At 38.4% G+C, this 278,732-nt stretch overlaps 1 protein-coding gene and 1 pseudogene across 2 annotated transcripts; one reads left to right on the forward strand and one right to left on the reverse strand.

Annotated features, from left to right (window-relative positions):
- Window positions 1-43,217: 43,217 nt before the first annotated feature.
- Window positions 43,218-202,748, reverse strand: DMXL1 (Dmx like 1). Of its 2 annotated transcripts, XM_049771387.1 has the most exons (44): window positions 202,657-202,748; window positions 196,558-196,683; window positions 194,355-194,426; window positions 189,794-189,872; window positions 179,174-179,306; window positions 175,218-175,284; window positions 174,347-174,525; window positions 167,934-168,123; window positions 166,300-166,468; window positions 157,063-157,272; window positions 151,701-151,957; window positions 150,913-151,594; window positions 150,704-150,825; window positions 148,191-148,280; window positions 148,014-148,113; window positions 145,454-145,573; window positions 144,992-145,213; window positions 141,996-143,678; window positions 138,959-139,066; window positions 135,226-135,395; window positions 133,564-133,661; window positions 131,340-131,505; window positions 129,161-129,422; window positions 124,522-125,597; window positions 123,461-123,652; window positions 121,310-121,386; window positions 116,641-116,768; window positions 115,593-115,841; window positions 106,830-107,005; window positions 104,690-104,826; window positions 104,426-104,511; window positions 101,934-102,135; window positions 100,888-101,005; window positions 94,771-94,833; window positions 90,443-90,529; window positions 86,728-86,849; window positions 85,228-85,369; window positions 80,086-80,146; window positions 69,730-69,857; window positions 63,830-63,922; window positions 60,514-60,605; window positions 48,730-48,782; window positions 45,669-45,886; window positions 43,218-44,912 (listed from the first exon to the last, which is right to left on the reverse strand). In XM_049771387.1, exons 1-44 carry the CDS (start codon window positions 202,741-202,743, stop codon window positions 44,688-44,690), a joined length of 9,117 nt encoding a protein of 3,038 aa, XP_049627344.1. In that variant the 5' UTR covers window positions 202,744-202,748; the 3' UTR covers window positions 43,218-44,687. The 2 variants fall into 2 exon arrangements, with proteins under 2 accessions (XP_049627344.1, XP_049627345.1); XM_049771388.1 differs by lacking the exon at window positions 94,771-94,833.
- Window positions 196,816-196,913, forward strand: LOC126007613 (uncharacterized; annotated as a pseudogene).
- Window positions 202,749-278,732: the final 75,984 nt, after the last annotated feature.

Consider the following 278,732-nt stretch of genomic DNA (forward strand, 5'->3'; position numbering starts at 1 on the left):
AAAAAACTGTTTATCAATATTTATTATTCTAAGCTATCTCAGCAATATCAGAATAAGATCATGTTTTTCAAATACATACACTGCTAACAGGTCCTCAGGCTCTATCTTTGCTTTACAGCCTCAAGTTCTTTCTCAAGAAAGGCAGAAATGGGGCCAAGCTGAAGGCTCAAAGGGCTGGTGTGGATGCTGTGATGTGGGAGGCACTGGTTCATCCTTGGTACCATTCTGGTCCGATGAGCACTTCCAGGAGAGACCCCAGTACCTTATTGGGTACGGTCCCATAGCACCCACAGGTATAATCTCCCCTTCCCTCAAACAAGATGAGAAATTAATTGAATTTCATTTTGTTTTGGTTTGGTTTTTTGGGCCAAACCTGGTGACACTCAGGGCTTACTCCTGGCTATGTGCTCAGAAATTGCTCCTGGCTTGGGGGACCATATGGGACACTGGGAAGCGAACCAAGGACCATCCTGGGTCAGCTTTGTGCAAGGCAAATGCCCTACCGCTGTGCTAGCACTCTGGCCCCAAATTTCTATTATTTTCCCTGAGAAATACAGTCATGTGGTCAGTAACAGAGCACATACATCATATGTGTGATGTGTGTGAGCTTGGTCCCTGGCACCAGCAAAAAACAAACAAAAAAATCAAATGTCCATAAAAACATGCATAACTATGTAGAAAATTACAAGGGAATAGACTATTAAACTATGACACATAACTACATTAAGGATGGAAATTAAATAAAAATGTTATTTTCATACATCTTCGGTTATAACCAAACTTCTTTCCCAAAATTTCTACTTTGACTAGACAGGGCTCTCAAACTCAATTTACCTGGGAGCCGCAGGAGGCAAAGTCGGAGTGATCCTTGAGTGCAAAGTCAGTAGTAAGCCTTGAACATTGGGGAGTGTGACCCAAACAACTAAAACAAAACAAAACAAAAAAAGATTCCTCTAGGGCAAGGCCACAAAATGTTGTATGGAGGGCTGTGTGAGGCCGGCTGGCCAAGAGTTTGGACCCCTGGACTAGGAGTTATCTTAATAGTGGGAGTAGGTTGTTTGCTTTTTAAAGTTACCAGATAAGGTCTCACCTCATTAGACAAGAACTACTGACATACTTACTCTGGAAAAAAAGTGTTATACCCTAGATCGATACCTGCTTTCTACCTTCCTGAACTTACCACATTTCCAAGTGGATTTCTTAGAAAAGGAAATTCTATCTAAGTTAATTATCAATGTGGATTCCAAGGAGGTGTTACGTTTAGCTTCAGAGTAAAATCACCTTTTAAATGGAAATTAAAATGATACTTAGAATGTTGTAAAAATAATCATTTTCAAGGAATATTTATTCAAAACATGGGCACAGAGATGAGTTCTAGGTAAAGCATCTTAGTTACTGCCCTTTGGAAATATAATCTCAAGCCCAGTTTCTTAAAATAAGGATTGCTTGAAATCCTATCTTGGGTCAAGTGACATTTTCCCGTTTTTCTGACCCTATGATTGTTCAGAGCCTCCTCCTGGCTTAGTGCATAGTGTGTATCGTGTGGTGTGATTCCCGAGCATTCGACATACAAAGCATGGTCCATAGACAGGTAACTTTGGGGAAAAAATTTAAGTAAGTTTCTCTATGATCTATTATCAGTAAATGTTGTTATTCATTGATCCATTCATTTAGTTATGGCTCTGGATCACATGTAGCAGTGCTCAGGGCTTACTCCTGGCTGTGTGCTCAAAAATCATGCCTGGCTGACTGTGCCTGAGAGACCACATTTGGTGCTGGAGATCAAACATTAGTTGGATGTGTGCAAGACATCCATTACCCACTTTACTATCTCTCCAGACCTATTTTACATATCCAGGACTATTTTATATTTCTATATACCTACAGTCATGTAAAGATTTGTTGGTCAAATACGAATCACAGTGCAAAAGGTTTAAGATGCCCAGATATAGCAGGGCACAGATAGCTGTGAAGTAAGGTGGCATGCTGTGAGTGATAGCATCACTATTAATACAAGGAGACTAGCACAGGATATGGTTCAAAGGCAAGGCATCTCCCTACATGGGACATTCTAGATTCAATTCCAGGGACTTGGGTGGGTGGGTGGGGAGACAGGAAAACAAAACAAACTATTCTGATCTTAAAAGAAAAACTTTACTTCTGAATAATTTTTTTCCTGGTTAAGCAAAGTATGGAAAAGGCTTTATAGAGTAAGAAATATCTGCATTGGATACAGGATAGCTTGATGGACTTGGCTAGGAATTGTCATAATGGGGGGGGGGGGTGTCCATCTGTTTCCTAGACAAAAATTTAGGGGGTTTGTGTGTGAGTGGGTTTTTGAGTACAAAAAATACAATGGATGGGCATGGCAGGAAAGGAAAAGGAGGGTTATATTCGGTCAAACAAAATCAGAAAAGAGTTCTAGAATAACACATGGTTTAGGAATGTGTCAGGGAGGGGTGGATCACACCTGGTCTTGAACACAGAAGGTAGAGCAAATGAGCAAATACTGTCTTTTGGGGCCCTGAACTTATTCTTAATTTTATTTATTTATTTATTTATTTATTTATTTATTTATTTATTTATTTATTTATTTTGGTTTTGGGGTCAGACCTAGCAGCACTCAGGGGTTACTCCTGGCTCTACACTCAGAAATTGCTCCTGGCAAGCTCGGGGGACCATATGGGATGCTGGGATTTGAACCACCATCCTTCGGCATGCAAGGCAAACGCTCTACCTCCATGCTATCTCTCTGGCCCCCTTATTCTTAATTTTAATCTCACAATTTGTTTTATGTTAGAAGACTGAAATGCTAGAAATTGATACCATATCTTTTTTTTTTTTTTTTTTTTTTTTTTTGGTTTTTTTAGGCCACACCCGTTTGATGCTCAGAAATTGCCTCTGGCTTGGGGGGACCATATGGGACACCAGGGGATCGAACCGTGGTCCTTCCTTGGCTAGTGCTTGCAAGGCAGACACCTTACCTCCTCTAGCGCCACCTCGCCGGCCTCAAATTGATACCATTTCTGAAAACTAGATTCCTCCCCTACAAATCCCTCAAGTTGTACCATGCCTAGAGCCCTACAGATCCTCCACAAATGCTATCCATGACCCTGGACGAGAATCATGCTCAAGGTCCGTGGCTTGCTATATGCTCCTCTGCATATGACTTGCTAAGCACTGAGAGCCAACTGAAAACTGGCTTAGAGAGCTAAAATAATCAGAGCTGTGAAGACAGAAAAGGCACCCGGGGAGGTGAAACAAGGGTGCAACCTCAAGTGGGTTGTTTATAGGCAACACCTTACTTTGCTGAGTATTTAATTATTTTATATTTTTATGTTTTCATTTTATAGAAGTATATAAATATTTATATCATATATAAAATTATATAATAAATAAAATATTTTTATGTTTATACAGATTAATCTTCGTATTATAATACCCAAACTCAACTGGATTCTAAAAACTCTCCTTTATCAAATATATTTTACTTTTTTTTGGTTTCTTTTTTAGTTTTGGTTTTTAAGCCACATCCGGTTGTGCTCAGGGGTTACTCCTGGCTATCTGCTCAGAAATAGCTCCTGGCAGGCACGGGGGACCCTATGGGACACCGGGATTCGAACCAACCATCTTAGGTCCTGGATTGGCTGCTTGCAAGGCAAACACCGCTGTGCTATCTCTCCGGCCCCTATCAAATATATTTTCCTATTGTGAAATGCAACCTATGGCATAAAGCCTACAACAGTATATATAAAAAGTAACATTCCTTTTGGACCTGCAACTCTTCAATATCCTACCAACAGTAAGGTGTTTACTTCTTCCAAGAAGACTTAAATATTCATTAACGTATCATATGCTTCTTTTTGACATAGTGAGATTTTTTTTTTAATTTAGTCTATCCCGGAGATCTTTTTATATAACAGTACATAGACACAAACCTTGCTCTAAAGTCAAATAATGTTTTACCTAAAGGAAGTACCATAAAATATACAAGCAGATGATGAATAGTTAACCTGGTTAGAGGTTTTAAAATTTAATTTTTATTTCAGGGGCATACACACGTATTCTCAGGGCTTATTCCTGGTTCTATGTTTAGGGATCACTCATGGCAAGGATATCAGGAATCAAATCCATGTTGGCCACATACAAGACGTTATCAACTATGCTATCACTCTGGTACACAGAAGTTTTCATTTCTTTTTCTTTATTTTTGGTTTTTGGGTCACACCCAGTAGCACTCAGGGGTTACTCCTGGTTCTACACTCAGAAATTAACTCCTGGCAGGCTCGGGGAACCATTTGGGATGCTGGGATTCAAACCACTGACCTTCTGCATGCAAGGCAAACACCCCACCTCCATGCTATCTCTTCGACCCCAGAAGTTTTAATTTTTTTGTTTGTTCATTGTTTTCTGGGTCACACCCGGCAGTGCAGGAGTTACTCCTGGCTCTATGCTCAGAAATCACTCCTGACAGGCTCAGGGCACCATATAGGATGCTGGGATTCGAACTACTGTCTTTCTGCATGCAAAACAAACGCCTTGCCTGCATGCTATCTCTTCGGCCTCCAGAAGTTTTAAGTTTTATTAAAAAAAAAAAAACTGGGGCTGGAGTAATGGCACAAGCGGTAAGGCATCTATCTGCCTTGCACGTGCTAGCCTAGGATGGACCGTGGTTGGATCCCCAGGCGTCCCTTATGGTCTCCCAAACCAGGAGCGATTTCTGAGCGAATAGCCAGGAGTAACCCCTAAGCGTCACGAGGTGTGGCCCGAGTAATAGCCTGAGCATCACCGGTATGGCCGGGGGTGGGGGTGGGGTGGGGGAACTGGGGCAGAGCTGTGGCGCAAGCAGTAGGGCATCACCCTGCACACACTAACCCAAGACAAACTGTGGTTTGATCCCCAGCATTCCATACAGTCCTCCAAGCCAGGAGCGATTTCTGAGCACATTGCCAGGAGTAACCACTGAGCGTCAGGAGGTGTGGCCCAAAAACCAAAAAAAAAAAAAAATAAAAATAAATCCTCTGCTGGTGATCTGGAGAGATAGTACATATTTACCTAATCCCTAGCAATCCCTTTTGGTCCCGAAAGTATCCTGAAAGCCTCCTGTATTGCTTGGGTGGCCAGGCTATTCCAAGTCCAAGCAACATCCCATCCTCAAATTCATCCAGAAAACCACTGGTATTGTTGGCCAGGAAAGCTGGGAGAGTACTCCAGTCCTCCTTAATACCACTAGAAAGGCCCCTCCTCCCCAATAAACAACACTAAACTAAATCTTTTGTTTCCAAATGCAGTGCCGTCACTTGTGTCAGTATCTAGAATAGTCAAAGATGGGTACTCCCCTGTAAAAAAGCAAATGTTCTCATACATCGATATTAACTTAGTAAACGCAGTTACTTATCTCAGCTGTGAAGGGGATCATAAATAGAATCTAAAACTAAATTTACAATTTGGGCCAAAGAGAGAGTGCAGCAGCAGGGCGTTTGCCTTGCACGCAGCTGATCCAGGACAAATGGTGGTTAGAATCCTGGCATCCCATATGGTCCCCGAGCCTGCAAGGAGCAATTTCTGAGCACAGAGCCAAGAGTGCTGCAGGGTGCAAAAACCAAAAATAAATAAATAAATAAATAAATAAACAAACAAATAAATAAATAAATAAATAAATTTATTGACAACTAGAGCAATCTGCTTTACAGCCCTAGAATTTACTGGAAAGACTAAGTGAATCCCACTCCTCACAATCCCTCAACCCCTTTCCCAGGCACAAAACTTAAGATTCCCCATGGGTGTACGAAACATGGTTTTCAGCCTTCCTTGGCCTACCTACTTAAAATGAAATGAAAACTCTAAAGGTGATCAAAATAAAAATCAAACCAGTTCAAAGCAGGCAAGGATTAGCAGTCCTTACCACTGTCCTGACCTTAGAGGTGACCCAAAGAAATGGAGAATGGTCTCCGTTAAGAGTCCAGTCACTGCTATTAACAATATGCTTTAATGCCTTAATTTTACCAAGTATAAAATAACATTTCAGCTTCTTTGTCCACAGGGGGCCTTGGAAAAAAACGGGTGTACACCCTAATTTTAAACCCTGGCGGTCAATCATGCTGATACCATATACAGTGCCCATTATGTCAATGTCTTGATAAAACACTCTAATTAGCCCACTTCCTTTTGTTTTTGTCTTCAGTTAGAACTCAAAGCACATGATCATTCAGACCACTGGAACTGTCAATGGCGCACCACAGACCTATGCAGGTCCCATGCTTCCAATACATTTTGGCAAATCCTCCCTTCCTCCCTCCCTCCCTCTCTTATTTTTTGTTTGTTTGTCTGATTTGGGGCCATTGCATGTGGTGTTCAGCATTTACTCCTGGTGGGGATTGAAGGATATAGGATGCCTGGGATCAAACCCAGATAAGCCATGTACAAGGCAAACACCCCGCTTGCAGTGCATTTACTCCAGCTCCAATCTGGATGATTGGATCTCTGTCAATGATCTCTGTCAAGATGCCTGCCACAACTGGGAGCTGGACTACACGATGTTCTGTCTGTAGATCCAGGAATGCAATGAATGCTCAGCTTTCAGATTCTGTCCCCATAGCTCAGGACCAGGGAAGCTGAGTTCCTTCCCTTAATTTCTGAACCCACATTGCTAAAGCTAAGCACTGCCAGGAATATCAGCAGTACCTGTGAACTTTAGGATGCTAAAAGTTTGGGGAAATTTTTTTTGTTTGTTTTTGTTTTTTTTTTTTTGGTTTTTGGGCCACACCCGGTGACGCTCAGGGGTTACTCCTGGCTATGCGCTCAGAAGTCGCTCCTGGCTTGGGGGACCATATGGGATGCCGGGGGATCGAACCGCGGTCCGTCCTAGGCTAGCGAAGGTAAGGCAGGCACCTTACCTTTAGCGCCACCGCCCGGCCCCGGAAATTTGTTTTGTCATTAAAAAAAGATCTGTGGGCCGGAGAGATAGCATGGAAGTAGGGCGTTAGCCTTGCATGTAGAAGGACAGTGGTTCAAATCCCAGCATCCCATAGGGTCCCCCGATCCTGCCAGAGTGATTTCCGAGTGTAGAGCCAGGAGTAACCCCTGAGCACTGCCGGATGTGACCCAACAAACAAACAAAAAAGCGTCTGTTGCAAGTTCCACATCTAATACTAGGAACTAGAAGCTGCCCACTGTTCTTTTTTGGGGGGTGGGCAGGCACATGTGGCAGTGCCCAGAGCTGACTCCTGGCTCTATTCAGGGCTCACTCTAACGGGACTCCTGGTGGGGTTCAGGGTATCATATGTGTATCAGGGATCAAAACTGCCTTGGCCAGATACAAGGCCAGTGTTATACTGCTGTAAGCTTTCTCCAGCCCTTGACTATTTATGATGAATACTTTATCTTTGAATCAGGTCATGAATCTCACTTTATGAACTCACTTTTACTTTGAGAGGGGGACACCATCAGCAGTGCTTAGGGGTTCTTCCTAGCTCTGTGCTCCGATACCTCTGGCAAACTTGGGGTACCATGTGGGATGCTAGGAATTGAACCCAGTCAGCCACTGCTGTGCTATTTCTTTGGCCCTGAGAACTCACTTTTTGGGTCTATGAGAACCCAAAACCTGTCAGCTTTTTTGCAATCCTATTGGGTATCTAAGAGGCCTACACTTGGAAAATGTGCCACTGATTTTGATTTTATTCTGACATGTGAGGGACATGTGAAATAAGCAGGATCTAGGATATAATCTACAAATGGAAACTCTAGGTATTTCTAGTTTTGTTCTTTCCCGGAATCTCACCAAAAAATGGTGATTTGTTCACTAGGAAAGTGTTGTCCGCACATTTCCATACTTCCTCTTTTTACTACTGAAAATAACAAAACCAAATCAAATTAAACAGGGACACAGCTATGAAGCAGACCCTGACCAAGTGGGTAAGAAACAGCTTTGAGAACTGACTGAAAGTAAATGTTATCTGTGGCAATCTTTTTTTTTTTGTTTTTTTTTTGTTGTTTTTTTTTTGTTGTTTTTGGGCCACACCCGTTTGATGCTCAGGGGTTACTCCTGGCTATGTGCTCAGAAATCGCCCCTGGCTTGGGGGGACCATATGGGACGCCGGGGGATCGAACCGCGGTCCTTCCTTGGCTAGCGCTTGCAAGGCAGACACCTTACCTCCAGCGCCACCTACCCGGCCCCTGTGGCAATCTTTTTGTGCTTTGTTTTTTGTTTTTGGGGGTCACACCCGGCAGCGCTCAGGGATTACTCCTGGCTCTACACTCAGAAATCACTCCTGGCAGGCTCGGGGGACCCTATGGGATGCTGGGATTCGAACCACCATCCTTCTTCATGCGTTTGCCTTACCTCCATGCTATCTCTCTGGCCCCGTCCGTGGCAATCTTGGAAATGGCCAAATTAAGACCAACTGGAAGCAGAACTGAGCTGGGGAGATAGTACAGCGGAGAAAGTACTTGCCTTCAACAAAGCTGACCCTGTTTTACTCCCAATGCCCCATTTGCCCTCAACACTGCCAGGAGTGATCCCTGAGCACACAGTCAGAAGTAAGCCCTGAGTACTGCTGGCTGTATTCCACCCCCAAAATAAAATGCAACTGTAAACATAAGTATGGAAGCAGCTCAATTGCCAAGGTATGAATCCCAGCGTTGTTGAGCATCTGCTGCAGGTTATTTTGTTTCCCCAAGTCTCAAGCCCTCATCCATAAATACGGATCAACAATACTTCTTTTCACAAAGGTTCACTGGAAGGATAAAATGCAAGGACAAGTATCCTGCATTCACCCACAGCACATGACCCATCAGGAGCACCCACTAAGTATCGATTTGTTGTTATAGCCATTACTGTTAGGACTGTCTCCAGAAACACACTGACCTCTGTATGTGATGGAAATCTTTTGAATTTGAATTCCGAATGTTGTCTTCAAAGTACATTATGCTTTTTTTTCGGGGGGGGGGGTGGCGGGGGGAAACTACAGTCACTGTGCTCAGAGCTTACTCCTGGCTCTGCACTCTAAATGGAGTACTAGGGATCCAACCAAGGTCTATTGATTGCATGCGAGGCAAGCACTCTACCTGCTGTACTATGGCTTTCACTCCAACATTACTATTTTTTATAACTAACAATCCTTAACATGAAGTCATTGCTAGCAGTAACTGAATATGTGTGATTCAATACCTTCTATATCTTTGTTCTTTGTTTCTTCCTCACTTGCTCATAATGATGATTAGTCTTGATGACAAGGAATTATTATCAGTAATAGCAATGATCTCAGCTATACAGCTTCCAGGGCATGTCTGGAGCTAGGGTATTTTCTACTTCACTACTCAATGACACATCCTTCCCTGTGCCACAAAGAGCAGAGCCTACCTACCTGCAGACAGCCCACAGCCCACAGCTCACTTCAGTAACTATCCTGAGGCAGTTTCCGAGATGATTGTATCCCCATGCAAAGAAGCAGACTCTACAAGGAACTGGATTTATCAAGGCTCTCTCTGTGTAGCTTTTATCACTCTAATTACATACACAACACCCTGCTTTTGAGTGAGATTGACAGGAGCCTGGGTCACTCTGAAAAAAGTTTTTGATCATGAAATGGTATGTTTGCAGGAAAGAAAAAGGCAACATGCTAAGGAAGAGGTACATGTGGTAGTAAAAGTCCAGTTCCTGATCCTGTTTGGGTCACTGATCTAGTCTGGAGGGAACCAACACAGACCACCCCTGATGTAAGACAATTTCAGTCTTCACTATTTTTTATTTTGGGCCACACCCAGTGACACTCAGGAGTTACTCTTGGCTCTGTGTTCAGATATCGCTCCTGGCTTGGGGGACTATATGGGACACCACGGGATTGAACTATGATCTGTCCTGGTCAGCCGCATGTAAGGCAAATGCCCTGCCACTGCACCATCACTTGGGCCCCTATTCAAACCACTTTTTGTTGGATAATATCCTCCAATAGACTCAAAAGTACACTGATTGTGGCAAGAGAGATAGCACAGCGGTGGGGTGTGCTACCAACCAGGGACAGACCTGGGTTCGATCCCTAGTATCCCATAGGGTCCCCTGAGCCTGCCAGGAGTGATTTGTGAGCGCAGAGCCAGGAGTAACCCCCTGAGTGTTGGGTGTGGCCCCCAAATCAAAAATAAATAAATAAATATTCATAAAAATAAATAAAAAGTACACTGATTGTATGGCTCCAGTGTCTCCAGAACCCCCAGTGCCTCCAAATGGGACTATACTTTAATAAGACCTTAAAAGAAAGGATTCAACAGAAAAAAAAAAATGGTTGTGGTAGGTCCTCCTCCAGTCTACTTAGTGGTGTACTTATAAAATGAAGACATTAGGGCACGTAGATTAGAAAGCACAAGAGAAGCTGAGAACTGATTACCAGTGGCTTTGAACTCGAGAAAAATCACAAGACTTTCTCTAGGATAAAAGACAACACAGGGGGCCGGAGAGATAGCATGGAGGTAAGGCATTTGCCTTTCATGCAGGAGGGCATCGGTTCGAATCCCGGCGTCCCATATGGTCCCCCATGCCTGCCAGGAGTAATTTCTGAGCCTGGAGCCAGGAATAACCCCTGAGCACTGCTGGGTGTGACCCAAAAACCACAAAAAAAAAAAAAAAAAAGACAACACAGGGGCTGAAGCAATAGCACAGTGGGTAGGGTATTGGCCTTGCACGCAGCTGACCTGGGTTTGATTACTGAGTCCTCCTCATGGCAGGACTCAGAGGACTATATGGAGTGCCAGACACTGAGCTCAAGTCTCTGAGCAAGCAGCCTACCCACTGTAACGATCTTTCCAGCCTCTAGATTTCCCTTTCTTTCTTTTTCTTCCTTTCTTTGTCTTTCCCTCCCATCTTTCTTCATTTCCTTCCTTCCTTTCTTTCCTTTCTCTTTCTTTCTCATTTCTTTCCTTCTTCCTTCCTTCCTCCTTCCTTTCCTTTCTTCTTTCTTTTCTTTTTATTTTATTTTATTTTTGGTTTTTGGGCCACACCCTGCGGAGCTCAGGGATTACTCCTGGCTATCTGCTCAGAAATAGCTCCTGGCAGGCATAGGGAACATGGATTCGAACCAACCGCCTTAGGTCCTGGGTTGGCTGCTTGCAAGGCAAACGCCACTCTGCTATCTCTCAGGCCCATAAGCCACACCCAGTGATGCTCTGGGGTTACTCCTGACAGTGCTCGAGGGGTCAAGGGATGCTAAGGATCAAACCTGAGTCAGCCACATTCAAGCCAAATGCCCTACCTGCTGTATTATTGCTCTGGCCGCTGGATTTATTTCTTACTGCTCTGAGTCACTGCAATTTGTTTTGAACTTTGCAATGTTTGTTGTCAGCACTCTGCCTACTCATCTTCTCAAAAGTTCTTGGCATTTCTGCAGTTTCCTTTTTGTGCCTACCTATGTGAGAGTCAGAACTTCATCTGATCAGGAGCCCAAGACAGGAAAAGGATAAGGAGTATTAGTTTTTAATGAGCTTCCCTTGTTTTAGTTGACAGTCAGATGCAAGAAACTTTCTTTAAAAAATAGGAGCCTGGTCTGGCTAAGATCATGAGGCCATGAGTTTGATCCCTGCATTGGTCCAAATGCTGAATGTGATCCCAGTGGCTCTACTACCTGTGGTTGGTTCCTGGTGTCACAGCCAAAGTGGTGCCAACTCAGAGGCACCGTCATCAAGTTTATGTGAGCATGGTAACCAAAAATGACAACCTCGGTCATCAAAACAACAATAACTACAAAGGGGAGGGAGGAAAATAGACAATTAGCTAAAAATGAAATGAAGTAAGAAAGCATAAAGTTTGTACTAAATGACTGATTTACAAGAAAAAGAGCCAGGTTTGGGAAATTATTGCCCATGTCTATTATTTCTTATTAAAGCCTTTCAAAAACTCATGAGTGTGCTCTGTGTCCCACAGAGCATCCCAGTCCCAGAGAAGCAAACCTTAGGGACAACACAACAGTTTAACCTGCGAGATAGATCTTTTTTTGTTCTGTTTTGTTTTTGTTTTTGTTTTTGGGTCACACCCGGCAGCGCTCAGGGGTTACTCCTGGCTCTACGCTCAGAAATCGCTCCTGGCAGGTTCGGGGGACCATATGGGATGCCAGGATTCAAACCACCGACCTTCTGCATGCAAGGCAAATGCTTTACCTCCATGCTATCTCTCTGACCCGAACTTCACAAGTTCTCTGGAAACATGCCAGTCCAAGTCCCTTTGCAACACTGAGGGCCACTAAGAGATACCCACTGCAGGTCTAGGATAATCTAGTCGCACCTTTAATCTATTTTCTATTTTATTGTTGGTTAAGTGGTATGGTTGCAACACTGTTAACTTCCACGGTTTTGATGGAGAAAATAACTAGACCTTCACCACCATCAAAATGCCCAAAAGCATCCATCACTGCCTTAGATTTTTTATTTATTTAGTTAGTTAGTTAGTTAGTTAGTTGGTTAGTTAGTTAGTTAGTTATTTTTGCTTTTTGGTTCACACCTGCCAGTACTCAGGAGTTACTCCTGGCTCTACACTCAGAAATTGTACCTGGCAGGCTCGGGAGACCATATGGGATGCCGGGATTCGAACCATCATCCTTCTGCATGCAAGGCAAACACCCTGCCTCCATGCTGTCTCTCCAGCTCCTAGATTTCTTCTAATCCACATCTGCCTTCCCTGCCCACCCCCCACTGCTTGGTAATCTCAGTTGTACAATCAAAGGCCAATTTATCCTCCCTTTGCCCAGTCCACACCCTATTTAGTTTTTCTATTCAGACTAGTGTGATCATTTGGTATTTGTCCTTCTTCCCACGACTTATTTCTCCTCACAAGATGTCCTTCAGTTCTTTTAATAGGTTTTTGTTTTTTTTTTATTTTGGGCCACACCCGGTGGCGCTCAGGGGTTACTCCTAGCTGTCTGCTCAGAAATAGCTCCTGGCAGGCACAGGGACCATATGGGACACTGGGATTCAAACCAACCACCTTTGGTTCCGGATCAGCTGCTTGCAAGGCAAACACGGCTGTGTTATCTCTCCGGCCCCCTTTTAATTGTTTCTTATAGCTACAATTACAGTTATATACTCAACTATAAAAAGCAGCTTCTTTATTCTTTGTACTTTTGGGTTGCTTCCAGTGGTATTCAGGGGATGCTCAGGAGTTCCTCCCAGCTCTGTGCTCAGAAATCGCTCTTGGCTCTGGGGACCATATGGGAAACCAGGGATCATCTTGGGTCAGCCAAGTGCAAGGCAAACGCCCCACCGTTTTGCTATCGCTCTGGCCCCAGGTGTGAATATTTTTTAGCACATTTCTTTTGACTGAATATTTTTGTATTTTGGGTACAGATGCCAAGAAGAGGGATTGTTGGATCATACAGAAGCTCTAGTCTTACTTTTTAAAACATCTCCATACTACAAGAGACTACTTAACCTGTCCACTGAGTCACCCCCCAGTTCTCACAAGAGACCATAATAAAAAGAAAAGAGACTGTGTAAAGGCTTTCCTTAGGGGGCCAGAGAGATAGCATGGAGGTAAGGCATTTGCCTTGCATGCAGAAGGACAGTGGTTTGAATCCCAGCATCCTATATGGTCCCCCGAGCCTACCAGGAACGATTTCTGAGCATAGAGCCAGGAGGAACCCCTGACTACTGCTAGGTGTAACCCAAAAACCAAATAAATAAAGCTTTCTTGGGCACACAGGGGGCTAGAGAATATTATAACTCTGTTTACATATATATCAAGCCCAATGTCCTGCTGATTCATTTCTCTTCAGCAGCACTAGCATGATTCTCTTTTATAATCATATGACCTTACTTGCCAGCATTCGCTGAAATTGTACCATATTCAGCTCATTTTCAAGGCTCCTCTGACATAACTGGAGTGGACAGTTTTCAGTTAAAGGGACATCAAATCTGAGTTACCACTCTCCATCTCTACTCCACTTTGATCCAGGTCAATACCAACTTGTTGACATGAGCCTGACCAAGCTGGGCAAGTCAACAATCTACCAATGCTGGGTGTCTTGACTATCAGGATCCCAGGAGAGGAAACTGGTTCCAGGCATAGTAATCCTTAAGGAAAAATGCTGTAAGTGAAAAGATAGGTGGAAATCCTAAGAGGATAGTTACAGGTCACACAGCCAGTGGGCTGAGTCATGAACAGTTATTTCAGCAGTCCTGTGAGCCAATCACCTCTTTTTTTTTTTTTTTTTTTTTTTGGTTTTTGGGCCACACCCGGCGATGCTCAGGGGTTACTCCTAGCTGTCTGCTCAGAAATAGCTCCTGGCAGGCACGGGGGACCATATGGGACACTGGGATTCGAACCAACCACCTTAGGTCCTGGATCGGCTGCTTGCAAGGCAAACACCGCTGTGCTATCTCTCCGGGCCCGAGCCAATCACCTCTTGACTAAACCCAAAGCCATTTTTATTCCCACTGTTCGAGGAAACATCGAGTGGTCCATTTCTGTAACCTCTCACCATTTTTTTTCCTTTCTTGAGGACAAAATTTTCTGGCTTCTAAGACTGCAATCACCTCAAGAAAAAGATCATTGTGGGGTTTCATAACCCCACTTGATCTTTGTGCAAAAGTGTAACAAACGGGGAGTGACCCATCCAGCTTTGCAGCTGATCTGGAACCTCACCACTGACCATACTTGCTCTCCAGAAAAAAGGTGACTGCTCAGATTAGACTATTGCTGAGTCTGAGATATTTGTATTTATTTATTAATTTATTTTATTTTATTTTTATTTTTTGGTTTTGGGGTCACACCCGGCAGCGCTCAGGGGTTACTCCTGGCTCTATGCTCAGAAATTGCTCCTGGCAGGCTCAGGGGACCATATGGAAGGCCGGGATTCGAACCTTCTGCATGCAAGGCAAACACCTTATCTCCATGCTATCTCTCCGGCCCAAGTCTGAGATATTTTAAAACAATTTCTCAGTAGATGTCTGCTCCTGGACAGCTCCATAGATTCAATTCTCAAAAAAGATGTAAATCAAGCTGTGAAAAATTACAAGTACCACACAGCTAAAATTGGGAATCTCGGGAAGAGAGGCAGGCCAAGTCCCTATCCTGTTGAAGTCCCACTATCTGCACTCACAATCACACCTTCACCAGTGACGCTACTTTAACACTTATCTGTGGCTTTCTATAAAGCCATCAATGTGACCAAAACTCCAAGCATGCCAGTATTTAGGTTGATGTCACCAGGACTTCTCTAGAGTGAGATCAGGAACCCTCTCCCCACCTTCTCCTACTCTGGAAGGCTGGTATCCAAAAACATGCCCCACAAGATTAACAATATCAGCAATAGTGCTTGGAATTCCTGGACTGTGCAGTCATATTTGCTGCTACATGACAACTTCAAAAATTTTAATACTGTCATTCCATAAAAATACACCAATTTAGACACCCATATGGATTTGAATCCACCTTATGAAACAGAATGATCAACTAGCAACAAACCTTAATTTTCTGACAATGACCTAATAAATTCTGCAAGATAAAATAATTTTCACAAATTTTCTTATTACTATTTTCTTTTTTTTTTTTTAACTTTGGGCTACCATCTAGTAATGATCAGGGGGCTCCTGGCTCTAAGGACCATATGGGACGCCAGGGATTTTGATCCCAGATCCGTCCTAGGTCAGCTGCCTGCAAGGCAAAATGCCCTACCGCTGTGCTATCACTCTATCCCTATATTATTTTTCATTCTTTTTTTTTTTTTTTTTTTTTTTTGGTTTTTGGGCTCTCAGGGGTTACTCCTGGCAGGCTCAGGGGACCATATGGGAGGCCGGGATTCGAACCACTGTTGGTCCTGGGTCGGCACTTGCAAGGCAAACGCTCTACCACTGTGCTATCTCTCTGGCCCCTCATTCTTCTTTTCCTTTTTGTAGTTATTTTACTCCCAGTAACCTGGGAACATGTTTTATGATCAACTATGTCAATGAGATGATATACGACCATTAAGTAATTTATATATTTTTAAAAAAATTTATCAGTTAGGACCAGAGTGGTAATATGGTCGACAGACACTTGCCTTACATATGGCTGACCTAGGTTCAATCCCCAGCATTCTATATAGTCTGCTGGGCCTCAGAAGGAATGATTCTTGAGCTTAGAGCCCAGAGTAAACCCCGAGGACTGCTCAGTGTGGCCAAAAAATTCTGGGGACGGGAGAGATAATATAGTAGGTAAGGTGCTTGCCTTGTAGGCTGCCAATCTGGGCTTGGTCCTTGACATCCATTACAGTCCTAAGTACTACTGGGTGTGATTCCTGTCAGTATCCGGTTGGCCACTCTGCATGCCCCCATTGTCCAAGTTAGTTTGGGCATGCCACCAAAGAAACCACTAGCCTCCTTGAAAAAATTAGATGTTCTCCGGTTTGGTTTTGGTTGTTTTTTGTTCTGAGGCAACAACTGGCGTGTTCTGGGACTTTCCTGGCTTTGTGTTCAGGACTCAAAGGACTGTAAGTAACGTTGGGAGGTTGGTGGGATAAAAATGGAGGTTGGTGGCATAAAAGGCCAAGGGCTTTAATTCCTGTGCTATCACTCTGGCAATTGAAACAGGTTGTCTTTACTTATCACCATTTCTTCCTGCCTCCTGAATGGAGGTCACCCCATAGTCAAGCCCTTTAAAATGCCAATAGGCAAAGTGGAAGGGCAAAGGTCTTCATGGCATGGAAGCAATGCCGGATTCAGACTAGGTTGAAAGAAATCTCTAAGAAGGAAATGCTTTACTTTCAAAGGATTCTTCCCAGCAGAGGATTCATTAACTCACATCGAGTCCAGCAAAAATAGCAAGGAGCAGTTAACTGAATTGTCCCAAGTCAGATATCACCTAGAAACCTGCTCCCTCCCCTAGACCTCTAAATCCATTGGCATTTCCTAACTAAAACTGGTTGCAATCATTTCTCCTCACAAGCCCTTTCCCCCAATTTCAACAGAATTAAGACTTACAGGACACAGGCCTCACAGATACCCTGACCCTGCTCCTTCTCAATGTACACAGTCACCGGCAGCTTGGGCCACTCTATAGGAATCCCAGTTGGCCTGTCCTCATCACACCTCAACACCTCAAAGGTAGACCAACTCTCATAATGCAGTCTGAAAGTGAGACCGCTAAGCTCATTTTCCAACTCACTCCATCCTTTCTCATTCAATGTAGACAGACTAGAGCAAAAGGCACCGTAAGTTTACTTCTAAAAGAAAAAAAAATATTAAGGGCAATTTGTGCAAAATCACGTTAGTGTTTTGAAGGAATGTTCGTATAATTGGTATAATTGATAGTGATGATGACTGAGTCAAGAGAGATCAACGGGTTAGACTGCATATTTAGCATGCAGGTGGCGAGATTTGATTCCTCACACTGCGTGGAGTACTCCCAGAAAAATACCTCCCTAGCAGTGAGACTGGGAGTGGACCTTGCCTGCTACAGGATGTGGCCCCCTATGAACAAAATGTATTATCTCTTACATTATTGGATACTCTTGATAACTATAATATTTTCAAGGCCTGTTAATACAACTTATTCCATTTATTTTATAGGGGGGTTAGTGTTCGTCCATTTTGTAAAGTTTTCCCCAAACCTACAAGGAGAAAAAGGAATCATGTTACCACCTTGAATATGAACCATAACTTGTTGACTTCCCTTCCCTTGGGAGATGGAATTAGAAAGTGGCAATAAATGTTTGCAGGTGTTTGATTAAGTGTAATAATCATGTCTTTGGTTACAGAGAGATGGAGTCACATGCTTACATTTCAGAGCACAATGTTTCCTTAGTTTAGACGCTGTGGAAACAGTTTTGCGTGACACAGAATTCAAAGTGGATAAAAATACCTGCAGAGATGAGCAGCACTTGAAGGGATGTATCAACTCTCTGGCTTCCATAGGCTTTTAGAGATTTCTCCTTTAGCCACCTAGCTATGTCTATATATGTGTAAGTATGTATGTATGTATGTATGTGTGTATGTATGTATGTGTGTGCAAGTTTATCTGTATAGTTCCTATGCACATGTCTCCCCTGGAAGCGGAGCAACTCGTGCAGGAGAGAGGGCGCAGCGGGCAGCGCTGGCCTCCCCCACATCTGGCGGGTCAAAGTTCAAGTCCAGCTGTGGCGAGGCGGCCAGGGGCCCGCGTGGTGTCCCGGGCCCCCCACAGCGCCGGGCGGCGGGGCTGCCCGGGTTTGCAGCGGAGTCCCACGGCGCTCGCAGCCCGCGGGAAGCCGCGTCGCGGGGCGGCCGAGAGCGGGAGCGCGCGCGCGGGGCGGCGGCGGGCACTTACTCGGAGGAGCGGCCGGGCCGGGCGGGCCGGGCGGGCCGGGGCGAGCGCGGACTCGGGAGCGGCGCGGCGAGCGGGGCTGGCGACGGCGGCCAAGTGCCGGCCGGCTGGGAGGGAGGGGCGGGGCCTCAACGGGGGAGTGGGCGGGGCTAGGGTGCGAGGGGCGGGGCTACAAATGCCAGGGGCGGGGCCGGCGGGAGGACGGTCGCGGGCGGCAGGGGCGGGGCCTCGGCGGGCGGGCGGGTCGGAACGACAAATGCGAGGGGCGGGGTTGAGGATCCGAGGGGCGGGGCTACTGGCGGGAGGGCGTGGCCTTGGCGGGGCGGGGCGGGGTGTAGCGCGGCGTCGCGGGGCCGGCGGGAGGACGGTCGCGGGCGGCAGGGGCGGGGCCTCGGCGGGCGGGCGGGTCGGAACGACAAATGCGAGGGGCGGGGTTGAGGATCCGAGGGGCGGGGCTACTGGCGGGAGGGCGTGGCCTTGGCGGGGCAGGGCGGGGTGTAGCGCGGCGTCGCGGGGCCGGCGGGAGGACGGTCGCGGGCGGCAGGGGCGGGGCCTCGGCGGGCGGGCGGGGCGGGGCTACGGGCGCGAGGGGCGGGGCTGAGGATACCAGGGGCGGGGCTACGGGCGGGCGGGCGGGGCGGGGCTAGGGCAACAGGGCGGGGCCTCGGCGGGCGGGCGGGGCTGAGGGTGCTGGGGGCGTGGCTACGGGCGGGAGGGCGGGGCGTCGCGGGGCCGGCGGGAGGCCGGTCGCGGAGGCGGGAAGTCCGGGAGGAGGAGCGCCGGGCGCTAGCGGAGGCCCGGGGCCGGCGCAGGGGAGGGCGCCGAGCCGGAGAGGCCCGGGAGACGCCTGCACTCCGCCGGCGGGCGACTTCAGGTGGCCCCTGCTGGCCCCAGACGTCCCCAGCTTCTTATGACGCGTGTCGCACGGAACATACCCAGGCAGCACAAGATGCTCCTTGACAGTCGCTTCTGAGCCTTTGCTCCCACGCCCAGGGGTGCGGGCGTCCTTTGCTTTGTGCAGCAGCTCCATGTCTACGCTTGCTTTGTGCAGCAGCTCAATATCTACGCTTGCTTTGTGCAGCAGCTCCATGTCTACGCTTGCTTTCTATCTTCATGTAAACACTGCACGCACAGACAGGACTGCAGTTGCGTCTCGGCCAAAAAAGGACACCCCCTCACCGCTGCACCATGCCCACCGCCGCCGCACCCCATCTCCCTCCACGCACTGGACACTGGCATTCTCCTTCTCTCATTAACATCCTCAAGGCGCTTGTTACTTTTCTAACAGCACGCACCCCTCCTTCCCGTGACTTCATGGCATGACCCAGTCCTTCCGGCCCTCATCTCTGGGCATTCTTACAATAATACCTTTCGTTTTTCTTAAAACCCATAGATGGGTGAGATCATTCTGTGTGAGTCTCTCTCTCTCTCTCCCTCTAACTTATTTCACTCAGCACAATAGGTTCCATGTACACCCATGTATAGGAAAATTTCATCACCTCATCTCTCCTGACAGCTGCATAATATTCCATTGTGTATGTGTACCATGTACATACACATACAGGAAAATTTCATGACTTCATCTCTCTTGCATAATATTTCTTTGTGTATATGTACCACAGTTTCTTTAGCCATTCATCTGTTGAAGGGCATCCTGGTTGTTTTCAGAGTCTGGCTATTGTAAATAGTGCTGCAATGAATCTAGGTGTGAGGAAGGGATTTTTCTATTGCATTTTTGTGTATCCCAGGAGTGATATAGCTGGATCGTATGGGACCTCAATTTCCAGTTTTTGGAGGAATCTCCATATTGTTTGCCACAAGGGCAGGACTAGGCAGCATTCCCACCAGCAGTGAATGAGACTTCCTTTTTCCCCACATCCCCACCAGCACTTACTATTCTTGATCTTTGTGATGTGTGCCAGACTCTGTGGCATGAGATAGTACCTCATTGTTGTTTTGATTTGCATCTGTCTAATAATTAATGATGTGGAGCATTTTTTCATGGGTCTTTCGGCCATTTGTATTTCTTCTTTGAAAAATGGTCTGTTCTCCCCATTCTTCATAGGGTTAGATGTTTTTATTCTCGCTAAGTTCTGTATATCTTAGATATTAGCCCATTGTCTGACGGGTATTAGGTAAATACTTTCCCCCAATCTGTGGTGGCTTTTGTATCCTAGGCACTTTTTCTTTTCTATAGTCCCATCTGTTTATCTTTGTTTCCACTTGTAAGGAAAGTGCTGTTTCTGCCTTCAAGATGCCTTCAGTCTCAATGAAATTTTGTGTTTTGCCTATGTGTTGTTCAGTATACCTTATGGTTTCGAGTCTGATAGCCAGGTCTTTAATCTATTTGTATTTGACCTTTGTGCATGGTGCTAGATGGAGGTCTGAGTTCACTATTTTACAAGCAGCTGACCACTTGTTCCAACACCACTTGTTGAAGAGGCTTTCCTTGCTCCATTGTGCATTTCTGCCCCTTTATCAAAGATTAATTGATTGTACACCTAGGGCACATTCTCTGAATACTCAAGTGTACTCCGCTGATCTGAGGGTCTGTCTTTATTCCAGTATCAAACTGTTTTAATGACTGTAGCTTTGTAATACAATTTAAAGTTTGGGAAAGTGATGCCTCTCATACACCTTTCCCCAAGGGTTGCTCTAGCTATTTATGGGTATCTATTGTTCCAAATGAATTTCAAGAGTGTTTGATCCACTTCTTTGAAGAATGTCATGAGTATCCTTATAGGGATTGCATTAAGTCTATACAATGCTTTGGGGAGTATTGCCATTTTAATGATGTTAATCCTGCCAATCCGTGAGCAGGTATGCGTCTCCATTTCCTTGTGTCCTCTTTCATTTCTTGTTTTTTTTTTTTTTTTTTTTTTTTTTTGGTTTTTGGGCCACACCCAGTAACGCTCAGGGGTTACTCCTGGCTATGTGCTCAGAAGTTGCTCCTGGCTTGGGGGACCATATGGGACACCGGGGGATCGAACCGCGGTCCGTCCAAGGCTAGCGCAGGCAAGGCAGGCACCTTACCTTTAGCGCCACCGCCCGGTCCTCCCTCTTTCATTTCTTGAAGCGGGGTTTTGTAGATTTCTTTGTATAGGTCCTTCACATCTTTAGTTGACTCCAAGATATTTGAGTTTGTGTGACACTAATGTGAATGGGGTTCTTTTTTATTGTCCTTTTCTTCTCTATCATTATTGGTGTATAAGAAGGCCATTGATTTTTGTGTGTTAATTTTGTAGCCTGCCACTTTGCTATATGAATCTACTGTTTCTAGAAGCTTTTTGGTAGAGTCTTTAGGCTTTTCTAAATATAGTATTATGTCATCTGCGAACAGTACGAGCTTGACTTGTTTTCCTACCTGGATACCCTGGATATCTTTTTCTTGCTTAATCGCTATGGCAAGAACTTCCAGTACTAAATTAAATAAGAGTGGTGAGAGAAGGCAGCCTTGTCTTGTACCAGATTTTAGGGGAAATGCTTTTCATTTATCTCCATTAATAATGATATTTGCCATTGACTTATGGTAGGTGGCCTTGACTATATTGAAAAAAGTTCCTTCCATTCCTATCTTGTTAAGAACTTTTATCAAGAATGGGTGTTGGACCTTTATCAAATGCTTTCTCTGCATCTATTGATACAACCATATGGTTTTTATTTTTCTTTTGTTGATATGTTGTTTATGTTGATTGATTTACGTATGTTAAACTATCCTTGCATTCCTGGAATGAATCCTACTTGATCATGGTGTATGACCTTCTTGATGAGGCATTGGATCCTATTTGCCAGAATTTTGTTGAGGATCTTTGCATATATGTTCATCAGGGATATTGGTCTGTAATTTTTTTTCTTGTAACATCTCTGTCTAGTTTTGGTATCAGGGTGATATTAGCTTCATAAAAACTATTTGGGAGAGTTCCTGATTTTTTTTTTTTTAATTTCAAGAAAGAGCTTGAAAAGAATTGAGAGTAGTTCCTCTAGAAAGGTTTAAAGAATTCATTAGTGAATCCATCTGGGCCTGGGCTTTTGTTTTTAGGAAGACTTTTGAGTACTCTTTTATTTTTATTTATTTATTTATTTATTTTTTGTGGTTTTTGGGTCACACCCGGCAGTGCTCAGGGGTTACTCCTGGCTCCATGCTCAGAAATTGCTCCTAGCAGGCACAGGGGACCATATGGGACGCTGGGATTCGAACTGATGACCTTCTGCATGAAAGGCAAACGCCTTACCTCCATGCTATCTCTCCGGCCCCTTTTGAGTACTCTTTTAATTTCCTCAGTAGTGATCGGTCTATTTAGATATGCCAGATCAGTCATGGCTAACCTTTTTGAGCCCAAGTGCCCAAACTGCCACACAAAACCAAATAATTTCCTCAAAAGTGCCAGCACGTCAATTAAACCTTAATAACAAGATTTTAGTATCTAAAATTTATGTGGCAAGCGCCACATATCTTAATTGTGGATCTTCCCACGTGCCAGCTGCAAGGCCTTCACGTGCCACCACTGGCTCACATGCCATAGGTTCGCCATTGGGGCCTGGGCTTTTGTTTTTAGGAGGACTTTTGATTACTCTTTTAATTTCCTTAGTAGTGATGGGTCTATTTAGATATGCTAGATCATCCTGCTTTAACAGTGAAAGATTGTAGGAGTCCAAGAATTTATCCATTTTCTGCCAAGTTCTCATGTTTTGTGGCATAGAGTTTCTCAAAGAAGTCTCTGATTATCTTTCGAATCTCTGTAGTATCTGTAATGATCTCACCCTTTTAATTTCTAATCAGGTTTATTAAATTTCTCTCTCTTTCTTTGTGAGTTTTGTTAGTAGTTTATCCCTTTCAATTTTTCTGAGTCTAAAGTTTGTGTCATCTGATATTAATATGGCCACTCCAGCTTTTTTAAGGTGGTTGTTTGCTTTGATGATTTTCTTCCAGCCTTTTTTTTTTAGTTTATGTTTGTTCTGACTATTTTGATGTGTTTCTTGTATGCAACAGAATGTTGGCTTCCGCTTTTTGATCCATTTTGCCACTCTGTTTCTCTTAACTGGTGCATTTAGTCCATTGACATTGAGAGAGAGAGAATTGTCATAGGATTTGGTGTCATCTTTGTGTAGAAGTTTGTTGTGTCTGTTGGTCTGTCTTGTCTTAAAGTAGACCTTTCAGTCTTTCTTTTAAAGCTGATTTTGAGTCTGTAAAGTTTCTGAGCTGCTGTTTATCTGTGAATCTATGTATATTTTCTTCAAACTTGAAAGTGAGCCTGGCTGTTTGCAGTATTTTAGGTGAAGCATTCATTCTGTTGAGTTTTGACACTATATCCCCCCACTGCCTTCTGGCCTTGAGGGTTTCTTGTGGCAGATCTGCTGTAAATCTTATGGATGCTCCTTTCCCTTTCTGATCTTGCTGCTTTCAGTATTCTATCCCTATCTATAGGATTTGTCATTGTGACTAGGATGTGTCTTGCGGTGCTTTTCTTTGGGTCTCTTTTAGCTGCTACTCTTTGGGCATACAGGATTTGGTGCATACCATCTTTAGCTCTGGGATTTTCTCTGTAATATTGTCCTTGACTATTGATTCTTCCTGGGGTTTTTCTTCCTAGGTCTCTGGGACTCCAATGATTCTTATGTTGTTTCTGTTGAATTTGTCAAGGACTTCTATTTTCAACTGTTAACATTTTTTGTGTATTTTTTCCATTGTCTGATCATTTGCTTTAAGGTTCTTTTCCAGCCTCTTCTGCTATATGGAGTTGTTCTGCATTTCATCTTCCAGCTCGCTGATTCTGTCCTTGGCTACTATGACTCTGTTGGAGAGGCTTTCCATTGGGTTTTTAATTTCATCTACTAGGTGGCTCCGTAGCACAATGGGTAGCACATTGGACTTCTAATTTCATCTACTGAATTTTTCAGTCCTGTCATTTCAGTTTGGAATTTTCTGATTTCTTAGTGTTCTTTTCAGCTTGACCTATTCTTTCTTTCTTTCAGTTCTATGAGCATCCTCCATATTACTACTCTAAACTCCTTGTCTGAAAGGTTAACTATGTGGTCTGTTCTCTCTGGGACATCAAAGCTGCCATTCTTCATTCTCTATGCCTACTGTTGCCCTGCATTGTTTCCCCATTGACATGCTTATGGCATGACTTTTACTGTATGTCGTGGTGGAGTTCATGGTCTGGGAGATGTGCGTGGCCCAGTAGCAAAGCAGATCAGCCACACTCCTCTCTGCTGGTCGGTGTACCTTGATGGGATTAAGTTGATTAAGTTCTCTGGGGTCTTTCTCGGCAGTCTCCCGCAGGCATCAGGAAGCCCAAAATGGAGGGATGCGGAAGTTCCTTTATAAAGGAACTAGTCAGGAGATAGCACCGCCTTGTGGGCTGGGACCGCCTACCTGGTTGGCGAACCTTGATGGTAAGATAAGTTTGCTGGGGTCTTTCTCAGCAGTCTTCAGCATGAATCGGGAAGCCCACTTTTTAATTTTTTTGAGGAAGCTTTTTCAAAGATGTTCAACCTTTTGAACCCAGCCTTGCATGCAGTCTGGCAGTCTTGAGTTTAGTCCCCTGCGTACAGTTCCTAGAACCCACCAGGAATGATCTCTGAGTTCAAAGCCAGGAATAATCCCTGAAAACTTCTGGGTGTGGCCCATAAACAAGCAAACAAACAAGCAACCAAAAAAAGAGGTTCAACCACTCAGAGGGAAAAGGTATCCTTTTGTTCCAGGAAAAGTAAAAGTAGTTCCATTCCCTTCACATCCATACCAACAATGGTTGTTTTTGTTCTTTTATATATTCCAGGCTTACTGGCTAGTCATACCTGCTCTGCTCTTAACTTTCTTTTCTTTTCTCTTCTTTTCTTTTCAGACTAACTGCCTCTTCTTACTTTTAGCTTCTATTTGTACAGGATACAGGGCTAACTCTCTTGAAAATAAAGCGTCTGTATCTAGGGGAAGCAAGTTCAGCCTGTCACTCCTGTGGACTTCTCTGTGACTGCCTGTCCTCAGAGAAAAAGACTAGCTCTTCACATGAATAGATCAGAATCTAAGCCTGCCTTCTGCTGAGAAGGCCTGATCCTTATCCAATATAAAGTAATATTTTTATGGGCAAAATGCTGGACCTTTGTGGAAATATAATGCATCCATCCACAAATTACTATATGATGGCTCTATGAAAAGTAGTAGGCACATAAATAGTAACTGCAAAAAAATCTGTAATTGTCTGGTCCTTATAATAAAGGATGATGTAGGGCATACAGTTCTTCAATCTTTTTTTGTTTTGTTTTGTTTTTGTTTTTTTGGGTCACACCCGGCAGTACTCAGGGGTTACTCCTGGCTCCATGCTCAGAAATCGCTCCTGGCAGGCACAGGGGACCATATGGGATGCCGGGATTTGAACCAATGACCTTCTGCATGAAAGGCAAACACCTTACCTCCATGCTATCTCTCTGGCCCCAGTTCTTCAATCTTAAAGGAAAAAGAAGACAGATATAAGTGAAACAGAACAGCTTGCCCAAAGTTACACACTTAAGAAGTGACAGAGAATAACTGAGAGACATAAGAATAATCGATAGATGAAATAGACAAATAATAGCACACTTGGACTTAATGACCCAAGTAAGAATACAAAGACAAGAGTAAAGGGTTTTTAGAACAGAACACAGGCTATGGGTAAGAGATATCTAGAAGATCTTTCAAAGGAAGAAAACTGTGATGTCAGAAGCTTGATTTAGAAAAATAAATTTGAATTTTAAGAGCAGTACTAGGTGGAAAAAGTGAACATTAGACATGTTTGTAAACTTCAAGGACTGGGGACCAGAAATGTTGCTCAGTGACAAGAGCACATCTTTTGTACATATATGACCCTGTGTTCATGCTCCAGCAATAGAGAGAGAGACAGAGAGAGAGAGACAGAGAGAGAGACAGAGAGAGAGAGAAGTTTGGAGAGAAACAAAAAAAGACTGAGCTGTGATTAGAGATTGAATTGTCAGGATAAAATAATATAGTTAATATTTGGACCAGGGAGATCGTTCAGTTTTGGAGCAGATTTTTGCACATTGGAGCTCAAAGTTTAATCCTCGGCACGTATAGGTCTCCCAAGCATTATCAGTAGTAACCCTTAAGCACTGAGCTAAGAGTAGCTTCTGGGGCCGGAGAGATAGCATGGAGGCAAAGTGCTGCGTGCAGAAGGACGGTGGTTCAAATCCCGTCATTCCATATGGTCCCCGAGCCTGCCAGGAGTGATTTCTGAGCTTAGAGCCAGGAGTAACCCCTGAGCGCTGCCGGGTGTCACCCAAAAACCAAAAAAAAATTTTTTAAAAGAGTAGCTTCTAAGAACCTCAGAATGAATATAAGCTTCCTCTCCCAATTCCTACCAGAAAAAAAAAATTATGAAGGATTGAGGAAGAAGTGAAATGGAAGTTAGAATAAAGCTGAAACATTAGAAAAGGTCCAACTCAATCCCATGCCGGATGGCATTTTCCCTAGCTTGGGGGGTGCCGGGAGGCTTGACAGGCCTCCAGCTGTTCCCTATTTCCCCCTGGACTCTACGCCTGGCCTGAGTGCCACCTCGGGTGGCCTGCTGTGGGTTCCGGGTGGACTCCATTAGGGGTCTCCAGGCTTCCCCCCTTCCCTACTCTAGGGAGGAGGAGCAGAGGGAGGGGCCAGGCAGATAGCTGGCTTCCGGTGCCTTGATCCTGGAGGCCAGCTCTTCCCAGGTATGGGGTTAGGGGACACCCCATGCCGGATGGCATTCTCTGTTACACCCCACTCAGGAAGGACACACATCAGAAGTGCTTTTTAGCCTTCTTAGGTGTAGTGCACTCCTGAAAAAGAATTATTTGCCAAAAAGGCCCGCTTAGAGTAGTCAAATCAGTTGACCCTTTGCATGGATTGTTTGGCTATAATTCTAAACGTGGCTGTGACTATCTCTCTCTCTCTCTCTTTATTTTTGAACATTATTAGAAATCAGGCCTCAGTATTTCTTTCTAACAAAGGAGGACAGTATCAATCCCGCCAAAAGTCTCCCACTGACCAGTTCTCTGTGATCTCTGCTACCTTGGCGCCAAGATCATGTTTTTTCCAAAACTTAGCTCATGATGAAAGCAATTTTCGGTTTTCCCCAAAACTCTAAAACATTTCTCTCTCTTCCCACTTCCCTGAAAATTACCTGGTTTCTCCTGCTGACCCAAAACAAAAGCTAACCCACAACAGAACTTCTTTTTACCTTCAGTATCGGTTCTTTAATATGCAGATTTTATCCATGGCCTTCCATTCTGCTTCCCTGACCATCTCCCACTTTCTTTGATCTCCAAAATTACACCCCGCATTCCAGAGCTCACCCCTTAAAAGTCACCCAGCTCAAAAAATAAATTTGTCTTCGTCTTTCCAGACGCAAGTCCCCATGCATTGTGTGTGGTAATTTATTTTTTACAATATTGTTCCGTTTTTCCGTTCATTTCGTGTTTCCACTCTCTCCCTGTGAAAGGTTCCCGGACTCCACGAAGAAGCTGCTTAGAGGCGCTGGCGTCTGCAGCAATTCTCCCTAGCTTGGGGGGTACTGGGAGGCTGGGCAGGCCTCCAGCCGTTCCCCTATTTCCCCCTCTACTCCAGGCCTTCCCTGGTTGCCGGCCCAGGTGGACTCTATTGTGGTCCACTTTGTCTCCCAACACTAAGGGGGAGACACATGGGGTGGATGGTGGACCGATGCAGCACTGGTGTATGTCGGGATATTACGTCGTGACATTCACTGATATTTTTTTTTCCTTCTCATTGGCCTCCATTTAAAAAACTGCGCGGGGGCATAGTACCATATATATTTAAAATAAAAATGAGAGAACTGACTCTCAGTTTGGGAAGAGACCAGTTCGGGTGGGGGTAACATATATTTTCAAAATAAAAATGAGAGGATGGACTCTCAGGCTGGGAAGGGGCCAGTACTCTTTACCTACTTGTTTATTCTCAGCAGCCTCTTGGCCTCTTTCTTCTTTCATTGTGTAACTGTGGTTGCTACCATACTAGGTTTCTGATTAGTTCCCATGAACGGTGACAATTGAGTCCACTGTCTTAAGTTAGATTGTTTATTTTCCCCACTTTTTATCTTTTCTCCTCTTTGTGAACTGTTCAATAAGGTATTTTGGTGAAAGAGTCCCTCTCTATCTTTCCTTCCCTTTGTTATTTGTTTAATAAGGAAGTTTATAGAAGTGTTCCTCCATTTAATGTTTATATAAGAACCAAGTCAATTGGATTGTTGGACTTGTTCTAGCATCCCCATAGGCACCAATCTCGCTGTGAACTGTTTAATAAGGAATTTTGGTGATAGAGTCCCTCAGTTTAATTCTTATGTTTGAACCAGCTCAAAGGGATTGTTGGACTTGTTCTTGCAGCCCCCTTATGCGCTGATAATGCCAGGTGGCATTATTCCTTGTTTGCATGGACACATTAAAATGGAAAATACTATACATACAAATAAGTTCTTATCTAATAGAGATAGGAACACACAAATCTTGTGGTGCAATGGAACCTTACAAACCCTGAACATTGACATGATGACCTGTCACAGGCCTCAGAGGTTTGGGTATTTTCCAGTCACCCCTGAACCAGGGAAGCCATCTATGAAACATCCAACGTTGTTTATGACATCACCTGGAAGCAATCCTCTACCAGGGAAGACCCTACTGCTGCTCTGACATTGATTTACTCAAAAGAGTCTTCCCTTAATACTGAGAAGATTTAAACAACAACCACCTGCGTACTGGACAGGGCTTTCTGCATTGCCCATTAATTGTGAGTTGAAATTGGATGCCGCTCCGCACCATCCTGACTTCAATGTATGATATACAGATTCCATGACCTTCAATACAGAAACGTGAGATCAACAACAGAGACTGTGAAAAATATAACTGTATGGGCACTATGGACAATGACCAGATTGGACAAACTAGTTTGGCTGGAGCCTAGAAATGGTCTTATGTCAGGAAACTTCAGGGGTAGGGTCTCCTTGTACTTAGGCCAAAGTTTTTCCTTTCCATGACCCCCATACTTTGGTGGACCCATGCAAACGATAATTGCCACACTAACATTGTTTTTACAGTGTTCCTTTGATTCCAAACCTTTAAGAAACCACTACTAAAAATATCTGGAACTGCAAACAAAAAAAGGTTTACATTAGTGTTATCATATATGCTTTTAGTTATACTAGCACTCTGGGGGATAAAGGAGGGAGATAAGGGATATATGCTTGGGAACAGGGATGAAGGGAGGACAACACTGGTGTTTGAAAGACCCTCATTTATTGTCATCGTGTACCTTAAATATCACTGTGTAAGATTTGCCATTATATATTCAAATAAATGTCTGTCATTTAAATATATAAAAAAAGAAAAGGTCCAACTCAAAGTGCTACCTTCTTATTGGAGCTAAAGAACATTAATTTGATACTTACAAATAAGGAAGCAAGATATTTAAAAAAAATTCTTTTGGTTTGGGGGGTCACACTAAATAGTGCTTAGGATTAACTTTTCTGACTCAAGGATCACTCCTGGAAGACTCAGGAACTATATGGAGTACATACAAGGCAAGCACCCTACCCCTTTTCCATACAGCAGGATTATAAGCATGGGGACCACTTCAAATGTTCTTCTACTATAAAGGGTGATCTGACAACATTGACTAGAGAATATCAGGATCAGAAAACTGGGTAGGAATTTATGAAGTATGTCAGGGTGAGATACTATAGTAGGCTGAACAAAAAACTCCAGGAAAAATGTACATTTAATACTCCTCGGAAACTGTGACTTTGTTACCTTACAAAGCAAAAGGAACTTTGTAGATTTGATTAAAGAAAATGAGTTAATGATTATCCCCAGTTATTTGCATATATTCAGTGTAATCATATAAATTCCATAAGGTAGAAGAGATTTGATCTAGGCCAGAAGCCAAGAAATATGGGTGGTCTCCAGAAGCAAAGAATGGATCTCAGTTAACAAAAAATGAGGACTCTCAGTTCTACAACAACAAGGAGATAAATTATGCCAATAACTCCTATGAGCAATGAAACATCTTCCCTTAGAGTTTGCGGGAAGGCATTTAGCTCTCTAGCCATTTTTATTTTATCCCGGTGAAACCCAATATTGAACTTTTGATTTAAAAACTGTAAAATAATAAATTTGTTTAGTTTTAAAGTCCTAAATTGGTGAGCATTTGTGGTTGCAGAAACAGGAACCTGATACAAATGCTGAAGGTCTAAACAAATGAATGGAAAGATGATGAATTCCAGATATACACAGGTCTTGGAGATTAATGAGTTGTGAGAGAATGAGGAAAAGAAATGCATATAGAATGACTAAAGGGCTTTCTATATTGGCAGCTCAGTTTTTGATTATGCCACCATGGGAGGGAAGAACAAAGTACTTTCTAAATACTTGAGTCTGCAGTGATCCAGCAAAATTGGGATTAAAAGGGTATGTAGAAAAACAGACTTTTCTCTCTTCCCCACACCCCATAATTAAAAATGATCTCTAGGGCCCGGAGAGATAGCATAGCGGCATTTGCCTTGCAAGCAGCCGATCCTGGACCAAAGGTGGTTGGTTCTAATCTCGGTGTCCCATATGGTCCCCGTGCCTGCCAGGAACTCTTTCTTTCTTTTTTTTTTCTTCTTCTTTATTTGAACATCTTGATTACATAAATGATTGTGATTAGGTTTCAGTCACGTAAAGAACACCCCCTTCACCAGTGCAACATTCCCACTACCAATGTCCCCAGTCTCCCTCCACCCCACCCCACCCCCACCTGTACTCCAGACACGCTTTCGAGTTCCCTCATTCATTCACTTGATTATGGTAGTTCTCTGTGTAGTTATTTCTATAGCTGTACTCACCACACTTTGTGGTGAGCTTCATGGAGTGAGCTGGTGCTCCAGCCCTCCTCTCATTGTCTCTGAGGATTGTTACAAAAATGACTTTTATTTTTATTAAAACCCATAGATGAGTGAGACTGTTCTGCGTCTCTCTCTCTCTCCCTCTGACTTATTTCACTCAGCATGATAGATTCCATGTACATCCATGTATAGGAAAATTTCATGACTTCATCTCTCCTGACGGCTGCATAATATTCCATTGTGTATATGTACCACAGTTTCTTTAGCCATTCGTCTGTTGAAGGGCATCTTGGTTGTTTCCAGAGCCTGGCTATTGTGAATAGTGCTGCAATAAATATAGGTGTGAGGAAGGGGTTTTTGTATTGTATTCTTGTGTTCCTAGGGTATATCCCTAGGAGTGGAAAAACTGGGTCGAATGGGAGCTCAATTTCCAGATTTTGAAGGAATCTCCATATCGCTTTCCATAGAGGCTGTACTAGGCGGCATTGCCACCAGCAGTGGATAAGAGTTCCTTTCTCTCCACATCCCCGCCAACACTGCTTGTTCTCATTCTTTGTGATGTGCGCCAATCTCTGGGGTGTGAGGTGGTATCTCATCGTTGTTTTGAAATGCATCTCCCTGATGATTAGTGATGAGGAGCATTTCTTCATGTGCCTTTTGGCCATTTGTATTTCTTTTTTATCAAAGTGTCTGTTCATTTCTTCTCCCCATTTTTTGATGGGATTAGATGTTTTTTTCTTGTAAAGTTCTGTCAGTGCCTTGTATATTTTGGATATTAGCCCCTTATCTGAAGGGTGTTGGGTGAATAGTTTCTCCCACTCAGTGGGTGACTCTTGTATCCTGGGCACTATTTCTTTTGCGGTGCAGAAGCTTCTCAGTTTAATGTATTCCCATCTGTTGATCTCTGCTTCCACTTGTTTGGAAAGTGCAGTTTCCTTCTTGAAGATGCCTTTAGTCTCAATGCCATGGAGTGTTTTTACCTACGTGTTGTTCTATATACCTTATGGTATTCGGTCTGATATCAAGGTCTTTAATCCATTTGGATTTTACCTTCGTACATGATGTTAATTGGGGGTCTATGTTAGCTTTTTTGCAAGTGGCTAACCAGTTCTGCCAGCACCACTTGTTGAAGAGATTTTCCCTGCTCCACTTAGGATTTCTTGCTGCCAGGAGCTATTTCTGAGCAGACAGCCAGGAGTGACCCCTGAGCACTGCCGGGTGTGGCCCAAAAAACCCAAAAATAAATAAATGAATAAAAATAAAATAAAAATGATCTCTAGAGGTTGATGAGATAGTGCTTGCCTTGCACGAGGCTGGGATTCATTCCTCACCACACGTGGGCCTCCAAGGCCAGGAAGCACCATCTCTGAGTACAGAGCAGAAGTAACACTACCGAGTATGACCCCAAACTAAAATTAGTAAATAAAATCATCCCTAAATTTCCATAGAAAGTGATTTTTGTCACCAATGAAAATTCCAGTGTTAAATCTAAAAACTCTTTTTCTTTTTTTTTTAAATTGGAATCACCATAAATTAAAAACTTACGAAGTTGTTTATGATTGAATCTCAGACATACAATGCTCCGCATTCATTGCTTCACCAGTGTCCAATTCCCTCACCAATGTACCTGTTTCCCTCCCACCCTCAAGCCTGCCTCATGGCAAGCACTTTTATTCTTCTTTTAAAAATCTTATTTTATTAAATAATTATGTCCTCCCTGCCCCCCCCCCCCCAATTTGGGCACTATGGTTTACCACATTTCAGCACCCAGCCCTCATCCATTCTCACATTGTCATACTGGTCCCTTATCTGATTTATCCTCCCCAGTCCTCTCAATCCCAAGTTTCTCACTAAGGACCAGTTATTATCTTCATTTCTATTGCCTTTGGACATTAGTTATTTCCCTAGTATGTTTCTTAATATTCTGCATATGATTGAATCTGAGAGATTCTTAAGCGGAGTCAAGTTGGACAAAGCAGAAAACCTATTGAAAATTGACTACTTCTATTGTTGTGATAGGAAAACCCAGAGCTGTCTGATTTTTGAGACCTGGTGTCTGCACCTTCAAGCCCAGTAAGCAGAAGTCTATTCCATTCTCCCTAGGCCACAACTGCACCCTGAAGCAGTATCCCACAGCTATTTCTACCTTAATGAGGATGTTATGGTTTGGGTTCTAACATGTCACATACCAACTATAATCTCTCTTTGCACTCTTTGTTTGCCTTCCCTTCCTTTTTGAGTCTCAACTAATTTTTTGTTTGTTTTTATTTTGTTTTGTTTTGCATTCCAAGAGCCAAGTCAGTCACTAATTATTCATGTTCTTACTTCTTTATCCCCTCATCCTTTTCTTGTACTCAACCTGGTTAATATTTTTAGTCACTCACTCAGACACAGTGAATGAATGACTTAGAACCACCTATGAATGTGAAACTTGATCCTCTACAGGTCTAGAACCTTTAATTATTACTCATTCTTGCATGTGGCTGATCCAGATTCAATCTCCTTAACACATATGGTTTCCTGAGTCCTGCCAGGATCCTTTAGCACAGAGCCAAGAGTGAGCCTTGAGCGCTTCTTGGTATGGTCCATAAAATAAACAAAAAAATTAATAATAATTAAAAAACAATAAAACCGCTGAAATTTGGGCCCAGTACAGTGGCACAAGCAGTAAGGTGTCTGCCTTGCCCATGCTAGCTTAGGATGGACTGAGGTTCGATCACCCGGCATCCCATATGGTCCCCCAAGTAGGAGCAATTTCTGAGCGCATAGCCAGGAGTAACCCCTGGCCCCAAAATAAAACAAAACAATAAAATAAAACAAACCTCTTACCTCTTTGACCCACCTTACTAGAATTATCTTGGCCCCAGAGAACACATTGCTAATAATACAAACACTACAGAGTGACCCCCAAATACACTTTTGCTTTAGAGCAGAGTTCTCCACTGGGCAGGGCCATATGGCCCCTGGTGGCGACAAGTTGGAATTACAGGTGAATGGAGGACAGGGCCACTGGAAGATTGCCAGAAGGGACACAGAAATTACTGTTTTATAATATATAAGAAGAGTGCTGAGTGCAGTTAGAGCAGTGTTTCTCGGGGGGTCGGGTCGTTTGACCTCGACAAATACTGTCATGATGAAATATTAAAACTGAAAACTAAATTGACAACTCAACAAAATACTTTTTTTTTTTTTTTGGTTTTTGGGCCACACCCTGCAGTGCTCAGTTGTTACTCCTGGCTGTCTGCTCAGAAATAGCTCCTGGCAGGCACGGGGGACCATATGGGACACCGGGATTTGAACCAAGCACCTTAGGTCCTGGATCGGCTGCTTGCAAGGCAAACGCCTCTGTGTTATATCTCCAGGCCCTGAACAAAATACTTTTGTGGAGCAGAAGCAGCTAAATATTTCATCACTGAGAGTAAGTTTTCAAGTTGTCAAGCTAATAGCACACTCTGGCACTGGTGGAGGGAGAATTTGATAAAGAATGCCTTCTTGGGCCCGGAGAGATAGCACAGCGGCATTTGCCTTGCAAGCAGCTAATCCAGGACCAAAGGTGGTTGGTTCGAATCCTGGTGTCCCATATGGTCCCCGTGCCTGCCAGGAACTATTTCTGAGCAGACAGCCAGGAGTAACCCCTGAGCATCACCGGGTGTGGCCCAAAAACCAAATAAATAAATAAATAAATAAATAAAAAATAAAAGAATGCCTTCTTGCCGGGCGTGGTGGCGCACACCTGTAGTCCCAGTTACTCAGGAGGCCAAGGTTGGAGGATCGCTGGAGTCCAGGAGTTCTGGGCTGCAGTGTGCTATGCCGATGGAGTGTCCGCACTAAGTTCAGCATCAATATGGTGACCCCCCCAAGCCCCCCTCCCCCCGGGAGCTGGGGACCACTACTTAGGTTGCCTAAGGAGGTTGCCAACCAGCCCGGGTCAGAAACAGAGCAGGTCAAAGCTCCTGTGCTGATCAGTAGTGGGATCACGCCTGTGAATAGCTACTGCACTCTAGCCTGGGCAACATAGCGAGACCCTGTCTCTTAAAAAAATAAATAAATAAAGAATGCCTTCTTTTTGTTGCCAAAGATATGTGTCCAGAGAAGGTCGATTTATTTAGTATAGAGAGTCTTTCAGGACCTACAATTACATGGAGGATTGAAGAAATGGGAGGTAATTTGCATCAGCATTTACAAAACTCCACCAAAAAACTTTCATATTTTTTCTTGGCACTTGATGAAAGTAATGATGTTATTGATTCTGCAAAACTTGTAATTTTTATTCCTGGGATGAATGATTATTTCGAAGTCACAGAAAAGCTTGCTACACTGCAAAGCATCAAAGGACCACCTACACCAAGGATATCTATGAAAAGGTTTGCCGGGCCAGAGACATAGCATGGAGGTAAGGCATTTGCCTTGCATGCAAAAGGACGGTGGTTCTAATCCTGGCATCCCATATGGTCTCCCAAGCCTGCCAGGAGCGATTTCTGAGAGTAGAGCCAGGAGGAACCCCTGAGCGCTGCTGGGTGCGACCCAAAAACAAACAAACAAACAAACAAACAAACAAAAGGTTTGCCAAACTAAATGGTTTGGAGCTGGACTGGGCTAAACTAGCCAGCTTAACAACTGAAGGTGCTTCTAGAACGGTGGGGTCTAAGAAAGGAGTAATTGCTCACATTAACCAAGAGATAGACAAAAGTCTATTCTCTTCCAGTATCTATACACTGCCTCATCCACCAACAAGCTCTATGTTATAAATCACTGAAATGGGACTCTGTTATAAAAATTGTGGTATCCATGGGCCTGGAGAGATAGCACAGCAGCGTTTGCCTTGCAAGCAGCCGATCCAGGACCAAAGGTGGTTGGTTCAAATCCCGGTGTCCCATATGGTCCCCCGTGCCTGCCAGAAGCTTTTTCTGAGCAGACAGCCAGGAGTATACCCTGAGCAATGCCGGGTGTGCCCCCCCCCCCCAAAAAAAAAAAGAAAGAAAAAAAGTTTAAAAATTGTGGTATCTTGGGTCCGGGGAGATAGCACAGTGGCATTTGCCTTGCAAGCAGCCAATCCAGGACCAAAGGTGGTTGGTTCGAATCCCGGTGTCCCATATGGTCCCCCGTGCCTGCAAGGAGCTATTTCTGAGTAGACAGCCAGGAGTAAACCCTGAGTAATGCCGGGTGTGGCCCAAAAACAAAACAAAAAAAATTGTGGTATCTTGTGTTAACTTCATTGGAACTCATGCACTAAACCACAGATAATTTCAGGAATTTTTCTCTGAGCTAAATGTTGACAATGAAGATGTTCTGTGTCATACAGAAGTCCACTGGCTGGTGTTGGCGGGGATGTGGAGAGAAAGGAACTCTTTTTTTTTTTTTTTTTTTGTGGTTTTTGGGTCACACCCGGCAGTGCTCAGGGGTTACTCCTGGCTCCAGGCTCAGAAATTGCTCCTGGCAGGCACGGGGGACCATATGGGGCACCGGGATTCGAACCGATGACCTCCTGCATGAAAGGCAAACGCCTTACCTCCATGCTATCTCTCCGGCCCCGAGAAAGGAACTCTTATCCACTGCTGGTGGGAATGCCGTCTAGTCCAACCTTTATGGAAAGCGATATGGAGATTCCTCCAAAAACTGGAAATCGAGCTCCCATACGATCCAGCTATACCACTCCTAGGAATATACCCTAGGAACACAAAAATACAATACAAAAACCCCTTCCTTACACCTATATTCATTGCAGCACTATTTACCATAGCAAGACTCTGGAAACAACCAAGATGCCCTTCAACAGACGAATGGCTAAAGAAACTGTGGTACATATACACAATGGAATATTATGCAGCTGTCAGGAGAGATGAAGTCATGAAATTTTCCTATACATGGATGTACACGGAATCTATTATGCTGAGTGAAATAAGTCAGAGAGAGAGAGAAAAACGCAGAATGGTCTCACTCATCTATGGGTTTTAAGAGAAATGAAAGACACCCTTGTAATAATAATTTTCAGACACAAAAGAGAAAAGAGCTGGAAGTTCCAGCTCACCTCAGGAAGCTCACCACAAAGAGTGATGAGTTTAGTTAGGGAAATAACTACATTTTGAACTGTACTAATAATGAGAATGTATGAGGAAAATGGAGAGCCTGTCTAGAGTACAGGCGGGGGTCGGGTGGGGCGAAGGGAGACATGGGACATTGGTGATGGGAATGTTGCACTGGTGATGGGTGGTGTTATTTACATGACTGACACCCAAACACAATCATGTATGTAATTAAGGTGTTTAAATAAATTAAAAAAAATAAATTAAAAAAAAAGTCCACTGGCTGAGTTGAGGGAGTTTTGAAACATTTCTGAGTTACTGCCACAGATTATAATTTTTCTGCTTTCAAAAAATAAAGAAGTACCAGAGCTCAATGATGCAGAATGGAAATGGCACCTTGTCTTTTTTCTTTGTTTGTTTTGATTTTGGGTCACACCCTGCAGTGCTCAGTTACTCCTGGCTCTATGCTCAGAAATCGCTCGTGGCAGGCTTGGGGGACCATATGCGATGCTGGGATTTGAACCACAGACCTTTTACATGCAAGGCAAAAGCCTTACCTCCATGCTATCTCTCTGGCCCCATGCACCTTGCCTTTCTGACAGATGTAACAGAGCTACTCAACAATTTCAATATGCTAAGGAAGGGTAAGCCCATCTGTGAAACATAATCACATGTCAATGCATTTGAAGTAAAGTAAAATTTGACCTCCTCATCAAACAAGTGAAGGAGGAAAACTACCATCTCCCCACAACTCAAAATCTGTTAGCGGAAAAAACACTGGTTGCATTCCTAAACAAAACGTGTGGATTCACTGAAAATATTGCAAAAAAAGTTCCAAATTAGATTTAAAGAGCTTTATCTCCAAGAACAGGACATACAGCTTTTCTGTAACCCATTTTCTATTGACATTAAAAATGGGGATACAATTTACCAAATGGAACTGGCTGAATTGCAGAATTGTGACTATGATAAAGATGCATTCAAGTCAAGCAGCCTTCTTAATTTTTATGCATCTCTCCCCTCTGAGACATATCCTCATCTCAGGAACAATGCACTCAAAATGGCAACCATTTTTGGCAGCACTTATATCTGTGAACAGATCAAGACTAATGGAGCAGTGACAAATATGGACCCAGACATTGACCATCTATCACATTAGCCAAAAGCAGTAGTTCCCATTGAAATACTGGTAACTTTGTTGATTTAATTTTACTTCATTTTAAATATTGTATTTGTTCTCGTTTTGTTTCTTCACTTAAAAATAAGATATATGCAGTGTACATAGAAATTTGTTCATAATTTTTTTTACGATAGTCTGGCCCTCCAACGGTCTGAGGGACAGTGAACAGGCCGCCTGTTTAAAATGTTTGAGGACTCCTTCTTTATGCAATTCTCCACCTGTCTAATTCTATTATGGCTTGCATGTTTTTTAGTTCCTTCAGTTCCATTTGTATAAATTCTCTCATCTTCTGAAGAGTTGTTCTTTGAGTTGGTTGAATTGTTCATCTGTAGATTTCTTAATTTTGTAGGCTAGTGACTCCTTGATTTCCATTGCTAAACCATCAAGTATTGATTTTAGGTTCCTATTTGTAAGGTTCAGGCGTTTGGATGGACTTGGATACTTGCCAAGATTTCTCTCTCTATCCCCCAAGTAGATGTCTCCTTTAGCTTCCCCACTGATTTTTACATAGTGGTTTAGAGTGCTGGAGTATCAGGGTGTTTAAGAAAGTGATCTATTGAATTGTTTGTATGAAATGTGACTCCAAGTATATCTTCTTAGAGGTTATTTTTCTAAATTAGCTATTGAGTCAACACACGGTGATGCTCAGGGGCCATTCCTGGCTATGCCCTCAGAAATCGCTCCTGACTTGGGAGACCATGTGGGATGCTGGGGGATTGAACCGCAATCTGTCCTAGGTTAGCTGTGTGCAAGGCAAACGCCCTATTGCTGTGCCACCACTCCAGGCCCACCCCTTTAAAATTTTTTTTGAGCTGCATATTTTTCTTTTTATTTATTTATTTATTTATTTATTTATTTATTTATTTATTTATTTATTTATTTATTTATTTATTTGGTTTTTGGGTCCACCCAGCAGCGCTCAGGGGCTACTCCTGGCTCTACACTCAGAAATGACTCCTGGCAGGCTCGGGGCACTATAAGGGATCCCGGCCCGTCCTTTTTCATGCAAGGCAAATGCCCTATTTCCATGCAATCTCCCTGGCCCATTGAGCTGTATTATTTTCTAAGAGAAAAAAAGTGCTAAATCCAATCTGTCAGGAAGTCTGTGATATAAATTGAAATGATACTACTGTATCCACACGGTTTGGGAAAAGGACTGATTGGAAGGAAGGGAATTTAATGACCTGGAAGGAGGCTGGGAAAAGACTCAAAATTATAGCCCCATTTGCAGTTGGTGGAAGGGATTAGGGCATGAGATTCCCTATTCGTTCCCTGACACCAGCTTGACTGGCCCCAAAAGACTGATGAACAGTGATGGCACTGGAACACAGAAGGAGGCTGAGGGATAGATGGAAAAGGGCCCTTAGAGTATTCTTGACATAAAACATTTTTTTTGGGGGTCACAACTGGCAGTGCTCAGGGGTTACTCCTGGCTCTAGACTCAGAAATCGCTCCTGGCAGGCTCGGGGGACCATATGGGATGCCGGGATTTGAACCACCGTCCTTTTGCATGCAAGGCAAATGCCCTACCTCCATGCTATCTCTCCGGCCCCACACAAAAACATTTTTTTTTTTTTTTTGGTTTTTGGGCCACACCCGGTAATGCTCAGGGGTTACTCCTGTCTATGCGCTCAGAAGTTGCTCCTGGCTTGGGGGACCATATGGGACACCGGGGGATCGAACCGCGGTCCGTCCAACGCTAGCGCAGGCAAGGCAGGCACCTTACCTTTAGCGCCACCGCCCGGCCCCACAAAAACATTTAATTCAACAGAGCACCTACTAGTTTTCTTGGTAAAAAAAATATCCTCCCCACCCCTTTGGTATTACATTACCAAGTGGGATTTGTAGTTTAGAAAAATTTCACTTCCTTCTCTTCTCCATTAAAATTTTGTGTGCTTTGTGTCAGAATCCACGTGGGAGCCAGATCAATAATAGCACAGCAGGTAGGGCATTTGCCTTGCATGCAGCTGACCTGGATTTGATTCTGGGCATCCTACATGGGTCCAGAGCCTGCCAGGAGTATTTCTGAGCAGGGTCAGAAGCAACCCGAGCACTGCAGGTGTGGCCCCAAACAAAAACAGAATGTGGCCACAACTGGTGGCATCAAAGTAGGTTGTCCAGTTGGGGAAAATTCACATACATATTTAAAAGTTTTTTTTTCTTTTAGCTATATTTCTATATATGGCAAAGCTTTCCACTTCTATCTCAAAGTTCAGCATTCCTATGGAACCTTTTATAAGGTTTTATAAGCAAGGTTCCATGCGACCAAGGAGATAACTTAAGGGGCGAGAATGTATATTTTGTATGCTGGAAGCTTGTATTCAATATCTAACCACTGCACAGTCCCCAGGGATAGGACTAGTTACTGAACACAGCTGGGTGTGATCCAAAACCAAACCCAAAGGATAGAAAGAAGCAATTACAATTAACTTATATGGAAAAATGTTTAGTATTCCCAAACTGAATAAATAACATGCCAACAATACCAAGTAACACATAAATATTTAAAAATATTTCTACAGTAAAGCAAGAATCTATGCATATGCCTGTATAAAGTTTCTGGGAAGAAGTTTGGTAGCAACATCTTGTTGCTCAGTGGGACCGAGAAAGGTTCTTGGGAAACAGAAACCGAAGAGTTGTTTTATTTTTTCACCTTATGTCCTAAGAAGGGAAAAATTCTATTCAGATTTTGACTACAGAAAATACATGATGTAGATTTTTCAGAAGAGCCTAAGTGGGGGCCAGAGTGACAGCAGAGCAGTAAGACATTTGCCTTGGGGCCGGGCGGTGGCGCTAAAGGTAAGGTGCCTGCCTTGCCTGCGCTAGCGTTGGATGGACCGCGGTTCGATCCCCCGGTGTCCCATATGGTCCCCCAAGCCAGGAGCAACTTCTGAGCACATAGCCAGGAGTAACCCCTGAGCATTACTGGATGTGGCCCAAAAAAAAAAAAAAAAAAGACATTTGCCTTGCACGTGGTCTATCCAGGACGGACCTGGTTAGATCCCTGGTGTCCCACGTAGTCCCGGAGCCAGGAGCGACTTCTGAGCGCAAAGCTAGGAGTAACCCTTGAGTGTCACAGGGTGTGGCCCAAAAAAGAAAAGAAAAAAGTCTAAGTGGCAGCATTTGAACTTTCTTTTTTTATACCAAGACCCATTATAATTGAAATAGAAAAAATTACAGAAAACCATAAAAACAGCAAGATAAAATCAAAGTACTGCATATATTTTATACACAAATCTTTACTGCATATGCTTTCGTCTACTTTTACCATCTGTAGCTTGTCTCTATTTTATTTTTATAAATTTATTAAAAGAAAATGCATCCTAATTGACATAATTGATCATAATACATTTGTTTCAGGATGACAGGAAGCAAGGTTATAAAAAAATATAAAGAAAATAAGAGATCTAAAATAAAAAAAAACCCACAAAGAATTGAAAAAAGAAAAGGAAAGTTCATTAGTATTTTGGTGACAATTATATTGTATCGCCAATAAGGTCGTTAATACAATAGCAGAAGTTAATATAAGAGCAGAATGCTTTTTCTTTTTCTTCAGGTAATAGATGGACTAGAAGAAAAGAAAGGTATGTGTGGCAGTTGTTTGCATAGGAACAGCAAAATATGGAAGAAATTGGAAGGAGAAACCTTTGGCCTAAAGCATTTGAACTTTCAATAAGAGAGACATAATTGCAATTTTTCTCACCAACTGAGGGCTCCATGATTTGACATAATAGATTTCTATATATAAGCAACAAAACAATATTAGAAATTCTATCATTACCACATTACATTCCCAGGAAACAATCAAAAAACGTTTCTGGCAGAGGCTAGAAATCAAACCATAGTATTACACAATCAGAACATTATGAAATTTATGAGCAGGAGTGATACTACAGCAGGTAACTGCTTGCCTTACATGTGGCCAACCAGAATTCAATCTCCAGCACACCTGTCAGGAGTGATCTCTGAACACCACCAGGAGTAAGCCCTGAACCCCTGACAGGTGTGGCCCAAAATTTAGGAAAAAAAGGTACCTATTCATAAAAGCATATAAAATATATACACTATATCCTGTGAATTACATATATATACACACATGTACTTCATTTTATATGATTTCTATTCTCAACTTTTTCTTTTTTTGTTGTTGTTTTGTTTTGTTTTTGTTTTGGGGTCACAACCGGTGGTGCTCAGGAGTTACTCCTGGCTGTGTGCTCAGAAATAGCTCCTGGCAGGCACGGGGGACCATATGGGACACAGGGATTCGAACCAACCACCTTTGGTCCTGGATCGGCTGCTTGCAAGGCAAACGCCGCTGTGCTATCTCTCCGGGCCCTATTCTCAACTCTTTCAATTAATGCTTGTCACTATAATAAAAAGACTGTAGTAAAAAAAGTGGGTTTTGGGAGAAAATAACCAATTATTTCTTTATAAACTAAGTACAAATAGAGAAATTCTCCACTTGAAAATATATATTTTGTCAACTAAAGTGCATAAATATTACTTAAAACAACAGCATGGTAGAAAAAAATGACTGAATGATTGTTTATTTAAAATACGACTCTGGAGTAAATACATATGGCCTTACATAATTTATTATTCATATAAACTCTCAAATAAAATGCATAATGAATCATTCACAATGCCTTTTTTCTGATTAGCATAATATTTTTTATCTCATTGAAAAGAGTTTGAAGCCTTTTGAATCTTGATTGTGAAGACATTACTGGAAAATAACTTAAGATTAGTTACATCAAACAACAGCACAGTTTGCAATGTTGTCATAGACGGCAAATAGTTCGTACTGTTATTGCACAAGTTCTAGGTACAGGGTATCATGTGCACATAAACTCTCTATATAATGACAGTGTTTTTATTGCAACTCGCTCAACACATTTAAAATGATTACAAAATCTTTAATAATATACTTTTAAGATAGAAGTATCCTGAGGATATTACAAAATTCATTTTACCAGCCCTTCATTTCTTTGCTTTGACTCATTAATTTCTAACATAGATGTTCATATTTTGTTATGTAAAAATGCTCCTATTAACAAAATATATGTAAGCTAAATAGTAATATAGTAGTCCACTAAATACTTTAGCTTCATCAGCCTTCATCTTCATTGGTTAAAATCAAGTATTTATCAAATATTTTTAATAATTCCAAATCACAAAAGGTATAGCACAACACAGACAGAAATAGAGTTAGACTATTTAAGTGAAAAGCATTTTGTGATTTTGATTTTGGTCATATTCTATAATAAAATAATGTATTTTGGCAAAAATAATAAAATTAGTTTAGCTTATTTTCTACGAAAGGTGGATCTTGGCAGGTATTTTACATTTGTAAATACTATCTATTTACTTTGCTTTCACATTTTCCCCTAAAAACACTGCTATAAAGTTTTCAGATCTTTGAGACTAAAAGCACCTATAAAACAGGAAATAAGAAAAGAAAACAAAATATAAAATGTTTAATTTGGTGCTAACTTCCCTCTACAAAGTTATGAACTTAAAAATAATCTTTAAGTGTTTCATATCTGTTAACTCAAAATTATTACTGCCTGTTAGAACACTTTTGACTCAAAATAAAAATTTTAGAAATCTTCCTGTGACTTATTTAAAAAACATGGAAAAAACAATGGCAAAAAAAAAAAAAAAAAAGATGCTATTCTGGTGGTGGTAGTCATTATGGCACAAAATTCACACTAAAAAACTTTTTAATTTTCTCTTATATACACACAAACTACATTTAAGTAAGATGTGTAAGTTATATTACATATATACATACAACTAACATGTATACATATACACAACTTGGGCTCCAGATGGAAAATTAATGAACCAGATAGCTCATTTACAATTAAAGTCCTAATGACAGAGTTTATGCAAATGCTACTTTTTGATTCTTAGCAAATATCACTATATCATTAAGAGTTTACAATGGACCAATTTGATAAAGGAAGTGTGGTGAATTAAGTGATGACTGATGTACAAATGCCTTTTCATAAAAAGTACTTTTTTTCCCCTGCTCCCTTTCTACCCCCCAGCCATAAAAAGTACTTTTACATTGACAGAAATTACTGCAGAGATATTCTGCAGAATTTATCAGTGATAAGAAAATAAAACTCTTAAATACTATAGCATACATAAATATGTATTAATACAGCATTATTTATGCATTCTACTTTACACAATATAGTATAATTCTGATTGACCTTGTTCATTTTTAAGGCATCAGTGCATCAAGGGCAAAACTCCATAAAACAAATATGAAAACAAGAAGCTTCTATTAGCTTCTTTTTGGCATGAAGAGTGAACACTGCGCGTGTAGTCGATAACCAATTATGTATCTTATTGTCAGGATGCTATAGTATAAATTTCACATCATTTTTCAAGACTTCATTTAATGGGCTAAACTGATCTGGCAGTATTCTCATTTTCATTGTTCCATCAGCGCCACATGAAAAAATGTGATTTGCTGGTCCTGTCTCCACTTGCATCACTCCAGTTCCAATATTCCTGAAAATGGACTGCCGAGCATGTTCATTGATAAAAGTGTGGAGAAGAGTGAAGGTAGAGAAGCTCCAAATCTGAAAGATATTTAACAGTAAAATATAAGGTGGGGCTTATGATTACCTTAAAAATTAAATGAAATTTCAAATAAAAATATGCAGGCCTGCCATCCTATGCAATGAAGATTAAGATAGAGGAAAACGTACAGAGTTTGTAGTCATACTATCTTAATTCTGCATGATAGCTTTCCATTTTGTTTCGATATGATTGTGTAATATTTTTATTTGAGGGGACGACACCTGGCTGTGGTGACGGCTTAGTCCTGATTTAATGCTTAGGATCACTCCTGGCAGTGCTCGGGAGAATATATCTAATGTTGGGGATGAAATCCAGGTTAGCTATATAAAACGTAAGCACCGACTGCACTATCTCTCAAAGTCTTGGCAAAGCTGCAATATTGTTTTGGAATCAAACCCAAGTCTGTCTTGGGTCAGCCCCGTGCAAGGCAAACACTTTACCGCTGTGATAACGCTCCGGCCCCAACATTCAAGATTTTAAAGTGTTTAACAATGGGTTTTGAGAAGGACAGTAATAGACATGGTTTATCCAGGTATATTCAGAATTCTTTTTATGATTATATGAAGTAAACATGGAAAACAACTAAAAATAGTCTTCAAATTAAATATTTTACTTATTAAAATATTTATTAAATGCTATTAATTGTGTTGACATCAAAACAGTTAAAATGGCTATTAAAATAAATAAGCATCATCAGTAAGATTAAATATCCAAAGTTTCTTTTTGTTCCAATTGTGTAATCACTGTAGGTTTACCTTTATGCTGCCTTCTGCGGATCCTGTAACAAAGTACTGTTCTGTTGGATCAATAGCAACGGCTTTAACAGGAGAATCATGGCTCTGAAAAAGTTGCCTCTGTTGTCGTTGCTGAAGGTCAAATATGCAGGTAAAGCCTTTTCGGCCACCAGATATTAGTAGCTGATGTTTTGGAGCATATGCTAAAACAGTAGCTCCACTATCGTGGCAAGTAAAAGCTAAAAGGGAAAAAAGGGTGAAAACTACTTAATATAATGAGAAACATAACATTCTGTTTTATTAGCCAATGTAGAATAATACAGCAGATTACCCTGATGCTTGAAATAATTTAAAAACATCAATTTATGAACTAAAATTTGAGAAAATGGACATAAAACAATTAAAAATAAATGCTGGGTGATGAAAAACAAATGGTGTGTAATCCTACAACTGGCCCAGATAACTGCTAGAGTGTTTTTTAGTTTACATATCAGGAGGTCATACATCTTTACTGCAGAACAGTATTTTATTATAAATATATTCTTCCTTACTCTGCTAGTAACCAGCAACTTAGATACTCAAGATCTGGAAAGCAACCAAGTATCCCAAAATGGGAAAGTAGATGAAGAATATATTTATTTATGGCATACTTTGTGGAATTCTACTCAGTGTTAAGAAAAAAAAATCTTGCCTTTTTTGACAATGAGTAGAAAATAAGTCAGGATAAAAACAAATACAGGATGTCTCACATATAAATGTTATGTAAAAAACAAAGCAAGGGAAGAGATGAAACCAAATGGAAACCTTGGACTCAGACTCTAGAAAGTAGTTTGGAGACTGGGGCAGAAGACGTGGGCAGGAAGCTCCATGGACTGTGAAGAAAGAATATTGATAGTTTGGTGATGTGTATGTATGGCTAATATTTACTTTGAAGAGATGTGAAGTTGTAATCCTAAAACATAATTCTGCAAGCCAACATTATCTCAGTTAAAAATTAGAATTAATTTTATTATAATTAATTGTAATGCTTCAAAAATATTCGTATTCAAGTTATTTTTGTAGGTGTATTCTTTAATTTCACTTGGGTGAAAACATATCTTATGAATCTGATGTGCTAATTTTATTAGAAACTATTTTTCCAAGTGGTGGTTCCATTTTATACTTCCATTAGCATACAAGAGGTTTCTCCATATCCTCACCAATTCTAGAATCTTCCAATACAGTCACATATATTTAGATATTTTTCTTTTCCTATTTTCTTTTTGGTATTTGGGTCACACTTGGATGCACTCAGAAATTAATTCTGTCAAGCTCGGAGATCACATGGGATCAAACCCGGGTCTGCAGCATACAAGTCAAATGCCCTACCCGATGCGCTCCAGCCCCTCTGCCTTCTATGTAGATCTTTTATAGCAAATTTAGTTTATCTTTTCTAGATGATTACTTGATGTTGAGCAACTTTTCAGATACTTATTCATTAACTGAACTTCTGGTGGGCCATACCTCGTGATGCTTAGGTATGAGCTCAGAAATCGCTCCTGGCTTGGAGGGTCATATGGGATGCTGGGGATTGAACCGAGGTTCGCCCTGGGTCAGCTGCATGCAAGGCAAATGCCCTACCACAACGCTCAGAACCTTCTATTGTCATTTTTATCAGCACAGATTACTTATCTCCACTGAAATATATTGTGCTTTACTTCTTGGTTCTTGGGTCATACCAATAGTGCTCAAGTACTACTCTTGGTTCAGTGTTTAGCGGAACTCCTACCAGCTGATGTGATATTGTGAATTGAATCCAACCTCCGGCATGCAAATTCTGTCTGTGTTCTAGTCCACTGAGCTATCACTATGGTCCTCCACTGATATATTTTTTTTAATAATTAGTCTATAAAGGATATGTAGGTTCACTACTGTTTCTTTTTTTAACTGCTGTTCCATTATCTATTCTATTTCTTTTAGTTCCCTCAAGTTCTAGGGATCGAACTCAGGACCTCACACATGACTCATGCAAGGGAAGTGCTCCACTGCTCAGCTATGTTCTTCAAAAATATTTTTTTTGAGGGGGCCATACCAAGAAACGCTTAGGGCTTTTTGGCTTTGTACTAAGGAATCACTCCTGGTGGTGTCTGGGTAACCACATGGGATAGGATTCTGGGGATGGAACCTGTTGGCACCTTACAAGGCAAGTACCTTATTTTGTTGTTCTATTTTCTTTTCTTTTCTTTCTTTCTTTTTTTTTTTTTGGTCACACCCAAAAAAGCACTCAGGGGTTACTCCTGACTCTATGCTCAGAAATTGCCCCTGGCAGGCACAGGGGACCATAGAGGATGCTGGGATTCGAACCATGGTGTTTCTGCATGAAAGGCAAATGCCTGGGGCCGGAGAGATAGCATGGAGATAAGGCATTTGCCTCTCATGCAGAAGGTCATCGGTTTGAATCCCGGCGTCCCATATGGTCCCCCGTGCTTGCTAAGAGCAACTTCTGAGCATGGAGCCAGGAGTAACTCCTGAGCAACTGCCGGGTGAGACCCAAAAACCAAAAAAAAAAAAAAAAAAAAAAAAAAAGAAAGGCAAATGCCTTACTTCCATGCTATCTCTCCGGCCCCTGTGCTATTTTCTTTTTCTTTTTAAAGGGACACTCCCAGAAGTGCTGTGGTTACCTCCAGGTCTCTTCAGGCAATGCTTTGCCAGCAGTGTGGGGCTTCATCTCTGTTATCTATACTTCATTCAATACCACAATATCTTTATAAAAATATATTTTCAGGTAGAGTGAATCCTATACATAAAAGAATTCAGTATTCTAAGTCAACTGTATTTCTTTATAAACTTTGTAGTTTGTTCACATATAAAGAAGAGGGGAAGTTTGTTTTATAGATAAAACAGCTTTCTGGGATTCTGATTAAGGTGTGTTGCATCCGTGAAGCTGGGAAGAACTAAAGTGTATATTGTATTGTTTGCTTTTAAACTGTGCCATCATGAGGAAATATCTCAAGGGCTAATAATTATGCCATTATAAATTTCAGTTAAGTAAGCCTTGAATTTCTTGATTTCCAAAGTTTACAGTTTTGTTTTCAAAACTTACCATGAACTAAACTATTGGCAGGTGCTACCAGAGTATCCCACAAACATACATTTCTGAAAAACACAAAGAAAAACAAATACCTTTTGAATGACATAACATTTAACAACAGAATAGAAATATCATATAATTACATACTGTTTGAATATATTTACAAAAACTTTGTATGAAGCTTGAAATGAGAAGTATTTTTTGATACAATCATAGACTTTGCAGCAACGCGGATGGATCTACAAAATATTATGCTAAACGAAGTAAGCCAGAAGATGAAAGAAACACAGAACGGTAGCACTATTCTGAAGTACCTAGAATATACACCATATAGACAAGTAATACTCCATGAACAAATAACAGGGTTTAACAGGGTAGAAACTCCAACCGTAACTGTCAACATTTACTGGGAGCAGTGTCCAAAACAAGAACAACACAAAGCCTTGACTACACATTATACCATAAAGAAACCAGCAACAGTAGAAACAACAGAATAGAAAGAACAGGTAAATAATAAGGCTTTTACTACAAAGGCCCATAATAATATCTAAGGGATCTTATAGAGGATTACAGGTAAAGAATATGATGGGAAGTCACTGACTCCAACGGAAGCATTTCATAACAATATGTTGTAATGTCTTAATCTTACTATATTTAAAATAACCTCTCAGCTTTGTTGTCCACAGGGGTTCTTGGATACAAAGGGAGGACAACCTAAGGTGGCACCTCGGTGCTCAGTCACAGTAGATACCATACTCAGCTTGCATTATGAAAATGTCTTGATAAAACACTTTAATATACCCTTTATCTCTAGGCTATGCCCTCTATTAGGACCTGAAGCATGTGACCAGCCAGACCACTGAAGCAGGCAATGTGACTCACAGGCTCATACTATAGGGCCTACTCATTGAACACATTCAAGCAAACTAACATTCCCTTTCTCTTTTCTTCTCTCTTCTCACTAATTCTTGCTTTCTCTCATTTCCTCCTCCTCCTCCTCATCAATTCAATCCATGTCAAATAAAGATCACACTGTTACTTCCTCTTTAGGAAAGGAAATTTGATATATAAGGTGCTGCGGACAGTACTACACCTATATAGATAGACCTCACTAACACATTGTTTAGTACTCAAGATACAAAACCTATGTGTATGCAAAATTGCTCCAGTCATCACCTAATCCGGAAACCTTCATACAGGGAGGACCAACCCCATCACTAAAAAAATCCCTAGAAATTGAGAAAACCTCCTAACTTTGACACACCGGCCCAATTTCTATTAGTTTCTTTACCTTACATGGACTATATTTACCTATCTTTCTGTACTCAGCTTACTTCTTGCTCTTTCCTCTTCTTTTTCTTAAGCTATACCTAAGCTAACTATTGTATGTTTATATGTGGGCATGAGCACACAGAGATAGGACTCCTCCATGAGATTCAAACCTAAATTGTACACAGCCCATGCCTATAGTGTATATAGCTCCTCCCATATACTATCCCTTCTCCCCCCTTCAGAAATCAGACTATCCCTTCACCTCCCAATCCCATCCCTATTTCCCACCTTATTAAAACTCTTCACCCTCAGTTCTTAATCCATTAGGCATCAAGACCAACCTCCTACTCCAATAAACCATTACCCAGCACCCAAGCGAAGGGACACCCACTCAGACCTACACCTCATCCCCGGCAAGAAAATACAACCAAAAGCCCTGCTAACTCATGCTGTGTGGCCCTCCTTATTACCTTTCCCTAATGTGGACTGTTGTTTGATACTGGACTCAGTTCCAAAAGGATCCCCACTGCAAGAACTCTACCCAAGACCTCTCTGCGCAAATCTTTTCTCAACCTAAAGAAGACCAGGGTGTGTGATAAAAATGTGCCCTGGATCCCACACCCCACAAGAAAATCTCAAAAGACAATAGGGAAGCCTATACTCCTTCATAAGTTTAAGACCTATATAATACTACTTCTTAACCTGTTTTTTCCCAAATGTAGTCTCCTGCATCACTTTGTTGCTTTAAATATTTTTTAAATTCATTTTAAAAATTCTTTTCTTTATATATATGTGAGTATATATATTTTTATTTTTTGTCTTGTTTCTGTTTTCTTCTCTTTCCACTCCCAAATGCACCAGCAATATAATGTAGCACCATTTCTTCCTGCAAAGGCATACTAAAAAAAGGGGAAATCTTACTTACAAAAACAAGCTCTTATCTACTAGGGATAAGAACTCATACTTTTGGGGCTGGCGAGGTAGCGCTAGAGGTAAGGTGTCTGCCTTGCAAGCACTAGCCAAGGAGGGACCACGGTTCCATCCCCCCGTGTCCCATATGGGCCCCCCAAGCCAGGGACAATTTCTGAATGCTTAGCCAGGAGTAACCCCTGAGCATCAAATGGGTGTGGCCCCAAAAACCAAAAAAAAAAAAAAAAAAAAGAACTCATACTTTTTTACAATACAGGAGTGCCTCCTACCTTGAACACTTGTCATGTGGACCCAACTTAGACCCCAGGTGATTATACACCGACCTTCCAACCTTGAACCTTGGATCCCAGACACTGAAATGACACAGTTCTCCACAACAGATCCACGAACCAAACCCCCTTTGGGACACCCTTAATACTTTTCTGGCACCAACATGTGCCAGTTTTGATATGACATCCTGACAATGAGGAAATGGGAACAACTGGATCGAAGAGCAGATTGTCTTACCTCACCATCACGATAAGATAAAATCAGAAGACTTGTCATCCTTTGATCTGTATAAAAGGCAAGATGGCTACTACCAATGACTGTCTGTGACAACCATGACTGGACAGAACTTATCCTTGGACCAGTAAAAAAGTCCTAGTCTAGGTTTTGGCCTACAATCTGTACAACAACCAAGATCTCTAATTCTAGAGGTCTGACTGAGACAACTGCAATGGAATGGGTCTTCGGGAAACATAACAAAAGACTCTCCCAGACTTCATTCTAGGATCAACGCAATGACCAAAACCACCAAATACAGAAGACTGATTAAAACGACAGTGAAGGAACAGAACTTCTAAACCACAAAAAAAGACTTCATTCTAAGCTCCATTTCTGGTTTTTGGGCCACACCCGGCAGTGCTCAGGGGTTATTCCTGGCTATCTGCTCAGAAATAGCTCCTGGCAGGCATGGGGGACCATATGGGATGCCGGGATTCGAATCAACCACCTTAGGTCCTGGAACGGCTGCTTGCAAGGCAAATGCCGCTGTGCTATCTCTAAGGCCCCATAAGCTCCATTTCTTGACCTCTGCAGATACCAAGATCTCTAGATACAGAGGTCTGAGTCTTCCATACACCACAAAAGCACATAGGGGAGAGTAAATGAACATGCAAGGAGTCTGTAGTTATTCCCATGACAGTATACTTCAAGGGCAGAGAAACCCTGTATCTTTTAGACCAAGGGAATTGCCTTTCTAATCTCCCCAATATTTACTGTGCCTATGCAGGAAAAAAAACAAAACAAACACTCAAACAAAAAAAAAAAACACAAAAAACCAAAACAGTACAAAGTAATCTTTTTTATTTATCTATTTTTTTGCGCTGTTTTTTTTTGTTTTGTTTTGTTTTGTTATGTTTTGTTTATGGGTCACACCCAGCAGCCCTCAGGGGTTACTCCTGGCTCTATGCTCAGAAAAACGCCCCTGGCAGGCACAGGGGATCATATGGGATGCCGGGATTCGAAACACCTTCCTTCTGCATGAAAGGCAAGCGCCTTACCTCCATGCTATCTCTCTGGTCCCTGCTCTCTGTTTTTTTATTTCAAGACCATGGTTATTATGTGGTGCTTGTCTTTATTGCTGAATTGTTCATTGGATTTTTTTGTTTGATATTTTTTTGTATTGTTGTGGTGTTTCTCTTCCTTTTTCCCTTTCTTCACTCAAACTGATGTTGAGAGCCTCTAGAAGGACTCCGCCCATTTTTGGCTTATTTGATTTTTACCCCATTTTTTTGCTTTCCTTTTCTTCAAACAGAACCACATAACTTAAACTATCTAGTTCCTCCTCTCAAATTGAGGGGGAAATAATGGAGGGTACCAAGACCAAACAGTTGTATGATCACTAAGTAGTAAGTGAGACACAGAGGAGACCACCTATACTAGCAGCCTGGAGGGTCAAGGTGGGGATATGGGATGCAAGCTGGGAATGGGGTGGAGGGATTATAACTTTGGTGATGGGAATTCCCCTGATTCAATGTTAATATGTACCTAAAATATTACTGTGAAAGATATGTAATTCACTTTGATTAAAATAAAAATTATTACTAAAAAAGAATAAAAAGAGAAGTATATTTTAAGTTTATTATCTCTAATGTGACTTCAAGTGACCTATACAAATATCAAAATACACCAAATATTTTTAAGCACAAAGAAAACCTACCTATTCTGAATGGAAACTTACAATCTATAATAAGATGGGCTGAAAAATTCCATTTTCCTACAGACACATTATAGTATAAAGTGAGGCTTTACAGATATACATGGAAATTCAATATCCTCACAGAAATGGATTTGGCTTAAAGAAGTGTTCACGTACTTGATGAGTGATAATTCCAATTTTGATCCCCTGCTTTGCAGGGTCCTAAGCACTACCATCCAAGTACCATTGGGTCAAACCACTAATTTGTCAGACCAGCACTGCTCCCTCAACACTATGGCCTTGTCTCTCTCCCCTCTCATCTAACCCCTCTAAGCACTGCTGGGACTGGTCTGTTAAAAAAAAAACAGCATCCTTGCCTAGAGCCTGACCTTAGAGCAGGGGTCTCAAACTCAATTTTCCTGGCGACTGCAGGAGGCAAAGTCGGGGTGAGGCAGGGCTGCATAAGGGATGTCACAAAGAAAAGTCCTCAAACGTCATTATTAACAGTTTTAATTATTTCTTCTGAACATGAATAAAACATTGAGTGAAGATCATGAACAGTTCTTCTGAACATGGCATCTTTTGCATATTCCTTGCTGCCAGAGACTTGACAGCGCTTCTTCTCACAAATCTGAACCAGATTTGGCTTTAGAGAGGAAGCAGTTGAGACCCTCAGTATGGCTTGAAGATGATCATCATTAAGTCTAGATCTGTACTTTGACTTATTGAAGTTCAATGTGGAGAATAACTTTTCACACAAATATGTGCTCCCAAAAAGGCACATGGTGCGCTTGAACATTCGGGAAAGCTCAGGGAAGCTGGGGGGCAATTCTCTCAAAAATTGCCCATGCATGTCTGCTTTTCCATTCATCTCCCTCAACTTGGCTTTGAGATCAGAGTTGCATTGCAGGTCAATGAGCTCCATTTGAAGCACAGGAGGGGCATCTTGCACATCAAAGGAAAAGGGGTCCGCAAAAATTTGGAAAGTGGCTCTGTGCTTTTTGAAGTCTGCAAATCTGTGATCAAATCCCTTCTCTAGCATCAACATATTTCTCACCACTGAATGGTATGCCTGCATCCACAAGTTCCGTGCAAGCTGGGAAATGGCAAAGGTTTGTCTGAGAGAGCTGGGATTTCCATAACACAAGTTTTGTGGAGAATGCTCTCACGTTGTCATAGGCAGCACTAATAAGCTGCCCTGGGCCTTGTAACATCTTGTTTAGTACATTCAGCTTATTGTATTTGCTGGCGTATAAGATGACCATTCAACCCGTAAAAAACTTCCTAAAAGTCGGGAGTCATATTATATGCTGGTATACGGCATGCTGAAACTTGATCCAGCTTCAGAGACGAGTGATCCGCACCACTCTTACTTTTAAGACTTTTAGGAAGTTTTTCATGGGTTGAAGGGTCATCTTATACGCCGGCAAATACGGTATGTGTGATGTCAACAAGAAAAGCTAAGTCCTTTGTGACCACTCAACTCAGAAACAGCATTCCCATCCTTCTCCATGAAGGCTTTCACTTGTTCTCTCAATTCAAAAAAATCTTCAGGACATTTCCCCTGCTGAGCCAAGGTGCCACAGTGAAACAGAGCACATCTCGATATTCTGACTCCATTTCCTCTAAAAAAGTATGGAACCTCCTGTGCTTTAAGCCCCTGGATCTGATTTGGTTGATGCATTTCACAACAGACATCACATTGTCACATGGCAGGCATTTACTGCAAAGGGCCTGCTGATGGATAATGCAGTGAAGAGCATTGGCCTTCTCTACACCCTCCTCTTCAAGTTTTCTTTGAACAAGTGCCACCAGTCCATTTTTCCTCCCTGTCATCGATGGCGCTCCATCGGTTATTATTCCAACAAACCTCTTCCATGGCAAACCTGCATTCTCAATGGCATCACACAGATGCTAAACTATTTCATTAGCGGTGGTCTGGTCATGCATTGGAATTATTGTAAGCAGCTCCTCTGTCAATTCAAAATTGCAATCAGCACCACGGATATAAATTGTGAGCTGCGCAGTGTCTGTTATATCTGTGCCCTCGTCAGAAGCAACTGAGTATGCATCAAAACATTTGGCTTTCTCACACAGTCGATGATAAATGTCACTTGACATATCAGAAATGCGCTCTGCTACAGTGTTGGCAGAAAGGCTGATTTTGCTAAACTGACCTTTCTTTTCCAGACAGATAATACTTGCAGCCTGTAACATGCATTTTTTTTTTTAACAAACTCTCATTCTTTGAATTGTTTCCCTGCCTTAGCAATCATCTCACTAACCATGGAACTAGCTTCGACTGATGCAACATTCTCTTTGTTGCTTTCTTGAAGAAATCTTGTTGCCTCATTAGACATGCTTTAAGACTGGCAACCGCTTGGCTCTTTCTCATTTCCTTGATATTTTGCACATTCCTCAGCATGTTTAGTTGAATAGTGGCGTTTCAAGTTGTATTCCTTGTGCACTGCAACTTTCTCTGAGCAAATAAGACATGTGGGGATGCCCCTGTGCTCAACAAAGAAATGCTGCGTCTCCCACTTTTCCTGAAATTGTCTGTGCTCATCATCAATCTTTCTCTTCACTGCAGGCTTTGATGAAGTCATGATGAAGGTATGACAAAATCTAATTCTGTAATAAACTTCTCTCCCTTGGGCCTCCGATAATGCAAGGGACAGCGGGCAGGAGCAGCGGAAATGACGTCTGTGCTAGGCGCAAAGTATTCGTGATTATTCGCTTATCGAATATTCGCAATAAAATATCACATTAGTATAAAAAATCGCAAAAAATTGCATTAAACATTTGCATACCCCGAACGGAACTGCTCGGGGTATGCGAATGTTTAATGCGATTGTTTTCTTACTAATACAATTTTTATTGCGATTATTCAGTAAGCAAATAATCGTGAATACTGCGACATTTGAAGGCCAGCTGCAGGCCACAAAATGTATGGAGGGCCTCGAGTTTGAGACCCCTGCCTTAGAGGAAACGCTTTCAGCTTTTTTCCATAAAGAATAATGATGGCTGTGGGATTTCTATAGATAGCTGTTACTATCTTGAGAAAGATTCCTTGCACACCTATTTTTGCTGAGGGTTTTAATAATGAATGAATAATGGATCTTGATGAATGCTTTCTCTGCACCAATTGATATGCTCATGTGATTTTTATCCTTCCTTTTACTGATGTGATGTATGATCTTAGCTGATCCACAAATACCGAACGAAAGAACCATCCTTGAATTACCAAGATGAAACCCACTTGGACATGATGTATAATATTTGTAATGTCTTGCTAAATTCAGTTTGCTAAATTTTTTTTTAAGGATTTTTGCATTACTGTTCATCAGTGAGATTGGTCTTAGTTTTCTTTGTTGGTGTTATCTCTGTCAACTGTGGGAATGAGCATAAAGTTAGCTTCAGAGAAGGTATTAGGGAGGACTCCTATGTCTTCTTTATTTTGGAATAGTGTAAGGATCAATGGTAGTAATTCTTTGAATTTCAATTAAACTCACCTGTAAATCCATCTAGTCCTGGGCTTTTATTCTTGAGAAAATTTATGTTTGTTTGTTTTTGGGTCACAAATGGCAGCACTCAGGAAGGTTATTGCTGGCTCTGTGATTAGCTATTGCTCTGGCAGACTGGAGACCATATGGGATACCAGGAACGATATGAGATGCCAAGGATCAAAGCCGATGGGTCCTGAGTTGGCTGTGTGCAAGACAAATGCCCTATCCTCTATGCCAGGGGTCTTCAAACTTTTTAAAGTGGGGGACGATTACGGTCCCTTAGAGAGCTGGAGGGCCAGACTATATGAGCTACTAATTCCTACTTACACTGCACATATCTTATATAAATAAAATGAAAACCATTTATAAATAAACAGATCACGCACCAGTATTTCAATGGGAACTGTGGGCCTGCTTTTGGCTAATGAGATGGTCAATGTCCGGTTCCATATTTGTCACTGCCAGCTGTTAACTAGTGATGCAAGTGGGCATCAGTTAATCTTGATCTGGTTGGAGATTTCAGATGTTTCATTCTTGAAAAAGTCTGTTCACAGGCATAAGTGCTACCAAAGATGGTTACCATTTTGAGTGCATGGTTCCTGATATTTGGATATACACTGAGTGTATATGCTGGCAGGTATCTTGGCAACCAAACAGCGCTCACTGCTGGCAGGCCGGATCAGACTCCTCTGCAGGGCGCATGTGGCCCGCGGGCCGTAGTTTGAAGACCCCTGCTCTATGCTATTGCTCCAGCCCTGAGGAGAGTCTTAATTACTGTTTCAACTTCCTTACTTGGCCTGTTTAGGCTTTTTACTTCCTCCTCATTCAGTTTTGGGAGATTATAATTTCCAGAAATCTGTTCATTTCTTCTAGGTTCTCTATCTTAACAAAGTATAGTTGTTCACAGTAAATTCTCATGATGTCTTGGATTTCTGGAGATTCTGTTGTAATTTCTTTCTTTTTTTTTTTTCTTCAGTTTTTTTTTGGGAGTCACACCAGGCTGCACTCAGGGGTTACTCCTGGTTCTGCACTTAGAAATTGCTCCTGGCACACTTGGGGAGGACCATATGGGACACCAGGATTTGAACCACCTTCTGTCCTGAATCGGCTGTGTGCAAAGCAAATGCCTGACTGCTGTGCTGTCTTCCCTTTCATTTTTGAGCTGATTTATTTGATCATTTTTCTATTTTTTCCTTGTGAGTCTTGCCAATGGTCTATTTTGTTTATTCTTTCAAAAATACAGTTCCTGGTGTCATCAATTCTTTTTATTATTTTTCTTGTTTCTATATTCTTGATTTCTGCTCTGGTTTTTATTATTTTTCTTCTGTTTGTATTTTGATTCCTTTGATGTTGGCTTTCCAGATATTTAAGATGTTATTTTAGGTTGTTGATTTTATCTTTTTCTTTCCTAATGTAGACCTGAGTTTCCTGCTAGTTAACATTTTTGCTGTGTCCCTTAGATTTTCTTGTTTCTTCTTTATCATTGGTCTCTAAGAATCTCTTTATTTCTTTCTTGATTTCCTCTTTAATACAGCTATTGTTGAGCAGCATGTTGCTTAGTCTTCAGGCAGTAGACTTGTGTACTAAAATGTGATATACCCTAGAGAATTTTCCACGTGCACTTAAAGAAGAATGTATATTCAGCTTTCTGAGGATGAAAGGCCCCTAGTAACAGCTCTTCTAGTTTCTCATTTAGGGCTCTTCTGTCTTTGCCAATGTTCTACCTAGAGGGTCAGTCCAGTGGTGAAAGTGGCAAACGGCCCTCCGTACAACATTTTGTGGCCCTGCCCTAGAGGAATCTTTTTTTGTTTTGTTTTGTTTTAGTTCTTTGGGTCACACCCCCCAATGTTCAAGGCTTACTATTGACTTCGCACTTGAGGATCACCCCGACTTTGCCTCCTGCGGCCCCCAGGTAAATTGAGTTTGAGACCCCTGCCCTAGAGTCCACAAAAAAGCTCCTAGAAACAATAAACCAGTATAGCAAAGTGGCCAGCTTCAAAGCCAATATACAAAAGACAGTTGCATTTTTTTTAATACAAATAATGACTTAGAGGAGAAAGAGATCAAAGAGTCTGTCTCATTTAAAATTGTGTCCAAAACTATCAAGTATATAGGAATCAATCTAACAAGAGAGCTGAGAGACTTTTACCACAAAAACGTCAAAGCACTTCAGAAGAAATGGAAGAAAATGTAAGGAAATGGAAAAAAAATTCCATGCTCATGGAGTGGAAGAATCAATATTTTTAAAATGACCATCTGACCTAAACTGCTGTATAGATTCTATGCAATCCCTATCCAAATTCAGACAATATTCTTCAAGGACTTAGAACAATCAATTATAAAGTTTGTGTGGAATCATAAAAGACCTAGGATTGCCAAATCCTTGTTTTTCTTGAAGAACAAATAACAAGGAGGCATCTCATTACCTAATTTGAAGATCTATTACAAAGCCACAGTGATCAAACAGCAAGTTATTGGAACAAAGACAGACTTTCAGACCAATGGGTCAGAACAGACTATCCAGTGACAAATCCCCAAATATATGGGCAATTAATCTTTGACAAAGGAGCCAAGAACTTGAAATGAAATAAAAATGGTCTCTTCAACAAATGGTGGTGGAACAACTGGATAACCCTGTGTAAGAAATTAAAGATCAATGCATATCTCACACGTTACATAAAAGTCAATTCAAAGTGGATTAAAGACCTTGAGATTAGACTGGAATCCATACAGTTGAAGAAAACATAGGCAAGACAATCCAAGACAGACTTCAAAGAAGTCTTTAATGATAAGATGCCAATAGCAAGAGCTATAGCATCAAACATGAATAAATGGGACTACATCAAACTAAAAAGTTTCTGTATGACAAAAGAAACATGTTCCAAAAATCAAAAGATACCTAACTGAGCAGGAGAAAAAATTATACATTCGACACATCAGGTAAAGGTTTGCTATCTAAGAAATAAAAAGCAGGCACAAAGTTTAACTTCATAAAAGCTAAAAACCCCTTCAAAAAATGGAAGAGGATATGAACAGACTTCTCTGAGGAAGAACAACAGATGGCCAATAGGCACATGAAAAAATGCTCATCATCACTTATCATTAGGGAAATCCAAATCAAGACAACAATGAAATACATCTTACACCAGTGAAGATGGCACATATCAAAAGTACTGGCAACAATCTGTGTTGGTGGAGCTGTGTTGAGGAAGGAAATCTCGTTTACTGCTGGTGGCAAAGCTGTCTGGCCCAACTCCTATGGAAAATGGTTTGGAGGGTTCTCAGTAAACTCAAAATTGAGCTGCCATATGACTCAGCAATCTCACTTTTGGCTATCTATCCCCAGGACAGAAAAACACTCATTTAAAAAGATGTATGCACCCCACTATTCATTGCAGCATTTGGTACAATAGCTAAGAGTTGGAATCAACCTAGATGTCCAATATGAATGATGAAGATTTGGTACACACACACACACACACACACATTGAAATATACTATATAGCTGTAAGGAATGATGCAGTCATGGAATTTGCTGCAACATGGATGGCACTAGAAGATATTTGGTTTAATGAAGTAAGCCAGAAAAAGGAAGGGTAAATACGGAATGTTAACAATCAGAATAACTGCATGAAGAAATGGAATGGTTTAAATGGGAACTGTCTCAAACATCCTTGGCACCAGAGTATAGCAAGTGGAGCAGGAGAAAAACAAATATTAAAGGATGGGACCAGAGGATAATTGGTCTCAGGTGTTAGTTAAATCCCAGCTTTAAGGCTCAAGTTTTTTCAATAAAAAATACTAAAGGCATATTATTGAATATTTTTGTGAACCAAGATCATAAAGTATGTACAATATGAATCAAGTTACATAAAACATACTTGAATTCCTGTTATAATCTCTTACCTATTATCAGTTGAAAGACCAGCAGTAGCTATCAAAGAAGAAGAACTAACGAAGACAAAATCATTGGCTGTTTTGTTATGACATTGCCAAGTCTGAAATGATAGTCATAAACAACAAATAATATTACTATCACTAATAATTTTATAACAAGTAACTTGATTAACTAAAAAGTCACCATGGCTAATTTGATTTCAATGTGTCTCTCCCTTTCAACTTTAAAAACTTCCAAGAATAACATAGAAAACTCATATACTTTTGCCCAAACTTTAACATTTTTGACATTTATTTTGCCTCTTTCATATTCTCCCTCTCCTCATCTCTCTCCCTTTCTTGTTCTCTCTTTTTCCTTACCCTCCTCACTCTTTCCATACCTCCCTCCTTCTCCTTCCCTCCTGAATCCTTTTAAGAGAGTGTATTTCAAAATGTTTTGTTTTGTTAGACAAAAAGTTCAATAGAGGGGGCCGATGTGGTGGTGCTAGAGGTAAGGTGTGTGCCTTGCCAGTGCTAGCCTAGGACGGACCACGGTTCGATCACCTGGTGTCCCATATGGTCCCCTAAGCCAGGAGCGACTTCTGAGTGCATAGCCAGGAGTAACCCCTGAGTGTCACTGGGTGTGGACCCCCCCAAAACAAACAAAACAAAGAAACAAAAAAAAGTTCCATAGAGAAATAAAGGCTGAACTATGTAAATTTCCTTTAGAATACTCAATAAAAAAGATTCTGCCAGAGACAGGACTTTATATGATCTCAGAATTATTTCAACTTGTAAATAATTGCTTTTTCATTTGTTTTTAGTTTTGAGCCATACCTGGTGCTCCGGGCTTACTCCTGGCTCTGCACTTAGAAATCAATCCAGGGGACCGGAAAGATAGCATGGAGGTAAGGCATTTGCCTTTCATGCAGAAGGATGGTGGTTCGAATCCAGGCATCCCATACGGTTCCCCGTGCCTGCCCGGGGTGATTTCTGAGCATAGAGCCAGGAGTAACCCCTGAGCGCTTCCGGGTGTGACCCAAAAACCAAAAACCAAAAAAAAAAAAAAAAAAAAAAAGAAATCATCCTGGCCTGTTCGGGAGACCATATGGATGACAGGAATTGAACCTTGTTCAGCTGCATGCAAGACAAAGGCTCTACCTGCTGTGATATTGCTCTGACCCCTTTAAATTAGTCTTCATTTGTAAACTGAAATACTACTCATATTCACAATATTTTCACACATAGCAAATTATTTTAAAAGATTAAATCAATTATAAAACTTCCAAGTTATATCTACTTAGATGTTTCTCCTCAATATAAAGAATTTTGTTGTTACTGTTTCTTAGTCACACCTCAGGAGTTACTCCTGGCTCTTCATTCAGAGATTACCCCTGGCAAGACTGAGGACTATATAAGCTCGAACCTGGGTTGGCTGTGTGCAAGGTAAATGCTCATTGTGCGCTGGCCCCAAAAAGAAATTTCTAAAAAAATGTCAAAATAATCACATGAAAGTATTTTCCTTCAAATCATTTCTACAGTTCCCATCCTTATATAGGAGCTGTGCTAGATGTGATGGTGTCTTTAAAACAAACAAATGTAGTAGTTTAATTCCCTAAAAGCATATAGTGTATATTCTTAATTTCTTTTTTTAGAAGTTAAAATAAGGAAGTATCAGAATAAATGAACTTGGGGCCGGGCGGTGGCGCTCGAGGTAAGGTCCTGCCTTACCTGCGCTAGCCTAGGAGACGGACCGAGGTTCGATCCCCCGGCGTCCCATATGGTCCCCCAAGCCAGGAGCGACTTCTGAGCGCATAGCCAGGAGTAACCCCTGAGCGTCACCGGGTGTGGCCCAAAAACCAAAAAAAAAAAAAAAAGAATAAATGAACTTGCATATTAAAATTATTGGCTCAATGAAGAGGGAAAATAAACTCTTTCACTAATGCTTCCTTATCCCCAGCATTTAACTTGGAGTTAACTATCAGAAGTTTAATGTTCATGATGGTTTTTTTATTTTTTTATTTTTATTTTTTGGCCACACTCATTTAATGCTCAGGGGTTACTCCTGGCTACGCGCTCAGAAATCGCCCCTGGCCTGGGGGGACTATATGGGACGCCGGGGGATTGAACCGTGGTCCTTCTTTGGCTAGCACTTGCAAGGCAGACACCTTACCTCTAGCGCCACCTCACCGACCCCCCCTTTTTTTTTGATATTTAATTCTTAGTTCTATAAAGAACTTTACTAAAGAATGTCAAATAAAAATTCCATGGTCTCTTGAGCTGTACACACCTTATTAAACCAGTGCAATCATACAAAGAGATAAATCAATAACATTTATAAAGAAATGGTAGGAACTTGCCATAAAGAGTTGAGAGTGCAGTTAGAGTAGAGAAGGTCTAATATGGAAAGGACATTCATGGCACCCCTTCATTTGCAGTAGTACAAACCACAATGTTACAAAAGACAAGAGAGAGCGAGAGAATGAGAGCGGGAGAGAGGAGAGAGAGGAGAAAGAGAGAACGAGAGAGGAGAGAGAGGAGAGAGAGAGAACGAGAGAGGAGAGAGGTGAGAGGAGAGAGAGGAGAGAGAGAGAGAGAGAGAGAGAGAGAGAGAGAGAGAGAGAGAGAGAGAGAGAGGGAGAGAGGGAGACAGAGAAAGAGAAGTAAAATGATGCCTGGCCCTGATGAACAACTTTATCTTTAAAAAAACTGTATCATGAACAACCTTGTAACCATGGTGTTTTTAAAATAAAAAAGCAATGGGAAAATATAGTATTGTCTACGTATGCTTTGTACTTCGTGATTTATAAGGGATAACTGCAGAATGACTACAGGATACACTGGTCACACCAGATCACTCATTCTTTTTCATTAGAATACCCAGTATCGATTACTAAGGTTGCAGAAAAGCATCAACTGTTCAAAGACGCCCTGGGTTGCTGGGTCGATACAAGATTATTTTCCAAGAGATTAAGGACTTTTTCTTTTTCTTTTTTTTTGGTTCTTAGGTCATACCCCACTGTAACTCAGGGGTTAATCCTGACTTTATGCTCAGAAATCACTCCTGGCAGGCTCAAGGGATGCTGTGATCCAGCCTGGATCCATCCCGGGTAGGCTTTATGCAAGGCGAACTCCCCACTGTTGTGCTATCGCTCCGGCTCCAAGATTAAGGATCTTTAAATCTCATTAATTTCACATATGAAAGAATGAGAACTTGTTTAAAGTGACAGATTACATAGGATTAGGTAGATTTTACTTATTGTGTTGAATATTTCTTGCCTAAGAATATATTATTAGATTCTCTAACATTTCAAGAAAACTTTAAAGGTTTTAATTTTGAGCTTACCAGGTATGGTTTAGGTATGCTTCCGGCAATAGGACAGCATTTCCAGTTTGTCTGATACAAGCTTAAATATCCATCGGCATCAACTATTCCAAACTTAAGAGAAAAAAAGAAAGTACTTCAAAACAAATACAAAAACACCAGCAGTTATTTACTCTTACCTCAATGGAAACCCCATATTTTGACTATTAAATATTTGATTCATAAATTATTTGATATTTTGATTCCTTAATGCATAATTTTAGCTCAAAAATATTTAGCAAGAGTTTTGTTTGTTTTTGTTTTTCTGGGCCACACCTGGCTGCGCCCAAGTGTTACTCCTGGCTCTCTGCTCAGAACTCGCTCCTGGCAGGCACGGGGGATCATATGGGATACTGAGATTCGAAACGTCATTGGTCCTGGGTCAGCTGCTTGCAAGGCAAATGCCCTACCGCTGTGCTATCTCTCCGGCCCCATTAGCTAGAGTTTTAAAAAAATAATTCCTGGAGGTTAGAGATAGAATTCGGCAGTGGCACTTATCCTTCACATAAATTAGGTTCTTAATATATATATTAATATATATATTAATATATATATATATATATATATATTTTGGTTTTTGGGTCGCACCTGGTGGCGCTCAGGGGTTACTCCTGGCTCAATGCTCAGAAATCACTCCTGGCAGGCTCAGGGGACCATATGAGATGCCAGGAATCGAACTAGGGTCTGTTTTGGGTTGGCCACTTGCAAGGCAAACACCCTACCACTGTGTTATCACTTTAGCCCCTAGATGAGGTCCTGAGTTGATCTCTGGCACCAAAACCCCAAAATAAAAAAACTTCAAAGGAGTTATTAAGGAAGCAAACATCAGACGTCCATATTACTGTGCTAACAATCTGACATCCTTTATAAATTTACAAAAAATCTGGCAATTTACACATTAAGCTATAACAAAGTTTGAAAAGAATGTATGATAAAAAATGTTCATTTTGAAAAGATAAAATAAGAACTTCCAGAAATACCTAAGAATACCACGTCAACAAGGACAGAAAGAAAAACAATGAAACAAATAATATCACAGTCAAAGAATTTCACTATGATAACTCAGAGCAAATTTAGTTGGGGTGATGAAAAAATAATCTATTTAATAGTTCTTTAGCCAAAATAATAATTATGAAGTAATTATAAAAACAAAGCAAATATCTCCCTCCACCAGATCAAACAACTAATAACTAATGTAATGAGTGTATTCTTTTTCAGATTTGTTTTATAAGTGTTTTAATCACATATACTAACAGGCCTTTTAGAAAATGTGATCATTGGGGTGGAGAGATAGCCTGGAGGTAGGTCATTTGCTTAACACGCAAAAGGATGTTGGTTCTAATCCCAGCATCCCATATGGTCCCCCGTGCCTGTCAGGGTGATTTCTGAGCATAAAGCCAGGAGTAACCCCTGAGCGCTGCCGGGTATGACCCCAAAAAACTCAGAAGATGTGAACATCATACGCCAGGCCTTTTTGTGTCATTCTGAGCATTAATGTGCATACATTTTTTTTCTATTTCTTTTGGGTAGATTCTAATGAAAAAGGTTTGTTAAAAGCATCATCTAGAATTGGCAGATGAGGGTTGAAGAGGCAATACTGTGTGGTTCCAACCCTGACACTGCATACAGTTCTCCAAGCCTGGCCAGCAGTGATCCCTAAGTGAAGAGTCAGGAGTAAACCTTGGGCAATGTCCGATGTGACCCCTAAGTTAGTAAAAAGAGGGGCCGGAGAGAGAGCACAGCAGTAAGGCACTTGCCTTGCATGCAGAAGGACAGTGGCTCAAATCCCAGCATCCCATATGGTCCCCCGAGCCTGCCAGGAGCAATTTCTGAGCAGAGCCGGGAGTAACTGCTGAGCGCTGCCAGGTGTGAACCCCCCCCCCCAAAAAAAAAAGGTAGTAAAAAGAAAGATTAGTAGGTGAAGCCAAATTAAACCCAAGTCGTAATATCAATTACACATCTATTATTCTTTTCTTTCTTTTTTTTTTTGCTTTTTGGGCCACACCTGGTGATGCTCAGAGGTTACTTCTGGCTCTGTGCTCAGAAATCGCTGCTGGCTTGGGCAGCCATATGGGGTGCCAGGAGATTGAACAGCGATCCTAGGTTAGCTGCGTGCAAGGCAAATACCCCACCGCTTGTGCCACCACTCTGGCCCCACACATCTATTTTTCTTACACACTACATATTACTAAGCTTTATAAAATTTTAATATTTTTTAATTGAAGGGAAGGAGGATTGGGCCACCACACCTAGCTAGCAGTGCCGAGTGCTTACTCCTTCTCAGGGATCACTCTTGGCTGTGCTAAGGAGAAACCATACCTGGTGCTAGGGATCAAGCCACAGTAGACCACATGTAAGGCAAAAGATACCCATATTCTCTTTGTGGCCCAATTCAAAGACATTTTTAATGACAGTGATTTACAATACTCTTAATAGTAATTTTTCAGATATAACATGTTGTTATATCACATCTAGAACGTCAGCGTACCTCCACCACTACTTCTTGGTATAAAGATACATTTAACTGTGTATTTTTTCACAAGGGTTACTGGCTATGAAGAATTCTTTTTCAAGATATTTCTATTCTTTCATTAGAAAATTTGTTGATATCATAATCAACTATTAATCAATTATTATTAATTATCAATTGTTAATCAATGTTTACGGTATTTGTTAGACATATATTTCCAAGATCTACTCTATTTTTTCTTTCTTTCTTTTTTTTTTTTTGGTTTTCGGGCCACACCCGTCAGCTCAGGGGTTACTCCTGGCTGTCTGCTCAGAAATAGCTCCTGGCAGGCACGGGGGACCATATGGGACACCGGGATTCGAACCAACCACCTTTGGTCCTGGATCGGCTGCTTGCAAGGCAAATGCCGCTGTGCTATCTCTCCGGGCCCTATTTTTTCTTTTTTTAAATATCTTTATTTAAACACCTTGATTACAAATATAATTGTAGTTGGGTTATAGTCATATAAAGAACACCCATCTTTATCAGTGCAACATTCCCATCACCAATGTCCCAAATCTCCCTCCTCCCCATACCACCCCTCTCATTCATTCACACTAATATGATAGTTCTCAGCGTAGTTATTTCTCTAACTGCACTCACCACTCTTTGTGGTAAGCTGGACCTTCCAGTCCTCATCTCTTTCGTCTCTGAGAATTACTGCAAAAATGTCTTTTATTTTATTTTATTTTTTTTTTTGGTTTTTGGGCCACACCCGTTTGACGCTCAGGGGTTACTCCTGGCTATGTGCTCAGAAATCGCCCCTGGCTTGGGGGGACCATATGGGACGCCGGGGGATCGAACCGCGGTCTGTCGTTCCTTGGCTAGCGCTTGTAAGGCAGACACCTTACCTCTAGCGCCACCTTCCCGGCCCCTTATTTTTCTTAAAACCCATAGAACAGTGAGACTATTCTGTGTCTATCTCTCTCCCTCTGACTTATTTCACTCAGCATAAGAGTACATCCATGTATAGAATTTCATGATTTCAAGATCTAATCTTTTTATTATTAACCCTTTGCAGAATAGTGCATATGGTGTTATTATTGTATACTGCTGCATATTAAAAAGTATGCCATCAAAGTTGAACGAAAGCATACATACAGTATGGGTGATTTATTTGATCCGTTTACCATAGGAGACTTCCTTACATGTGAAATAGTAAGCTTGGAAGTTATGATGTTAATCTCAAACAGGTTAAAATGAATTAATGGTATGCTATTTGTCGCTCAAAAATAGTAAGGCAGGGTCGGAGCGATAGTACAATGGGTAGATTGCTTGCTTGCATACGGCTGGCCCAGATGGATCCCCGGCATTCCATATGGTCCCTCTAAGCCACCAGGAGTGATTCCTGAGTACAGAGCCAGGAGCAACCCCTGAGCATTCCCAGGTGTGGTTAGTCCAAAAACAAAACACAAAAACAAACAAAAATATTAGGGCAAATAATGAGGAATAAGTTGCTGTGCTTTAAAAGAACCTATGTGGAAAGTTATAGTAACTGTTAAAATTGTACCACACTTCAGAAAGTAGATGTTCTTGAATACCATACTAAAAGAACCTGGAGTTCTAAATACAACAAATCATCTTGCAGTGTTCTTAAAAAGTATAATTATCTCCTCAACAGTCTAGTTATAAAACTGTTATTTGTTACAAAACTTGTTGGCCAAAAGTATGTACTACAGATACAGAGTTGAGGAATATTCTTTAGGAGCGATAAAATAGGGAGATCCAAAGTGGAAAATCATGAGTACAAAAAAGCTACTGATAGGTCAAACAATGAAAAATAAAGTGGAATTCTGGGGCCAGAGCAATACCACAGTGGGAAGGATATATGCCTTGCACGTGGCCAGCTTGGGTTTGATACTGCATCCCATATGACTCCCCCCAGCACTGCCAGGATTAATTCTTGAGTGCAGAGCCAGAAAGAACCTCTGAGCACCGCTAGATGTGGCCCCCAAACCAATCAACCAACTAAACAAAGTGGAATTTTAAATGCCTCCAGATTAAATTCTCATTATGTAGTAGAAAATACAGCTAACCAGGATTAAGAAATAATGTATTCTGGTTGTTGGAGCAATAGCACAGCCAGGACTGGTCCTCCCCCCAAAAACAAAGAAACAAATTGATGCAGCAGGTCATGATACAAACAAGGAGGACTGAAACTTTAGAAACTGAGAAAAAGGAAAGCAAAATCTATTAAAACACTGGTGTGAATGTTTTTTAATTCTTATAACTCTAACTTTTAAAAAGTGAAAGATGGAATGCTTTAAATTCCTTTATTTGTGGAGTCATATTCTTATTTACCACCATACACCAAAAGTCTCAAAAACTCATTTTCTTAAATGTCTGAATGTTTTTAGTGAAGCATGGCCTATGTGTGTGAAGAGCAGATTAATTTTCCCTTTGTGGTTCTGAGTACTAGAGGCAGAGAAAGAGAAGTAAGTAGGTAGGTAAGTAAGGAAAGTTAGGATTAGAAAGAAGTTAAGAGAGAAAGGATATTGTAGAGAAGCGCTGACAAATTTTTCTGAAAAAGTCTTATGGTAAATATTTAGAATTTTCACCTATAAGGTTTTCTCCTGAACACCTGCTGCTCTAATGGAAAGGTAATCATAGAAAATAATTAATGAGGCTACTGTAATCCAATGACAATTTATTTATGAAACATGTGGCTAGTTGACTGATTTTCTATTCTCCTTAAAATTATATTGTATATTAAAATGAGTTTCTAGCTAAAATGTAATGTTAGTAAAGCCAATAAACTCCTAGATTTTACTTGACCACACTTTTAGTAAATTACAGAAAATAAAGTCAGAAAGCTAATAAAGATCATGTAAGAGATATAAAGCATTCCTATAATCACTTAGTTCTCAATCATCATTTATGAATTTTAATGGACACAGAACATTTTTTTTGGTTGTTTTTTTGGGTCACACTCGGCAGCGCTCAGGGGTTACTCCTGGCTCTATGCTCAGATATTACTTCTGGCAGGCTGAGGACCATATGGGATGCCAGGATTCGAACCACCGTCCCTCTGCATGCAAGGCAAATGCCCTACCTCCGTACTATCTCTCCAACCCCAAACCAGAACATTTTTTTTTGATTTTTGGGCCACACCCGGTGACCCTCAGGGGTTACTCCTGGCTATGCACTCAGAAATTGCCCCTAGCTTGGGGACTATATGGGACACTGAGGGATCGAACCAAGATCCATCCTGGATCAGCTGCGTATAAGGTAAAGGCCCTACTGTCTGTGCCCCGACATAGAACATTTTTACAGGAAGAATCAAATGAATTTCATTTCTCTTCAAAAATATTCAAATAATTAAATATAAAATATCTAATTAAATTATTTCCCGTTGTCATTTTTTACATACTACCTTATTTCCCTGATAGCTAAATCTCATTCTTGTAACTCTTGAATTGCCACCAGATCGAAAACACGTTATTTGTTGAGAATGGCCCCATTCAAACATTCTGACACTTCCATCTTGAGCTCCAGTCAGATCTGCATTATAAGAAAGCAAAAAGAGTACATTTATTTCAGGAACTTCTGGGAAAATTTATTTTGATCTAATGTGAAAATATTCATAGAATAAATCACAGTTACTTTACACGAATTTACCTATTCATACATTTCACTTGAATAACCTTAAGCTTAAAAAATAGATATTTTTTACAAGAGAGATAGCATGGAGGTAACGCGTTTGCCTTGCATGCAGAAGGACGGTGGTTCGAATCCCGGCATCCCATATGGTCCCTGTACTTGCCATGAGTGATTTCTGAGTACAGAGCCAGGAGCAACACCTGAGTGCTGCTGGGTGTGACCTCCCAATAAAAATATTTACATGACATAATGTCCCTTCACTTGACTGAGAATATATCCCTCACAGATTACAGCAGAAGCAATCAAATAAGTTCTCTATAAATATTCTTTTCTTTTAAAATGGTTTTTACATTAATAGCTGAATAGCCTATATCAAATGATTTTTAGGATAATCATTTAACAAATTTTTGGTCTTTTTCAAATTAACTGGCATTTTGCTTCTATGTTACAGACAGGTGACATGGATCAGGGGCCACTCACTAGTATAGATGTGTATGTGTTGTAATGAAAGGGATGGATTATGTGGTGCAGGAATCAAGTCCAGGGCTCTTAGTTGCATTTGAATCATCTCCCCACCTTCCCAAAGTTCATTCCACTTAAAAGAAGGGGAGTGGTCACGTATGGTAGTGCATGGGATCAAACCAGCTTTTATCATGTGCAAGGCAAGTGTCTTACCACATCCATTATCTCTCTGGCTTCTAAAGAATTAATTCTTTTGATTTTTTTTTTTTTTGTTTGGGTCAAACCCGGCAGCGCGCAAGGGGTTACTCCTGGCTCTATGCTCAGAAATCACTCCTGGCAGGCTTGGGGGACCATATGGGATGCCGGGATTAGAACTACTGACCTTCTGCATGCAAGGCAAATGCCCTACCTCCATGCTATCTCTCAGGCCTCAAGAGTTAAGTCTCTCCTGGCAGGCTAGGGGGACCATACAGGATGCCGGGATTCAAACTGGGGTCCGATATGCGTTGGCTGCATGCAAGGCGTGCATAGCCTTACTGCTGTGTTATCCGCTCTGGCTCCAAGAGTTAATTCTTAAATGTCAGAGTATTAATGTTCAAATTTATACATTTTCTCTGGAAAAATTCTGGCAGAAAGTTGTAAATTTATAACAAAAATATTTATAACAGAAAATTTATATTATCTCCTGATCTAATCTTTCGAGTAAAGAGAAAAATAATATATCACTAGATATAAGAACTGAGATAATTCATATATAACATTTGGAAATACCCCTAATACAGACTAATTTATATATATATTTGGTGTTTGTTTTTTAATTTTGTTTTTGGGTCTCACGTTGTGGTGCTTAGAGATCACTCCTGGCAGGCCCAAGGGACCATATGGGATTGCAGGGATAGAACCTGGGTTGGTGTATGCAAAGCAAGGGTCCTACCAGATGTATTATCTTTCTGGCCTCAGGATGAAGTTTATTTTATTTAAAAAAAATAAAACTTTTATTTAAGCACCATAATTACAAACATGTTTGTAGTTGGGTTTTGGTCATAAAAAGAACAATCCCCTTCACCAGTACAACATTCACACCAACAATGCCCCCCAGCAAGTCCTGATTGTATTTGAGACAGACATACTACATTTCTCATTTATTAACAGTCATTATAGTTGTTAGTATAGTTATTTCTCTAACTGCACTCACCACTCTTTGTGGTAAGCTTTATAACAAGGGCTGGTCTTTCCAACCCTCATCTCTATTATCTCTGGGTATTATTACAATATTGTCTTTTATTTTTCTTAAATCCCACAAATAAGTGAGACCATTCTATGTCTATCTCTCTCCCTCTGACTTATTTCTAACCATAAAAGTTTCCATGCCCATCCATGTATAGGGAAATTTCATGATTTTATCTCTCCCAACAGTGCATAATATTCCATTGTGTATATGTACCACAGTTTCTTTAGCCATTCATCTGTTGAAAGGCATCTTGGTTGATTCCAGAGTCTGGCTATTGTAAGTAGTGCTGCAATGAATATAGGTGCGAGGAAGGGATTTTTGAATTGTATTTTTGTGTTCTTAGGGTTCCTAGGTTCCTAGGTATAGCTGATTCATATGGGAGCTCAATTTCCAGGTTCTTGAGGAATCTCAAAAGTGTTTTCCATAAAGGCTGGATTAGACGGCATTCCCACCAGCAAGACCAAGTTTAAATTAAGTATAATTTTCAGTACCAATTTGATATAGTGAGAAATCATATTAATGTAAATATGTCATCTATCACAGTGCTAGTCATGATAATTGTCCTCATTCCTTACCGAGTATTTCATTTTAATTAAAAATGTAATTATAGGGGCCGGGCGGTGGCGCTAAAGGTAAGGTATCTGCCTTGCCTGCGCTAGCCTTGGACGGACCACGGTTCGATCCCCCGGTGTCCCATATGGTCCCCCAAGCCAGGAGCAACTTCTGAGCACATAGCCAGGAGTAACCCCTGAGTGTCACCGGGTGTGGCCCAAAAACCAAAAAAAAAAAAATGTAATTATGTTTTTATTTTTACATTATACCTAGTGGTGCTCAGGGCTTACTCCTGGCTCTACATTCAGTAGTTATCCCTGGCAATACTTGGTGGACCATATGGGGTGCGGGAGATCAAACTTGAGTTGGCCACATGCAAGGGAAGTACCCAACCTTCTGTACTATGGATCTGGCCCTCTTATCAAGCAATTTAAATAACTAAAAGAATTACAAATTTTTGGAATGTTTTTACAACAGTCTTGCAGGTGAGGGTAGACTGAATTTCCTTCCTTCCTTCCTTCCTTCCTTCCTTCCTTCCTTCCTTCCTTCCTTCCTTCCTTCCTTCCTTCCTTCCTTCCTTCCTTCCTTCCTTCCTTCCTCCCTCCCTCCCTCCCTCCCTCCCTCCCTCCCTCCCTCCCTCCCTCCTTCCTTCCTTCCTTCCTTTTTTGTTTTTTGGGCCACATCCGGCAATGCTCAGGGGTTACTCCTGGCTGTCTGCTCAGAAATCACTCCTGGCAGGCACGGGGGACCATATGGGACACCGGGATTCAAACCAACCACCAGGCAAACGCCGCTTTGCTATCTCTCCGGGTCCTCTTTCTTTTTTTTTTTTAAACTTTTTTTTTTTTATCTATTGATGATTCATTGATTGGTTTTTAGGCCACACCCAGTGGTACTCAGGAGTTAATCCTAGATCTGCTCTCAGCTAGGAGAAAGATGCCCTATCTCACCATCTAGTGGTATGATGCAACTGGCAGACATATCATCCTTTGCCCTAAGCAAAAACCGAAATTGCTATTTCCAGAAGACTGACCTTGACAAACACAGACTGGACAGAACCTAGCAAGGGACCAATGAGGAAGTTCCTAGACTAGGCCACAGCTTTAGATTCCTAAAAAAGCAAGATCTCTAATCCCAGAGGTCTGACTTTGACAACTGCAACTGAACAGAACATCTGGAACCATACTGAAAGACTATAGCCTATGCTCTGACCTAGGATCTGAGCCAAAACCAAGTCCACTAATTACAGAAGACTGATTACAACAGTGAGGGAACAGAACTCCTAGAACCGTAAGAAAATCTCTCTCCTAGCCTTCGCCCTATGACCTACGCAAATAGCAAGATCTACAGCTACAGAGGCGGGACGTCACTGCCCACATCTGAGCAGAAAGTCTTCTAGCACAATAAAAAAGACCTTGGGGTATGTAAAAGAGTGAGTATGGAGCCTGTAGTTGTTCCCATAGTAGTAAGCTTCAAGGGCAGAGAAACCATGTATCTCTTAGGCCAAGGGATTTCCCATTCTAATTTCCCCAATAATTTTTATTTTTAATTATGAAAACAAAGATGCAAAGAAAGAGGACAAGGTAAAGTTACAGTAGAAAGACAATCACCCATACACAGAATTCTCAGTAGTCCCATTGCTGAAATCTTAACTTTGAACTTTCAGCCAAAATAAATAAAACAGAGAAAAATAAAACAGAACTCATGTACAACTACTTTGTCCCTCAAGTCCCCAGATTGTAGTACATAATATTTCTTAGCAGCACACAAAGCAATCTGAAGCCATAAAACTTATGCAACTCCTTAAACATTGAAGGCAAAGTACTTTTTTTACACTTCCATGCACATGCATATTAGTTTAAGTTAACCTCAAAAGTTTAAGTGGGTTGTTTTTCTTAAGGATTAGAGTGAAAGGAGCACAGCAAAAACGGTGTTAGAGTGGCGATTATTGTTTGCATAGGCCCACCAAAATATGAGGGACAAGGAAAGGAAAAGCCTTGGCCTAAATACAAGAACACCCTACCCCTGAAGTTTCCTGGCATAAGACCAACTCTAGGCTCCAGGCAAACTAGTTTGCCCAATCCAGGTCATTGTCTGTAGTGCCAATACACTTTTATTTTTCACACAGTCTCTGTTGTTGGTTTCATATTTCTGTATTAAAGATCCTGGAATCTGCATATCCTATACTGCAGTCAGGATGGTGCAGACCGTCCTCTCGTTTCACTTCACAATTAAAGGGCAATGCAGAGAACCCTGTCCTGTAAGCAGGTCGTTGTTGTTGTCAAGTCTTCTTAGTGTTAAGGGAAGTCTCTTTTGAGCAGGTCGATGTCAGAGCAGTGGTAGGGTCTTCCCTGGTAGAGGATTGCTTCCCGGTGTTGTTATAAAAAACCTTGGATGTTTTGTAGATAGCTTCCCTGGTTCAGGGGTGAATGGAGGATGCCCATTCTTCTGAGGCCTGTGCCAGGTCATTATATTAATGTTCAGGGTATAAGGTCCCATTGAACTATGAGATTTGTGTGTTCCAATCTCTATTAGATAAGAACTTATTTGTATGTATAGTATTTTCCCATTTTAATGTGCCTATGCAAACAAGAACAATGCCACGTGGCGTTATCGGCACATATGGGGGCCATAAGAACAAGTCCAACAATTCCCATGAAATGATTTAATCATAAGCATTAAACTGAGGGACTCTTCCATCAAAATTCCTTATTGAACAGCTCACAAAGAGAAGACAAGATAAAAAGAGAGTAGAATTGTCACGGTAAAAGAATATTTAGAAAGACTTATAGCTGTTAAAGAAAATACACAAAATATTCAAAAGACTTATGTGTCCATTTTATGTCTTTTGAAACAGTTGGGGGTTGTTAAATCCAATACACAACTTTGGTCTGTGATTAGAACTGTGTAGTACTGAAGTTAAAAAGGTTAAATGTGGGGTACTGATGGTTGGGGGTGAGAGTAAAGGAGTAATAATGAGCTTTGTAGGGGTATGCGAAAGGGCAGAGTCTGTTGGGGCAAGAGGTCTGTCTTGGTGCCTAGCAAATTAAAGAACTGAGGTAAAGAGGGTTAATTAAGGGGAAGATAACGAATCCGGATTGGGAGATGAGGGAGTAGAAGGCACTCTGGTGTGGAGGAGGGGAAATATATCAGAGGGGCTATATACATTGTTTAGATGAATTGTATATGGATTAGGCCTGGCAGTCAGAGAGGACCACTCTATAGGAAGTCATGTCTACATATACACTGATTTTAGAGACCTATTTGAATGTTATCCTCCAAATCTAGGGAATTCCATTTTTCTCCTGAGAAACAGTCGAGAATTAAGAATATTTTTTACCAGGCGTGGCCCTGAAGACCACTCTGAAGTGGGGGGAATCTCAGTCCCCTGGACTAAGTGATCAGCCCAGGGGGCCGATGGCTAGCTGTTCTGCCCAGAGCCCCCAACATACCAGCTGAAGACAAACAGAAGAACTGGCATGTGGAATCTTCTGGGTGCAGCCTGCCTCTGTAGTTTGTGGATGGCTGCATAGGGGAGGAATTTATCTCCTCCACCCTCCCCCAGGGCCCAATTTACCAGGTGTGGCCCTGAAGACCACTCTGGCGTGGGGGGATCTCAGTCCCCTGAACTAAGTTAATTTCCCCAATATTTACTGTGCCTATGCCAAAAAAAAAAAAAAAAAAAAAAGAAAAGAAAAAGAAAAAGAAACACAATTCTTTTTTAAGAAGTTGCTGGTCTGGTTTTTTTTTTTTTTTTTTTTATTTGCTTTTCTTGTTTTTGCTATTTTGGTTTGTTTGTTTCCTTGTAGCTGATGGTTTTTGTCTTTGTTTTTTTTATTCTTTTTCTTTTATACTTTTGTACTTTTGTTGTTACTCCCTTATTGGTTTCTTGCTTTGTTGTTTTTGACTTGTCTCATTTTGTCTTGTTTTATTACTTTTTTCTTCTTTCCTCTTTCTTCTTCCAAATGGAAACTTACAGCACCTAGACGAACTACTCCCATATCCTTTTTTTTTTTTAATTGTGGCCAAAGTGAATTACAAATCTTACACAGTGATATTTAAGGTACACAGTGACAATAAATGAGGGCCTTTCCACCACCAGTGTTGTCCTCCCTTTATCCCTGTTCCCAAGCATATATCCCTTATCTCCTTCCTTTATCTCCCAGAATGCTAGTGTAACTAAAAGCATATATGTTAACACTAATGTAAACCATTTTTTTTGCAGTTCCAGATATTTTTAGTAGTGGTTTCTTAAAGGTCTGGAGTCAAAGGAACACTGTAAAAACAATGCTAGTGTGGCAATTATCATTTGCATGGGCCCACCAAAGTATGGGGGTCATGGAAAGGAAAAACTTTGGCCTAAGTACAAGGAGACCCTACCCCTGAAGTTTCCTGACATAAGACCATTTCTAGGCTCCAGCCAAACTAGTTTGTCCAATCCCAGTCATTGTCTGTAGTACCCATACAGTTATATTTTTCACAGTCTCTGTTGTTGATCTCACGTTTCTGTATTGAAGGTCCTGGAATCTGTATATCCTACATTGAAGTCAGGATGGTGCAGAGCAGCATCTAATTTCAACTCACAATTAATGGGCAATGCAGAAAGCCCTGTCCAGTACGCAGGTGGTGGTGGTTGTTTAAATCTTCTCAGTGTTAAGGGAATATTCTTTTGAGTAAATCAATGTCAGAGCAGCAGTAGGGTCTTCCCTGGTAGAGGATTGCTTCCAGGTGATGTCATAAACAACGTTGGATGTTTCATAGATGGCTTCCCTGGTTCTGGGGTGACTGGAATATACCCAAACCTCTGAGGCCTGTGCCAGGTCATCATGTCAATGTTCAGGGTTTGTAAGGTTCCATTGCACAAGATAACAAGATTTGTGTGCTCTTATCTCTATTAGATAAGAACTTATTTGTATGTATAGTATTTTCCATTTTAATAAGCCCATGCAAACAAGGAATAATGCCACCTGACATTATCAGCGCATAAGGCCGCAAGAACAAGTCCAACAATCCCTGTGACCCGGTTCAAACATAAGCATTAAAATTCCTTATTGAACAGTTCACAGCAAGATTGGTGCCTATGGGGATGCTAGAACAAGTCCAACAATCCAATTGACTTGGTTTTTATATAAACATTAAATGGAGGGACATGTCTACAAACTTCCTTATTAAACAAATAACAAAGGGAAGGAAAGATAGAGAGGGATTCTTTCACCAAAATACCTTATTGAAAAGTTCAGAAAGAGGAGAAAAGATAAAAAGTGGGGAAAATAAACAATCTAACTTAAGACAGTGGCCTCAAGTCACCATTCATGGGAAATAATCAGAAACCTAGTATGGTAGCAACCACAGTTACACAATGAAAGAAGGAAGAGGCCAAGAGACTGCTGAGAATAAACAAGTAGGTAAAGAGTAGTGGCCCCTTCCCAGCCTGAGAGTCCATCCTCTCATTTTTATTTTGAAAATATATGGTACCCCCACCCCAACTGGTCTCTTCCCAAACTGAGAGTCAGTCCTCTCATTTTTATTTTAAATATATGTGGTACTATGCCCCCGTGTGGTTTTTTAAATGGAGACCAATGAGAAGGAAAAAAAAATACCAGTGAATGTCACGACATAATGTCCCGACATACACCAGTGCTGCATCGGCCCGCCATCCACCCCATGTGTCCCCCCTTAGTGTCGGGAGAGAAAATGAAAAACCCTGAGGACCACGATAGAGTCTACCTGGGCCGGCAACCAGGGAATGTTACCACCCGCAAAAGGAAGCATGCACCAGACGTGGCTTTTGCCTTCCTGGTGCTTAATTTTTCTCCCAAGAATTATCTGCCAAAAGGCCCTTTCAGAGAAGTCAATCATTGACCTTTTGCATGGATTAATGGCTATAATTCTGACATGGCTGTGACATTACATTTTTTCTTTATTTGAATTTTGTCTCTTTTGCTACTACAGAAATTCGGTGTTAGCTATCCTGCAGATAAAGAAATGTTGGTACCAAAAAGCCTGCCAAAAGTTCCTCGCTGGCTAGTTTATTTGTGACTCTTACTTCTAGTATAACCTGGCGCCGCAGCTTGCTTTTCTGAGTCTAGCTCTCTGATGGTAAACAATTATTTCCGTCCCCCCAAAAATCTATTTTCCAGCAACTACATAAACATCATAAATATCTCTGTCTCTCTCCTTCTGGTTTCTTGAAAAACCTGCTTTAGCTCTTGTTTCACAACCCTCTAGCAGGGCTCTTTCTCACCTACATCAAATAGTTATTTGATATGTAAATTCTAGGGCTGGTCTCATTGGGAAGATCCTCTGCTCTTTGTTTTCCCTGAAAATACCTGGCATACCAGAGTTTCTGCTTAAAAATGTCATCTGTCATCGGCTGAACAGTAAAGTTGTCTCCCGTCCCATGGACATTGGTCCCTATACAATGCATTTTGTGTGGTCTCATTTATTTCATTTTCATATTTCATATTCATCCGCCTTGTGTACCCGCTTATTCCCAGTGAGGATTATTTGATCCACTAAGGTTTTGCTTAGGGACGCAAACACGTCCGCAGCAAGGGAAGGCCTGGAGTATAGGGGGAAATAGGGGAATGGCTGGAGGCCTGCCCAGCTTCCCAGCACCCCCCAAGCTAGGGAGAATGCCATCTAGCATGGGGTGTCCCCTAACCCCATACCTGGGAAGAGCTGGCCTCCAGGATCAAGGCACCGGAAGCCAGCTATCTGCCTGGCCTCTCCCTCTGCTCCTCCTCCCCCATATCCTTTCTTATAGCTCCAATATAGCTACATTACTGGAATCACCTTTATCAGTATCATAATTGGAGGGAGAAAAATGGATGATACCAAGACCAGACAGTTGCATGTTCATTTGGTGGAAATAAAAATGATCAGACTTGAATATAAAATCCAAAGTCAACGACAACAGAAACGATACCCAATATACATCAAACTGTACAAGGAGGGAACAGTTGCACTAGCATTATGGGGAGTAGAGGAGGGGGAAGTGGGATGCATGCTGGGAACAGGGTTAGAGGGAGGACAACACTGGTGGTGGGAATGCCCCTCATTCATTATTACTATGTGCCTTAAATATTACTGTGAAAGATTTGTAATTCACTTTGCCAACAAAAAAAAAAAAAAGAAAAAAAAAGAGAAATCGAACCCTGGCAGTCTAGGGGACCATATGGGATGTCAGGAATTGAACTGGGTCCTTCCTGGGTTGGCCACATGCAAGGCAAATGCCCTCCCACTGTGCTATCTCTCTGGGCCCAGACAGAATTTCTTTCCTTTTTTTATTGGGTCACACCCGGTAGCACTCACATACCAACAGTACTGATATTGATACCAACTTATTATTTAATTTTATGAAGTTTTCTTTTTATCACCTCCTTAAAACTTCAAATAAATTTCCTATTAATTATGTTCTTTGTAAATGGAAAAAAATTATGATGCCTAAGTGGAGAAGAAATTTTCAGACTTAGGATCTTCTAGTAACTATTTCTACTACTTCTGTGTGTCTGTTAAAGGACAAATTAAAGAACTGTTAATCAAATACAAATTAATTATAAGGCAATTAAGATATGGTCCTAATTTAATTTGGAGTAATCCTACAATTAAAAGAATCACAATCAATTACAATTTAATATTATGTAAGGAGTCTAGAAATGCTCAAAATTGAATAAATTTATGTTTAGAAGATGCAGTCAAAATGCTACAAATGTACAGTAATAAGTCATCTTTCTTAATTCAGGAAAATTTCTCTATGTTAACCAAATTTTATATTAATGAAGACTTTGAAAATGTCTGCCAAAAAATAGGCAAGTATTGATTATTTTTCAACTGAAATAAAGTTTTCTTGAAATTCCTTAAATATTGCCAAGCATAACTTACAGTAAGGAAGTGTTGGATGAGAAGTCATTCTTCTGACATTATTAATAGGTTTCTTAATCATCTGTTAACAAATGAAAATCATTATTTTATATTTAGAATAAAAATTGTATTAGAAATATGACAGCGAATGTAATAACACTCATTTTATGTAATTCTAGTAACTACTTATAAATGCTAAACAAACTAAAAAATGTGACAGGAACTAAACTTCAAAATTCAGTTTTATTACATTTAAGTTTACATACAATGTCTGTATAGATACTAGAATCTAAGAATAATTCACCTTAATTTAGATAATTTAGTCTTACCTCCTTTCTTGTCAATTCTTTTCTGATCCCTTAAATTTATTGGAAAACTCCTGAATATTATAAGGATAAAAAGACAGGCAGAAGCATGTAAAAAAAGGTAAACAAAAAATGTATAAACTTTGATCGGTTGTAACCATTTTCTTTACATGAGGGATGGAACTCAGAGTTTCTTATCACTGAACTTTATTCTGTTCCCTGTCTACTCATTTTATTTTATCTAATTTTCTGGAGGGTTTGGGTCCCATGAAGCCATGCTTAACTGTTACTCTTGCTTCTGCTCTATGGAATCACTCTTGGCAGGCTTGGGGAAACAATGTGGGGTATCAGGAATCAAACCAAGCTCTCTCTGCTGTATGCAAGTCAAATAAATGCCCAATGCTGTGTTATCACTTTGGCCCCTCTGCTCATTTTAAAACATGCTTCGAGTAATTTTAGTTACCTGAAAATAAGAATGAAATAACTAATAAAACTAATGAGGTAATTTTAGTTTCTAGGATATGTTCTATTTATACAGTACCATAACTATTTTATATATAGTTATATATATAGTTTATATACTAGTTTATATATTATTCTACATTTGTAATATCAATCTCAAGTAAATTTTGATGTAATTGGTAGTGTTCTACTGTATTTCAAAACTAAAGTTTTGAGTAAAGTAAGAAGTTGGTAGAGAAAATTGCTTGGTAAGCAAGGAAATGAACAGGTCTGAATTATATATATAATTATTATATAGAATTATAGTTCTATAATTGGTGAGAAATAAAATGTTGAAAAACATATGAATGCAGCAAAATATGGTCATAACAAGAAGGCTCCCTATATTCTCTCTCTTTTTCTCTCTCTCTTGTTTTTGGGCATTCTGGCAGCGCTAAGAATTTACTCCTGGATACGTGCCAAGAGATCACTAATCACAATTGATGCAGTTCAGGGCACCATATGGGTGCCAAGGATTGGACCTGGATTAGCAATATACAAGTCAGTGCTCTACCTGCTATACTTTGTGTCTGGTCCTTAGTTATCTTTTTTTTTTTTTTTTGGCTGAAGTATCAAAGAAAAACTATGAGTAAAAAAAGATTCATAAATACAGATTTTCAAAGTGTTTGAGAGTATATATAGATCACTATAAGGCAAATAAATCATTAGTTATCTTAAAAGGCTCATATTAAAAATAACCGCCTTGTTGGGGCCGGAGAGACAGCACAGCAGTAAGGCATTTGCCTTGCATGCAGAAGGACGGTGGTTCGAATCCCGGCATCCCATATGGTCCCCCGAGTCTACTGGGGGCGAATTCTGAGCGTAGAGCCAGGAGTAACCTGAGCACTACTGGGTGTGACCCAAAAACCAAAAACAAAAACAAAAACAAAAACAAAAAACAAAATCAAAACTCCAAAAAACAAACAAAAAAACCCCGTACCTTGTTATTGTAGTGTATTTATTTGGAAGATGGAGTAGGAAAATAATTATTTATGTTTACAGAATGCAAAAACCCATCTAAAAAATGTCCTATGATTTAGATAGAAAAGACCTTCAGTCCTATAGATAGGGGCTGGGGGAGGACTATGATGGGGGGCATTGCTAGTGGGAAGGTTGCACTGGTGAAGAGGGGTGTTCTTTTTAAAGCTTAAACCTAACTACAAACATGTTTGTGATTATGGTGCTTAAATAAAAATATTTAAAATATAAAATAAAAAGAACTTCAGTCCTAAGAAGAAAAGGTGAATTTCTATATTATAATACTGTGAAAGAAAAAAAAGGAAATTTCTGAGCACCATTCTAGGTATAGAACATTAATATAAGGCAAGCTTAACATAATAACATAGTCTTAAGAGTTTTTATCTCTAGAGGGTAGAAAAAGAAAACTGAAAAATGACCATCTCAATAACTGATAAAAGCTGTAATGATAATAAAAGAGACAAAATGGCCCAAATTCACTACTAAAGTCCAAAAGGAAATGATAACCACTGAACCTTTCCAGGTAGTCTGGTTAAGGTTGATACCTCTGGGCAGCCTACGAATGAGTGGGGGAAGATTTTCCGTTCTGTGGAAGCCAAAGCAGCCCATTACAACACCACTTGACATCCTCTGACAGAAATGACAGTTGTACAACTTAAACTTATTCAAACTGCCAAGCACCAAATTTGTTTCAGATCTATAGATTCTGGGCTCAGTGACACCTCTAAATTACATAGTGGTGACACCACAGGAAACCTGATGGTCAAGTTTCATAGAAATCTAACAAGCGTGGGACCGGAGAGATAGCACAGTGGTAAGGCACTTGCCTTGCAACGCAGCCGATCCAGGACAGATGGTGGTTCATAGCCCAGCATCCCATACTGTCCCCGTGCCTGCCAGGAGCAATTTTTTAGCACAGAGCCAGGAGTGACTCCTGAGCACCTTGGGTGTGACCCAAAACCAAAATCAAACAAAACCAAACAAAAAAGAAAATCTGGCAAGCTCAATGAGCCTAAATAGTAATGCAGAGGATCAACCAGCACAAGTAAATGAAGTTAGACTATATGGGGAAATAGAACAATTATTTCAAGTTAACCCTTGTTGATCAAAGCTTTGATAATTCCATTTGCTTTTGTGCTTTATATAAACCAAATAATATGAAGTAAATATTTGTGTCTGCAAGGGGCCAGGATAAGGTGGTGATGGGAAACTGGGAACACTGATAAAGCAGGCTGTAGATTATTCAGATGTAAATCTAAAAACCTGATAAATCATAGTTATAATAAATAATTAAAAAAAAGATAATACAAGATAATAATGCAATAAAAGGTGATGGGGATTTAGAGTAGGATAGGTGACACCTTCTTTTAGTAAATTTCTGAAAATTTGGAGTGAGATCAGAAAAGTAAAAGAAGAAAAGGGTAAAACAGCATATTAAGCAGAAAACAAGTTAAAAGTTACAAAATGAAGTAACCTAAAGTATTCAGTTGATAGAAAGGTCGCCAGTTTATCTCCAGTAAAGAGAGTCAGATGATAAAGGAAGGAAGACAGCAGAAGCTGGTCAGGGTCAAATCACATAATGTTTCTGTTCAGAAATTGCCTTTTAAAAGTTGTACTGGGAATTTTTTTTGTATTTTTGTTTTGTTTTGGGTCACACCTGATGATGCTCAGAAGTTGCTTTTGACAATGCTTAGGGGAACATATTCCCATATGCCGAGGATAAAACATGGTTTGGCCTCATGTAAGACAAGCTCTATTATTGCTTTGGCCTTGTAATAGGAACGCTTGAAAAAAAAAAAAAAAAGAAGTTTTACGTAGCAGAGTAACAACTACAATAAAATAATCAACATGTTCTGTGTCCCATTTTGAACTTCCTAAGATTAAGGAAGAACATGGTACAGAGGCATACAGTTTGGATTAGTTGTTTTCATCCTCCAGGATGTGCTTGTAAAAAGACCCCTAATTTTAGATAACGTGGCAACACTTCCCTGAGAAGCATACTTTTGTGTGCCAGGGTGGAGGGGACACCTGTAATTTCTTAGGCCTTACTCTGGGCTCTGGGCTCAATCCTGGTGGTGCTCTTAGGACCATATGTGGTGCCTTAGATAAGACCACATCAAGACAAGCACCTTACTAGCTCTTCACCCCCTTTTGGTATTGACTAGATCAAGTCAAAACTTTATAATTTTGTAATGTTAATGACCAAATGGTAATGTCAAATGTTAATGACTCCTGACCAGACAAAGTGGTCAGTGTAGAATGGATAGTAGAATTTTTGACCCATTTTACCACACTAAAACTCATACCCTTCATGACATTCCTCTGCCATTTTCTGTACATTTATGATGATGTGCATTCATTGTATGCTCAATTGTATGCTCAATGTTCCCCTCGTAAATATGAATGTTTTATGCTTATAAAACTCCTAGATATATACAAGACTATTAGCCTAAATATAGTCAGCATAAAACTAGACCTTTAGAGCTGAAGCAATTGCAGAGTGGGTAGGGCCTTTGCCTTGCATGCAGCTGACCCTGATTCAGTCCTGGGCATTCCACATGGTCCTCAAGCACTGCCAAGAATGACCCCTAAGCACAGAGCCAGGAGTAATCCCAGAGCATTACCAGGTGTGGTCCCCCAAAACAACAAACAAAAACAAAACCCCAAACATATTAGATACTCAGTTTCCTTTATGAAGCTTGCTATGCAGGTCAGACTACCTTCCCAACCAATAAATTATCTCCAAGCCAATAAAAACCATCTTTTCTATTGTGCTTTTCTTGGATTATAGAATCTGAAGGATAATTTAAGAAATAGTAGATTTGGGCCCGGAGAGATAGCACAGTGGCGTTTGCCTTGCAAGCAGCCAATCCTGGACCAAAGGTGGTTGGTTCGAATCCCGGTGTCCCATATGGTCCTCCGGTGCCTGCCAGGAGCTATTTCTGAGCAGACAGCCAGGAGTAACCCCTGAGCACTGCCGGGTGTGACCCAAAAACCAAAAACCAAAAAAAAAAAAAAAATAGTAGATTTGACCCAAGTGTCCAAGAGGAAATGACCATATAAAGAAACATATACACAATGCAAAACTACTCTTCCATAAGAAAGGAGGAAATCATGCAGTTTAAAGTTATGTGGATGGATCTGAGAGTATCATGCTGAGTGAAGATAGAACAGAAAGGACAGACAGAGTGGTGTGTGTGTGTGTGTGTGTGTGTGTGTGTGTGTGTGTGTGTGTGTGTGTACAGATACATATATATATATATACATGTGTGTGGTATATAAAATAACCTAGTAAACAAACAACAAGTCTCAAAGGCAACAGAAACTAAGAACAATTACATTATGAGGGAACCAGGGCCTTTAAATGGACTTTACATACCACAGACGCTCCTCTGCCAGTCTGTGTACTACCAAGCCATGGCATATTGATTGGAGTGCCAGGATTGCTATGTGTATAGGGGGTGGTGCCTTGCACAGCTGTCAAATCATCTCGAGCATGGATGACCAAGAAATCTTCTGACCTACGAAGAATGTCAAGCAGAATGAAAAGAACCCATCACTTTTCTATTTCTATTAAACTATAAAGCTACATATTATGATTTTACATAATTTTCTGAGGCAACAGAGGGAGGTAAGGCAAGTGTTTTGCATGTGACTGATCTTAGATAAATCACTGACACCACAGGGGTTATCAGATGATCTCTGAGAACATCCCTAGATTGTCTGATCCTATCCAGCAATGCTGAGAGTGGCCTGAAAATAGACAGGGATCCTATTTCCTTAGAACAGTTTAGAAGGCCCCTGTCTACAAAAATTTATTTTCTTTACCTTTCAACTCCTAACTGGACAGATTTATACTTGAATGATTTCAGATTCCTTCACTTATTCTCCTTTAACTCTCAATTACCTTCTTTTCCCCAGTCATAAACTTTGCTAATACATAACTGGCTGTATTGCATTGTAACCACAAACTGTAGTACAAGAGATCATGGGTAGCACAGTTTTGGCCAGGATCATGCTCAGTGCAGTAGGAATTGTACTCACAACCTTACAGGATGTGTAAGGCAGGCACTCGAGACACTGACTGGCCCTCAACTCGCTCCTTTAAAGATCCTATCCACAGATTCTTTACTCTTGAACATACCAGCTTCCAATGATCCAGAAATGCTCAATGAATTCTTATAAAGCTAAAGTTTTGTTGATACTATCATTTGCATTGCAATGCTATTGATGAAAAGAAAAAGTATAGGTTCTGAATCAACAGTACAATGATTTAGAATGCAAATATGTGGGCACAAGTTCAAATCCTTAGTACTGATACCACAAGTGATAAACACAATTTTGGCAGCTCTAGTCTGTGTTCCCCAGTGCTTTCTGGCTGTTCCACATCCAAGTGCATGTAAGCACCACAAATGTCTGGGACCCCCCCAGAGTACTATAAATGGAAAGGGGGGAAAAAACCAAATCTGTGTAAGCATCACACAAAGATTGCACACTATGCAATCCTGGAAAGCATATTTGTGAGCAATGCAGCCACCTTCAGATAAGCACCACCACCAGAACAAGAGCTGAAACTAAAGACTGTGAGTGCTGGCAAGCACATATACAAATGTCAAAACTAAAGGAATGTGAATTCTGGTAGGAAAGAAGGCCAAGTGTGAGCTCTGCAAACTAGTATGTGCTGTCCATGGAGCTCCACAGTTAAAGTATGAAGTACTACAGCTAGACATGCACGTAACTTCCAGTCACTAGAATGACAAGAATAAGTGGAATGAGAAGAAAATTATTATAATACAATTAATAATAAAATATAAAAATATGAACATATTTTATTTAATTATAAAAATAAAATAATAAAATATAAGGATGGGTATGGTACCCTTTGGCTTCTATTTCTGTGTCATCATCTACCCATGTATAGATCTGTGTAGCCAAAATTCCAGAAACATCCAGTTCTTGAACGTCGTGGCTAGATGCAATTGCTATGCAGTTTCTATTTGCCTGGAAAATAAATTATATAGTCATTTTTTGCTTTTTAACATTTATACAGATTTTTGTTGTTGTTTCTGTTTTGAACCACACTCAGTTATGCCCAGGGCTTACTTGCTCCTAGTAGTACTCAGGGTACCATATGGGGTGCCAGGGATGTAGCCTGGGTTGGTCATGTGCAAGGCAGCACATTAAATCCTGTACTATCTCTCTGAGCCTAACATCAGTAATTTACAAGTGAGTCAGTGGAAGAGGGACAGACATAGTATGGTTGCACTCATCTGCAGGATATGTATATGTGTATATATATATGTATATAACACAGATTATATATATGCATATATTATATACACACATATATAAAACATTCCCAAAGACAATAGAAATGATGAAGGAAAAGTAAAAAAGACAAAGGACAAAGAAGGGAACACTGGCAATTATGTGGAAATGATCACTCTGCACAAGAACAGGGAACTGAAAGAAAGAAATTGATATACATAATAACAATAATGCAAACCACTGTTCCTAAAAGTAAAAAAGTGGGGTAAAAAGAAAGAGAAGAAAAGTGGCAGGCAGGAGCTGGGGTAAGGGTGGGAGATGGGAAGATACATGGGTAAGGTGGTGGTGGGAAATGAGCACTAGTATAGGGATGACTAGTGGAACATTTTATGACTGAAACCCAACTATCAACAATGTTTTAGCTTGGTATCTCACAGTGATTTAATTTAAAAGTGCACAAAATATTTTAAAAACTACAAAGTATGGGTTACTTTAAAATGAAAACGAGGGGCCGGAGAGAGCATGGAAGTAAGGCATTTGCCTTGCATGCAGAAGGTGTTGGTTCGGATCCAGACATCCCATATGGTCCCCAGAGCGTGCCAGGAGCGATTTCTGAGCATAGAGCCAGGAGTAACTCCTGAGCACTGCTAGGTGTGACCCAAAAAAAACAAAAACAAAAACAAAAAGAAAAAAAAATGAAACTAAAATGACCAAATAGGCTCTAGAAATAATTTTTTTTTGTTTTTTGTTTTTTGTTTTTTTTTTTTTGTTTTTTGTTTTTTTTTGGGCCACACCCTGTGACGCTCAGGGGTTACTCCTGGCTATGCGCTCAGAAGTTGCTCCTGGCTTCTTGGGAGACCATATGGGACGCCGGGGGATCGAACCGCGGTCCGTCCTAGGCTAGCGCAGGCAAGGCAGGCACCTTACCTCCAGCGCCACCGCCCGGCCCCTCTAGAAATAATTTTAATGTATTAAGTACATATAGCTTTCTTACAAAGGAATATATTCAATTCATTTGAATAAACCATAGTAATTATAAGCTTGAACTTTGAGATGTTTATATTCAAAAAAGTAGAAAGCATTCAACTCGAAAGCTAGCTATTAGTGGCAGTGCATATACCACTGAGTATATCTTCATCTGGGATCCTCTAGTCTACTATAAAATACAATGCCCTATAGTTATGTACAGTTAAGATATAGGACATAGTCTCAAAATAGGATCTCTGGAAAGGGGAGGGAGACAAGGTATGCTTAAGTAAAGAAATAATGTTTAAGACTTTATTGATGATTCAATGATTTTCACAAATATAACTGCTAATAAGCAGTCTCCTCTTTTTCCATCTTTATTTTTTTAATTCTATTTTTTTCCTATGTTTGAATAACTTCACTTTCTAGTTAGTTTGAATGCAAAGAAATATTCCTTTCAGGGGCTGCAGTGATAGTACAGGGAGTAGGGCTGATCAGTGTCCTATATAGTCCCCTGAACAAGCCCACCAGGAGTAATTCTTGAGTGCAAACCAAGAATAATCTGAACACTGCTGAGTGTGACCCAAAAACCAAAAACCAAACAAACCAGTAACAACAAATAACAAAAACAATAATACCCCATCTCTTTCATAGTTCTTGGTACTAACAAATAGGGGGAAAGTTCCAGCTCATCAATATTTTAAAATAAGGCAATGCAAAGTAAATATTTTATTACTCAGCTACAAAATAAGAAAAAAGATAGGAAATTAATAGCACATTGGGAAAAATAAAAATTAAACGAGTATGCTTTTAATACAATAAATGGCAGACTTACATATGGATGATTGTTCAGTGCTTGCTACAGACATTTGAAAGCAAAATGAGGTTTATAAGATCATACTGTTTTCAAGTTAAAGAGGTATGTATTGCAGAGAATAGTTTTGTATTTGTATTTGACAAGTACTGGAGCATTGGAAAAGGATGGCATGGTTAAGGGGATAATTCCAAACTTGCCTCCTTGATCACATTTTTGAGTGGTATCTATGAGGAAATTAAATGAACATGAGGACAGATGAGCTTTGAATGAGAAAAGAGATCTAGAGGACATCAAAGACAGATACAGCATAGAAAGATGGCAAACCAGGTGGTAAAATGATTATAAATGGATAATGTCACATACTGTGCATCAAAACAGTATTTTTAAATTATTAAAAATAATTTATTAAGTGAGTCCAGAGCAATAGTACAGTAGGTAAGGCACTTGCCTCGGATACAGCTGAGTAGGGTTTAATCCTCAGCATCCCATAGGTCCCCAGAGTCTGCCAGGAATAGTTCCTGAGTGCAGAACCATGAGTAAACCCTGAGAACTGCCAGGTGTGGCCAGAAAAAAACAACATTTTTTTAGATGAAAAAGTACATATCTGGTGCATAATGGAAATGAAAGGAAGAGTGATTGTAGGGCTGGAGAGATAGTACAACAACAAGTAGGGCACTTGCTTTGCATGTGGTTTACCTAGGTTTGATCCCCAGCATTCTACATGGTCCCCCAAGCCCATCAGGGATCATTCCTAAGTGCAGATCCGACTAACTCCTGAGCACCACTGGACATGATCACAAAACCAAAAACCAAAAAACAAGAAATAAAGAAGTTTTCAGTAGGGCAACTAAGAAATAGAGAAGAAAATACTGACATAATCAAACCTTGGATTTCTTACAGTATCTTACACTATGTCTTCAGTGAGTATTATGGACAGACACCTCTAAAAAGGATTTTTGGTTGGATAATGAATATAAGAGAATATTCTAGTTGGTCAGGTCCTAATGCTCTAAGTCAAAGAAGGTAAAATTCTGCGGATGGGGTAAAAAAAATGAAGGTAAAATTCTAAGAATATCATTTGTAAGTTGTATTTAATTAAATATTAAGAGTCACATTAAGCATATTCATATAAGAAAAAGAAAAGAAAATCTTTTGAATAGTAACATATTTTACCTCTTATATCCAAAATGAATAAATAATCAAAACTACAATAAACTTGTGAAATAAAAAACCATTCAGTAGCCAGAGCAGTGGCACTAGAGGTAAGACAAGCGCTAGCCTAGGTTGGATCATGGTTCAATCCCCGGGGCCCCCCAAGCCAGGAGTGATTTCTGAATGCATAGCCAGGAGTATCCCTGATTGTTAATGGGTGTGGCCCAAAAACCAAAAACTAACAAACAAACAAAAAACCCATCATTCAGATTGCTATTTAAAGAGTGGTAAAGTAGGTTACGGGGAAAAGAAATACTGCTACTACACTTAGAAATCCAGAGACATTCTCCAGTTATGACTACTTAATAAGAAAATCAAATAATGTACTTACTTTATTAACAGCAAAGGCAGTAATGATATCAGATTCTTTATGAATAATTCTTGCTTTACCTCCAGGATATCCCAAATCTGCTTCTATCTAAATGAAGGCAAGAAAGTACAAAAAACATAGTCTAAATATAATCAAAAAGACCCAAAATATGCTAGTCATTTAATACTTTCATAATTTTATTAAATTCTCAGATATTTTAGTATTATTTATATTACCCAAAGGTAATATCTGATATGCTAATTATCCACAGACAAAATTTGACACGACACTTACATTTTTAGGTTCATTTCAACATGACATTTTTTGATATAATATGTAACTTCATTAATTGCTCATTTTTCTAAGTTATGATAAATTGACTAAAGTATCAAGACATTCCAATTGTTGAAGTAAAATTTATTTAGTTTCTTAGTACTATAACCTTTTTGTAATTTATAAATTTTAAAATGCCAGATATTTTTATTTTAGATTTTACTGCTCATATTTGACTTCAATATTATTTAACCTTATAAAAATGTAGTATTCTTAGTTCACATTCTATAAAAAAAGGCTATTATTTTTTATTATAATTTTTATTTTAATCATAGTGGATTACATATCTTTCACAATAATATTTTAGGCACATATTAACATTGAGTTAGGGGAATTCCCATCACCGAATTGTCCTCCCTCCACCCTCGTTCCCATCCTGTCTCCCATATCTCTCCCCCACCCCTCCAGGCTGCTAGAATGAGTGGTCCCCTCTGTGTCTAGCTGACTACTTAGTGATCATACAACTGTTTGGTCTTGGTACCCTCCATTATTTCCCCCTTATTTGGGAGGTGGGACTAGATAGTTCAAGTTATGTGCTTTTATTTGAAGAAGAGAAAAGCAATAAAATGGGGCAAAAATCTAATATGCCAAAAATGGGCGGTTTGAGAGACGAAAGGGAAAAAGAAAGTGAAATACCACAACAATACAAAAATAAATATCAAATAAAATATTCAGTGAGCCCTTCAGCAATAAAGATAAGCACCACATAATAGAATAGGCTATAGTTTGATTATTAAAAAATGTCTACTGATTCCTGGTCTAAAGTTAACTTTTACTTATGGAAAAAAAACATGAAATTTTCGAAAGCAAAGGAACTTGTCAAGTCAGCATTTTAGTAGTTATACAGTCACAGATCACTGTATTTAATACTTGAGGAATTTATTAGAACGTCTGCTTACTCCAGAGATATAGTGGGACAACTCTGAACTCAGAAAAGAATACAGGATAAAATCATCATTTACTAAAATAAAGAGGTAAAAACAAGGAGTCAATTATTAAGTCAGAAATGTTGCTTAATGTATGATACCACTTTATTTTATCTCCCCTAACTTTCAACCCTTAGAAATAGTATAGTGGTTAGAACATTTGCCTTGCATGCAGCTGACCCAGGTTTGATTCCTGGCAACCACCAGAAGGAAGCCCCGAGCCCTGTCAAATGTGGCCCAAACTACCAGCACAAGTTTGTTTTATTTATTTTTTTTGGTTTTCGAGCCACACTCAGTGGCATTCTTATATTAATACCCCTGGTCTAAGCTCAGAAATCACTCCTGGCAGACTCGGGGACCATAAAGGACTCTGAGAATTGAGCCTGGGTCGGCAGCGTGCAAAGCAAATGCACTACTCACTGTGCTATTGCTTTGGTCCCCCATCCCAAATCTTTAAAATGAATTACTATTAAGTATTTCACAGTTTATTATTTACTATACTTTTTCTCGAAAAATTTAGATAAAAATATCACACACATGAAATTGTTATAAAGCCTATCTACTAGCATAAAGCCAGGAGTAACCCCTGAGCGCTGCCCTACCTTCATGCCATCTCTCCGGCCCCTTCATAGTTTTTTTTTTTTTAAATAATTCCATTACTATCTCATCATAAAAAGCAATACTAAGTAAATTATTTTACCTGCCAAAGGGCAGGCTTTGGGGAGAGTGGGAAACTGGAGATAATGGTGGTAGGACTGTGTTGGAACATTGAATGCCAAAATTAACTATGTTATGGTACCTGAAGCATCTCCAAGTCTGATCCCTGAATACAGAGCCAAGAGTAAGCCTTTAGCATGGCTGAATATGCCCCCCCCCCAAATCTATTCATAGAACACATTTTGATGAGACCAGTGTATCAATTTACTGGCTTAAAGGGTATTACAAAGAGAATAAAGAGACAAGAATAGAGAAAACAAAATTTAAAGACCTAATGAAGAATTTGCTACATTTAATTTCAAGAAATAAAACCCTGGGGCCAGAATAATAGTATACTGAATAAAGCTGTTGCCTTACATGAGCCAACTAGATTTGATCCCCAGCATCCTATATGGTCCCCCCAGCACTGCCAGGAGTAAGTCCTAAGTGTAGAGTGATAAGTAACTCTGGAGCATGACCAGGTGTGCCTCTTCCCCCACCAAACAGGCACAATATTTGAAAAATACTTTGCAAAAAGCTGTAAGCTCCTAATAAGGTCTAAATGCAAGTTAAAATCACAATGAACTGCAACTAAACACCTATTAAAAGAGCTACCGTGGTTGATCAACATTCGTGTGAAACAACTGAGATTCCTTACAGTGCTTAAAACCACACTTGCAAAATACTTGAACATCTTTTTTTCTTTTTTTTTTGTTTTTGGGTCATACCCCGCAGCACTCAGGGGTTACTCCTGGCTTTATGCTCAGAAATCGCTCCTGGCAGGCTCAGGGGACCCTATGGGATGCCGGGATTTGAACCACTGACCTTCTGCATGCAAGGCAAATGCTTTGCCTCCATGCTATCTCTCCGGCCCCATACCTGAACATTTTAAAATAAGGATTTCAAAACATACATGTAATATTATCAGTTACTAATTCCAAGGCATATACACAAGATGAATGAAAGCACATGCCAACATGAAGAAACTTCTTTTACATGAAATATTCAAACTAGTTATATTTGGAGTAACCGTAGGTGTAATCACGTCAACTATTCATCCGTAGCAAATAGTTTAAAATAAAATTCTAGACAAAGCAACCTAAAGGTTTAACACTGTGTCATGAAGGGTATATTATCTTGATTGTGAAGATGGTTTTATGAGTATATACATATGACACAACAGGTCAAATTTTATACTTCAAATATGTATAACTGTATTTTTCTTCCCTTATTTGCCAGGGCTTAATTCAGGGCCTTAGATGTGCCAGGCAGGTACTCTACTGCTGAGCTACTGCTGAATATACTTAATAAAGTTACTTAAAATAGGCAATAATTTGGAAGATTCTGACCAAAAATGGTTTAGATATCAAATAGGTTGTGTTTTTGTTTGCTTGTTTAGGTTTTTTTTTTTTTTTGGGGGGGGGGGGCTGTCACACCCGGCAGCGCTCAGGGGTTACTCCTGGCTCTATGCTCAGAAATTGCTCCTGGCAGACTCAGGGGACTCAGGGACCATATGGAATGCTGGGATTTGAACCACCTTCCTTCTGCAAATAAGGCAAACTCCCGAGCTCCATGTTATCTCTCTGGCCCCAAATAGGTTGTGTTTTGATGTAGAACTGTAGCATTCTGATTATTAGCATTCTATAAATAGTAAAATTCCCAATAATGTATGAAGCATAATTAATGATTACCCAGGCAAGGAATATTAAAAGTTTTAATTATAATCTCAAAACACCCAAAGACCATCAGAAATATATATATATATATATATATATATATATATAAATTTCATGAATTCATGTTTGTTATAATTACCTTTTAAATTAAATGCAGTAAATTGTTTTGTTGAGAAACTTTGCCCCCAAATTACTCTTGAGACTATATCAATGAACCACAAAATATATCTATTTATATGAGTTAAATATCAACCTAATAAAAAGTCATGTTTAATCACATTTTTCATAATTATTCAAATTCTCATGCTCTGTGTTCTTTTTACAAGTTCTGAAGAGCTATTATGTACAAGGCAATGTATAACACCTCCTGTAGATAAAGTAATGCTATGAAACTTTTCAATGCTAATTTCAAACGTGATTGTTGTGATTGCAATAACAGAAGTTCAATGTTAATAGAACTTCAGTTGTATTTACTTATAATAATCTGTAGCCAAAACAACATGCATTCAACTCCCTTTAAAACTGCATTCTTTCTTTTAGAAAACTGGAACATGATTGCAAGCACGAAGCTTGTTAAGATAAGTAAAAAAACAAAAACAAGAAAACCTAGTAATTTAATTGCACTGGAAACTAAGTATAGTGCAAAGCTAAATGCAAACATTTTGCTTTTTATTGTTAAAGAATGCAATTTCTCATTCAGTTGAATGATATTTTGTACCTTTTTGATGTTTGGCTCCTCCATCAGAGAATATTTGATGGTTTCACAGTGGTCCTCTAAAGACTTCATCAAGAAAAAAATAACCACATGACAAAGGGTAAAGATGAGATGTAACAAGCAAAATACCAGAGGTATTTAATAACGGTACTTAGAATTTAGAGCTTTTACTTTTACAGCTAAATAAGTTTTTAGTTTTCCATACTAAAAATAAGTATGTGTATCAGGTGGAAAAAAATTCCTTAGCAGTCATTAACTAACAATGTAAATTCTACTCTATTTCCAAAGACATTTTTATTTTATAGCTTCTTTTAAAATGTTGACACCAAAGGAAAATTGAGTCCAATTAGTTATAGTACAAATTTAAGAGCTACTGAGCCAGAGTACAGTAAGCCCTCAATTAGCATGAAAACACCAATGAATTAGCAAAGCATTTTATTGCCAGGATAATATTTTCTCATTGTTTTAATGAGATATTTTAGGACATATATTCAAGCCTATAATATCTTGACTCTATAATATCTCACCACGGGAAAATCTCATAGCCCCTTCCTTTTTTTTTTTTTTTTTTTTACTTCTAGGCTTTATAAATCTAGTTTTTGAGATAGCCAGAAACATTAAATGAAAGGGATTATATATAGGTTTCAAACCCATTAGTTTCTTTCAGAAAATGGGGTTAGGGATAAAAGTGATAGCTGAAAAGCATTTTTTTTGCTATTAAAAATAAGACTACTGGGCCCGGAGAGATAGCACAGCGGCGTTTGCCTTGCAAGCAGCAGATCCAGGACCTAAGATGGTTAGTTCGAATCCCGGTGTCCCATTTGGTCCCCCCGTGCCCGCCAGGAGCTATTTCTGAGCAGACAGCCAGGAGTAACCCCTGAGCACCACCGGGTGTGGCCCAAAAACAAAAAACAAAACAAAACAAAAAAAATAAGACTACTTATAGCCTTTTTGTACTCCATTCCCAAATACATATACGAGGCTAGAAAGACAGTATATTGAGTATGATGGATCTTATTTGCACATAGCTCGCATGAGTTCAATAATCAGCACCCCACATATTTCCCCAAGCCCATGAGGAGTGATCCCTGAGCATAGAGCCAAGAGTAAGCCCTGAGTACTGCTGTTTGTCTCATGTTTCTTTGTTTGCTTATTTCCACTCCAATGAAGACTATGTTCTTTTGAACACACATTTCCCCTTTCTCTCCTCTCACATCTTTCTAAGCAAATTTTGTTTAATAAAATTGACCTTACTTCATTAAAAAAAATGGAAAAAATAGGGAAATAGAATTTTCAAAATATGTATGATCTATCACCTCCCACCCAAAATGCAGGGCCTGACAAGCATTTATATAAAAATGTCATAATAACTGGGATCCAACTATTTTAAGTATAATTGTTTTACTTTTAAAAAGAGAAGATAATCTATAAATATTAAAAACATGGTACTCATATAATTTGGAGCAATTCTGTAAAGTTAATATAGCAACATTCATATAAAATTTATATAGAAATTTATTTATTTATTTTTATTTTTGGGTCACAGCGGCTGCACTCAGGAGTTATTCCTGACTCTGCGCTCAGAAATTGCTACCAGCAGGCTCGGGGAACCATGTGGGTTGCTGAGAATATAAGCTGGGTCTATTCCGGTGGGCCGCATGCAAGGCAAACACCCTACCACTGCGCTATTGCTCCAGCTCCAAAAATTTGTATTGAAATTTAAATGCTATTTCCTTTAATCAAAATGTCACTTTTTTTTTTTTTTTTTTGGTTTTTGGGTCACACCCAGCAGCGCTCAGGGTGACTCCTGGTTCTATGATCAGAAATCGCTCCTGGCAGGCTCAGGGGACCATATGGGATACCGGGATTCAACCGATGACCTTCTGCATGAAAGGCAAGCGCCTTACCTCCATGCTATCTCCCTGGCCCCAAAATGTCACTTTCTTTAGGAGTATCACTTGTCAAGGATTAAATAAGTGAAATCTACTGTTCGAACATTGTTTTACTGATACAAAACTAAAATTCATAGAAGAAAGCTTAGCAATAGTTACAATTACCATATACATATTCACTTTCTCTCTCTCTCTCTCTCTCTCTCTCTCTCTCTCTCTCTCTCTCTCTCTCTCTCTCTCTCTCTCTCTCTCTCTCTCTCTCTTTCTTTCTTTTTTTTTTTTTTGGTTTTTGGCCACACCCAGCGGTGCTCAGGGGTGACTCCTGGCTGTCTGCTCAGAAATAGCTCCGAACCCACCACCTTTGGTCCTGGATTGGCTGCTTGCAAGGCAAACGCCACTGTGCTATCTCTCCGGTCCCTACGTATTCACTTTCTAATAATTTATTACAATAACAAAGTAACTTCACAGTTCTAAGTTTGTCAAAAAAGTACTTAAGAAAAAAGGGTGAAACTACACCAATTAAGAAGGTATATTTACACTTATTTACCTGCTATCTTTTTTATGTACCTTTTTATGTATCTTTATGTTCGTTCGTTTGTTTATTTACTTATTTATTTTTGGGTTTTGGGTCACACCTGGCAGAGCTCAGGGGTTATTCCTGGCTTTATGCTCAGAAAGCGCTCCTGGCAGGCTCAGGGGACCATATGAGATGCTGGGATTCAAACCGCCATCCTTCTGCTTCTAAGGCAAAAGCTTTACCGCTGTGCTATCTCTCTGGCCCCCTCTTTATGTTCATTTATTTCTTAATTGATTCAATGCTGATTCAGATAGATAACTAGTAGTATAATTTTTTGAGAAGTATTTCATTTCACAGCTGCATTAAATAAATATAAAAGCATTTTTAATTTAATTTTTTGTTTTTTTTTTTTGTTTGTTTGTTTTAGTTTTTTGGACCAGACCTGACTCGGGCTACTTCTGGCTCTGTGCTCCGAAATCACACCTGTCAGGCTTGGGGGACCATATGAGACACTGGCGACTGAACCTGGAGTAGCCACATGCAAGGCAAAAGCCCGAAACATTGTGCTATCACTCTGGTCCCAAGCATTTTAATGTAAGTATTTATGTAAGTATTTTATGTATTTATCAAATAGAAAAACATTTTAAATGATTTTGTACTTAAAAATTAATGTCAAATATGTAACATCATTTGTAAGGCAATTCTCTAATTGCCAAAGTAATAAAAAGTACAGTAAACATCCTTTTGTTACTGAACAATATCATATGTTCTATATGTTCCTATCAGAATACTTTAATTATTATTTAAAAAATAAGTAAACTTATTCGAAAGAGATATTTTAAATAAAAGATAAAAAATAATAGACAATGCCTAATAAAAACCAACCTGTAGATCTGACAATAGAACTTGGGTCAACCAAAGATAGAAAGAAAAGAAGGGGAAAGTCTTAAGGATTGTGGTAGGGAGTTTTTAGGAGTGGTAAGCAAGATTATGTATCTATTAACTGTATCTGTAAAATCTATAAAAAAAAAATGCAGTCCTGGGCTGGAGCGATAGCACAGTGGGTAGGGCATTTGCCTTGCGCAATGTCAATCTGGGTTCAATCCCTGCCTTCTCATATGGTCCCTGAAGCCTGTTTTGGGCAATTTCTGAGTGCAGAGTAAGGAGTAACCTAAGTGCCTCTGGGTGTGATCCCAAAACAAACAAAAAAATCACATCCATAAATTAATGCTAATGCAATAAATTAATGCTTTAAAATCATTAGTATAGGGCCCGGAGAGATAGCACAGCGGCCTTTGCTTTGCAAGCAGCCGATCCAGGACCTAAGGTGGTTGGTTCGAATCCCAGTGTCCCATATGGTCCCCCGTGCCTGCCAGGAGCTATTTCTGAGCAGACAGCCAGGAGTCACCCTTGAGCAACGCCGGGTGTGACCCAAAAACTAAAAAAAAAAAAAAAAAAAAAAAAAATCATTAGTATATAATCAGACAAACAGATATTATTTTCTATTCAGAACGTAGCTTTTAAAAAGATGGTTGTGATTCCATCAGGGATAACGTAACTGAATGTGAAGTCATTTAAATACACTTATAATTTATTATCATAAAGTATCACTGTTTTATGTACTTGTAATATCTAGGTTTGTATAGAATTTCTTGAATAGAAAAGAGATTATTGTGGAAGAGTTGAAGAAGACCTCATCTAAACATTCAATTTTAATTTTATTTATTCAAAAATTTGCTTGAATGATTTCAATAATTTAAATCGCAAACAGGACATAACTTATCAAAGATAAACAAAAATCTGTATGCTATTTCTTCTATTACATGCCTAAACTATGTTAAAGTTCAGATGTCAAAATTCTTCTATGTTGGGGCCGGAGAAATAACACAGTGGTAGGGCATTTGCCTTGTACTCGAATCCCAGCATCCCATATGGTACCTGCCAGAAGCCATTTCAGAGCGAGAGCCAGGAGTAACCCCTGAATGACACTGGGTGTGGCCCCCCCCAAAAAAAAACAAAAAAAGTTCTTCTAAGTTAATATGAATACTCTTTTGTTTCCTGGTTTCCTAATTCAAGTATTTTCATAAACTAGCAAATAAAAAATAATAGTTCATTTGGTAATTTCTTAAAAATTCAAATGCTTGAGGCCAGAATGATAGTACAGTGGGTAGGGCACTTGTCTTGCACATACCTGAACTAAGTTTAATCCTTGGCATCTCATAGGATACCTGGCCCAGACCCAAGCCCACCAGGAGTGATCCCAGAGCTCAGAACCAGAAGTAAGCTCTGAGCATGGCTGGGTGTGGCCTCCCAAACCAAAACCAATAGCAACAAAAAAGATCTACAGAATACCTGCCAATCTTGTGCTTTTATCTCTTTTTTTAAAGCACATTAGGAGACTAATCTCCATTCTCTTTGGTGGGGGAAGAGTGGGAAACATTTGCCCAGGAGGCCTGAAGTCCCTCCTTACAATTCTCAGCCATCCAGGCTGGTGGTTCAATGCAATGATTCAAATATGCAGTGTTAGAAATTGGCCTGACAGTGCACAGTATAGTGATTCTTATAGAGAATCATTTAGAGATCATTCAAATAGAGATCCATTTATGTATTGCTGGAGAAAGAACTGGGAGTTGGCTGCAGTCAGGAAAGCACCTTAACCACTGTACTGTCTGGGCTCATCAAGTCCATATTTGGGGGTGGGGGGGGGCAGCATAGCCGGTGACGGTCAGGGATTACTCCTGGCTACGCGCTCAGAAATCGCTCCTGGCTTGGGGTACCCTATAGGACACTGGGGATCAAATGGAGGTCTGTCCTGGGTCAGCTGCATGTAAGGCAAATGCCTTACCACTGCGCTATTGCTCCAGCCCAAATCCATCTTTTAATAGCAAAGTTGTCTAAATTAAAAAAGCACTATATTAATTTAAATTAAGGTACTACTTCTCTATCTTACCAAACATACTAAATAACTGTTACGATGACAATGTCAAGATACAATAAGTACAGTATAATTTTAAATTATCCAATTTCATTAAACATAATATAAACATAAACATATATAATGTTGCTATATAAAAGTAAAATTCAAATGAAAACTTTTTTTGTCACCTGATGTCATTATCACCATTAAAGTGATAATGGCAATTTAAGAGCATAGAGACAAAATAACCTTAATTCAAAATTACCTTTTTTGAGAGGAAAAAGCCAGATGAAACTGAAATAGTTACTTGAAGTTAAATAGATTTAGGAAAATATTGAACATCTACTGTCATTTTTTAACATATCTTTATTTAAACACCTTGATTACAAATATGATTATAGTTGGGTTTCAGTCATATAAAGAAAACCCCTCTTCACCAGTGCAACAGTCCTATCCCCAATGTCCCAAATCTCCCTTTTCCTCACCCCTTCCCCACCTATACTCGAGATAGGCTTTCTACTTCCCTCATTCTAACTGCACTCACCACTCTTTGTGGTGAGTTTCATATCGTGAGCAGGACCTTTCCTCCCTCATCTCTTTTGTCTCTAGGAATCATTGCAAAAAAGTTTTTTATTTTTCTTAAAGCCCATAGATGAGTGAGACTATTTTGTGTCTAATTTTTCTATGTGTTAACTGCAAATATATCTGATAGAAAAACAAAAATTTAAAAACCTGTAAAATGCAAATTGCTTGTGGTTATGTAAAATCTTTAATAATAAAATGGCAAAACAAACCTCATTTAAACATCTTTTCTTTGTGAATATATTTCTGATAAATGTTTCCTGAACTTCTTCCTGCTTTACCAAATACTGCCAAAGTCTCTTCACAGACAGTGCCAAATAGTGTTTGGATCTAAGAGAAATCGAGCATACATAATTCATTACATTATAATATTTGTTCTTTGAGGTTCCTGATTAATTTGAACACATTTCCCTATAAAATTGAACAAAAATATTTATAGTAATTCAAACAGAATCAGACTATATCATTTAGAGCAGAAAATCCCAAACTTATTTGGCCTATTAACCTATTTTCAGAAAAGAAAAAAAAAAATCACTCAGTTACCCCTCATTCCACCCCAAAATTTATATTATTTTAATGAAAAAGCAAAAAGTACCGAGCAATTATACCAAATGGAAGAAAATTTATGCACAGACTACATCAGATACAGAATTCAGATATAAAAGTATATAAAACACTTACAAAATCAACAATAACAAAAAAACTAGTAATTCCAACAAAAAGACCAAAAATAATCAGTACTGGAAGGGACAGCTTAAACAAGGAGCTCTCATTTACTGTTGGTAGGAATGATGTCTAATTTGTCCTCTATGAAAAATACTATGGAAATTTCTCAGGAAAGAATAGAATTTCCACGTAATTCAATGATAAATATTCATATTGAAAAGATATATAAATGCCTCTATTTGCTAGAGCACTTAGGACATGGAACTAGCCAAATGTCCAAATACAGATGAATAGCTTAAATTGTGCTATATACATACCAATGAAATACTAAGCAGTCCTAAGAAAAAATAAAATCATGCAGTTGGCATCAACTTGGATTGAATGGAGGATGTCATGATAAGCAAAATAAGAAAAAAGGAAGACAATTATATATTACATCCATCTGTGGCATATAGAGAAATAAAACAACAAAATGGAAGATATAAACAATAGAAAACCCATGGCCCTAGATTTCATAATAGAAAACAATGAAAAACAAAATGCTGGCTTAAAGAAACTCAAACTATGAAAGAGTCTAAATAGAAAAACCCACTTGAAAGGAGTGTTTGTAGGTTCTAGCAAAGCTTTATGGCGAAGAATAGCAGGACCTGCAGACACACTTTCTTCAGAGGTATGACTTGAAATATAGTTTTGAGGTGGCCCACCATGGATTTCAAGACGCCTAAGAAGAACTTGTTCCCAACACTGAAGAGTTTTTAGAACTGCATGACAAAGTGGTGAACTGACTGGAAGCTCTGAAAGGGAAAAATAAAATTGACCCACATTTTTTTACAGTAAAATGCAACAAAATTAGATTACCATATCAGAGCAAATGAGTGACAAAATAATAGTGAATTTTGGCAAAGATGTATTAGAAAGGTGGAGGGGAATCAAAGGTTAAAGTAAGTATATCATTAATCTGGATAGCATATTTGAACATGATTAGATCTAAGATAACAACATAAAGTAATTTAAGTCAAAATTAGTACAATAGCTTACAGGAAGCTTAATAATTGGCCTTGACTATATTGAGAAAAGTTTCTTATATTCCCATCTTGTTGAGAATTTTTCATCAAGAATGGGTGTTAGACCTTATCAAATGCTTTATCTGCATCTAGTTGATACGATCATGTGGTTTTAAGTTAGTGCTGCATCTATTACGACTTTTGATTATTTTTTGAAAATGTATTTTCCCTCAGTTCCCTTTTGATGCTGTTGCTCATGTTGTGACAATGTGGGTCATACATCCAGCTGTGGTACTTACACATTTTTGGCTGTGGTTTTCTCTCAAGGTTGAGGTTTTGCACAATCTAATTGTACACATGCTAGCCAAGGACATACTTTTTGGCCATGGCACAGGTAGTTTTTGAGTTGTGATCAATGCATGTGTATGTGTGTGGGGGAGAGGACCGGGCGACACACCATACACACTTTGGGTGTGTACGAGGCTATGGAGTGGCCTAATACCACTTGCAGCTCTAGGAATCACAGACAGCAAAGGTGCACATATGGCACATCACAAATCTGCCTGTGATAAGCTGGCAAAATAAGTATTTTAACTCACTACACATTCCTTTAAGCCCTGGTTTTGACTTTTTGACTATTTCACCTGAAAACTACATGCGGATACTATAAAAATATGTCTGGGAAAATTACTTTATATTTTCGTATCAGCTCAACTTCTTTATAGTATAACAAAAATTTATTCAGAAAATTAAAGCAATATGCAAAACTTCAAAAGAAGTTACAGAATACTTATCAGGAAACCCATCTCTGTCCAGTTTCATAATCCATATACCTAACTTTTGATCCCACTTTGAACTTCTAGCTATTCTTTTCATTTTTTTTTTGTTTTGTTTTGTTTTGTTTTGCTTTTTTTTGGTTTTTGGGCCACACCCGGCATTGCTCAGGGGTTACTCCTGGCTGTCTGCTCAGAAATAGCTCCTAGCAGGCATGGGGGACCATATGGGACACCGGGATTCAAACCAACCATCTTGGGTCCTGGATCTGCTGCTTGCAAGGCAAACGCTGCTGTGCTATCTCTCTGGTCCCTATTCTTTTGTTTCTTATGTATAAAAATGTAAGTAACATAACTAAATTGTGAATTCTTCATTCTTTAATTTTAGAAATGATCTGCTGATTTACCACTATGGAATATAAGGATAGAATTCTATTTTATTACTTTCATTTTATCACAGTATATAATAATTTTACTAAACTAATACTTCAGTATTTGTTTATTTTATCAAATGCATATAAAATTAGGTGACCATATTGTCTCTTTCCTGCTGAATCTTTTCTGCCTTCTGTTAATCAAGGAATTTGTCCTCTCAGAGAACTCTGACTATATGTTCAGTACTACAAAATACCTATGAACTCAGCAAGCAAGAACTCCATACAGCTGATTGAATCAGTTAATATATCCTAATTTCTTTTGCATTTTACTTTTTTTGTTGTTTTGTTTTTGGTTTTTGGGCCACACCTGGCGGTGCTCAGGGGTTACTACTGGCTGTCTGCTCAGAAATAGCTCCTGGCAGGCACGGGGACCATATGGGACACCGGGATTCGAACCAATCACCTTTGGTCCTGGATTGGCTGCTTGCAAGGCAAACACAGCTGTGCTATCTCTCCGGGCCCTGCATTTTACTTTTTTATTTAAAATAATTTTGATTGAGATTTTGTGTCAATAACAGCTTCTTAGAGCTATTGAGATAATACACTAGGTTAGGTGTTTGCCTAACGTAGCTGACCCAAATTCAATCCTTGACATCCCAAATAGAGTATTTCCAGGAGTAATTCCTGAGTGTAGAGCCAGGAGTACTTCCTGAGTATCACCAAGTGTGGCCAAACAAACAAACAAAAATGTTTCTCACATACATCATATTCCCTGGTTTTAATAACATTTTTCTCTGAGAACCTAACAATATAAGACATGTACAGATAAAATAGCAAAGATACTTTAATAATAGGAAGTTAAATTTCAGATAAAAATATAAAATAGCAATTCAAAAGCCAGATAAGTCAACATCGTTAGCTACTTATTACCTGCAAGGTCATGACCTGCAAAGGGATAGAAAGTCTTCAAATTACTGAGCACCAACTGCACCATTGCCAATCGCATCAATGACCAACTAAAAATAAAGCGAGAAGAGGTCTGTTAAAAATGTGTTACAAACTTAGGACAGTAACAATTTCAATGACAGAAATGAGTTATAATTCATATTTTGACAAATTATAAATTTGTCATTTATCATTAAAATATTACGTACACAGAATTATAAAAAAGGCTTAAAGCTAAATATTCCATACCTATATGAATTTGAGTTAGAATGTTCTTGGAGATGAAAATCTGAAGTTAAAACATCCTCCTCCTCCTCCTCCTCATCACTTTCCAGACTCTCCTCTGAATCATATTCTGCTCTACTTTGTGATGGGGGTAGAAAAGGCTAAAATAAAATGTTAACGAATTTGTCATTCAATTATCTGACAACACATTCAATGGACATCTATGTTTCTAATATAACTGAACACAATTCCCCTTTATTTTTATCCATTTAACAAAAATTTTATTAAGGATTCACAATGGCCCAAAAAGTAAATGGGGGCCAGAGCGATAGTACAGTGGTTAGGGTATTGGCCTTGCAGGTTCAACCCCTGGTATCCCATATGGTTCCCTGAACCTGCCAGGAGTAATTTCTGAGTGCAGAGTCAGGAGTAACCTCTGAGCACCACTGGGTGCTCAAAAAAGTAAATATGACAATTAAAAAAACAGTTTTTATTTGTTACTTAAGAAAGACATACGATTCTTGACCAAATATATATGAACAAAGGGATTTGGATAGTGGTCTTAGAAGTTGGGTATAGGAATGAACTGGTCTTAAAAATAAATCCATAGGAGTGATAGCAATATTAGGCAACATATAAAGACAAGTAAACATAGTATTTTTGTAGAGCTAGGTATCATTGTGTATTGTCTTTCTGGGACTACCACAGCAGAATGCAGAGTGGAAGTCTTAAATAGCAAAAACTCATTTTTGCTTAGTTCTGGAGACGAAAAGTCTAATATGAAGGTGTTTAGAAGTTTACTTTTCCTTTATTTCTCTCCTGAACTTGACGCTCACCATACGCCCCCATGTCCTCACATTCTATTTTCTGGGTGTGTTATCGCCTTGTATCTGTTTTTGTAATCTAAGTTCTGCTTCTTGTAGGGACATCAGTAAGATTAGATTAGGGTCCACTCACCTGACCTCATTTAACTTTAACTACTTTAAATATTCTATCCCTGGGGATGGAGAGAGATGCCTAGTAAGTAGGGTATTTGCCATGAACAAGCTGACTCAGGTTCGATCCCAGGCATCACATATGGAAATATGACAGAATTTTTAGGACTTATGCAGACACTGTTCTCAAAGAACTTATAATCAGTGGAAAAATAGGCAAATTAGGAGAAAATCAAATAAAACTTTTTTTATTTATTTGAGAGGGCCACACCTGGCTGTGTTCATGCTTAACCTGATAGTAACTACTGGCAGGCTCAGGAGACCATATGGAATTCCAGGGATCAAAAGTGGGTTTGCCATGTCTAAGTCAATTCCTTACCTTTTGTACCTCTGCTCCAATGCCAAAGAAAACTTACTGTGCTCTAAAGTAGTAAAAAGGCAGTCAAGACAGTGAGTATTAAAAAGAATGGAGATGACCTGATCATCAATATCTCTGAAAAATACCATTTATGTGAGGCTTAGAGGAAAGGATGTCAGAAAGGAAGATGTTCTAGTCAGTAGAAGTAGAATATACAAAAGCTTTACTATGGAAAAAGTTGGAATAAAAAAAAAAAGGGATTTACTGAATTCTACCTAAATAAGAAGAAAAATGTTGAGGGAAATGTTGAAGAAAACAGCAGATGGTCGATCAGGTAAAATTTGTGCAACTAATAGTGTAATGGAAAGTCAGTAGGAAAATGTTTGGAAGCACTTAACAATTACACTTAAAATTTTTTTTAATTCCAGGGTCAGAGCAACAGTATTTGCCTTGCAAATAGCCAACTCAGGCTCAATCCTTTCTTTATATTTCATGTGGTCCACAAGCCCACCAGGAATAATTCCTGATAGCAGAGCTAGGAGTAAGCTTGAGCACAAGGTATGACCCGGCATGCACACAGCTCATGTTTTAAAATTTAGGCACCGGAGAGATGCCTAACAGTGGTTAGGGTACTTGCTTACACACAACCCACTTGAATTTGATAACTGGTATCTCTTAAGGACTGCTGTAAACTGGCACTAAGGATCTCTGGGCACAGTGCCAGGAATAAGCCCTGACCACTACCATGTGTGGGACCAAAACAAAACACACACATACACACACCACAAGAAATAACCAAAAAAAAAACACAAAACCTCATTCTAATTACATTTGACTATATAAATATTAATCTTGATAGTAAATGTATTACCTTGGCTATGAAATAATCCCAGATACTCAGCTCAGGTGGGATGAATTTCTCTTTGACTGGAAGTGATTCCTGGTTTACCAATGGTAAGGAAGAGGTCTGTGGAGCAGATTCTCTGCAAGACATTTTTGATGACCTGAAACGTTTGTTCTGTTTCTCTTCTTCCACTAGTGAAGAAACTATCAGAACAAAACACAGTATTAAAATACAAAATATAGTTGAACTGATTTCACCTAATTTTACATAAACTCAAAGGTGAACTAAAAGTATGTAGTTACACAAAACGGAGGCTATTATCATCATAACAAGAAAGTGGGTAAAGGAAGTAAAATAAAAAGTCTTTTAAAGCAATACATGCTTTAAGCTCAATTTGTTCCTCATGCTCTGGTGACTTATCTATTGTACTATTTAAGTAACAAGATATTATTTGCCTATTTGAGTGCACAATGTAGCTGAGAATATGATAGAACATTTCTGCATCTTTTTTTTTTGGGGGGGGGCATACCTGGTGATGCTCAGGGGTTTACTCCTGGCTATGCACTCAAAAATTGCTCCTGGCTTGAGGGATCACATGGGATGCCAGGGGATCGAACTGTGGTCTGTCCTAGGCTAATGTGCTACCACTCCGGTCTCTTCTGCATCTTTTTATATATTTTAAAAATTTTATGGGGAGATATAATTTGCTAAATAAGAATAACAATTCACTTATGGGAATATTCAGTAATCACTTGGCCTTTTAAATATGCATACTTATTTCATAAGAAGAATTAATTAAAAAAATATAACACCTAAACCATTGAAATGATTCAAATTTTTAGATGAACTTTCTTGTGAAGGTAGTAACAAAGAAGAAATGGTCATTTTTACAGTTTTTTAAGTCCTAAACATTTAATATCAAGTCAGTATACTTAGAATAGGAAGGGAAATAGCACAGAATAAACAATTTACAACTATTTAAACAACAGTAAGCCATTAAAGGTATATCCCAATAGAGAATCAATAATCTTTCAGATAAAGGCATGGTTTAATTGACAAATGTTCCACATTGAGATATGTTGGAATTGGTTCTAATATTCTCTTCTATTAGTTCCAGTAGGAACTTACTTACCTTTCATAGATGCAAATATTGGAGCTGTAAATAAACTTTAATATTTTTTTAAGTTACTCAGCTTGCATCAACAGCATGCACATGCATTTTATCAAGCTAGGCCAAGCTGAATTTAACAGTATAAGTTTGATACTTCAGAAAAATTCAGATGTATCAAATTTGTACCCTAAGGCATTGCTAAAAAGTATTATAACTGGGGCCAGGGACATAGCTCACAGAGGTGGAACACAAGCCTAGCATTTACAGGACCCTGAGTTTAATCCCCAGCATAACCGTATGGCTTCTTAGATATCTACAGTGCAAAAGATGATATAGATAGATTTCAAAAACTTCAACAAAGACTAAAACATGAGATCAGAAAAGCAGATAAGTATTTCTTAATCACCATATAATAAAAAATTCCAAGAAAATAATCTGTTTGTTTATGTGTTAGTGAAACTATGCAGATTTTATAAAGATTGACTTCATGGTCTCTTAGGGCTAACCCCTTGCACAGAATCTTTTACCTGCTTCAATGAAAATGAAGCCAAAATTATCTTTTGCTTTAGAGGGCAACTCTTAATGGTGCTCATGGGCTTACTTCTGACTCTGGGCTTGGAGATCATTTCAAGCAGAACTTAAGGAAACCTATGGGTACTGGGGACCACAAAACAAGCACCTTATCTGTTGTGCTATCTCTCTGCCCCCCCCAAATTATCTTATTAGAAAGTAATAATCCATTTCAAAATAGCAAGTAGAGTGCTAATGTAGTAAGTATTCAAAATGACTGGAGAATAAATGCATTACAACTTCTACTTAGGTTTGTTTGTTTGGTTTTTGGGTCATATCCAGAAATGCTCAGGGATTCAGGCTCTGTATTCAGGAGTCATTCTGCTGAGCTTGGAAACCAAATGGGATGAGGGGATAAACCAGAAGTGCTCTACCCACTCTATCTCTCCAGCCCTAGATTTGTTATCTAACAAATAAAAAAGCTAAGAGGAGTAAAGGAGTAAAGAGAGAGAAAGAGAGAGTGAGATAAACAAAGGGAGAGAGAAAGGGAGAAAAAAAGAAAGAGAAAATAGCAAAGTGAAAAGTTGAGGGAAAAATAAAAGGATTGTATATGGGAAGGTAAAAGGCACCAGGAGAAAGGAGAGAAATGGGCAGAGGAAGCAGAGAAAGATGGGGAAAAAGAAACAAAATATACCTTGTTTTTGTTTCTGGCCCACACCCGTTGATGGTCAGGCTTACTCCTGGCTATATGCTCAGAAATCGGTCCTGGCTTGGGGAGACCATATGGAGCGCTGGGGGAATGCTGGGGGATCTCCGGGAGAATGAACCACGGTCCATCCTAGGCTAGTGCTTGCAAGGCAGACTCCCTACCTCTAGCGCCACCACGCTGGCCCTATACTGTGTTTTATGTCTAACCCAATAATACATAAATATACATTTATCAGGAGTTTGTTTGAGCATAATTCATAAACTGTATTATATAATAAAAATCTGGTGATAAACTCTCTTAGAGTACTAATTTTCAATTACCCTGTAGGTCACAAAAGGGTTCTGTCTGTAAGATGTCAGATTAAACATAACACTCAAAGAATAAATACACACACACACATACATACACACACACAATTCAGCAATAAGTAGAACAGAAATCCTGTCACGTTTTATAACATGAATAAATATTAAGGCAAACGAAGTAAGTCACAAAAAGATAAATATATCAAAACATGAGAGCAAAACAATAAATGACAGCTATAAAGGGGTAAAAGTTGTGGAAGGGGAGTTATTCATTGTATGGATGTAAAAAGCTTTGCAAATTAGGAAAATGAAAATATTCTGGTAATTTCTTGAATAATGTCAATGTACTTAAAATATACAAATGATTAATATTACAAAGATATTTCTACGAGTTTACTAAAATAGAAAACTGGGATAGGAAAAAGATTACAGCAATTTTGCTGCAATTAGGATGGTTAGAAACATTAGAAAATGCTGCCAAAAAAGAAAATTACAGACGAATATCCCTGATGAATGCTGATGCAAAGATCTCAACAAAATCCTGGCAAATAGGATCCAATGCATCATCAAGAAGATCATACACTACGACCAAGTAGGTTTCATCTCAGGAATGCAAGGATGGTTTAACATCTGTAAATCTATCAACATCATACACAACATCAACAACAAGAAAAATAAATTTCACATGATCATATCAATAGACACAGAGAAAGCATTTAATAAGGTCCAACACCCATTCTTGATCAAAACTCTCAGTAAGATGGGAATGGAAGGAACCTTTCTCAATATAGTTGAAGCCATCTACCACAAGCCAATGGCAAATATTATCCTTAATGGAGAAAAACTAAAAGCCTTTCCTCTAAATTCTGGTACAAGACTGGCTGTCCGTTCTCACCACTCCTCTTCAACACAGTACTGGAAGTTCTTGCTATAGCGATCAGGCAAGAAAAAGATATCAAGGGCATCCAGATAGGAAAGGAAGAAGTCAAGCTCTCATTGTTTGCAGACGACATGATACTATACTTAGAAAACCCTAAAGACTACCAAAAAGCTCCTAGAAACAATAGATTCATATAGCAAGGTGGCAGGCCACAAAATCAACCTACATAAATCAATGGCCTTTTTATACCCCAATAATGATAGGAAAGAGATGGACGTCAAGAAGGCAATCCCATTCACATTAGTGCCACACAAACTCAAATATCTTGGAGTCAACTTGACCAAAGACGTGAAGGACGTATAAAAAGAAAACTGTAAAGCCCTGCTCCAAGAAATAAGAGGACACACGGAAATGGAAACACATACCCTGCTCATGGATTGGCAGAATTAACATCATTAAAATGGCCATACTCCCCAAAGAATTGTACAGATTTAATGCGATCCCTCTAAAGATACCCACGACATTCTTCAAAGAAGTGGATCAAACACTTATGAAGTTCATCTGGAACAATAAACACCCCTGAGTAGCTAAAGCACTCCTAGGGAAAAGGAAAATGGGAGGCATTACTTTCCCCAACTTTAAACTGTACTACAAAGCAATAGTTATCAAAACAGCATGGTATTAGAATAAAGACAGACCCTCAGATCAGTGGAATAGGCTTGAGTTCTCAGACAATGTTCTCCAGATATACAATCACCTAATTTTTGATAAAGGAGCAAGAAATCCTAAGTGGAGCAGGGAAAAACCTCTTCAACAAGTGGTGCTGGCAGAGCTGGTTAGCCACTTGCAAAAAAGCGAGCATAGACCTTCAGTTAACATCATGTACGAAGGTAAAATCCAAATGGATTAAAGACCTTGTTATCAGACCTGATACCATTAAGGTATATAGAACAACATGTAGGTAAAACACTCTATGACATTGAGACAAAGGCATCTTCAAGAAGGAAACTGCACTTTCCAAACAAGTGGAAACAGAAATCAAGAGATGGGAATACATTAAACTGAGAAGCTTCTGCACCTCAAAGGAAATAGTGCCCAGCATACAAGAGCGACCCACCATGTGGAAGAAACTATTCACCCAATACCCATCAGATAAGGGGCTAATATCCAAAATATACAGGGCACTGACAGAACTTTATAAGAAAAAAACATCTAATCCCATCAAAAAATGAGGAGAAGAAATGAACAGACACTTTGATAAAAAAGAAATACAAATGGCCAAAAGGCACATGAAAAATGCTCCACATCACTAATCATCACGAAGATGCGAGTCAAAACAACGATGAGATACCATCTCACACCACAGAGATTGGCGCACATCACAAAGAATGAGAGGGATGTGGAGAGAAAGGAACTCTTATCCACTGCTGTGAGAATGCCGTTTAGTCCAACCTCTATGGAAGGCGATATGGAGATTCCTCCAAGAACTAGAAATTGAGCTCCCATTCGACCCAGCTATTCCACTTCTAGGGATATACCCTAGGAACACAAGAATACAATACAAAAACCCCTTCCTCACACCTATATTTATTGCAGCACTATTCACAATAGCCAGGCTCTGGAAACAACCAAGATGCCCTTCAACAGACAAATTACTAAAAAAACTGTGGTACATATACACAATGGAATATTATGCAGTTGTCAGGAGAGATGAAGTCATGAAATTTTCCTATACATGGATGTACATGGAATCTATCATGCTGAGTGAAATAAGTCAGAGAGAGAGAAAAAGAAAGATGCAGAATAGTCTCACTGATCTATGGGTTTTAAGAACAATAAAAGTCATTTTTGCAACAATCCTCAGAGACAATGAGAGGAGGGCTGGAACTTCCAGCTCATTCCATGAAGCTCACCACAAAGAGTGGTGAGTGAAGTTATAGAAATAACTACACTAATAACTACCATAATCATGTGGATGAATGAAGGAATTGGAAAGCCTGTCTGGAGTACAGGTGGGGGTGGGGTGGATGGAAGGAGATTTGGGACATTGGTGGTGGGAATGTTGCAAAAAAAAAAAAAAAAGAGAAACATTAGAAAATAGGGTATGACTGAGCTTATTTACATTCTTGAAATTTAGTTGTCATCAGGTTTTATAGTGAAAGATATCTAAAAATTTAAGCATATCTGTTTCTTCTTTTTTGGGTTTGGGGGTGGGGTGACACATGGCAGTGCTCAGAGGACCAGGGATTGAACCTGGTTCACCCACATTCAAGAGGAGGGTGCTACCCACTGTAACTATCACTTAGGTCCCCTAATTTTTTTCTTTTATTTTCTAAGTTAGTTCCCACTATGTGGCCTGTTCTTGTTTTATTTTCTATTCTCAGATTCTTTTGTTCCCACTGACATTTGATCAGTTGATCTACTTCACAACTCTACATCCTTTGTTATCTTCAAGAGGAGGGTGCTACCCACTGTAACTATCACTTAGGTCCCCTAATTTTTTCTTTTATTTTCTAAGTTAGTTCACATTCATGTTTTCTTTCAATACTCCATTATGTAATTGTTTTTACTAAAGAATAGCTTATGGATTCTGAAATTTAAATGTTATATGGTATAACCCAAGTGTGGCTGCCTCCCAGCTTAACCCTAAGTGAGCCACAAATATATTATGTTACTATATTTTTCAGCTAACTTGCACTAAACTAACATATACATATGAATTTGGTCCCTTAAATATTCAGAATTCAATTAAGAATTTAAATTTAAATTAAATAAGATTTAAAATGTATGATGGTATTTATGATAATACCTGAGAGACTATTTGAGTAATAGCATTTGTGCCTAGAAACAAACAGTGATTTGCAGTAGTATTTTTACAATGTATACTCAGTAGACTAAGTTGAAACTTAGAACATGCTGACTGGTTATAAGATATTTTGTTTAATTTTTACAGATATATAGACATTCCATAGCAATAATTTAATACCATTACCTTATTACACATAAGGTAACTAAATCAGTCTGGGGGTGAGGGAAGAGCATATGGGAGGTAGGAAAAAAACGGAGGTGTAGGGAGGACAAATTGGTGATGGGAATCCCCCCTGATTTTATGTAAATATGTACCTAAAATATTATTGTCAACAACATGTAAGCCACTATGATAAAAAATAATAATAAAATTGTAAACTTTAATAGAGCATAATCTCATATTGATAAAATCAATGCAGTGAAGAAATTATAGTGGAAAATACTCCAGAATACTGCAGTGTTCATCTCTGAGTGATAATAGAGTTATGTTATTTTAATTATATACTTTACATTTTTCTGTATAGACTTACTATTCTATAAGGAGTGTGTTATTTATGCAAATAAATATGATTTATTGCTAAAATTATATTTTTAATTATATATAAGCATATATAAGTGCATATAATATAATTAGTTATAATTAATACATAACATAAATTTATGTATTTATATATAATATGAATATCATTAATATAATTAATTATATATAAGTATATATAATTTAAAATATGGCCAAAATTAATTTGCTAATTATTTAATACTAATCTCAATAGAACCACAAAATCTTATTCTTCTTAGACTTTGAATTTGTACATCTAAATTAAGTTTAATAACAAAAAATAAAGTCACATGTATCCGCCAAGTTTCATGAGGTTAGTCATAAGCTATATAAATATTTTTATTTATATGAATAAATGGAGAACAGCTAATAATTCTTTTAAAATTATAAAGGAGATTCTATAAAAATGGAAATATTTTTAAGAATTTGAAGAACCAGGGGTTGGAGAGAGAGTACAGTGGGTAAGAAACTTGCCTTGCACACTGTTGATAGGGGTTCAATCCTTAGTACACCAGAGGGTCCAGGAGCAAAATCAAGAATCCCCAAGTACCAAGAGGAATGAACTGAGTGCAGAGTTAGGAATAATCCCCGAGGAATGCCAAGTGTGGCCAAAAAATGAAATACATTTTGAACAGAACTACTTTATATAAATATATACACAGACAGACATACAGAGACACACACACACAGATATACTCACTCACTCTAATAAATTATAAAAAGAAAACTTAGAAAGTCAGAAGGCACCATGAAGGTTCTTTTCAAGTCAGAAAGCTGGGTGTTTCAATCTTTAAATATTATATTAATTTATATATTATCTTTAAACATTATATATTGTTTTAACATTAGGATCTTTAGAAAATTTCATGTGATAGTTTAAAATATTTGTTTTTTTGTTTTTGGGTCACTCTGCAACGCTCAGGGGTTCCTCCTGGCTCTATGCTCAGAAATCGCTCCTGGCAGGCTCAAGGGACCATATGGGATGCCGGGACTTGAACCACAGACCTTCTGCATGCAAGGCAAATGTCTTACCTCCATGCTATCTCTCCGGGTCCCATATTTGTAATGATAATATAAACAATTAGAAATCCAAAATCCCTCATGGCCAGAATCATATGCAAAACATAAAGCAGGCTCATTTAAAATATTTTTCCAGTCATTTCAAGCCATAATCTGATTTATCAAGTTTATCAAAGATATTTTTTATTTAAAAATGTCTTAGGTTTAAAAAACATGAAAACTAAGAATTTAATTGCATAATGGGATGGTTTTAAAAAAATGTTAGTCATTGTTCTAAATCAAAAATATGGCTTGACTAAAAGAAAAATTTCCATTGTCTCATATAAAATGCCAAACAAAATAAAATTGGCCAACTGTTCCCCAGCCCCTGTGAACCACAAAGAAGCAAGCTGAATTGTAAAAGCCTATTTCTGAAGCTAATATCTTGCCTGCGAGACTGGGAGGGCTATGAGCACTGATGGTTGAAAGAGCTTTGGAAAAGGTCACACAGTCCATGGAGAATACCACTACCTGGTGGGGGCTAGGCACAGCAAAGTACCTTCCTGCCAAAGAAAGAAGAGATAATCTGTATTCGGAATAGCACAAAAATCAAAGTTATAGAGTATCTTAAAACAAATGAAAGCTTCAATAGTAGAAGATGTAAGAAAAATTTTAATCCTACATATTGGTGCAAGAATATAAAAACTGGATCTCACAACAGAAATTCTATGCTATATTTTACCATAGAGTACTTGTCTGAACATTAAGAAATGCTCTTTAATAAAAACTTTCTATGAATACATAAAGATGCAATTATTTTTGACGTAAAACGCAATTCTATTTGACAAAGCTGTTACTCAGATAATAAAGTTTCAGCCATGCTAAAACAGACAAACATTAAAAACTAACCATGTAAAGATTTTGAGTGTGTCTGTTCTTTGCTGGAAACATGTGCACCTCCACCAAATACAGCAGACCACATTTTGTCATTTAGAGGATGGGCCACAATCCGAAACAGCTCATTACTGGAATGTGTTGCCAAGCCATGAATGAAGAGACTCAGGTACACTGCTGTGAGAATCTCACAGAGCAGGGTTGTTAGTCCTGACTGGGCTTCCTCACCAGAAGAATTCAAAAGTCGCATTAGAGAAGTAATCCCTAGAAGAAAAACAACAAACAAAACAACTACTGACAATACATTTCTAAAAATAACGTTTTTTAATTTTGGAAAAAACTTATTACATTAGGATTGTCCTATAGATTCACAGACTAGTAGGTATTATTATAAATAACGTATTAATGTTGATTTTTTGCGGAATTTAGAGAAAAAAAACCTAAAATCTGTACTATAATTAAAATATGACAGACAAAATTTAACTGTCCTACCAAATGCCTTACTTTTGTGACAACAAAAACACAGAAAGTAACATAACAAAGCTTTTTTTTTTTTTTTTTTTTGGTTTTTGAGTCACACCCAGCAATGCTCAGGGGCCACTCCTGGCTCCAAGCACAAAAATAGTCCTGCAGGCTCGGGGGACCATGTGGGATGCCAGGATTTAAACCAATGACGTTCTGCATGAAAGGCAAATGCCTTACCTCCATGCTATCTCTACGGCCCCATAAAGCATTTAATTTAATTTATTTATTTATTGGTTTTTAGGTCATACCTGGAGGTGCTCAGGGACCATATGGGATGCAGAGATTCAAATCACTGTCCATCCGTCCTGGGTTGGCTGTGTGCAAGGCAAACGCCCTACCGCTGTGCTATCTCTCAGGCCCCAACAGAACATTTTAATATAATGATTAATGAAATGAATTAAGCAACTACATATTTTGAAATGAGTAATGAATTCTGTATTTGTATCAAGTTCCAATGATTAACAAAACCAAACTTCCTTTCCTTATCTGATTAAATCATTAAAGCTAAGGAAATTTCCATTTATAAACTGTTTCTTACCTGGCCATTGAGATGGTGATGTATTCGGAGTTATAGCTTCATCTAAGCTTCCTGTCTTCAAAGAGTGACGATGGGGAAGAAGAACTGTTTGATACACCATTCCAGTAAAGGGATTTGTTTGAAATGAACTAAAGGAAGAAAATATTTAAATAATAATAAACCATAAGGAACATCGATCCTAACAATAAGCAATAATAGTATAAAATTATGTAAATGAAATGTCACAGTTTTCCCATGTCTAGGTCTAATAGAGTATCTAAAAATAAATTCTTGTTTATAAGCTAAACTAATAATTATATTTATATGCTGATATTATATTAAACTGGTATATTATAAAAGGAGATATATACATGTAAATATACATATTCTAAAGTAAAGCACAAGAGAGTTTAAGTAAGGAATAAGCACCAATGCAAAATATCTAAATTAAAAAAAAGCAAATTAATTCAGTGCTGGCCATAAGTAGCAAAAAAAACTAATGAACTTTTTTTTTTTTTTTTTTTTTGGTTTTTGGGCCACACCCGTTTGATGCTCAGGGGTTACTCCTGGCTATGTGCTCAGAAATCGCCCCTGGCTTGGGGGGACCATATGGGACGCCGGGGGATCGAACCGCGGTCCTTCCTTGGCTAGCGCTTGCAAGGCAGACACCTTACCTCCAGCGCCACCTACCCAGCCCCAAAACTAATGAACTTTTAAGGACTAATAAATTTTATTTTATTTATTTATTTATTTATTTTTTGGTTTTTCGGTCACAGCCGGCAGTGCTCAGGAGTTACTCCTGACTCTGTACTCAGTAATTGCACCTGGCAGGCTCAGGGTACCATATGGGTTGCCGGGATTTGAACCACTGTCATTCTTCATGCAAGGCAAATGCCTTACCTCCATGTTATCTCTCCAGCTCCTAAACTTTAAAATTAATTTCTTTTTTAATTTAAACTCTATGGTTACAAAATTGTACATGATTAAGTTTCAGTAATACAATGTACACCACTCTTCATCAGTGCACATTTCCCACATCTATTGCCCCAGTTTCCCTACCACCTTTCCCTCCTACTAGCCACAAAGAGCAGACAGATTACCTCCGCCCCTTCTCAATCTCTATCTCTCTGTCACTGTCTCTCTCAAACTCTCATTCCTCCCCCCCTTTTTTTCTTTTTTCACACTGTGGTTTGCACTATTGCTAAAGAAGGGGTACTATGCATATTACTTTATTCCCCTTTCAGCATCCATTTCTTTCTAGGATGATCAAAAACTAATAAACTTTTAAAAACAAATCATCTGGTTGAAAACCAAGTTTATATAAGTTCAATAGAATATGTACTGGCAGTCTGTCTATCCTATCTCAGGGTAGATTATAACAGAATTGTGCACCAGGTACTAGGTATATAATACAATACCATAGTTCTAAACCAATAAAATTTATAAAACTGGAGAACGACTCAAAATAAAGTTGTATTTATTTATTTGCTTTAGTGGTGGGGGTCATACCTGGCAGTTCTCAGGATGGGCTCAGGATCTATTATGGCAGGGCTTTGGGAAACCATATGTGGTATGAGGGACTGAAATTGTTGGCTGCCTGCCACAACTAGCCTACTTACTATAATACTGTTTTTAAAGATAAAACTGCATAGTGACGTGAAAGCAAATGGGAAATTTTTTTGCATGATTTGGAAATCAGAGTAAGATTCTCCATGTAAACAAACATTAACATAATACTAAGCAAAAGGATCAATGAAAAAAATAATTTGCAGCTTCACTAGGGAATAAATTTGAGTAAAAATGTTACAACACATTTTGCTAAAATCTATTTAAAATTCCTGTGTTACATGTTAAATAACGGGCCCGGAGAGATAGCACAGCGGCGTTTGCCTTGCAAGCAGCCGATCCAGGACCAAAAGTGGTTGGTTCGAATCCCGGTGTCCCATATGGTCCCCCGTGCCTGCCAGGAGCTATTTCTGAGCAGACAGCCAGGAGTAACCCCTGAGCACCGCCGGGTGTGGCCCAAAAACCAAACTAACAAACAAACAAACATGTTAAATAACATGTAATTTAAATCAAATCAATCTATAACGTAATTGAATGTAATCGTATAATTTAAATCAATCAATCCAAATCAATGTGTTCTGATTGAGAAATCTTTTTTTTTTTCTGTCACGCCCAGCAGTGCTCAGGGGTTACTCCTGGCTCTACGCTCAGAAATCGCTCCTGGCAGGCACGGGGGACCATAGGGGATGCTGAGATTCGAACCACTGTCCTTCTGCATGAAAGGCAAACACTCTACCTCCATGCTATCTCTCTGGTCCCTGATTGACAAATCTTGTTAATCCTAATATTTTGGTGCATTTTGAAGTTTTTCTCCTTTTGCTCTCCAGTTTCAAGATAACAAAATGAATCAAATTTTTAACATTTTTCCTCCTATATTGTGTATGAAAATATTAGGATAAAAGCTATTGATAAAAAGCAGATAAGTAATCTTTAATAATAAAGTAAATTCCTTGAGGACTAGGGACAAAAAAATCAAGTTGCTAGTTGAGCTCAAATTCAGCACAGAATTCCTGAAGGAAGCAAAGACAGAGGTGCCCTGGACAAGCCTGACCAGGCTGAGTCCGGGGTCTCCCACATCATTACTGAGGGTGCTTCGGGTTTGAGCTAAATTCCAGCACAGAATTCCTGAAGGAGATTGGTGACTGGGAGAGACCAAGAGGACCTGTCGGCTTTGCGTGTTTCTCTTCTCTTCTCTCTCCTGAAGTTCTCCTGAGAGGGCCAAGAAAGGCCCGCAAAGGTCTCCTTGAGGCCCCAGAGGAGCACGTATGCTAAGCAAAGCAGAGCGGGCGTGCGCTCTTTCTAACTGATAAACAACACCATAACACGCAGAAAAAAAATCACACTACAAGCATGACAATTGGGAGCCCTACCCGGCAAACACCATGCACATAGAATGAAGATGATAGCTCTGATGACCCAAAAATTACCAACCATATGATTAATCTTTCAGAATAGAAATATGGAGGATCTTCATGGAAATCAAAGAAAACATAGCTCTAGCTGAACAGAACACAAAGAAAGAAATCAGAAAACTCCAAACAAAAATAACAGTTCTGAAAAACAAGATAGTTGAACTGAAAACCTCAATGGAAAGCCTCTCAAACAGGGTAATAGCAGCCAAGGACTAAATCAATGAACAGTAAGATGAAATGCAGAAAACTCCATACATACAGCAGAAGAGAATGGAAAAGAACGTTAAGGCAAACGATCAGACAATGGAAAAAGTACTCAAAGAATGTGAACAAATGAAAATAGAAGTCTTTGATAAAATCAACAGAAACAACATAAGAATCATTGGAGTCCCAGAGACCCAGAAAAAAGATCCCTAGGAAGAATCAACAGCCAAAGACATCACCACAGAGAAACTTCCAGAGCTAAAGACTGCATGCAATCAAATCCTGCATGACTGATGAGTACCAGCTAAAAGAGACCCGAAAAAAAAACACCCAAGACACATCCTAGTTACAATGACAAATTCCACAGATGGAGATAGAATACTGAAAGCAGCAAGATCCAAAAGGGAAATTACATTCAAAGGAGCATCCTTAAGATTTACAGCAGACATGTCACAAGAAAGTCTTAAGACCAGAAGATAGAGGTGGGATATTGTGACAAGACTGAAGGAAGGGTACAAGCTTCATGGATAAGCAACAGCTCAGAACCTTTCCAAATGCAAAACCAGCCTTAAAGGAAAAGCTGAAAAGCCTACTTTAGGACAAGACTGATCAACAAACACACCAAACTTATACACAAAGATGACGTTAAATCCCACGATAATCATCCCCCTCAATGTCAATAGACTAAATGCACCAATTAAGGGACACAGAGTGGCTAATGAATCAAAAAGATGAATCCAACCTTCTGCTGCCTACAAGAAACACATCTGAATACTTAAACAAACACAGACTCAAAATCAAAGGCTGGAGGAAAATCATCCAAACAAACAGCACCCTTAAAAAAGCTGGGGTGGCAATATTAATATCAGATGACAAAAACTTAGAAAAGTTGTGGAGCAGGTGAGGTGGCGCTAGAGGTAAGGTGTCTGCAAGCACTAGCCAAGGAAGGACCGTGGTTCGATCCCCCAGCGTCCGATATGGTCCCCCCAACCAGGGGCAATTTCTGAGTGCTTAACCAGAAGTAACCCCTGAGCATCATATGGGTGTGGCACAAAAAACAAAACAAAACAATTAAGTTAGAGAATATCAAAGAATTTAAAGAAAGCTACTGAATGGACAGAGTTTAAACAATGTTTATAATAATGCAGATAAATTAAATTGAAACCTCAGTACATAAATAGCAAAAAACAAAAATCAATAAAAAATTTTATAACGCTTTTTACATTCTAATTCAGTCACTCAATTCCTCCTTTGTGCTTCCATGACATGATTCATGTCATTATCAGCTAATATATTTTTCTCTAAAGTTAGATTAATAAATTATTAAAATTCATTTATAACATAATTCATAATAACATAAATTAAATAACATAATATAAATTATGGAAAAGAACACTCTAGCCATACCCATTTTTATAACAAACGAGGCTAAAGTAACCAGTTTTTCTAAAACACAGAAATATTCTGAAGCGGCACATTAAGAATTCCTAAATTTTATCAATTTATACCTGTAATTATGACTACCACAAAGGCACTGATAAATACAAGCAGAAAGTGAGGCTGCTAAAGTATGCATGACATATACCTAGAAGAAAAACAAAACAAAATTATTCAAGTGTAAGTATTTTTTAAGTATTTTAAACAAAATTTTTTTCAATACATAGTTAGGCATTATTAAATTATTATTAAATTGCTGTTATGAACTATATTTCCTTATTTCTTTAACATTTATTTCTGCCTCTCCACAGGTTTCATCACAACCAAACTTAAAACGGAACACTAGGCTTTGGCAGAAATTATACACAGATCTGCTATTTGAACAAATGGTAACAAATGTTTTAACTCTTCACTACTGCATGAAATATGCATGTAAAATCCTTTAAGAGTCAATCTGCTTCTTGTTCAACCAAAAGATAAAGTTCAGACTGATAGGTCATTGGAGAATATATTATCAAATATTCTAACCACCACAGAAAAAGGATACATTAAATATTTAGAGAAAAGCCAAGATACAAAAATACAACAATTAAACTTGCTACAAACTTTTGTAATAAAGTTTCCAAAATTGGACTTGCAAGAGCAATTAACAGAAATAAATCTTAGACAAAATATAACCTAAATAAGCAGATTAAAATAAAAATTAGTGGGGCCGGAGAGATAGCATGGAGGTAAGGCATTTGCCTTTCATGCAGGAGGTCATCAGTTCGAATCCCGGTGCCCCATATGATCCCCCATGCCTGCCAGGAGCAATTTCTGAGCCTGGAGCCAGAAATAACCCCTGAGCACTGCCGGGTGTGACCCAAAAACCACAAACAAAACAAAACAAAACAAAAAAATAAATAAAATAAAAATTAGTATTTTCGTTCATAACAAATAAAACTAAAAAACCCTAATCTTTTGTTCAGCTTTGGGTCTGTATCTTCAATGCTCAGGGCTTATGCCTGGTGCTCACGAGTGTACTTCTGGGGATCAAATTCAGGATGGCTGTGTGCAAGGCAAAAGCCCAATCCACTGTACTCCAGCTCCCCCCAAAATCAATATTATTGGGATGCACTCTCACAAGACTGATTTAATAGCTTGGCAAAAACTTAAGCATACAAACTTTAAGAATTTCACAGGCCCTTTCTGTTGTGACTGGCTTATAAATAAGTGAAGACCTAACCTGAGGAGAAAAAAATTTTCACAACATCAACTGGAGAAATAGTATAGGGGTTGAGAGGCTTGCCTTGAATGAAGCTAACTGGGTTTGATTGCTGGTACCCAATATGGTCCCCATGAGTAGTCCTGGAAAAGTTTGATCCCTGAGGACAATGCCAGGAGGAAGCCCTGAGCACTGCTAGGAATGCACCCGAAGCAAACCAATCAATTAACCAGAACCAAAAAAAGCTTTCTTGTTTATTAGAAAAACATTTACTGGGGGCCGGTGAGGTGGCGCTAGAGGTAAGGTGTCTGCCTTGCAAGCGCTAGTCAAGGAAGGACCATCCCCCGGCGTCCCATATGGTCTCCCCAAGCCAGGGGCGATCTCTGAGTGCTTAGCCAGGAGTAATCCCTGAGCATCAAACGGGTGTGGCCCAAAAAATCAAAAAAAAAAGAAAAAAACAAACAAAAAAGATTTACTGATGTATTAGTAGGTTTTTCTTTTCATTTTAGGGAAGCAAAGCAATCCTTATTGAAAAATTCTAGAGAAATATGAAGGGATGAGGGGAGAGAACACAGGTTTCTCCAGAGCAGAAAAAGTCATAATTTAATGGTCCTTTTACATCAAAATATCAGATTCTTATTTCTGACAATCACCATTTTAATTAAGTTCATACATAAAAAATTACTCCTGGGTCTAAATATAGACTTATTATCTTAATAAAAATTACCTGTGAAGTGATATAAAATTGATGTACCTTATTGGCATAAGTAACACAATAATATCTATTGGTATAATTAACGCCTGCTCATTAGAAATCTTCTCTGATCAAAATCGTTATAAAACTTGATCATGTAAATAAATTATTATAGGTAGAACTTGCAATTAAAATTCAGTTATTATAATTATTTCACTATTAGAATTTGTTATTTAAATTTTAAAATAAAAAATCATAAAAATTATCTTTTACTGTTATTATTGCATATCACTAATTCAAAATGTTGAAACCAATCATACTTACTTTGTTGTTTTGGTTATCGGGATAGGGTGGTGAATCAAAGTTTATTATGGCATGCAGAATATCATGAGTTAGATTACTAAGGTGCAATAATGGATTGGCAACCACTGTTTTGGCACTGGCTGTACAAGCAAAAAGGAGAGGGACTGAGGTCTGCTCAGACAGAGGGTTAGGAAATATGGGTTCTGACGTTTCCTTGAAAAAAAAAGAAAAAGTTTCATCAGCCATTTATAATTACAATCTATTTCTTAACATAATTTAGAGATTCTTTTGTAAAACTTTCAAGTTTTAATGCAATCAAAACTTAAAAGTTTGATGTAAGCTTTTATATTAGACTGTATCTAAAGAGATATAACAACTATAATGAAAACTGACGGGATAATACTTTCTTGTAATAAAGAGCAATTCCTCTTCTCAAAAAACATCCATATAAGAAATGCACGGGCCCGGAGAGATAGCACAGCGGCGTTTGCCTTGCAAGCAGCCGATCCAGGACCAAAGGTGGTTGGTTCGAATCCCGGTGTCCCATAGGGTCCCCCGTGCCTGCCAGGAGCTATTTCTGAGCAGACAGCCAGGAGTAAGCCCTGAGCACCGCCGGGTGTGGCCCCAAAACCAAAAAAATAAAAAGAAATGCACAATATGAACTTAGCAGCTCACTCTTTCAATGGAGCTGAAACAACAGTCCTGAAACTTAACACATAATTCATAATATAAAGCATCATACAGATAAAATAATACAAATCAATAACATAAAAACATAATATAAAACATCATAAAAACTGCAATGAATAAAATAAAATTTAATATTTAAAATGAGAATATCAAAAACTTTCATATAGGGGGCAGAGAGATAGCAAGGAGGTGGGGCATTTGCCTTGCATGCAGGAGGACGGTGGTTCGAATCCCGGAATCCCATATGGTCCCCCGAGCGATTTCTGAGCGTAGAGCCAGGAGAAACCCCTGAGCGCTGCTGGGTGTGACCCAAAGACAAAAAAAAAAAAAAACCAACAACAAAAAAACCCCTTTCATGTATGTGCTTATTGGCTACTCTGTAAGTTACATACCTGCTGAGATTCTTGCAAAAGTAAAATTAATTCCATTCTCACAGATGCAAGTCCCCCACCATGGGATCCATGAAGTATACAGTAACTAAGAAACATTCGTAAGAGTGACTGATATTTCAAAAGCCACTGTCTTTTTTCCTCAAAGATTTCTCTCTGTTGCTTCATTTTTGTTTGGTGAGGCAAGTCATCAGTATTTTCACTTAATCCAAATTTCTCTTCATCTTCTCTAATAGTGGACTTTAATTCTTCAGCATCTGAACAACAGTCACAAGTTCTCTGAAGAGCTATCACTTCTTTTTCAAGCCAATGGTATAGTTGATAACGCAATTTTCCACCATCAATTTCATAGCCAGTGGATAAAGTACGAAGTTCCACTGTGAGAATTTTTAAACATGCTCTAAACTTTAACTGAACTGCAATGATATCTTCTGATGGATTTATAATATCATTTTCATCTAGAGAGACTGTGCAATTAGAACTTGTTTCATCTATTTTACTGAGGCCGCTCTGTGAAGATTTCAATTCTTTCCTTGAAATAGAGAGATCTTCATTTTCTTCCTCATTATCAGTGTCCCATTTTAATTCTAAAGAGTCATCCTGAAATACAACACTTGGTTGACTCCAGTCAAAAGAAAGAGTGGAATTTGATTGTTTCTCTGAGGAGCCCTCTGAAGAAGATCCAAAACCATTGATCAGTGACTGTGACCAATCTAGAGCAGAAGATTTATCTTCCTTTGTATCCAATTTTAGTGAAGGTGAACAATTTTTACTAGTATTCAGAAAACTCGATGCTCTACAAAAACCTTTTGTTTTTCTGATGACTTTTGGCAACTTTGATAATACTTCCAAAGCCAACATAGGGCAACCAGCTTTTAAATGAGCACTGGCAGTAGTAAAAAATAATCTTCTTTCACTTAAACTAATTGTCTCTGCTAGTCCACTTTTTTCTGTTAAACTCATGTGTCTGGAAAATGCATCCACTGATCCAAAATGACGTCTCAGCAAAAGAGGATGTGTTCTTAGATAATTATAGAAATTAAAAACTGCAGGGTTACAAGTTGACATCTTGACTTGATCTGAAAACAAGTAAGTCAACAAAACTTTTCAAGAATAGTACAGTCCTCCATTTTCTCTACTTTGCATTATAAATTTTTTTGGGGGGGGGCCACTCCTGTCTCTGTGCCCTGGAATCACTCCTAACAGGTTTTCCAGGGACCATATGCTATGACAGGGATTGAACCTGAGTCAGTTGCATGCAGGCAAGAATTGTACCTGCTGTACGGTCTCTTTGACCCTACTCTGGCACCTTTATCAACCTAATATTTTAATATTTTTTATTAACAGATCACACTAATACATAGCATTTAATAGACAAAAGCATTTTTGCAATAAAAGAGTTGAAGAACAATAACAATAAAAGGTTATGATGGTCTCACATCTCTTCTGATAATAATCTCAGATAACACCAAATATCCCCTAATATACTTTTAGTTGTTTCCTTCCTTGAATATGTATTTGTAGTCTGCTTTGTTAGTTTTTCATAGCTAAGAATGTGCTAGGGTTCAGTGCTTAACATCTTTTCTATCTACTCTCCCTGGGTAAACTTAACAAACTGTCATGGACTTACCACATATATGCTGATAACTTAAAAGCTTCAATTTCCATTCTCAACTTCACAATGTAATCTAGGCGTATGAATATTTACATGTTATGTATACACTTGCCCCGGGGTCTTTTATTTACCGTGTTTTTTAGTCAAAAATAAGGTATCTACTTTGATCATTTGCTCATTAATTACATATCTCTACTCAAAGGTCATTTTACCAGAAAAGTCTTCTTTTTCAAAGTAATTATCTCCAAATAAACTCTCTTCCCTCAAATATTTGTTTATTGCTCAAGCTTAAAAGCAAATAATTATCCCTGACTCATTTCCAAACCAAACCATATTATATTCAGTAAACAATAAAACTATATTCCACAAATCAGACATTTTTCTCTCCCCATCAGTATCACGCCTAATTTTTAATTTGTAAGAATAAGTTTGATTGGTTGTGAAAGTATGTGATCATTATTAATTCCAAATTAAAAAATTTTAAAGACTTTTAAGTTACTAGAAAATGCCCTTCCTTCCTTCTTCCTTCCTTCCTTCCTTCCTTCCTTCCTTCCTTCCTTCCTTCCTTCCTTCCTTCCTTCCTTCCTTCCTTCCTTCCTTCCTTCCTCCCTCCCTCCCTCCCTCCCTCCCTTCTTCCTTCCTTCCTTCCTCCCTCCCACCCTCCCTCCCTCCCTCCCTCCCTCCCTCCCTTCTTCCTCCCTCCCTCCCTCCCTTCTTCCTTCCTTCCTTCCTTCCTTCCTTCCTTCCTTCCTTCCTTCCTTCCTTCCTTCCTTCCTTCCTTCCTTCCTTCCTTCCTTCCTTCCTACTTCCTTCCTTCTTCTTTCCCTCTTTCCCTCCCTCCCTTTCTCCCTCCCTCCCTTCTTTGCATAGCCAGAATGTGCAGGGTGATTTTTCCTGGCTCTGCACACAGAAATCACTTCAAGCAATATTCAGTAGACTATGGTTCCAGGGATCAAACCCAGGTACTATGCATGCAAGGCAAGTTGTGTGTAACTAATTAATTGTACTGTTGTACTAATGCTCTAGTCCCCTTTTCTTTCTCTCTTCCATTAAAGTGAGTTTAAAATCCCTAGCTTGATGGCTAGGAAACTGAGTAACATGGCTTTTTTGCTGTTTCTTAATAACAGCTCTTGACTAAATTATGAAATGTAAAAAGTCATAACTAGAACCTTTACCATTTAATATTCTAAATTATGCTATTATATATACTTTCTACTTACAAAGTATTTAAAGTACATACTTTACTTATATTTTAATTCATTTAAAGAATTCTTAGTTTATACTAACTTCTAGGGAAAATTTTAGCAGAGAATTGCTAAAATAAAGGAAAAAAATAGACATAAAACATTACACTTAAAAAATGTGGCTAGAGTGACAGCACAATGGGTAGGGCTCTTCTCACGTTCAATCTCCAGCATCCTATGTGGTCCCCCCCAGGCCACCAGGAACAATTCCTGAGTGCAGAGTCAGGAGTAAGCCCTAAACATTGCTGGATGTGGCCCCCAAAACAAAACTAACAACAAGAACTTATTTAGCACAGGACAGAGAGAGAGTTCTAAGATGAGGGAAGATGCAAAGGCCCTGAGATTGGTCCAGAGGGCACTGAACTATTTCATGGGTACCTTTTCCATAGTGGCCCAGCTGTTCCCAAGCATCACTGGGACGGAGTAGCAAATGCATCATGGAGCTTGAGCACTGACATGTTCTGTTTCCACAGCTGGCCTTGAGCAGTGCTAGGAGAGGGAAGATATCCACTCCCTCCTACTAACTAACTTATTAAAAGTTTAAACAAAAGTTTAAAACTTTTGTTCTGTTTTGTTTTTGGACCACATCCAGTGGTGCTCAGGTGTAACTCTTGGCACTGCTTTCAAGAATTAGTCCCTGTGGTATACTTGGGAGACGATATGAATGCAGGGGATAGAATCAGGAAATAGAACAGAATCAGTCGGACCATGCAAGGCAAACATCCTACTGCTATACTCTGGCCCCAAGCTTAAGACTTTTAATCAATAACTTTAAGTCATCTTTCTTTACACTGCACATATTTTCATTATAAAAATAATAAAACTGAATAATATATTAATTTCCACCAATGGTAAACTGACTTGATTACCGCATTTTCTTTAAAATGTTTACATTTATGAGTTTAAAATATTTAACATATCAATTTTATAAAATAGAACATCTTAAGCTATTACTACCAAAGTATTCCTCTAACTCTTCCCCGCAAAAGAAAAAGAAAACTGGGGCCGGAGCAATAGCACAGTGGGTAGGGCTTTTCGCCTTGTACGTAGCCAAGCAGATTTGATCTCTAGCATCCCATATGGTCCCCTGAACCTGCCATGAGCAATTTCTGAGTGTAAAGCCAGGAGTAACTCCTGAGCGCCACTGGGTTTGATCCCTGGAACCATAGTCTACTGGGTAGTCCAACAACAACAACAAAACCTGTACAATAGATACATTATCCTGTACCTCATCTAAACCAGTAAGTCTTGGACAATGTCTTAAATTTGTGTTCTATGACAGGTTGCTTCCACTACCTAAAAGTTCCTATTTTGTAAAGATTTGATGAGCTACTTTTCAAGTCTGGAAATGATCAGAAATTTTCCATAAAAAATAATGTATAGCACTACTTCATACACACACACACACACACACACACACACACACACACACACACACACACACACACACACGATATCCTGATGAGATTATACGAAATATAACAATCTACCTCTGGACAGTATGGAAAAACTGACAGCTAGTACCACAAACAGGGTGGGGATGGAGAGACAGCAAGGAGGTAGGGCATTAGCCTGGCATGCAGAAGGACGATGGTCAAATCCCGGCATCCCATATGGTCCCCCGAGCCTAGCAGGAGCGATTTCTGAGCGTAGAGCCAGGAGAAACCCCTGAGCGCTGCCGGGTGTGACCCGAAAACCAAAACCGCACAAACAAAAACCAGGGTGCTCTGATTCACAAACATCAATAAAAGTCTCTCAGTAACATCTGAGAAGTCCAACTTACCGTCATCCTCTGAAGCAGGTTGCTTTACCAGTGTTCCCAGAGCATTACCGTAATCTTCTAGAATCCAATATGCCATGCTCCGAAGGAAAGGATCAGAATTCATACTTATGTTCAATGACTTCAGTTCACTGACAGGAGAATCAACTCCCAAAATTTTTTTATATAAAATAGATTTATATGTTGTAGATGCATCAAATTCAGACTCATAAAGTCTTGCTATTATAAGAGCCAACTGGATATCATTCAGTTTCTCGAGACAGACCTTAAGAAAATGAAATTTTGTTTGCAAATAAGTGAGCACATCTTTCATTTAGGATAAACTCAACTAATAGCTGCAGAAAGAAATTTGATTAGCATCAAGATTATGGAACAAATAAATGATACATGCTTGTTTTGCATATCTATTGATATCATTTGCAGGCATACTGAACTGCTGATATTAAATACATATATTTGTAAAAAGACTTAACCCAATGAAATGCTAAATAATTTTTAAAAGCATCAATTCATAAGAAATACTGTTTTATACTGAAATTTTAACCTCCCTATTCACTTCGGCAATATAAAACTAAGCAAATGAACACATTTAGATAGCAATATCAGAATATCATAGTCACAATAGCACTGAAGGTCACCAAGATATAATTAGCTAAAAGTTTTCCAAGTTTTACCAATTTACATTCAAGCTACTTTGTTAACCTACTTATAAAAGTTCTCTCTCTCTCCCTTCTCTCCTCTCCTTCTCTCTTTCCTCTCCCTCTCCTCTCTCTTTCCTTTCTCTCTCTCTCTCTCTCTCTCTCTCTCTCTCTCTCTCTCTCTCTCTCTCTTCTCTCTCTCTCCCTCCCCCCCTCACTTTTGGGACATTCCTGGCAGCAATCAGGGGTTACTCCTGGCTCTGCACTCAGAAATTCCTCCTGGTAGGCTTAAGGGACCATATGGGATGCCAGGGATCATATCTGGGTCAGCCGCCTGCAAGGCAAATGCCCTACCACTGTGCTACTGCTCCAGCTCCTATTTATAAATTCTTAATAGTCATATATATCAATGGAAAGAGGTACTAGGAGTAATACTTAGGACACTGGTGGAGGAAAGGAGTCTCTCTGGTAGTGGATGCAGTACAGGGATGATGTATGCATGAAAATGATAATGAGTAGTACTGAAAACCCTGGTATATCAATATAAATTTTTTTAAAAAACGAGTTAGATTAAGCTATCCTTAGCTATCATGGATTGGAAGATTAACACTATCAAAATACTCCCTAAAACATTATATAGATTTGATGCAGTCTCCAGAATACCCAAGAGATAACTTCAAAGAAGAAGATAAAACACTCTGAAATTCATATGGAATAGTAACCCCCAGGAATAGTCCGAACAATGCTCAGAATATAAAAAGATGGAGGCATCTCTTTCCTCAATTTAAACAATACTACAAAGAGATAGTAATTAAAACAGCATGGTATTGGAATAAGGACAGACCCTCAGATTATGGAATTGAATTGAAGATTCAGAGATAGACACTCAGATATATGGTCATTTTATCTTTAATAACAGAGAAAAAAAAAAGAAAAGAAATGGAATAAGAAAAGCTTTTCAATAAGTAGTGTTGGGAAAACTGGTTGACCACAAGCAATATATCTATATCTATATCTAAAATAATAAAGGAGAATATGTCCAAATGCCTAAAGGTTTTGAAATGAAGAGCACATAACTAGTTTCCATTGTGAGGAAGGGGAGAGAAAAGGTCAAGGGACAACACAATATGACATTGGTGGAAGGAAGTGGTTACTCTGGAGAAGTAGGGAGTTTTAAAAAGGGAAATTTAAAAGGGTATAAGTGCCTGCCATAGAAACAGGCTGTGAGTGGAAGGTTTACCCAGGACACTGGGAGGGAAATGGACACTGACTAAGGGACTGGTGTTAGGGACTGAATCTCAATTATGAATAACACTGTAACTTTGAGGAATCTACTTTTCTCTACTAACCAGTATAATCTTGGTTTATGTTATGTAAATATCCTTCAAGCAAACTAATAAAATTTTAAGTCACTATAAAATATTATTAGTTACTTCAATTATTTAATATGTGCCATTTCCAACATACTTGAATTGAAATTGAAAAATTAATAAATTCTAGTAAATGAATGACAATGCTATAATTTAAAAAATTGCAATCATTACCTCAATTGCATCTTGGAGGCAACCAGCTAAAAGAAAAAAGGCTGCAGAATGTTCAAATCTTTGTTTCCCTAACAAAGAAAAAGCATTCTTTAAAGCTGCTTTCCGCCACCGCTCATCCTCAAAATTATGTCCAAAAAACTGTGTCATCTTTGTATCTTTTTGGGATCTATAAAAGAGATAAGCATTAAAATTTTGTAACATAGTGTTTCTATATCAGAACCAATTTTGTAAAGTTATCCACTTAAAACTTAAAACTTAAGATATATACTTTCCAGTTCGTAAATCACTAGACTTCGCTTCTTTTCCAAGCAAAGGAACATTTAGGTAATTATATTTTTTTCATATAAATCTCATTACTAAATAAATTTCTTTCCAACTTAAAAACATACATTAGTAAGTACTGTTAAAATACTTTTTGAATCTATGCAACACACATAATTTATACTTGTTTTCCCTTCCCCTTCCTCTATTGATGCTGTTGCGAAGACGGAGTCACACACCGCAGACTATGGTTTTTGCACATTTAGCTGTGGTCTGCACAGTACTCGTCAGAGATTGTATTTCCATCTGCAGCATTTGACATTTGCTAAAAGAAGTCACACTCGTGGCTTTAGTGCTTATGCTTTAGTTGTGGCCCTTATACCCTCCTGGCTGTGGTGCACCAGGCACTCATTTATATCAGGGATCCCAAATGGCAGAGCTGCCAGGTCTGCCTCTAGTTCATGTGGAAATACTGGGGATTGAACTTTCTTGTAAATCAGGCAACTTGGCCACTGAACCATTCCCCAGTCTCCTATAATTATCGCTTTTGTATTAATGTACTAATTAACTCTTACTCCGGTTGCCTATCTTAAAATGACTCTAATGATCAAAATCTTAAAATTTGATGGCTGGAGTTATAGTACAGTGAGTAAGGTGTTTTACAGGAGGCCAACTTAGGTTCACTTTCCAGCACTCCATATTGTCTCCCAAACTGCCAAGAATGACCCATGAGCATAGAGGAAGTAGCAAGCCCTGAACTTTGAAAGGTGTAGCCTCAACATCCCTACCACCTAAAATAAGTCCAAAAAATTTGTTCTGATTCAAAATATTCTAAAATATCTAGTTTCTTAAGAAACTGATCTGATACCATGATTTTTTCCCAAGGTTTTTCTTCCTATAAAGTTACCTAGGAATGAACAAACAAAAGTATTTATGATAATCATGTTGAATAAGTCTTGCTTGTTGAAGGGGAAGAGAAAAAAAATATAATCTTAGCTCAGAAGTGGAGTCAGAGTACACTGGATGAAAGCAGTTTTAGGTAAGATTATTCATATATTCTTTTTATTTTTCATTTTCTTTCTAATTTTGGACCATAGCTCCAAGTTACTCTGGCAGTGGTGGTAGTATTAAGGACTGAATCTGGGCCACATGTACTTTCAAGCCCACTGAACTACCCTCTCCCACCTTCATGTACTCTTCATAGGGTCTAAGACTTAATCCTGCTATATATTAAACCAATCTACTTTCTTTACTATTTTAGGCACACGTCTGGTTCACCTCTCGATTCTAGATGAAAAATTAGTAAACAATATTTTTGTTATTATTATTTTATAAAAACTTAAATTTGCTTTAAACTTAAGTGACCTGATCAAGATTTTCCTCTTAGGAATTTGGGAGAGCACAGGAGTTGAAGACTGCTTTACATGTGGCTTACTTGGGCATTGCATGTGATCCCCAGAGCACTGCTGGAAATGGACCCAGAGCAGAGAGTCAGGAGTAAATCCGGAACACAGTCATATATAACCCTGAGCACCCCAAAATAAAACAAACAAACCAAAAAAAAAAAAAAAAAAAGATTCTTCACCTCTGGAACACATGTGGGCTTCTACGCTTAAAAAAAAAACAAACCTCGGGGCCAGAGTCATAGCACAGCAGGTAGAAGTTTGCCTTGCACGTGGCCAATCCCCGGCATTCCAAATGGTGCCCTGAGCCCTGAGCCCTGAGCCAGGAGTAACTTCTAAGCACAGAGTGCCATGGGTGTGGCCCAGGAACCCCTGCTCCACAGTAAAACCTCTATTTAAATTTAAAAATCTAAGATCTATGTGAATCACATGAACAATCTTTACTTCATATATTTATATCCGATAATGATTTTCAATTTATTCATTTCTTTTTAAAACTTTTAGTCACTATAATTCACATATCACAATAAGGTTTCACGAATATGATGTTTTTTACCTACCTATATAATCCCCAAATGATACCTTTCTTTCTCATTGCAAGGTAAAAAATGGCTGCATCTAAAGGATCATTCTTTCTATAAAAGGCGGCTTTGGCTACCTGTAATTAAAACAAAAATTTTATAGAAACAGTTTAACCTGATTTTTTATTTACATAAAGTGTTGTGATTTATAATACTGTTAATAACAGGGTTTCATGCCTCTACCATTCCAACATCACATTCTCCACCAAACTAACTGCTTCCACCATTTATCTCAGGGTCCCCCCACTCAACCAGCTATCCCCCAAGACAAATTTTAAATGAACAAATAATTTCCATCATATATAAAAATGGCATACTTATTAAAATTTTCAGTAACTTGTGTGTGCGTCTCTCTCTTTATAGTAGTGCTAAGGGGCTCCAGTGCTTGTAGAGGGGAAAAGGGTATCTGGCATTGAGGATCAAACCCAGGCCTTACACATGCAAAGCATGTGCTCCATGACTTGAGCTACATCCCCTGCCCCTGTGGAAGCCACTGTTATCAATGCTCACACCAACAGTGCTTGAGTCCACACCTAAGGTCCTCAATAGGTCATGCAGTGCTTAAGAACAAAGCTAAGGTAATCTCCCAGAAGTGCTCTATTACTTGAACTATGTCCCCAATAAATAATAAAAACATGGTTTTCGAAAGCTGGAGACATGTACAGTGGGTAGGGCCCTGCATGTGTGAACAACCTGGGTTCAATCCCCAACACAACATATGGTTCCCTGAGCACCACCAGGAATGACCCTAAGCACAGACCAGGGTCTGGTGCTCAGCATCACCGGGTTTTGTCCAAAACCAAAAAAATGATAATCACACACTTTTTGGGTTACATATATGAGGGCCCTTGTTTTGACCTCTGTTATCACAAAAGTAAGCAAAACCAATGTATGTGATTACATGTATAAAGATATATATGCATATTTTATATATATATGTATACTATCCTACAAAGTAATTTATAAGGATATTTCAAGTAAACAGATATTGAAAATAAGAATTCTCTTTGCATTACAAATGTCACTAATGCTTCACTTCTCTAAGCATATAAATACTTTATTTTTCAACTATCCATGCAGGGGAAGAAGCATCCATAGCAGGCCTTTTGAGGAATCCCAGGGGGGTTCAGTTGTCCACACCAGGAAAATCCGGGGATACATCTGGTGAGCCCCCTGAGTTCCCCTTAAATGAAGCTATCTATGCATGGTGTGGCAAGTACCCATGCGCTAACCTATTGTGTCACAGGAGCTCAAGAAATAATTTTTCACTTGATCTTAGCCAAAAGGCCATTTTTCCAAATTTCAACTGTCAACTAGCAATTTAAAATTTAGAATATAAATTTTATTAAATTCTTCTTATATACCTTCAGGAGTATATATATACTTCAGGAGAAGTACTGACTTGCAAGCAACAAAGCTAGGTTCAATTTCTGGTACCACATCTGGTACCTTGAGCCCAGTCAGGAGTGATCCTTGAGCACAGAGCTGAGAGTTCTGTGAACCGCTCCCCCCATCCCTCTGCCAAAATACCTTTGAAAAACCATTTTACAAATTACAAATATTAACAGCAGAGAAGATAGAGATCACTTAAAGAAATATTCAAAATATCTTAATTCACTACACACAGAAACAAAAACTTACTTTTTCTATGCATTTGCGTAAGATACGGTTACTCCGAACCCACCATCCCACACCCATAGCTCTGAGTTCAGACCAAGTGGGGTCATCTTTCTGCATTGCTGGCAACATGTTCAGTAGTTCTTCTTCTGCTACTGAGTGAAATGCCCAGGCAAAGTGGCTTGTAGACAGGCCTAATGAAACATCAATAAAAATATTCATCGGGAAAACAAACATGGTAATATAATGATTGTTAGAAACACGACCTTCATACTTAGAACCAAAGTGTCTAATTCTATTAGAGATCACACTGTTGCAACTAAGTATTTAGGGGTAGAGGCAATGAGAGGTTATTTATCTTCCAAACAAATCAATTTTTCCTACAATTCAAATGCATTTTCAAATTGCACATTATTCTTAATTGATTGGTTGTTGAAGTTTCTCATGCACATAAATCCAATAGCACACTCATCACCAGTGTACCCATCATTCTCCATCAAGGACCCCAACACCTTAAAAATAAAACTGCTATGGCCAATGAGGATTTTTGTTCTACAGCTATTGACATAATTAGAACAAGACAACATAGTCTAAGGAGTCAGTAATGGTTAGAGCTAGATATGCAAGCAGAGACCTGGGTTTGATCCCTGGCATCACATGGTCCTCTTCAGCACGAGAGCAACCCCCAAGCACAAAATGGTGTCAGTCAATAGCTGCCCTCTTCCCCAGCACTACCAGGTGTGACCAAAAAGCCAAAATGAATCCCCCCAAAATGACAAACTCTTGAAGCATTATTCTATATGACACTTTTATAAAGCCATTGATTTTTTTAAATATCTTTATCTAAACACCTCAACTACATACATAATTGTGGTTGGGTTTCAGTCATATAAGGAACACCCCCCTTCACCAGTACAACATTCCTATCACCAATGTCCCAAATCTCCCTCCTCCCCACCCCACCTCAACCTGTACTCTAGACAGGCTTTCTACTTCCCTCATTCATTCACTTTGTTATGATAGTTCTCAATGTAGTTATTTCTCTAACTGCAATAATCACTCTTTGTGGTGAGCTTCATAAAGTGAGCTGGATCTGCCAGCTCTCCTCTCTTTTGTCTCTGAAAATTATTGCAAGAATGTCTTTTATTTTTATTAAAACCCATAGATAAGTGAGACTATTCTGCATCTATCTTTCTCCCTCTGGCTTATTTCACTCAGCATAATAGATTCCATTCATGTAGGAAAATTTCATGACTTCATCTCTCCTGACAGCTGCATAATATTCCACTGTGTATATGTACCACAGTTTCTTTAGCCATTCGTCTGTTGAAGGGCATCTTGGTTGTTTCCAGAACCTGGCTATTGTGAATAGCGCTGCAATAAATATAGGTATAAGGAAGGAATTTTTGTGTTCCTATCAAAGCCATTCTTCTCTATCTTTAAAGCAACCTTTGTTTTAATATATGTAAACCTTTGATTTAATATATGTACTATAAAAAATACCTAAATTTGGAGATAAATAGGGGTGGGAAAGGATTGATGGAGGGAAGCAGACACTGGTGAAGGAATTACTGTTGAAACATTTTATGCCTGAATCCCAATCACAAATAATTTTGTAATTTTTATTATGTATTTTGTAGTTATTGTAATTTTGGAACAACTACTATGGGGGATGGAGAAAATTTGAAAAATTAAAAAATTGAAAAAGATGAAAAGCAAGATTTGCAAAATGTACAATTTGGTGAAAACATAGCAAAAACTTCAGAACCTGAAAACTACGTCAAATTTCAGTTCCACACCCCAGTTAACTAACTGGGGCGCTGAAGAGATAGTAGAGGCAGGCAGGAAGGAGGGCAGGAAGGAATCTGGGAAGACTGATGTCAGGAAATGTGCGCTGGTGAAGGGAAGGATGTTGGAACATTGTATAACTCAATCCTAAACCACTTTGTATTTCAAATTGGTTCAATTAAAAATCATTAATTAAAAGTTAGCTAATTACGTCTTTGATAATTATATCAGACATATATAAAATAAAATTTTTATAATGAACCTAAGGTTCAATCAAGCTACACACTATAACTAGCTACATCCTTGGCACTGATCTCAAATATTAATTTAGTATTCATTGTCTTGGAATAGAAAATATCCAGTATACCCAAGTTTTGGGAAATAAACAGGAAAATTTAAAAAAAGTCTATGTTATGAATGGACAGTTGTATTAAATATATTTAGATTATTATGTCCCCTCCACCAAGTCCAGTAACTTTTCATGAATAATTAAAGATTGGATTTAGAATCCTAAGCTTTATTTTTCCAAACGTTAATACAAAGTGAATGGAGTAAGGAAGCAGAAGAGAGAGGAAAAGAAGAGATCAAAGAACAGATACAAACTTATCATCCCAATGACAATGTTTAAACCTGTAGAACCAAGGATGCTTCAACTTGTCTCAGCTTTAGGCAAAGAAACATACAATTTTGTTTAAATTATGTTAAATGGTATTTTTGCTTCTTGAGTTTTCTGAGTAACAGTATTTAACAATCTGAAATAGTAAAATAATACATGAAATAAAAAATACGGGCCCGGAGAGATAGCACAGCAGCAAGCAGCCGATCCAGGACCAAAGGTGGTTGGTTCGAATCCCGGTGTCCCATATGGTCCCCCGTGCCTGCCAGGAGCTATTTCTGAGCAGATAGCCGGGAGGAACCCCTGAGCACTGCTGGGTGTGGCCCAAAAATAAAAAAAATCAAAAAAAAAAAAAGAAATAAAAAATACATATACTATAATAGTCACTGTGAAGGCAAGGAAATTTTACTCTTCCTTGTTTTAGACCAGTTTCTAGTAAAAAATAAATTTGCATTATTTCTATTACAAAAGTTATCCACATTTTGAGGGAAAAGAACATTGAATAAAGAGGAAAACAAGAAAAAAACAGTACTAAGCAATCTGTACTATACATACTATAATTGAAAATGCATCACCATGGAGCTAGAGAGAAAGTATAGCTACAGGTAAGGTGTTTGCCTTGCACAAAGCCAACCAGATTCGATCCCTAGCATCCAGTATGGTCCCCTGGGCACCACTAGTAGTAATCCCTAAGCACAGTGCAGGAATAAGCCCTGAATACCACCTGGTATGGTCCAAACACAAACAGAAAATGCAATACCAAACATTCAACTGCTCAATATGTATTCCCATTAACTTTCTTAGCTACCAAAATGTTTCCATGATTTTGTCTGTTTGTGGAATACTGGACAGTGCGCAGGGGATCTAACCACTGTTGGCCAGAGGCAATGTCTTAAGCTCTGTACTATCTAGCCCCAATTTTCAGTAATGCTCAGGGATCTATATATATCTATATATGTATATCAAACCACTGTTAGCCACAGAGAAAGTGATCATAAGCCCTGTACTATCTAGTCCAAATTTTCAGTAAAATAAAATATATTAGTGGGGTGAGGATATAGTTAAAAAGAGATGGAACAATATTTTACATAAAGGAGCCCCCAATTTGATCTCAAGAATCATTCTGAGAATTGCCATAAATGACCCTTGAGTCCCAAGTAGGAAATAGCCTTGGAGCATTGCATGGCATGGTCCAAAAATATCAAAACATTAAGTAGAAAGAAACCAAAAAATTGTAAGACTTAGAATGTGTCAAATTTGTTATTATCATGTCTAAGCAAAAAAACAAACTTAAAAGTTTTCATGCCTCTCTTCTATTTGCCTTACTATTTAATATATTACTACCAAAATCACCTTGATGAAGGAGTTGAATTCGATACGCTGGAAGGGATGTGGTAAGAAATGTATGAAGTCGAACAGCCAAAAGAAATTTTAATCCACATTCATCAAGTGTTTCTCCACCTACAAGAGGGAGAAATGGGTTATTTTATTTGAATTATTTTTTCATTAGCAAAACACAACAATAATAATCCCTAGAGGCAGGGTATGTATGCAGCATGAAATAGGGGTACAAAATATTCTGAAATTGATAAAAGTTAGCATTTGATGCTCCATATCACTAATCATCAGGGAGATGCAAAACAAAACAATGACGAGGTACCACATTACACCACAGAGATTGGCACACATCACAAAGAATGAGAAGAAGCAGTGCTGGCGAGGATGTGGAGAGAAAGAAACTTTTATCCACTGCTGGTGGGATTGCCGTCTAGTCCAACCTTTACAAAAAGCGATATGGAGATTCTTTCAAAAACTGGAAATTGAGCTACCATAAGATCCAGCTATACCACTCCTAGGGACATACCCTAGGGACACAAAAATACAATACAAAAATCCCTTCCTTACACCTATATTCATTGCAGCACTATTTATGATAGCCAGACTACAGAAACAACCAAGATGCCCTTCAACAGATGAATGGTTAAAGAAACTGTGGTATATATATATATATAATGGAATAATATGCAGCTGTCAGGAGAGATAAAGTCATGAAATTTTTCTATACATGGATGTACATGGAATCTATTATGCTGAATGAAATAAATAAGAGGGAGAGAGAAAGATGCAGAACAGTCTCATCTATGGGTTTTAAGAAAAATAAAAGACACTCTTGCAATAATTTTCAGAAACAAAAGAAGAGAGCTGGCAGTTCCAGCTCACTTCATGAAGCTCACCACAAAGAGTGATGAGTGTAGTTAGAGAAATAACTACATTGTGAACTATCCTAATAATGAGAATGTATGAAGGAAATAGGAAGCCTGTCTAGAGTACAGGCAGTGGTAGAGTGGAGAGGAGGGAGATTTGAGACATTGGTGAATGTTGCACTGAAGGGGGGTGTTCTTTACATGACTGAAACCAAACCATCATCATGTTTGTAATCAAAGTGTTTAAATAAAGATATTAATTAAAAATAAAATAAAAAAGAAAGAATTGAATTAAGAAATGGTAAATAACTATCTAAAATATAAATTAGGAGAAAATAAAAAGAAAAAGTTAGTATTTGAAATATCAGTAAATACCTTTTTCTATACAATCATGCACTATAAAAATACAGTACAGTTATATAATTGGGAAAGTGAAAGAACAAGTTGACTCAAGATAACCAACACTTTATAATCTGATTATCATAAGAGAATTTTTTTTTTGTTTTTAGAGCACACCTGGTGATGCTCAGGGGTTTTCCTGGCTATGTGCTCAGAAATTGCTCCTGGTTTGGGGATCTTGGGGATCGAACCATGGTCTGACCTAGGTTAGTGAGGCGGAAGCTCTAGCGCTTGTGTCACCACTCTGGTTCCAAAATGTGGATAATTTTTTTAATAATTTAGCTTTTCTAGTATATAACATATTTCATATTAGTTCAAGTTATATATCCTTTCCAGTAACATGTGGCTAACATCAAAAGAAATGGTTATGGTGGAAGTCCTGACTTTTTCTTCAATTAAAAACATAAAATACCTATGATTTTGCTAAAAAACAAAACAAAACAAAAAACAAACCCTGTTAGTAATATCTCTTAAAACAGAAGAATCATGCTTTATTAAGCCAGCTTTTTTCCCCCTTAAATTTTTAGTTTTTCATTTTTTCCTTAAATTTGCTTCTAAGTTCACAGGAAATATACTATTGATCTAGGATATTCAGACTTTTATTTTTTATTATTTTTTCATTTTTTCCTTAAATTTACTTCTAAGTTCAAAGGGGACCTCCTAACTGATCTAACATAAGACTGAATTTATTAATTTCATATCTCATTTGAAATTAATGAAAATTTGGCATTGGAATTTGTTCAAGAAAGACCTAAGAAGGCAGAGAGATAGGTAGCACAGCAGGCAAAGGCTCTTGCTTTGCTTTTGGCTGACTCAGGCTCAACTCTGATACTTACTATAGTCCCGACTGATCACATGCAGGTGTGATTCTTGAGCAAAGAGCAGGAGTAAACCCTGAGTATTACCAGTTATATCCCAAAACAAAATCAAACAACAGAAAAGACAAATAAATATATAAACCAATAGTACAGTATCAATATACAAAGACAAATTGTCTTTCTTTTGTTTTTTTTTTTTTGTTTTTTTTTTTTTGGTTTTTGGGCCACACCTGGCAGTGCTCAGGGGTTACTCCTGGCTGTCTGCTCAGAAATAGCTCCTGGCAGGCACGGGGGACCATATGGGACATCGGGATTCGAACCAACCACCTTTGGTCCTGGATCGGCTGTTTGCAAGGCAAACACCGCTGTGCTATCTCTCCGGGCCCACAAATTGTCTTTCTTAGGGGCTCAGCCTATCTTATATATTTCAGGGTCTGGGTTTAATCCTCAGTAATCTCCTAACATTCACTGAAGTGCCAGGGCAAGGAAGCATTCTAGATGGGCTGCCTAGTGCCACGATGAATTGTGATTTCCTGTATACATTAACTTAATGTATGTGACTCATACCTAAAAAGTGTGAGTACCGAAGTGTGACCTGACAAGTACTGCAACACAAATGCATGCAAAATCCAAGATACAGTCTGACTCCTGGGACAGGAGGGATAATATAGGGCGCTAGCCTTGCAAGCAACAGATCCAGGTTCGATCTTCAGCACTTGCATATGTCCCCTGGAGTCCTGCCAGGAGTGATTCCTAAGCTGAGCTAAGAGTATCCCTGAGCACACTGGGTGGGCCCAAAAAACCAAACCAAAATTGTATGACCTTTAGGTAATAACATACACTACCCACAATACACAATAGTCACTGCAACAACCATAACACAAGGGTCAGAGAAGAATGCCAAAAAGTTGCTCTGTGGGTAAACATTATGTTTAATTTCCCCCAATACCATACTCAATTTAGTTTTACCTTGGCTTCTGTCTCTGCTTTCTCCAATATCGGTGCTCGTAGTTGCAATTGTATCTGCTAAGGCCATCAGAGACATCTGTTCCATCCGACTGAGCCCTGGTAAACTAGAATGAAGCAAGTGTCCAGAAAGAACCTGAGCATGTTCAGGACCAAAGTAAGTTGGACTGCACTGTGAAAGGTCAATAACCTTGGGCTTTGCATTTTCTTCATCTGTTTCTAACACATAACTATCAGTAGTTAAAGATGAAACCTGAAAAAGGGCATCATAACTTTCTTTTGACAATTGGTTTGAGTTATTTCTGGTACTCTGATTGCTAGATTTCTCCAAAGATGAGTGACAGCTATCATCATCTGCTGCAAGTAAAGCATATAAAGGAAGTGGAGGGACAGAATCTATTTCTGTGTAATCAGTATTCTCACTCTTGTTGAATGCCTGTGGGTCTCTGGTAGTGCTGCCACTTGCACTGATAGTGAGAGACCTGAGACGGCGCTCATGATTAGACTCAGTTTCATTAAGAGCCACAATTTCTCCAGCAATGCACTTAACAAGATGTGACAAGATGGCTTTTGCTCTCCGAACTTTGCCAAGATCCATGAGTTCCAAAAGCTGTAAAGGATGGTACTGAGGTAAAGTTGGGGACAGAGCATGAGCTGCTTCAAAAAGACCTGAATCTTCCATATCCACAGGAACAAATGCCGTTTTCTTTCCACATATTTTCTGTGCAAGACTGGTCATAGATCGAGTTAGAGTTTTCTTTGGAGGATGTAATCCAGAACTTGATAAGTTATTGTGTTTCACTAAACTTACTAAAGATGGAGTACTCCCATTATATGAATCTGTTATAATAGGTTCTTGTTTGCAAGATGGCTGCCACTGGGAATATACATGCATTTCACAATCCATTCCTACAACAAGGATGCCATCCCGGACCCAGGATAAAGAAACAGGAAAAGGTGGAGAGCCTTCTACAGAAGAGACCAAGTCTACACTTCGTAAAAGCACAAACTTAGAAAGAGGTACAACTCTAGTATTCTCCCAGAGAGGAAAAATAAGGCTTTCCTTACCAGTCTGTTCTTGTATCTTGCCAGACAAGGGTCCATACATAAAGAGTTTTGATCCGATTCCTATAGTCAAGATATGAGAACCATCCTCTCTAGACATCCAGTCTAAATGTACTAAGTGCTTTGTGTTTGATGTGACACTTTCTTTACTGGATAAATATACCTCTTGTTTATTATAGGCAATTAAATTGCTATCGATACTAATGTCAGAATCCAACACTGTATTTAACTCATCTAAATGAATTGTCTGTTCAAGGACCCAACAAGAACCTCCTGTAGATTCACATTCAAAAATACTCACATGCATCACAAAGTCCTGAGAATATCTACTATTAGATGTGGGTTGCTTGTATGCTACTGCTAGGCGGTTTGTGTGTGCACAGCTAACTTCAATAGGCCTACCAGGTATAGTTATACTACTATTGCTGTGAAGTCCATCTTCAATAAGTAGTGGCCATTCTTCCCAAATATACACAAGCTCCAATTCTCCATTCTTGGATGTGGTGGACTCTCCATCCATTACTCTGCATCTCCAAAATCTTACTTTCTCATCTGAACATGAAGTTGCCAACAAATATGGAGCACTGCATATAGGATATATGGAAGAAGAACTCAAATGTCCTAAAAGAAAAATAATACAAACTTAGTTAATATTTGTTTCTGTTACAGTCTATAAAAGAATGTTATAGTCTAAAAAGGTTAGTCTATAAATAAAATGATGAATTAAAGGTTTTACCGTAGTTCTTGTGCCTTATTAATAATTCTATATTTAATTTAAATACACGGGGACACAAGGGTCAACAAGATCAGAAAGATACTTTTAGTGACATCAAGATAAATTAATTTTTATTTTTGGTAGTCTTTCAGATTCAGCATGAATTCACATTAAGAGAGCTGTTTTTAGAAATACCTTCCATTTTTCTTATATTTTCAATATCATTAATAGGGACTATATCCAGCAGTACTGAGGACACCCTGGGTGTTCATAGTTAACATCGTGATTTTAGGGCTTGACAGTTTAGTGCTTGAGTCAACATTGCAGTTCTATGACTCTGGTACTGATTGGGGGGGGGGGGGGGAACTACGGCAACATCAAGCACTACTGCCAAGAGGCATTAAATGCCGAGTACTAAACTCAGGGTCTCAAATATGCTAAGCATGTGCTCACCTGAGTCAAATCCCCAGTTCTACCATTTTAAAAATAAATTATAGTATTAAAGCTATTTGGTCTGGCTAAGGATAATAGTGCTAAAAATTGTGTCAATGTGGCCAGAGTGATAGTACAGGGCACTTGCCTTGCATGTAGTGATGCTAGTTTGATTTCAGGCCCTGAAATATCCCTCCCCACTCCCCCCATACACCTAAAAAATGTGTCAATATTTTTTAACTTTTCATTTTTCTTAAAAAGTATAAAATGAAGCAGAAAATAAAGTGATTAACACAGGTTAATATGCTTACTTCTGCTAATTTTGCTAGTTAGAAAAAATCAGTAGCTAAGTAGCAACCTAGCAAACAAAAGAGCATCCCAAAATATCAGCTAAATAAACAAATCCCTTTCATATATTTGCTGTATGTGTGTGTATGTATATAGAATAGACAGACTGTTAAGCAAAATAAAAAATATGAAAAAACTCAATTTTAATTATAAAATGAAAAGACTTTGGTTATAAAAAATGGATTTAGTTTAGGTCCTCTTGATACTCTCGAACAGTGGTTCTTTCTTTTTACTGGCATTAGAATCATGTGTTCCAGGATTAAAGCCTTGCTGGCTTCTCGCAAGGCACGTGTCCTATCCACTATACTATCAATACAGCCCCAACTTCTTTGTGGATTTACAAAGAAACATCTGCACCTATTTTAAAATATACAGTAAGTCCTTAACAATTACTCAAGGATTACAAAGTTTGATTAGTCTCTTTAGAAAATCTACAAACCTGCTGAGGGTTTAACACTTATTATCTCCACTCCTTCTGGCAATTGCAATTCTTGACTATAAACTATTTCTGAAGACAGAGTCAACTTGCTGGTACTCTGGAGATTTGCTCTGCAAGCCTGATATTTCTGTGAAAAAGGAGACACAATCTTCTCTGGAGAAGAATAATCATCTTCTTCAGACTGCCAAATGGTTTCAGATACTTTTACATCTACTTTTTCATCTATAAATTATAAGATAATTAAAATCAGTAAAGATAATTACGATTGTTATGTATCTAATCCATATGCCTAATGAAAGGCTTTAAAAGGAACATTTATGTAATACTTTACAGTAAAAAAAGCAATTTGTTTTTTAAATTACATAAATAATAATTATCACTACTCAATACAAATACTTTTTAAAAATGTACCCTCAACTGCTTACTTAACTAAAGAATCAAGAGTTAAGAAATAAAACTTACCCAATAAGACAGGAACAGATTTTAAATGTAAATTCCACATGTGCAACAGTGAACGGTTCTCTTGAGTATATTCTATTACAATTAAGTAGAATTTTTCAGAAAATCCATTACAAGATTTGCCTGTTGGAATTAATTATTTTTTCATTACTAACAAGAATAAGAGGCAACTTATTAAGTACACCATATTAAAAAGTGCATTTTACCAAAGTACTAAAAATTCTTTAAGTTCCTGGGCCCGGAGAGATAGCACAGCGGCGTTTGTCTTGTAAGCAGCTGATCCAGGACCAAAGGTGTTTGGTTCGAATCCCGGTGTCCCACATGGTCCCCCATGCCTGCCAGGAGCTATTTCTGAGCAGACTGCCAGGAGTAACCCCTGAGCACCGCTGGGTGTGGCCCAAAAAACCAAAAAAAAAAAAAAAATCTTTAAGTTCCATAGTAGCATCATAAAATATAAATGATTTCTTTGCCACACAAATTTATAATAACTTGAAATTTTAACTTGTACTATATATTTTTAATCAACAGGATTTTAGAAAATGCAGTGTGAGGGATCAAATATAGCAGGTTAGGTAAGCACTCTACCAGTTGAGCTATATCCCTAACCCTCAGAATTTTGTGTGTGTGGGGGTGAATTGTGGGAACACAACTAAAATTTCTCAGGGTTATTCTTTGCTCAGTACTAGGGTTAACTCTCACAATGCTCAGGAGCCAGTATGTGGTGTTGTGAATCAAACTGGGGCCTCAGACATTAAAAGTATGCTCCAGACTATTGTGCTTCACTCCCACGCCCCTCCCTAAAAATCCTCACACACAAAGCTATTTCTTTTTGGTTTGGGCCATATCCAGCAGTGCTCAAAAATGTAAACTGGTTCAACCTTTTGGGAAAACAATATGGACACGTCTCATCTCAAAAAACAAGAGCAGGATGCTGAAAGAATATAGAAGTGATACGCATGGTATCCCTTCATTAGTGCAAACTAGAGTTTAGAAGGAAAAAAAAAGGGAAAGAGGGAGGGACAGCAAGAGAAAAGAGAGAGAGAGAGAGAGAGAGAGAGAGAGAGAGAGAGAGAGAGAGAGAGAGAGAGAGAGAGAGAGAGAGAGAGAGAGAGAGAGAGAGAGAGAGAGAGAGAGAGAGAGAGAGAGAGAGAGAGAGAGAGAAGTAAAATGTCTGTCCCAAAGGGTTAAGGCAGGGGTAAGTGTGGGAGGCAAACTGGACCCAATAGTAGAAGGAAACATGCACTGGTGAAAGACAGTGTGTGTGTGTGTGTATATATATATATATATATAGTATGACTGAAACTCAAGATGAACAACGTTGTAACCACAGGGTTTAAATAAAGTAATTTATTAAAAAACAAAACAAAACAAAACAAAACCTGATCTTCTATATCACCGGAATATCCACTTCTAGGCATCTACCACAAGGGCCCAAAAACTCTACTCAGAAAAGACCCCTGTGCTCCCATGTTCATTGAAGCACTATTCACAATACCCGAACATCTGGGATTAATTATGTTTCTCAATAATCAGGTGTATATACTATGAAAGTTGGGGCTAAAGTGATAGTATAGTGGGGTAGGGCATTTGGTTTTCACACAGCCAACCCAGATTCTAGTCCCTGCATCCCATATGGTTCCCATGAACCCACCAGGAGTAATACTGAGCACAGATCCAGGAACACCCCAGAACACTGCTGGGTGTGGCCCCAAAATTTAAAAAACAAAATTGTAAGGGAAGAATTCAACCATGCAAAGAGCCCCTTCATGTTAATGATAAAAATAAACCTTTTAATGAGCTCAAGAAACAGTACAGTAGGTAGGGAGCTTGTCATATATGTAGCCAATACAGTTTTGTTTCCTGGCACTCCATACGGTTCCTCAAGAACCCAAGGAGTGATGCCTCAGCACAGAACCAGGAGTAATACCTAAGCACAGCTAGGATGGTCTGAAACCCCAAAGGATGGGAAAATACACCTAGTATGGTTTTTAAAAATCTTAATTGATGAACCTTTTCAATTTTTCAAATGTAATGCCTGTTATGAATAAAAAGAGTATCGTAAATCCTCTTATTGGAGATAAATATTATCAGAAACATACAGAGGAAAATCTTAACTTTAAGAATGAGGCCGGAAAGATATCATGGAGGTAAGGTGTTTGCCTTGCATGCAGAAGGACGGTCGTTCGAATCCCGGCATCCCATATTGTCCTCTGAGCCTGCCAGGAGTAACCCCTGAGCACTGCCAGGTGTGACCCAGAAACCAAAAAATAAAAAAATAATAATAGAATTAAGAAATATTCTATCAGGCTGAGCAGTGGCACGAAGTGGTGTCTGCCTTGCCAGTGCTAGCCTAGAATGGACTGTGGTTCGATCTCCTGGAGTCTCATATGGTTCCTCAAGCCAGAAGAGATTTTTGAGTGCATAGCCAAGAGTAACCCCTGAGCCTCACTGAGTGTGCCCCCTCAAAAAAAAAAAAAAAAAGAAAAAGAAAGATTCTATTAATTTTTCTTTATTAAATGCCAAGCAAATTCTATATTTCTTATTGTATAAAAAAATCTATTACCTGCATCAGATTTTGTATCTTTTCCCAGACTTTTCTTCTCATGAGTACTCAAAATAAAATCTTCTTGAAAAACATGAAGCAATTGGGTTTTTCTGCCTTGCTGAATATAAATAAATAGCAACATTAGTGACATAAAAATTATTTACTTCATGCTAAGTGACCTGAAAATATACTTACAAGTTTGGTAATGGGATCCAAAGCAATAATGCATCCTGGCCTTGCTGTTGACTGTTGACTTACGATATTAAACACTTCACCAACATATTTCTGTTTGTAAAAAAAAAAAAAAGTCATCTCATTTATCAAACAATCTGAAAGAACTATTAATACCAAGATAAAATATCTTAAGCAAAATATATGAGAACATCAAGGGAATTAAATAAGTATACAAGTCAATTTCACTATAAACACTGTAGGATTTTATCTTATAAAGAAATAATTAGGTATAAATTAAGATTTTCAGCTCAGGGGTGAATCACCCAAGCATAGCCCACATCTCCAAACAACTTTAAAAAAAAAATAAAGAAAAAGATATCAAGGGAATCCAGATAGGAAAAGAAGAAGTCCAGCTCTCGCTATTTGCAGATGACATGATACTCTACTTAGAAAACCCTAAAGACTCTACAAAAAAAGCTTCCAGAAACAATAGATTCATAGAGCAAGGTGGCAGCCTACAAAATTAACACACAAAAATCAATGGCCTTTCTATACACCAATAGTAATAAGGAAGAAACAGACATTAGGAAAACAACCCCATTCACAATAATGCCACACAAACTCAAATATCTTAGAATCAACTTGACTAAAAATGTGAAGGACCTATACAAAGAAAACTATAAAACTCTGCTCCAAGAAGAGAGGACACGAAGAAATGGAAGCACATACCCTGCTCATGGATTGGCAGAATTAACATCATTAAAATGGCAATACTCCTCAAAGCACTCTCTAAAGATACCCATGACATTCTTCAAAGAAGTGGATCAGGCACTTTTGAAATTCATTTGGAACTATAAACACTCTAGAATAGCTAAAGCAATCATTGGGAAAAAGAATATGGGAGGAATTACTTTCCCCAACTTTAAACTGTACTAAAAAGCAATAGTTATCAAAACAGCATGGTATTGGAATAAAGACAGACCCTCAGATCAGTCCACCTCGTGCTCCTGCGTTCTCACTGCAAAGGTTCTCGGACCCTATGAAGGTTGCTTAGGGATGCAGCACTTCCACAGCAATGTACGAAGGTAAAATCCAAATGCATTAAAGACCTCGATATCAGACCCGAAACCATAAGATATATAGAACAACACGTAGGCAAAACGCTCCAGGACATTAAGACTAAAGGCATCTTTAAGGAGGAAACTGCACTCTCTAAACAAGTGAAAGCAGAGATTAACAGATGAGAATATATTAAGCTGAGAAGCTTCTGCTCCTCAAAGGAAATAGTGCCCAGGATACAAGAGTCACCCACTGCGTGGGAGAAACTATTCACCCAATACCCATCAGATAAGGGCTAATCTCCAAAATATCCAAGGCACTGACAGAACTCTACAAGAAAAAATCATCTAATCCCATCAAAAAATGGGGAGAAGAAATGGACAGACACTTTGACAAGGAAGAAATACAAATGGCCAAAAGACACATGAAAAAATGCTTCACATCACTAATCATCAGGAAGATGCAAATCAAAACAACTATGAGGTACCACCTCACACCACAGCAAGACTCTAGAAACAACCAAGATGCCCTTCAACAGACAAATGGCTAAAGAAACTCTGGTACATATACACAATGGAATATTATGCAGCTGTCAGGAGAGATGAAGTCATGAAATTTTCCTATACAAGGATGTACACAGAATCTATTATGCAGAGTGAAATAAGTCAGAGAGAGAGAGAGAGAGAAAAAGGCAGAATGGTCTCACTCATCTATGGTTTTTTGTTTTGTTTTGTTTTGTTTTGTTTTTGGGCCACACCCGGCATTGCTCAGGGGTTACTCCTGGCTGTCTGCTCAGAAACAGCTCCTGGCAGGCACGGGGGACCATATGGGACCCGGCATTCGAACCAACCACCTTTGGTCCTGGATCGGCTGCTTGCAAGGCAAACGCCACTGTGCTATTTCTCTGAGCCCTCATCTATGGGTTTTAAGAAAAATGTTTTGTTTTGTTTTTTTGGGGGGTCACACCCGGCAGCACACAGGGGTTACTCCTGGCTCTATGCAAAGAAATCGCCCCTGGCAGGCTCGGGGGACCATATGGGAATGCTGGGATTCGAACCACTGTCTTTTTGCATGCAAGGCAAATGCACTACCTCCATGCTATCTGCCTGGCCCCATAAGCTGATTTCTTGAATTACTTATTTTGACAGCTCTAGTTAAGATTACATTATCAAGATGATCCAACATAACTTATACATAATACTGTTGATTGCTATTTATCTCTGAGAAAAGAAATATTACAGAAAAACATATCATAGAACTTACTAGATTCTACTTTTGTAATGAATAAAGAGATTACTTTTTAAGGTCCTAAGATTCACTTAAGGGCTATCATGCAAATAGTTTTTTTAAAAAAATTAAAAAACGTTAAAACAAAAAATTAATTGCAAATAATGTGCAAATTCTAGAATATGTTCAATAAGTATTATTAAGCTATCTAAAATATTTATTTAGCTTTAAAAGCTATTTATACTCACAGAGATTTCATGATTGGAAAGTTCATATAGAAGTTTCTTGGCATCAATAACTGCTTCATACAATCTCAGATATTGTCCATCACTTGCTACAAAGCATGCACTAGGAGAGTTGCAGTATGCACCTAGAAAATATGTATGAATACTTAAATTTTCATTCCTAAGAGATGTTATAGAATCTGATCTTCTTAAATAAAAATGATAATGCTTACCTAGACAGTAACTGGGTATAAGTGTGGGCAGCCATGCAACATTAGAAAATGCAGAAACATGAAGAGAATTGATCCGGGCAAGCTCAGAAACACCTCCAGAAAAAGACAATGGCCCAACAGGATCAACCCTCCAAAGAATAAGTTCACTATAAACTGCACTGGGATCCTGAAATGGCACATCAAGAGTGCTTTTCTTTTGTGGAGCCAAGGAACAGTCTTCAGCATTTGCAGCATCATATGGTTGGTTTTGGTCAACATCTGGAGTCCTCAGTGCATTATGGTGTGATGTAGTAAGTAATAATGGTAATACTGAATGGCAAGCTAAATTGTTAAGATGAAAACGATGACCACAGTATCTAGATTTATGAGAAATACTGAGAACTGTAGAAAAAGCAGATTCCTCAGCAAAACTGACCAGCCACTGATTCAAAGAGCCATCTGCATGTTTTGAAATCATCATGACATTAGGGGTAAAAATGCTTAATTTTAAGTTATTAGTTGATTTGCTATGACCAGAAGAGAAAAGCATTGATGTGGAACGTGTGAGGACAGAGGGTTTTTGTTTTCCTTGCTGAATAGCCAAGTCAACATTTTTAGTGCAGGCGTACATCACTATGCTTTTACAGAGAGAATTTGCATCGCCAGTCGGGAAAGCTACAGGAATTCTGGAAACGAAGGAAACCTAGGATGTTAAAAGTAAACATTAGAATACATGTAGTAATATACAAAAACAACAAATGTATATCCACATTTAACAGGTAGCCCTCTAAAGACAGTAATAATTTTACCTGTACTTGGCGAAACATTCCAGGCTGGTATTCATCCAGCCAATCCACGTGCCAAACCAGCAAAGAACCATCCATAGGATGAATACTGAATAACATGTCTGCATTCTTACTCCACTCAGACAGAAGCACTTCAATTTGATGATCAATGGCAGCTGATGGTAATGATACAAAACTTGTGTTTGATACCATTTTATCCTTGCCTAATTCCTTCTTTTCAAAATTTATTTTCAGACCAACATCCTCATCATCATCCATTTCTGTAAGAAAAAAGATTTAAGAACTGACTAAAATCAATTAAGTCATTATTATAATAAGAAATACACTTCTAAACAGATTCAAGATCACAACATAATGGTATTCATATAAATAAGAAAGGAACTTTGATTTTTTTAGTTTTGGGGCACACTCAGAGTTGGTACTCAGGGATCATATGAGATGGCAGGGACTGAACCAGGTCACCCACATGCAAGGCAAGTGTGTTACTTACTATAATATTATTCAGTCCTCAAACTGCCTTTCAAAAGTAACTATGTACCACGACTATAAGAACATTGGAGCTAAACCCATTAATCGTAGGTTATGAGATTAAGCCAGTTAAAGGACTAATAAATTAATTAACTATGAGTTAAAAAAGTTCAATCTGTTTCAAATCCCAGATGTCTCACAATAACTCCTTAGAAGAAACACTTCTCAGGTCCCTAGTTTATTCCAGTAAAATGGGGGAATTAAAATTAGGAATTCTAAGCAAATTTTCTTAAAAGAAATAATTTTTATGGTAAGTATTTTGCCATTTATTTATATATGAAAGCATCACATTATATACCTAAAATTTTACAATGTACTTCTTAGTTTTATTGATCGAAACTGTAAAAATAAAGGCAGTTATATATGAAGTTCTATTTCTGGGCTTACTCATAGTTTTTGGTATTGTATTATGTTCCATTGAATGCGCTATGCTGTTCTATTAAACCTTTTAGTTAGTTTTAATTTTCATTGTAAATTGACCATTTGCATTGTGGTTTGAAAATTGGGTTTTTATTGTGTGGTGCTTCTCTTTATTGCTGTAGGGCTCACTGGATATTTAATTTGACATTTATTTTTGTATTGTTATGGTGTTTCAATTACCTTTTTCATGTCCTCTCTCAAACTGAGGCAGATAGCCATTAGAAGGACTCCACCTATTTTCAGCATATTTTTTAAAATTAATTAATTAATTAATTTTTTTTCTTAATCTTTACCCCATTCTATTGCCTTTCTTTCCCTCAAACAAAACCACATAACTCAATTTATCTAGGTTAGCCTCTCAAATAGAGGGGGAAACAAGGGAGGGCACCAGGACCAAACAGATGTATGATCACTAATAGTAAGCTAGACAAAGAGGGGACCACCTACTCTAGCAGCCTGGGGGGGGGTAATTGTGGGGGATATGGGTTGCAGAAAGGGAATGGGGAAGGGGCAAGGACAAATTTGATGGTGGGTATTCCCCTGATTCAATGTTAATATGTACCTAAAATACTAATGTGAAAGATATGTAAGCCACTATGATCAAAATAAAAATTAAAAAAAAAAAAAAAGAAAATCAGGTTTTTGTTCCTGACCTATGGTTTTTAAAATTACTGTTATTATATATGGTTGTGGGTACTTCTTTTAAGAGCTATTTTCTTTTTTTAAAGATTAAAAAATTACTTTGTATAAACACCATTTTACAAGGTTGGTCATAAAACAGTTGTTTTCCATAAAAGCTGGACTAGACGCATCCCCACCAGCAGAGAATGAGAGTTTCTTTCTTTCCACTTCCCCACCAGTACCGATTGTTCTTATTTTTTGTCATATGTGCCTGTCTCTGTGGCATAAGATGGCGCCTCATAGTTGTTTTGATTTTCATCTCCCTGATGCTTAGTGATGTGGAGCAATTTTCATATGCCATTTGGCCCTTTGTATTCTTTTTCTATACTCTGAATTCCAACCTACTCATTAGGGTAGGATGGCTTGGGTGGTGCCACTCAATTTATATGATCTTCTTTGGGATTCCTTAGATCTTCTAAGACCTAAGTTCAAAACTCTTGGCTTTCTTTCTTTTATTTTTTATTTAAACACCTTGATTACAAACATTGTAGTTGGGTTTCTGTCATATAAAAAACACCCCCTATCACCAGTGCAGCATTCCCATCACCAGTGTCCCAATTCTCCCTCCTCCCCACCCGCCCCTGCCTGTACTCTACACAGGCTTTCTATTTCCTTCATACATTCTCGTTGTTAGGATAGTTCTCAATGTAGTTATTTCTCTAACTAAGCTCATCATTCTTTGTGGTGAGTTTTATGAGGTGAGCTGGAACTTCCAGCCCTCCTCTTTTGTCTTTAAAAATTGTTGCAAAAATGTCTTTCATTTTTCTTAAAACCCATAGATGAGTGAGACCATTGTACGAAAAGAAATAATTTTAAAAGATACATTGAGGGGCTGGAGAGATAGAATAGAAATAAGGCGTTTGCCTTGCATGCAGAAGGACGGTGGTTCAAATCCTGGCATCCCATATGGTCCCCTAAGCCTAGCAGGAACGATTTCTGAGCGTAGAGCCAGGAGTAAACCCTGAGCGCTGCCGGGTCTGACCCAAAAACCAAAAAACATAAAATAAAAAAGATACATTGATAGTTTCCTATTTTCAAATTTATCAACATATGAATAGAAATAAGCGTATTGATTTTATTATACAGTAACGTATGTACATTTTCCCCTTTAACTCAAAATATTTTGGTCTCTACCCTTAGTGATAAACCAAAATAACCCTTCTTAAAAGAGATGCTTAAAAATGTCTGGCTGTGTACAGGTAAGAAAACTAGACAAGGGCTGTAGAGATGGTACAGCGAGTAAAATGTTTGCTTTGTATGCAGCTGAGCTGAGATTTAATCCCTAGTCTGATTCGTCACCACGTGCCCTAGGCCTAGAGCCTCGATGCAAACCTATGGCACGCACGCCAGCGGCGGCGGCACAAGAAGGCCTTGCAGCTGGCACACGGGAAGGTCCGCAATTGAGATACGCAGCGCAGCAGGTGGTGAGTGTGCTGTTGTCTGCTCTGAAGCTCATGTGGCAACAGGGCCGGACTGCCCACTGGGAGGACCGGGCACTGTGCGGCACTTTGGGCACACCGGCTCACAAAGATTAGCCATCACTTCGAGGAATGACCCCTAACCTGAGCATTGTTGAGTGTGGCTTCAAAGCAGAACAGGACAACAGCAACAACAACAACACACTAGTCAAGAGTTGGTGAGATAGCTCACCAAGAGTTGGACTGAGTGCTTTGTAATTAGGAGCCCTTTATTTATCTCTGGCACTGAATAGTTCAAATAAATAAATAAAAATCGTGAAGCTCTAACCCAATAATAGAAAAAAAAAAAAGGAAAAGGGCTTAAAAAGGTAAACCATATTACTTCTACCAATAAAAATATTAGTGGAGTCCTGTAACTAAAACTTTTTAATAGCAAAATATTTATGAATAGAAACAGTGCTCATTTCTATTCTGTATGCTTAAAGAAAAATTCAAGTAAAATAAGACATTATTTCCTACATCACTGTCATGGATATAAAATAATTTACATGAATTTAAAACAGTATTGCCAAAAAGATAATAAACATAGTTAGAGAAAGGATAAACCAGTAAAACACTTCTGGAGAAAAATCTGGCAGAAGTTACTAAAATTTTATATGTTTACAAACTGTGGCAATTCTGTATCTAAGAATCTAAGTTATGGGGATGGAGCGTTAGGATAGCAGGTAGGGTGTTTGCCTTGCATGCGGCCAACAAAGGTTCAATCCTGCCAGATGTAACTCCTGAGTACTGCTGGATGTGACCGAAAAAAACAAAACAACAACAACAAAAGAATTTAAATTAATTTTTTAAATCACATAAAGATGGGAAATATGTGTCTTTACATCATTATCAGTTCAGTGATAAAGAATTTAAGTCAATTAAATGCTTATCATAGCTGAGATGTTAAGGTTTTTTTCTTAGATGAACTATGAAGGAGATGTGAATACTAATTAGATAAAAATTTACAAAGCAAGTTGTAGGGGCTAGAGAGATGGTACAGTGGGTAAGGCACTTGTCTTCCATGGGTTAACTGAGTTCAATCCCCTCACAGTACCACTGGCAGAACCAAGAAGCCCTTATATCCCAAGTAAGATACAAGTAATACCACATTTTGGCCCTAAACTATCTTGGGCATTGCAATATCAGTCCAGTTGTCTAAGAATCACTAGGCATGTCCCCTAAGCTTCCTGAGAACCGTCAGAGAACACTACTCTTGTTTTGCAAAAACAAAAGCTGTTTATACATACATAAGATTTTATGAACATTAGAACAATTAACCTAGAAGGACATACCTCAAACTTAGCAATATGAAAATATTATGCCTATCGGTATATGTCATCAGAAAAAATATTAGGATTCTGTAATTAAAACAAAAATGTTTAACAGAAAACACATTTATGAGTATTTTAAGAGTAGAAACTGGTAGCTGCCCAACCCCCAACTTTATGACTGATTCTTAGTGAAGAAAGACTATTCAACTAAGGATTTCATGGACATTATGACTATTTCTTGGGAATAAGAGTGGACCTGATATGTGCACTCAAAGCTGGAAGACATTTATAACTTCTTGCTCTACCTCTCCCGTTCCTCCTACTGGTTTCCCTACCCCTTTCCTAACTGAAGCTGAGCAAAAAGCACTTTAAGGTCTGGTGAAATGTTTTTCCAATTTAAATATATGTAAAAGAATCCTAAAGATGTTATTAAATTACAGGCTCTCAACATAGTAGTTCAGAGTGCAGCCTGAGATTTTTAACGTTTTTAATGTTTCTTTTTTGGGAGTGGATGGTAGGAGGATACATCCAGCAGTGCTCAGAGCTTATTCCTAATTCTGTGCTAAGGGATCATTCCTCACAATGTGCAGGGACCATACTGGATACCATGGATTGAAGCATTTAGGTTCCCGAATTTTTTACATTTCTAACCAGTTCTTGGTTAAAGCCATTGCTACTCATATAGGTTGCTGAGGATCAAAATGGGTGGGTTCCTGAATTTATTTTATCATTTCTAACATGACCTTGGTTAAGGCCACTATGGTATTTTAGGTAGCAAGGACCTAGATGTGGCAAAAACACAATTATGAAGAATTTGGGTCTCTATAAACCCGTGTGTAAAAAAATCACCTGGAATAGGAACCTCAAAATATCATTAAATGAGCTAGCCCAAATTTGCACTATGCCATGAAAATTTTGAAGCATGACAGAAAAATAGAAACCTAAAATCAAAATTTTACTATATTGAATAAAAAGTTTACATTTTATACCCTTATGAAAGTTTACCTTCATCAGATTTTACATCTGCCTGATTAGAGTCTTCTACACTGGTCTCAGAAGATGGTTGCTCAAAACTTCTTATTTGCTGTAAAAAGACTTCCATGGACAAAGTGAAATGTAACTCTTTGTTGTTTAGCCAGTGTACCACAAAAGGTCCGTTCTTCTCTTCATTCTCACTTAGACTTAGAGATGTAATAGAAGGTAGAAGTGGGATATCTAGAAAGAACAACATCCACATTTTAAAAAAGACAAACCAAAGTTTCTATTCAAACATATAAATCATGAAGTGTTATTATTACTATCAGCTAAAATGGTATATTCTAGGTTATAGACCATATATATTTACATACACATACAGTATAATTATTAAAGTCACTGAAACACACTAATTTGCATATATGCTAATAGAAAATTGATAATTCATGTAAAAGCAATTTCATTTTTTAAATAACATTTAAGAGGGATTTGGGCTACATCAGCTGCACTCAGGTGTTACTGGCTCTGCACTCAGAAATTACTCCTGACAGGCTTGGGGGGCCTTAAATAACATTTTTAATTAAATTGTTTTAAGAAACATAGTTGTAAAATTGTTCATAATTGAGTTTCACAGATATAGTGTTCCATACACCCATTGCATCACCAGTACACATTTCCTGCCACCAAAAAACACATCTGAATAGTCAGAGCACATAAACTCAAAGACAAGGTTGGAAGACAATTCTTCAAACAATTGCTGTCCAAAGGCAGGACAGCCATCTGTAATAGTATTTACACACAGATTTCTGGCCCTCTTCTCTATTGTCTCTGGGCATGATTACAATAATGTCCTCAATTCTTAAAACCCACTGATGAGTGCAACTATTCTGTGTCTATTTCTCCTTCTCTGACTTATTTCACTCAGCATGATAGATTCCATGTACATCCAAGTATAGGAAAATTTCATGACTTCATCTCTCCTGATGGCTGCATTGTGTATATGTACCACAGTTTCTTTAGCCATTCGTCTGTTGAAGGGCATCTTGGTTGTTTCCAAGTCTGGCTATTGTAAATAGTGCTGCAATAAATATAGATGTGAGGGATGGATTTCTGAATTATATTTTTTGTGTTCCTAGGGCAGTGATGGCTAACCTTTTTGAGCCCAAGTGCCCAAACTGCCGCACAAAACTAAAGAATTTCCTCAAGTGTGCCAGCACGTCAATTAAACCTTAATAACAAGATTTTAGAATCTATAAACTATGCAGCACGTGCTGCATATCTTAATTGCGAACCTTTCCTCTAGCCAGCTGCAAGGCCTTTGCGTGCCACCTCTGGCACTCGTGCCGTAGGTTCCCCATCGTGGTCCTAGGGTATATCCCTAGGAGTGGTATAGCTGAATGATATGGGAGCTCAATTTCCAGTTTTTTGAGGAATCTCCATAGTACTTTCCATAAAGACTGAACTAGATTGCATTCCCACCAGCAGTGAATAAGAGTTCCTTTCCTCCACATCCCCACCAGCACTGATTGTTCGTGTTCTTTGTGATGTATGCCAGTCTCTGTGGCTCGAGATGGTACCTCATTGTTGTTTTGATTTGCATCTTCTTGATGATTAGTGACGTGGAACATTTTTTCATGTGTCTTTTGGACATTTGTATTTCTTCATTGAGGAAGTGTCTGTTCATTTCTTCTCCCCATTTTTGATGGGGTTAGATTTTTTTTTTCTTGTTAAATTCTATCAGTACCTTGTATATCTTATTTTTCTGATAGACCACAAAAAAGTGAGATTATTTTATACCTATTCCTTTTCCTCTGGATGTTTTCACTTAGCATAATAGTTTATATGTCCATCCATGTATAGGCTAATTTCATGACTTTGTTTTTCCCAACAGCTGCATTACATTCCATTGTGTCAATGTACCACTTTTTTAGCCACTCAACTGTTGTCGGGCACCTGGTTTCCAAATTCTGGCTATTGTAAATAGTGCTATGAACATAAGTGTGCAGAGGGTATTTTTGTGTTCCTCTGGTATATTCCTAGAAGTGGTATTGCTGGGTCATATGGAAGATCAATTTCTAGTTTTCTGAGTAATGTTGTTGTTTTTCTAAAAGTCTGGACCAGTCTGCATTCTCATCAGCAATGAATAAGAGTCCCTTTCTCTCTGCAATCATGCCAGCACTGGTAGTTCTTGTTTTTTTTTTGTTTTGTTTTGTTTTTGTTTTTGTTTTTTTTTGTGTGGTCTGTACCCCCCTATCACTTCTTTATAGAAAAACTAGGCCAAAATTCAATAAGGGTATACTGGCATTGAAGGAAGAAATAAAAGAAAAGGGCTTAGTAGACGCACATAGAGCTTTTCTTTCCCAAAAGCCGAATACACATTTTTATCTAGTGTACATGAAACATTCTCCAAGATAGACTATATGCTGGGCCACAAAACATACCTCAGAAAATCAAGAGCATAGAAATGTTATCAACTATCTTCTCAGACCATGATGCACTCAAAATAGAAATAAATTACAGACAGAAATGGAGAAATAAGTTTTAACACCTAGAAATTAAAACAGCTCAACACTAAACAACCAGTGGATATGAGAGGAAATCAAAAGAAAGAAAGAAGACTTACTACACAGATTATTTGATATTTTATGTTCCCCTTCAGTAGCCATATAAACCACAATGTTTATAAGGGGAAAAAAGAGAGAGAGGGAGAGTGAGTATGAGAGATGTAGAGAGAGAGAGAGAGAAAGAGAAATGTGTCCGGTATGCTTGCCAGAGGGATGGCAGGGAAAGGGTGGGAAGCAAACTGGAGGCATTTGTGATAAAAAAAAAAAAAAAAAAAAGTACGCTGGTGAAAAAGTAGGTGTTAGATATTGTATGACTGAAATGCAATCACCAACAACTTTGTAACTGTGTTACAATGATTCAATTAAATATTTATTTGAAAAAAAAAAAAAAGAAAATAAACCACTCTGTAAAAGGTATATAATAAAAAGCAGTATGGTAATTAATTATAAATGAAGCACAAAGATTAAAAGATAAAACTAGTATTTTGCTATGAGAATTAAAACTATAATTAAGTTAAGTAAGTAAAATGAATCATCAAAATATTAAAATATGAGAAAGCTGAAGAGATAGTATAGGAAGTAGGATGGTTGCCTTGCATATTACCAACTCAGGCTCTATCCCTGACAGCCGGTAGGGTCCTGAGACCTCCCAAGAGTGGTTTGGCCCAAAAACCAAAAAGAAAAAAAAAATTTAATTGGAAAAGATAGAAACAGCAAATATGTAAATTTTTATGGCTAGAGAGATAATTTAACATAGGCCATAGATTTACCTCTAATATCACATATTCTACTGAACACCAGAGGGTGTGGTATTTCAAAAAAGGGGTATATACATGAAGAGATGACTCATTGGGCTAGCGCACATGCCTTTCGTAAAGAGGTCCAGGCTTATTTTCTTTTTTATTTGGTTTTTGGGTCACACCCAACAGCACTCAGAGATTACTCCTGGCTCTATGCTCAGAAATCACTCCTGGCAGGCTCAGGGTCCCCTATGGGATGCAGGAATTTGAACCACCCACCTTCTGCATGAAAGGCAAATGCCTTACCTCCATGCTATCTCTCCAGCCCAGGCTTATTTTCTAACACTGCTTGGTACCCTGAATACTACTGGGAGTGAGTTGCCCCCGACACAGAGCCAAATTATTCCCAAGATGTAGCCTCAAAACAAAACTTTTAGAATGTGTTCAAACTAATCTTCAACCCAAAACACAGTATCATATAGTTGGTTATGTTTATGTGTGAACTATAAAATAACTTAAATGCAAAAAATCCAAGGTACAAAGAAATAAAGCAAAGGAAGAAACAGAACAAAAGGGTAGGCTCAAAAATAAGGATTTTTTTTGGTTAAGAATATGATAACCTTAAAAATAAAAATTTAAAAAATTGTTCAATGAAAAAAGCCCCTTAAGAATAAAGATTATTTTGGGGGGTGTAGGTGCACACCCAGCAGCTTATTATTTTTTTTTTGTTTTCGGTCACATCCAGCAGCGCTCCTGGACTACTCCTAACTGTACATTCAGAAATCACTCCTGGCAGTGCTTGGAGGACGATATGGGTTGCTGGGAATTGAACCCAAGTGCCTTACCCACAGTACTATCACTATAGTCAAGCCTAAATACAAAAAATTAGTTAAACTTAAAACTCTTTGGTAATAAGAACAAAATGAAAGTCAACAGAAAGGAAAGGAGAGGTAAGTAAACAGGAAAAGAGGGTCAATTGCATGGTGATGGGTCTAGACTTTTGATGGAATCCTAAATGAAACGTATTTAGTTTTCTAATATTCTCATAAACATTTGAACCCAAATTAACCAATGTCACTTTCTTTAAAAAACGTAAATCTCAGGAATGTAACTTAGTGGTACAGAAGATAATAAGAATCAGTCTCTGGCTTCAGACATCTCTTAGACCCCAAGTACTTCTAAATGTTGTTAACCTTTATCTTAAGTATTGGCTTAAATCTCGATTTTAGATTAATGAATCAAAACAATGATTTACTAAGATCTTAAATCACAAACCAAATCATATCCTCAAAAGCAAACAAAACCTTTTTTCTGTGTAAACAGTGAGCTAGCTACAAAATAAAGATAGCTAAGAAAGTTAACTCCAGTTTTCATTTAAGTCAGAAAAATAAAAACCCAAATAATTTATTACAAATCAATTCATTTGGATTTGACTTTTGTGCATAGTGTTATATGGAGGTCTGAGTTAGCTTGTTGCAAGTGGCTGACCAGTTGAGCCAGCATCACTGAAGAGGCTTTCCTTGCCCCATTTTGCATTTCTTGCCCTTTGTCAAAAATTAATTGATTGTATGTCTGGGGAACATTTTCTGCATACTCAAGTCATTGCACTGATCTTAAAGTCTGGTTTTATTCCAATACCATGCTGCTTTAATAACTATAGATTTATAATTCAAGGTAAAGTTGAGAAAAGTGATGCCCCCCCCACCCCACTTATTCCTTTTTCCAAGGGTTGCTCTTGACATTCGCAGGTGTTTGTTGTCCCAAATGAATTTCAGGAGTGTTTGATCTGCTTCTTTGAAGAATGTCATGGGTATTCTTAGAAGAATTGCATTAAATCTGTAAGATGCTTTGGGGAGTATTGACATTTTAATGATGTTAATCCTGCCAATCCATGAGCAGGGTATGCGTCTCCATTTCCTTGCGTCCTCTTTTATTTCTTGAAGCAGGGTTTTGTAGTTTTCTTTGTATAGGATCTTCACATCTTTAGTTAAGTTGACTCCAAGATATCTGAGTTGTGTGATATGAATGGGATTGTTTTCTTTAATGTCCATTTCTTCTCTATCATTATTAGTGTGTAAGAAGGCCATTGATTTTTGCAAATTAATTTTGTAGCCTGACACTGTGCTATATGACTCAACTGTTCAATAGAAGTTTTTTGGTTCGTTAGGGTTTTCTACATAAAGTAGCATGTTATCTGCAAACAGTGAGAGCTTGACTTCTTCCTTTCCTATTTGGATGCCCTTGATATCTTTTTTCTTGCCTAACTGCTTTGGCAAGAACTTCCAGCACTATGTTGAATAGGAATGGTGAGAGAGGGCAGCCATGTATTGTACCAGATTTTAAAAAAATAGTCTTTTAGTTTATCTCTATTCAGAATATTTGCCATTGTGGTAGATGACCTTGACTATATTGAGAAAAGGTCCTTGCATTCCCATCTTGATGAAAGTTTTTTTTTGTTTGTTTATCAAGAATAGGCATTGGACCTTATTAAAAGCTTTCTCTACATCTACTGATATGATCATATGGTTTCTATTTCTCTTGTTTATATGGTGTATCATGTTGATTGGTTTACGTACGTTAAATCATCCTTGCGTTCCTGGAATGAAACCTACTTGGTCATAGTGTATGACCTTGATGAGGCATTGGATCCTATTTGCCAGAATTTTATTGAGAATCTCTGCATCTGTGTCCATCAGGATATTGGTCTGTAGCTTTCTTTTTGGTAGCATCTATGTCTGGTTTTGGTATCAGAGTGATGTTAGCTTCATAATAACTATTTGAGAGTGTTTCTGAGTCTTCAATTTCATGAAAGACCCTGAAAAAGATTGGTAGTTGTTCCTCGAGAAATGTTTGAAAAAATTCATTAGTGGGCCTGGCTTTTGCTTTTTGGGAGACTTTTGATCAACATTTTAATTTCCTCAATAGTGATGGAGCTGTTTCGATCATCCAGGTTTAAGTGTGGAAGATTATAAGAGTCCAAAAATTTATCCATTTCTTCCAGGTTTTCATGTTTCATGGCATAGAGTTTCTTTTTTTTTTTTTTTTTTTTTTTTTTTTTTTTTTGGTTTTTGGGCCACACCCGGTGACGCTCAGGGGTTACTCCTGGCTATGCGCTCAGAAGTCGCTCCTGGCTTGGGGGACCATATGGGACGCCGGGGGATCGAACTGCGGTCCGTCCTAGGCTAGCGCAGGTAAGGCAGGCACCTTATCTTTAGCGCCACCACCCGGCCCCGGCATAGAGTTTCTTAAAGTAGTCTCTGAATATCGTTTGAATCTCTGCAGTATCTGTAGTGATCTCACCCTTTTCATTTCTAATTTGGTTTATTAAGTTTCTCTAACTGTTTCTGAGTTTTGCTAGTTGTTTATCAATCCTGTTTATTCTTTTTTTTTTTTTTGGTTTTTTGGGCCACACCCGGCGATGCTCAGGGGTTACTCCTGGCTGTCTGCTCAGAAATAGCTCCTGGCAGGCACGGGGGACCATATGGGACACCGGGATTCGAACCAACCACCTTTGGTCCTGGATCGGCTGCTTGCAAGGCAAACGCCGCTGTGCTATCTCTCCGGGCCCCTGTTTATTCTTTTAAATAATCAAATTTTGCTTTTGTTGGTCTTTTGGATTTTTTTTTTTGAAAGGTCAAATCCAAATGGATTACAGAACTTGATATCAGACCCAAAACCATAAAGTATATAGAACAACATGTAGGTAAAACACTCCATGGCATCTTTAAGGAGGAAACAGAACTCTCCAAACAAGTAAAAGCAGAGAGAAACAGATGGGACTATATTAAGCTGAGAAGCTTCTGCATCTCAAAGGAAAGAGTGCCTAGGATACAAAATACACCCACAGAATGAGAGAAACTAGTCACCCAATACTCATTAAATAAAGGGCTAATATCTAAAATATAGAAAGTACTGACAGAACTTTACAAGAAAAAATCTAACCCCATCAAAAAATCGGGAGAGGAAATGAACAGATACTTCCTCAAAGAAGAAATACAAATGGCCAAAAGGCACTTGATAAAATGACCCACATTACTAATCATAAGGGAGATGAAAATCAAATCAACAATGAGGTACCATCTCAAGCCATAGAGACTGGCACACATCACAAAGAACAAAAACAATCAGTGCTGGCAGAAATGTGGGGAAAAGGAACTCATTCATTGCTGGTGGGAGTGCTGTTAACCCAGTCTTTATGGAAAAAAGTATGGAGATTCCTCAAAAACTGGAAATTAAGCTTCCATATGATCCAGCTATACCATTCCTAGGGTTATACCTCCCTATAAGTATATTATTATATTTATATATATTATATAATTTATATATATTAAAAAAACACAATACAAAAATCTCTTCCTCAAACCTATATTCATTGTAATACTATTTACAATAGCCAGACTGTGGAAAAATCAAGATACCCTTCTACGGATCAATAGCTAAAGAAACTGTGGTACATATACACAATGGAATACTATGCAGCAGTCAGCAGAGTGAAGTCATGAAATTTTTCTATACATGGATGTACATGGAAACTGTTATGCTGAGTGAAATAAGCCAGAGAAATAAGCCACAGAATTAGTTCAGTGATCTATGGGTTTTAAGAAATATAAAGACATTATTGTTATAATGCCCAAAGATGAGGCTGGAAGGACCAGCTCACAATATGAAAGAGTGTTGAGTGCAGTTGGAAAAATAACTGCATTAACAACTACCATGACAGCATTAATAAGTTAGAGAAGTAGAATGCCTGTCTCAAATACAGGCAGGTGTGGGGGAGGAAGAAGATACGGACCATTGGTGGTGGGAATGTTGCACTGGTGAAGGGAGGTGTTCTTTGTATGATTGAAACCCAACTACAAACATGTTTGTAATCACAGTGTTTAAATAAAGACATTATTAAAAAACAATTCATTTCCAAAAAAGGTTTTAAAAGATGATGTATGGCAGGACCATGTCTGGATTTAGCTCCACCAATTCTTTAATTCTCGAAAGAGATGTATAAAAAGGTATCAAAAATCATGGGTAAATCAGCTGTGCAATGAAAATGGAAATCTTGAGAGAAAAGCAGGAGTCAAGTCCTCATCTTGTCAAAATCACACCAGTTGCATCTACCACCTACAATCACTACTTTGCCAATGGTCCAAATTCACTTCTTAACCACTTTTCTGCAGAAATGCCAAACAAAATTAAATTCCAGGTATTCTTGTATTTGGGCTGACATCACTAGAAAATATTTTGGAGTGGATCAGGCAATCTTCCATTCCCCTGTTTTCTTATACTTCCAGAAAACCTGGCAGCTGAAACTATACCACACAAAAGCATATCAGGCATAGAGCTTGTTATAATTTCTGAACCAAGAAGCTGTATATGCAGCCACTTGACAAGCCCAAACTTTCAATACTGTCATCCTAGTAGAAACACATCAAGTGTTGATGTCTAATCAACATGTATTCAACGCTACCTAAAATTCGGAAACAAAACAAATAACAGAAAATTAACTACCAACAAATTGCTTAGCAAATCTTCTGACAATGAATTAATGACTTCATGTGAGATAAATTAATCTGCACAAATTTTCCTAGTGCAGTACTTTAGAAAAGATAATTCTATAACCACTTATCTGTAAGGAAGCAATATATATTATTTTAGAGCTAGAGAGCTAGCATAGAGGACAGGACACTTGCCTTCCATGTGGCCAACCCAAGGTCCAATTCCCAGCATCTGACTGGTTCCATGAGCATTTCTAGGAGATTCCTGAGTGCACGCAGGAGAAACCCCTGTGCCCCAAACCCAAAATATATTTTACTTCATGCCTACTAAGGTGAACGGGTGGGAATCTGGGGACAATGGTAGAGGACATTTGACAGTGGTGGTGGGACTGGTCTTGGAAAAAATGTATTATGAGCAACTATCTAATACATGGTTTAAATAACAAAAATATATACATTAAGAAGATATATTACCTGTGGCTGGGTTAATGCTGGCAGCAATATGAAAGTGGCAAAGGGCATTGGCATGCAGTGGAGTGTTTCTGTGAACATGATGAGGATTCTGCTGATGTGGCAGATACCCAGTATGTGCTACCAATGCATGTGATCTTCTCCGACCTCTACGAAAATGCCTCAAATTGATCTGAATAAAAACAAAGTAACACTAATGCATATATTGTCGTAAGAAAATATATAGGCACCATGATTTTAAGACATTATATGTAATTTAACCTGAATTTCTAAGTCTATTTTTGGTAGAATACATTTGAAATCTGAAAAATTTTAGAACTTAAATATGCTATTTTTTAAGCCATTATATATCAAGCCTTATGATTTTATTTGCTTTATTTCCTGATACTTTTCTAAACTGAAAAAAAAAGTTCACAACTTTATCTATACAGAATTGCTCCCTGCAACCACATCGCACTGAATAAAACATTACTATTATACATTAGGATAATTATTCTATAATTCTCTAAGTATTTTCAATGATTATTTCACCCATAACACAGCATGCAAATATGATTCCCATCTTTGATATTATAAAAGTTTATATAAGAACCTAAGAGCAATAAAAAGAACAAGCATCTTCAGTTTCCTAATAACAGACTTTTCTCACATATTACAAATTATTATTCTACCAGTTCTTTGGTGTATTAAGTCTATGATTCTCCATGCAATATATATTTAATTATATTGAATCATCAGAAATTTAAATTTAAATTGATTATTCTATAAGAATACATACTTTTCAAGTCACATTTAATTTTTATTTATTTTTATTTTTTAATATATTTTTATTTAAGTAACATGATCATAGTTGGGTTACAGTCATAACCAGAACATCCTTCTTCACCAGTGTAACATTACCCCCTCCCTCCTTCCCATCCCCTGCCTGTATTCGAGACAGGCATTCTACTACAGTTATTTGTTTTTAAGTTCAGTAAGTTGCATTTTTTTCCTTAAAGGATAAGAGTAAAAAATATAGTAAAGATGTGACAATGGCAATCGCCGTTGTTTGCATACGTCCAGAAGAATGGGAAAATGGAGAAAAACTCCTTGACCTGATTACAAAAAGGCCTCACCCTAGAAGTTTATTGGCATAACACAGACTCTGGGTTCCTGTATTACTAAACTATTTTAAATTGGTCTGAGCACTTAAAATGAACTTCTCAATACTAAGTGGTCAATAAATATTCTAAATTCTATATCAATTTAAAGATATCAAAAGTTTAACAGAATGTAATAAACTATCTGAATTGTTCCCAATAACTATGAGACAAAAATACCCAAAGCTAGAAAGAAAATAAAAATTTTAGAACCAAGTATTTGCATTCTTAAATTCTAATTTATTTTATCTAAATAAAGTAAAATCTTATTATCATTATTTAACCTGAGACTTCACAATTATAGTATTTTAAACATTAGAAAAATCCTTGAGAATTATTTTTAAACAAAATAAAGCTTAGAAAATTTTATTTTATTGGTATTTATGAAGACACGCATTCATTCATCCATGACCGTGAATATTAGTGTATAACAAAAGATAAGATATTTTATAGATAATTTTAAAACTTAAAGGAACTGAAAACTATCAAAACACTTACATCTAGAGCATTTTGAATTCTTTCTTTACTAGAAGCATTTCTCTTGAAGTTATTTGTGAAGTTCACTGGTTCAGACCAATGGTTGTAGTCGCCTCCATAGAGCAGACAGTCATTTGGTAAAAATGTCTCTACCCAAAGACGACATACATTATCTTTGCAGCAAGTCAACAATACATTACATACAGATGCCCTAAGAAAGATTTAATAGGCAAATAAAAAGTAAGTCTCATTCCATTGTCCAAGTACATACAGATGCCCTAAGAAAGATTTAGTAGGCAAATAAAAAATAAGTCTCATTCCATTGTCCAAGTAAGTAGAAGCAAAGATAAACAAATGAGTCTACATTAAACCGAGAAGCTTGTGCATTTCAGAGGAAATAGTGACTAGAATACAAAGGCCACCCACAGAAGGGGAGAAACTATTCACCCAATACCCATCTGATAAGGGGCAAATATCTAAGATTTACAGGGTACTGATAGAACTTAACAAGAAAAGTAATGTAACCCAATCAAAAATAGGGATAAGAAATAAATTGCTATTTGCTCATAAAAGAAATACAAATGGCCAAAAGGCACATCAAAAAATAATCCTTATAACTAATCATCAGGGAGACGCAAATCAAAACAACAATGAGATTATTTCACACCACAGATACTAGCACACATCACAAAAAAAAAAAAAAAAAAAAAAAAAACAAGAACTACCAGTGCTAGCTAGCGTGGCTGCAGAGAGAAAGGAACTCTCATTCACTGCTAGTGAGAATGCAGATTGGTCCAACCTTTTAGGAAAACAATATCGACTGACATTACTCAAAAAGCTAGAAATTGATCTTCCGTATGACCCAGCAATACCAATTCTAGGGAGATACCACAAAAACACAAAAATGCCATCTGCACTCCGATGCCATTGCAGCAGTATTTACAATAACCATAATCTGGAAACAATCCGACAACAAATGAGTGACCAAACAAGTATTAAGTATTATTAAGTATCTGCACAATCAAATATTATGCAGCTGTTAGGAAAAATAAAGTCATGACATTTGCCTATTCCTGGGTGGATATGGAGACTACCTATTATGCTGAGTGAAATGAGTCAGAGGGAGATGAACAGATATAAATAATCTCACTCATCAATAAGATATCCAGAGACAATAGAGATGGGACAGGAAGGACCACAAAGAACTGCAAGTGCAGTTTGAGTACGAACCCGTCCTGACAACTAACTATCATGACAATGATAATAAGAGAGAAGTAGAATACTTGTCCTGAAGGAAGGACAGGCAGGAAGTAGGGGGGAGGGAAATGGGAAACAGTGGTGGCAGGAAAGTTACACTGGTAAAGGGTGGTGTACATCCAATGACTGAAACCCAACTACAAACATTTCCGTAACAAGGGTCCTAAATAAAATTATTTTAAAAAGTGCGAAAACGAAAAAGTCTCATACAATATCACATTCTACAATATTTTTATGATTATTTACATGTATACAATAATAAGTAATAATAATATAATTATGCAAAATAGCCAATACCATAGCATTTAAACATGTATTTGATCATAGAGCAAATGCTAACCTATATCCCTACCTAAAATTTAATAGTTTGTTTGGATTTTGTTGTCGTTTTGAGGATGGGACATACCTATTGGTGCTCAGGATAACTCCTGGCTCTGCACTCAGAAATCGATCTTGGTTGGGGCTGAAGTGATGAACAGTGGTTAGGGTGTATGCTGCCTTGAATTGGGTTCAATCCCTGGCATTCTATATGGGCCTGCCAGGAGTAATTTTTTTTTTTTTTTGGTTTGTTTGTTTTCATTTATTTTGGGTCACACCAGAAGGAGCTCAGGGATACTCCTGACTCTGTGCTCAGAAATCATATTCTGGATGGTGTGGTAGACCATCTGGGAACCTGCATGCAAGGCAAATGCTTTATCTGCGTACTATCATTCCAGGCCTACGAGGAGTAATTTCTGAGCACAGAGCCAAGAATAAGCCGAGTACTGCCAGGTGTGACCCATAAACAAACAAACAAAAAACAAAACAAAAAAAAAAACCCACAAAAAAATCACTCTTGGTAGGCTCAGGAGATCATAGGGGATACTACCTTTTGTATTATATCTTTGTGTGTGTATGTATGTGTACAATTTTTAAATAACCACAATTTTTGTTTTAAGAATTTTAATATTCTTCTATCTAAAGAACAAACACACATACGCAAACACAGACATATGGGAGCAGAGTAACAACACAGTAATAGGGTGTTTGCCTTACACTGGGCTGACCTGGGTTTGATCCCTAGTAGTCCATATGGCCTCAAGCCTGTCAGGATTCATTTATTCTTTATTTTATTTATTTTAAATAATATATTTAAGCAACTACAAACATGTTTGTAGTTGGGTTTCAGAACACCCTCCTTTACCAACCACCACCAATGCCCCTCATCTCTATCCTCCCCACCAACTGCCTATATTCAAGATAGGCATTCTATTTCTCTCACTACCATTGTCATGATAATTGTTAGTGTAGTTATTTCTCTAATGGAACTTACCACTCTTTGTGGTAAGCTTTATATCTTGGTCCAATCCTTCTAGCCCTCATCTCTATTGTCTCTGGGTGTTATGATAATGTATTTTATTTTTCTTAAATCCCATAGATGAGTGAGACTATTCTGTGTCTATCTCTCTCCCTCTGACTACTTCACACAGCATAATATTTTCCATGTCCAACCATGTAAGGAAAATTTCATGACTTCATTTTTTCCTGACAGCTGCATAGTATTCCATTGTGTATATGTACCACAGCTTCTTTATAGACACCCTTCTGTTGTCAGGTCTCTGGATTGTTTCCAGATTCCGGCTATTGTAAATAGAGCTGCAATGAATATGTGTGCAGAAGGCATTTTTAAATTGCACTTTTGTGTTCCTAGAGTATATCCCTAGGAGTGGTATAGCTGGATCATATTGAAGCTCAATTTCCAGATTTTTGAGAAATCTCCATATTTTTTCCATAAAGGCTGAACTAGACTGCATTCCTATCAGCAGTGAATGAGAGTTTCTTTCTCCCCACATCCCTTGCCAGAACTGACTGTTGTTTTTTGTGATGTGTGCCAGTCTCTGTGGCATGAGATGGTAAACTCATTATTGTTTTGATTTGATGATTAATGATGTGGAGTGTTTTATCATGTTTTATCATTTGGCTATTTGTATTTCTTCTTTGAGGAATTGTCTGTTCATTTCTTCTCCCCATCTTTTGACGCGGTTAGATGGTTTTTTCTTGTTAAGTTCTGTTTATTTTAGATATCAGCTCCTTATCTGATGGGTGAATAGTTTCTCCCATTCTGTGGGTGGCCTTAGTGTCTAGTCACTATTTCCTTTGAGGTGCAAAATGACTCAGGAGTCATTTCTGAGTATAGAGTCAGGGGTAACCCCTGATGCTACCACTCTGGTCCCAAAACAAAAAAATAAGACATATATATGATATAATATGTCAATTACTAAGCAAGAAAACTCATTGCCATTAAAAAGATTACTTATTCATTGGATGATTATAACTGAATTGTTTTTACTTCCTGAAAGAGTACACACATATTACTAAGAAGCTACAGTCACTTAGAATATGTATAGATTATCCTGTTTCTTAACATATGGCAAAAGCTATACATGAACAGAAAAGACCCAAAATAAATATTATCCACATCTTCTTTAGTCAAGTCTTAACTACAGAAGAGTTTGTTTTAAGCAATTTTTACTAATTAAAAGTTATTACGTGTAGTATTACTAGATTTAGCTAAAAAATTACAAAACTTAGTTCCAGATAACGAGTTTCAACACTAGTTTTAGCCAATTGAATCAAGATCATACACTTTATTCTCATGATTTGGTTGCCTTCTACATGTTTTTTCTAAATTGTCTATCTGAATATGATGCCCCGTTGAAGGAATAACTACTATGATGAAGTGAAGAGGAAGTTATTCTAGTATAGAGAAAAGCAAATATTCTTTTTTAAGACTTGGTATCCTGAAAAGAGTCTCATGGTCACCAGCACTCAGGGTCAAAACCCTTTCCATGCTTCTGAATTATACTCTTGACTTGCTTGTTTTTGTTGTTCTTGATTTAAAAACAACTATTTTATTCTAATTTACAACTATTTATACAATTATTTTCATGTGTGAATACCTGCCTGGCACTCATTTACAACTTCTAAAAAAGAGACATAACACAATTCATTATTTTCTACATATATTTTTATAAAAGCGAGCAAAACTTTTAGAAGTAGTAAAGCAATAGTTCTGAGTGAAGTAAAAGAATTTTTTTCTAACAACTTAGATTGTCAAACCTTACACATAGCTCAAAGATTTTTCCTAAAACGATAATAACTGTTCCTTGAGTGCCATGCTCATATGCATAACTGGATTGGAGAAAAGGCTTAGAATAGTAACTACTGCACTAGAAAGCAGTTAAAAAAAAATTCTAGCGCCAAAGAGATAGCAAGGTGGTAAAGCGTTAGCCTTCCATGCCGAAGGACAGTGGTTCGAATCTCGGCATCCCATATGGTTCCCCTGAGCCTACCAGGAGCAATTTCTGAGCCAGGAGGAACCCCTGAGCACTGCTGGGTGTGACCCAAAAATCACACACACACACACACAAAAAAACAAATCTAGGAGCAGAAGCGATAGCATAACAGTAGGTTCATGCATGCAGAAGACTCAGGTTCAATCTCCAGTATCCTGGATGGTCCCGAATCCACCACGAGTTAATTTCTGAGCACAGAACCAGGCGTAATCAGATACCACAGGGTATGGTCTCAAAACAAATGAACAAACAAACAAACGAAAGCTAACAATGATAGATACATTGATATATATACACATTTGTCCAAACCTATACAAAGCACAGCACTAAGAATGAAGCCTAGTGGAAACAATGGTTTCTGAATGCTGTGTTAAAGTAGATTCATCAGCTGTAATAGATGCTCCATTCTGTTAAGTTTGTGAATAGGGAAGGCTAACCTCCAGTCAGTAGGGCGTTTTCCTTGCACAAGGCCAAGCAGGGTTCAACCCTCGCATCATAGATGATCCCCAGAGCCTACCAGAAGTGATTTCTTGAGTGCTGTGGATGGCCCTCAAACCAAACAAAATACTTAAAAAAATTCCTTAAAAATCTGGGTAGACAGGTCGGAGAGATAGCATTGAGGTAGGGCATTTGCCTTGCATGCAGAAGGACGGTGGTTCGAATCCTGGCATCCTATATGATCCCAGAGCCTGCCAGGAGCAATTTCTGAGCGTAGAGCCAGGAGTAACCCCAGAGGGCTGCTGGGTGTGACCAAAAGAAAAACAAAATCTGGGTAGTGATTCCGGATTCAGAAGAGCAAAAATAAAGCTAACAAATTATCCAGGTATACTATCTCAATATTAGTTTAGGACACCTCAGGTAACAAAAATGTCGAGGAAAGGAGCCAGTAAGGCCACTCAGTTTTAGTGTACACACGTTTAATAATTAAGGGCATGAGATTGATCCAAGACAATAAACAAACAGTATGGGAAAACTTATACTGCTGCACAGTACTGCCACATTAACAATGGCCATGTGGAATTAATCCTTTGTGTCAAAGTACTACATGTTATAAGTAATACTTTAATGTCACCATATATATTATGTTCAATAATATAAGCAACAAATCTAATATCTGATATCTAGGCTATCAGTTGTTACAAATGCCACAGTAAAGAAAGAAGTACTAATGTGAGTTTATATTAAGTGAGGGTTAGATTAATACTTAGCTCAGAGTATAATAATGAAATAGCCTATACTTTTCATCAAAATAACTGATTCACTAAAATAAATACTTGTGGTCTCATGTATATCATCTCAATAAACCTATTTTCTGTTTGTTTTACAAATAAACTCAGCAACATACTCTTGGGTACAAGATGAGTGAACTGTGTAAGAGTACATATAAGTGGCAATACAAACAATGATTAAGAAATGAAAAATGTGACTAAAAAACAGTACGTAACTCTCATTTGATATTACCCTCTCATGTGATGACTCTCCTCTTTTTTTTTTTTTTTTCTTGATTTTTGGGTCACACCCGGCAGTGCTCAGGGGTTATTCCTGGCTCCAGGCTCAGAAATTGCTCCTGGTAGGCACGGGGGACCATATGGGACGACGGGATTCAAACCGATGACCTCCTGCATGAAAGGCAAACGCCTTACCTCCATGTTATCTCTCCGACCCAACTCTCCTCTTTAATATCAATCATAGTTGATCTCTGGCTAAATATTTTGCCAAGCAGGGGCTATTATTTTTCAGTTCTTGACAGACCCATGTCTTATAGTTGTAGGCTTTTCTCAAAAGAGCAATCTAGTCACAAAAAAATATGTTGTGAATGGAGAAAATGACCAATTCACTAACCTTGGCATGTATTTGCTGGTTTTACGCCAGGAAAATCCATTTACAGCTCGAGGATGGGCCAAATATACAAAAGAAAAGTCAATTTCTCCTTGGGATTGTATTTCTGACCTTCTATCTGGAGAAGTAACAGCTGTCCGCCAGTTTTCTACATTATACCATACCTTTAAAAGACAATCATCCTAAGGAAAAACAAATAAACATAAAAGTAATCAGATCAGAAATTAAAGATTAAGTCAAATAACAAAAATAAAACCTGGCACTCTATTCATAGTTACTTAGAGATGGGATTTAACACTGAGAAAAGAAAGGCTCCAATTCTCATACTTTTCTTGGTTTGGCAGTTTGATGAGGCTAAGTTATAGAGCTTGAGCACGTCTGTAGGAGAGAGGTGGGTGTGGCTTCAGGCTGTTGTGCCTTCAGACAGAAATGGAAAACTGCCTGCCCCCATTCTAAGAAGACCCCATAGTTATCAGCCCAGACTAGTCTACTTAGGAAGATTCCAGCATCATGTTCTTTTTAGATTATTTGTAGAGCTGGGCCATTTATCTGCAGGCAGGATAGTAGGTCAGAGTGGGAGCTATGCAATGGAGAGGAAATCTGTGTACCTCCATTCCAACTCCAGGGTATTTCGTATCAAATAAGTGAATACTGTGATAGTACAGTGGGTATGGCATTTGCCTTGTACAGAACAACCCAAGTTCAATCCCCAGTATTCCATATGGCCTACTGAGCCCCACCATAAGTGATCCCTAAGTGCAGAGACAGAGGAATAAATCCTAAGCACAGCTGGGTGTAGCCCCCAAACAAAGAAACTTAGCAAAAATTTCTAAATTAACCATAACAATCTGGCAATATCATTTTCACAATTTACCTTCCCAGCAGTGGCAAAAAATTCTCCATCTGGTGAAAATTTCATTAAATAAACTTGAGAAGCAGTTCTATAATTAAACAGATAAGGAAAATTAATGAGAATGACATTAATTTCTCAACTACATTTATCTATATAATGAAAATACTGGAATAAGTTGTATGCAATGTTTAAATATAAAATAAATTTAAGAAATTAAAATGTATTGGGCCAAAGAAATAATACAGGAGTTAAGGTTCAATTCTGGGCACCACATATGGAACCCTGAGCACTGCCAGGAGTGACTCCTTAGCACAGAATCAGAAGTCCAGAGAACAGTAACATATATATTCATAAAATAAAAATAAATAAAACTAAAGGTCAGAAGAATACTAAATGGGCTTTAAAGCATACTAGAAGCCTGTTTTTTAATCCCTGTGACCTCATATTCCCTAATCTACTACAACACTAACTGGACTGATTTCCTACCTAACCCCATGCCCTATGTAGTCCCTGAGTAACACCGCATACAACTTCCCCATAAAATTAGTATATATGATAAGTCCAACTTAAATATGAGGTCCAAAGACACAGAACAGAAAGTAGGTGCTAGAACTATATTCCATTCATGACAACACATTTGGTACCGAAGACAGTCAAGTGTAGCCCCAAAACGAAACAAAACAAAAAACCCTCAAAAAACAATTGTGAAAGTATTTTATAAATAACATCAACGCATAAAAACCATGCAAAAATGACTTATCAATATTATTTTTTATCAATCTTATAAAAACTTTGGTCCTTTCCCCCTCATTTCCTTCATTTATGTAAACATACTAATCTCAAGATAGCCCTTATTTTTCTTTGCCTGGTAGGATTAATCCTAAGTGTATTTTTAAAATAGGCTGAAAAGAAATAGTCATTTTTGTCCCAAATAAGTTAAATTTCAATTCTAAATATACAGATACTGAAAACAATAAAACAAAAGAAGTTAATTAGATTATCTAGTTTCACGAATATCACATTTCATACCTACAAAAATCAAACCCTTCCCTCTCTACTTTTTGTGAAAAAATAGCATGGAAACAGCTCAGACTTACGAACTGCATTGCAATATTATTGATTTCTCTTAAATGTCATAAGTAGTTCTGCATAACATTGTGAATTGATCTACGTTATTTTGCTGGTTATTCTACTTTTCATGCATAGAGTCATACATTGTTTAATGACACTGAGATTTTAATAAGCTGACAGAATATTTTGTTGCGGAAATGTAGTACCGTACAATTACACAAACCTAAATGGTGTGGTCAACTACTTAGGTTACATGACGTATAGCTCAAGAGGACCACCATGAATTTCATGAATCATCCCTGACTACCATTTAAGTCAGCGATCTCAAACTCATGGCCCGAGGGCTGTTTGCGGCCCTCCGTACAACATTTTGTGGCCCTGTCCTAGAGGAATCTTTTTTTGTTTTGTTTTGTTTTAGTTGTTTGGGTCACACCCCAATGTTCAAGGCTTACTACTGACTTTGCACTCAAGGATCACCCCGACTTTGCCTCCTGCATCCCCCAGGTAAATTGAGTTTGAGACCCCTGACTTAAGTGATACATACAACTTTCATTTAATATTTAAAAGCAGCTTTATCATTCTGCTGTTGCAAAGAAAAAGTGATGCAATGAATATTCTTGCATATTTTCATAAAACTAGCTAATTCTAAGGATATCCTTAAGTCAATTTGTTAAAAATGCTGACACCATAATTCTACCTATTCCCCATACAGTCTTTCTTTCCTCAGAACAGTACTTTTAGGGGCTGGAAAGAACACTATATAGAACTTCCAAGAATAAGCCCTGAGTATTGCCAAATGGCTCCAAAAATAGTCCTCTTTATAAAATATAAATAAATTAATTTAAACACCATGTATCACAGAGTTAACATAGCTGAACATTTATTTCCAGCTAAATGGGAGAGATTATTAAAAAGAAGAGAAAAAGAATACAGTGGCAATAACATTTTGTGAAAATTATTTTAACTCCCAATGAGGTCATTCAGTCATTATCAGAAGGTTTAATAAGTTCCTGTTGCTAGTTCTGTTACTTCTTTTGTTTCTGAACATTAGGTGGCTTCAGATATACACTGGCATCTAAATTGGTGTTTTCCTATGGGGTTAACAGTATTTAAAAAATTAGAACTGTATCATAGGTGCAAATCTGAAGTCCAAGAACTATGGCAGATACAGCAGCATTTGTGAGGCATGGGCTACAAGGGCTTCTGGAGGTACAAGAAGGTGAGAGGAAAGTACCATTGCTCACTCTAAAAAATATCCTAGTGATGTCAGCCCAAATACTAGCATACCTGAAGTTTTGGTCAGATTGGTTTCTATGCAGAAAGCCATAGAGAAATGGAGAAGCAGAGCCACTGAAGGAGTGGCAACTGTGGGCGCTGGGAGTTGGCATGCCCTCTCTTCTAAAGAATGCTGTTTTCAGCTGCACACCCCATGTACTTATGTACATATGTTATGCATTTCTTATGACTTGGTTTACATGTCTTTCAAGAAAAGATAGAGCTATGGAGCTGACCAGTTGCAGACATGAAGACCGCGTTTTATTTGAGACCTCTATTGTTGTTTCATTTTGTTTGTTTGGGTTTTTTTGGGGGGGTCACACCTGGCAGCATTCAGGGGTTACTACTGGCTCAGAAATCGCTCCTTGCAGGCTCGGGGGACCATATGGAATGCCAGGATTCATACCAATGACCTTCTGCATGAAAGGCAAACGCCTTACCTCCATGCTATCTCTCCGGCCACTGAGTTTGTCCTATTTATTTCAGTGAGGCCACATGTATAGATAAGAATTTGTTCTGAAACTAGGTTTCCTTGGAGAAATGCCAAACCCTAGATCTGGGGACAGAAAAATACAGGGTTCATTTGAGTTGTCAGCATCACACTGAACCTGTGGTTAATACTGTTGCCTGAATTCCTGGCCATTCTTTGGCAAGATAGGCATTCTAAGTCACTGAGTCATGTTTTCAGGTCCCATATTTAAAGTTATTTAAAAAACATTTAAAAAAAAATTTTTTTGAGGCACACCTGGCAATGCTGGGGCTTAATTCTGGCTCTGTACTCCCATCTCTAGGGACCATATATGGACTTACTAGGGGATTGATTCCAGGTTAACTGCATTTAAGACAAGTGACTACCCACTGAACCATTGTTCTGGGCCACAAATTCACTTTAAAACTATGCTTTTTCAGAGATAGAAATCCCAATAGGATTTTGAAAATTATTGGGGCCCGGAGAGATAGCACAGCGGCGTTTGCCTTGCAAGCAGCCAATCCAAGACCAAAGGTGGTTGGTTCGAATCCCGGTGTCCCATATGGTCCCCCGTGCCTGCCAGGAGCTATTTCTGAGCAGACAGCCAGGAGTAACCCCTGAGCAATGCCGGGTGTGGCCCAAAAACCAAAAAGAAAAAAAAAAAAAAAAGAAAATTACTTTACTATACAGACTATCACAGAGCAGATATTCTTTTTCACAATGTGAAATTCAAAAGCATATTAGATATGTCTCTTTAGTCTTTGTTTTCTAAACCACACCTGTCAATGCTCAAGAGTTACTCCTGGGTCTATGCTCAGACATTACTACTGATGTGCTCAGGGGACCCTGGGCAGCTACATGCAAAGCAAGCATCCTATCTGCTGTACTATCACTCTAGCCTCTGTATAATTTAGAAAGTTTCTATCTAGTGATTTTCAAGTAAACCTTAACATATTTCTTACATTTTTTTTTCTTACTTGCTCTTAATCCAAAATTTTTTCATGAATTGTTTAAGTATCTACCAAAGAAAAGAAATAACGAGTCCCCTGTGGATTAGAAAACAATTGTCACCAAATACAAATGAATACTTTTTGTTATAGCTTTAGGTAAACTAAAATGCACTTTTAATATATCCATACAAAACATATTTATAATTGCTTACTTGCAATGCCAAATGCATCTCCAATCCCCAAAATTAAGATCAGTTTTATCTTGATTTTCTTCTTCAGGTGGCTTTTCCAAGTTTGCATTCGTCCAGAGTTGTAAACAGCTAGAGCTAGTTAATAGACGGTTGCCTATAAATATGTATATATATATATATATTATTTATCACTTATCACTGTTACTTGTTATAAAATGTGTGCTCAGCAGTTTTATATAATCTTCAAAAAAGGTGAAATTATAAGAGATTTGGTTAAAATAAGCTGTATTTTAACTCGGTTGAAGTATTATTTTTAGCTCCTCTATACACAAACAAATGCAGTAGATTTTGTTTATTTAGACTAATTCTTGTTTACGTACCAAGTTACAGTACAGTTATTATACGTTTTATATACACATCATTCCAATACCAGAGTGTCTACTTCCCTCCAACAATGTCCCAAAAGGCCTTTCCCACCTTCAAGCCCCATCCTTAGATAAAATAAATTCTACAGAAAAAACTTTCAGTTCTGGTGACTTTGTCTTTTAATTGTTCCTTTACTATACTTCTTTATATCATACATATCAAAGTGACCTTTTATTTTGTTGTTTTGGTGCCATACCCAGTAGTGCTCAGGGGTTACTCCTGGCTCTGCACTGAGAAATCACTCCTGGCAGGCTCAGGGGATCATATGGGATGCTCAAAACCTTTATAGAGGCCAAAGCGATACACTGAGGGTGTTTGCCTTGCAAAGTTGCCAATCCAGATTTGAACCCAGCATCCCATAAGGTTCCCCAAACCTTCCAGGAGTAATTTCTGAGTGCAGAGCCAGTGCATCCTCTGAGTACTGTCAGTGTATCCCAAAAACAACAAATTTTTTATTGTGGAAATGGTAACACCTGTAGGCACATAGATAAAAAACTAACCTCCTAAATTTCCGCAAAACGGTCAGTGATAAGTTGATAAACTAATTATTTCAAAAACTTTCTTCTTTCCCTTCCAAAAACTTTCTCCCTTCCCTTCCCTTCCCTTCCCCTCCCCTCCCTTGGTTTTTGGGTCCCACCCAGCAACACTCAGGGGTTACTCCTGGCTCCATGCTCAGAAATCGCTCCTGGCAGGCTCCGGGGACTATATGAAATGCCAGGATTTGAAACAATGACCTTCTGCATGAAAGGCAAATGCCTTACCTCCAAGCTATCTCTCCGGCCCTAATTCTTTCTTTCTTTCTTTATTTTTTTTTTTGTTTTGTTTTGTTTTGTTTTTGGGTCACACCCCACAGCACTCAGAGGTCACTCCTGGCTCCAGGCAGGTTTGGGGGACCATATGGGATGCTGGAAATTGAACCACCAACCTTCTGCATGCAAGGCAAATGCCCTAACTCCATGCTATCTCTCCAGCCCCATTTCTTTCTTTTTATAAATATATACATCAAAAATTTAGTGTAAATAATTTTATGCTGATACACTTAACATTTTACAAGAAATAAACAAATTCTACAAATTTATTTAGTTTTGTAAGAGAGTTAAGAAAAATTTAAAAACTTTTGAAAGAATTTAAATTCTCCATAAAAAAATTATCTAATTTTTTGAAGACTTAACACTATCAAAATATGTTTTACCCTTGAAAAGAATATTAATTGAGGCCAGATTGTTAGTACAGTAGGTAGAGTGTTTGACTTGCATGTAGCCAATCTGGAATCAATAACCAGCATTCCACATTGTTCCCTGAGCACCAACCACCAGGAATAATTCCTGAATGCAGGGCCAGGACTATCGCTTGAGCACCTCCAGTTGTGACCCCCAAACAAAAAATTAAATAAAAATAAGAAAGATTGACTTTATGTTAGAAAATATGTTATACATAATGCCTAAATATCTGCACTAATTAGTATATGATAGTAATAAAAATCCCTAGATGTAAAAAAATTACCTAATAGACATAGACACTCAATATAAATGAACCATTCATTATTCTAAAAGACAAGTCCCTTGGCAAACTAGGAATAAGCAAATATTATCTTCTTTTTTTTAAAAAAATAATTTTTACTTTGACCACAGTGGATTACAAATCTTCCACAGTAATATTTTAGGTGCATAGTAACATTGAACCAGGGGCATTCCCCCCACCAATGCTGTCTTCCCTCCACCCCTGCTCCCAGCATGCATCCCATATCCACCTCTTTTGCCCTCCCCCCACCAGATAGGAAAGGAAGAAGTCAAGCTCTTATTGTTTCCAGATGACATGATACTCTACTTAGAAAAACCAAAAGACTCTACCAAAAAGCTTTTAGAAACAATAGATGCATATAGCAAGGTGGCAGGCTACAAAATTAACACACAGATATCAATGGCCTTTTTATACAACAATCATGATAGGGAAGAAAAGGACATCAAGAAGGCAATCCCTTTCACATTAGTGCCACACAAACTCAAATATCTTGGAGTCAACGTGGAGTCAACCAAAGACGTGAAGGACCTATACAAAGAAAATTATAAAGCCCTGCTCCAAGAAATAAGAGAGGACACACGGAAATGGAAATACATACCCTGCTCATGGATTGGCAGGATTAACATCATTAAAATGGCAATACTCCCCAAAGCATTATACAGATTTAATGCGATCCCTCTAAAGACACCCATGACATTCTTCAAAGAAGTGGATCAGGCACTTTTGAAGTTCATCTGGAACAATAAACACCCTCAAATAGCTAAAGCACTCCTAGGGAAAAGGAGTATGGGAGCATTACTTTCCCCAACTTTCAACTGGACTACAAAGCAACAGTTATCAAAACAGCATGGTACTGGAATAAAGACAGACCCTCAGATCAGTGGAATAGGCTTGCGTTCTCGGAGAATGTTCCCCAGACATACAAATACCTAATTTTTGACAAAGGAGCAAGAAATCTTAAGTGGAGCAGGGAAAACCTCTTCAACAAGTGGTGCTGGCAGAACTGGTTAGCCACTTGCAAAAAAGCAAACATAGACCCCCAGTTAACATCATGTACAAAGGTAAAATCCAAATGGATTAAAGACCATGATATCAGACCTGATACCATAAGGTATATAGAATAACACGTAGGTAAAACACTCCATGACATTGAGACTAAAGGCATCTTCAAGGAGGAAACTGCACTTTCCAAACAAGTGGAAGCAGAGATAAGCAGATGGGAATACATTAAGCTGAGAAGCTTCTGCACCTCAAAAGAAATAGTTCCCAGGATACACATGCCACCCACTGAGTGGGAGAAACTATTCACCCAATACCCATCAGATAAGTGGCTAATTTCCAAAATATACAAGACACTGACAGAACTCTACAAGAAAAAAAAAACATCTAATCCCATCAAAAGATGGGGAGAAGAAATAAACAGACACTTTGATAAAAAAGAAATACAAATGGCCAAAAGGCACATGAAAAAATGTTTCTCATCACTAATCATCAGGGAGATGCAAATCAAAATAACAATGAGATACCATCTCACACCAATTCTTTGGGGGGTGTTACCATTTTAACGATGTTAATCCTGCCAACCCATGAGCAGGGTATGTGTTTTCATTTCCATGTGTCCTCTCTTATTTCTTGGAACCGGGTTTTATAGTTTTCTTTGTATAGGTCCTTCACGTCTTTGGTCAAGTTGACTCCAAGATATTTGAGTTTGTGTGGCACTAATGTGAATGGGGTTGTTTTCTTAATGTCCATTTCTTCCCTATCATTATTGGTGTATAAAAAGGCCACTGATTTCTGTGTGTTAATTTTGTAGCCTGTCACCTTGCGATATAAATCTGTTTCCGGAAGCTTTTTAGTAGAGTCTTTAGTGTTTACTAAGTATTATATGTTATCTGCAAACAGTGAGAGCTGGACTTCTTCCTTTCCTATATGGATTCCCTTGAAATCTTTGTCTTACCTAATGGCTATAGCAAATACTTCCAGTACTTTGTTGAAGAGGTGTGGTGAGAGAGGACAACCTTGTCTTGTACCAGAATTTAGAGGGAAGGCTTTTATTTTTTTTTCCATGGAGGACAATATTTGCCATTGACTTGCGGTAGACGGCTTCAACTAGACTGAAAAAGGTTCCTTCCATTCCCATCTTGCTGAGATTTTTGATCAAGAATGGGTGTTGGACCTTATCAAATGCTTTCTCTGCATCTATTGATATGATCATGTGATTTTTATTTTTTTGTTGTTGATGTTTTGTATTATGTTGATAGATTTATAGATGTTAAACCATCCTTGCATTCCTGGGATGAAACCTACTTGATTGTAGTGAATGATCTTCTTGATGAGGCATTGGATCTTATTTGCCAGGAATTTCTTGAGGATCTTTGCATCTGTGTTCATCAGGGATATTGGTCAGTAGTTTTCTCTTTTGGTAGCATTTGTCTGGTTTTGGTCTTAAGGTGATGTTGGCTTCAAAAAAGCTGTTTGGAAGTGTTCCCGTTTTTTTAATTTCATGAAAGAGCCTGGCTAGGATTGGTAGTAGCTCCTCTTGAAAGGTTTGAAAGAATTCATTAGTAAATCCATCTGGGCCTGGGCTTTTGTTTTTGTGTAGGTATTTGATGACCACTTTAATTTCCTCAATAGTGATAGGGGTGCTTAGATATGCTATATCTTCCTTAATCAGCTGTGGAAGGTTATGAGTCCAAGAATTTATCCATTTCTTCCAGGTTCCCATGTTTAGTGGCATAGAGTTTCTCAAAGGAGTCTCTGATTACCATTTGAATCTCTGCAATAGTTGTAGTGACCTCCCCTTTTCATTTCTAATACGAGTTATCAAGTTGCTCTCTCTTTGTGAGTTTTGCCAATGGTCTATTAATCTTGTTTATTTTTTCAAAAAACCAACTTCTACTTTCATTAATCTTATATGTATAGTAGTGTGATTTCTTCCTGTTGCACATATCCCTTAATTAGTACAAAGTGTCCATCTTTGTCCCTTAAAACTTTTCTGAGTATAAAGTTGGTGTCATCAGATATTAATAAGGCCACCCCAGCTTTTTTAAGTGTTCTTTGCTCGGATGATTTTCCTCAGGCCTTTGATTTCGAGTCTATATTTGTTATGATTATTCAGGTGAGTGTATTGTAGGCAGAGGCAGGTTAGGTTCATTCTTTTGGTCCATTTCACCACTCTATGTCTCTTAATTAGAAAGCAATAGTTATCAAAACAGCATGGTATTGGAATAAAGACAGAACCACAGATCAGTGGAATAGGCTTGAGTACACAGAGAATGTTCCCCAAACATACAATCACCTAATTTTTGATAAAGGAGCAAGAAATCCTAAATGAAGCAGGGAAAGCCTCTTCAACAAGTGGTGCTGGCACAAATGGCTAGCCACTTGTAAAAAAGCGAACTTAGACCCCTAGCTAACAGCATGTACGAAGGAAAAATCCAAATAGATTAAAGACCTTGATATCAGACCTGATAACATAAGGTATATAGAACAACATGTAGGCAAAACACTCCAAGACATTGAGACTAAAGGCATCTTTAAGGAGAAAACTGCACTCTCCAAACAAGTGGAAGCAGAGATAAGCAGATGGGAATATATTAAGCTGAGAAGCTTCTATACCTAAAAGGAAATAGTGCCCAGGATACAAAAGCCACCCACTGAGTGGGAGAAACTATTCACCCAATATCCATCTGATATGGGGCTAACATCCAAAATATACAAGGCACTGACAGAACTTTACAAGAATAAAAAATCTAATCCCATCAAAAAATGGGGAAGAAATGGACAGACACTTTGACAAAAAAGAAATAGAAACAGCCAAAAGGTTCATGAAAAAATAATCCACATCACTAATCATCAGGGAGATGCAAATCAAAACAACTATGAGGTACCATCTCATACCACAGAGATTGGTGCACATCACAAAGAATGAGAACAAGCAGTGCTAGTGGTGATGTGGAGAGAAAGGAACTCTTTATCCGCTGCTGGGGGAATGCCGTCTAGTCCAACTTTCATGGAAAGCAATAGGAATTCCTCCAAAAACTGGAAATTGAGCTCCCATATGATTCAGTTATACCACTCCTAGGGATATACCCTAGGAACACAAAGTTACAATACAAAAATCCCTTCCTCAAGCCTATATTTATTGCAGCACTATTTACAATAGCCAGACTCTGGAAACAGCCAAGATGCCCTTCAACAGATGAATGGCTAAAGAAACTATGGTACATATACACAATGGAATATTATGCAGCCATCAGGAGAGATGAAGTCATGAAATTTTTCTATACATGGATGTACATGGAATTTATTATGCTGAGTGAAATAAGTCAGAGAGAGAGAGATGCAGAATAGTCTCACTCATCTATGGGTTTTATGAAAAATAAAAGACTTTCTTTCAATAATTTTCAGACACAAAAGAGAAGAGGGTGGAAGTTCCAGCTCACTTCATGAAGTTCACCACAAAGTGTGAAGAGTGCCATTAGAGAAATATCTACATTGAGAAGTATCATAACAAAGTGAATGAATGAGGGAAGTAGAAAGCCTGTTTAGAGTACAGGTTGTGGTGCGGTGGGGAGGAAGTAGATTTAGGACACTGGGGAGGGGAATGTTGCACTGGTGAAGGGGGGTGTTCTTTACATGACTGAAACCCAACCACAATCATGTTTGTATTCAAGGTGTTTAAATAAAGATATTTAGAAAAAAGGAATAACAAGGCTTTAAGCATGACAAACATAGAAAAAGGGAACTAATTATATGTCTCACTTCACTGAAATAAAATGAAAAGGTAAATGTATAGAATGTACATTTTTTGAGCCTAGAGACAGAACAGCAGGCAGAGTGCTAGCCTTGGGCACGAACAATTGAAGTTCAATCACTAATAGAACCCAATATGGATGATTTACTAAGCCCTGCCAGATTTTATTTGACTTGAGGTATATAACCAAAAAAACAAAACAAAACAAAACAAAACCACCCAGCTTTAAAAAATGTACAATTTTCTAGAGGTGAAATCTACAGTTTTCAGCATACTTTCAAAGACAAGTTCATAAAGGCAAAGCTTATTTTTATAAAGTAACACATAACTCTAGAGATAGATAATGTTATGGGAAACAAGAGCTAATTGGAGCTAGAGGGGAAAGACCTCATCCTCCATCCCTCCATCAGTCAACCTCTTCAGTGGATGACCTGCAACATAATGGCACCCTGAACATGGATCTGAACTCTGGACCCAAGAGAAGAGCAATCATGGTGAGATACCTGCTTTTGAGTTTGATTTTGGCTCTTTTCAGGTGCAGTCAGCCCAAACCCTTGGGCTACCACGTGAAGCTATTTTCAAATATGGCCGACACCCCTTCTGGGGGCAGAAGGGCAACTGAAACATGGGAGGTGGAAGCCTGTATCACCCCCATCCCAAGCCCAGGCCCAGGACTGAGACTTTGTTACAAGAAACAAAATCCTCGGCTTCCTCAGAGACTGATGGAAAGCCTAGATAGGAAACGGACAAGAAAAAAGACTATATTTAGAATGGACTGATTTACTGAATAGGACTTATAGCTTGAATTTGGATTTCGACTTCGAAAATTTCGGACTGGACTCTTAGTTTAAACCACTTTGAACTCAACATCCAGGTGCGCCCTGCGGATAAAGCTGTGGACAAGTAGGGTTGTAGCAGCTGGGGCAGCAAAGCCAGCCTGGAGAAAAGGCAGCTTCGATCAGCAGAGACCGCCAGTCCTGTGGCAGATAAGCAGCAAAAAGCTATGGATAAGGCCAAAAGCGGCGACGTGTTGGGCTCAGCTACAGCACATGGAAGCAACAAAAGTGGTGAGCCTGGGACTGGTCCTCCAGATCAGGAGAGTAAAATGGCTCAAGTTAACCCACCTGAAACCCCATGGAAGAAAGTCACGTGGAAACAGCGGTGTGGAAGAAGATCAGTGTCTGGACTAATGGTTTTTAGGTGAAGGGATTAAGTGAGTAACCACATATTTTACACATAGTTGGTGATGGGATAAGTTTTAGTTAGTGAGGGCCCGGAGAGATAGCACAGTGGCGTTTGCCTTGCAAGCAGCTGATCCAGGACCAAAGGTGGTTGGTTCGAATCCCGGTGTCCCATATGGTCCCCCGTGCCTGCCAGGAGCTATTTCTGAGCAGACAGCCAGGAGTAACCCCTGAGCACCGCCGGGTGTGGCCCAAAAAAAAAAAAAAAGTTTTAGTTAGTGGTGTAAAAAATTAGTTAAAAAAGGGGAGAAATATCAGTAAAGCCCAAATGAACAATCTAATTTAAAAACCGCCTGCATTTAACTTTGCTTCAGGTGTATCTCTTGACTAAGTCAGTTTCTTGCCAATTTAAATGTGTTTTATTGTTATCCATAGTTAATATTTTCAACTGCAAAATGTTATACTGTGTATTTTAATGTATTAGTCTGTTGTCAAAATGTATGTTCTGTATTTATGCTTTTGTGCTTGTGTGTAGGGAAGGTTAATAGGAACAAAAAGTTTCCTAAAATAGTTTAAAGGCATAGGAACAAAAAGAAGTTCCAGAATAGTGCTTCGTAGAAAGCATTGAAAAAATTTTAAGTTACAGGTGTATAGTATATTTTGCAGAAATGTTATATATTTGAAAAAGGCTAGTATGTTAATTTTCACTTTATTACGTTGTTGCTATGGAAATATTACCCACCTTTGGCTAAAGGCGGAGTTAGGATGCAAAAGCTTATTATCATTCATTTATATTAAGGGAGGGGCACCCTGTGTTTAGGTTAGAAGTTTTTCTTTACATTTTCCTGTGATGCGCTTATGCAAACAGCCGCTCTTTTATTATTGACTAGTTTTTCCTTTAATAATTATAGACAATATTGTATGTTTACTAAAAAACAAATGGGGGAATTGTTGTGTATGTAAACATTTTAATGGGATTATTATGTTACCAACCCTACCCTGATCCGTGATTGTGCCCTACCCTAGGGTGGTACCGTTGGGTGGTACCTGATTCTGGGGGATAAAAACAAGGGTCTGTGGAAGGCGAGGGGCTTTTGGCTGGAACTGATGCTGAGGCTTTGGACTTCAGTCTTGTCCACCGAATAAAGCTAATATTTCCACAAGCCTGACTGTCTGCGAGCTGTTTACCCGCCACTTCACCTCATAACCGCCACTGAACATGGTGGCAGACGTGTGCTCCAAGCTGGAGGGGAAAGACCTCATCCTCCATCCCTCCCTCAGTCAACCTCTTCAGGGGCTGATTTGCAACAATTGGTACGATATTGGTTAATGGATTATAATAATACAAACGGGAAATCATTAAATATTAATGCATCAAGACGCCAAATTAACAAGAGGAAATATAAGAGATTTCAAAGACAAATTTCAATATAGGATTTGATTTGGGCAACATGAAGGAACTCTGTTATCATTCAAAGAAGTTCTCAAAAACTTGACAATAAACATTTACCTTGTCAATTATGGCCAACGGTTTTGTGACGTTATAGAAAAATCAGAAGTAAAGTGGGCTTGTGGAAAAACAATTCACATCAGAAATTCTTGTGTCTAATTTCCAACTAAATGATTGTCATCCAGTTGGGCAACCTACTGAATCTCAATTTTATTCTCTATAAATTGCACATTTTTATAAATATGTTGTAAAGTTATATTAATGTTTCTAGCAAATTAATTAATTGAAGTTAAATAGTATCAGTTAAGCTAAAAATCTCATCAGAAAAAGGAAAATCCTAAAAAGTACTAATGAGACATTTTATTTAAATATGGTATTATCCCATTGTTTCCTCAAATACACTTTAAAAAAATGAAAATGTGGGCCCGGAGAGATAGCACAGCGGTGTTTGCCTTGCAAGCAGCCGATCCAGGACCAAAGGTGGTTGGTTCGAATTCCGGTGTTCCATATGGTCCCCGTGCCTGCCAGGAGCTATTTCTGAGCAGACAGCCAGGAGTAACCCCTGAGCACCGCCGGGTGTGGCCCAAAAACCAAAAAAAAAAAAGAAAATGTAATTAAGATTATTAGTTAGGTTACAATATTAAAACATAATGATCGTTTCTATTATATATTGATAAATAATCCCAGTAAGACCAATTAATATATAAAACCATACGTAGTGATAGTTACTCTTTAAAAAATCTTAAACATAAAACACAATATCTATAGCTACCATGGTGTATGTTACATTCCAAAAATTATTTATAACTGGAAATCTGCTTTTGATGAGATGAAATCATCAAAAATCATCCCTATCTTCAATGTTAAAACCTATTTATTCTTAGGTTAAAGGCTCTTCTATGAAACCTTGACTCTCCAGAGAAATAATGTCTCTTTTCCAAGATTAATAGGTATTCCTAGAATACCTAAACACTATCACAGTACATATTTGTCTTCCTTTCTATATCATCTCAAAAAAGCACTTTTTTTAAATTTAAACATCATGATTACAAACTTGTTCACGATTGAGTTTCAGTCTTCCAATGTACATCTCCCTTCACACATGAGCATTTCTGAACACCAATGTCCCTGGTTCCCCACCACACTCCTCCCTGACTGCTTCTGGGACAGGCATTTGAAAGCACAATTTTTAAATGCTTTTACATTACTGAAAATTTTACAAAAAGTAAATAAAAATAGAAAAGTAATAAAAGCAACAGTTTAGGGAAGTTATATTTTATTTCAGTTAAGCTTGCTTGTTTTCTTACCTGAAGGATCCCAAGTTATATTGTGTGCTTTTGAATCTAGAAAAAATTGGCCACTTTTCTGCCACTGACTATAAAATTCCTAAAATTAAAAAAATCAATTGATTAATTTTTACGGACATTTTTTACATCAAATGCATACATTCACAACTCTTATTCTTAACCATATGAGAAGCCAGTTTTTTTTTTTTTTATGGTTCGGTTTGCATTTTATTTCAGCTGGTGAGAATTTGTTTTATGCCACAGTCTTTAAGGGCTTATAGTTTATATAAGAACAATGAACATTATAAGCAAAACTCTAGAGATAACTATGAGATTAAAGAATATACAAGCCAGCATTTCCCTTAAATTTCAAGGGAACCATATTACACTCAATAGTAAATATGCTCTACGTGTAGATCATAAGGGACTTGGGAAAGTTTTTTATTTCAATCAACAGGCTATTCTGTTCCCAATGAAGTCACTGGGTAATTCTCTATAGCAACTCGTACTATGCCTAGGACCACACATAACCTCAAATTGAGATAAATTTTCCCAAGAGAAGTCATTTTTTAAGAAAAACAAGTATTATATTCAGTGATGAAATCAAGGATTTGTAATGGAGAGTGAGAATAGCCAATCCTAGAGGAACAGAAGTCACCTTTAGTATATTTAAACAAATAAACATGATAACCAAGGAAACGTAAGTCTCAAATTTCTAAAATTTTAATTATTTACTATTATAGTTAAAATGATTAAATTTTGAGTGAGTTCAATTGTGTCTCTGTTTGAAAGTTCTTTTTCTTTTGTTTCTTTCCCACCTAAGTTCATTTGTTATGTGTGAAAACTTAGAAGAAAAGATGTGAATTTCATAACATTGTATAATTTAAGGTCTTTTCCCTCAAGTTTTTTTGTTGCTACTTTGAAAAGCATAGTAATTTAATTACTATAAAAATTTATATACACAAAAATACTATATATATGTGTGTGTGTGTAGATATATAGATATGTATGTGTATATATACATATATATTTTTGTTTGTTTGTTTGGGGACCATATCTAATGGTACTCAGGGGTTATTCCTGGCTCTGCACTCAGGATATACTACTGATGGGCTCATATGAGATTCCAGAAATTGAACCCTGGTCAGACTTTTTACAAGGCAAAGACCCTACCTGCTGTATCACTTCAGCCTTTAGCAGAGGAATTTTCAGATTTTAGAAGTGATGTAAAATTGTACTTTGAACTTTGTTTTACAAAAATTAATAAGAAATGCATGTTGCACTGTGACCTAAACATAGCTTCTTAAATTGTGGGTCACAGTTTCATATGGAATTACAAAATTAATGTGAAAACCAGAAAAAAATTGTTTTAAAATAAAATGAAACTTTATTAGCAATGACGTACAATTTATATACCTGGGGTCACATGAAAACGTTTCTAGCATAAAAGGGTTCTAAGTGGAAAAGCCTTAAGCCCTGACCCAGAATACTTCATACAGTGGTCACTAAGATGGTACAGCAAGTCAAGAGCTTGCCTTGCATGTGGCTGACAGGGTTTCAATCCCCAACATCTCCTATGATACTCTGAGCACTGCTAACAGAGAATCCTAAGCGCAGAGTCAGGAATAAGCCCTGAGCATTGCTAGGTGTGCCTCCAAAACAAAACTGAGATGCAAACAAGTTCACCTCTACTACACATGATACTCTGACACTTTACATTATTTTAATTCAGGATGTAGGGGCCGGAGCAGTGGCACAAGTGGTAGGGCATCTGCCTTGCATGTGCTAACCTAGAATGGATCCCGGTTCAATCTCTGGGCGTCCCATATGGTCCCCCAAGCCAGGAGCGATTTCTGAGTGCATAGCCAGGAGTAATCACTGAGCACCACAGGCATAGCCCAAAAACAACAACAACAACAACAACAAAACAAAAAAACAAAAAAAATAAAAATAATAAATTCAGGATGTAGCCTACAAAGTTAATAGTTACTAACTACTAATAGATCGAGACCCCAAAACAGTGTCTCAATGTGGTGAGAATAATGTGATTAACTAATGAGATTAATGTAGCAAGAGAATGGGAAATTCATTCAATATGTGACTGTGCTTACTATTGGTTCTGCTCAGGAATGACTCCTACTGGGACTTGGGGGACCATGTGCAAAGCCAGGATTGAACCCAGGCCAGCTGTTTGTAAAGCAAGTACCTTTCCTGCCATACTGTCTCTAACATCCTGATGATTCTTAAACTTTAGCACAAAAATAGCCAAGATCCAATGCAGTAATACAGCATGTATGTTTATTTTCTACAATGCCAACATAGGTTTGTCCCTGGCACCCATATTGTCCCCCACAAATGTGATCAGAGCAGAATAATTGTTGAGCATTGCCTGGTATGGCCCAAAAGCAAAAACTCAAACCAAAACAATAGTATGGAATATATATACACATATACATATATATCATTTAGGTTTTTAGACCAATGCCAAAAGTCTCAAATTCAAAGATGGCACAGGAGTCTGTAGTATTGTAGTTAATTTTTTACACAATATGCCCTTTATAAAAACTGCACTGCAGGAATGACTATCTAGTGCAGAAGAGAATCCCCACCAGAACTGCTACCTTACTTATTAAAAAGGTATTAATGTAAGATACTGAGTTAAATAAAACTGAGATGAAAACTACTGAAAGATATGCAAAGGTATTTCGACTATAAGATCTTTTGATTCTTTACATTTTTAATCTACTTCCACAGATCTTTAACACTGTACCACACATGATCTCCATAAACAATGAATAACTATTAACCAGCAATTCCACTTTTAGGTATCTATACCCAGGACAGAAAAACATTCATTCAAAAGGGCATAACACAACCACTATGCATTATAGCACTCAGTATGATGGCTAAATGTTGGAATCAACTTATATGTCCAACAACAAATGAGTGCATCATGAAGATGCAGTCCATATATAAAATAGAATACTACATAGCTGTAAGGAATGATGCAGTCATGCAATTCACTGCAATCTGGATGAAACTAGAAATTATTATGTTCAATGAAGGAAACCAGAAGAAGGATAAAAACAGGGTATCACTTATATGTAGTATTTAAAATAACAGCATGAGTTAATGCAATGACTTAAATGGGGGCTGTCTAGAACAGTCTTGTCCCAAGTATAGGGAGGAGAAAAAATAAGACAGAGGTGAAACTTTAGCAACTAAATTTAAAAAGGCGTCTGTTATGATGGCAGGCGAAGTGGGGTCGGGGGGAAGAGACATGGGATGGACTCTGGGAACATTGGTGGAGTAAGACTGACATAGTAATGGGAGTGGTTCTGAAATACTGTATGCTTAAACTTAACAAAACTTAACTCACAAAATACTTTTGTAAATCACAGTGTTTTAAATTAAAAATATTTAATTAAAAATGTTAATCAATTTCAGAAGTTAGCAGTCTCATAAGACTGGCTTGCTCTGGATCAAACAGCTAAAAAGCAACAACAAAAAAGAAACCTAAGTTATGTTTCTTCTATGACTTTTCTATGACTCCTAATACAGCTTCTTTATTATAGCACACTATGCATTCTCTTTCATATGGAAAAAAATTATTAGCTTAATTTTCAGCAGAGATGAGTACTATAAGCTGCTCAGTTTATGTATTTAATGGCACTAAAGCATCCACAGAGCCTACTGTACAGGTATATTCTATTGCTTTAATCAGCTATCAGAACTCTTTTTTTTTTTTTTTTTTTTTTTGGTTTTTGGGCCACACCCGGCGGTGCTCAGGGGTCACTCCTGGTTGTCTGCTCAGAAATAGCTCCTGGCAGGCACGGAGGACCATATGGGACACCGGGATTCGAACCAACCACCTTTGGTCCTGGATCGGCTGCTTGCAAGGCAAGCACTGTGCTATCTCTCTGGGCCCAGCTATCAGAACTCTTTCTGAATTATATTTTATAAAGAAAAATACTTACTGACCAATTAACAATTCTAAGTCTAAAAGTCCTAGAGGTATGTAAATGACACTCTGCAATAAAAGAATGTTAATCAAATAACAAAATATGGATTCATAAAGATAGTACAGCTTTGTACACGACTGATATAGGCCCAATCTCATCACTCCCATCTTGTCCCTAAGTTTGTCATGAGTGATCCCTGAATACAAGGCCAAGAGAACACCTCTCTCAAGTAATAAGTAACTAATAAAGAAAAAAATGTCAAAGACTTTATATAAAAATTGTATTAAAGGTCATAAAAATACAGTTCCACATATAGAAAGGAACAATGATATTTATCACTTGCAAAGAAACTGCAACACCTAAAGATATTGACTCTAAATATTGATATAAATAAAGTATCAGAAGGAAGAGTTAAGCATCTCAAGACATTCATCACAATTTAGTAAAATTCTATTTCAATGACAGGGAAAGATATTTAAATTTGGAAGTGGCACTTAATATGTAATACGATTTATATACTAATTTATTTTATAATTAGCTGATTTTGTTGACTTGGAAAAGTATGTTATATTACTCAACACATTTCAATTCCTAAAAAAAAAAAATAACAAATTACTGACCAAATTTTTCTTTTGCTTCGGTACTTTAACTGGTTCAAAAACAGAGATAACATTTCCATAGGATGCTGCAATCTTTAAAAACAAAAAGAAAGAAAACGTAATGAATGTGTTACCTAATTTATGAAATAAAAAAAAATGAAAAGAATAACTTAAAATATATCCACACACAAATTCATTTACAGTTACTTGAGAATATTAAATTTTCTTATTTTTGGCTCTTTTGGGGGGTCCACACCTGGCAGCACTCAGGGGTTCCTCCTGGCTCTTCATCCAGAAATCACTCCTGATAGGCTCAGGGGACCATAAGGGATGCTGGGAATCAAAACCGAGTCTGTCCCAGGTTGGCCATGTGCAAGGTAAACACCCTACCGCTGTGCTATCACTCCGGCCCTGAGAATGTTAGTTTTGAAAAAAATTGTTATCTACCTCAAATTCCAGTAGTTATTTACCAACTATGGAACCAATAAGATGTCTGTCTATCTTAGTTTCATACACACACACACACACACACACACACACACACACACACACACACACACAATAGCCATTGATGCTTCCTTGAAAGTACAAACTTTAACATAAATTAAAAAATCAGGTTTTAGGTTGTTTTCAAAATCAATTCTGTATATTTAATTTTCAAAAATAAAAGATGGCCAGAGGGGCTTTGATTGTATTGACACCCATAAAACAAAAGCATTTAGAATGACTATAAAACCAAATGTCACCTTCATTCTCGATGGTCTACAATCTAGTTTATCACATAAAATGGATCTCTCATGTGAAATAATTAAAATTAGAGTTCCAATATTAGTTATACATGACTCATTACATGGCATGAGTATACAATCTGGTATAGGTATAAGTAAATAATAATGAAAATGAGAAAACTATACAGATAGGAAATCAAACACACAAGAAGATGTAGAAAAGGTCATTTTTGAGTATGCTACGTATAAAAAGGGATGACAGAAGAAAGTGAGATATATTCAGCAACATAAAAAGGAGTCACAGAGTTAAATAAAACAAAATCCAATAAAGCAGTAGTTCAACTAAAAAGTAAAGATTGTAAAAGTAGAAATTCTGACCACTAATATTAAAGTCTAAGAAGTAACTTTTCAGATGGGCAGGTTGATTAGAACTTACATAATTAGGGGCTGAGAGATAGCATGGAGGTAAGGCATTTGCTTTGCATCTGGTTCCCTGAGCCTGCCAGGAGTGATTTCTGAGCATAGAGCCAGGAATAACCCCTGAGCACTGCCGGCTGTGCCCCCCCCCCCCCAAAAAAAAAAGAAAAAGAAAAGAAAAGAAATTACATACTTAGGGGTTGGAGAGATAGAGGTAGGGAATTTGCCTTGAGCATGGCTGGCCCACGTTCAATCCCTACCATCCCATATTGTCCTCTGAGGAATAATTCCTGAGTACAGAGCCAAGAGTAAATTCTATGCACCACTGGGTGTGGCCAAAAAAAATTTTTTTAATGATATGATTAAAAAGGAAAGATTAGGAACATTTTAATTCCTCACACAATATTCTAGTAGAATTGTGTTTTAATATCCCCCCAAAACGAAATACATTTGAGTACTCAACTCAGATAAAAAGAATGATATACAGTCTGCAATTTCTCACTATACAATGCTATTTTAAGGTATGACTCAACCAAATCTTGCACTATGAAAATCTGTTTTTTATGTGATAGAGTTATAATATCTTTCTTTCAGAGTTGTTATCCTCCCTGTTTTATTTTCAAGGTACTTTTTACTTTTCATACAAACAGTAGTTCAGATAAAGTTTTTTCCTTTTCAAAGCATAGACTTTTTGAAGTTCACTTTCAGTTCTGCACAAAGTTTATCCAGAAAGAAGTGACCAGATGTTCACTGACAAAAGCAAATTACTTTTTATGGTTTATTTGCATATAGATTCAAGACTATCATTCCTTTTCCGCAATGCAATACATTTTTTAAATAAGCTTTAGAGACTGGTAATAAGCACTGCAATATTTTTTCAACTCATAGAAATATTAGCTATATTCAGAAACATAAAAATCCAACGACCCATAACACTGAATCAGTGAGCAAAGTGCATCTTTAAAGAGTCTCAGAAATTGTATTTGAAACAAAGTGAGTCTCTATTTCGAAAGAAAATACTTCAGATTATTGTAACAAAATACTCAAAACAAATTATTCATTACCACAAGATTACAAACCTTTCCTTGTAGCATCGAACAGTCTACACATCCCACTTGAATATTTCCGTGCTTAGCTCCTGGGATTATTTGTAATCTTTCAAAATCACTTCCTAGTATTACAATGTCACATCCAGATGCATAAGCCTAAAATTTATAAAAAGGAACAAAATAAAATGAAATGATAAAATTGTTAAGAAAATATTTGCATGTAGAATACCAGCATTACATATTATGTTTCAACAATTTAAACATTCTTTTAAAAAAATGACCTATATGGTGCTCGCTTCAGCAGCACAAATACTAAAATCGGAATGATACAGAGAAGGACCCTATGCAAGGATGACAGGCAAATTCGCGAAGCGTTCCATATTTAAAATAAAGAAAAAAGAAAAATTATAAATATGATTTGAAAAGAATTCCTTCTTCCCACATGGAGATCCTTTAACAGCAAAAAGTTCAAAATAGTCTGCAAAATACACACCCATTCTTCTGTCAACTCTTCCATCTTAGGTGGCTGCTATCACAATATCTAAGCCAGAATCACTTTTGCCCTACAGTAAATAGAAACTTCCTTAAAGAACTACAAATGGTGAAAAGGAACATGAAAAAATGCTCTATATTACTAATCCTCAGAGAAATACATTTACACTAGAGAGATATCACCTCACACCAGATTGGCACTGATCAAAATGAGTAGCAACAAGTGTTGGCATGGTTTGGGGAGAGGGGCAATTGTGGGGGGAGAGGAACCTCATTCACTGTTGATTATTTTCATTAGTAAAAACATAAAACAAAAACTAGGAATTGAGTTTCCCTAGGACCCAGCACTCCCACTACTGGGAACATATCCTAAGGTCCAAAAATACACAATACAGGGGAAAAAATTGCACTCTCACTACAGTGTATTCACGATAGCCAAATCTGGAAACATCCTAAGAGCCTTAGAACAGGTAAGTAGATAAATAACACATATGTAACTTGTATATAAAGTAATGTGTACATATACACAATGCTACTTGGCTGTTAAGAATGAAGTCGTGCAATTTTTTGACACATGGAAGGATCTACAAAGTATCATGCTGAATAATATGAGCCAGAGAGTGAAGGATCTAACTCATTCTGAGATATAAAGAAACATTGTAGGGGAATATAACTAATGCCTAAAGGCAATAGAAATGAAGAGCAAGAAAACAGGCCTTAGTGGGAAGCTAGCCACTGGGAGTGTAAAGGGGGGGGGGGGTAAGCTAGGGAAGGGACTATTAGTGCAGTGACAAAAGGAAGTAGTAACTCTGGATGATAATGGAATATTAAAAGGAGGTAAAATAGTATGTATAATAACCTATTAGTAAAAGTACTGTAAACCACAATAACTATACTGTAAAAAGAAATAAGGGGTCTGTCATAGAGGCAGGATAGGGCGAGGGGGCAGAAGGAAACTGTGGATATTAGTGGAAGACGGAAGAGAAATTGAAGAAATTGGTGTTGTAACATTGAATGCCTAGAAGTCAATCATGAATAACTTTGTAACCTTGTAATTCACAGTGATGCAATTTAAAAATTTTTAATCTCTGCTTATAGACATAGACAAAAATGCATAAAGAAAAAATGATCTTTTAAAAATGTTCATTACACCAAAGAATTTTTCTCTGCTAAAACTCTCTTTTAAGACACCTGCAGTCACCCATATTTGGAATAAAATCTCAACTCCTCACTACAGCTAATCTCCTAAGTAATTATCCTCATTCCTTAAACCCATTTCATTTCATTGGGTTTTGTCTACCACCACTGCCTTTGGGCCTTGAGGGATGTTTGTCATATTCTGTTGTAAATCATAAAGATGCTCTTTGTAATTTCCCTTTTTGATCTTGCTGCTTTCTGTATTCTATCCTTATCTGTGATTTTCATCATTGTGAGTAGGATATGCCTGGGGTGTTTTTCTTTGGATCTCTTTTAGCTGGTACTTTTCAGGCATCCAGGATGTAGTTGCATATACTCTTTAGTTCTGAAAACTATTCAACATTAATATCTTTGACTGTTGATTTTTCATGTCCTCCGTCCACCCCGGGTCTCTGGGACTCCAATGAGTCTCTTTCTCAACCTCCTCTGTTGTAGGAGTAATGTAGCTAAGCTGATTCTTTCCTCAACAGCTGCTACTCTGCTGGTGAGGCTTTCCAGTGAGTTTTTCATTTTACCTACCAAGTGTTTCAGTCCTTTTATTTCAGTCTGATGTTTTCTCATTTCTACTTTCATATCCTTTTGAGTCTTATTTGTGATTTGTTCCATGGTTTCTTTAAGTTCTTTAAATATCCTCCAGATTTCCTCTCTAAAGTCCTTATCAGAGAGGCTATATAGGTGGCTGGTACTTGTCAGATCTTCAAAGCTACCATATTCATCTCTAAGCATGGTGGTAGTCTGTGTTGTTTCCCCATTGAGTCATTTGCAGTGTGGTGTTTTCTATGTGTTGTGCTGGGGTTTATTGATTAGAGGATATGCATAGTAACGTAGTGGAGGGGAGCAGTTGCACTCCTCTGTTGTACTGGTCTCCACCTCCTCCTACCCATCATGGGGGTGGGCGGATGGCTGTGCTCAGCAACGGCAGCATCATCTCCGGACTTGGGCCTAGCTAGCAATTTACCCAGAGACCAAGATCTCTGCCTTGCTGGACCTCTGTTCCATTTCTCAAATAATTTCCAGGAATTTAAACTTTTTTCTTTTTCTTTTCTTTTTTTTTTTTTTTTGGTTTTTGGGCCACACCCATATGACCCTCAGGGGTTACTCTTGGCTATGCGCTCAGAAATCGCCCCTGGCTTGGGAGGACCATATGGGACGCCAGGGGATGGAACTGTGGTCCGTCCTACTCTAGCGCTTGCAAGGCAGACACCTTACCTCTAGCGCCACCTTTCCGACCCTAAACTTTTTTCTTTAACAATCCTGCTGTAAAGGGCTGGAGAACTAGCTCAATGGATGAAGCTCATGTTTTGCATCCAGGAGGCCCAGGTTTGATGTTTTTTATTCAGGAAGTCCAGGACTGCATATACCCATTGAGCACTGTCTGGAGAATTCCCAAGCTCTGAGGCAAGAGCACTGCCAGGTGCACCTTCCCTCCCTCCCCCAAATAAACTCTATTGCAGGAGCCAGGGATATAGCTCAAGTGATAAAGCACGAGCCTTGCCATATATAAAGTCCTGGATTAAATTCTGAATATATCCATTCTTACTCATAGAACTTTCAGTTTTATGAAAAATCAACAGTCAAGGACATTACTGAATAGTAATGTAATAGTTTTCAGAGCTAAAGAGTATATGCAACTACATCCTGGATGCCTGAAAAGTACCAGCTAAAACTAGTAAACACTTCTCAGTTTTAACAAATAAAACCAAAATTATTCTGCTGTATACAGTATACAGTTTGAATATGTAGTATGGTAAATACCTATAATAGAATATTATATAACTGTAAAAAGGAAGAAAAAGGTATCTATTAACTGATGTGATTTCTAAATATTATTAAGAGAAAATAGCCAGGTATAAAATGCTATAAATAATGTTTAAGGAAAATAAGAAAATGTAGTATCTATGATTGCAAAAACAAAAGCAGAAAAATGAAAACATGGAGGGAAAAGCAATACTGAAACACTTCTGAGTATAAAACTTATAGTTAAACATTTGAAAAATGTTTATGTCAAACATGTTCTAAAAATTAAATCAAACCTATTGAAACCAAGGTAAGTGAAACAAATGAACTGCATTCCAAATGAATTTTATGTCTATGCCAAAGGTGTTCACAGACCTATGGAAATTTAAAAAATAATAAATATTGAAAATACCTTACATGCAGCACACCTGATATCCCATAAGGTCCCCCAAGCACTACTAGGAGTGTTCCCTGAGTGTAGAGCCAGGAGGAAGCCCTGAGCAATGCAGTAATAGCTCAATAACCAATACATAAATAAATTAAAAATTTATCAAACTAATGATTAAGAGGGATGAAATTGACAAAAAACAAAAACAAAGGTATGTGAATTCCAGAATTACTTCTAAAATCAGTTGGGAGTTGCGATCTCTACAATAAAGAGAAATATTTGAAAATAGTTTACTTCATTTACTAACTAGAGTGTTTAAGCTCTGATAGCTCGGCAGTAGACTTGTTGGAAGATGATAGATCAGTGGAAACAGGTTTTATTTTATTTTTTTGGTATGGGGGGTATTTTTTTGAGCCACAACCAGCGTGCTCTGGGGTTACTATTGGCTCTGCTCTCAGAAATTGCTCCTGGCAAGCTTGGGGGACCATGTGAGATGCCCAGGATGGAACCCAGGTCCATCCTTGTCATTGGCGTGCAAGGGAAACGCCTTACCATTTGTGCTATCACTTCGGCCAGGTAACAGGTTTTAAAATTCATCCGAACTAAGTCACAAGTTACATGATGACTAAAGATCTTGGGCATCCTTCCATTAAAATAACATGACTGACCTGATCATGGTTTCATATACACTTTAAAGAGGTCATGTGGGCACATGAATAGGTCAGCTTATTGCCTATACATCCAAGTTCACACCACTGCTTCCAGAATCTGAATACCGTGTTTAAGAAAAGTTTAGAACTTAAATTGGGGATGGTATACAAGTAAGTTTAGGAAATGACTGAAAATGCAATGTTACTGTTCCCAGTAGGAAAACTTTCTTGAGATGCTGTTTATTTCCATCCTCAAACAGCAAAATCAGAGAGACATTATAATTGCTCAGTTTGTGGGGTCTAAGGAGATTACCACTCAGAACTACCATGTCTAAGACTGCTTGTGTCAAACGCAAAGTACAGTGATGAAGTAGAAAGAACCCCAGGAATATTGAGACTCCCCGAAAGCAAACTACTTGGCGGGCACATGCCTACGAGAAAACAATCTAGATATTTAAATACCGAGCAACGACTATCATTCATTCAAACTGACAGAGCCTCCCGGCAGGAAAATCACAAAAAAAAAAAAAAGAAAGAAAGAAAGAAAGAAAGAAAGAAAGAAAGAAAGAAAGAAAGAAAGAAAGAAAGAAAGAAAGAAAGAAAGAAAGAAAGAAAGAAAGAAAGAGAACCTAGGGTATTCCTTAAGCCATTGCTAGATATTTAAATACCAAGCAAGAACTGTCATTCAATCTGACAAAGCCTCCCGCAGGGAAATCAAGAAAAAAGAAAGAAAGAGAACCTAGGGTATTTCTTAAGCCATTATTAGTTGTCATTCGCTCAATGAAAGGAAGTTTTTACTTTCAAGCATCAGCAGAAAATCACCTGCACTAAGACCTGTCATTTTTGCGGGGTGCAATAGAGTCGCGTTCACAAAAGGAAAGAAAGAAAGAAAGAAAGAAAGAAAGAAAGAAAGAAAGAAAGAAAGAAAGAAAGAAAGAAAGAAAGAAAGAAAGAAAGAAAGAACCTAAGGGTATTTCTTAAGCCATTAGTAGTTGTCATTTGCTCAATGAAAGGAAGTTTTTACTTTCAAGAATCACCAGAAAGTCGCCTGCAGTAAGACCTGTCATTTCTGCGGGGTGCAATAGAGTCGCGTTGAAAGAAAGAAAGAAAGAAAGAAAGAAAGAAAGAAAGAAAGAAAGAAAGAAAGAAAGAAAGAAAGAAAGAGAATTTAAGGGTATTTCTCAAGCCATTACTAGTTGTCATTTGCTCAATGAAAGGAAGTCTTTACTTTCAAGCATCAGCAGAAAGTCGCCTGCACTAAGACCTGTCATTTTTGCAAGGGATCCGGTGCAACAGAGTCGCGTTCACAGGAGAGGCCAGGCGGCAAACGTCACCGAGACTGTCAAGCAGGCAGAAGGGAGTGTGTGTGGAAGGGGAGCCGGGCTGGGGGCGCTTCCGAACCCCGAGAAGGCCGTGCAGGCCGTGTCAAGCAAGACCCGGGCTGGAGAGGGAGGGACTCTGCCTGACAGCCTGAGGTGTCCTGACTGGCAGGCCGGAGGGAGGCCGAGGGCCGGACAGGCGAGCGCCAGCGCCCGGGCCGAGAGCGATCGTCCCGGGGAGCGGGAGGGCCGGGCCCGCTCCGGAGCCTCCGGGGCAGCCGCGAGCCGGGCTCGGATCCGGGACGCGGGCCGCCCGCTCGCCGCCAGCCCCGCCCGGGCCGCTCACCGTGAAGCGCCGCTCGCCCACGCTGCCCACGGAGAAGCAGTGCTCGCCGGGGTTGGCCGCGCCCGTCAGCACCTGGTGCAGGTTCATGGCGCCGCATGCCCGGCCGAGCCCTCCGGCCCGCTGCTCCCGGCGCCGCTCCGGCAGCGCCGCCCGCACCCGCACCCGCACAAGCCGGCCGGCCGCTCCGAGCGTCCGCGCGCCGCGCTCGGCCCGACTCTCGCGAGGCTCCGGAGCGCCCGGAAGGCCACGCCCCCTGCCCTGGCGACGTCCTGATGGGCCAGCGGTCCCGTGAGCGCGTCGTCAGCCAATCCCGGGCTCCGCTCGCTGAGCATTTCCGCCCCGCCCCGGCCACGCTCCCTGCCCTGGCGAGGTCCTGATGGGCCAGCGGTCGCGAGACGCTTCCTATGAGTGCGTCGTCAGCCAATCCCGGGCTCCGGTTCGCTGAGCATTTCCGCCCCGCCCCGGTCACGCCCCGTTCCCTGGCGAGCTTCTGATTGGCCAGCGGTCTCGAGAAGCCTGCGTCGTAAGCCAATCCCGGGCTCCGGCTCGCTGAGCATTTCCGCCCCGCCCCGCCCCGCGGATGCTTTCGAGGCTCGCGAGTGCTGGCACTCACTGAGACGGAGAGCGCGGGCCCTTCTGAAACTACAATTCCCAGCAAGCACCGCTTCCCCGAGCCGCGCATGACGCCCCCAAGAGGGGGCGGGGACCCTCTGCCGCCGCCAGCTGCGCGCTTGCTGTCACTCTCTCGCCGTCTCCGGACACTTTGGCTTTGACACTTCTCAGCACTTGGCAGCCCTGGCGCAAGCTGAACACTCATTTCCAAGAAGGCTTGTGGCAACAATACTACACCACCCTTGGCTTTAGGACTTTAGGGAAAGCCAAAGAAGATCCAAGTGCTTCAGTGTAGTAGACCTCAACTCGGTCCACTCAACTTGATCCAAGTTCTGCATGGCGACTGATAGCTCACATCTGGTCAATCTCTTAGGGACACATGATGTCCCCTAATCTTCCTGGCCCCAAAGCACCGTCAGTGCCAATTAGGTATCATATGAATGAGAAAATGAACTCAGATACCAGCACTCCACCTTGAAAAACTCAACTTTGCTTTTAAATCTTTTAGATCATTTCCTTGTAGTTAAAAAATAAAGATGTTAGTCGGTAGAAATCATTCATCAGTACTAGAAAGTTTCTTTTGACTTTCCCTAATTTGCTTTTTGCACTGTGCATTTGCATTTTAGTACTTCTTTTAAAAGTTTAACAGCCATATCCTTTCTCTTAAGATTTGAAAATGTTGGAATGACAGAATATGGAGGAATGGTGATAGGATTTAACACTGGTAGAGGGATTGGTATTGAAATATTGTAATTAACTGAAAATAAAGTAAGTAAAAAGTAAATTGTAAAGATATAAAAATAATTCCATTATTTATAAATAATAATACTAAATAAATACTTTATTTATACTTTAAGTAAGTTTTTACTTAAAACTCAGGGACTTTGGGGTTCAGAGCAATAAATAATACAGCTGGAAGAGCATTTGCTTTGCACATGACCAACCAGGGTTCAACCCTTGGAACCTCGCATACTCCCTCTGAGCCCACCAAGAGTGAGCCTTGAACAGAGCCAGGAGTAAGACCATACCTTCTGTGTGGTCCAACAATAAAAACAAGCAAACAAATAAAGGAGTTGTTCTTTTCTAGAAATCTTTCTGAAGGAAAACATTTTTTCCAAAAGGGCCTTGTAATCGGATGTACAGTGTAAAATTTTCCTTTCTAAAAAGACTCCTTTTAGATTTCCCCAAAGATACGTTATCTGAGTTTGAATTCAGGCCCAACCATTCAGGTGAGTTACTTAATTTCTCTCTCCTTAAAGGGCTTAAAGAAAATGTTTTTCTAGTGAATTGCTGGAGTAGTACAGTTGATAAAGCATTTGCTTACCACACAGGAGACCCGGGTTTAATCTCCAGCATTCCATATGTCCCCCAAGGATTAATTCCTGAGTGCAGAGCCAAGAGTGAGTTCTGAACATTGCAGTGTACCCCTCCAAACAAACAATAAATAACAACAAAAACCCTTTGTTCTTTAACATCAACATACCATTTAATTGTTGTTTCATGTTTTGTTTTCATTAAAATTACTTTAGAGGTCAAAGAGTTACAACAGCAATAAGAAACTTGCCTTGCTTCAAACTGGCTGACCCCAGTTTGATCCCCAAACTTGTTAAGAGTAATTCCTGAGTGCAGAGCCAAATGTAACCCCTAAACATCTCCATATGTGGACTCCAAACAAAAGACAAACAAATAAGTGACTTTAGGGGCCCTAGAGATAACACAGCTGTAGGGCGTTTGCCTTGCAAGTGGCCAACCCAGGACTCACGGTGGTTCAAATCCCCGCATCCCAAAATGTCCCCCGTGCGGGCCAGGAGCGATTTTGAACACAGAGCCAGGAGTAAACCCTGAGTGCTGCTGGGTGTGACCCCAAAAAAACAAAAACAAAAGTGACTTTAGGTTAATGTGTATTTTAGATCCTAAATCAAGATTTTCTCTCATTCCAAACTTTAAAACATTTAATTTATTTTATTCTACCCAGCTTAGGGTTTTGAAGGACATTAATTAACTAAAGCAACCTACATGAGATCACCTACTAATCTCACATTGCCTGGGAGACCTGTTTTAAAACACACACACACACACACACACACACACCACTACCACACACACACACACACACACACACACACACACAACCATGTTAAAAAGTCTTGCTAACTTAAATTCAACTTTCCTCTCCTATAAAATGGACAAGTTTAACCTGCTTGTCAACATTTAGTTTTGACATTTTCATTCCTGAAACTGTACATCTGTTAGTTTTTTAGATTCCTTCTAAAAGGAACTCCTTTTAGATTTCTCCTAAGATACATTATCTGAGTTTGAATTCAGGCCTAACTACTCAGGAGAGTTACTTAATTTCTCTCTGCTTTTACTTAATCTGCTTTACTTTTAGCTATGAAATAGCTTTTTTTTCATATATTAATCAAAATGAGCTCCATGCATAGCACATAGTCAGAACTTGACAGATGTTAGTAACTATTATGATTATTATTAAATAAGCCTAACACTTTGAAATACAATTTATTTTCTTTTTTTTTTTTTTTTTTTTTTTTTTTTGGTTTTGGGCCACACCCGTTTGACGCTCAGGGGTTACTCCTGGCTATGTGCTCAGAAATCGCCCCTGGCTTGGGAGGACCATATGGAACGCCTGGGGGGGGGGGGGGAATCGAACCGCGGTCCGTTCCTTGGTAGCGCTTACAAGGCAGACACTCTTATCTCTAGCGCCACCTTCCGGCCATACATTTATTTTCTAAGGTTTCCCCAAAAGGAACAAAACTTCGGGTAAAATTTACCTCAGTTGAAATTTAATTTCCCAGTTGTTTGAAATTGCTACAAATGTTTTTAAATCATTTCAATCTATACCCAAAGTTATGGATTTAGAATATAGAATAACTAATGAAAAGGAAGACCTTCCCTAAACCTATGACACATCAGAAAAAGATTCTATTTCATTAAGTTGCCCTATATTTGATATACAACAGAGACACTGTTTCAATGAAACACCAAAATATTTGCAATTAATTTATTTCACCCATTCAACCTCCTTCCTGCAGTCTAGTTTTACAAGCCTTAAGCTAAAAGGAATTTTCTTTCTAAAATTTTTAAATACTTTTATGATTTTATATATTTATTTTTATATATAGACCATACCCAACAGTGCTGCAGTATCTGGGGCCACATCTAGTGATTCTAAACCTGCTGTTTGTTGCTTGCTATATTCATTTTTTGTGTGTGTGCTTAGCCTTATAGTGCTCTGAGACTAGCAGGGCCGCACACTGTGGGCTGGATATAATCATCAGGAGAAGTGTCAAGATAGAACTATATATATATATATGCCTTTTAATTGAAAGGCATGTCTCTCCCCGTTACCTTTTGTTTGTATTGTTCAGTTTTTATCTTTCAACCTTTTGACTCTTTTCATTTAACTTAATCCCCCAAAGTTTATCCTCGTGATGTGAAAATGTTATGACTAAAATTCCTTTGTATATATAAACCACATAACATTGTCATTTGGCACTTGAGTTCCATTAGATTTCTAAGTGGTTGAAAAATGGAAAAAATAATATTTCATGATAATGAAAACTATATTAGACCTGTATCACAAATTAAGTATAATTAGAAATACAACCAAAAGTCATTTAGTACTGTAGTCAGAAATGCCTGTCTCGAATACAGGCAGGGGGATGGGAAGGGGGAGGGGGGTAATGTTGCACTGGTTTAGGGGGGTGTTCTGGTTATGACTGTAACCCAAATATGATCATGTTACTTAAATAAAAAATATATTTAAAAAAAGTCATTTAGATTTTGCCTATGACTATGTATATACAACAGCTTGAGTTGAGTAACTACAACAGAGGACTCTAGACTTACTTCAAAACAAAAATATATAATATTTAGACAATTTAAAGAAAAAAAATATTGCTCATTGCAGACCTCTGACCTACAGAACTCCCCATTGTTCTGTGATCTATGAACTAGTTTTGCTATGCTGATTCAGTATACGGATGGGATTCAGTTTAAATAGCAAAGCATCCAATTCTATGTTTAAAGAAGTATCTTTAAATATACCCATTGTATTTCTGGTTCCCCGATAGTGTAACAGGATATAATTTGGATAGTTTAAATACAAGGCTGGCTATAGACAGACATGACTTAAAGGTTACACCATAAAGGTCCATTGAAAAAACTATTCCAGACATTCTTAAAGTTTTCTGGCCCCAAACTGCTGCTCTGCATAGATCACCACTAATGTCACTTAAACACAACTCTATCTAATCTTAAATCCAGTTTTGACTTACGAAATTCACATTTAACTGAAACCTTAAGGGGGAAAGATTAGTAAGAAAAGTGTTGATAAAGAAAATGTAGGTAGTAGGTGAAAGAGCTAAGTAGTTTATCTCTCTTTTAGACTCTCCTTTCAGTTCCCTTTAGCCCCAAGGCCACAAATCCATCTCTGAAATCGTACTGAGGGTTTCTAATCTCTCTGAACTGTAATTGATTTTTCACTTTCTGTCTTTAGAAATGAAAAGACTATGTGCTTTTTACTATATTGTGCATACACGGTGTGTTTTGTTAAGCATTTCATTTTTATTTAGGAATAACAGCTTTTTTAAAGGAAATATTTTCAAAATATTTACATTAGTTCTAGAAAAAACTCAGAAAACTAAAATAATGTTAATGCTACTGACAGATCAAAAAAAAATAATTTCTCTTCAATGTAGTCTTCAAGTGAGATATGGCTATCAACTGTCAGTGAGTGGTGACTGGTAAGGAAAACAAACAAGCTAAACTCTCTATTGGGTAGGGGCAGGAGGAAGTTAATGAGACATTTTGGAAGCCACTCTGATTGAGAACTAATCATGCTTCTTCCTCACTCTAATTTCTTTGAAATTCTGTTATGACCCCTCATGACACAGTAATTTCTTTATCTTCCAAGAGCCTAATTTCACTGATATGGGCATTAATCCTTACTGCAAGATGCTAAATAAATAAGGGAGGTTAGTAGTAAAGGGATTCTCTAAACCCCATAACTAAGAATTAATGGGATTTGAATTCGGGTTGCATTAAAATGTATCACTTTAATTTCAAAAGAAGCATTCTGAGTCTGTTATTTAATAACAGTAAAAAAAAAGAATTAGGAGGCCGAGAGAGAGCATAGCAGTAGAGCGTTTGTCTTGCACACAGCGAGGGGAGGGGAGGGGAGGAGAAGGGGAGGGGAGGAGAGGAGAGGGGAGGGGAGGGGGGAGGGGAGAGAGGAGAGGGAGAGGAGAGGGAGGGAGGAGGGGAGGGGAGGGGAGGGGAAGGAGGAGAATTAGCATCTCTGTACAACTAAACATGGAATTTCCCTCAGAAATATGTCTGGAGGGTAGGGCATTTGTCTACCAGGCAGCCAACCTGAGCTCGATCCTCAGTATTCCATAGAGCCCCCTGAGCCTGCCAAGTTTTTAACATGAAAAAGAAGAGGGTAGACGATTTTGAAATTTTCTCTTAGAAGAGTAGGCTGACAGTAACCTGAGTAAGTTCGTTAGAAGATTAAGAAACTCGGCATTTTACTAATTTAGTGAAAACAAGGAGAAAGTAAAATTTGGGTATAGAAGGTTAAGATATATTTTAGGATTTCAAGTTATAGCTCAGCTATAGTACACCATAACTTTTATGTATGAAGCCCAGGTTCAGTCCACAGCAACCTCCCCCTGACACACACATACACATTTCGAGTTTTATATTAAAATAATTATAGGGCCATTATGGCAGAAGAGAGTTCAAATCATTATACTTTAATTATAGAGCAAGCAATACAAAAGAGAGCTAGTCCTAGAGTGTCAGAACTTGAACCTCCTGCGAGGTGATGAGATCCAAGAAAGTAAGTGTGGGAGAGAGGAGGGTCCTGGAAAATTAAGAACTAAAACCAAGTATCTTCCAGTTGTGGGGTTTTGGGACCAGCTCCTTGAGTCGGGTGACAGGGATGCCAAGTTACCATAAGGAAGTATGGGGCTAGAATAGAAAAGTAGGCTACTCAGATACAAAGAATTAAAGTACAGAAGAGAATTTGAGGCTAAGAATTTTAGATCGTTAGTGAGTTTCAGGGAATGCACAGAGAGGGTTATTAGGGTATAAATAGAGCCCAGCCCCCTAGTCATATCTATAAATTATTGTCATTTGGACTTGCTCATTGTTTCTTTTCACAAATTGGGCTCCTGAGAAGGGGAAAAGACAATTCCCATATCTAAAAGTTAACATATTTCTCTTTTTTAAAAATATTCTTAAATATTAAATTAAAAATCTCAAAACATTTAAAAATGATTCTCTTTCAATCTGTGTTTTATTTTATAAATCAGAAATTTGTAATTTTCCCACTCCCTGAAGGTCTCTGACAGGGACTGATGCTTACTGGGCACTGCAGAAGGTGATGATCGTTCCCAGGAGCAAAGAACAAGTTCTTTCTAGTGTGGACTTGGGACCACTGTCCTGGGTCGTCTAATTCCTCAGCTTCTCTGACCTTGCTTGCTATCTTTAGAAGAGGTAAACATGCCCGTTTGGTCTTCTGAACTTGCCAAGTCCTCCCACCTAAGCCTAACCATAAAACTTGCCCAGCTCAGACTTCTTGCTGTCTGACCACACCACTTAGCTAACCCCACTGTTGATGTCACACCCTCCTCCAAAGACTTCGCAAAGGTCACTCTAAGAAGCTAGCTCCTTACTGAAATGAACAACATGAAAGATTCTTTTAATTTCTTTCTTTTCCTTCTCTCCTTCCCTTCCTTCCTACCTTCTTTCCTTCCTCTTTGCCCCTTTCCTTCCTCTTTCCTCCCTTCCTCCCTTTTCCCTCTTCTTTTTGTTTTTTTCTTTTTCTTTCTCTCTCCTTTTTCTTTTTCTTTTATTTGTTTTTTTTGTTTTTTGTTTTTTTTTTCCTCGGGCCACACTCTTTTGATGCTCAGGGGTTACTCCTGGCTAAGCGCTCAGAAATTGCCCCTGGCTTGGGGGGACCATATGGGACACCGGGGGATCAAACCGCGGTCCTTCCTTGGCTAGCACTGGCAAGGCAGACATCTTACCTCTAGTGCCACCTCACCGGCCGCTCCTTTTTCTTTCTTTTTTCCTTCTTTTTTCCTTCTTTCTTTCTTTCTTTCTTTCTTTCTTTCTTTCTTTCTTTCTTCTTTCTTTCTTTCTTTCTTTCTTTCTTTCTTTCTTCTTTCTTTCTTTCTTTCTTTCTTCTTTCTTTCTTTCTTTCTTTCTTCTTTCTCTTCTTCTCTCTCTCTTTCTTTCTTTTTTCTTTCTTTTCCTTCCTTCTTCCTTCTTTCTTCTTTCTTTCTTTCTTTCTTTTCTTTCTTTCTTTCTTTCTTTTCTTCTTCTTTCTTTCTTTCTTTCTTTCTTTCTTTCTTTCTTTCTTTCTTCTTCTCTTCTTCTTCTTCTTCTTTCTTCTTCTTCTTCTTCTTCTTTCTTTCTTCTTCTTCTTCTTCTTCTTCTTCTTCTTCTTTTTTGGTTTTTGGGCCACACCTGGCTGTGCTCAGGGGTTACTCCTGGCTGTCTGCTCAGAAATAGCTCCTAGCAGGCACGGGGGACCATATGGGATGCTGGGATTCGAACCAACCACCTTAGGTCCTGGATCAGCTGCTTGCAAGGCAAACACCGCTGTGCTATCTCTCCGGGCCCTCTTTCTTTCTTTCTTTCTTTTTTCTTTCTTTTTTCTTTCTTTCTTTCTTTCTTTCTTTTTCTTTCTTTCTTTCTTTCTTCTTTCTTTCTTTCTTTCTTTCTTTCTTTCTTTCTTTCTTTCTTTCTTTCTTTCTTTCTTTCTTTCTCTCTCTCTCTCTCTTTCTTTCTTTCTTTCTTTCTTTCTTTCTCTCTCTCTCTTTCTTTCTTTCTTTCTTTCTTTCTTTCTTTCTGTCTGTCTTTCTTTCTTTCTTTCACATTACAAGTCTTTAAACATGCTGAACATAGTTTAAATAAGAATTACATCAAACAGTACCAGTGGTTGATAGGGTAACCAAAGAGAGCTAACAACTGCTGGAATGAGAGAGGCTTCTCACAGAGGTATATAGCACAGTCCGAAATACTATCAGAACTATCCTATGCTCCCCCCCCCCCAAAAAAAAAAGAAAATCCACATGCTTTGAGATACCAATTGAGGATGACTTTAGTTTTTCAGATATGGAGTTTAGAGAAGAAATATGGAGAATGTTCACAGAACTCAAAGAAAGTATAGAACAGAACACAAATAAGAATCAAGAGAATATGAAGATAGAAATCAGAGGGCCGGAGAGATAGCATGGAGGTAAGACGTTTGCCTTTCATGCAGAAGACCATCGGTTTGAATTCTGGCATCCCATATGGTCCTCCAAGCCTGCCAGGAGCGATTTCTGAGCAGAGGGCCAGGAGTAAACCCTGAGTGATGCCAGTTGTGACCCAAAAACCAAAAAAAAAAAAAAAGATAAACTCCAAACTGAAATATCAGGTCAAATAACAGGTCTGAAAAACTAAGTAGATGGAATGAAAAACTCAATGGATAAGCTCTCCAACAGGGTAATAGCAGCCGAAGATAGAATTAGTGAGCTGGAAGATGTGATGCATAACATCTTCATACAGCAGAAGAGATTAGAAAAAAGCCTTAAAGCAAATGATCAGACAATGTAAAAATTACTCAAAGAATATGAACAGATGAAAATAGAAGTCTTTGATAAGCTCAACAGAAACAACTTAAGAATCATTGGGGTCCCAGAGACCCAAGAAGAAAATCTCCAGGAAGAACCAACAGTCAAGAACATCATCACAGAGAAATTACCAGAGCTAAAGAATACATGAGGCCAAATCCTGCATACCCGAAAGTACCAGCTAAAAGAGACCCCAGGAAAAACACCCCAAGACACATCCTAGTCACAATGATGAATCCCACAATAGAGACAGAATTCTGAAAACAGCAAGATCAAAAAGGGAAATTAAATTCAAGGGAGCATCCTTGAAATTTACAGCAGACATGTCCCCAGAAATATTCAAGGCCAGAAGGCAGGTGGTGGGCTAATAGTGACAAAAACTCAATGAAATAAATGCTTCACCTAGAACACAGAACCCAGCAAAAACTCAATTTCAGGTTTGAAAGAAATATACATAGCTTCTCACAGATAAACAACAGCTAAGAAACTTTACAGACTCAAAACAAGCCTTAAAAAGAAAAACTGAAAGGTCTAATTTAAGACAAGAGCAGACCAACAAATACACCAAACTTCTACACAAAGGATGGCACTAAATCCCATGAAAATTATCTCTCTCAATGTCATTGGACGTAAATGCACATTAAGAGACAGAGAGTGGTGAAATAGGATAAAAAAAATAACTGAACCCAGCCTTCTGTTGCCTATAAGAAATACACTTGAATAGTCAGAACAAACATAGATTCAAAATCAAAGGCTGGAGGAAAATCATCCTAGCAAACAATACCTTAAAAAAGCTGGAGTGGCCATATGAATATCAGATGACACAAACTTTATACTCAGAAAAGTTGTAAGGGACAAAGATGGACATTTTTTTTTACTAATCAAGGGATATGTACAGCAGGAATAAAACACTTCTCCTAAACATATATACACCCAATGAGGGACCAGAAAAGTATTTAATACTATTGTTGACAAATCTGAAAAAGAATATCAATAATAACACAATTGTGGAAGACTTCAACATGGCCCTGTCAGCACTTGATAGGTCAACCAGATTAAAACCCAACAAAAATATACTAGACCTGAAAAGAAAAATGGAAGAAAGAGGCCTAGTAGATATATATAGGACACTCCATCCTCAGAAATCTAGGTACACATTCTTTTCCAACATACATAGATCATTCTCCAGGATAGACCATATGCTGGCACATAAAACATACTCCATAAAAATCAAGAGGATAGAATTTTTGCAGGCTACCTTTGCTGACCACAATGCTCTGAAGTTAGATGTGAAATACAAAGGGACACACAAGAAAAACTTTAACAGCTGGAAACTAAAACAGTCTACACTGAACAAAGAGGAAAATCAAATATTTTCTGAAAACAAATGACAATGAAAATACAAACTATCAGAACCTATGGTATACAGCAAAAGCGATACTGAGAGGAAAATTTATAGCTTTGCAAGCACACATCAGGAAGGCAGAAGGAGCATACATGAATAGCTTAATGACGTAGCTTATAGAATTAGAAAATGATCAACAAAAGGAACCAAAATAGGGAGACAGAAGGAAATAACAAAGCTGAGAGCAGAAATCAATGAAATGGAAACCCAAAATTAATCCGAAAGATCAACAAAATCAGAAGTTGGTTCTTTGAAAAAATAAAAAGGATTGATAGACCATTGGCAAAACTCACACAGAAAGGGAGGGAGAGAAAATTGATAATCCATATTACAAATGAAAAGGGGGAGATCACTACAGAAACTGCAGAGTTTTAAAGGATTTTCGGAGACTACTTTGACTCTATGCCACTAAAAATGAACCTGTAGAAATGGATAAATTCTTAAACTCATATCACCTTCCATGGTTGAATAAAGAGGATGTAGCTTATTTAAACACCCCCATCACTATTGAGGAAATTAAAACCGTAATCAAAAGTTTGCTCAAAAACAAAAGCCCAGGCCTAATAAATTCTTTCAAACCTTTCAAGAGGAACTACTACCAATCCTGGCCAGGTCTCTTTCATGAAACTGATAAAACGGGAACACTTCCAAATAGCTTTTTATGAAGCCAACATCACCCTTAATACCAAAACCAGATAAAGATGCTGCAAAAAAGAAAATTGCAAACCAATATCCCAGATGAACACAGATGCAAAGATCCTCAACAAAATCCTGAAAAAAACAGGATCCAATGCCTCATCAAGAAGATCATTCACTATGATCAAGTAGGTTTCATCCAAGAATCGAAGGATGAATTACAGCTGTAAATCTATCAACATAATACACAACTTCAACAAGAAAAATAAAAATCACATGGTCATATTCAATAGGCGCAAGAGAAATTATTTGATACAGTCCAACACCCATTCTTGATGAAAACTCTCAGCAAGATGTGAAAGAGGAACTTTTCTCAATATAGTTAAGGCCATCTAGCGACAAGCCAGTGGCAAATATTATCCTCATTGGAGAAAAAACTAAAAGCCTTTCCTCTAAATTCTGGTACAAGATAAGCTGTCCTCTCTCACCACTCCTTTTCAACATATCATTGGAAGCACTTGCTACAGCGATTAGGCAAGAAAAACATACCAAGGGGAATCTAGATAGGAAAAGAAGAAGTCGAAGGCTCTCACTGTTTGTAGATGACATGATACCCTACTATAGAAAACCCTAAAGACTCTACCAAAAAAGCTTCTAGAAACAATAGATGCATATAGCAATGTGGCAGGCTACAAATTAACACACAAAAATCAATGTCCTTTTTATACACCAATAATGATAGGGAAGAAATGGACATTAAGAAAACAACTCCATTCACATTAGTGCCCCACAAAACTCAAATATTTTGGAATCAACCTGACTAAAAATGTGAAGGATCTATACAAAGAAAACTATAAAACATTGCTCCAAGTAATAAGAGAGGACACACGGAATTGGAAACACATACCCTGCTCAAGGACTGGCAGAATCAACATCATTAAAATGGCAATACCCGGGGCGGGTAGGTGGCGCTGGAGGTAAGGTGTCTGCCTTGCAAGCGCTAGCCAAGGAAGGACCTCGGTTCGATCCCCCGGCGTCCATATGGTCCACCCAAGCCAGGGGCGATTTCTGAGCACATAGCCAGGAGTAACCCCTGAGCGTCAAACGGGTGTGGCCCAAAACCAAAAAAAAAAAAAAAAATGGCAATACCCCCAAAAACATTGTAAAGATTTAACGTGGCTTCCCTCTAAAGATACCCATAACATTCTTCAAAGAAGTGGATCAAACACTTCTGAAATTCATCTGGAACAATAAACACCCTCGAATAGCTAAAGCAATCCTTGGGGAAAGGAATATGGGTGGCATTACTTTCCCCCAATTTTAAGCTGTATTACTAAGCAATAGTTATCAAAAAAGCATGGTATTGGAATAAATACAGACCCTCAGATCAATGGAATAGACTTGAGTACTCAGAGAATGTTCCCCAGACATACACCTACCTAATTTTTGATAAAGAAAGAAGCAAGAAATCCTAAATGGAGCAAAGATAGCCTCTTCAACAAGTGGTATTGGTACAACTGGTTTAGACACTGCAAAAAAGCGAACTCAGACCTCCATCGTAATAAGGTAAAATCCAAATGGATTATGCCCTTTCAACAGACGAATGGATAAAGAAAACTGTGGTACAGATACACAATGGAATATTATGCAGCAATCAGGAGAGATGAAAGTCATGAAAATTTTCCCATAAAGGATGTACACGGAATCTATTGTGCTGAGTGAAATAAGTCAGAGAGAGAGAAAAACGCACAATGGTCTCACTCATCTATGGGTTTTAAGAAAAATGAAAGACATTCTTTCTTTCTTCTTTCTTTCTTTTTCTTTCTTTCTTTCTTTCTTTCTTTCTTTCTTTTTTCTTTCTTTCTTTTCTTTCTTTCTTTCTTTCTTTCTTTCTTTCTTTCTTTCTTTCTTTCTTTCTTTCTTTCCTTTCTCTCTCTCTCTCTCTCCTCTCTCTCTCCTCTCTCTCTCTCTCTTCTCCTCTCTCTCTCTCTCTCTCTCTTTTTGGTTTTTGGGCCACACCCGGTGCTCAGGGTTACTCCTGGCTGTCTGCTCAGAAAATAGCTCCTGGCAGGCACGGGGGACCATATGGGACACCGGGATTCGAACCAACCACTTTGGTGTTGGATCGGCTGCTTGCAAGGGCAAACACCGCTGTGCTATCTCTCCGGCCCTCTTTCTTTCTTTCTTTCTTTCTTTTCTTTCTTTCTTTTCTTTCTTTCTTTCTTTCTTTCTCTTTTCTTTCTTTTTCTTTCTTTCTTTCTTTCTTCTTCTTTTCTTTCTTTCTTTTCTTTCTTTTTCTTTTCTTTCTTTCTTTCTTCTTTCTTTCTCTTTCTTTCTTTTCTTTCTTTCTTTCTTTCTTTTTCTTTCTTTTCTTTCTTTCTTTTTCTCTTTCTTTCTTTCTTTCTCTTTCTTTCTTTTCTTTCTTTCTTTCTTTCTTTCTCTCTTTCTTTCTTTCTCTCTTTCTTTCTTTTCTCTCTCTTCTTCTTCTTTCTCTTTCTTTTCTCTCTTTCTCTCTTTCTCTCTCTTTCTTTCTTTCTTCTCATTTCTCTCTTTCTCTCTTTCTCTCTCTCTCTTTCTCTCTTTCTCTTTCTTTCTCTCTTTTCTTTCTTCTTTCTTTTCTTTTTTCTTTCTTTCTTTCTTTCTTTTCTTTTCTTTCTTTCTTTCTTTTCTTCTTTCTTTCTTTTCTTTCTTTCTTTCTTCTTTCTTTCTTTCTTCTCTCTCCTTCCTTCCTTCCTTCCTTCCTTCCTTCCTTCCTTCCTTCCTTCCTTCCTTCCTTCTTCCTTCTTTTCTTTTTTCTTTCTTTCCTTTCTTTCTTTTTCAAGAGGTGGTGAGTGCAGTTATAGAAATAACTACACAGAGAACTACCATAATCATGTGAATGAATGAGGGAACTGGGAAAGCCTGTCTAGAGTACAGGTAAGGGTGGGGTGGGATGGAGGGAGATTTGGGACATTGGTGGTGGGGAATGTTGCAACTGGTGAAGGGTGGGTGTGTTCTTTACATGACTGAAACCTAATCACAATAATATTTGTAATCAAGATGTTTAATAAAGATATTATAAAAAAGAGCAGAGAGAATCCACTAGAAGTCACAGATCAAAAGATGTTTAATATCATGCTTAGATGCTCATAGCTCTTGTGGTTAATGCAGAGATATACAATAAAGTTTGCTTGTAAAAAAAAAGTTCATCATGTCACAGATAGCTGTATTTCTATCTTTTGGGCTAAAATAATTTTTTTTTGTTTGTTTCTGGGCCACACCGGTGATGCTAAGGGTTTACTCCTGGCTATCCTGCTCATAAATAGCTCCTGGCAGGCTCGGGGGACCATATGGGGACACTGGATTTGAAACCAACCACCTTAGGTCCTGGATTGGCTGCTTGCAAGGCAAACACCGCTGTGCTATCTCTCCGGGCCCTAGAATAATTTTTTATTGCACAATATACCACCGAAGTTTTGTCCTTTCTTTTGGTGAAAGAACACTCAGATTGTTTGCCATATCTTGTTATTGTCATTATGCTGACTTGACTATAGAGGACAGACCTGTCTCCTGAGGGTCTTGTTTTCATTTCCTTTGGACATATTGCAGAAATGAGATGTTTGGGTGATAAGGATCACTTTTATTTGTAATAAAGGAGAAGGAATCTCCACAATTATTTTTTATAATAACTGCTCCAATTTACGTTCTAATACAAACAGAAATAATATGAAGAGTGTTTCATTACTCCACATTTCATTACATTTGTTGTCACTTATCTTTGATAATAGTCCATTTTTAACAGTCTGAAGTGATAAAATTATTTGTGATTTTGGTTTTCATTTTTCTGGCAACGCCACTGCCCAGTGTTGGCCCAAAACAAAAACAAGCAAAAATGTATTTTACTGATTATTTCAGATAGCTACATTTTATTATAATATAAAATATTTCTAAAGTAAAAACATATATAAAAAATAAAAAATTAGAAATCAAGGGCCAGAGAGGATAGCACAGCAATAGGGCATCTGCCTTGCAAGACAGCCAACCCAGACGTTGATATTGAATCCCAGCACTCCCATATGGTCTCCCATGCCTGCCAGAAGCGAATTTTTTGAGCACAAAGCCAGGAGCATCGGCTGTGTGTGGCCAAAAAATGAGAAAACATTATAATCATCATTCTATTATTAAAAATATAGACATTCTTTTGTAGTCATGGTCACGATAAATATATTGCAAGCTCTTAACATTTATAATATTCTCCCTCTAGATTTCATGTATACATGTTATGTCTATTTTAATTTTGTTAGTTGTGTAATAATGGAAAGCATTTATTGATCACTTACTTTGAGCTGGCCACCATACTAAGTATATTAATTACATCACTTAATTGAGTTATCACAAGGACCTTAAGAAAGCAGATACTAATGTAACTCCAATTTTATATATAATAAAACAGGCTAAAAATGTTAACTTTGTTGTCGTTGTTGTTGTTGTTCTAATTTTTTTGAGGCTCCACCTAGTGCCTCAGGGTTTACACTTTCTGTGCTTAGGAGGGTCACTGCTGGTGTGGCTCATGGGACCACATGTGGTGCCAGGGATTGAATGGGAGTTGGCCATGTTCAAGGCAAGCACCTTTCTGCTCTACTGTCTATCAAATCCCAAATTTAGTAACTCCTTTACTTGTTTTTTTGTCTGTTTGTTTTATACATCTGGCAGTGGTTAGAGACAACTCTCAGTGCTCTTGGACCATGTGACACTGGGGGATCAAACCCAGATCACCTGCATGAAAAACAAATGTTACAAATCTTTCGAGCCATCTCTCTAGTCCCTAGTAATTTTTATAAGATAATACAATTAGAAAGTCTCTCATCTCAGTTCTAGAAAAGTCATGGTTACATAAACCCTAAATCTTATATTCGCTGCCTTTTTCTTGACTTGTTTTGTGTTATTAGATTGTTGTGCATTTTTTCCTTTCACGAAATGTTTTCCATAAAATGATTTTAGGGCTGGGTGGAAACAGGTCTTGTTTCGTCAGGCAAACTATAATTACTTTCATCGTATATATTAGGACTTTCAAGTTGCTTCATACTTTGAAGGCAAGGATCCTGTGTCCAGCCTCTGCCAGTACACTGCCACTCTGTTAGGGTTGAAGATGCCTACTGAACAGAAAGATTGGAAAAGAAACATCAGCTAAGGTAAAGTGAGGAAAGATGAAGACAGGCAGGAATAAAATTTATGTTTTATTTTAAGAATGAACCGAGAAACTGGCAAACAAAGAATACACCCTTGAAAATGTTATTATTAGGGGGGCCGGCGAGATAGTACAGGGGCGTTTGCCTTGCAAGCAGCTGATCCAGGACCTAAGGTGGTTGGTTCAAATCCCGGCATCCCATATGGTCCCCATGTGCCTGCCAGGAGCTATTTCTGAGCAGATAGCCAGGAGTAACCCTGAGCACCGCCGGGGTGTGGCCCAAAAACCAAAAAAAGAAAAGAAGAAAATGTTATTATCAGGCAGTTTGAATTGTAAAGAATGAAACTCAGGGCCTCAGGAGAGATCAATGGTAAGAGAATTGGCCGAGGCCTAGCAAGCAAAAAGGATGGCAAGGCCTTGGGTTGGTTCTACAACACTGCCTGCATACTTAGTGCAATATCATATCTGGCATTGCAGTCTCCAGTGTGAACAGCAAAATGTGCCTTCTCCTGTGAACCAATGACAATTTTGTGTGTGAGCACCACAGTTGAAATGTGAACCCATCCATGTGTACCTAAAACAAAACAGGTTTCAAGACTGCAACTGAGTGTGGCAGAAAATAGTAACAAGAAGACTAGAAGGGGTTTGGGGGTTCGAAAGTCTCCACTTAAATATAAAACAAAATCAAACTCATTTGGATCAATTTTCTTAAGTTGGTAATTATCAATAAAAAGTTGTAACATAGGAATACAAATCTGGAACTGTATGAGCTGAGTTTTAACATATATGCTTTAGCTATTGATTTGAGTTTGTCTCTGGATATCTGCTTGCTTTTCACTTCTGTTTTACTTTTTTATGATCATATATTTTATTTATCCCATGAATTAGTCAACACTTCAGCCCAACTCATGGTTGATTATGACCTATATGTTCTCATCACATGAGCAGTTTGCTAATAAGACTATTAGTCATGAAAGACGCAAAGATGAACTTAGCAGGATATATTCCAGAATAATATTGGAAATAATATTGGAAGGAGACAGGAGGTGTAGAGAGGTCAACTTCAGCTCTTTACTCAAGTCACAATAAGACAATGTACCAATTCTTTATCTCTAAGTATGTTGTGCCCTCTGTTTGAATATATAGGCTTTTATTTATTTAACTATTAATTTGTTTATTTTTATTTATTTACTTTTTTTGGGTCACACCAGTGGCACACAGGAATACTCATGGCTCTGCACTCAGTTATCAGTCCTGGCAGTGCTTAGGGGACCATATAGGATGCCAGGGATCAAATACTGGTCAGACCCAGGCAAGCCAAGTGCTTAACTGCTGTACTATTGCTCTGACCACTGTAATACATAGCTTTCAAAAAGTATGTATCTACCTTATAATCTCCAAAAGAAACAGCCCAGCTCCACAGCTGACTAAGAGAAAATGATGATGAGCAGTTAAATATTTCTCAGGTAGGACCAGTCTATGAACTGAAAAATTCTTCAAATGGGGAGGGTCGTCTCACCCCTTTACCCTTATCCACCATCATACCAGTAAAAAAAAACAAAAACAAAAACAAAAACAACCCCCCCAAAAAAGCCCAGTTCCACAGATATGCTCCGAAAGAACTTGATGAACAATGTCAATGCATCTTCCCAAGTAGACTGGTTCAGGCTGACAACTCTGGGACTTCTTAGAATAGGAGCAGACAGATCTCCTTTCTGCCTGAGGCAGAGCAGCCTGTAACAACATCCAACATTGCTAGTTAACTTTGATAGAAACAGCTCAGCTTCACACTGGACCTCATCAAACTGCCAAGTCATTAAATCAATTCTAGGATCTCTAGCTGTTTAAAAAATTTGACATCTACAATTTCATAGTAGTGTCTGCCCAATAGGATTATAGAAAACTTGATGGGGAAAGTTGCCTAAAAAAACACCAAGATCAGGGAACCTAAACAGTAACAGAGAGGGCTCAATTAGCACCCAACCATAACCCAGCAAATCCTTAAACAATGACGTTAGCAAAACTATTGTGAGAATGACAATTATTACAAGTCGAAACTAATCTAACTTTTGATAATTCCATTTTTCTTTGTTTTAGTACCAAACAATATGACGTTTATTGTTCATGCAAGGGGCCATGCTGGGAAACTGGGGATATTGGTGGAAGGAAGGTTACATGGGTGGTGGGGATTGGTATTGGGAACATTTAGTGCCTGAAACAACTGTATTAGGAACAATTAGTAAAATCATGGTGTTATAACAAAAAAATTGTTTTTTGGATCATACCCAGAGGAGTTCAGGGATTACTCCTAGCTCTGTGCTCAGAAGTCACTCCTGGTAGACTTGGGAAACCAAAATGGATGCTAGGATTCGAACCGGGGTCTGTCCTGTGTTGGCGGTGTGCAAGGAAAATGCCTTGCCACTCTGCTATTGCTCTAGCCCCAATATAATAGAAATGTTTTAAGTATGTATTCCAGCAAAAGGCACCCCATATGATATTTACATCTGCAGGTAACTTTTTATTGTAGTCACCAAGCTATTTTTTTAAATCACCATATAATTTTCATAGCAAGAATAAATGACTTGTTCAAGATATTTACATTTCTCCCACAATAGTATCATTTATTCACTCATGACATAATTCACTGAACATGCAATGACAATTGATACAACAGTCCAGCCGTCAATTCACATGACAACTCAAAAAAATGATGAGAATAGGCAGGTTTCTCTATTTTATCCAGGATTAGAATTCCAGCTATAGCACATAGGACAAAAGCTCTTACAATGCCTCATATTAATATACTTTTTGACAGGAGGTCTCCTTAAACCTTCTAAGGGAGGGAGAAAATAGGTGGAAGCATGAATAACCACGAATGATAAAGACTTATTCTGTACCTAAAAGGTTTCAGACAGATGGGCCACCCAAGTTGATCATAGGAGGGGCTTTTGTGATATCACAGAGGTAGAGCTGCAAGGGAGAGCCAGAGGCTTATTGAACATATTTTGCCATCTTTCTCTTTGCGTGACACATCGCTTTGAGAACAAGAGAATCAATTTCCAGTGTATTCTGCAGAACAGACACAATAATAATCACCTTCTTCTTAACTCATTCCTTGTTGTTGTTTTTTTTCTCATAACAATGAAGCAGTCAGTCCCTACACTCATTAAAGTGTGGAATAGATTTGAGATGAGACTGTTTCCTAAATAACTTGAAAAAGCAAAAACAAAGACAAGACCCACAGTTTTCTCAATCATTTGGTTATCCTTTTCACTTAAATTTTATTTCTGAAATGTTATTCTCTGAGTAGAAAGAAAACACGGGTTATTATAAATATTGGACATGTGATATGGTGTGCACAAAAGATCAAAACAATAAAACAAAAATACCACCTGTGTAATCCAGGCCATCCCTGATAAGAGTGTGCAATACATTCATGTTGTTGATCTTATTAAAACTGGAGGCTTTTTCTGTTTGCAGTGTTTTCTTGAGCATGTTGGTGCTTCCTTTGAGATTCATTCTGTTATGGTTACCAAATGACAGGTTATCAGTTGGAGAGGAGAAGTCATTTCTTGCCTCGGAACTGTTATTATCTGTTAGAAGAAACTTCTGTAGGATACCCCTTAGTGGGTTTCCTGTCTTGATTCATTGGCCAAAATTATACTGGTCTAAAGCAGTCATGAGGGGATGGAATGATAATTGGCACCAATCAAGATCTCTGGTATTGAGGAGGAGTCCTTTAAATTTCCTGGTTACACTAAATCTGTGCAAACAGGTTTCTCTTAGTAAAGAAGAAATTAAAGTTATGATTGTAGAGAATAGGGACTGTTGTCTAGCCAATAACTAAGGCCTACTATACAAGTCTATGGCAGAGCAAAACAAGACATAGTAACTCCAGAAGGACGCTTGCTTTACATTTGACCAATCCAGGTTTGATTTCTAGGATCACATATGGTCCTCAAAGCCAGACAGGAGTAAATACCTGGGCACAGAACCTGGAATAAGCATGAGCACCACCAGGTGTGGCCCACAAACAAGCAAAAACATAAATAAAAAGAGAAGTCTAATTTGTTTGGGTATGTAAGATACAGAGAAAATAACCCCACAAGTATGATTCATACTCAGGGGTTTATATGAAGGGTGATAAATACTACATGAACTTTGAAATTAGGCAGGCCTTGATATTTATCGAAAACTTAACAGAGAAATCAACTTTTCTACAATTCAGCTTCCTTCTCTGTAAGACAGGGTTAACAGCACCTGCTTCTCAGAGCTATTAGAAGGATGAAATAAAGTGCCCCAAATACTACTAGAATAAATATATTTTTACCCATTATTGAGATTATAATAATTTATAATGAATTAATGTATTAATGATATAAATATCAATTTATTTATTTATAGTGTCATATAAAATGTGGGAAAATGTGGTAAAATAAAGTAATTCATGTTCCAAGGTTCTATGAAAAAGGCAAAAGCCCCAATTTAAAAGATAAGAAAAAAAAGGTGTGTGTGGTTATTTTTTTCCACAGGCACAGAAAAACCTGGGGAAAATGAAAGGAAAAGCCCTGGCATAAGACCAACTATAGGACCTGGGCATACTAAGTATCTAATCCCAAAGTCTTTCTTAGTGGTCCTAGTAAAAGTTGTTCACAATCAACAGTCTCGCAGTCAGGTTTCTGTAGTTAGACATCCTTTTTTTTTTTTTTTTTATACAGGTTCTATGTTGAAGTCAGGATAACACGAAGAGTTTTCTGGCTTTATCTCACTATTCGGTGGCAATGCAGAGAACCTTGCCCTGAAAGCAGATTGTTGCTAGTACCAAGTCGTCAGGGTGTCATACGAATTCACTCTAGAACAAGTTGATGCCAGGGCAACATTAGGGCCTTTCCAGGTAGAAGTCTGATTTCTGGTGCTGGTGTAGAAAACCGTGCTGTTTCCACAAATGGGATCCAAGTTTTCAGGAGTGAATGTCCAATATCCAATCCTCTGAAGCCTAAGCCAAATAACTATGACAAGCATTCAGGGTGTTCAGGCCCAACTGACAAGTGCTCAGGCCCCACCGCAATATAAAATTGATGTGTTCCTATCCCTATTAGATAAAAACTTGTTTCCACATGTAAGATTTCCCCATTTTAATGTGCCTGTGCAAAAAGGAACAAAGCATATAGTACTACTGGTGCACATGGGGGTAAAAATAACAAGCTAAATAATCCTGATAACCAAGTTCTAACATGAACTTGGAACCCAAGAGAAACTTATCTACTAGAATTTTCTACTAATTAGATCCAAAGAAAGAAATGGGGAAAACTACTGCTACCTAAGAAGATGGACAATAAGAATTATACCTATTGGGGCCTGTGAGATAGCATGGAGGTAAGGCGTTTGCCTTCCATACAGAAGGATGGTGGTTCAAATCCCAGCATCCCATATGGTCCCCTGTGCCTGCCAGGGGTGATTTCTGAGCGTAGAGCCAGGAGTAACTCCTGAGAGCTGCCGGGTGTGGCCCAAAAACCGAAAAAAAAAGAAAAGAAAAGAAATAAAAAGAATTATACCTATTAAGGAAATACATCTAAAGAAATATTCAAATATTCCTGTATATACACATGTGTATATATTCATGTATATTCAAATATGCATGTTTCCTTTAAGTTTTTTGAAATAGTCTGGATATTTCTGGAGATAAAATATTTCCAGGGATAAAATCTGGAGCACAGCCTCCGCCTGTGACATGGTCTTGTGGAGTCTGAAAAATGGCTCTGGGTAGTCACATATCAGGAAATGTCCTTGAGCTGGGGACTTCTCAGAAATTGAATCTGATAGTGAACAACAGTTCAAAGTGAACGGAGGTGGGGGGGAAAAGGGTTGCCTAGAGCAAATCAGCAGCAGCAGTAATGGCTGCTTCCTTGGGCTGATTCAAGGCGGGGTAGAAATCTGTCTTTTCACTTTGGCAGCTGGTTGGCAGCTGGCTGGAGTAGGGGTAATGCTCCAGTTCTTGAGGAGTAAAAACTGAGGGTAAAAAGGGCTAAATGGGAGAAATAACAGACTGGGGTGAGAAAGTGAAGGGCTAGGTAAGGATTTGTAAAGTGATAAGCAGGAATAGGAGTTACATATAACAGTGGGGAAGGACAATATACAACATAGACAGACATTATGTATATTACAGACAGACATTAGACAGACATAGGGGTGGCATACACTCACGCACACACATAGACACTGAGCATTGATCCATGGGTTACAGGTGAAAAGCTGACTCAAGTGGTCAGAATACTTAAAAAATATAAAGCCGGCAAGTCAGACGTAAAGGTTTTCCATTTTCTAGGCCAATCATCATTGGTGAGGGTAAACTTTACTGAAGAAAGGCTTCATGGGTTAGATTGTGTATAGAGCGTTCTTAGAAACAATCCTAATTTTTAAATCTAGAAAACTAAGTGATATGGTAATGAGCACTGTAAAAAGAGTCTACACCTTGAAGGATCATCTAGACTAGAGGGTCTTGAGAATCCAGGTTCCTTTCCTAAAAGCCAACTAAAATCATGAGCATTATTGTATAACGATAAACTACCTAAAATTGAAAACAAATTACAATAACATACTCAATGAATGAGTTCTGTAGCAGGAGTTTATGGCATGCAGTTGCATATTTCCTTGTTATCTGTGGACATAAATATTAGATTATTATTATTAGATTAGCATTAGATTAGAAGGCATAATCAAGTAGAAAACATAGAATTTTTGTGAAGATATTATCTTAATGAACACTGATTTCTGAATCTAATATAATATAGCACTACAATGTGAAACTAGGGCAACTAGCCTATATCTCCAAGTATCACTGTGGATAAAAAGATCAAGGAGTTATACACATAGTAAAATTAAGACATTATAGCTAGTCCGGTAGTGGGAGTCTACGACTTCCAAACCAGTTTCTGTGGATAAAAGCACTAGAACATTATTATAGACATCTGTAAAAAGCAGTTGATTGGATACCTGCTCAATCTAAACAGCTGTATTCATTACTAAAAGTCTCTTTGAAGTATAGAAGAGAATTCAAGTTTTTTGTTTTTCTCCTCTTCCATTTAGTTGCTTTTCTTCTTTTCGCTATACTCTAGGGCTACTGGTGTTCAGGACAACAACCTAATAGACCATTGTGCTGCTTCATGCAGTTATTCTAAATACCACATCTAAGTGATAGTCTGTCTGTATTTGTCCTTTTTCTGGCTTACTTAATTTGGCATGATATCTTCAAATTCCATCCATGTTGTAGCAAATTTCAATTCCTTACAGCTATGTAGTATTTCATTGTATATGTGTAGCATATTTTCATAATCTACTCATCTGTTGTTGGGAATCTAAGTTGATTCCAAGTCTTAGCTGTTGTACAGAGTGCTGCAATGAATAGTGGTCTGCATACATTATTTTGGATGAATGCTTCTCTGTCCTGGGGATAGATACCCAACAAAGAAATTGTGGGGACATATGGCAGCTCAATTTTGAGTTTAGTCAGAACCTTCCATACTGTTTTCCATAGGGGTTGGGTCAGGGGCATTTCCATTAAGCAATGGAGGAGAGTTCTTTTCTCACCACAACCCTACCAACCAGATTGTTCCCAGTATTTTTTAATATGTGCCATCCTCACTGGTGTAAGACGATATCTCGCTGTTGTCTTGATTTGGATTTATCTAAGGATGACATCCCTAAGGATGATGAACATTTTTTCATGTGTCTGTTGTATATCTGTTGGATATATTTTTTTAAGTTGTATCCTGCCCAGATACAGAGCTGACTGTCCCCAGGGGGCAAATAATCAGTAACGGCACTGGGACCCAGAGAGGCTGAGGAAAGACCTAAAAGAGACAGCCTCAAAACAGCCCAGTTTGCATTTGGTGAAGGGATTAAGACATGAGGGTCTCTCTTCCTAGCTAGACACAAACCTGGCTGACCCCAAAGGGCAGATGATCAGTGATGGCACTGGAAACCAGAAGGAGGCGTAGGAAAGGCTGGGAAGAAGAAATATATCAATTCTTAGTATATAGTGGACCTACTTTTCCTAAATTTGATGAAAACAAAAGATTATTTCCTACTTCCTATTCCCCTACTATCTGCCCAATATTGAACCCAGAGCCTATCCTCACTGCTGAGTGCAAGAGAATCCAGAAAAAGCATGAAATATGCAGTTCTTTCAATGCCCATAATAGATCATTAATAGCAATAACTGCCAATATTTGGGAATTTATTGATTTTTGTTATTCTACATTACATAAATATCACTTAATTTTTAAAATATATGGACCATACCTGGTAGTATGGGATCACTCCTGGCAGTACTTGGGGGGAAGAGCTACATGAGGTGCCAGAGACTGAACCCAAGTGGCATTTGCAACGCAAGTTCTCTACCACTGTACTTTCTTTCAAGCCCCTCACTTATTATTTTATAAATTATGAAGTTGATCTTTTAAGGTCAAGGTCACAGAGGTAGTCATTTATCTAATTTCTCATATTCTAAACATTATGTCCTTTCAAATATTATACTGAATTTAATATCTACAAAACATATGAGGTACTGGGGGAAAACGAAAAAAGTTGTAGATGTTTTATAAGGAAAATAGGATATATAATGCATATATTACTTACACAGATTTTACTAGAAAAGAAATGAAAATTGACAAATTCTTTGATAGATATGCTAAGTATACATAAGAACTAATGTAGTACACTTATACTTTGCATATAGAAAAGGACAGAAAGACCAGAACACAATACTTTTGAAGTACTAAATATATTAATGAAGTACTAAAGGATACAAAGGCACTTAGCATCTAGGATGCACTAACTAACTAACTAACTAACTAACTAACTAACTAACTAACTAACTATATATATATATATATATGAATTATGGAAACACTCAGTATGGATGAGCTGTTCATTATTAATTTGTGACACTCATACTGAGCCCATATGTCCTCTATGCAATAAACATAAATGAAACCCAAATGTATGCAACATCTAATTAGAAAACTACACCTGTGACCTCCTATTTCTCTTCAGAACAGTTGAGGCATAAAGACCAGTCATTTCAGCACCAGATAGGTGGTTCTTTGCCCCAGAAAATTGATATCTGGACAATCATGAATTGCTTTCATTAAGTCATTTCTTCGGGAAACAGACTTTGAGACAAAGATTCACATTCAAGATATATATCCAGGAATATATATCAGAGAGGGTGGATTCTAGAATTGGTCAGTGGGAAAACATGTACTTCAAAGTTCTGAGAAACAAACTGTTCTTTTGAATGGTGCTAAATTGAGGTTGTTACCTGGACTTTTGTGCCTCCTCATGGATAGGTACTTAGAAACTGTACATTCCTAGGAAGAATGTCTCACCTTGATAAATTAGCAATTGTCTTGTTGTTTTAAAAAATATAAATGAAGGGCCAGAGAGATAGCATAGAGGTAGGGCGTTTGCCTTGCATACAGAAGGATGGGTGGTTCAAATTCTGGCATCCCATAAGGTCCCTCAAACCTGTTGTTGGGGACCTGGGTTGTTTCTAGATTCTGGCTATTAAAATTAGTGTTTCAATATGCATAGGGGTGCAGAAAACATTTTTGTATTGTGTTTTTGTGTTCCTAGGGTATAATCCTAGGAGAGGTATTGCTGGATCATATGGGAGCTCAAATTTCAGTTTTCTGAGAAATATACATATTGTTTTCCAGAAAGGTTGGGAACCAGAAGGCATTCCCATAAGCAGTGAATGAATTAGTATCTTTCTTTCTTTCTTTCTTTCTTTCTTTCTTTCTTTCTTTCTTTCTTTCTTTCTTTCTTCTTTCTTTCTTTCTCTTTCTTTATTTCTTTCTTTCTTTCTTTCTTTCTTTCTTTCTTTCTTTCTTTCTTTCTTCTTTCTTTCTTTCTTTCTTTCTTTCTTTCTTTCTTTCTTTCTTTCTTTCTTTCTTCCTTCCTTCCTTCCTTCATTCCTTTCTTTCTTCTCTTTTTCTTTCTTTCTTTCTTTCTTTCTTTCTTTATTTCTTTCTTTCTTTCTTTCTTTCTTTCTTTCTTTCTTTCTTTCTTTCTTTCTTTTTTTTTTTTTTTTTTTTTTTTTTTTTTTTTTTTTTTTTTTTTTGGTTTTTGGGCCACACCCGGTGACGCTCAGGGGTTACTCCTGGCTATGCGCTCAGAAGTCGCTCCTGGCTTGGGGGACCATATGGGACGCCGGGGGATCGAACCGTGGTCCGTCTCCTAGGCTAGCGCAGGTAAGGCAGGCACCTTACCTCGAGCGCCACCGCCCGGCCCTTTCTTTCTTTCTTTCTTTCTTTCTTCAATCCTTCCTTCCTTTCATTCTTCCTTCCTTCCTTTCTTTTTTCTTTCTATCCTTCCTTCCTTCCTTTTTCTTTCTCTTTCGTTCTTTCTTTTTCTTTCTTTCTTCTTTCTTTCTTTCTTTTCTTGGTTTCTATCTTTCTTTCCCTTTTTCCTTCCTTCCTTTCCTTTTCTTTCTTTCTTGCTTTTTCTTTCTTTCTTTCTTTCTTTCTTTCTTTCTTTCTTTCTTTCTTTCTTTCTTTCTTTCTTTCTTTCTTTCTTTCTTTCTTTCTTTCTTTCTTTCTTTCTTTCTTTCTTTCTTTCTTTCTTTTTTCTTTCCTTCCTTCCTTTTTCTTTCTTTCTTTTTTCTTTCTTTCTTCCTTCTCTTTCTTTCGTTCTTTCTTCCTTCAATCCTTCCTTCCTTTCGTTCTTTCTTCCTTCCTTTCTTTTTTCTTTCTACCTTTTTCTTTCTTTTTTCTTTCCTTCCTTCCTTTTTCTTTCTTTCTTTTTTCTTTCTTTCCTTCCTTCCTTTTTCTTTCTTTCTTTCTTTCTTTCTTTCTTTCTTTCTTTCTTTCTTTCTTTCTTTCTTTCTTTCTTTCTTTCTTTCTTTCTTTCTTTCTTTCTTTCTTTCTTTCTTTCTTTCTTTCTCTCTTTCTCTCTTTCTCTTTCTCTCTCTCTTTCTTTCTTTCTTTCTTTCTTTCTTTCTTTCTTTCTTTCTTTCTTTCTTTCTTTCTTTCTTTCTTTCTTTTTCTTTCTTTCTTTCTATCTTTCTTTCTTTCTTTCTTCTTTCTCTCTTCCTTCCTTCCTTCCTTTCCTTTTCTTTCTTTCTTGCTTTTTTCTTTCTTCCTTCTTTCCTTCCTTCCCTTCTTCCTTTCTTTCTTCCTTCCTTCTTTCTTTCTTTTGTTCTTTCTTCCTTCAATCCTTCCTTCCTTCCTTCCTTCCTTTTTCTTTCTTTCTTCCTTTTTTCTTTCTTTTTTCCTTCCTTCCTTTTTCTTTCTTTCTTTCTTTCTTTCTTTCTTTTTTCTTTCTTTCTTTTCTTGCTATCTCTTTCTTTCTTCCTTTCTCTTTCTTTCTTTCTTTCTTTCTTTCTTTCTTTCTTTCTTTCTTTCTTTCTTTCTTTCTTTCTTTCTTTCTTTCTTTCTTTCTTTCTTTCTTTCTTTCTTTCTTTCTTTCTTTCTTTCTTTCTTTCTCTCTCTCTCTCTCTCTCTCTCTCTCTCTCTTTCTTTCTTTCTTTCTTTCTTTCTTTCTTTCTTTCTTTCTTTCTTTCTTTCTTTCTTTCTTTCTTTCTTTCTTTCTTTCTTTCTTTCTTTCTTTCTTTCTTTCTTCTTTCTTCTTCCTCTCTTTCTTTCTTCTTTCTCTCTCTCTTTCTTTTCTTTCCCACACCCAGTGATGCTCAGGGGTTACTCCTGGCTATGCACTAAGAAATTGCTCCTACCCAACTATGATCATGTTACTTAAATAAAAAATATTTAAAAATTAAAAAAAAAAGAAATTTCTGGCTTGGGGAACCATATGAATTTCCAGGGGATCAAACGCAGTCTGTCCTAGGTCAACCGCGTGCAAGGCAAAGGCCCTATCAGTGCACCACCGCTTCTGCCCCTTTCCCCCACATCTTTGTCAGCACTGGTTGTTCTTGTTCTTTGTGATGTGTGCCAATACCTGTGGTGTGAGATAATACCACATACTTGTTTTGATTTTCATCTACTTGATGATTAGTAATATAGAACATTTTTCATGTGCCTTTTGGCTATCTGTATTTCTTCTTTGAGGAAATTTCTGTTCATTTCTTATCCCCATTTTTTGAATGGATTTAGAATTTTTTTCTTGTTAAGCTCTATTAGTATCTTATATATCTTGGATAATAGCCTCTTATCAGATGGATTTTAAGTGAATAGTTTCTCCCAATCCACAGGTGGCCTTTGTAACTTAGTCACTACTTCCTTTGAGGTGCAGAAGCTTCTGGATTTAAAGTAGTCCCATTTCCTTATCTCTGCTTCCACTTGTCTAGATAGTGGTGTTTCCTCCTTGAAGATGCTTTAGTCTCAATGTCATGAAGTGTTTTACCTTATTTTATTTACCTTATTGAAGAGGCTTTCCTTGCTCAATATTGTGTTTCTTGCCCTTTTATCAAAGATTAATTGATTGTATATCAAGGGTTTATTTTCTGAATACTCAAGTCTATTTCACTGATCCGAGGGTTTGTCTTTATTCTAATACCATACTATTTTAATTTTAAAGTGTTGCCCCAGCTTCTTTTTTCTAATGGTTGCTTTAGCTATTTGTGGGAGTTTATTGCTCCAAATAAATTTCAGGAGTGTTTGATCCACTTTTTTGAAATATGTCATTTGTATCTTTAGAGGAATAGCATTAAATCTGTACAGTGCTTTGGGAGTACTGCCATTTTAATTATGTTAATTCTCCCAATCCATAAAAAGATACATATGTGTTTCCATTTCTTTGTGTCTTTTATTTCCTTTTTTTTTTTTGTTTTGTTTTTTGTTTTTGGTTTTTGGTTCACACCTGGCAGTGCTCCAGGGTTACTTCTGGCTCTATGCTCAGAAATCGCTCCTGGCAGGCTCAGGGGACCATATATGGGATGTCGGGATTTGAACCACCATCCTTCTGCGTTTAAGGCAAGCACCTTACTGCTGTGCTATCTCTCTGGCCCCTTGTCTTTAATTTCCTAAAGGAGTGTTTTGTAGTTTTCTTTGCATTGGTCCTTCACCTCTTTAGTTGATACTAAGATATTTGAGTTTCTGTGGGATTGTGAGTGGGATTGCTTTTAAATGTCTATTTATCATTATTTGTAGTACAACTCTAAGTTTGGGAAAGTGATGCCTTCCATATTCTTTTTCCTAACAGTTGCTCTAGTTACTTGTGGTTTTTATTGTTCCAAATGAATTTCAGGAGTTTTTGATTCACTTCTTTGAAGAATGTCATGGGTATCCTTAAAGGAATTGCATTAAATATGTACAATGCTTTGGGGAAGCTGCCATTTTAATGGTGTTAATCCTTCCAGTCTATAAAATGGGTATGTGTCTCTATTTCCTTGTGTCCTCTTTTATTTCTTGAAGCAGGGTTTTATAGTTTTCTTTCTATAGGTCCTCCATCTCTTTAGTTAAGTTGACTCCCAGGTATTTGAGATTTTTATTTTCTTTTTTGTTATTTGGGCCACATCTGATGTCACTCAGGAGTTACTCCTGGCTATGCACTCAGAAATCACTCCTGGCTTGGGGGACCATATGGGATGCTGGGGGATTGAACCATGGTCTGTCCTAGGCTAGCTGGCAAGGATCTAGATGCCTTACCACTTGCACCACTGTGGCACTAAAATGAATTTTTTTTGTAATGTCCATTTCTTCTCTATCATTATTTATGTATAAGAAGGCCATTGATTTTTGCATGTTAATTTTGTAGCCTGCCATTTTGCTATATACATCAATAGTCTCTAGAAGCTTTTTTGTAGAGTCTTTAGGGTTTTCTAAATATAGTATCATGTCATCTGCAAACAGTGAAAGCTTGATTTCTTTCTTTCCTATCTTGAATCCCCCTTTTCTTGACTTATTGCTATGGCAAGTACTTCCAGTACTATGTTGAACAGGAGTAGTGAAAGCACAGCCTTATGTTGTACCATATTTTAGAGTAAAGGCTTTTCGTTTCTTTCCATTGAGGATATTTGCCATTGGCTTGTGGTAGATGCCCTTGACTATACTGGAAACGTTCATTCGATTCCCATCTTGAGAGTTTTGATCAAGAATGGGTGTTGGACCTTATCGAATGCTTTCTTTGCATCTATTGATATGATCATTTGGTTTTACTTTTTCTTCTGTTGATATGGTATAGTATGTTGATTGTTTTATGTATGTTAAACTACCCTCGCATTCCTGAAATGATACCTATGTGGTCATGGTGTATGATCTTTTTGTTGAGGTGTTGGATCCTATTTGCTAGGATTTTGTTGAGAATCTTTGCATCTGTGTTCATCAGGGATATTGGTCTTTGGTTTTCTTTTTTTGCAGCAACTATGTCTGGTTTTGGTATCAGGGTGATGTTAGCTTCTTAAACTTATTTGTGAGTGTTTGTATTTCTTAGATTTCCTGAAAGAGCCTGGCTGGGATTAGTAGTACTTCCATTTGAAAGAATTTGTTAGTGAATTCATCTGGGCCTGAGCTTTTATTTTTGGATTACCATTTAAATTTTCTCAATAGTGATTGGTCTGTTTAGATATTTTTAGATCATCCTGATTCAACTGTGGAAGATTATAATAGTCCAAGGATTTATCCACTTCCAGGTTCTCATATTTTGTGGCATAGAGTTTCTCAAAGTAGTCTCTTTGGATCTCTGTATTATCTGTAGTGATCTCCCCCCCCCCTTTTTAACCCAATTTATTATTTTTTGTTTGTTTGGCAGTGCTCGGGGGTTACTCCTGGTTCCACGCTCAGAAATCTTTACTGGCAGGCTCGGGGGACTATATGAGACGCCGGGATTTGAACCAATGACCTTCTCCATTAAAGGGAAACACCTTACCTCCATGCTATCTCTCTGACCCCTCTAATCCAGTTTATTAAGTTTTGCTCTCTCTATTTGTGAGTTTTTGCTAGTGGTTTATCAATCTTGTTTATTTTTTCAAGAACCAACTTTTGGGGCCGGGCGGTGGCGCTGGAGGTAAGGTGCCTGCCTTGCCTGCGCTAGCCTAGGACGGACCGCGGTTCGATCCCCCGGCGTCCCATATGGTCCCCCAAGAAGCCAGAAGCAACTTCTGAGCACATAGCCAGGAGTAACCCCTGAGCGTCACAGGGTGTGGCCCAAAAACCACAAAAAAAAAAAAAAAAAAAAAAAAGGCCGGGCGGTGGCGCTAAAGGTAAGGTGCCTGCCTTGCCTGCGCTAGCCTTGGACGGACCGCGGTTCGATCCCCCGGTGTCCCATATGGTCCCCCAAGCCAGGAGCGACTTCTGAGCACATAGCCAGGAGTAACCCCTGAGCGTTACCGGGTGTGACCCAAAAACCAAAAAAAAAAAAAAAAAAAAAAAAAAAAGAACCAACTTTTGCTTTTGTTGATCTTTCAGATTGTTTTTGGGTTTATATTTCATTGATTTCTGCTCTAAAACCACATGCTGGTACATAAAACATATCTTCATAAAATCAAGATGATACAAATAGTATAGACTACCTTCTCAGATCACAAGGCATTGAAATTAGAAATGAACTTCAAAAGGACACATAAGAAAAACTTTAACACCTGAAAAGTAAACAGCTCACTACTGAACAACCAGAGTGTCAGAGATGAAATCAGAGAAGAAATCAAAAGATTCCTGGAAAAAATGTGAATGAAGATTATCAAGACAAATTATCAGAATTTATGGGACATAGTAAAAGCGGTACTAAGATGAAAATTCATAGCTTTGCAAGAACACATCAGGAAGGAAGAAGGGGCCTACATAAATAACTCAATGACACAGCTTATAAAATCAGAAAATGATCAAGAAAATGAACCCAAAAATAGGTAGACAAAAGGAAAAAAAAGTTTAGAGCAGAAATCAATGAAGTGGAAATCCAATAACAATCCAAAAGATCAGTTAAAAAATTAGGTGTTTTTAAAAAATAAGCAAGATTGATAAACACTAGCAAAACTCACAAAGAAAGGGAGAACTTCATTTCAGTTCTGTTCTTTATGAACTTAATTCTACAGATGCCTTCTGTAATTGTCAGAAAATTGCATCATTTTAAATAATCCAGTTAGACAATCTCTGCCTTTGATTGTTTTATTCAATCCTTTCACACTTAACTGTCACTGGGCTTACAATAGTCATTTTTACTTTTTTACATTTTTATATTTTTACATTTCAAATATGATTTTTCATTTATTTATAATAATATGCAAACTCAGAGTTTTACTCTTACATATCAGTACTTGTATAATACTTAATATCCACCTACTAAACCTCCATGACCATCAGACCACCAAGAAAGTCTCTTCCTTCTTTCTTCCACTGCTCTAGCTTTTTTCTCTCAAGAACAATTGTATTTTCAGAGTGTATTTTTGTTAAGAGTTTTTTTGGGGTCACTTTTGCATTAGTTATTTTATGCAATACATGAGTGAATCTATTCAGCAATTATATTTCACTTCCTTATTTAATTAATTTAGCATTATCACTTCAGATTCTCTCCATTTTGTCTCAAAAGGAACACTTTCTTTAAGAAAAGTGATTTGTTCCTGTATCACTTCTTTTATATCCAATAATCTGTGGGTAGACATTTAGGTTTATAAATGTATCTTTAGACATTTTACTTTGTTTCTGTATGCTTATGACCTTTTTACTTATTTGTCCTTACTGCTTTGTTTCATTAAAGAAATGTTTTATTATGTAACTATTGCCTTTATTACTAATTATTCTATGACTTTGTATTTGTTTTGTTGATTATTGTAAGATTTACTATCTTATAAACATCAATTTTAATTTTTTAATTATACCTCTGAATTTACTGTTGAGGGAAAATTATGAAAATAGATATTAGATGTTTATAATTACTCAGACAGGTGATCAGATATAGAAGCCTGTAAAATCTTTCTCCACCTCACCTTCTGGATCCCCTTGATCTAGAATTTCACCTTGAGACATCAACGGCCTGCTGCCCTAGTAGCCATTAGCCAATGCCCCTTCTAAGAGAAACTTGGCATATTTGGGCAGAAGAATGGATTTCTGTTCGCCCCTCCTAAGGTTCTCACCTTATTTAAAAAAGGACAAGCTCACCATCTGATTGGACATTGTTTTTAGACCTGGACTAGGGATTGGTGCATTCTACAAGCCCTACTTTCCATATTGACCCTCCTCCTAAGGTTCCTTAAACCTATAAAAGACACCTCCCTGGATTGCCTGGTCCCAGAGCTTCTGGTTTTAGTCTGTGTGGCAAAGCCGGTGCCCCTGCTAGCTGGACAATAAACCTGATTTTGCTGATTGCATTCTCTGAAGATTCGTGGTCTTTATTTGAGGCGGTGGGCTTTCTCGGACCTTTAACAATGGGGGCTTGTCCATAATGGACAGAAGCCCCTCAAGAGAGACCCTTAAAGCCCAGAGATACAGATTTATTCAGAAAGGTACCTAAAAGAAGCCTAGGTCAAGGGGAGAGTCTTTGAAAGATAAGACTCTCAGGGAAGAAGTAGAGTTCTCCCATGGGTACCTAGGGGGTCTTTGAAAGATAAAACTCCAGAGTCTTTGAAAGATAAGACCCTGGGGAGGTCTAAAGAGCAGGGGTAACACCCTGAAATGCTCACAGACTCCCCAGGAGCAGGGGGTGACTCCCCAAGAAGATCCTTAGGAGGGCTTGAGTCCCTCCATTCAGCAGTGTTGACTGGTGGTTCCAGTCCCTCTGACCTGCAAGAGTTTGGAAGGCATAAGGTGAGCCCCTTGATAAGTTCTGACCTGGTTTTCAGTGATTTCTAATATTTTTTGTCACCCTGGAACATCTATGGGTCGAGGGAGACATCCCTCGACGTCCAAGGGGACATGGACTTCTTTTGGTAGATTGTCTACTAAGCCTGATTGTGGACTGAGTGAGAGGCTATTAGAATTTGTGTGGATTTGTCAATGTGTGTGTAGAAGTCAGAAAGGAATTTGTGATGTGGCATTTCTTTCCTGTCTTATTGTCCATCATTATGTGGTTTATCTGTTGTTTTTTTTTTTTTCTGGTCAGAACATAGAAAATTTTGAGAGAAATTTAGTGTTGGTGGAATTTGGCTTGAGTTCAGCAAAAATTGTGCTTCGTGTCTTTTTATTTGCAAGTCAAGCTTTGCTAGAGGTGGCAGGGTGAAGTTCATAAACTCTGGCTTCTCTCAATGGCCATCAGGATCTAAATTTGTCCTGGAGAAAGTCTAGACTTCGTGACCAACCACCTCAGCCAAACCACTTTTGGTTCTGAATGTACAAAAACATACAAGAAAAGTCTTGCTCAGGTCAAAACCAGGGCAGAGATTGTGCATACTATCATTCTTACCTCCAAATACACCAGCAATATAATATGGCACATACCCTTTTGTATAGGCACTCTAAATAAGGGGAAATGTTATACACAGAAACAAGCCCTTATCAACTAGGGGTAACAACCCATATTTTTTATAATACAGCTCGCCTCCAACCCTGAACATATGTCATGTGAACCCAACTTAGATTCCATGTGATTGGAAAAGTGACTGTCCAACCCAGAACCCCAGATCCCAGATGTGGAACTGATACAGGTCCCAGCAACAGCACCAGGAACCAGACTCGCCCAGGGAAATCTTGACATGAGGAAACGGCAACAACTTGAGCTAAGAGAGGGCTGCCCTATCTCATCACCTAAAGGTATGATACAAACAGGAGACATGTCATCTTTTGCCCTAAGAAAAAACAAAAGTCACTATTTACAGAAGACTGACTTTGACAAACATGGACTGGACAGAACCTATCAAGGGATCAATGAGAACATTCTTAGACTTTGCCTCGACTTCGGATTTGTACAAAAACCAAGATCCCAGAGATCTGACTTTTTTTTTTTTGTGTGGTTTTTGGGTCACACCCGGCAGTGCTCAGGGGTTACTCCTGGCTCCATGCTCAGAAATTGCTCCTGGCAGGCACAGGGGACCATATGGGACGCTGGGATTCGAACCGATGACCTCTTGCATGAAAGGCAAACGCTTTACCTCCATGCTATCTCTCCAGCCCCAGAGATCTGACTTTGATAACTGCAACTGAGCAGAACTTCTGGAACCATGCTGAAAGACTATAGCCTAGGCTCTGTCCTAGGATCTGAGCAAAAACCAAGTCCACTAATTACAGAAGACTGATTACAACAACAGTGATGGAACAGAACTCCTAGAACCGTAAAGAAAAACTCTCTCCTAGCCTTTGCCCTATGACCTATGCTACAGAGGTGGGATGTCATCACCTACATCTGAGCAGAAAGTTTTCTAGCACCATAAAAAGACCTTGTGGTGTGTAAATGAGTGAGTACGGGGCCTGTAGTTGTTCCTATGGCAGTATGCTTCAAGGGCGGAGAAACCCTGTATCTCTTAGGCCAAGGGAATTCCAGTTCTAATTTCCCCAATACTTACCATGCCTATGCAAAAAAAGAAAGAAAAAAAAAACAAACTTTTTTTAAAGAAGTTGTTGGTCTGGTTTTTTTGTTCTTGTTGTTTTTTTGTTGTTGTTGTTGTTTGTTTCTTTGTAGATGAAGGTTTTTGGTTTGGGTTTATTATTTTTGTACTTTTTTTTGTGGTTTTTGGGTCACACCTGGCAGTGCTCAGGGGTTTTTCTTGGCTCTGTGCTCAGAAATCGCTCCTGCCAGGCACGGGGGACCATATGGGATGCCGGGATTCAAACCTATGACCTTCTGCATGAAAGGAAAATGCCTTACCTCCATGCTATCTCTCCAGCCCCTATTTTCATACTTTTGTTGTTACTCCTTTATTGTTTTTATTTTTGTTTTTGTCTTGTCTTGTTTTGTTTTGTTACCTTTTTCTTATTTTTTCATCTTTCCCTTTCTCCTTCCAAACGGATACCTACAACACCTAGATGGACTCCTCCCATATCTTTTCTTATATCTTCAATAGAGCCACATTACTGGAATCACCTTGATCAGCATCAAAATTAGAGGGAGAAATATTGATGGTACCAAGACCAAACAGTAATATGTTCATTTGGTGGAAATAAAGAATGATCGACTTGAACACCAAATCTAAAGTCAACGACAACAGAATCGATACTCAATCTACATAAAGCTGTACAAGGGGGGAACAGTTGCACTAGCATTATGGGGGGTAAAGGAGGAAGAAGTGGGACATGTGCTGGAAAAAAGGGGTGGAGGGAGGATAACACAGGTGGTGAGAATGCCCCTCATTCATTATCACTATGTGCCTTAAATATTACTGTGAAAGATTTGTAATTCACTTTGACCACAATAAAAAAAATTGGCTGAAAAGAAAAAATGTACTTTTTTAAAAAAAACCAAACTTGTTTGTCATCTTAAAATTGCCCTTAGGTAGATCATTGCCTTTAGGTAACCTAATTAGCTAGGAAAAGTTTTTTGAATTTTTTAAATTTCTTTTTTTTATAATTTTATTTTATTATTTTACTAAAGAAGTGGGATGTGTTATGAAAGCTTTTGTCTTAAAAATGTATTACAACAGGTACTTGCCTACATGTGGTTGGCCTAGATTTGATCCCCAGCACCCCAAAGGCGCCTCCTTAGCACTCCCAGGAGTAAACCCTGAGCATCACCATGTGTGAACCAAAAGAAAAAATAAAAACCACAAAGAAAAGCAACAAAAAAAAAATTTCCTTTCCAAGGGCCCACACAAATGTGTTTAGTGATGTTAGTAAGAGTGGTGCAGTGAGAAGGGGTCTGCACATGGCAGATTTGTGAGCTTCAAGTGAGTATTGGTGCTGAAGAAACAATACTGCAGAGTGTTTATGAGTGTTGAAAGTAAGGAAGGATAGATAGAAAGAAGGGTGGGAGGGAGGGAGGAAGGAAGGATGGATGGAAGAAAGGAATGAAGAAGAATTGGATGGAAAGAAGGAAGGAAGGAAGAAAGGAGGGAAGGAAGAAATGAAGGAAGGAAGGAGGAAGGGAAGGAAGGAGAAAGAAATAGAATTTTTGAAATTTCTACTGAAAATAAAGAAAAGGTTTTTCTGACATTAAAGATTTCTAGGAATTGGGTAGATAAAGATTGGTTGCAAGATAATAGAGACCGCCGACCTTCAGATGCCTTTAACGTCCTTGCAACTGGAAAGAACCTGTCTGGATGCGGCAGTGGCTTTTTCCCCAAATTGGATGCTTTAAAATAGATAAAAACAAAACCAAACAAACAAACAAAAAAAAAACCACCACCCTTTTAAGAAAAATAAAAGACATCTTGCAATAATTCTCAAAGACAAAAGAGAAGAGGGCTGGAAAGTCCATCTCACAACATGAAGCTCACCACAAAGCGTGATGAGTGCAGTTAGAGAAATAACTACATTGAGAACTATCCTAACAATGTGAATGAATGAGGGAACTGGAAAGCCTGTCTGGAGTACAGGCGGGGGTGGGGTGGGGAGGAGGGAGATTTGGGACATTGGGGATGGGAATGTTGCACTGGTGAAAGGGGGTGTTCTTTACATGACTGAAACCCAACTACAATCATATTTGTAATCAAGGTGTTTAAATAAAGATATTAATTAAAAAAAGAAAACCCACCATCCACCCCTTAGGAATTTTAGACCAAGGGTTATCAGTAAAGAAAAACTTTTGTCAGTTTAAATTCAAACAGGCCACAGCAGTATTAAAAATTTGGGTCTTATATGTACATATTTTTATTGGAAAGGTATTTAACAATTGAAAATTACGTGGAAAGTGTCATGGTTAGTTCTTAAGATAATATTGTTAATTTTGTGAGTGCTTAATATTGTATGTGGTCTGAAGATCTAAAGTGTGAAAATGTTTAATTTTGCTTTAGTAAGTATAACAAAAGACAATTTAGTCCTATCAGATAGAAGTAGTTCTGACAATTTTTTAAATTGGAAAAAATAAATAAAATACAAGTTTTAAGTATAGGTATAATGTGCATACCTTTTACAATTAGAGTAAAATCAGTCATATTATATGTCTCTGAGGCTTACAGGGGTCTTCAAACTACGGCCCACGGGCCACATATTGTATTTATTCCCATTTTGTTTCTTCACTTCTAAATAAGATATATGCAGTGTGCATAGAAATTTGTTCATAATTTTTGTTTTTACTATAATCTGGCCCTCCAGCAGTCTGAAGGACAGTGAACTGGCCCCCTGTTTAAAAAGTTTGATGGGGGCCCGGAGAGATAGCACAGTCGCGTTTGCCTTGCAAGCAGCCAATCCAGGACCAAAGGTGGTTGGTTCGAATCCCGGTGTCCCATATGGTCCCCCGTGCCTGCCAGGAGCTATTTCTGAGCAGACAGCCAGGAGTAACCCCTGAGCGCCGCCCGGTGTGGCCCAAAAACCAAAAAAAAAAAAAAAAGTTTGAGGACCCCTGTACAACTTAAGTTACTATAGTGTTTGGATTTGAAAAAACAATAGTTATCCTTGATGGCACAGTGCCTATTTCTCATTTGCTAAACTTGCATAATTAATCTTGTAAAGTCTAGGTAAATTGATAATTGATATTCAAAAATATAATATATTGGGCCCGGACAGATAGCACAGCAGCGTTTGCCTTGCAAGCAGCCAATCCAGGACCAAAGGTGGTTGGTTCAAATCCCGGTGTCCCATATGGTCCCCCGTGCCTGTTAGGAGCTATTTCTGAACAGCCAGCCAGAAGTAACCCCTGAGCACCGCTGGGTGTGGCCCAAAAACCAATGTATATATATATATTTTGGGGGGGCACTATCATAAAATTTGGCATTTAGATTTTTATTGATAAAGAAAAATCAACAGGTTTGTTTTGTAGTAAACTCTTTTGGACCTATGATTAACAATTGAGCAGTAAGAGATCATGAGGTAAATTTTTAGAAACTGCTAAATGATATGCCTGATATAGTTAAAGAAAAACAACTATTTTGGATAGTGTTCTAAGTTATTAAACAGAACAAAGCAATTAATAATTTGTGTGTGGTAAGGTCATACCTTGAAATTTATAATTTGTCTAGATTGCAAATTTGAACAATCTTTTAAGAAAATTTATGTTTTGTACTGGTCTAAGAATTTTGTTAATCTGGCATATAGGAATTTTAACATGAAATACTTATAAATGCAGTAAGAGATTATAAATTTCAAATTTATTTAATTGTGATTTAATAATTTCTGTTTTTCTTTTCAAAATATGATTCAAATGAGTTAAAAGGAAATATCCATTAGTTTAGGGTAATTCAAAATAGGCCAAACTCACCTTAAAGGTAAACAATTAGATTTACTGATAAATTCCAAATTCCTAACTTAAGGTTTTCAAAAGAACAGACATTTTCTTGTTTCTTAAGTTCGCCTGGGCATTTAATAAATTATTACAGCTGTCTTACTGTTGTACTTTGGGAGTATTATAAATTGCATGTTGTAAACAGAGAAGAAAAGGTAGAAAAGAAACAGGAAAGTAGGAGAATGTGTAAAAGGGAATTGAGAAGGTGTACCAAGAAAGAAACTGTATGATAAACTGGGTGATTATTATTAATAATTCAGAACTTAACTAATGAGTTTGTGTATACTGTGAATTTATGAGTTATAGTATCCCTATGTTATTGGGTGAAAATGAGGAAATAATGAGGTTACCTAAAAGATAAAAGTTTTAAAAGGAATAATAAGGAATTTAAGAACAATCATTGAGGTTCAGTTTAAAGATTTTTGAAAAATTGGTGATTGTTGATTATAAATGTTTAAAGTCTGCCCCAAAGTGGGCATTCTTCTTGGTATTCAAAGATAATTTTTGTTCAAATTACGAGTATAATAAATTTTGCATATAAGTGGTATAATTTGTGTAATGTGTATTGCTGGTGTCTCGTATGTCTTCTGTCTATAAACCCATAAACTGAGGCCAGGAGAATGAGTAAACTTCTATTTTCTGTATCATATGTAGGATTAAGCATGTTAAAATGCTTTTGTAATTGCTACAATACCAATTACCAGATTTATCATGATTTTCTGCCAAGGATATTAATAAGTCTATCACAAGGAACTTGATGAATATGGCCATGGTTTAAAGAATTGAAAATATGGGAAATCTTATTGTAAGAAACCCCTAGACAATAGTCAAATGGTTTCAGTGTTTTCTGTGTAAATTTAAGAAACATTTATTATTTTTCTCTCTCTCCTTAGCATCTTTTAGTGCCATTTATGTTTCATGGCATTATGTTTATTTGCATAAATACAGGCAGGAAGCTTTTCTCTCTGTAGTGGGGATCATTCATTATGCAGACAGGAAATCTTAAAAAAATCAGTGAGGCAACCCCCAGAGCCCTCTCTCAAGGGAATAGTGTTAAAGGGGTTAAGGTTGTATGACAAGCAGGTACCTTTAAGCACTTGGCTGACAAGACTGGGAAGCTACCAAGGTGAATGGCCTGAGAGAGGAAATTGGAGATATTCTAAGAGTTTCTGGACCTGCACTGACTGGCTATAGCCTGGGCCCTGCTCTCACCCTCCACTCTCAGTCAAAAGAAGAGGATTCGAGGTCACTCCTTGAAGGGTAGTGGGACAGGTGACTTCTAGGAAAATCCTGCAGAGGATGAGATACCCACAGCCATCCTTCAGATCATCATGCTGAACTGAACGGCTCATCTTTACATCAGCCCAGCCTGAGTGACCATGATGTGACAGGTAAAATTTTGGTGCCATTATTGGTGCATCACCTGCTCTGTCCTTAACCAATTCTAAGAAAATCTGTAAATAATTGGGTGTCCCAGATGGATATTTATGCATCATTGCTGTGTTTATGCAAAGGAAAAAGCCAATATTTATTCAAATATCTGGCAAGATACAAGGTGAAGGTTGAAAGAAAAACTATTTTCTGTAGTTGATTAAATTAAGTGCATTCTAGTAACCTAACTTAAAGCCTACTACTTTTGGGTAACCTATGTGGAAATGTTCTTACTCACTGTAAACTAAAACAGTAAATGCAATCATTAGTCTGGCTAAAACTTTACCAGTAAAAACAGCCTGAAGATAAGAAGTAACTCAGAGTTGATAATGCTATGATACTTTGGTTTCTATTGTTTAACTTCTGTTTTCTTGCTACAGATCATAAGGCCCAAGCTTTAATATTTACTTCTCCAAGACCTGATTGGTTTAAGTAATAGTCCCATGTTTAATTGATCTGATCCTTTTCAGGTGTTTGAGACTGCAGAACTGAACAAGTTAGCTGCTCATTTAGGGTAACATGAGATTTCACCCTATTTAGGGAAAGACTACAGTTCCTTGCCAGCTTGAAGAAGTTATAGAAAACTGACTGTTGTCCACACTCCCTTCTAATTACTTCTAAAGTGGTGAAATCTCTAGAAAAAATATGAAGCAGAAAAGTCATCAGGAAAAACTCCCGGGGGGGGGGGGGCGGATAAGGGCAAAAAGGGCTATGGGAATCCAACGAGCTAAGGTCATTGACAATTGGAAATTATATTATGTCTATTTATCCCAGAGATTAAATCAAGTAGCAAAAATTAACTGAACATTGACATCCAAAAAGCATAAAGAAGATGGGTGGTATAAAAAAGAGAAAAAGCTAAGATTGTGGTTTCCCCTAAAATTGTTAAACACCAGGTGTAGAAAACAGTTCTTTTGAATATAGAGCAGAAAAAAAAAGTCCTGATTAATGTATTTAAGTTACAGGAACCTTCTTTCTCAAGGAACCTTCTCTCTCCTTGTGATGCAGAATTATAAGGACCTCCCCGCACGTTTTTCTGTCTCAACTTCCAGGACAAGGGCGGAGTAAAAATCAGCCTGATATACCAGATGACAGCAATGGCTGTGGGGCTGCTGGCAAGATTGAACATCTGATTTATTTGTGGACTGTGCTTGAACTACTACCCAGACCGTTGGGAAAGGATTTGTGGGTCAGATTGTCACTCTGGGGACCCCTCTCTTAAACTTTAGTTTCTAATTTGCTGAGGTGTAAGTACCACCTAATGTAAAACAACTGTCAATGTTAAAGTGTACTTTTGCTTAGAGATAATATTACTTTGGCTTCTATATTCTACTTGTTTAAGGAAGCTAACTGCTAAGTTCCACAGTTTTGAGGTGGAAAAATTAAGCCCAGTTAAATGGCAGTGGACCGAAAGCAACACCTCTCACTGAGCTGAGTTCACAACTATTTACTTAAATTAAAAGCCATGTGTCCTTGCCAAGGGAGGATGATTTCTCCCTGCAGCAAAGACAAAGGGGGGGGGGGGATCAAGATATTAAGGATCACATTAATATTGTACAGCTTCTAGTTTTGTGCCAGCAACATTCATATGTTGCTATTCCTCAGTGTAAGCCTTTGAAAGGGGAATGTTGAGAGGAACTTATGAAAATAGATATTAGATGTTTATATAACTCAGATACGTGATCAGATACAGATAGATGCCTGTTAAGCCTTTCTCCACCTCACCTTCTTGATCCCCTTGACCTGGAATTTTACCTTGAGACATCAAAGGCCTGCTGCCCTGGTAACCATTAGCCAACGCGCCTCCTAAGAGGAAATTAACATATTTGGGCAAAAGAATGGATTTCTGCTCGCCCCTCCTATGGTACTCACTTATTTCAAAAAGGACAAGCTCACCATCTGATTGGACATTGTGTTTAAACCTGGACTAGGGATTGGTGTATTCTAAAAGCCCATATTTCCATATTGACCCTCCTACTAAGGTTCCCTAAACTTACAAAAGACACCTTCCTAGATTTCCCGGGGCTTCTGGTTTTAGTCTGTATGGCAGAGCCGGCGCGTCAGCTAGCTGGACAATAAACCTGATTTTGCTGATTGCATTCTCTGAAGATTCGTGGTCTTTATTTGAGGCAGTGGGCCTTCTTGGACTCAACATTATCAGAGTTAGTTTTATATTTATACTAATTTAATTTCAAAAAGGTATAGAAATATTCCTATATAATTTCACTTCATTGTCCTTTTGTGGTGTTGTTATAATAAAACAACTATAATAAATGTGAAATGAGCAAATATATATATATATGCATATAGGCCTGATATTTATCCACAATGTGATGAACATCATAAAACCTAAGTAGGACCAAGTCTCGGCTAATTTTTTATAGTCCTGCTTTCATCTGTTTCTTTGCTCAGTATTTATTTGCTTGAGTACTTGCTTTCTATTTCTTACCCTGTTGTATTTACTCTCAGCAAGAAAGTTCCTGCAGATGACATTGTCTGTCATGATTAGAACTAGATTACTTCACTCTGTGAATCAGAGAATCAAACCTTTTACCTATTGCTATTCCTCTTAGTGAGAAAGATGGAGTTTTCAGACTCACGTTTATGTTATAAAAGTGAAGTAAAGCTCATTTTTTTGGTAAGTACTTTCCTATTCTGTTGAATTAATGAAAACAAAAGTGATTTTCAGGCAAAATTCCTATGAATTGAAAATGCTAAATGTGTTTACATTAGAGCAGAGAAGAGTTGGAGTATAATTTATTAAAACAGGGGAACATATATTCTCCTGAATTTTCCTTGGACATTTGCTCACAATGATTCTGGCTACTATCATCTGCATCACCTTTCCTGGAGATGGGCTTTTTATTTCAAATTGTCAACTAGATACTGATAAAATCGTTATCGCCCATTAGATATGCTAATCGATGTGTATGAGTTTCTCCTGTAGCCCTTTATCTCTGCATAGCAGGGCAAACATTTATTTACCAAACATTTACTTTTCTTCAATCTTCCTGAAAATTTTCTTCCATACATAAAAAGAGAATTCAAATCACATTTTCTGGGATTTTTCTCATCCCACCTTCATTCCTTCTTCTATCTGCTTTTTATTTCCAGTAGAGCCTGGTTCTCAGTGGAATGACTGACTCAATATAAAATTTTACCTACCTGCCATTGTTTCACATATTTGTAACTTGCATAATAACATTTTTTCTTTCTTATTTCCTAGACACAATCTTTCATGCACCTCTGAGGCTGTCTCATCTATCAAGAAAACAAGATGCACTCAACGTCTTGACTTAGGATACTGTTCTGGGTAAATCTGATTTCAGAACTCCCTCACCCATTTTCCCATTCTAGAAGTGGTCTTGCAAAAATGATCAGTATACAGGTTCAAAGTGCAATTTTGTCGGGTTGTGGATTTGGCTCAGAGATAAAACAAATGCTTTGCATGCTTCAAGTTCTGGTTTCCGTACCTGGAATGTCAGAAATACAAAATGCACTTTGATATAAACAGTATAGTAAGTTGCACGAGGGAAGTACACACTAATACACATTCAGTAAGACACACTTTATTTTACAGGGTAAATAAATAACTTCCCTAGCTCTCTAATTTTGGTTATTTTAATTAGGAACTTTCCAAAGTACCAAGAAGAATAAATGGAAGCAATGACCTCCCTACAACATGCAAGTCCAGGCTTGATATCTGTTGGTTCGAAGTCCCCCTTCTTCTTGCTTTACAAAAGAACAGGAGGCATCATCCATCCAGCAGCACCCTAATCTTACCTAGCTTTTTATTTGCAAGATACCTAGGAGATGAGTCACACTTCTTTTGTGATGGACACTTTGTGATATAACTGATGTTTCCTTTGTAAAAGCTCTTTGAACCCGTTTCCTTATCTAATACTTATCCATAAGGGAAAATCAATGTTTATATACAATTGCTTTGAGAATGAATTTTCTCTCCTGGTTAAGTTTATAGTGGAAATAACCACCAAATTAGCAGAATATGTGCTAGCTACCATAATCAGTTTTGAGACACCCCACTCAAAGACATTTCCTGATACAGGAGTGTTGGGAGCTGTTTATAGACTCCAGATGGCCAAATCAAAGACCAAAATCAAAAATCAGAAACAACACCCTCTCCTCCCCCCCCCCCCCGTGACTATTTCTAAAACATAAAGAGGACATATGTACCTTTTTTGTATATCTTTGATGTATTATCTTAACATCTATAACTCTCTTTAAATATCCTCTTATACAATGACAATTTTGCCTGCTGGTTTTTTGTTTGTTTGTTTGTTTGCTTTTTCTCCTTTGAGATCTGTTCAATAAACAATGCTGGTAGAAAAGTATTTCTGTATAGAATTCATGTTATAACTAAGCTACAGGGAATGTTGGACTTGCTCCCTCAGCCCCCAGATGCACCAACAATATCTTGTAGCATTGTTTCTCTTTTGCATAGGCACATTAAAATGAAAACATATTACATAGGCAAACAAGCTCTTTTCTAATAGAGATAGGAACACATTTTTGTAATGCAGTTAGGCTTTTTACCCTGAACATTGGCATAATGACTTGGCTCAGGCCTCTGAAGAAAGGGCATTGCCCATTTACCCCTGAACAATGGATACTGTCTATAAAAACAACCACAATTAACTATAACATTACCAGGATGCAAACCTCTACAAGGGAAGACCCTACTACTGCTCCGACATTGATTTACTCCAAGGAGTGCTCTCAACACCTGCTTGCAAGGCAGGTCTCTCGGCATCTAATGGTGAAGTGAAACTAGAGGATGCTCCACAACATCCTGACTTCAATGAAGAAAATGCACAGAATCCAGAATCTTTAAATACAGGAACCTGACACCAACAACAGCTAAAGTGCAGAAAAAGCTTCATTGGGACCATGGAGAATGACTCAGGGGTTGGAAGACTGGTGTGCCTGGAGCCCAGAGTCGGTCTTATGCCTATGAACTTCTGGGGTGAGGACTTCTTGTAATTAGGCAAAGGATTTTTTTCCCTTTTTTCCCACATATTGATTGTCTATGCAAAGAATGGTGATTGCCACTTTCACACCTTTACTACTGTATTTTTTAACAATATTCTTTAAGAAAGAAAAAAAAGCTTAATGAACTTAAAAAAAATAATAACTATAGTAGAGTGCCTGTCTCGAATACAGGCAGGGGATGGGAATGAGGGAGGGGTAAGACATAGGGGTGGGAATGCTGCACTGGTGAAGGGGGGTGTTCTGTTTGTGACTAAAATCCAACCATAATCATGTTTGTAATCATGGTGCTTAAATAAAAAAATTATTAAAAATTAGCATAATATAAGTACTTGCTGAAATATTAAAATTATTCCTTTTAAGAGAGTAAATTGTTATGAAAGAGGCTCAGACTTTTGAGCCACTAGTAAAGAAGGTTCAAGGAATTGAGACTAAAGGTTAAGATGGGCGAAGAGAAAAGAGTTTATTAATGCAAACTAAGTTCAGATAGTCCTGCCAACTCTTGGCCCTGAACAAAGGTCCACTCTGTTTTTCTGTCTTTTACTGTGGAAACAGCAGGCAGGCAACCCAATGACCTTACACAGCTAAATTGTGGTCTAAGCTGATGTGGCTTTGAAGAACAAATGTTTTTTTGTCCCCCTCACTACTTTGTTTCAGCTGTTAAGCTCTGGTGATTTTAGCCTTTCTTGTGATTGGAATTCTTTTTTTAAGGGTTTTATTTAGTTTGTTTAACATTTATCAATATCTTTATTTAAACACCTTGAATAAAAATATGATTGCAATTGGGTTTCAGACATGTAAAGAACACCCCTTCACCAGTGCAACATTCCCATCACCAATGTCCCAAATCTCCCTCCTCCCACCCCACCCCCACCTGTATTCTAGACAGGCTTTCTACTTCTCTCATTTATTCCCATTGTTATGATAGTTCTCAATATAGTTATTTCTCTAACTGCACTCATCACTCTTTGTGGTGAGCATCATGTCATGAGCTGGACTTTCCAGCCCTCCTCACTTTTGTCTCTGAGAATTATTGCAAAAATGTCTTTTATTTTTCTTAAAACCCATAGATGAGTGAGACTATTCTGTGTCTATCTCTCTCCTCTGACTTATTTCACTCAGCATAATGTACATTCATGTATAGGAAAATTTCATGACTTTATCTCTCCTGATGCCTGCATAATATTCCATTGTTTATATGTACAACAGTTTCTTTAGCCATTCATCTGTTGAAGGGCATCTTGGTTATTTCTAGAATCTGGCTATTGTAAATAGCGCTGCAATAAATATAGGTGTGAGGACGATATTTTTTGTATTTTTGTGTGTGTGTGTGTGTGTGTTTTCCTAGGGTATATCCCTAGGAGTGGTATGGCTGAATCGTATGGGAGCTCAATTTCCAGTCCAAAACAACTAGAAGGTACCATCTCACATCACAGAGATTGGCACACATCACAAAGAACGAGAACAAGCAGTGTTGGCAGAGATGTGGAGAGAAAGGAACTCTTATTTACTGCTGGTGGGAATGCCGTCTAGTCCAACCTTTTTGGAAAGTGATATGCAGAAGTGATTTCTGAATGCAGAACCAGAAGTTACCCTGGAGCACAGCTGGGTGTTGCCCAAAACCAGAAACAAAAAGTTAAATCTTTAAATTTGCTAAAAGTAAATATGCTGAATTCCATTGAAAAGATTATAGACTATTTTGGATTCATATATAACTCTGATTTTTCACATATATTTTTTGTTTGTTTTTGGGCCAACTAGTGATGCTCAGGGGTTATTCCTTGCTACGTGCTCAGTAATTGCTCCTGGTTGGGGGTCATATGGGACACAGGGGATTGAACTGTGGACCATCCTAGATTAGCGCTTGCAAGGCAGATGCCCTACTTCTTGACCCACCACTTCGGCCCCTATTTTGTTTTATACTAATTTTTATTTGGATAAAATATATAGTGAATGTGACTCTTCTTGATCTTCAACTATTGATTTGTTTTATATAATATTTATGACAACTGTACACATTTAATATAGAACTAACATTACAAGGCAAGTAATAAATAAATTAAGATGATAATTTGCTGCTTGAAATTAAAATTAAATTGTTTTAATTATTTTGGCAGCATAATATCCACTGTTAATTATAGGGTTTCATAATACAATGTTCTATCTAAAACCACACCTGCCATCAGAAAAAAAAATCAATTGTTGACATCTGGTATGTTTCAATGTTGAGTACTATTTCTGGAGTTTTGTAAATTACAAAATTTTAGAAGACAAACTTAATCTTTGCAAGAATGTTCAGTTTCAATTCTCTGGGTTTGTAATAAATTACACTCACACTTTTAAAAGTATACAAAATGAATCATCCATCATCTATGTGGATAGAGCGACTATTTCACTAAGTATGGGACTTAATATCTAACATCTCCAAAATGTGAAATTTAAGATTTCCCATATGTAACTTCCATAAAAATCTGCTCAAGCATCCTCATATTTCTTGTACCTTTAGTCTTTCTTTAAACTTCCTCTCCCCCCTCCCCCCCTTTTTTTTTGGCAATAGCTACATCTGTTTCAGTGGTTTTGTGACTTTTTTAAAAATATAAATCTTTAAGTACCATGATTACAAGCATGTTTATAGTTGGATTTCAGTCATAAACAGAATACCCCCCTTCACCAGTGCAATGTTCCCATCACCAATGCCCCCCTCTTTGTGGTGAGGTTTTGTGACTTTTTAAACTTTCTGCAAAAGATTTTTATCTCTGTGTAAACTTGGGAAGAAATGTAGTCAAAGTGCTAGAAACTGAAATATAAGCATTTTACTTTTGTCTTTTTCACTGTTTTTATTTGGGGGCCACAAAACTGGTGGTTCTCAGAGTTTACTCCTGGTTCTGGGGTCAGGGTTCATTCCTGTCTTGGCTTGGGGACCATATGTGGAAGCAGGGACTAAACCCAGATCAGTAGTGTCTCAGGTAAGCACCTACTTGCTATATATTTTCCTCATATGTTTTTAGTTTATATATATGTATATATATATGTATGTATATGACAATCGCAAGCATCTCTACATCTCTAGGTAAATCATCAGTCAATGTTTAATGGATTAGTTAAGAAAGTAATGATGGAAATACCAGTCTTTGTTCATAAATTTTAGTCTAAACTTTTTTCGTTATAATTTTAGGATAGAAAGGCATTCATTTTATTGTTTAGTTCTATCAATTTTGTCTATTATGAAATTGGTGAAACTATTTGGGGGCTTGAGGGAAGAGAGGTGTCCCGTAGTGCCTAGGAGGCCCAAGGCACTTTCTGGTGATTCTTTTCCAACTCAGCTGGAGGTTCAATGCAAAGACCAGAGGATGTGGTGCTTCCAGTGCTCTGATGCACTGGGGACCACTGGGGCAACCACAATGAGGGGTAAGGTACCCTGGGCCCACACACAGTGATGCCTGGGCACTTTCTTGTACTGGGGATCTCACCAGGGCAGTCTAAATTCAAGGCTTCTGTATTATCTATCAATCTGGCCCTAAAATTGGTGCAATTTCTAATCCATTTAGGATGAAAAAAAAAAAAACTTTTTACATTATCGCTGCAAGACAAATAGGCTCAGTTATATCTCTCTTTTCAGCCCATTCTCAGCTCTTAAAATTGCTATTTGAATTTAGACAAGGCACTTCGTTTTTAGAGGCTGTCAGTTTTTTCTTATCTGTAAAATAAAGACAATAATGTATCTCGTTTACCTTGTTAGCTGCCGGAAAGAACAAAATGAAATGTTTGTAAAAAAAGACTTTACAAATTGTAGAATATTTATTGTGACTTTGGAAACCGTATCATCTGTTGCAGCACAGAATTCAATACAATGCTGCTCTATTTCTGACTCTTTCAAGCCAGGCAAAGACTATTTATGCTCATTTTGTAGGAATTTTGGTTATTATAATGAAATTCATAGGATATTTATTTTAGAATTCAATATTTCTGTTAAATTATATATCATATACAATGATATATATTATAAAATATAAAATATTATAGACTTAAACTATTGTTATTTTAGTGATTTACATTCATTCTGAGTAATATTGGATTTCTCCCTATGCCTTTTCTTTTTGCTTATGTTTTTGTTTTTAGGTCACACCTGGGTGGCCCTCAGGGTTACTCCTGGCTCTGTGCTCAGAAATCACCCCTGGCAGGCTCGGGAGACCATACAGGATGCTGGGGTTCAAACACAGGTTCCTTCCTGTGTTGGTTGCATGCAAGGCAAATGCCTTACCACCATGCTATCGCTCTGGCCCCTCCTTGTGCCTTTGTATCCCACTCCTTTTGCCACCTTTCTCAATTTCTGGAACAATGAAGTAAAAACAGAATTTTATTAATGCACCTTTATGTATCAGACTTCTTGGAAATGGAAAATAAAATGGAAAAGATTAATCTTCCTTTACATTAAGTTACACCTAGACAGCAATATCTCCTTGCATTTTCATCTCATTCAAAAACCACCAATATTTCTTGAATATAGCAAATGCCCACTCTTACAAAATTTAAGCACTTCCATAATATCAGCATTAACTTCAAATCTGCATTTTCAACTGTCCCCCTTTTCTAAAATTTATTTTCTTAAATTGGAATAGTCACTATCTCAACATAATGTTGGTACTTAGAATACAGCAAGGACAAAGCAGTGTTATTGATATCAAATTTTGGCATCCCACTCTCTCAAGCATTCATTACCCATTTCTCCAATTTCAATTGATGATGCCATTGTTATTTAGTTACTTTATGATTTACCCCACTTTCCCTTTTTCAGCTTTGGGGCCACCCATGCCCAACAGTGCTCAGGGACTATTCCCGCACTGTTGTCTTGGATCACCTTCGATGGTACTTGTTTGAACCTGAGTTAGCCATGTGCAAAGTAAGCACCTTCTTTCTGTACTATCTCTCTAGCCCCTGCCTTTTTAGAGTGGGCTCTCTAGACAATATCAGTTTTTCCAAAAGTGGGTAATACTGCCCACCTTCAGGGTATCAAAACAATTGAGGAGAGGTGGTAGTAAACTCTGGCAGAGGGTGCCATACTTCCTATTTGTTTGCTTAAAAATGGTAGATTTCCAGGGAGGAACCTACATAATTTTGTGGGTTTTTTTTTTTTTTTCAAAAAAGGTGGAGTTTTGGCCAAATAAGTTTTGAAACTTCTAGTTTACATATATAAACCATCAGCCAATTTTTCAATTTTGCTTTTCAACACATGATTACTCTGTGCATTATTTTTCATTTTGTTTTCACTCTGGTTCAATTAATATTTTATTCATTCTTTTTTGTGTACACACATGCATAGACCCTCAAAACTTTTTCTAACTATCTATGAGTAAATTTTAGACTGGAGATATAGCTTCAGGCAGAGAACATACCTTCTACATATAGGAGGCCCTGGGCTCAATCCTGGGTTCAAAGCCAAACTCATAAAATAAATTATTAAATACATACATGAATCATACATACATACATGCATACATAATGAGTTGCAACTATGAAAACTTCAGTTACAAGGATATTTTCTTATAAAATCACAATTTAAAAACTTTAGAGGTGTGGGTTTACAACTGGCAAGATAAATAACACATAAATGTTAAGCAATTTTTCTTCAATTTTTTTTTGAGTTGTCACATCCAGTAGTGATCAGGGATAACTCTTGGCTGTGTACTTACAACTGGCTAACCACAGGATACCATATTTGGTGACAGGAGATAGAACCTGAGTCGGTAGCATACAAGGCAAGTGTCCTACAGACTTTACTATTGCTTTAACACTATTTTATCTACATTTATTTTTTATATTGTTTAGAATATCTACTTTCACTCCAGTTTCCTTAGTTAGGTTTGTTTTCTTTTTGTTTTCTTTGTCATGGGGCTGTGCTCAGGACTTATTCTTGGCTTTGCACTCAGGAATCATTCCTGGCAGGCTTGGAGGACCATATGGGGTACCAGGGATCAAACCAGAGTCTGCTGCATGCAAGGACTATCTTTCTGTACTATCTCTCTGGCCCTCCTTAGTTTAGTTATTGTGGCTTATAATCAAACTTAGGGCCTTACATACATTAAGTCTATTACTGAGCCACATCCACAGCACAACATTTTTCATTTTGTTCCACTGAGATATTGTCAGTATTATAATTTGATATGCAATGCTAACTAGAGCAGAATAAGATGTTGACTGAATTTTACAACATGGCAATCTTGTTTACAAGGTATTGGCATAGTTAAGTTTTGTTTGCTCATGGAAAAGAGCAAAAGTGAATGGATAAACTCACTTGTCATTAGGGAAATCCAAATCAAGATGGCAATGATATATCATGTCACACCAGTGAGAAAGGCACATATCAAAAATAATAGGAACAATATGTGCTGCCAGGGAACTCTCATCCACTACTGGTGGAAATGTCTAGTTCAACCCCTGTGGAAAATGGTATGAAAAGTCCTCGTAATCTTAAAATTAATCTGCTATGTGTCCCACCAATTCCACATTTGGTTATCTAGCCCCAGAGTTTAGTAACATTCATTTAAAAGGGCATATGTAAACAATTATTCATAGCTTAGTACATATAATTATTTATTACTTGGTACAATAGCTAAGATTTGAAATCAACCTAGGTGTCTAAGCACAGACGAATGAATTAGGAAGATATAGTACATATATACTATGTTAGAATGCTATGTAGCTAGGTGCAAGGAACAATGAAATCAGTTTGCTGCAACTTGGTTGGAACTAGAAGATACCATTTTGAGCATAATAAGCTAGAAGAAAGACAAACACAGGATGATTTCCTGTGGTATATAAAATAACTGTATGAGGAACTGTTATGTAGTAAAGGGGGATGCCTAAATCATCCTTGATCCCAGAATTTAGGGGAGAGAAAGACAGAGAAGGGAAGAAATCAAGGCAGGAAAAAAAGAAGGTGAGAAAGAAAAGTTACCTGGAAACATGGATTAGGGCTACAACAAGTACACACAAAAGGGACTTGTTCCACTAGCAGTCCAGGGAGCTAAGGGTGAAGGTATGGAAGGTATGCTGAGAAATATGGTGATGGGAGGTCAACATTGGTGGTGGGAATGGCCCTAATTCACTGTCACTGTGTACCTGAAATACAACTATGAAAGACTTGTCATTCACATTGGTCTCAATAAAACTTATATAAAGAAAAATTTTGTTCTACTTTTCTCTACCATAGTAGGGAACCCCAGATCAGAACTTATAAAAGTGATTGTTTTTTTGCATAGGTATAGTAAAAATTGGCCTAAAATGTCAAAGATCAGACTGTGCATACATATTCACAAAACAATCAGCTTTTTTCATATATTTGTCTTATACATATTACAATTCTTCATAGACTTCTCTGAACATAAACATTAGAACTTTTCTGCAGATACACTTAATTTGGAAGTTCTTACACTGAGCACAGTAATATGAGTCTATAATATTCAAGTTCCTTTTCATAAACTTCTCTAAACAAAATCACAAGGACATTTCTGTATATGCATATACAGTTTGATAATAAGTTTGCTAAAACATTTTATAGTGAGAAATGTAATAAGAGCCTATGATATCCAAGTTTCTTTTTTTATTGACTTCTGTGGACAAAGATATTAGAACATTTTTGCAGACATAATTTGAGAATAAGTCATTACATAATATACATAATCAAACACCTGAGCAATTGGGAAACATTTACTAGGATAGCTGAGAACTCTTAAAATCTAACAGCATTATGCATTTCCCTGGAGCTGTGAAAACTAATACTAAACCACTAAAGTCTGAGGTCCATGGTACATGCCCTGTTCAGGCACCAGGTGAAACAAGCCTCATGCCTGATCCCAGGACATTGGAGAACACAGGCCTGGAAGCAAATGCTGATACAGGAAATAATCCATACATAGTTAAGGGGAAAAAAGGTTCAGGAACTCCCTCAGGCAAGCCTCTGCTCCTAAGAAGCAGATACGTGGTGGAAAACTGCAGTTTTCCCTTGAGATCCAAGGTGCTTATTAGGAAGCTCCAGATCACACCGTGGGATAGAGAACAAGTGGTTTAAAGCACCAATTCAAAGGATGCTTTCATTCGAAGGTACTGCAAACCAATGAGTAACAAGCATATTCTGCATAAGATGGCACCCAGTTAAACCAACAGTAAATCATGATTCTTTAATTGAATTTTAAAAATAAGCTCATACTGTATGTCAGACATGATTTGTTGCTAAAAAGCACCCTTTGACACTTGCCTTATTTAATACTCACAAATGCCTTCCTTATGTATTGAAAACAAGGCCAGATATAGGACCCCACCCCCAATTTCCATTCACAAATGATTAACTGAACTGTTTTACCCCACTGATTAATATCAGCAAGAAATGTTGATTAATCAAATACCACTAAGAGTCTTTTCTTCCTTAGGGTTCTGAACCTTGACCTGCTTTCAGCCTGAGCCAGCACTTATCCCCTGCTACCAGCCCTCCAGAGAAAGCCTGACTTTAGGGTGAAGAATTCTCTCTTCCCACTCTTACTCCTGCGTGTCACATTAAAATAAGTCATTCTTATTCTAGCCTTGCTTATTCCTCTTAAAAAAATTCTTTTTTAAAAATTAAACCCTTGACACAGGTGTAGGTACTTAATAAGAGTTCTCATCTTCTCATCACAGCGTTATTTCCTTGCAATCATCCTTTCCATAAAATCTTCCTTTCTACACATGGATTTTTTTTCTCTGAAATGACTGACTCATTACATTTTGTTACCAAAATTTTCCTTTTAAAATTATTAAAATTTTATTGGTATTGAGGTAATATGATTTATGTTATGTTTGTTTTGGTGTTCAAATTTATTGCAACCCCCTATCCCCAACCCAAGGTACTATGACCTTCCACCAGAACTACCTTTATGCCACTTGCTGTCCACACCATTGATACGAGCTTACTAATGAAAAAATAAAATAAAATAATTAAATTTTTTATCATGTTACCTCTAGCACTACAAAATGCGATCGGGTCATCTTATATATTTCTTGTCCCAGGCCAGGCATTGGCCATTTTTCCAAGAAGTTTTGGTTTCTTTCTTTTTTGTTTGTTTGTTTGTTTGTTTGTTTTTGCCTTTGGGTCACACCCGGCAGTGCTCAGAGATTCCCCCTGGCTCTATGCTCAAAAATTACTACTGAAAGGCTCAGGGGACCATATGGGATGCCGGGATTCGAACCACCATCCTTCTGCATGGAAGGCAAATGCCCTACCTCTATGCTATCTCTCCTGCTCCTCATTATTTTATTTTAGAGTATACTGATGGGAAATAGGAAGATAATGTCTGTCAATGATGTTAACTATAGAATGCAAAAGTTAATATTGCATTTGAAACCTGAAAGTAGAAACTAAGCACAATTTTTGTTAAGTTTGAAGCATCAGAATTTTTGTAGCTCCATAAAATAGACTTGAGCAACTATCCATGTTTCCCATAACACCTATAATCATGGAAATATCATAGAAATAATTCACAATTTCAATGCCATTTTGGGTTGCCTTTTGTGGGGGGGATGCATTTGAGGCCACACACCATACCTGGCTATCTTAGTCCTGGCTCTGTGTCAGGAAATATTTTTAGTGATGCTCAGGGACCGTACATATATGGTGCCTGGGAAAGAATGTGAATCACTGAGTACAAGGCAAGTACTCAACCCCCTGTACTATCTCCTTAGTCCCTGAGTATTCAAAATTATGTATATATATTTGCAATATGTACATATTCGCATATATATGATTTAACCATATTCAATTATGCTCAGGGAATCATGCAAGATTTGATGGGAAATATTTGGTACTGGGATTTAAACCCTCAACTGCATACAAGGTAAACATCCTACCTGCAGGCCTATTTCTACAGGCCTGAAATAATATTTTTGAATCATAATAATTAATTTAAAGCTACAGTGCACTGAAGAAAATTTCTTTTCCTGATATTGATTTATTCATATATCCTTTTTTCTCTTTTGAAATTAAACATCCTATCTTAGATGTTTTTAATAATGAAAGAGAAGGATGCAATCAAAAAAATTTCTGGGAGAAGTTAAGTGAAAGGATTCCTGGAATCCTTTTAGACTATTTTTAGATATTCTTAGTATATATCCCCATTTCTGAGTTGAACATGCTAAGGTTCCTAGTATAAAACAATGGATCTGTGTCAGAATGATCTTATATGATTTTTAATTTGAAATTCTTGACTTATTTTAGGACAAACTCAATGTTTCAAGCTCTGTTGAAGTTTATAGTTTAGTTTTGTGCTATCCCTATGATCATGGAAGAATCTAACAAAATCTCTGAGGGTATCAGTATAAGGGGGTAAAGGCACCTTTCTTTTTTTTACCCCTTTCCCTTTACACCTTTGAACTGAACCAACTTGGATTTAGACAAAGGAGTAAGTCCATTCATCTTCTTATTCAGTGGCTACTTGGGATCTCACTATAGTCTTGCTTCTTTCAATATGGTGTGTGGAACCACAATGCCAGAGGTATCTTAAGACCAGGCTGGGAGTTCAGCTCAGGTATAATTAGAGACAGATGGAATGCACATAAGGTCCAGAGGAGATGATTTGGACTGTAGGCTTGAGAGAGCGTGGGCCCAAGACTTCTCCACATGTGACAAACACTGAGCTGAGTGACAAACAGTGAGCTGTCATGACTCACAGAGACTCACCAGACTACACACCTCATCTTGTGTAGCAAGTGCACACTGGTTGCAGATGTGCAAATTTATGTGAAGGAGGGCCTCACCCTGGGGAAAAATGACTTTTCAGGGAACTGAGCCTCTTTTCCTGCCATGGGCAATAATCACTGGCTGTGCCACCCCACTTTGAGTCCCTTCATGCATTCCATGGTGGTTATTAGATATTTTCCCCCTCTGCAGTCCTTAGTCCTGCCTGCTGGGTAGATGCCAATGCAGTGACTGCATTCAGTTCCCAGATTGCATTCTTGCAGTTTCAAGAGTTAGCTCAGTAAGAGATTAGAATGTTACTTTGCTTCCTCTTGGAAAAAACTAAACTTTAAAATTTGCTATTATCCATTAATTGAAAAAAGTAAATGAAATTTCCAGAAAAACATCAGGACAGACAGCAAATCTTTTTATTATTATTTTTTATTTTTATTGTGGCCAAAGTGAATTACAAATCTTATACAGTGATATTTAAGGTACACAGTGACAATAAATGAGGGCCTTTCCACCACCAGTGTTGTACTCCCTTCATCCCTGTTCCCAAGCATATATCCCTTATCTCCTTCCTTTATCCCCCAGAATGCTAGTGTAACTAAAAGCATATATGTTAACACTAATGTAAACCATTTTTTTTGCAGTTCCAGATATTTTTACCAGTGGTTTCTTAAAGGTTTGGAGTCAAAGGAGCACTGTAAAAACAATGTTAGTGTGGCAATTATCGTTTGCATGGGCCCACCAAAGAATTGGGGTCATGGAAAGGAAAAACTTTGGCCTAAATACAAGGAGACCCTACCCCTGAAGTTTCCTGACATAAGACCATTTCTAGGCTCCAGGCAAACTAGTTTGTCCAATCCCGGTCATTGTCTGTAGTGCCCATACAGTTATATTTTTCAGTCTCTGTTGTTGATCCCACGTTTCTGTATTGAAGGTCCTGGAATCTGTATATCCTACATTGAAGTCAGGATGGTGCGGAGTGGCGTCTAATTTCAACTCACAATTAACGAGCAATGTAGAAAGCCCTGTCCAGTACGCAGGTTGTTGTTTAAATCTTCTCAGTGTTAAGGGAAGACTCTTTTGAGTACAGACAGCAAATCTTGATAGGCTGAATTTATTTAAATTCTAGGACTTGAAAGGAGACCATATTTTCTCAGTTAGCATCCCGTGTACCGAGCCAGACATATACCTTGATTTTGGAAAAGCTATTAGTAATTCCATTTTATAAACTTTCAGACTTAAAAGCTAGAGAGCTCTGGCCTGTTGAGGCCCCTGAATTAAATTCCTGGCAGGTACTGCATGTATCTTGTTACCCAATATTAAGCCCTCTCACAATAATAAAGTAAATTCTTAAACAATTACTATTTCTCCATGGTCAAGTTACTCCGTTTTTGCTTCCATTTCTTTCTTGGTAAAGTGAGGATAATCATATTTACCCTTTAGGATTATTCATATTTTCTCTTATGACATTCCCACCACAAAGCATATAAAGTGGCCCCAATAGACTAGATCTTGTAGTCTCTGTGTGACATCTTCTAAATTTGTGTAATTAACTCCAAGATACTCACATTGATGAAATTACACAATAACACATTGCTCAGCACATATTCAAGTCCTTAAGAGATTGCATAGCTCTGATGCAGTACCTATCTAGTGGGGAGCTTTTCAATATATTACCAATGTGCTTTTTATATTATTTTTATAGGACAACTAGACTATTATATTTGCTAATATATTTTGGAATATTTGGGAGTTTTTTTTTGTTTGTTTTGTTTTTGGATCACAGCCATCAGTGCTCAGGGGTTACTTCCTGGCTGTGCTCAGGAATCACTCCTGGCAGACTTGGAGGATGTGATGCCAGGGATCAAATCCAGGTTGGCCACCTGCAAGACAAATAACCTACCTGTTGTACTATCACTTCAGCCCCTGGCATTTTATTTTTAGTCATTCTGTATGTTTTTTACTATTTGATTTCAATACTAACTTATTGCCATATCTCATATCTTAATAGAATTTAAGACATAAAAATATGAGGGACAATGATAGTAGAAATAAGTTGCTGTGGTGAAAATAGCCCTCCCAAAGTTGGATTGTGGAACATTATATATACATATCTCTTCACTTTTTCTTTTTAGTTTTTCATACCCAGCAAGGCTCGAGTGTTTCTCTTGTCTCTCTGCTTAGGAATCACTCTGGATAGTGCTCAGGGGACCATATAGGATGCCAGGAATTGAACCCGGGTCATCTGTGTGCAAGGCAAACACCCTTCCCACTGTACTATCATTCTGGCTCTATTTCTTAGATTTATGTCTATATATTCACACATATTTATAGAAACAGATAAATTCTAGAAGACAGAGAAAACATATTGATCATTATTTTATTATGATAAAATTAATTTCTCAAACTAGATTTCAGTGTCAATTTCAGGGATCACCTGAACTGACAGATTGTTTCATTAGGTTTGCTGTTGGAAACTAGGACTTTATGAGGTTATTGTGAATGATCTAATGAGGATTCCAAATGATATCTGGCTAAGAAAACTCTTCTAGGCAAGATTTTGCTTTCTACACTCTTCCCTGGTCTAAAAGCAAGGCCTCAATGTACCCTCCCCCAACCCCAAGCCTAAATCTTACTTTGCTTAGGTTTGTAAATAAGAAGAGTGCCTCCAGGAACCAATAAGTACCCCATCCCAGGATTTTACTCTTGCTTCTGGTGCCCACTGGCCTGCAATCCACCCTTTCTCAAAACATTCTCCTCTTTTCTCTTAAACAAACAAAACAAAACAAAACTCTTGTGATGGTACAGGCAAGATAAGTTACTTGAGGGAAAGGAGCCTTCAGTCTTCAAGCTGCCAGTAAATTGTCATGGAAAAACTAAAAAATTGTCATTGAAAAATTGTCATCCTTTAAGCTGAATAGCTACACAATTATCCCACAGAAGGAGAATGAGGTGAGCAGTAGAAACACACTAGGTTTAAAGTCTACAAATTTTCATTGCTGACATGGCCATTTTCCTCTTATTTATAAAAAACTAAATTTCAGTTTTCTAATCAGTCAAAATAGGATCTTGGAACAGATCAGTGATTTTACAGTCAAGCTACAAAATAGTTGGGATTCCAGTGTTACCCAAACTGGAGAAGTACTGTGTTACATGATATTCAAGTTTCCTTCCAGTTCTAAAATCAGATGTTTCTAGTGAATTCCAGATGTTGACTTTTTAGGTCACTCAAATTGTTGAAGGAAAAGCTTTCCCATGATCTGATTGGAGTTTTTTTTTTTTTTTCGGCCACACCCATTTGATGCTCAGGGATTACTCCTGGCTAGGCGTTCAGAAACTGTGCCTGGCTTGGGGGGAGCATATGGGATGCCGGGGATCGAACCACGGTCCTTCCTTGGCTAGCGCTTGCAAGGCAGACACCTCACCGGTCCCATATCTGATTGGAGTTTTAAATCTTGTGTGTGTGTGTGTGTGTGTGTGTGTGTGTGTGTGTGTGTGTGTGTGACACCTGATGCTGTTCCTAGTACTGTATTCAGGACTCACTCCTAGCAGTTCTCAAGGGACCAAACCTTGATCAGATGAATGCAAGGCAAATGCCCTAACCTCTGTAGCATTTCTCCAGCACCTGGAGTTTAAGTTTTAATTATTTAATTCAGTAGGGATAGTCAATTCACAATGGAAAAATGAGTGTCTTCTATTGTAAAACTAATTGGTGAAACAAATCCAAGTACATAAAATGCTTTAAAAAAATCCTAGGAGCAGAGTATGAAAACATATATGTGAGCATGGAATAATAAATTTCAAGTTAATCCAGACTTTGAAAAAAACTAAAAGCAAACAACCTGGTAATACAAAAATTAGAGTAGGTTCCCAAGAGAAAACAGACAGAAAAATTGGGTCAGTTTGGGAGTGTCAGCAAAGAACAAAAAAGAACAAAAAGACAAGCACTATCTCCAAAATATAAATGAGGAAGTGATGCACATGATCTGGGAGGAGCCCAGTGCAATGTAGAAAGGAAAATGAGGAGTCATAGTTCCTGCACTGGTTAAAGAAGCCCTCAAAAGTTCTTGGGTTTTGAGAAGTAATCACCTCTCTATACTCTTTGCCATTTAAGTAAAATTTATGCCAAAATAATAATGGCTTGTGTATTCAGGGAACTTGGATTAAACTTAAGGATCACTGTACTTACTACTGATTTACACTTTAAGAGATGAAAGTGGGGCCCAGAGAGATAGCACAGCGGCGTTTGCCTTGCAAGCAGCCGATCCAGGACCAAAGGTGGTTGGTTCGAATCCCGGTGTCCCATAGGGTCCCCCGTGCCTGCCAGGAGCTATTTCTGAGCAGACAGCCAGGAGTAACCCCTGAGCACTGCTGGGTGTGGCCCAAAAACCAAAAAAAAAAAAAAAAAAAAAAAAAGAAATGAAAGTGACAGAACTGCCATAACTACCTTCACGTATGTGTCAGTAATCAGATTTGAATTTGAGGCTTCTTAGTGGTTGTAGTGGCTCCACTTGCTGTAATTCAACCCAGAGTGAATGGGTGTAGGCAGAGATGCTGCAAGAATTAAGAAAAACAAAGCAGTAAAACAGCATTGTATTTGTTGTTGTTGTTGTGTTTTGTTTTGGGCCACACCCACTGACACTCATGTGTTACTCCTGGCTATGTGCTCAGAAATCACTCCTGGCTTGGGAGGACCATATGGGACGTTGGGGAATCGAATTGTGGTGGTCCGTCCTAGGCAAGCGCTTGGAAGGCAGATGTCTGCCTTACCTCTAGCACCACTGTTCCAGCCCCCAGCATTGCATTTGAATAAAAGAAAGGTCCTCAAATCAATGGAATAGACTTGAATATCCAGAGATGGACCCACAGGTTTACAAGCAATTAATTTTTTAATAAAGGAGCAAAAATACAAAATGACACAAGAAAAGGCAGTTAGAAAAATTGATAAATTGCATGCAAAAAAATGAAGTCAGGCCTCTCCTTAACATCATGCACAAATGTCAAATTCAAATGAATTAAAGACCTTGATATCAGACCTGGAACCATAAGGTATATAGAAGAGCACATAAGTAAAACATTTCATGACATTGAAACTAAAGGCATGTTCAAGAATGAAATTCCACTGTCCAAGCAAGTGGAAGCAAAGGTAAACAAATGGGGCTTCATTAAACTGAAAAACTTCTGCAATTCAAAGGAAATAGTGACTAGAATCCAAACAAACATATCCACAGAATATCAGAATATAAGAAACTATTTACCCAATATTCATCAGATAAGTGAGCCTGAGCAATAGCATAGTCATAGGGTATTTGCCTTGCACATGGCCAACACAGGACAGACCCGGCTGAAATCCCAGCATCCCATATGGTCCACTGAGCCTGCCAAGAAAGACTTCTGAGTGAAGAGTCAGGAGTAACCCTGAACGCCGCCAGGTGTGACCCTCCAAAAAAGCTAAGATAAGGAGGCACTGATTGAACTTTATAAAGAAAAAACCACCTAACCCCATAAAAACATAGGAAATAAAAATGAAGACATTTCCTAAAAACAGAAATACAAATGGTCCAAAATGCTTATTACTAATCACCAGGAAGAAGCAAATAAAAAACAATTAGATACCATCTCACAGCACAGAAACTGGCACACATCATATAAAAACAAGAAAAACTAGTGCTGGCATGGATGTGGAAGAGAAAGTCACTCTCATTCATGCTGGTGGGAATGCAGACTGGTCTAGCCTTTTTAGGAACACAATATGGAAATTCCTCAAAAAGCTAGAAATTGAGCTACCATATGATTCAGTAATATCATTCCTTGGCATGTACTCCAGAAATACAAAAATACAATACAAAAATGCCTTCTGCATTCCTAGGTTAAGCACAGCACTATTTACAATAGTCTGAATCTAGAAGCAACCCAAGTTCCTGACAACAAATGACTGGCTAAAGCAACTATGGTATAGCTACACAATGGAATACTATGCAGCTGTTAAGAAAAATAAAATCGGGCACGAAGAGATAGCACAGCGGCGTTTGCCTTGTAAGCAGCTAGTCTAGGACCAAAGGTCATTGGTTCGAATCCCGGTGTCCCATGTGGTCCCCCGTGCCTGCCAGGAGCTATTTCTGAGCAGACAGCCAGGAGTAACCCCTGAGCACCTTCGGGTGTGGCCCAAACACCACTTTCCACTTTTAATTTGGCTCTTCTGTGTGCCGGGCAGCCGCTCCAGGAGTCAGGACTCTGCTCATAGCCTCTGTCAGTGCGCACCCTGTGTGGCTCTCAAAATAAATTTCAATCATGATTTTGGCGAGATTTGGCTCAGTTGAAAAAGAGCAGTGAATATTAGAGAAGGGTCTACTATGGCAATGATAGTTGAAACTGATCAGTCTAGACAAGAACTCGTGGCTGAAAGGGGACAAAGTGACAAGCAAGGCACCTCTCTATTAACAATAGTGCAAACCACAGTGTCAAAAAGGAAAGAGAAAAGTCAATTGCCAACCCTAGAGACAGGCAGGGGTCGGGTGGGGTTGGGAGGAAAATGAGAGACATCAGTGGAGGGAGGGTGCACTGATAAAAGATGCTGTACATTCTATGAATGAAACCCTACAATGAACAATTTTGTAACGATAGTGCTTAAATAAAGTAATTAATAAAAAGAAAAAAAAGGGGGCCGGTGAGGTGGCACTAGAGGTAAGGTGTCTGCCTTGCAAGCGCTAACCAAGGAAGGACTGCAGTTCGATCCCCCGGCGTCCCATAGGTCCCCCCAAGCCAGGGGAGATTTCAGAGCTCTTAGCCAGAAGTAACCCCTGAGCATCAAATGGGTGTGGCCCAAAAAACCAAAAAACAAAAAACACAAAAAACAAAACAAAACAAAACAAAAAACAAAACAAGAAAGACTTAAGAGAAAAGCATGGGGCCAGGGGACTTCCAGCCTCATGCACTGAGTGACTCCATTGTCTTATCCTTACACCTTTTATTGACTGTTGGATTAATTAGGTCCCTCTCTATTCTCCCCCCCAATGTATGGTCTGACGCTTTCTAATAAAGACCCAGGGTCTCAGGAAAAGGCTCTCTTGTGTTTCCAGCTTCCCCCCACTGCTTCTGCTTCTTAGGAGTGGAAGGCTTGTATGTTGGAGTTTTTGAACCTGTTTTACCTCTTAACTGTGTGTTGATTATTTTCTTTATTAGTGTTTGCTGCCAGACCTACGTCTCTCCAATGTTCTAGTCTTGGGGCATGAAGCTTTCTCCACACCTGGTATCTGAAGCAGGGGCTCAGTGGACAAGCAGTGAGATGTTAATTCTATGACTTTTTAAGTGGATTTTACAGGCCTGGGTTTTTAAGTTAGTGTCCATTTGGTTCCAAGTTGTGACAATGGCTTGGTTTTTGGATGAGGGACCCTGGCTTTCCGTCATGCAAATTGTTACCTGTTTCTTCCAACAGTCAAGATAAAACAGAATGATGTAGTAAGTTATGTATTGGTAGCTATAGTAGTAGTTTTTCTTTTTTCTTTTTCTTTTCGTTCATATGTGTCGTGAGATGTGAAAAATGCAGGCTGAATACTCTAATTTAGCAGTAAAAAATTCTGAAGTGCTCTCCACTGTTCTGAAGCACTTTCTATTGTTTCTAAAAGGCACCCAAAGCCAAAAAAATAGGAAAGCATATCCATAAATAACACATGGTCAAGCCAAAAGCCCTGAGGTTGGGGCCTGAAAGGTGGTGTTAGAGGTAAGGTGTCTGCCTTGCAAGCGCTAGCCAAGGAAAGATTGCAACCGCAGTTCGATCCCCCCGGCGTTCCATATGGTCCCCCCAAGCCAGGGCAATTTCTGAGCGCTTAGCCAGGAGTAACCCCTGAGCATCAAACGGGTGTGGCCTGAAAAAAAAACCCCAAAAAACAAACAAACAAAAAACAAAAAATACCTGAGGTTGATATTTTACCGCCCCCTACTGATGCTAGGCCATAAGAGCCTCTATTTGCTTCATCTGATGATATTGACTTGCAAAGTGAAGAATCTGCCAAAAATGATGTTACAATAGCCCAATTAGATGCTGAATCAGAAGGCGTAGCTGTAAGATTACCAACTACCCCACACTCCACCACAACTCTTTAGAGACTGTGGAACAAACCCACTTCCCCACAATGGCTCCATATTCGGGAAATGGCATTAATAAGGAATCGGAAATCATTCTTCCCCCATCAGGAAATAATCAACTGTAAGAGCTAATTATTAGAAAAATTGGCACTAACACAGAACCAGAAACAAATCCTCCTCATCAGGAAAACTATTAAACTTTAACTTATGAGGATTTAGATGTGATTACTTCATCAGATTTAAGAAAGTGTGCTCAGAGTATGATCCTCTTTCTCCTCCTTTTTTTTTTTTTTTTTTTTTTGTTGAATTCCTAGGTGTTGGACCCACAGGATTTCAACACTGACTCAAAAACCTGTTTAAGTGCTTCTGAGCATTTACAGTGTAAAATATGGTCTGAAGTTCTAAGAATAAAATAGCCTAGATCACTGATGGTTGCAGGAGTCACATTGTCTTATGAAATGCTGATAGGAGAAGGGGAGTTCACAGAAATAAATAAGCAGACAAGACTACAGTGCTGTCTTGAGACTTGTGCCTTATTTGGAATTGATCAATGTTCTTATCATCCAGGCAAGGCTCAGAGCAGTTTCCTTGTGAGGTTTTGATACTGAAATAATACTGCTACTGATTCCAAAAAAAGGAAATAGGATGCATAATACCTCTCAGTGAGCCCATTCAAACTCTATCTGATTTTTCAGAAGTGTCCTCTCATTGTCCTGCTAGAAAGGCATGGGTCTTTTTCCAAGGACACATTTTTGATTTTCTTTTTTTTTTCTTTTCTTTTTTTTTTTTTTTTTTTTTGGTTTTTGGGCCACACCCGGTAACGCTCAGGGGTTACTCCTGGCTATGTGCTCAGAAGTTGCTCCTGGCTTGGGGGACCATATGGGACACTGGGAGATCGAACCACGGTCCGTCCAAGGCTAGCGCAGGCAAGGCAGGCACCTTACCTTTAGCGCCACCGCCCGGCCCAATTTTCTTTATTATTCATTGCTCCCCTATACTTGACTCCCCCACAGGTCCTCATCAGGAAAAGGAGATGTACTGACTTTTCACTTACCACAGCAGTGCATACTGATTACAAGTCTACTCAACAAGTGGAACTTGCTACTTTAAATTACTTACTACCGGGCTGGAGAGATAGCATGGAGGTAAGGCGTTTGCCTTTCATGCAAGAGGTCATCGGTTCGAATCCCAGCATCCCATATGGTCCCCCGTGCCTGCCAGGAGCAATTTCTGAGCATGGAGCCAGGAGTAACCCCTGAGCACTGCTGGGTGTGACCCAAAAACCACAAGAAAAAAAAATTACTTACTACCACATATTTCAGAGCCATGCAACACAGTAAGCAATTCAGCTTATGTAGTAGGATTGTTCCCAAGCATAGTGACCACCTCTTTAAATGCTCATACACAGGTTGTTCAAGATTTTCTGCAGCATTTACAAGCCCTTCTGCAAAAGCTTTTTTAACCAATTTTCATTATGTGCATAAGAGCCCATTCTGACCTTCCAGAGTCGATGGCTCAAGGGAATGAAACTGCTGATCTTCTGGCCATTTTAATATGCATTAAGTAACCTGCAGAAGAACATGCAGCACTGCACAGAAATGCCCACTGTTTGCATGTGAACACATCATATTCCATGAAGGCAAGCCAGACAAATAATAGATACACACACCTTTTATATACCCTTGAATAACAGAACAATGTAGTTGGGGCCAATACCAAAGGGTTATGGACTAATGAATTTTGGCAAATGGATACACAAGTTGACTTTTTTTCCCAAAGAAAGCCTATCTCCATGCAGTGGTGAATACATATTCTCATTTCTAATGGGATTCCAATGACTTCTGAACAAGCTAAAGCTGTGTTCACCTTCATGATACAATTTTTTTCTGTTGTGAACATTCCCCAATCCATAAAGAGGGACAATAGCCCTGCCTACAGAAGTGGACTTTTCAATCATTTCCCAAAGAATGGCAAATCAAACATGTCAATGGGAACCCATGTAATTCACAGGGACAAGCCATAGTTAAAGGACTCAGAGAACTCTCAAAACTCAACTACTAAAATATAAAACAGGAGCATTTCACTGATGAAAAATTTATCTTTAACATTATTTTATTAAATGTCTTAAATTTGCCTCAAGGAGAGCCCTATACAATTGCAGAAAAACATTTTAAAGAAGATGCTTAGGTACAAAAAAATCCACCTATTTGTGTAAAAATGAGTAATTAATGGATTGCAGGTAATTTCATTTGAGGAAAAAGATAGCTTATGTTTCTACAGATGGCAACCCTGCCAAACAACTCTGGGTCCCAAAGTGCCTTGTCAGAAGAAGTATTCTCACAAATGAAAACATTCAGAAACAAATACATAATAAGACTATAAACATTCCTTCAGAACCAACACAGATTACTCAAAATGACTAGAGCAGGAAACAAACTTCAACCTCAATAGGTAAGTGGGAAAATAAATTGACACTACACAATGAGGCAAAGACTCTCAGAAGTGGAAATGACCAGTTCTAGGACCTTGGTTCTGTATATGAGAGAACTACTCCTGCCCTCATAAGACTTCATAATTTAGGAAACACTTGTTACATGAACTCAGAACTACAACCCTTCTATAATATTTCAAGTTTGATTGATTAATTTTTCCAGAACCATTAACATTAACAGGTCAAATCTGTGGGGATATAAAGGCAAATTGGCAGAAGAGTTTGGTAAGATTATAAAAAGCCTTGTGGGCAGGACAACATAGGTATAGCAACCCAAAAAGACCATTGGAAAGATAAATGACCAGTTTGCAGGAGACAGTTAACAGGATCAACATGAACTACTTCTGTTCTTTATGGAGGATCTTCATCCGTACTTTAACAAAGCTGATAGGCAGAATAGACATAGGAGGAGAATAGTGATTATCTTGTTGACTCAAAAGTCATAAAACAAGGTTGGCAGAGATACAAGAAGTTTAATGAGTCTATTATTGCTCCACTTTTCCAACATTAGCTTAAATCCACAATTTAGTGCCTCATCTGCCACTAAGAATCTCAGATATCAGAGATCTTAACTCATTTATCCTTGCCTTTGACATCTACAGGTAAGTGCATGTTGCAAGTTGCATTAAGTGTTTTTCAAAGAACTTAAAGGCAATAATAAGGTTTACTGCAGCCACTGCAACACACAACAGGATTCCATAAAAAGGATAGAAATTTGGAAATTACCGCCTGTGTTCTTAATACATTTGAAATGCTTTTTCTACGACAATAAGAACATGAAAAAAGCGCAGACCTACTTGACTTGCCTTTAGAAAACCTTGACTTATAACAGTACACTATGGCCTCTAAGAGCAACCCTGAAGCATACAAATTATTTTCTATTTTGATACGTTATGATTAATTGGAAAAGGGTCATTGTACAGCCCAGCCTATTGTAAAAATACAGCAAGGCAACATGGTTTAAATTGATGACAAGAAGTGCCATATATCTTCAACTCGATTGTGAAATCTTCAGCAGGTTATATTCTTTTTTATACATCAGAGACCTACTGAAACTGAAACAACTGTTAAAATTTGCAGATGTTCATCTGAATGCTCTTTACAGATGTCTATAATAATGTTCTAACGCTTATACCAACAGGAAATGGCTGCAGGATGCCTTTGGAAGATATGGACTCCCACTACAGTGAACACTATTACAATGTCTTAGTGTTTTCATTTCTATTCTATTATGTTTATAATAATATTTTAATGCTTTTATTCACAGTGATCCATGGAGATGTATATTGAATTTTGCATTACAATGATAAATTCTTTTGAACACCTAATATAGTGCTCTTTATGATAAATATTTTAAATTATTCATTTTCCATTTCATTATATCTGCCTGTATGCTATAATGTCTCTCTCCACAGGGATCCTTTCTTTTGGTGGGGGGGGCACACCCGGCAGCGTCAGGGTTACTCATGGCTCTGCACTCAGAAATCATTTCTGGAAGGCTCGGGGACCATATGGGATTCTGGGAATGAAATCCAGGTCCGTCCTGGGTCGGCCACGTGCAAGGCAAACACCCTACCGCTGTGCTATCTCTCCGGCCCCTCCACAGGGATCCTTGGATAAGGCATCTGAATGCCTTGGATTCTTGCTATAGTTCTGAGCCATTGAGTATTTTTATTTTTTCTTGCAATTTACCTTTAATTCTTTTTAGTATTTTTATTATATCATATGCCTTTCTTTTCAGTTGCTTTTTGCTTTCAGGAAAGGAATGTGGATGTTCAAACATGTGATTTACTATACTTTGAGGTGTAGACTCTTTTTACAGTGCTCATTACCATATTACTTATTATTCTAGATTTAAAAATCAGGATTGTTTTGGGAATTTGTGTTCATTCTGGAACATGAAGTGTTTTTTCAGTAAGTTTCCCTTCCATCAACATTAATTACTCTAAGTAACTAGAAAATGTTTATACCTTATACACTGGCTTTATATTTTGATGTGCTTTGACCAATTGTATCTGGATTTGTCTATGTGTTTAAGTGTGTGTAATGGCTACCCCTATGTCTACTTAATGTCTGTATTGTATATAATGTGTGTTATGTGTATTAGTCCTTCCTTCTGTTGTACTTATCCCTTTCTTTTATATTGTTTTTTTCTCACTCTCTCACTCCTGATTTATTATTTCTCCCTAGTTTTCTTTCCCCCCCTCAGATCTTAACTTCTCATGAACCCCCTTCCCACCAGCAACAGGTGGGAACCCCTGCCTCCAGCATGACTCATGTCTCCATCCCAGGATAAGATGCTGTCACTGTTATTGCTGATGTGTTCTTGGTGGCCATCTTTTTACCATAGACTATTGTTTGCAACTGTTTTTTGTTTTTTTTTTTTTGGTTTTTGGGTCACACCCAGCATTGCTCAGGGGTTACTCCTGGCTGTCTGCTCAGAAATAGCTCCTGGCAGGCACGGGGGACCATATGGGACACCAGGATTTGAACCAACCACCTTTGGTCCTGGATCGGCCGTTTGCAAGGCAAACGCCGCTGTGCTATCTCTCCGGGCCCTGTTTGCGACTGGTTTTAGCTTTTGAGAGATCCTTGGCTCAAGGAAATTTCCTGCTCTGTGACTACTGTGGGCTGTTTTTTTCAGAATGCATAAAACCCTGTCGCTGGGTGAAGTCGTGATTTGGAATTTATCCTCCCCTCGTTTTATTTAAAATGATTATAGGGATATGCATACCTCCTCTATATTTCTTAATTGCATTTCTTCAATATGTATATCCTTTTTTGTATTGTATATTTCATTATATAGTTATAGCTTACCCCACTCCTCTTCTTTAGATTTGCTAGTAGGAATTCTTAGAAGATAATATAAATAGTGCCCTTGGAGTTGTGCCTTCGTTAGAATTAGGTTATAGGGATTGTTTGGTTTTTTATTATCTTACTCTTAAACTCCAATAATATCCTATTCATTTTTGCGTGGGCACATTACAACCATAAAATATTAGATACTAAGAAGAGTTATTATCCATTAGGGATGAGAATTCAGAAATTTTTTTGTTATAGAGGGCTTTCAACCCTGAACATTTGCCATAGTGACTTGACTTAGGCTTTAGTTGCTTGGATATTGGCCAATCACCCCTGAACCATGGGTCTCTTCTTTGGATCCTGCAGTTTTCTGCATCTAACCCAGGAATCGACCTTCTTCCAGGATTACCCAGCTTGAATTAAGCTAGATCCGCCCAGAACACAACTGACAGGGAGGGGCTGATGGGAGCTGGGGGCCCAGCCTCAGTCAGCAGGAATGACCTCTGAGAGCTTTCTGAAAAGAAGCAGTGGCTCCAGATGCCACCAACACTATCAACACTTCTGCTCTGACTGCTGGCTTCTCCAGGACGAATCCTTGAACTGCCTTGGCACACATTTGCCCCAGGGTGGGCTCTCATGCTAACTTGACTATAGCTTGGAAATAAGCAATGAATTATTTTGAAGACAGAATTTCCCCTTGCCTGTCGCCATATAATGGTGAGATGAATAAGGGAACACCTCAAGGACATCCTGACTTTGACATAGGTTATGTACTAACACCAATATCTTCAATAACTAAAACCATGATTGAGAACTTTTCCTGGGACCTTGAAGAAAGACTTTGGGGTTAGATAAATTAGTATGCCTGGAACCTTAGTTGGTCTTATGGCAGAATGATTCATGGTTAGAGATACCCCGTTTTTTAGGCCAAAAGTTTTTTCTTTCGAGTTCCCCTACTTTTGCAGTGCCTATGCAAAATATTGCCAATCTTTAATTTTATAGGCATCTGCCCTTTTCTTAAACCATGATATGTGAATTACTTTGTTTTTCGATAAAGGTCAAGTAGGGGGAGATGTTGGATTACCAGGTCCCCTCCCTGTTCTCCGTCCCCATGGTGTGGTCTGGTGCTTCTCTAATAAAGGGGGGAATGGCTTTCTTAATTTTTTCCAGCTTTCCTCCACTGAGCTATCTGCTTTTTAGAATGGAAGGCTCCTGTGTTGGAGTTCCTGAACGTGTTTTTACCCTTCACTGTGTGGTGGGATTGTTCCCTGCATCAGTGCTTCCAAACACACATCTCTCCAATGTTCTGGTCTTGGTGGGGCATAAGGCTTCCGCCCACAATTGTCAGATTTAATCCACTTAGAGTGGGGAGAGCCTATGTAGTTAACAGAGAAGAGTACTTATCTAATGCTAATCAAGGCATAGGTTTGTCTTTGCATCTTAAAATGGGAGAATAAAGGGATAGAGGAAGGTTAGGGCAAAGTCTCTGATTTAGGGAAAGCAGGATGAGTGTTCTGTGTGAATGGCTACATTGGCCATGAAAATACTTTAAGGTCACTGGGCCACACCTTCTGGGCTCATAATCAGAAGACCTCAAGTAAAGTAGGGCTGATCACTCAGAGGAAACTGAATACTGGAGTTCATGCCCTCAACATCCAAACCCTCCATCCCTTAGCCCACCTCATAGTGCTGGGGTGACTCTAGTTGACATCCAGGCACGAGATTATTAGAGCAAAACAGCCAAGTCAGGTCTCTCCAAGGAGCAGTGTTCTGATGTCAACACCCCTTCCCACACTCCTACCAAATGAAAAGATTATCCTGATAATATCTCTTCATTTTCAGAGAAAACTGAAAGGACGGGCAATTTGATCAGTGCAAGTGACTATGAGAGAAGGGATGGGAGAGTCAGATGGTGGGACGGAATCAGCCTGCCAATGAATTAATTGTTGTGGGGAAGTAAAAATAGGCTGACCTAAATAGACCACATTAGACAAGAGGTTTAGTTAGATTGAAGACAATTAGGGACCCAGCAGCAGACCCCCAAAATGTCTTCTTTATGCTTCTATTAACTTCTACAAGTTGAGGTAGAAGATGGCTTCTGGGAAGGGAGAGAGTCATCAGAGAGTAAGTATGGAAGACTATGGAATTAAACTTGGTAGGACCAATGGGTTAAAGACACCTACCTGCCTTGCAGGGCAGCCAACCCCTAATTAGATTCCGAGAACCCCATAAGGGTCTCCAAGTCTGCCAGGAATGATTACTGAGAGCAGAGCCAAGAGTATTCACCTTGGCACCACTTGGTGTAGCCCCCAACCAAAGATAAACACAAACAGTAGGCCAGGGTGGAAGCTAGGGGCCTGGCAGATGCTGGCAAATGTGACTTTTAGCATCTTTTTGTAAAACTGTCTTCTTCCATTTGAAGTTCCACCTCCTACCCTTGATGCTCCTTAGCACACAATCCACATTTTCTGGGAATTCTCAGGGAGTCTTATGGGACCATCTGGACATAATTAACTTTTTCTCCCATAACAGAGGGTGTCTCAGCCAGTAACCTAAAACAGTAAAATAAAAATATTTTCCTTCCTTATTAAGGGGGGGGCCTATGAAGATAGAGGCAGGGGGCCCATGAACCTTAAGTAGTTTAGATTATGTTACAAATATATTAACATTGCCTGAGTGATTCTTTTCAGTTAACAGCAGATATAAGAAAAACACTTAGACTTTCCTCTAATTTTTTTTGGGTTAACAAAGTGGGTGGAACAGCTGTCCTATCTCTCCACCCATTTTCTTTTATTTCCTTCTGCAGCAGGAAATGAAATATCAGAGAAAGTCAGGAAAGGAAATATCAAGAAGTGCTTTCATATACTATAATGAAAATACATTAGTATTTTAGGGTTGAGGCCATTTCCACTGTGCTCAGTGCTTACTCCTGGCTCTGCACCCAGAAATTTCACCTAACAGGATTTGGTAGACAAAGTGGGGTGCTAGGGATAGATAGAACTCAAGTTGGTTGTGTGTAAATCAAGTGTTCTATCTGCTGTAATATCTCTCTACCCCTGAAAATACATTCTTATGATCAGAGATAGGAAGCTAAATCCAAGAGAATTCTATACAAACTGACCTTATCAGAATATTGTTTTTTTTTTTTTTTTTTTTTTTTTTTTTTTTTTTTTTTTTTTTTTTTTTTTTTTTTTGGGCCACACCCTGTGACGCTCAGGGTTACTCTGGCTATGCGCTCAGAGGTTGCTCCTGGCTTCTTGGGGGACCATATGGGGGCCGGGGGATCGAACCGCGGTCCATCCTAGGCTAGCGCAGGCAAGGCAGGCACCTTACCTCCAGCGCCACCGCCCGGCCCCAGAATATTGTTTCTTTTGAAGGACCTTTGAGTTACTTTTCATAAATGCCATTCTTTGTTCAACCTAATATTAAAGCAAGTCATTCTCCTAACTTCTTTGGGTCTTTATTCTTTACAAAGGCTTTGACGTCCCAGGAAATTCATTCTAAAACTTGTGTGCTCTTCTCCAGCTGATCTGCCTTCTGGCAAATATAATTGTTCAACACACAGATTAAAAAAAAAACAATAAAATAACCCACCCTAACAAAATCTCACAAGGTTTGAAAGTTACTATTCAGGAATCATAATTAAGTGGAGGATAGGTATGTTGGACAGATAACACACCTTTCAATCATTAAACAAAAGGACTGGCATCTCCCACAGTGGCATCTCCCATTGGTCTCCCCCCTTTGGTGTGACTGCAGAAGGACTAAGAGGGCTGCTAATTTCTGAAAGTGAATTTGTTGTTCAGCATGAATGGCACTGGTATTTGCCCTCTCTTCTGCTGTTTTCTTTCAAATAAAACCGCGTTTTGTGTTGAAACACCCAAATGCTTTTATTTGAGGTCAACATAGGTAAAGGGTAAAATGTTTGTCTTTCCGACAAATCTATGAACATGGATGATTTCAACCAAGCTGGGGAACAGCCCTGGCTTGCCAGTCCCTCAAAAAACAAACAAGCAAACAAAAACCTGACATGACAACCACAAGAAATTTAATTCTCCCAAGAACTCGATGATGAGCAAGAAAATGAATTTTCCATTAGTCTCCTAAAGAATGCAGCCTGTCAACACTTAAGATGTTAGCCCTGTGTCGGATTTGTGTATGTGAGTGTAATTTTTTTACATGAAGTATCACATATGCACTGTTTTAAGCCATTTAATTTATAGTTATTATGGTAGCAACAGAAAACAAATACAGCAAGAAATATACCATCTCTATTTAATTTTAAAAAATTTATGCAACATGGAATCTGCATTTTGTTAGAATGGCAAGTATTTAATCTTGACATGAGTCCTTCCCCATACATTCAAGATGCCAAAGATTTCAACATATGCTCAAATATCAGAGATCCCTGAATCTTGTTGTCATTGTTTGAAAGTCCATCATTCCTTGTCTTCCTATTCCAGGCTGTTTACAAGGCTCGGAAATCTGGGGTGAAGTTTATCCGCTCTAGACCTGAAGGCATTCCTTTAAACATTCTCTTGGGAACACATAGGGCTGAGTTGAGGTGGCTCTCTTTTTAGATTCTTTTCTAGGGTTTCTTGAAATTTTAAGCCTGCACATCAGAGACAAACACCTGCCTTCATCCGAAGACACACAATAGTGGAATTTCTTTACACCCAAATCTCTCTAGGGTAAGTTAATAAATTTGTTACTTAACTTGGAGTAAGGAGAGAAAGAAAACAAGTTCTCCCTTTACTATACGTATCCTGTAATATGGCGACATGGGATACCCAACATGAAGGCTGGGTATATCCTTTTCAGGAACTTCTGCTTTCTCTTATTTGGGCTCCATTCTTTTTCATGAGACTGAGTCATTGATGGTGTTTATTCTGATACTAGGGGCCTGTGCAGCTGGTTGGCATAAGTATATAAAATAATAGTTGGTTGGATGCTGATACTTTGATCTAGGCTTCTCTAGGATAGGGTTAATGAACCTAACAATTGTATGAACTTTTTGCTTTTAGAAGAGGCAAACTCCCTGTATTTCATACCAACTATGGCTCAATTTTATGAGAGATTTTTATTATTGTGATGAAACTCTGGAAGAATGGATTATAGAAAAGCAAGGACAGAGCAGGAGACCATTTATAAGCCAATAGCAATATATTTGTCAGGTGATGATAGGGGCTTTAACCAGAGTAGGCTGAGAGATACATTCAGAGTTTGAATTCTCAAGGGTAGAGCTCAAATCTGGAATATTATTGAGAAGAAAAACGAGTAGGTTTTTCAAGACTCACCTGATCATATATTTTATAGGTGGAATTTGAAGAAAACTTAAATTGTTGCAGAAATTCTCACTATAAGCCAAGGAGAAACCAAATGATAGACTCTCAGAGGTTGGAAAACTCAGGTTCAATTATTCTGGTGGGCCTAGTGGAACTACTGCTTAAAAGACTGAACCTAGAACAAAAAGCTCTGTTTTATAGAATATCAGATAGGGAACAGGGCATCTACAGGCAGCTGGAGAAAAAATACAGAAGTATAAATTCTCAAAAGTATTATCTGCAAAGCAGATGACCATCTCAAATGCATGAACACAACATGGGGTACATCCCCATGTTACCAAGGTTACAAAGTGAGACCATGACCATCTCAAGGACTCTCAAAATGAATTCTATGGTTAATTCATGTTGCGACAGACTCAGATGTTTCTTGACAGGCTCTTGCTCTCTGGTGTTAGCCTGCTATGAAATGTGTGGACCAGTTCTGTTTTCGTTCTTCAATACCACATTCTATAGTGAAAACTACAGGGGCAGAGTTTAATTTTGGAGGTTGTAGTGTTGATTTTCCAACCTCAATCTGCAGCAATGATTTATTTGCTTTTAAAT

The sequence above is a fragment of the Suncus etruscus genome, chromosome 4 (genome assembly GCF_024139225.1).
Source record: "Suncus etruscus isolate mSunEtr1 chromosome 4, mSunEtr1.pri.cur, whole genome shotgun sequence".
NCBI lineage: Eukaryota > Metazoa > Chordata > Mammalia > Eulipotyphla > Soricidae > Suncus > Suncus etruscus.

What these genes read in the sequence shown, in the direction of transcription:
- DMXL1 (XM_049771387.1), bottom strand. Translation starts at nt 202,743, where the DNA reads ATGAACCTGCACCAGGTGCTGACGGGCGCGGCCAACCCCGGCGAGCAC. An exon ending in ATCTGTTCCTGTCTTATTGG is followed by an intron (nt 145,214 to 145,453) that starts GTAAGTTTTATT and finishes TATAATTTATAG; the next exon opens with ATGAAAAAGTAGATGTAAAA. An exon ending in TACGCAAATGCATAGAAAAA is followed by an intron (nt 133,662 to 135,225) that starts GTAAGTTTTTGT and finishes TTTTAATTACAG; the next exon opens with GTAGCCAAAGCCGCCTTTTA.